Genomic DNA, 270,653 nt, shown 5'->3' with positions numbered 1-270,653 from the left:
TTGGATCCATTGCTCCGTGTCCGCTTCTCTGGAGCAGCAGAAAACAACCTTTCTCCCTCCTCTATATGACATCCTTTTATATATTTGAACATGGCTATCATATCACCCCTTAACCTCCTCTTCTCCAGGCTAAACATGCCCAGCTCCCTTAGCCGTTCCTCATAAGGCATCGTTTCCAGGCCTTTGACCATTTTGGTTGCCCTCCTCTGGACACGTTCCAGTTTGTCAGTGTCCTTCTTGAACTGTGGTGCCCAGAACTGGACACAGTACTCCAGGTGAGGTCTGACCAGAGCAGAATACAGTGGCGCTATTACTTCCCTTGATCTAGATGCTATACTCCTATTGATGCAGCCCAGAATTGCATTGGCTTTTTTAGCTGCCGCGCCACACTGTTGTCCATCATCCAAGTCGTTGATAAAGATGTTGAATAAGACCGGGCCCAAGACAGAACCCTGTGGCACCCCACTAGTCACTCTTCTCCAGGATGAAGAGGAACCATTGATGAGCACACTTTGGGTTCGGTCAGTCAGCCAGTTACAAATCCACTGAGTGGTAGCATAGTCAAGACTGTATTTTACCAGCTTCTTTACAAGAATATCATGGGGCACCTTGTCGAATGCCTTGCTGAAATCAAGGTAGGCTACATCCACTGCGTTCCCTTCATCTACCAGGCTTGTAATTCTGTCAAAAAACAAGATCAGGTTAGTCTGACATGACTTATTTTTCAGAAATCCATGCTGACTATTGGTGATCACAGCATTCCTTTCTAGGTGCTCACAGACTGTTTGCTTAATGATCTGCTCCAGAATCTTCCCTGGTATTGATGTCAGACTGACTGGGCGATAATTATTTGGGTCCTCTCTTTTCCCCTTTTTGAAAATAGGGACAACATTTGCCCTCCTCCAGTCTGCCGGGACTTCGCCTGTTCTCCAGGAATTCTCAAAGATGACTGCCAGTGGTTCTGAGATCACATCTGCCAGTTCTTTTAATACTCTTGGATGCAGTTCGTCTGGCCCTGGAGACTTGAATACATCTAAACTGGCCAAGTATTCTTGTACTATCTCCTTAGTTATTCTGGGCTGTGTTTCCTCTGCTGAATCATTTGCTCCAAATTCTTCAGGTCGGGCATTGTTTTCCTTATCGGAGAAGACTGAGGCAAAGAAGGCATTGAGGAGTTCAGCCCTTTCTGTGTCCCCTGTTTGCATTTCACCATCTTCTCCTCTGAGTGACCCCACTGTTTCTTTGTTCTTCCTTTTGCTACGGACATACCCATAAAAGCCTTTTTTGTTGCTTTTAACCTCTCTAGCAAGCCTGAGTTCATTCTGTGCTTTAGCTTTTCTGACTTTGTGTCTACATGTGCTGGCTATTTGTTTGAATTCCTCTTTGGTGGTTTCCCCCCTTTTCCATTTTTTGTACACATCCTTTTTAAATCTTAACTCAGTTAAAAGTTCTTTAGATAGCCACCCTGGCTTCTTTAGGCACCTTCCATGCTTCCGTCTCATTGGTATTGCCTGAAGTTGTGCTTTTACTATCTCCCTCTTAACAAACTCCCAGCCATCATGAACTCCCTTTCCTTTTAGTATTATTGTCCATGGGATCTCACCCAACACTTCCCTAAGTTTTATGTAGTCGGCTTTCTTAAAGTCAAGAAATTGAGTCCTAGTATGCTTGGCTGCTCCTTTCCGCTGTATAGTAAACTTCAGAAGAGCATGATCACTTGCACCTAATGATCCTTCCACTTCTACCCCACTAACCAGGTCATCAACATTGATTAGGACCAGATCTAAAATGGCTGTTCCTCTTGTTGCTTCTCCCACTTTCTGGACAATGAAGATGTCTGCAAGGCCAGTGAGGAATCTGTTTGACCTTATGCTCTTGGCTGAGTCTGACATCCAACAAATATCCGGGTAATTGAAGTCCCCCATTACTACTATCTCCCTTCCTTTTGCATGCTTGGCCATCTGTTCCAGGAAGGCATCATCTATGTCCTCCGTTTGGCTTGGGGATCTATAGTAAACTCCCACAATGAGGTCTCTGTTATTCTTCTCTCCCTTAATTTTGACCCAAATGCTCTCACTTTGGCTTTGAGGTTCTAAATCTTGGATCTCTTCACAGGTATACACATCCCTGACATATAACACCACTCCTCCTCCTTTCTTGTCTGGTCTGTTTCTCTGAAATAGATTGTATCCCTCCATTATTACATTCCAAATGTGGGACTTATCCCACCAGGTTTCAGTGATGCCTATCATGTCATATTTAGTTTGCTGCTCAAGCTCATCTTGTTTATTTCCAATGCTTTGCACATTAGTGTACAGACATTGAAGTCCATTAATCATTCCCCCGTGTCTCTTATTTAAGGATTTTTTCCTCCCACCACTAGGTCTGCGTGCTGTTTGCTCCATTTGGTCTATGACATTTGGATGATCATCTTCATCAATTGATAGACTCCTACCTTCAGGAGCACTGTCTCCCTCCACCACATTAGTCAGTTTAATGCCCTCCTGATGAGGTTTCTGAGATTTTTGGCAAAAACATTCCTCCCAACCGTTGTGAGGTGCAGCCCATCACTTGCCAGAAGTCCATCTTCAAGAAACTGCAGTCCGTGATCTAAGAATCCAAACCATTCCTGTTTACACCATTTGCGAAGCCAGCTGTCAACTTCCACTATTTTTTCCTCTCTCCCTGGGCCACGTCGTTCAACTGGGAGGACAGATGAGATGACAATTTGTGCATTTAATTGCTTCAATTTCCTGCCTAGAGCCTCGTAGTCTCTTTTGATCTTCTGGAGGCTATTGCTTGCAGTGTCATTGGTTCCCACATGAACCAAGAGGAAGGGGTATTTGTCAGTGGGTTTTATGATTCCTTGCAGTCGTTCAGTTACATCTTGGATCTTAGCCCCGGGGAGACAGCACACCTCGCGAGACATCTTGTCAGGCCCACAGATCACTGCTTCTGTTCCCCTCAGTAGGGAATCCCCTATCACCACTACACGCCTCCTCTTAGGTTTCGTCGGGGTTCTTCCGTGAGCTGTCCGTTCCAAGGTCGCCTGCACATTCCCTGAGGACTGACTTTGCTGCTCGTCTTCATATACCTGACCGACTGTAATGAGGGAGAGATCCTCAAGTGGAGTCTGTTCTTCGTCTTCCATGCTAGGGGAGAGGACTTCAAAGCGATTGTGTATTTCTAAACAATCAGAGCGAACCCTGGGCCTCCTACTTCTTTGAGTCACATTTCTCCATATATCTGGCACCTGTGTTGGTGAACTAGCCTCCTTCTCAGGGGTGTCCCCTGTCTCCTCCTTGGTGGAGACGGTGTGCTCTGTTGCTTCCAAGAAGAGCTCCAGCTCTCTAATTCTTTGGAGCGTAGCTACACGTTCCTCCAGTTGCTGGACTTTGTCTTCTAAGAGGGCAATCAACATGCAATTGCTGCAGGTAAAGCTGCCTGCAACCTTTGGCAAGATGGCAAACATTGCGCAGGAACCGCAGGCGACTGCAGCTGTTCCCTCACCCTCCATCTTGAAAACGTGTCGTTGGGGGTGGCTACAGTGGTCCTCCATCTTAAAAAGAGTGAAGACAGGACAAATAACCTCCCCCCAAAAAACCTAGGTCTCCCCCAACAAACGTTTGAGACTAGCTCCCCTAAATCTAAAAGAGGGATCAAACTGCCGCTGCCCTGCAAGCTCTGATAAGCTCCTCCCACAGCTAATCACCTGACTCAACAGAAACCCTGCCCCCTCTGACCTTTGCACAGGGAGAGCAGCTAATCAACCACAAAGAAACACACGCACAAGAAAACTCTTTTGCTCCTTCTTCAACTGCTGCCCTGCAAGCTCTGTAGCCCATGCCCAACAGCTAACTATAGTTCTCATTTTCTATTCACATTGCTGAGTGACTTCCCCTTGTAAATTGTGCTGAATAGGGCTCTTCTCTAGTCACCACCCATTGCTGACAGCCTTTTATTTTACATGGCACTATAGTATTGCAAAAGGGTAGCCAGCTATCATGGTGTCTACCAGATGTGGGGGATTTCAGCTCCCCAAATCCCTGACCCACTAGCAATGGTGTCTGGGGCTGCTCAGAGTTGTGGTCAAGAAAAGCATCTGGGGGAATCTCTCACAATGCCAATAAAAATTAAATAGAGGCCACATGATGCTGACATGATTTGTTGTTGTTGTTGTTAGTCATTTAGTCGTGTCCGACTCTTCGTGACCCCATGGACCGGAGCACGCCAGGCACTCCTGTCTTCCACTGCCTCCCGCAGTTTGGTCAAACTCATACTGGTAGCTTCGAGAACACTGTCCAACCATCTCGTCCTCTGTCATCCCCTTCTCCTTCTGCCCTCCATCTTTCCCAACATCAGGGTCTTTTCCAGGGAGTCTTCTCTTCTCATGAGGTGGCCAAAGTATTGGAGCTTCAGCTTCAGGATCTGTCCTTCCAGTGACCACTCAGGGCTGATTTCCTTCAGAATGGAGAGGTTTGATCTTCTTGCAGTCCACGGGACTCTCAAGAGTTTCCTCCAGCACCATAATTCAAAAGCATCACTTCTTTGGCGATCAGCCTTCTTTACGGTCCAGCTCTCACTTCCGTACATCAGTACTGGGAAAATCATAGCTGTAACTATACGGACCTTTGCTGGCAAGGTGATGTCTCTGACACGATACCCTACACAAATGCAATGCCATAGAACAAAAGAACAGAACCCTCCCTTCCCCTCTCTTTCCGTCCCCTAACTGCATAATATCTAGAACAATAGTATCGCATACAAAACACAAATGAACTCCATAAATCAAAAACGGAGATGCTGTATGCATTTCCCCCTATTTATTTGTTTGTTTTGTAGCCAAGAAAATCTCTAATAAAACTTTTTTTAAAAAAGCATATGGGGTACAAGGTTGGCTACCTCTGCTATTGCATCTCATTCCCTGTTCTGCACAATTGGCCTAACTTCACAATGAATCATGACTTGCCTTTGTTTTGGCTCTATTTAGAAACGCGTTGCTCTATTCAGAGCACTTCTTCATAGCTGTGGCTACTGAGTTTGCACTGTCTGGAAATCAAAGGATAGGTGTTGCATCTCTAGGTTGGAACATCTGCACTGTTGTTTTTTCATGGGGCGGGGACAGATTCAGTCCCTGCTCTCACAAACTTACATAAGTCACTGGAGCTGTCAGAACTGACAGCTGTGCCAACCTGTTCAGTGCTGTGCCTTGTGGTCCCACCCAACAAAAGGAACGAGACACAGCTCTCAATTCTGGATGCGGAAGTCCCTAAGCTCATCTCCAGGAGGACAATGTGTGCCAAAATATTCTGGAACAAAAGTAGACATTTCAGAAAAAGTAGTAATCAGTGCAGCAGGAACACTCTTCCTCTTCCAGCATGCTTGATTGCAAAAAATCCGTAAACCCCACATGTTCAGTTTAGCAACAATGTGTTAGTGGATCAAGCAAATAGACCTACATAACTGCTGAATGAAATCATGCTGACGTCCCTCATTGCCATAGTGGTTTGTTCTGTTGAATGTTTTCCATCACAGGGCCCTCAGTTTAATGTCAGAAAACACGACGTCATTGTCTCCGATTCAGAAGGTTGCTCCTGTCTTGGCTGCAAAAGGCAAAATAATCAGTATTCAAACATTTAAATTCCCCTGAAAAGAGAGTCTTACACATTCTCATATTGTGCAAGCTTTTGATGTACAATATTGCGTATCAGTGCCTATCACTCCAATAGATGTTGAAAAATGAAGCATTTCTCTTTATGTAGGACATGTTTCACTACTGCACCTGAAAATATTTAATTTTAGCATGAATGTTAGAAGAATTTTCCATCCTCAACAGAGCCAACAGACTGCACTTCTGTGGCAGTCACTGTTCTGAGCATGTCACCTCAGAGGACTGTTAATTTTGCTCTAATGATCCAAATCCATGGGTAGGCAAACTAAGGCCCAGGGGCCAGATCTGGCCCAATTGCCTTCTAAATCCGGCCTGCGGACAGTCCGGGAATCAGCGTGTTTTTACATGAGTAGAATGTGTCCTTTTATTTAAAACGCATCTCTGGGTTATTTGTGGGGCCTGCCTGGTGTTTTTACGTGAGTAGAATGTGTGCTTTTATTTAAAATACATCTCTGGGTTATTTGTGGGGCATAGGAATTCGTTCATTCCCCCCAAAATATATATATATATAGTCCGTCCCCCCACAAAGTCTGAGGGCCAGTGGACTGGCCCCCTGCTGAAAAAGTTTGCTGACCCCTGAAATAGACGCAATGCTGGACATGATTATCTGCTCTCAGTTACATACAATAAACAACTGCATTCACAAGCCCATGTCCTCACTCACGCACACACCCCATATATTTTGAATATTTAATGATCTGAACACACCTTGTGCAGTGATTGGGCAGAATCCCCTCCCAAAAAATCACACACACACACACACATGCACAACCTGAAATGCAGACATAGCATAAGCTAGAGGCTAGAGCAGCAAATTAAGCAGAGACATGGCAAGCAGCCTCCTTCGACAGGGTACTTAGGCTCCCATGAGTTTCTCTTTTTTTTATAAATATTTTATTAAGTTTTCACAATAAAAGACAAAGAAAATACAAAATCACAAAAAACAATACAATACAAAAATACAAACATTAAACACATCAAAAGAAAAAGAAAAAAGAGATAAAAACACATATAATAACAAAAAACAAAAATTCCCTCTTTCTTAATTTCTCATCTTCAATTAGCTTATTTTCCGGACTTCCTCACGTCTCCTGTTCTTGTATCCCTTTTTAGAAATTAATTCAGCAAATTCATATCCTATTAATTTATCTGTTGTTAATCCAATCTTACATTTTACTTTGTTGCTAAAGCCCCTGCGATTCATTTCAATGTCCTTAACATTCATAAATTTTCCCATGAGCTTCTCATTGATTTATTGTGGCAGACTGAGCAGTTCTCTTGTGGAATGTAGTTTGGGAATTTAGCACAGAACTGCCAGTTTAATCTGAACAAAACCAGGCGGTATATTAAATGGTGATAATGATATTCCCCATTAAAGATAAACAACCCTAAGAAGGGATAGCAGGGGTTGGTGGCCTTGAATCAACAGCTAGCAGTATCTAGACAAGCCAACTGGTCACAGTCTATCTGCCTATGGTGAGAGATGTACTGTATCTCTACTTAGATTTGTAGCAATTACTGCTCAATTAACACACACAATCTTTCCAAGTCCTCATTTGTTCTCATGTTTGGCAATACTTAGGTGGTCACCCAATGTATCAGTTGTAAGTTGAAAATGAGGGGCACTAGGAGCATAAAAATGGAATTTATTCCTCCCAATACATAAAACCAGAGAGCAAAGTTGTTGGTGAGGTCTCCTGGAAGCAACTCCTTCCATAACCACCCCCCAAAATAGAACAATAGGTGTGGCATGAGATACACTGATGTGTAGAAGTGTTTATTGCAAGGTAAAGTAAAGGTAAAGTGACCCCTGACCATTAGGTCCAGTCATTGCTGACTCTGGGGTTGCAGCGCTCATCTCACTTTATTGGCCAAGGGAGCCGGCGTACAGCTTCCGGGTCATGTGGCCAGCATGACTAAGCCGCTTCTGGCAAACCAGAGCAGCGCACGGAAACGCCGTTTACCTTCCCACCGGAGTGGTACCTATTTATCTACAGTGGTGCCCTGCAAGACGAATGCCTCGCAAGACAAAAAACTCGCTAGATGAAAGGGTTTTTCGGTTTTGCGTTGCTTCGCTAGACGAATTTCCGTATGGGCTTGCTTCGCAAGACGAAAACGTCTTGCGCTTTTTTCTTAAAGCCGCTTGAAGAGGCGCAGTTGCGACAGACTGTGCTTTGCAAGACGAAAAACATCGCAAGACAAAAAGACTTGCAGAACGAATTATTTTCATCTTGCGAGGCACCACTGTACTTGCACTTTGACATGCTTTTGAACTGCTAGGTTGGCAGGAGCTTGGACCGAGCAACGAGAGCTCACCCTGTCAGGGGGATTCGAACTGCTAGATGATCTATAATGAAATGAAAAAGGTATTTAAATATACCTTTCTGAAGAAACCAGAGGCCTTTCTCCTGGGCATGGTCGGCCAATTGGTGCCAAAGAAGGATAGAACTTTCTTTATGTATGCCACAACAGCAGCAAGAATACTTATTGCAAAGTACTGGAAGACACAAGATCTACTCACCCTGGAAGAATGGCAGATGAAGGTGATGGACTACATGGAACTGGCGGAAATGACTGGCAGAATCCGAGACCAGGGAGAAAAGTCGGTGGAAGAAGATTGGAAGAAATTTAAAGACTATTTACAGAAATACTGCAAAATTAATGAATGTTAGAATGATGTCAGAATGAAGTTACTGTATTTTTCGCTCTATAACACGCACCCGACCATAACACGCACGTAGTTTTTAGAGAAGGAAAATCTGTAGGCATGCCATCCGTAGGCATTTCCTCCATAACACGCACAGACATTTCCCCTTACTTTCTAGGAGGAAAAAAGTGAGTGTTATGGTGCAAAAAATACGGTAAGTGGTTTTAGCAGCAATGTTACAAAGGAGTATGTAAAAATGGTTTGTTAACAGGTGAGAATCCAAAGTTACAATATATTAAGTTAAAGGATTAGGATAAAAACAAAGAGGGAAAGGATTTGCTGAATTAACTAACTGAACTGGAATACAAAAAAGGGAGATGTGAGGAGGTCAGGGAAACAAGTAAATGAAAGACAAGACATGGAAAGATTGATTTGTTTTTAAGTGTTTTTACTTTTCTGTATTTTGTATTTTTTCTTTTCTTTATTTTTTCTTTTTCTTATTTTTGTAACCTTTTTTGAAACTTTAATAAATACCATTTTAAAAAGGGGGGTTCAAACCGCCGACCTTCTGATCGGCAAGTCCTAGACTCTGTGGTTTAACCCACAGCGCCACCCGTGTCCCTTCTATTGCAAGGTAAACCTGCACAAATGTTATTCTCCAAAGCCTCTTTTTAAAAAACAAAACAAAAAAACCCCACTGCAGATGCTCAGTAAAGTTTTCCTTCTCTTCTGTCCAGTGAAAAGCCTGGCAAGAGCTTGATGGAGCAAAGGAGGGGACCTCTTTGTGGATGGATCTGCCAGGAAGGGAAAGCAGAAGTCAAGTCCAACAGACAGATAAAGCAGTGATGTCATCCATTTCCTGGAACAAGAGTCAATTCAGCCAACGCATTCCAAGCCCCCGTTGCTCTGCTAGCAAAACAAGAGGACTCCTCTTGGGCAGCTTTGTGTATATCACAAAGGAAATTGCACCACTTGAAAATGCAGGTAGCAGGAATGCGGCTGAGTCAAGATTTCAGCAGAGGCTCTGAGTCAAGAGGAAAGAGGGCATGAAACTGGGAGTCAGGTCTCCCTGTGGAAAGATAGGAAGGGATCTTAGGCAGTAGATCAGCAACAAGATAGAATATTCTGAGGAAAGTGAAAGTGTCAGGGTCAATAATGACTCAGAAGCTTGAATTCTTGATAACAGTGGGCTGGGATAGGAATCCAGGGCACATCTTAGAACACAGCTTACGTGTTGAGTAACCTTTTTTTTTTTTTGCACTACACTAGAGGCTTGTTTCACAAACTGCATTTGAGCCATACACTGTCCATTTCTGAAGTGTAAAATAAATTTTTTACTCTTTTTCAAAGTTTGTAACATTGGTTTTATCATTAGGTGCCATATTAGGATAATAATAATAATAATAAACTGAAAGTGGGGCAAAAACATGTCTTTCATTTTATTCTTCACACAGCGCATTGTTAAACGATGGGATTTGCTCCCAGAAGAAATAGAGGTGGCCACCAACTTAGACAACTTTTTAAAAGGATTACGGTAATTATTTATTTATTTATTTATTTATTTATTTATTTATTTATTTATACCCCGTCCATCTGGCTGAGTTTCCCCAGCCACTCTGGACGGCTCCCAATCAAATGTTAAAAACAGTACAGCATTAAATATTAAAAACTTCCCTGATAGGATAGCTGCTTATTTCCTTCACATCTGAAGGGAGGGTGTTCCACAGGGTGGGCGCCACTACTGAGAAGGCCCTCTGTCTGGTTCCCTGTAACCTCACTTCTTGCAATGAGGGAACCGCCAGAAGGCCCTCGGCGCTGGATCTCAGTGTCTGGGCTGACCGATGGGGGTGGAGACGCTCCTTCAGGTAGGTAAATTCATGGGGCTATCAATGGCTCCCAGCCAAAATGGCTCCATTCTTCTTCCACTGCTGGAGACAATATGTCCCTGAACAGCAGTTGCTGGAAATCACATGTGGATAGAAGATGCTGTTGTACTTCGGGTCCAGCTAATGGACTTCATCTGGATGGCCACTGTGAGAACAAAATGTGGGACAAATATGAGCTTTTAGACTGACCCAGCAAGGCTTTTATTACAGAATCATATAGTTGGAAGGGACTATGAGGGCCATCCAGTCCAACCCATGCAATGCAATCTTTTGCCCAATGTGCTGCTCAAACCCATGACCCTGAGATTAAGAGTCTCATGCTCTACTGACTGAGCTATCTCAGCTCTACATGTTATCATGTTATCATTCAAACAGGTGTACTATGTTGGTCCAAACCACAGTTCCTTGTATATTGGCTCAAACAAGTCCCCAAGGAACTTACTTCTCTTTACTCTCTGGTTGCTTCCTGTGAATTTCTGGGCATAATTAAATGCTGATTTGAAACTTTAATTCCCCCTGATTTAATTGCAACTCATCCCAACATCTGTTGGGCGCATGTTCATCTGTGTACACGTGGAGGCGATGGCACAAAGTACTTTTCCCTGGGATGTTTGCTTGGTGCCAATCTTAACTTTAGGGACCACATGAAAACATTTCTTGATAAGCTGAGATATTAATGAGCCTTTTTGACATGCATGCAGGCCCTTCATACGAATGAGTGAGCAAACTGGAATGTCTTCTAATAACTATAGTTTCCTGTTTTATCCAAACCAGGAAACTATAGTTGAGTTTCAAACAGCGCAGGATATTAACACATGGTTTGAAGATAGCTTAATATCCTGGCTTGTTGGGATGCTGCTAATGGAATATTATAATAAACTAAACAGTTCCCTGCTTTGTTCCATCCCATCTGGGTAGAAGGAATGCACACACCAAAAAGGGCCATTCATAACTCAGCTCATTAATTCAACTTATTATCTTGCACAAGTGGCTACTGAGTGAGAATAGATAAGAAAGTTTGAGACCTGGGTGTTTTGATCAGCAGTGGGTTCATTCACACATCCAAGTCCCCATTTAATGATGCCATCATTTATTTATAGCCCTCCTTCCATCTAAGGAGTTCAAGGTGGTGGTACATGATTCCCCCCTCCCCCATTTTATCCACACAACAATTTTGTGGGGTAGGTTAGGCTGAAAGACAGTGACTGGCCCAAGGTTGCCCAGTGAGCTTCATGGCTGATGCGGGATTCCAAGTCAGATCTCCTAACGCAACACTCTAACCACTGCACCACACTGGCTCAATGTTCACTCAATGAGCATGCAAGTATGAACTGGGAGAGAACGAGCAGATTTGATGACTGGAGTTAAAATGCTGCAGGGATCTGACAAGAAGGGTCATGCTGGCTGCCTTTATCTGGTGGTGTGCGAAGGGAGAATGGGCCTGGAAAAGAATTTTGCCATATGGCTTCAAGCCTTAAAGCGAGAAAGTTTCCTGATGAAAAACAGCAATGATTAAAAAAAACAAAACACACAATTCCCATACCGATGCAAATAAGCTGATGCGCTAGCTAGTCCAGTATTTATCACTGAGCTCAGGACAATGCTAAAAGCATGATTTCAAAAACGTCTGGGAGGTTTCTACGCATGGATGTTCCTGTGATGTCAACCAGCACTGCAATACCCAGAGTTCCCTGTGTAGAGGGATGAATTGAGAAACCACTCTGGGAATGGTTGCCTCCTAAGAATTCTCAGCACCCTACACTTCCCAGGAGATTTGAGGGTGAAGCCGTGACAGTTTAAGGGGTATCATACAACAACATACAACATACAACAAATTTGTGCTTATAGTGAGCATCCCGGGGGGGGGGGGAGGAGGGATATGTGTTGGGTGGGTAATGCCCAACTACGCAATCCCTGAATTCTTTGGGGGAAAGGTGGGATACAAGTGAATAATAATAATAATAATATCTTTTAAAGTGCATTACATAAATAATATGTATGTATGGGGTGTTAGGGGTACCTCTGGTGGGGGACATGCCACTTCTGCAACATTTCCTTGCAGGTCCCACTTATTGTTTTAGAAACTTTAAAAAGCATTGAATTAACATGTCTGCCGTAACTAGCTCTGGGGGTGATCATAGGGTAGCAAATTGTTAAGTTGCTTTCTTTCTTTTTCTTGTATTTTTACTGCTAGGGATGGGGAACGGGTTTTCACCCTCAGATCCCAAAGTTACTTGACTGGCCTTGGGTATTGCTATACCCCCAAGTGGGAGTTGTTCTGCTCTTCTGAGCTGGGCAGCCAAATTTCTTCTGCTAGCCCTGTGGGTAACAGTGCTGACGGAATGTTCTGTCATCTTTCAAGCGGTGAAGAGATTCCAGGACACGAGCTGGAAAAGTGAATCACTTTTATGTGCTAAGATAAGCTTGAGATGCACCTCCTTTTGCCTGGAAGCCCCCAGTCAGTATGAGATCATTCCAGTAACAGGAAAACCAGCAGGGACTTTCTGTACAGAGAACAATCAGGTATGGAATTGCCCTGCAATGTTATGTGCAACTTTAGATAAATTGATGTGGTAGTTAGAAAGTTAAACTAACATGGCCAGTTTTAAATCCACACCAGCCAAGAAGGTCACGGGTGAGCTTGGGTTAGTCAGGGCCATGTTTAGCTGAGTTTTGCTTCAGGCCGCATTCTCACCATACATTTAAAGCACTATGATACAACTTTAAACATGGCTTCCCCCAAATAATTCTGGGACGTTTAGTTTCTTACAGGAGTGCAATTCTCAGAGTTTCCTGTGGAGAGGGATTGATTGTTAAACCACTATGTAAATTGTAGCTCTTTGAGGGAGGTATATATCCCCTAACAACTCTCAGCGCCCTTAAGAAACTACAGCTGTCTTCTTCTTTTTTATGTGTTTTCTGTTTTTTTTATCAGCGCACACAAATGGCAACCCTATAGTCTGTTGTAGCAGTTCACACCTGACGGTGTGTGTTCCGGCCCCCAAAATCGTTATGCTGGATGGATATATATACCCATGTCTAGTGATCTATTTTTATTTCATAAAATGTATATACTGCCGGATTGCAATACAAAAACGTCAAGGTGGTTTACAAAAAGAAAAAAACAATAAAGTTATCTGCAAAACCAGTTAAAAAACGGTCAGTTAAAACATTCAAAAAATAGTTTAAAATCCACGATAAACAACAACAACAAAAACTGATTAAAACACATGCCAACATTCTATGTATCTTTTAGGGGACACCGAAGTGGGTACAGTTAAGGCACCTACCTGATGTCAATACACAGTGAATTCCAAAGTGTGCTTGCTGATAAAAGATTGATTTATTACAAATGAAGTAGGGATGAGGGATGAGGTAGTAAAGAGGTGGCAGAATGGATGGTGTCACTTCAGAGGATCACGTTTCCGAATGCTGTCTTGTGCCGAATGTTGGAAAAGCAAACCAAAACAGTAACAACCCCCTACCGTCAGAAAACTAGCCTCTCAGGGAGTGAGCTGAGATAGAACCTTGTTTTTTGATGTGCTAGATTATTCCCCCTCATGCTTCCAAAGCATATTTTTCACGCGGGGCTGGGGGGAACCATTCAAAAGTGGCACTGTCCCGATCCCACCTGCATTCTGAACTGGTATTCTTCATGTGCTGGCCGTACACATTAGGAGATTTACAAACCCTCTAAAAGTTTGTTTTTTGAGAGTATAGCAGAGGATTAGCTTCCCACCCCCCGCCAGCTGTGTTTGTTCTCTTGGTGAAATACATGAAATTTTATGGGCTGCTGCCTGTTAACTAATTTGCTCCAGCAGACACTTCCTAGAAAGAGTGCTTGTCAGGATTAGAGTGGTATTTATATCCTTTCCAATATCAGTGAAGCGGGCTTAGTTTCATCTTGTAAAAACACTTAATATTTGCTTGATTGGGGAGATATTGAGAGCCACTGTGTGTGTGACTAGTGGCTGGAGTGTCCTCAAATACTTGGAATCGGTGGAGTTTTCCTTGTGGATTTGTTTTTTTGCCCAAGCAGGCATTCCGGATAACTCATTTTGAGACGTCGGCTGCTAATCCTCAGTGTTGAATCCTGTCCTCTGTGGTCATTTTCTCCTTTCTGGCATGTTTGGGGTTACAGCAAGCCTTTGCTAAACCAGCTGTGCTTTTGAGACTGGCTTTGAGTGGCATAGCTGGCTGAATTCAGTGCCAACAAGAAGCCTGGTGCATGTTCTGTTAGAGTTTGGATTTGATATCCCGCTTTATCACTACCCTAAGGAGTCTCAAAGCGGCTAACATTCTCCTTTCCCTTCCTCCCCCACAACAAACACTCTGTGAGGTGAGTGAAGCTGAGAGACTTCAAAAAAGTGTGACTAGCCCAAGGTCACCCAGCAGCTGCATGTGGAGGAGTGGGGAACTGAACCCGGTTCACCAGAATACGAGTCTACCGCTCTTAACCACTACACCACACTGGCTCTGTTAGGTCACATTTGCACTGCATTTTTATGATACAACGGTCATGGCTTCCCCAAAATAATTATGAGAATGAAGCTTCCCTGGGTGTATATGTAGAAACACCTGGATTTTGCATGGCCTGACTGTAACCTACTGTCCAAAAGGTGAGGGTCACATCTGTCGCTTCACTCATTTTTGTCTCTGGTGCTGCCCACCACTGGTATTTGCCCCAGGGAAAGTTGCCTATGTGGCCTCTGGACTGAAAGGTGTTTCCTACACCTGTTTTAGCAGACGGCTATATTGTTTCTCATTTTTGTATGCTACAAGTCATATGGTGTGGTCTGTTGATGGACTCTTGGTAGTGGTGTCCACCCTATGGAACGCCCTCCCATCAGATGTCAAGGAGATAAGTAACTATATAACCTTTAGAAGACATCTGAAGGCAGCCCTGTGTAAGGAAGTTCTTTAATGTTTAATGTTTTTATATACAGTGGTACCTTGGGTTAAGAACTTAATTTGTTCCGGAGGTCCGTTCTTAACTTGGAACTGTTCTCAACCTGAGGTACCACTTTAGCTAATGGGGCCTCCTGCTGCTGCCGCGCCGCCAGACCATGATTTCTGTTCTCATCCTGAAGCAAAGTTCTTAACCTGAGGTACTATTTCTGGGTTAGTGGAGTCTGTAACCTGAAGCGTCTGTAACCTGAGGTACCACTGTATGTTGGAAGCCTCCCACAGTGGCAACCCAGTCATATGGGCAGGGTACTGTTGTTGTTGTCACTGATAGATGGTGTTTTTTGCCATTGGAATCATTGTAATTTTTTAAATTGATTTTTGTTAAAGGGGCTTTTCATATTGTACGGTTGCATGGTTTCAATTATATGCTGAATGACACCCAGATAATTTTTGTCATCGGGCAGCTAATGAATACGGTCAGCAATGGGTTTTTTGAAATTGGGCTTACCCTCATGTAACTGTGCATAGGATTGCAACATCTGCCTTGGAACCACCTGTCTTATTGGCCAGATGTGCCAGGCACTGAAGCATGACCAAGACCAGCTAAAGTACAAAGAGAGGAATTCCCTCCTGCTGGGATAATTTCTTCAGAGATAATCTGAAGCCATTGTGCATCTGCTATCTGACTTGTTATGGAATTTTCTGGAGCCTTGCTTGTAATTGGAGTGTGTGTGTTTGTGTTCTGAGGCATTGGACAAGGTCGGGGTTTTTAAAAACACAAACAAACAAACAAACAAAGCAAAAGAATACAGGGGAATTCATATTAATTTAATGGAATGGGAAGAAACATGAGTTAGGCCTAGGGATGAGCGAATATGTCAACTTTTGTTTCTTTCAGTTTCTCATTTTTCCAATCTTCAGCTCCATTTTCTTCATTTCTACATCAGTCTGCAGAATTGGGTTTTTTTAATGCCCTCATGAAAGTTCACCAGTATATTAAGTGCAAATTTCTCCTAATGTAAACATCTTTGTATGCAATTTTGCCTAATATGCACATTTTTGCAAATCAGTTTTCCCTCATGCTATGTATGGTACTTTCTTTAGTATGTGTGTTTATATGCACAGTTTACACCAGTATATCCATATATTACTTTGCTGGATAACTGGATCGCAAAATTCGGAAAAGTGTGAATTTTGAAAGACAGCTATGTTTCAACTCGCCTCTTGCTTTGAAAAGTGCAAATTAGGTAAACTCACTATTAAATGCCCGCTGAGTTGGGCTCTCCCTACATGCCCACCAACCTCAAGAAACCTTCCTGAGCACAAGTGAAGAACCTGGGAATGAAACAGCTCAGGACTGAACAGTAGGAGCTTTATTTCAGTTTTCTCCTCCCCCCCCTTTAAAAAAAAGCAAGTTTGAAGAAGAATATGAAACCTGAACTAACAAACAAAGCTTGGCATTCCTGAAGGATGGAAGCATTTGTCTTCACAGGAGCCCGTCTTCATATTAACCTGACAAAGAGAATCCTGGCTACACACAGTGAAGGGGCTGCCTGATTCTTGAAATAATTAGCCCCCTCCAAAAAAAAAAATATCCATCACACATGACTTCACCTGGAGAATGCAGCCGTCTTGGTTTTCAGATTTATTTTTGTTTTGTTCTGCATTTTAGATCCTTTAGCCTTGCTTGGAGGAGGTTGGAGACTTTGAGGAGAGGCCTAATGGAGTATCACTAGTGTTCCTATGAGACTAGGAGGCTAAGCTGTGAATATGTTGTCTATATGTTGGCTGGTATTCAATGACCAGTAAAACTATATTATGCCAGGTGAGTAGTGCTGAGGCCTGGGGGGGGGGAGAACAGATTTTACTGAGGATGACCATAGGACCTAATTTACAGAGGAAGGGGCTATAGTTTATAGGGCTTTTATAAAAGGACAGTCTTCTGAAGGTGTTCTCTATCTGAGGACTGTCCAGTCCAGGTCTAGCTTAAGGATAAGAAACCATAAAGAGTAAAGGTAAAGGACCCCTGACCTTTAGGTACAGTCGTGACTGACTCTGGGGTTGCGGCGCTCATCTCGCTTTATTGGCCAAAGGACCCGGCGTACAGCTTCCAGGTCATGTGGCCAGCATGACAAACACCATTTACCTTCCCGCCAAAGTGGTACCTATTTATCTACTTGCACTTTGACATGCCTTCGAACTGCTAGGTTGGCAGGAGCAGGGACCGGGCAACAGGAGCTCACCCTGTGGCGGGGATTCGAACCACCGACCTTCTGATCGGCAAATCCTAGGCTCTGTGGTTTAACCCACAGCGCCACCCATGTTACCATAAAGAGTAAGGATGGGCAAATCTGTCAGCTTCAATTTCTCTCAGTTTCTCGTTTTTCCCAATCTTAAGTTCTCCACATTCTTGTAACAGTTCACAATTTATTTAAGTGCCCATGAAAATTCATCAGAAGTTTAATTGCAAATTTCCCCCAAGGTACACAATTTTATGCAATTTCCCTAATAGGCACATTTTTGTAAAGCAGCTTTCCCTAATATAATGCATTTTGTGTGTCATTTTCACCAATGTATGTATTTATATGGTTCTGTGGTTCGTGCATTTTGTAAACATGACTTGAATTTTGCATTGCAAAATTCAGAGAAGTGTGAATTTCAAAGGGTGTCTGTGTTTTGGTTTGTCTATTGTTTTGGAAAGCGTGACCTTAAGTTTGCCCTTAAACATGAACTGAATCAAATTTCAACCACATCCCTAATAAAGATGGGGAGAACGGGCCTTGAAGCCCATCCAGACCAGGTGACCTGAAAACCCAGCTGGCCCTATAGAATTGTTGCTTAGTTCCTCAGTCGGAACAGCTTGTCCAATAGTGAAAGGGGTAACATATTAGCCTTCCACTGGAAGTTGAGCACCAACCAGTCCATTGTTAAGACCATGTCATCTGCCCCCGGGCCTGTGAGTCCTTGTCAGCCTCCTCTGGAACCCATCTACCAGCCTGATTGTTGACCACATGATCTGCCACTGACCATTCCCTGAGAGGCATGCTGAGCTGTTTGGAAGTAATGCCTCTGTGTCAGTTGGAACTGATGAGAGCTTAATCATGTATGATAATATTCACAAGCTGCCAACAGCAAGAAATAAAATATCTTGGCAGTCAATGGCAGGATCATGAAAACACCCCCAAATTCCAAAATCATAAAATACAGAACAAGTGGCCAACACTGAATCAAATCAATTCTCCTAAGAACATTTGGTGCAACGAAAAGGTTTTCAGCAGGCCATTAAATATCAAAATGGTAGGTTTCAACGGGAGCAGTATTCAAAAATACTTGTGCCGCCATGTTAAAAACCTTAGTTTGTACATACAGAAAGCAAATGGGAAGAAGTGTGCGACAGTCAGGAGGGTTCTCCAGTTATTCACAGTGATCTGAGAGGCATACAGTGGTACCTCTGGTTACGTACTTAATTCGTTCCAGAGGTCCGTTCTTAACCTGAAACTGTTCTTAACCTGAAGCACCACTTTAGCTAATGGGGCCTCCCGCTGCTACCGTGCCACCGGAGCACGATTTCTGTTCTCATCCTGAAGCAAAGTTCTTAACCCGAGGTACTATTTCTGGGTTAGCGGAGTCTGTAACCTGAAGCGTATGTAACCTGAAGCGTATGTAACCTGAAGCGTATGTAACCCGAGGTACCACTGTATAAGGGACAAGGTGACCTTTCTGGTAAGCTGATCCTAAACCACTGTTTCCCAAACTTGGGTCTCCAGCTGTTTTTGGTCAATTCCCATCATCCCTGACCACTGGTCCTGCTAGCTTGTTGTAGCCCCAAAACAGCTGGCTACCCAAGTTTGGAAAACACTGTCCTCAGCATTTATAGTCCAATACAGCTGGCTTGCACCAGGTTGGGGAAAGCTTGGCCATCTTTCTTTTACCAAGAAAAGGTAGGACGGAATCTGCAAAGATAAGCTATTTGATGGCGCTCCCCATCCTGGATTCCAACACTCTGAATTTAATTTTAGGCTCTGCTTGGAGTGTTTGGAAACCACTTTCATCAGGACAAACTTCCTCCTCCTGAACATAATTGCGTGGATAAGGCACATATCTGAAAAGAAAGAGCCGTCCAAGGAATCTTCCCCTTGATAGCTGAGACTCGCAGGCTGCCTCTTGCAAAGAGGGTAATCCAAAACTTTCTTGGCTGCAATTAAGTAAATCTTGTGTCCTGAAGCAGTGAGATAATATCAGCATAGAAATGCTCTTTTAAAGTTTCCTGTTCCCATTGTATTCACAATCCCCACAGGATAATAATTCTCATTGACTAAATCCAAGGCCCGCTAAAAATAATTAACACAGGTGTGAGTCACCGGGATTCCCCGACTTTCACGAGCTCTCCCCGCAACTTTCAATGCCTAAGAAAGAATTCCAACATATGCATTTTATTTAACCAGTCTGGGAAAATTCTGGCGTTTGTACAAAGTCTTGCAGAAATAGGAAAACAAAGCCCTAGTGAATAATGCATGTTGGCTAGGGAAGTATTGAAAAGAGGGATTGCAGCTTATAGCCAAGAGTTTGTGGCTCCAACTCCCTCAAATGACTCTGCCCCTTATGCCTGTAACCACTTCACAGAACACCTGCATGAATGATGTGGTCTCTGTGGGGAGAAAAACATCATCTTTCCTGTGAAGTCTGTGGTACAGTGCGTTTGGCTGCATTAGGGCCCCATTTAATGGAGTCAACTCCATAGGACTTACATCTGAGAAGGGTTGGGCGAATCTCTCAATTTTGATTTCTTTCACTTTTTTGTGGTCTGGATTCCATAATCCATACAAAAAGCATTATTCAGAAGAGTGGTTTTACAGGGCCAACAAAGGAAGATAATAGCACAATGAAATTCACAACAGGAACAATTAATTGCACATTGATTCAAAATCCAGTAGAAACTAGTTTAATTAATTCAACAAAGGTGATGAACTCGATCCAGCGATGTCAACATTTCAAAATCTGATAGTCATTTACCCCTCCAGCACCCTTGCCACCTCCTTGCTTCGTAGTTCCCCTCTATGTAATCCTAGGGGGCAAGACCATCCATGTTGGGAGCCACTGTCCTAGAACAACCCAAATTTAGGGGTGGAGAGGGGTGCATATACCATATTTTTCGCTCTATAACACGCACCCGACCATAACACGCACATAGTTTTTAGAGGAGGAAAATCCGTAGGCATGCCACCCGTAGGCATTCCCTCCATAACACGCACAGACATTTCCCCTTACTTTTTAAGAGGAAAAAAGTGAGTGTTATGGTGCAAAAAATACAGTATACTGTGGCAAGCTCCCTCCTTGGATATGCAAAATGACTTTCCCGTAAGGCTTTTGTACGGCTAGTTTAATAAAAGTTTCTTCCCAATGGTTGGTGGCCAGAGGTACGCATTCAGTCTGTAAGGACTAGATTTTCATAAACTTCTCCTACGGAAAGATTGGGATAGAAGTGTAATGATTTCAGGAGCATGGCCCCTTCTTTCCTCCCTTTTGACCTTAGTTCACAGGTGACTCAATTTTGATTTTCAGCAGAAGCTTCCTCCGGAATTTCAACCCGATGATGGGTGGGCATTTGCCTTAGATAACTGCTGTGCTCTATCAAACATCTGATGCGTGGACCTCAGGCGATGGAGGAGGAGGAGGACAGCTTGGAAGAGGAGGAAGAGAACGAAAATGGCCCATAAAATTTCCATTACTCTGAAAAGCAGAAACATCTGCTGAGGAGTGTAAAGTGACAAGAAGAAATGGTGTTTACCGGCTAGGCACTGGCATCAGATCCACTCAGAACCCAGGCATGAAAAAAGAACTGGCGCTCCTATCCGTGGAATTACTGGCTCAGTGGTTCCTTACACATCATCTGCCCCAGGGTCTTCTCAAGAGTGGCAAAACGAGCTCTATAACAGCTTGGGTTTCTCACGTACCAGGGCCACACTCTTTCTCAGCTGGCTGAGAAACGTCGTGCAAGGCTGTGGCTGACATGAAGAGCTGTTTCTAATAACCGAGTGTTATGCAAAGTCTGGTCCACAATGCTCATTTTGCATGCTGAGCTTTTTTTTCTTTTCTTTTTTAAAGAACACTGATCTGGGAAAGCAGCAGTGAAGAAACCTAAGCTGTGCTTTGTCAAGGCTGGTGGGATGAAGTCATGGCAGAGGTCTCCAGAAACTGATCTGGAGTAGCAAAAGATTGAGCACACCCTGGCCTGACTCCAGGCTCCCACAAGGCTCAAGGGCTACCAACTAGAGAGGGACAAGTTTTCCAAAGGCCGCCCCCCCCCCCAGATTAGCTCAGAAATTACGCTAATTTTTCTGGCCGGAGAATGGGGGAAAGCTCAGATCATTTCCCTGCGTGCAAGCTTGTGAGAATTTACAGCTCCAGTGGTGCAGTGAGTGAGCACACTCTATTTACACTGCAAAGCAGTGCTGAGATTGTGAGTTCAAGTCTCACCTGGAGCATAAATTTTGGGGAAGGAATGGAGCTCAGCAGTATACAGAAGGTTGCAGGTTTAATCCCTGACATCTGCAGGTAGGGCTAGGAAAGGCCCCTGCCTGTAACCCTGGATAGCTTCTGCCACTCAGTGTAGACTGGACTAGATGGACCAATGGCCTGGCACAAAATAAGACAGCTTCCTATGTCTCTGTGCATCTCAGTTATCCACAATGTCCTTCCTAGTGAGGTCTGGCATCTGATCAACCACTTTGAGAATAGGGGGTTGGACTAGATGGTCCACTGGCCTGATCTATGAAGCTCTTCTCATGTTCTTAGGTGGTAAGTGCTGTATTTGTGGATGGACCAGAAGATAAGATGATGGGGGTAGGGAATCCTCCCTCCCTTCCTCCTCTCTTCCAATAATAATAATAATAATAATAATAATAATAATAATAATAATAATAATTTATTTATACCCTGCCCATCTGGCTGGGTTTCCCCAGCCACTCTGGGCGGCTTCCAACCAACTATTAAAAACAATACAGCATCAGACATTAAAAACTTCCCTAAACAGGGCCACCTTCAGTTGTCTTTTAAAAGTAAAATAGTTGTTTATTGCCTTGACATCTGCTGGGAGGGCATTCCACAGGACAGGTGCCACTACTGAGAAGGCCCGGTTCCCTGTAACCTCACTTCTTGTAGCGAGGGAACCGCCAGAAGGCCCTCGGCACTGAACCTCAGTGTCCAGGCTGGATGATGGGGGTGGAGAGGCTCCTTCAGGTATACTGGCCCAAGGCTGTTTAGGGCTTTAATGGTCAGCACCAACACTCTGAATTGTGCTCGGAAACGTACTGTGAGCCTATGTAGCTCTTTCAGGATCGGTGTTATATGGCCTCGGCGGCCACTCCCAGTCACCAGTCTAGCTGCCGCATTCTGGATTAATTGCTGATATGCTGATTAGGAGTGTGTTGAAGTTTCACAGCTTGGGAGACACCATTTTCCTATTTGCTTTGTGCACCATCAGTCTGCTGCCTGGTATTGTCAGTGGTTAGAGTGCTGGACTAGGCCTGGGAGACCCATATTCAAATCCTGACTCAGCCATGAAGTTCACTGCTTCTCAGCCTAAGCTACCTCACAAAGGTTGTTGTAAGGATAAAATGGGGGTGGGGAGCCACATCCATCACCTTGAGCTCCTTTGAGGAAAGGTGAGATATAAATGTAATAATAAATAAATAACAGCATTCCTAAGTTATTTAAGCCACAATCTCTACTCATGCCAAAAGTTTGGGGCCAGACATTCCTATTAATGCATTTTGTGTTGACCACGAGAATCAGTGGTCCACCGGCAGCATGATACGAAGCCTCTTGCATTTGAGAAACCAGGCATTGTTCTGCATTGTGAAAGGAAACAAGGCAAGGGATGCAGATGTCCATCTTAGAACAATGCCAGAAGATTGAGGAAATCCATCTCCCCCCCCCCCCCCCGTTCACGGCATAGTTCTGGCATGGAGCTGCAGAGAAGCTGTGGAACATGTAATTGCTGTCCGGACCGCTCCAACTAGTCAACAATGATTATGCCTAACTGATTCCAGCGCTCATCCCAAAATCATTTTGTTGCACAAAATCAATTTCTTCTCCGCTTAAGGAGCAGAGATAGGCAAATCCGTCAGTTTCAATTTCTCATTATTCCAATCTCAAGTTCAGGTTGCCACATTTCCAGTTTACAGTTCTTTTTCAAAGCCCTTGTAAAATAAACCTGTCAGCGTATTAGTGTATGTTTCTCTTAATAGTACATTTTTTCACAGTCAGTTCTTCCTAACGCAGTGTCCTTTCTATGCTGTTTTCACTAATATGTGCATTTTATGCACATTTTACACTTTTATTTTGGAGGGAAATCTTTTTTTCCCCAAAATTCAAAAAAGTGTGACTTTCAAAGGAATGGTGCATTTTGGTTTGCATATGTTTTTCAGGAATTATAAATTAGATGAGATTGCATGAAAAAAAAAATCAAACTGAATTACTTCTCTTTCCCTTTTAAGGAGGATAGTGCAAGGAGCCAGATGACCACAGTACAGGCATCTCCAAACTCGGTCCTCCAGCTGTTTTGGGACTACAACTCCCATCATCCCTAGCTAACAGGACCAGTGGTCAGGGATGATGGGAATTGTAGTCCCAAAACAGCTGGAGGGCCGAGTTTGGGGGTGCCTGCCACAGTGATTGCAAATTGTGAGCTTCATTTTGGTTTTCTCTTAATTAATGCATCACTAATGCCTCTTTTTCCTTCCTCTTTTTTTTTAAAGAAAAATGAAGACACCAGGAGGGTCTTGCTTGGTGGAATCAGCAAGTGAGTGACCTACTATTTCGTTGGATTTATGGTTGTGTCTGGCAATTGATTTTGAAAAACGCCATTGCCGTGAACAGAGCTAAAGCGAAACTTGACAGTTCAGAGATGGAGCTTGGAAGAATGTGCTAGATCATGCTTGGAGAATTCCAATGGGGTGTCATAGAATTCCACTGAAAATGGAAACAGAAGCATAAATTTCTGGTGCTCGTTTATTCATCCCATGCCTGGAATGGAAACCAATCCAGTGAATATGGGTCACTTTCACTGCTCTCCTTGGTTCCAGTTCACAAACGATACACAATTGATTACTTTCCCCCTATTTAAATTGTGTTTCCTTTGCATTGAAATGAATGGTGGTGGTGGGGGGGGGGAAGTATGTTGTTGATCTAGTTTATGTAAATTATGCAAATAATCATGTAAATTGTGTTAAAGTGGAGACAGTAAGACGAATAGTGCAGCATTTGGCAGAAACCGAAATGCAGTGGAACGGAAAGGGCGTTGGTTGCGACAAAGACAGGTCAGAATGGAAATTGCTATCTTCCTATACGTATCCCCAGCTTGGATGAATATGATAGAAAATCAGGGGTGGATCTTGGAGGAACATGGCAGGCTACAGGTGAAGCTTGGAGAATCTGGTGGATCTGGGTAGGGCCATGGTGGAGTCTGGTGGGTCATGGGTGAGCTGTGACAAAATCTGTTGTTTTAGATCCATGCACTGGTTGCCTAACAGAATATAGTTCTGCTTGCTGGACTAATGAAATATGATGCATTGGAAACCCTAAACAGATTGCTACACAGGCTCTGCATGCTTCAGCTGCACCTGTTTTCTCACTGATGGACCAAGTTCTACAGCTATGCTGAAATTGTCAATTCAATACATATTAAAGTGATGTAAGATAGGAAAATAGCATTAGATGGATACCATATTTTTCGCTCTATAATACGCACCAGATCACAAGACGCACCTAGTTTTTGGAGAAGGAAAACAAGAAAAAAAATATTCTGAATCTCAGAAGCCAGAACAGCAAGAGGGATCGCTGTGCAGTGAAAGCAGCAATCCCTCTTGCTGTTCTGGCTTCTGGGATAGCTGCGCAGCCTGCATTCGCTCCATAAGACGCACACACATTTCCCCTTACTTTTTAGGAGGGAAAAAGTGAGTCTTATAGAGCAAAAAATACGGTATATAAAAATATGCAGGAATGGTGGGCGAGTTAAATAAGTCTTGGAAGGAAGTCTTTGAATGTATGGCATAATACACACACACACCATTCTAGAGCTTACATAGCAGTGAAACCAAACTGGTTAGTCCAAAGGGTTCTGTCTTAGCATGAATACAAACAGTTAGGAACGATAAGTTATTGCTCTGTGAGTGTAATTACCTGATTGCCTATAATTCTCCGCCAAGAGATGAGAGGAAATTGACAAGTATTAAAATTCTTGCTTTCTTTTCTCTCTCTCTCCCCCCCCCCCATCTAACCTTGAAAATATTCCAAGACCAAGCCTTGGAAATATTCATTTGCTAGAAAACATCTCTTTCTGCTCATAACAGACCTATCCTGTATACATATGCTGGGAAAGATATGGTAGCTAAGGATCTAAAATATGATGATGATGATGAAGGGAAGTATACAAATTTAAGTAAGTTGTTATTTAATTTGTATCCAAAAATCACAGGGCAGTTCACAACATAAAAATATGAAATGAGAACGCGAAATACATAATAAAACAAACCAATATAATATCAATTCCCCCTGAAGGAATTCCTGCAACACTTTATAGATTCTTCAAAGTTCCTCCACAGGAACATCAAGGAACTGAGCACACACTTTTTCAATTTTTTAAAAAAACACTTTTGGCTCAGATCACATGACCATCAAAGCTTTCTTTCATATTTGTCTTTTTTTTTTGCATGTTTAGTGGAGGCCAGTGGACTGGAGAGCTGGTCCTCTGCCTTTGCCAAATCATGTATGCAGGAGAAATCATGTATGCAGGAGAAAAGTTATTTAAGTAAATCTGGAAATGATAGTCTGCTGTCACAGCTCAGACTTTTCCTATTAAAGAGTTGATCTTCCTTCAAAACAAAAGAAAAGAGAATCCCACAAACCTCTACCAGCATCTCAAAATACCAACATTTTAAAGGTTATGGTAATTTCCTGGAAACATTAAAAGGCAACAACTTACTCAGAGCTTTAGATCCCTTTTCTGTCTCCCCCCACAACTCAATATCAGCCCATTTGCTTCGTTTTTCTTGGAAACGGTGCTATTACACACCCCAACATCTGATTTTCTATCAGTCTTAAAATGAGTCTGTTTCACGCAAACACTTGGTAATAAAATCCAGAGGAGATCTTAATCTCTTGAGCGCTTGATCTACAAATAGTCCTTTCTCCCCCCCCAACTGGCACAGACTCCTTGGACAATGCCCGTGTCTCCATCCCCCGCCCCCCGGCCTGGTCCTTGCATGCGTCAGCTGAATCCTGGCAGGAACAGGGCCTTGTGTTCTTGAACATTTTGGAAAGAATCAGTGTTCCTTGGAAAGTGTTTAACATGCTTTATAAATTTGCTCCTTGTAAAAAAGCAGAAAGGGGGGGAGGAAGAGAAGGGTGATGGAAAATTGGTTCCTATGGCATTGCCTGTCTGTCAGAACATTTGAACTGGTCGGCCACTGTGAGAACAGTATGCTGAACTAGATGGTTCATGGGCCCGATCCAGTAGGCTCTTTTTATCTTCTTAAGAAGAGTTCTGCTGGATCTGACCCATCTAGCATAACCTCCAATATGCTGAATCCCCAAACCAGGATACATGTCTTCCCATCTGTGCTCCCATGCAAGTCACGTGACCCGCGTGAGATCACGACGCCCAAAAGATGCACTTTTTTTTAGCTGCCATGATCTTACATGGATGTCCCAGTTTTTCTGGGATGCTTGTAGGGTATGATCCAGCCCAGCATATTGTTTTTCATAGCGGATAGGTCTATGGGATGGGACGCGGGTGGCACTGTAGGTTAAACCACAGAGCCTAGGACTTGCCGATCAGAAGGTCGGCGGTTCGAATCCCCGCGACGGGGTGAGCTCCTGTTGCTTGGTCCCTGCTCCTGTCAACCTAGCAGTTTGAAAGCACATCAAAGTGCAAGTACAGTGGTGCCTCGCAAGACGAAATTAATTCGTTCTGCGAGTTTTTTCGTCTTGCGATTTTTTCGTCTTGCAAAGCACGGTTTCCCTGGGTATTAACGGTTTTAAGAAAAAGGAAACAAACTTGCAAGACGTTTTCGTCTTGCAAAGCAAGCCCATAGGGAAATTCGTCTTGCGAAGCAACTCAAAAAACGAAAAACTCTTTCGTCTTGCGAGTTTTTCGTCTTGCGAGGCATTCGTCTTGCGAGGTACCACTGTAGACGGTGTTTCTGTGCACTGCTCTGGTTCACCAGAAGCGGCTTAGTCATGCTGGCCACATGACCCGGAAGCTGTACACCGGCTCCCTTGGCCAATAAAGCGAGATGAGCGTTGAAACCCCAGAGTCGGTCACGACTGGACCTAATGGTCAGGGGTCCCTTTACCTTTACCTTTATGTCTATGGGAAGCCCAGAGTGCAACAGCACCTCTCTCCTCCACCACAGCTCACCCAGACCAGCCTTCCTTAACCTGGTACCTTTCAGTTGTATGCTGCAATTCCCAACAACACAGCCATATCAGATGTAGGACATCCAAAGTCTTTAGGCTGAGCTAGTTGTGGCTCATTTGAATTCATCTTTTGTTGTTCTTCGAATGGACATAGGATGCTGTCTTAAACCAAGACAGACCCTTAGTCCTTTTAGCTCACTATTGTCTACACTGAGTAGCAGCAGCTCTGCAAGGGTTTCAGACAGGCAACTCTCCCTGGAGCTTCTGTATGCAAAACTGATGCCCTACCGCTGACGTGTGTCTCTTCTTTCTCTGCTTCTTCATTGTGAGGCGTCTGCTGCCCGGATGCTGAGGTCCAGCGTCGAGGGCCTTCTGGCGGTTCCCTCATTGCGAGAAGCAAAACTATAGGGAACCAGACAGAGGGCCTTCTCGGTAGTGGCACCCGCCCTGTGGAACGCCCTCCCTTTAGATGCCAAGGCAATAACCAGATGTCAAAGAGATAAATAACTACCTGACATTTAGAAGACATCTGAAGGCAGCCCTGTTCAGGGAAGTTTTTAATGTGTGACATTTTGATGCATTTTTCATCTTTGTTGGAAGCCGCCCAGAGTGGCTGGGGAAACCCAGCCAGATGGGCGGGGTACAAATAATAAATTATTATTATTATTATGGCAGATTCCACGAAGCCTAGGTGGGAAGTGTTGAAACTGGGTGGATGCAGAACAACCTGTTGTTGGAATTCTCGGCTTAATGTCCCCAGCTAGAAAGAAGTTCCGTAAAATTAAGCCGGCAAAAATGAATGCATGGGTCTACTCTAAGTTAGGGACTAAGAACGGATCCATCTCTGTATTAGATATAGTTTCATTCTGCTCAGTCTCTTTTTACCCCTGAGGGTCTGAGAATGCAGAAACCACAGGTATTCATTGCAGCATGACTGAATCAATTCAGGATGCAGATGCTGGGAACTGCTTTGGCTGGTATATCTAAGGATGCTCAACAAACTCGTTTTATTTTTGGGTACCCTCAAATTCTTTCCTCGCTCCAGCAGAGATAAAAGGAAGGGAGGCATCTGGGACAGTGCGACCATCAGGTGGTGCAAAACTAATGCAGCCTCATGGATGGTTCCAATTTATCACCAGCCCATGACATAAAACATAGTTTTCTAGGAAGAAGCTGACATGAAACCTAAGAGACATTCTTATGCACACATTTTCCTTCATCACACAATGCCCTCCATGGGAAACAAGTAGGCACGAGTGCTCTTTTCTCCCCAGCAAATTTATTACTACACATCTGCTCCTAGTGCATGGTGGTGGCATGTGAGACTATGGAGAACGAAAGCTAATGTAGATGCTCTGAAAACAATATATGATACAACCTTCCAGTGACTGTACCATTTCAGAAAGAGGAGGGTGCATCTTAATTCCCCCAAACAAAACAAAATGCTAGTTGACTACTGAGACTGAGTATAGTTTCACAAGGGAGCTGAAAATGTTCTGTTAGGGATCCCCTAGCTTGGACAAATGAGAAGCTGCTTTATACCAGTGCTCAGACTAAATGGTATAATCTCGGAAGGGCTGTGTAGCATCATTTAACTGAGGCTGTAGTTTGCAATTAGCAAATGGAATTTCTCCTGCCCATTAATAGTTCTTGAAACTGTGATTAATAGGGGGTTAGGAACCACCTTGAGACCTCCAGGTATAGGGCGGTATATAAATTCAACAAACAAACAAACAAGCAATAATGGCAAACTGCACAACAGCCTTTCCACTAGGACAGCCTTGGCCTACCTGGTGCCCTTTGGATCTTCTAGACCACAGCTCCCTCTAGCCTTAACCAGGCTGTGACTGATAGCTGCTGTAGTCCCCAAATCTAGAGGGCACCAGGTTGGCAAAGGCTGTGCTAGAGCAGGAGCTTCGTTCTTTGCATAGCTCAACAGCCGATTCTAATCTTGTGCTCATAAAAAGGCATTGTGCAACCCCAGTGCAATTGCCATTATTATTATTATTATTATTACACTTGGTGGCTGTTAACCCTGCGCCCTTCCACTTGCGAAACAAAGTCAACTCTTACACTTTGGCACTGATATTTTGTTGGGTCTCGTGTCAACATCATTGCTACCCAGTGCACAGCCTCCAAGTGTTGACTGTTTGGAGAAGCTCATCTCCCTTGACACGTTCACAGCATGAAGCAGCTGTGGTTGTGGCGAATTAAATTCAGAGCCTCAACTTGCATCATCTCTGAGTGCCACAAGATGTTGGTTATTTCCTCATCACCTACAACAGTGTAAGACGCTCAGATTTGCTATCCTGCATTGCCGCCTCATATTGTTCAGATCACAAGCAGTTGTGTAGTGGTACATTCAGAAGTGCAGGGTCCCATCAGGTTAGTCACAGCCACGCCTCCTTCTGAGACATAATAATAATAATAATAATAATAATAATAATAATAATAATAATAAATAATAATAATAATAGATGCATTGCAAAGATCAACACAGGTTTAATAATAATAATAATAATAATAATAATAATAATAATAATAATAATAATAATAATTTATTTATTTATTTATTTATACCCCGCCCATCTGACTGTGTTTCCCCAGCCACTCTGGATGGCTCCCAGCAGAACACTGAAAACAGAATAAAACTTCAAACTTTAAAAACTTCCCTAAACATGCTGTATTTCAGCTAGATCTTGCATGGGCAAATGATTTGGAGTGCTCCAATATCTACTTCTGCAGCAGTTGTCCTTTCCTTGAAATTTCATTGTACATAACAGAACTTGCACAGCATCCTCCTGAAATTGTGCTTTCAGTGTTCCTAAATGTTTAGCTTTGAAGCATACAGGTCAACAGCTTCTCTGTGTTCTTCCTGTGCACCTTCTCCAGAGTGACTCTAGGAGCCAATCCTCAGTGGCTGACCCGCCTCCTTTCACCCTGATTGGCTCCAATCATGACAAAAGAGCGAGAAGACTTTTTCTCGGTGGCTTGAAAGCTGCCCTTCCATGCTGATTGGGTGGCTTTCAGAAACTGGAGACAGGGACCCCACTGGGACTATGCTGCAGAAATAATAACTAGTTTTCCACACAAACCCAACAACCCTGGACCACTGCACCTCTAGCCCAAAGTACCAGAGCTGATGTGGATTTGAATCCTGACACACCGTAAAAGTGGTGCCTGCTTGTTTGAAACCGGCATTTCAAAGTGGACTGTACCACCTTCTTCTGGCTACAGGGTAGATACAGGAAAGGTTGCACATTTGAAATTCATTTTCTGTTTATAAACACAACTCCTTGCACTTCGAAAACAGCAGATTGAGGTGAAGCCTAAACCAAACGCTTCTCTCTGGCATGGGCATTGTGTACATAGAAGGTTCTGTTTATTTATTTACACTTACTTATTAGTCACTTTCCTGGGTCAATCTCTCCCAGAGAGGAAGAAAATAACAGAACCTCACTGTGTGCCATTTTTTTAATATATAAAAAATAGAAACCTGAGAGGTACTAAATTAGAGCTTGGGCTGAACTCAGCAGGCATAAGTCCTCCATTCTGGCTAAGCTGAGATCAGAGTAGGTCTCACAAAGGGGTGCTGTGATGGGAATAGGCTGGAGGGTTGGGTTTGGAATAGGAGTACAGTGGTACCTCGGGTTAAGTACTTAATTCATTCAGGAGGTCCGTTCTTAACCTGAAACTGTTCTTAACCTGAAGCACCACTTTAGCTAATGGGGCCTCCTGCTGCTGCTGCGCCGTGGAGCATGATTTCTATTCTCATCCTGAAGCAAACTTCTTAACTCGAGGTACTATTTCTGGGTTAGCGGGGTCTGTAACCTGAAGCGTATGTAACCTGAAGCGTATACAACCCGAGGTACCACTGTATGTTACAATGGCATAATCTACCCCAGGGTAAAGTAAGCTGGCTTTCTATCGTTTAGATTGCTCTGTCAGACTTCCCACAAATTCTGCAAATAACCAGACATTTCTCACTTTGATGCATGTGTATCCACTTCTAGTTACCAAAATCCTCAGTAAGATTCCCAGTTGGGTGCGTAGATTTGTACCAACCAGATAACTGGTGGGGGAGAAAATGAGTGACCCCAGCTCAAGTAGATGAGCTGTAGCATTAAGATCAGTCGTTGAAAGTGAAAAGATGAAAAAGCTTTCTTTGCAAATGGGCTAGTTATGCGACCCGCCCCCCCATAGCTACGATTCAGTAGAAATCCCTCCATCGCAGGGGGTTGGACTAGATGACTCTTGAGATAATGATAATGATAATGATAATGATAATGATAATGATAATGATAATGATAATGATAATAATAATAATAATAATAATAATAATAATAATAATAATAATAATTTATCCCTCCCAACCCCACAATTCTACGATAAAAAACCCACAGCGAGGTTCCTTTGATAAAGAGGGAAAGTTGTGTGCAATTGGATGTGGTAATTAAGAAAACGTGTTCAATTTCCTTCCACAAAACATGTAAGCCATCCTTCAGAGCTCATCTGCTAGGGGTAGATTTTGTGCTTTTCATTCCTGCCAAGGGCTTAGATGTAACCAGAAGACAAAGAAAGGGAAAGTGGTGGGAGGTTGGGAGGATGGAGACACACCGACAGCCTTAAGTAGGAAGCAAGAGGTGTGAGGAGAGGGAAAAATCTTTTGGCAAGTTAAGAGGATTAAGGAAGGCCCCAGTGTTCTGGGTTGCCTGTTTTCTTTGTGTGTGTTTTTAAGGGATTCCATGTTGGGTTTGCATTATGGATTAAGTTCTGTGTGACTGCAGAAGAAGAGAAAACAACTCATTAAGAGAGGGGCTGGGTGGAAAGGTTGTTCCAAGACAATGGTTACAGCAGGCTTCATCAACCTGAAGCCCTCTCAGATGTTTCAGGCTACAGTTCAACTGTAGTTGAAAACATCTGGAATGGCACCAAGTTGGAGAAGGCTGGACTAAAACGGCTGAGCTGTAAAAACCGCGGCCTGCTAAATTTAGGTGGATTTTATCTGAAGGCAAACATCATCTCAGTTCACATAGCATTTCCCAAATGTCTGATAACTGTGGCACCATTTCTGCTCCTGTATTAAACAGACTTGCTCTCAGAGATACACCGGGGGGGGGGGTATTCAATGCTAGTCTTACTCAGAGTAGACCCATTGAAGTTAATGGGCCTGGATAACGTAGGATCATTAATTTCAGTGGATCTGCATCGAGTAGGCTTGCACATAAACTAGCACATAAACAGATACGTAGAACAGTGTGTGTAGCTATGTAAAAATATGAATTATGCTGCGAAAATCTAGCATAGCATGGAAACTGATGTTACATCAGTTGCTCAGATATAAGCACACTGGGTCCAAGAGGCTTTCCAATGTGAGAAAAGCTTGATCAGATCAAAATTGCCAAATGCCAGGTTTTGTCCCTTCATCCCTGCACTGAACTCTGTTATTTGGAGGCAAGTTTGGAATGATAAGAAACTGAAACTTAATTCAGTGAAAATACATGTACTGTGGGTAGGAAAGTTATTATTATTGACTTATTAATAGCCTTCTAAACCACCATCTTAAGGAAATTTGCATAGAACATCATTAAAAACAGCCAACATAAGAACAGCAAACACGTTTAAAACAAGACTAAAACCCTAGCAAGAGGACATTCACGGTAAAGACCCATTTAACCAGCTGGGAAAGTCTGTGGGAGACAAAAATGCATTCAATTGTTTCTGGAAAGTGCAGACAGTGAGAGCTTGCCATATCTTGGATTGGGTGGAAGTGTACAACTGGTTCTGAAGAAAGAAGAAGAAGAAGCAGCAGCAGCAGCAGCAGCAGCAGCAGCAGCAGCAGCAGCTACCTTTCATCCGGCAAAATACATAGTAAGAACAACAACAAACCAATAAACTCCCCTCCTACAACACACTTAAAAGGGCATCTGATATCAATCAGCCCCAGGCCTGGTTGAAAATGAAGGTTTTCACCTGGCTCTTGTGTAATGAAGGTGCCAGGTGAACCTTCCTGGGGAGAGCATTCCACAAACGGGGAGCCACTGCAGAAAAGGCCCTCTTCTTGCCACCCTCCGGACCTCTCGTGGAGGAGGTGCACTAAGAAGGACAACACATGATGATCACAGGGTCCGGATTGGTTCAAATAAGGAGAGGTGGTCCATGAGGTATTGGATGGAGTGGAGTATATGCATCGTCTCCTGTTTAAAACTGCCAGCTGAGGGGTCCTTCTGAACTTCAATGGCTGTCAGTGGCTACTAGTCATGAGGGCTCTGCTCTTTCTCCCTGGTTGAAGGCAGTAATACTTCTGAGTATTAGTTGCTGGAAAGCTCAGGAGGGGTGAATACCTAGGTGCTTAGATACTGCATGTGGGTTTTCCTCAGACATCTGGTTGGCCTTTAGCTTTTCCACCTGTTGAAACTGTAGCATGATTTTTACTGGTCTCATTTGAAATTGTTTTGTGTTAAGATAAATTGTTCTCAGACACTTATTTCCAAATCTGTTGCCTTCATTGTTGAGCCACCTTGAGAAAACTCTGATCTGCAAGGTGGCATATAAATTTCCGAAATGAATCAACAAGCTTACTTTTGACCCTTCCTCTTTGGAAGACGACAAAAGTTCTCCCTCTCTCCCTCCCACAGCCCATCCCAACTTCCATATGGAAAGCAGAACTGTTTTCCTCAGGCATACAACATTTTGGGCTTAATAGCTTGCCAATGGAAAAATGACACTAAAAATATATTCTTTAAAAACTTTTGGAAGGAAGCAAAGGCGCCTCAGAAAAGGGGCAGAGGCTGGGAGGGGGCTGGGAAGGGGCTGGGAGAGAAACAATTTTGCCAGAAATGATCTGGCTAGACAGCTGTGCTAGGTGGAAACAACGTGCAATAAAAACTCAAGGGAACCAATTAAATTGTGGTTAAATAGGCTTAGCCTGATGATGAACCAAGCCAACAGAAAAACCAACCCCAAATTTGCCATTGTAGAAACTGCTGGTGGTGTGTCTGTGAGGGAGAAGCTTAAGGTCTCAATAGACAGATTTGGGATGAAGACAAGAGTTATTGCAATGTTCTTGACCATCGTAGAGCATGATTCCAAGCTGTTAACCCCCCCCATCCTCATCATTTGGATGTCTTGCAACCACAGAATGCTACCAGAAGCTAAGGCTGAGCACTGACTTTGGGTAAATCCCGGATCCTGAACCGAATGTGGCTGCTGCGAGTCTGGAGTTTCATGGAACAGCTAGAGGCAACCCTGAATTGATCCAGGTCAGGTCCACCCAGAGCGATCTGGGACTGGTGGCAGCTGGGCAACAGCATGTTTAATTATGGTTTTGTACCACACTTAAAAGGGACGCGGGTGGCATTGTGGGTTAAACCACAGAGCCTAGGACTTGCCGATCAGAAGGTCGGCAGTTCGAATCCCCACGACGGGGTGAGCTCCCGTTGCTTGGTCCCTGCTCCTGCCAACCTAGCAGTTTGAAAGCATGTCAAAGTGCAAGTAAATAAATAGGTACCACTCCGGTGGGAAGGTAAACGACGTTTCCATGTGCTGCTCTGGTTTGCCAGAAGTGGCTTAGTCATGCTGGCCACATGACCTGGAAGCTGTACGCTGGCTTCCTTGGCCAATAAAGTGAGATGAGCGCCGCAACCCCAGAGTCAGCCACGACTGGACTTAATGGTCAGGGGTCCCTTTACCTTTACCACACTTAAACATAAGATTGACCTTGAGGGAAGAAGAAAACCTAGCAAGAGTAATTAAACCATTAGGGCTGCTCAAGGCCCTCAGTTTGATTTGGGTTCAAGTCTAAGTCACCCTCAGTTAGATTGGGCCCAATCTAAATTGTGCCCTGAACCAAATCAGGATGTGTGCTAGCTCTACCAGAAACACATGGTTGCCTTCTCTCTTCCATAACTTAATGAATTTTCCACAGAAACAGTAAATCCAGATTAAACAGGAAAATAATCAGTGTCAGCATCTTGATGAGGATGGCATAGTGTGGATATGGCACATAGTATGCACCAGTTCTGCAGAAACACCCAAGGAAATAAGAACACTACTTAGAAGCCCAAATAGTTAAGAAGAGCCATGTTGGGTCAGGCCAAAGGGCCACTTAGTGCAGCATCCTGTTCTCAGTGGCCACTCTGGGAAACTCACAAGGAGAACATGAGCACAAGAGCTTTCTGTCCCAAGGATTCCAGAGACTGGTATTCAGAAGCATTACTGCCTGGCATGGCTGGCATAGCTTCTCCTCCATGAATTTGTCTAATTCACTTTTAAGGACACCCAGGTTGGTGTGGAGCCTAAGTTTTGCATTTCACACAGGCAAAGGAAGTTCACTGGTTAGTAGCAACAGTTCTCAGCAGACTTCTTCCCCACACTCATCTGGGTCTATTCTCTTGTTCCCTTCAGCACCAGGAACTACGAGCCATGATTTTAAATTTCCCACAATGCCCTGACATAACCTTATTTTGGGGCATTGTGGGAAAATTAATGGTGGCCCCTAATGGGGCCATTGAAACTGCCTCAAGGTAGTGTTATGCCAAGGGCATTATGGGAAATTTAAAAGTGGTGGCCAGCAGGCCCAAGATAGGCAGGGTGATTCCACTTTGTGTTTGTAGGGGTGGGCAAACTTTTTGGTACAGGGGCCCACATGCACATGGGAATGGATTTTTCCAGAGCTAGTGGTGGAGGCACACAAGAGGAGGGAAGAGGTGGGTTGACTCAGGAATAAGATTGGGGAGGAGGCCATTGTGATGGAGAGGAAGGCATAGTGGGATGACTCTCCCCATGTGTTGCCCATGATAGGGCCTCCTCATGGGTGGTTCCGCATTTGTGGAAAGCCTTCCCTGGTAATGGACATTTCTTTCCCTCATCATTAACAAACAGGAGGAAGTCAAAAACATCCCCAATCGCCCAGGCATTTGATGCCTGAAATACATTGTTCCTGTCAGCATTTAAATTATTAGCTGTAAGGATTTGTGATTGTTTGTAGCATGTACTTAATGCTTTTAAATGTTATTTTAGAACTTATTTCATTTTTAATTGTCCCCTTTTTTCTGCTTTGTTGTATGGGACCCTGGGATCCTCTGGGAGGAAGGGTGGGGTGGGAATGTCATAAATATAAATAAATAACAAACATGCCTCCCTTCCCATCTCCATCATGCTACCATATAGCCTGCCAAGCAGCTGTTGGGCTGGGCTGGAGGGAGCACAGTTTACAATAGGGGGAAAGCACATGGCGATGGTTCTCCATCTACATCCCCATCAAAACTGGTCTCCCAAGAGCAAAAGTCAGCAAAAATTGGAGTCAGCAACATTCAACCTATAGCATAGCCTCCAAGTGTCCTTATTTTTCAGAAACAGCCCCAGATTTACAGTAGCTGTCCGGGTTTCAGATTTGATCCTGGAATGTCCTGCTTTTCCTTAGGACATCCCTATTTTCATCAGAGAAATGTTGGTGGGTATGCAGTTATCCAATCCCTGAGCCATCTGAAAGCAGCCCTGTATAGGGAAGTTTTAAAAAATGTTTTAGTATGTTTTTATATATGTTGGAAGCCACCTAGAGTGGCTGGGGCAACCAGTGGGTGGGAAATAAATAGTAAAATTGTCGTTGTTGTTGAATAGGACATTCCTAATTTCATCAGAGAAATGTGGTGGGCGGGAATCAGACAAATGCATGGGTCACCATGAAGACCTGCAGCAATTGCAAGCACCCACATGATGCATTATTTTATGGAATTTATATACCACCCTACACCTGCAGGCCTCAGGGTGGTTCACAGAATATAAAGCCACAAAATACATAATCAAAATAAAAACAACAACCACCCAATATTTTCATTATCTCTGATGCAAGGGAATTCTGGGGAGTGGCAGAGCAGCTGTAGCAAACAGGACTGAAGCCTGGGGATCCCTGTTTCAAAGAGAAGCTCCTTCTTCAGCCTGTGAAGTTAACAAGGTCCCACATCGGGTACAATTAGAGGCAACAAGTAGAGGTGCAACTGCTGAAAATATATTATTAATTGTAATATTGCACTTATTTTGATTTATTCTGGAGTACTGCTTGCATATGCTGTATGCCTTGTAACAGTTGGTACATTGTGACGAATACATTCATTGTACATCGCTTGCCATACATTGGGTCTTTGTATGCTGGCCTGAACCCCTGTTTTTTCTATTTGCATGTGTTCCTATACATATTTGCATGTGGGTTCCATATTTTTGTTCTTGACTCAGGGCAGGCCTCAGCACTCCTGGGCCCTGCTGAGCGCTGGGGTCCCAACTGCAGCTCAAGGGTGCTGGGCAATGGCTCTAAGCCTGGGAAAGGGGTGAAAAAGACTTCAGAGACTTCAAAACATAGGGTTTGAAGGAAGAGCGTTTGGTTTGTACCCAGACCCAAGTATCCCACTAGGCCATTTTGCTACTGAGCTACATTCAAGGGGCATAAAGCATTATGCAGTTCCAGACCAACAGCAGTGTAGTGGCAAAGTCAGAATTGCAGGAGCCCTTCATGCGTAGGATTCCTCCACACTCCGTCACGACAACACCCCCCACAGTATCACCTATTATACAACAATAATAATGAAGGATGCATTGCAATGCATATCTCTTTGGATAAACCCACGATTTCCTGTGCATGTGCAAATGATTTTGAGTGCTCCAATGTCTTCTTTCAGAGTATCATAAGTTTCTATGAAATTCCACTGTACGTATCAGAACCTGCACCCTGTTCTCTTGAAACGGAAGCCCGTTGTGTTTCCAGCGTTCCTAAATGCTTAGCTTGGGGGCTTTTAGAACAGCTCCATGTTTCTCCTGCGCACCTTCTCCAGAGTGGCCCTGGGAGCCAATCTCCAGTGGCTGACTCACCTCTTTTCATTCTGATTGGCTCTGGTCTGCACAAAGGGTGGGAAGCCTTTTTCTCACTCGCTAAAAAGTTCCTCTTTCATGCTGTGACTGCTCAGCTCTATGATGCTGGAGACTGGGACCCTGCTGGAGAGATAGTACTGAGTCTTCACCCTCCTGCCTGCCACCACATTCGTGGATTTAGGGCAGCACGACCGGTTCCACCACCCTGGACGCTGAGCTTAGGGGGTGCTGCAGGGCATTGCAACTTTGATGTAGTGAATTGAGCAGAACAGAAGGCGAAAGTTGTGGGTGCAGAACTTTGGCCTTGCAGAGGGTGCCACTGAAATTTGAAGGACTGAAGTCCACTCCTGTCTTCTGTGCCTCTGCACCATTATGCTTCTGCACACCAGGGTATCTGAGAAGCTACTTTTCCCGCTGCATCCCACCCGTATCACTTAGATCTGCGGTGCTTCCACATGCCCTTGCAGTAAAGCACACTCTGTTCGGGACGTGTGCTTTTAGCATTATGATACCAGTTCTCTGGAATTCTCTTCCCTTGTTAATTACTATTTCTTTATAAAAGAATATTTGTATACCACACTTTCATTAAAAAAAAATTTCAAAGTGGTTTACAGCAATTATACATGGAATTAGAACCACATTAGAAAAATAAAATCACAGACCATCAGCAAACTATTAGAGAAGATGTTTTCTTAATTGTCTGCATGAGCTTTAGGAGTGAAGCAGCCGCTCACACAACATTGTTAGGTTTTCGACGTTTGTTGAAAACCTTCATTTTCTCTCATGTCCTCCCAAATCATTCTATTTTATCGCTTTTTAAAAATTAATTTTAATTCTTGCTGGTTTATATGTTTCTAATATACAGTGGTACCTCGGGTTACATATGCTTCAGGTTACATACCCTTCAGGTTACAGACTCCGCTAACCCAGAAATAGTACCTCGGGTTAAGAACTTTGCTTCAGGATGAGAACAGAAATCGTGCTCTGGCGGTACGGCAGCAGCAGGAGGCCTCATTTGCTAAAGTGGTACCTCAGGTTAAGAACAGTTTCAGGTTAAGAACAGACCTCCAGAACGAATTAAGTTCTTAACCCGAGGTACCACTGTACTGGTTTTGTGTTGTGTTGTGTTGTGTGTTTTATTTCTGTATGCTACTTGGGTGTTCCTCAAATGTAGAGCAGTTTCTAAATTCTAAATAAAATAATATTCTGGGAACAGAATCGAGTGACAGTGCAGGAATCAGGGAAGCTGGGATGCGTTCTCCAACAGTTTGCAACAAGCCAAAAACAAAATCTATCCATTCTGCAAGGTTTCACCCGTCTCTAGGCCACTGCTTCAGACACAGACACAGCATTTGGGTGGACAACACCTGGCCAGAAGCATCCATTCTTTTTTTAAAAAAATGCTTCCCAGAAGCTACACCTGCAGTAGGTAATCATTGAATAAACCACGATCCAGAAGATCAAGGTATGGGTAAAATATTGTGTCCCAAACAATGCAATCCTTGTTGCTTTACATCCGTCTAAGGCCTATGCAAACATTTATACACCCCAAGTTGCTACACAAGACTGAATCATCTGAAGCCGCAAACTGTCTGAACCCACAGGAAACACAGAGCAGTGGCTCAATGAGAGACTCAGCCCAAGGGACAAGTGTTGTTTCTGTAGTCACAATTGATGAAAGGATTCGTGTCCTTTCTGTATCACCTGAATAACTTCCTCCCTCTCTGTGATTCTTTTGATGTTTATTTTGATGGCGAAATTCATCTTGATCTCATGGCTCAAATATTTATTCGTTTTGGTTGTTAAAAGGAAGCATGCAGAGTACCCAAAGATCCCTCTGCTCTTAATTTATCAGCTGTTTGTTTTCTGTGTTCTTTTTTTTCTATTAAAAAAAATTTGCCTCGGGATGATCCTTCAGCTTAATTCTCTTATGCAGTTCCCTATTTGTTTTTTAAAAAATGGTAAAGAAAAAGAAATAAATACGGGAAAACATGTTGTCCTGGCGATGATTTCATCCGCTGTTATCACCATTCTGTTATTGCAGTGGAGGAGATCAAAGAGTTCTAGTTTATGAAGTGGTGGATGGTCCAAATGTCAAGGGAGAGCTGGGCAAGGAGAAGGCCTCCATGGTGGCTGCTTCGAAGAAACTCAGGGAAACAGGCTGTTCCTTCGGGTTCAATCCAACTTTCCCTGTTTGCGATTAATAAGCGGTCCTCTTGCGTCAAGCAAGGGGCTGAGGACAGCTGTATGCCGTCTAGCAGACATCCTCTTCGTTTGCTTTTCCCAGGATAGAGTGTACAATACCAAAGGCCCCGTATATAGGCAGGGCTTGGGAAGGAGGAATCCGAGGGAAATGACAGCATAAGCCGATCGGCTCAAGTCATGAGCTCGCTTTGCATCTGTGCTCATACCGTTCTGCTTTTCACGAGCCCCTCCAGAAAACCTCCGGGCTCAAGCTTCAACAAACATCTCTTAATTAAGAATTTAAACTGCTTCTCCAAACTTCAAGTCACAGCCCAATAACACACGGGGCAAGGATGGAAGCCATTATGACTTATTTATTGGGTCTGCCGAGAGCCTCAGCCCACAATGTTTTCCTTGCATTAGAGGAATGGGCTGGTTTGTTTTCTTTGTCGCCATTGCATCTCATAATCTGTGGTTGACCTTCAGAAGCTGACTTATGCTGAGTCAAGGCAATGGTCCATCTTAGCTCTGTGCTGTCTGCACTGGCTGGCAGCATTTCTCCAGGGTTTCCAGCGGGAAGTATTCCCTACCTGGTGATGCTGGGGAATGAAACTTGGACCTTCTGCATACAAAGTACGTGCAATCTTGGCCTTCCTCCCAATGTCAATAGGAAATTTTATGATTGACAAAGCGTGTTGTCATGGAACTCAAGTAGCCATTCACAATTATGTGTGGCCTTCTCAGTAGTGGCACCCTCCCTGTGGAATGCCTTCCCATCAGATGTCAAGGAGACAAATAACTATACAACTTTAGAAGGCACCTGAAGGCAGCCCTGTATCGGGAGATTTTTCATTATTTAATTATGCGTTGGAAGCCACCCAAAGGCTGGGGCAACCCAGCCAGATGGGTGTGGTATTATTATTATTATTATTATTATTACTATTACCCATGTGAATCTGCTACTTGCCAATGCACAGTACCAGTTCCTTTGCAGGTGGGTGGCCAAGCTACCTTATTAATGATACCACTCGTGTCCTGACATAGCACTGCCTTTATTTATTTATCATACCTGTGTTCTACTCTTTCTCCATGATGCTGTATCTGCAACTATCCAGTTGTGATGGCCTGGGACTTGGGCTCGGACTTGGAGCCAGAGGAGTCTCAGTCTGCACCAGATCCTTTGCCTCAGGCGGCAGCTGAACCTAATCTGAGGCCTGATTCTGAAGAGCCCCAGTCTGCACAGGTTCCCCTGCAACAAGCACCAGCTGGGCCGAGTCAGGGGCTTGAGCCTGCCCTGGCTCCAGATGTGGGGATTACCTCGTTGCCTACAGCTGGGCAATCACGTACAGCTGCTCCACTACCAGTTGGGTCAGGAGTAGCCAACCGCCATCTCCCGAGCTGCAGAGACTGAGGTCTGAGAGAAAGAGAGACTTGAGTACTTGCAGGAGGAGTGCTCGCCTTCGGGCAAGACAGGGAGGTCCAGGGGATCAGGACTGGCCATTACCCCAACAGAGATAAAAGGCTGCTGGACCCCACCCCAGGTTGTGGGAGGAATGTTGCCGTTTGCCAGAACCTGCCTGTGATCCTGTGCCTGGTTTCCTGCCTTGGCCCTGTCGGACTGACTCCTCACGGAAGCCTTGGTTTCGGGACCAGACCTGGACCGCATTACTTGGGTCACCCCTGGGCCCAGCACACCAGTGGCAGCAGCAGCAGCAGCAGCAATTTATATAGCACCAACCAGGCACAAGGCACTATACATTGCTCAAGACAACTGTGCCCAGTGAGGCTTACAACCTAGCATGCAACACAGGGGAACCTGTCGCTTTGAACGTTTGCTCACAAGACCTGCCTGCCTTGTGGGAATGTGAGGACTGCAAATGCACACTCTGTCAGGGTGGGTGGGCTTGCTTCCATCTGCGAAGGCAACACCTCTTTGTAGGTGACAAGACTGCACTGGTTTGTTCCGGCTCCTGCTCTGTTGCTGCCACCTCCTGTTCTGCCTCCCTGCTCAGCTGTTCACAGCCCTCCCCACCCTCAGGGTAGAAACGGGAGATTGCCTCTCCTGCATACACACAACTCAGGCCCCCATTCCTTTATCCACCTCCTGTGTTGGGCCCTGCCATTCCAGATCCAATGCTGATGCCATTGCCAGGCTCAGGATATTATTAGCTGTTGTGAATCGCCATTGAAGGCTGCGTTTGGCTGTTACAAATAGATCCTGACTTACCATCCATGCATGAGAAGGGAATTATTTTGGAACAATTGAAGATTTCATGGGAAGCTTTTACATGATGGCGAGATACATGCTTAGCTACTGTCTCAAGACAGGCCCATTGTCCTCAAGTTCATCTTTCTCTCTCTCCTTTTAATGTATATTGATGTTATACATTATAAAAATCAATTACCTCCTGCAGATATTTCCTCTCCAAATAGTGCAAGTTCTGGATTCAATTATGATGTCTCTCTATCTTTTTTTTATTATTAGGAAATGTTGAGTTCAGCCGATACATTCTGCACAGTAACTTCTCATGTATGATGGAGAACCAGTCTATCAGGATGTTGGCACGAAACAAGTTGTTTTATTGTCAGGGTAAGTCAATAAAAATGAGAAGTCTAAGTATTGGCATATGTTGGGTCATGGCCAAAATGTAACGCCAACAATGCATTTTCTAGTCATGCCAGAAACCTCATTCTCTGCTATTTTCTCATTTAATACAGTTGGCAAATATTCATATCGCTATCTGCATTTGGACCGTAGTTCAACATTCTGCTGGGACTGTGTGTGTTTTTTTAAAAGCTAATCCTCATTATAGTTGTAAACATGTGTTTCTTTTGGCTCAGGGCTCTAGTGCTAAAGTGAAAATAACCATTCAGAACTTAAACCAGACCCCTCTCTCATATATATATATATATATATATATATATATATATATATCTCGCAAATATATGAAACTGCCTTATGCTGTGTCAGACCACTGAACCATCTAATCAAGTATTGACTACCCTGATTGGCATCCACTCACACAGAGGTCTTTCTCTGTGTGAGAAAGATCCAAGATCCTTTAACTGGAGAAGCCAGTGATTGAATCGCTCTTTGTCAACAAGAAAAGCATGTGTTCCGTTGCTGTGCTGCTGGTTCATCAAGTCTTATACTGCCCACTCTGCTAGCAGCTCTTAACAACTTTAGATCTTTACCAGAGGCCCTTCTAGTCCTATTCTCACAGTGGCCAGTCAGATGTCCATGGGGAAACCTGCAAGCCAGACCTAAATGCAACAGCTCCCTCCCATTTATATCCCCCTGCAGAGGAGATTAGGAAGCTGACTCATAAAGATTCATACCATTGGTCCATCTGCACTGATGGGTTTCAGGCAGAAGTCTCTCCCAGCCCTACCTGGAGATGCTGGGGGATGATTTTGGAACCTTCTGCATCCACAGCAGAGGTCCTAACACTGGGTCACAGACCTTCCCTGGCAACTGGTACTTAAAAGCATGCCAGTACTGGAGCCACAGTATAAGGCCACCATGATTTGTAGCCATTGAAAGCCTTCCCCTCTAGGAATTTCTCTAATCCTCTGTCAAAGCTGTCCAGTCCAAGCGGGTGGCTATCACTAATTCCATTGTTTAGCTATGCTCCATACTGAATCTTCCAACATTCATCTTCAAAGTCTCAAGCAGAGGTCCTTTCCAACACTGACTGCCTGTGATCCTTTAACTGGTGATGTCACCCTGGAGCATGTCTAGAACAGCACGACAAAGCTAGTGAAGAGTCTGAAGACCAAAACCTATGAGGAGTGTTTGAAGGAGCAGGGTACTTTCAGCCCAGAGAGAAGATTAACAGCAATCTTCAATCACTTCAGTGGCTTCCCCGTTACAGGGTCACTTTGGGGCATTGTGGGAAATTGGAATGGTGACGCAGTGTAGGCTGGAGCCCACCAGAGGGCACTGTGCTGAGGACCCTTCAAACCACAGAATCATAGTGTTTGGGAGGGACATTAGAAGCAATCTAGTCCAAGGCACTCATCGAGCATCCCTGATGCTACTCATGCAGCCTCTTTTCAAAATCTCTAGCCAAGGGGGACTCATCACTTTCTAAGGATTTCTGTTCCTCTGTCAGACAGCTTGTACCATGAGGAAACTCTTCCTAATGTTTAGTCTGAATCTTTGTTCTTGCTGTTTGGCCTTGGTGTCTTCCAGCCCTACCTCCTGGAGCAACAGAAAACAGATTTGCGCCATCATTTAGCCATTTATTTTCATAAGATTTCTTCCCTTTACCAGGAGGTCTCAGGGTGGGTTACGATGAGGGAGTATACTATTTCTAAAAACAGATAGTCGTTACAATTACAAAACAAGCAAAACCACTCTGAATGGAACAGAACAGTATAAACAAAGCAGGAGAGATGGGTCCCACAAGACAAGATCTTCAAATATTTGGAGATGGCTGTTGTATTGCCTCTTAATAATATCTCATTCAGGATAGATTTCCACAACTCCTTCAGCTTTTCATCATGGGTCTGGGGTTTCATTCAGATCATACAGTTAAATCAAACTTAAGGTACTTGGCTTCCCCCAAGAATTTATGGGAGCTGAAGTTTGTTAAGGGTGTAGAGAGGAAACCTCACAGAAGTTTCCCCTCACAGAGCTACAATTCTTAGAGTTCCCTGTGAAGAACCACTTTAAATGCATGGTGTAAATGTGGCTAATATCATTACTTCTCGTGATCTGGGCACAAAACTTCTGTTGATGCAACCAGGACTTACATTTCCTTTTTTTAAAAGCCAACGCATTGCACTGCCAGCTCATATTGTGTTCTCCTAAAATCCCTCTCTCCTTTTCATGCCTCAACTCAGCATTTACCCATCCTATCTTTGCTCATCTGATTCTTCATACAAAATGCAGAAATTTACATCTACCCGTGTTGAAATTCATTTTGCAGCCAGTCCTAGACAGGACATTGCATAATGGTTGTGTTAGCATATGTCTCCTTCAACACTGGTTGTTCTGTGGTTGTCCAAAATTAGTAGTAGTAGTATATATATTCTATCCTTCCCCCCAAAGGACTCCAGGGTGGCAAACAAGCAATAAAACAATAAAAAATATATTTAAAACAATCACACCCTTTTTGCACAGGTTATTTACAGAGCAGCGGCAGAAAGAACTAAAATACATGGCATGAGAGAGCTCACCTTTTTACTGGATTCGGGGGGGGGGGCGGGAGCGGCAAGAGTCCAATGAAGACCTCCACAATCATTTTGATTAATGTCTTAAGGAATTTGCTCCCCACCCCCCCCCAATCCTTAGCAAAGTTGTTATATTTATTATACCATTTCCTGGATAGCATTTATTGTTCTCCGGTGAATAGACAAATAGTTTCTCCATGTGTATCTCAGCTCTTACAGCTGGCTGGCTGTTAACAGTGGTTCTGCTTGTGTGCATGGAGAAATCCCCCCCCCCCATGGATTAATGTGGGGGGTTGCAGAAGGGGCAGGGTAAGAAACCCCAGAGAGACAGTGTGAGGGTGTAGATGGAGGGGCTGGTCTCCAGCCAGTTTCCTATGCTTGTGTAGCATCTACCAACCCTGTACAGGGTGCCCCTGGCAATAGCATCAGTCCTTTGATTGAGGAAGAGGCTGCAGTGGGACACTGGACCCCGTCTTCTGGTCCTCCCCTCCCTCTTGCTCCTGAACAGCTGATAGGGGGTTATTGCTGGTGATGCAGCTGCACCTTTGTTGCTGGATGTGAGGTCTGGGACCTATGAATTCTTCCAGGTCAGGCTTAGGTCTTTGCTGGGACAACAGCCAGACTCCTGCCTATCTGCCTGCTTGTTCTCTGTTCCCCCCATGGCTATGTGCTCCCCTTCCAGACCATCAGCTTCTGTTATGCTAAGCCAGGCATCCCCAACCTGCGGCCCTCCATATGTTTTGGCCTACAACTCCCATGATCCCTAGCTAACAGGACCATTGGTCAGGGATGATGGGAACTGTAGTCCAAAACATCTGGAGGGCCGAAGGTTGGGGATGCCTGTGTTAAGCTGTGACTCAGAGCCAGACATCAACTTCTTGGGTAATAACCCATTCCTCTTGCTGACCAAAGACTTGGGGTGCAGGCAGGGCCCCCACTATCACCTTCAAAGTCTTGGAAGGCCAGAGGTAATTCAGTTTATAACTTAAGGGTTCATTCTGCTATCTGTGAGTCAGCTAACCAAGAGGGGCAGTAGTGGAAGAGGTGTTGCTTCCAGGCAGAGTGGCATGACATTTGCTGAGGTAGCCTGCCTTCTGATTGGCTGTGTAGCCCTGAGGGAGTTTTCCCTCTGTATGTTTGGTTGAATGTCACCCTGCTATGTGCTGTTGATGGCCACTAGCCATGATGGCTATGGTCAGAAGCAGTAATGCTTCTGAAAGCCTGTTGCTGGAAACCACAGAAAAGGAGAGACTTCTTGTGCTTGGGATTTGCTTGAAGGTTTCTCACAGGCGTCTGGTTGGCTACTTTGAGAACAGCAGGCCCTTCTTGTGTTCAAGGTGATGAGGTTGTTTCAACTTACCCGTCCATATACTTAGCTGCCTGCTGAGGATACAGTTCTCATGGTGTTATAATGAACATACAAACCTGCTCTTGGTCTGATGATTCCTAGCTTACCTAAACGGCCTTGGTGCAGTATATCTGAAGGAGCGTCTCCACCCCCATCGTTCTACCCGGACACTGAGGTCCAGCGCCGAGGGCCTTCTGGCAGTTCCCTCACTGCTTGAAGCAAAGTTACAGGGAACCAGGCAGAGCGCCTTCTCGGTAGTGGCACCTGCCCTGTGAAACGCTCCCCCACCAGATGTCAAAGAGAACAACAACTAGCAGACTTTTAGATGACATCTGAAGGCAGCTCTGTTTAGGGAAGCTTTTAATGTTTGAGGCATTACTGTATTTTAATATTGTGTTGGAAGCCGCCCAGAGTAGCTGGGGAGGCCCAGCCAGATGGGTGGGGTATAAATAATAAATAAATTATTATTATTATTATTATTATTATTATTATTATTATTATTATTATTAATTTATTTATCTATCAGCAGAGTGCACAAAACACTATCTAAGCCCTGCTCAGATGGATGAGGTTTGCATTTATAAGGGAAGGAGTCAACTATACTTCAAAAATCACTTGATGCCTTGGTTCCCTTCTTAGGGTGCATGACTGTCCAGGCTAATTCCTCACCTCGCATCCTTGCTTGCACCTAGCTTTGTTTCCATCCTGTGGATCTACACCAGTCCTCTGCTCCTAGTCTTACACTACAGGTCCTGCATAACTCGCACCTGTGGCCCAGTGCTGAACGAGGTATGAGGAGCTGTCATTCAAAGAATACATACCTCCAGCTCCCCAAGCATGCAGAACCCATCGTTTAGACTTCGGCCTTGGACTTCACAGGGCTTTTATTTGATTTCGCTTGCTTCAATGGGCAAGCACAGCCACTCTTCTGGAATTTGAGAAATCCACATCCAACATCAGAAAGGACTTCAGTTTTAGTTTCCCTCCAGACCCTTGCCTGTAACTGAGGCATATTTACAACCAACAGTGCCTGCCAGTCAAGGCCCCTGGTAACTGAGAGCGGAGGTTGGCGCCCCTTTGAAAACTGCTCATGCTTTTCAGCTGTACGGCTTCCAGGCTACGGAGAGCGCAGGGAGGGGGGATGTAAACATTGTTCTCCTATTCAGCCTCCTACATAGGGGCATTGAGCTTGACAAGACTCCAGGTACCCCTGTGTTCCGTTTTCACCAAGATTAGACACCGATATCCTTTCCCGGAGACACACAATCCCTCCGGCTTGTTTTTGCTCTTAACAATTAACTACTGTGGATTTGAAAAGGGCCTCTGAACGCTGCCAATAGCTCCTGAGGAAGAAGAGGGGTCCGCCACAGCACCTTTTCCTCATGGGAATTGGAGGTTGTCCCTTCTCATCCATTTTTTAAAACTGACCTTTTTTTTATAAAAAAAAAGAACTTTAAAAAGCCACTTGGCAAAAAAAGGACGAAAATCTAATGAAGAAAACACAAGGTCACTAAGTGCAGTGAGCAGGGGAAATGTATCATTTGAATCTTCTTAGTGAGCTATGGCTAACTTTGTAGGAGAATCACAGGGAAATATCCAAAGGAGAAGCTCAGGAACTATCAAGAGAGTTTGGATGTTTAAAGTTACGTAGCTGAATCACAGTTGGAAAATACATATGTGTGCATTTGATTGGAATGTGATGCAAACAGACAAATGAACTCGGGGTTCTTACGCTGATATTTCAAGTCCTAAATGGCTTAGGAAGAGGATGATTCAGTTTGTACTTAAAGGCAATGCCACTTACATTCTCTGAAACAACACACACATCAAAACACAGTCGTCCTTCAGAATGTGCCAGCCTCTGAACTTTGCAACGTTGTTCTCCAAACAAGTAACATCTACAAAACTACATATACGAGGTAAAGTGTGCATTAAAAATACACGTATTGGCGAAAATTAAATTACAGACCATTTACTAGGGATACTAGGGAAAATTGATTGCACAACTATTAGGCAAAATTTGAGGCAAATATGTATTTATTAGGAGAAATTCACACTAAAATGGTGGCAAATTTTCATGAGGACTTTTAAAAATAAATGAGTTTGAAAACTGATGTGGAAATGTGAAGAACTGAATTTAAGTTTGGGGGGGAAATGAGAAACAGAGAGAAACCAAAATTGGGAGATTTGCCCACCCCTACTTGGGACCCAAATATTTAAAGGGAAGTTTCCTCCCACACTGTCCTACCCATGTCTTAAGATTTAAAGGGCAGGACCTTTTCATGCTCCCACTACAAAGTGAAGTTCAGGGAACAGAGTCATAGGACAGGGCCTTCTTGGCGGCAGCACCACGACTTAAATAGTCTCCTCTCAGAGGTGCATCTTGTGCCAATGCTGCTTGCTTTTTACCAGTTGGTGAAGCTGCTTCTCTTAGTTCAGGCCTTTGGGAGCAGGTGGTGACTAGGAACTGTCACAAGCCACTTGATTTGAACTTGTTTGTCTGATGGTAGCTGATATCCTGCTTCAAAGAATATGATTTTAAATATTATCCTGTTTTCATGTTTCCTACAGGAATCTGGTTGGCCACTATGAGAACAGGATACTGGATTGGCCCAATTTAGCAGGGCTCTTTTAAGTGTGTGTGTGTGTGTGTGTGTGTATATAAATATATTTATTTCTATTGATTTGTTGTTTTATTGTGGCACTCATACTTTAGGGACCAGTTGGAGGAGAGGTTAGAGAGACTCTAAATCAGCAACCTAACAGTCACATTGATTAATTTGTTTTGTCTCCAATCTTCAGTCCATTTGATGACAATTGGATGATGCTGAAGGAGTTAAGGCAGAACTCTTTTCCAGGGATCAAAGGTCCTCTTATAAAAATGCACGGTGACCGCAGTTTTCCCCTTTTCACTCTGATCTTGCCTACAGACCCCGGCAAAGTGTCCCATCTTTGGGAATCCACTGCGAATGTTTCTGTGGCACAAGAACTGCACTTGCGCATGCAAAGCTCTTCCGCAGCGTTGGCCGGCTGTTCTGAATTATCTGGCTTTGACTTGCAGAGGGGGCAGGAAACGTCTGCATGCTCCACAATGCCCACCAGAATCCAGAATCCTATCTATGGTCTCGGCAGAGCTCATTTCCTCCCTGCAAGTCCACTCTCTTCCAGGTAATTTGTGAAGTTTGACGTGCTCCAGTTGCCTTTGCCAAAGTGAGATCTGGAATGGCTTTAAAGGTCACACATGTTGCAATCATGGAAGCCGAGGATGATTTGATTCCTCATGAAGGAGTTGGCCAGCTTTCCAGAGCTATATGCCTGAGTCAGCACTGGCTCCAAAAGAGTTCTGCCTTGTTTTCTTGCTTTGTATGAAAAACACCTGTCCAAGGTTTCTGGTCAGGGCTGGTGTTGGGTAGGGAGAGGCAAATCTGTCATTTTTGGTCACTCTCAGTTTCTCATTTTTCCAATCTTTAGTTGAGTTCTCCACATTTCAACATCAGTTTGTGATTTTTAAAAATCGTCCTGGAGCCTCAGTTTTTTTGGTGTAAATTTTTCCTAATATACACATTTTTGCATCCCCCCCCCTAATGTGCACATTTTCACAAAGCAATTTCCCCAATGTAAAGCATTTTTGTAATGCTATTTTCACCAGTGTGTGCATGCTTCGCCCTAGTACACATTTGTGTACACACTGGTTGTCTGGAGAACGGCGTTCCAAAATTCAGAGAAATTTCAGAAAGTGTGAATTTGTGAAGTTCGCCTTTAAATGCAAAGTGAATTGAATTCCCCCCTACTTCCCCTAGTGTCAAGTTGGAGGGGACCTGGGTTTGAGCTGCCTAGCACCATCTTGGTAGACCTGTTCTCCAAAACAGGAATTGCAGAGTTTCCATGGGGTGATGGGCAGCAGTGAGGGGACAAGTAATAGTAGTCAAATAGGTCTAGCTGTTCACTACTGACTGCTTCAAGAAACATCTGCCTGGGGCTTGCAGTTGCCACCCCCCCCAAAAAAAACCCTACTCTCACATCTGAATCATATGCAAATCAAAATGTTGGTGGGGCACAGTTCTGTGCAGGCAGTTTAAAATAATAACAATAAAATATGAGAAAGTGGCGATGGATGGATCTGTTAATCTGGAGTCTCCAAGTTTCTCACTTTTTTCTATCTCAAATTCATCTCTCCATATTTCTGCATCTATTAGGGAGCATAAGGCAGGCCCTGAAGCACACACATCTCTGCCCAGTCCCTGCCCCCCATCATCTCCCATGGCCTAAGGCCATTGCTTTCCTGCGCCTCATGTTAGGGCCGGCCATAATGCTTATTCTCTTTGACATTGGGAACTCAGTTCTGTGTGGAGAATGAGGGAGGCTTCTCATCTGGAAGAGTTTGCCCCCACAACACACACACACACACACACACACACACACACACACCAATCTTCCACTCGTTTTATATCATCCGTGGCCATAGGGTCAGGAAGTTTAAACATTTTACTTCTAGTTAACTTAATCTCCCAGTTCCCAGCAATTTCCATACATTTAATTTAAACTTGCTGCAGAGGGAAAGGGGGGTCAGAAACCGCAACCCCATTAAAAAGGAGACATTGCACGCTTTATATAAGGCAGCGCCAGCAGAGTGGAAAGCTGTTTACTATTGGCCGGTCCCCCTAGTTGTGGTGATTTGCTTCTTCAGGCCGTGCTCCAGAGCACAGCATTCTCCCGGTTTTCTCTTTAAATGTGATACCAGTGCACTGAGAATGCCACTTAAAATTCAGGGTGCTATAAAATGCTTAATCTTAGTGGGAAACAATCTTACTCTGGTCTCAGCTACAGGACTGAAGGAACTCTCGTTGGCCCCATGTAAAATGAATATTGTGAAGCAATGCAGAAATGATCTTCCTACAACTAGGCCCCCAAAGAGCCCATCCTGTTCACCTCAGCACACATGATCTTGGCCATATGTAAAGCACTATGATAGCATTTTAAACAGTCATGGCTTCCCCCAAAGAATTCTGGGAGCTGTAGTTTTTTTAAGGGTGCTGAGAGTTGTTAGGAGACTCCTGTTTCCCTCTCAGATAAACAATTCCCAGAGTTCCCTGGGAAGATGGTTACACTACTCTGGGAACAGTAGCTCTGTGAGGGGAACAGGTCACCCCCTAACAACTCTCAGCACCCTTAACAAACTGCAGCTCTTTGGGGGAAGCCATGATAGTGCTTTAGGTGTATGAGGTGACTGTGGAAAGTAGCAAGAAGAGAATAAGGGCCAAGAATGACTGCTCACCAGTTGCGACAGTGGGCGGCTTTTGCGATGCAGCGCGGCCTCCCCAGCCTACAGAGCCATGCCAAAGCTGCCAGGGCCATTGCTCCGTCTCCTGGGCTGGCCGCCGAAGCTGCAGGGCCCCTGCATGGCCCTGGTTCAAATCAGCCAAGCAGCGGCAGCGGGGGGGGGCAGAGCAAAGGCCAGGTAAGGAGGCTCCAGCCGATGTCAATCTCAATTCACCTGGATTCTTTCAGTGGTGAGAGGGGAGTTCACCTCACTGCTGAAAACATCCTTTTGTGTGAGCAGGGCAGGAATCGGACTGAGAAGAAGCACATCACAGGGGGTACCTCCTCCAAGCACTCTCTAAGCTGCAAATTGAAGAGACGCATGAGATTTTGTCTTGCTGATCATGTCTCCCTTTTATCTTGGAAAGAGGGGCTTAGTTCTTTTTTAAAAATGGCAACGAACAGTGTCAGGTGCACTATATACAGCTCCCTGGCTTCTTGCACTTACAGAAAAAGGACATCACAGGCTTCTCAAGAAATGTGGGTACCCAGAATGCCTTCAGAATGCAGAGCATTGTAGATATTTGAAAGGAAGAATGCTCAAACTGGCCACATTCACACCCTACAATTCAAGCTGCATGATACCACTGTAAACAGTCATGGCTTCCCCCCAAAGAATTCTGGGAGCTGTAGTTTATTAAGGGTGCTGAGAGTTGTTAAGAGACGCCCTCATTCTTCTCCCAGATCTCCAGAGTGCTTTAACAACCAATCCTTCTTCACAGGGAGCTCTGTGGAGTTCTGCCGCTGTGCTCATTGCCTTTGCTGAAAAATGCATCAGAGCCGAAGAACTCCAAAGTCTGATAATACAGTGAAAGGGCAAACTTGCAACTTGAAATGTGATAGCAGTATAAAAGTAAAAAGCTGGCACTAAATGTTTCAAACAGCAGATCGAGCACCGAGAGAGGCCGGGTGGGTGAGTCAGGGTCACAGCTGATCCTTGCCATTCCTGTTTTCCTCTGCCCAAGCAAATGGACAAGTGAGAGATGGTGGGGACGGTGGCAGTTTCCTCGCACTCCAAAGGTCAACTGCAGTGAGTCATTTGAAGCTGAAAGGTGAAAGGAAGAGGAGTAAATCTCATATTCCCAGTCCAGGCATAGTTCCAACCCCCAGAAACCCCTTGGTTCCTCCAGGCTTGGAAGGGCAGTCATTGTTTCCAGACCAACCCTGGGCCTTGGAAGGGCTGTGGCTCAGAGCTAGAGCTTCTGCTTTGCATGCAGAAGGTCACAGGTTCCAGAACCTCCAAGTTTCCCTATTTCCCAGGGACACTCCTGGATTTACAGAAGCCATCCCGGTTTCTGATATGATCCCAGAGTGTCCTGCTTTGGCTTAGGTAAAGGTAAAGGGACCCCTGACCATTAGGTCCAGTCGTGTCCAACTCTGGAGTTGCGGCGCTCATCTCAATTTATTGGCCGAGGGAGCCGGCAAACAGCTTCCGGGTCATGTGGCCAGCATGATTAAGCCGCTTCTGGCGAACCAGAGCAGCGCACGGAAATGCCGTTTACCTTCCCGCCGGAGCGGTACCTATTTATCTACTTGCACTTTGATGTGCTTTCGAACTGCTAGGTTGGCAGGATCAGGGACCGAGCAACGGGAGCTCACCCCATCGCGGGATTCGAACCGCCGACCTTCTGATCGGCAAGTCCTAGGTTCTGTGGTTTAACCCACAGCACCACCCGCGTCCTCTGCTTTGGCTTAGGACATCACTATTTTCTTGGGACAAATGTTGGAGGGTATGGAATAGGGTGTCCCTATTTTCATCAGAGAAATGTTGGAGGGTATGAGGTTCCCTCCCTGGCATCTCCAGGTAGGACTGGGGAGGACCTCCTTGAACCCCAGAGAGCCACTGTCAGTCAGTGAGCTACATGGACAGACTGACTCAGGATTTAGGCAGCTTCCTGTGTTCCTGCATATTTGGGCCAAACTAGACTTGATGTTATTTACAGATAGGAGCTGCTATATTTACCTACTCCAAGCAGATTTCTTAGCTGAGACCCCAATGTCACTCTGTTGTTTTACATTTATGTGCCCTCACATCCCAAAGTCTGCTTGGGCCAGAGAGCAGAAACTTGTGGCCTTCCAGATGTTGCTGGAACACAACTTGCATTATCCCTGACTGGGGTTGCCAGATGAGGCACATCCCATGGGATTTTAGGGCCCAAACCTGAGACCCAGAGGCGGCCCCTAGTGATGTCATGGAGGCAGGCCTCTATGCTGCCTCCCACCACTGGGTACTGGAGACTGAGGTTAATAGGGAGAGGAGAGCAAGGAGCAAAGGAAGGCAACCTCCCCCAAGAGTCTACGCAATAATTTGCAGCTGGCTCCTGCAGAGTTAAAGCTTGCAAGTTGTGTCTGGTGGCAGCTGGAACCCAACAGCATCCAAAGGACCTCAGTTTCCCCATCCTAGGACTAGCCCTTTCTTTAAGGCTCTAGTGCAATGTTCTATCCCACCTCAGGCCTGACACTCTACAAGGACTCATAACAACAACGCTGGGTGTCCCAGCCGACTGCAGCTCTGTGCTGACGAAAGTAAAACAATACTGGGCGCAATACCTTGCCAAGGCCTCACGATGGTTTAAAAAAAAATCCTGATTGTTTCCTTTTTAATTGGGCGTCAGCCAAGGCATTCCAACACAACATCGTTTTTCTTCATCAATGTAAAGGAAATTCTACCCATTGTTTAGATTAATGGGAATGCCTGCGTAAAACCAAAGGTTAGCAAACTGGACCGCTTATTATTATTATTTTCGTTCCTTGTAACCTCTTGGTGTGTTTAATTTAAATTCTTCTGGCATAAGGTCTTTGTTCCTTTCACTATAGCTTTCTCTCTCTCTCTTTGACAGATGTTTGCGTCAGGAAAGTTACTCAGGTCTCAGATATGAGTCTTAGTGTTTTCTGCAGTGGCGATAAGAAGCCCCCAGGTTCGGGGGCCAGTTCACTTTCTGTCTGGCCCCTGGGACTCTCCCCAGAAGCCACCCCTCCCCCCAGGCCACACTCCCAACCTTCCTTGTGTGTTTTTGCCTGGCTGAAATGTGCCATGGAACTCTGCTGCATCTCAGTTGCCTGGATGGCGACTAGAGAGGAGTGTGTACCAAGATACCTGTAAAGGACCCCTGACCATTAGGTCCAGTCATGGCCAACTCTGGGGTTGCGGCGCTCATCTCGCTTTATTGGCCGAGGGAGCCGGCATACAGCTTCCGGGTCATGTGGCCAGCATGATTAAGCCGCTTCTGGCGAACCAGAGCAGCGCATGGAAGCGCTGTTTACCTTCCTGCCGGAGCGGTACCTATTTATCTACTTGCACTTTGATGTGCTTTCGAACTGCTAGGTTGACAGGAGCAGGGACCAAACAACGGGAACTCACCCCATCACAGGGATTTGAACTGCTGACCTTCTAATCGGCAAGTCCTAGGCTATGTGGTTCAACCCACAGCACCACCCACGTCCCTAAGATACCTGTACACAGGTAAAAAATGCTTTTGTTGCTCCCTCCATTTTTGTCTCTAGTCTCACCCACTGCTGGCATGTGGCCCCTGGAAGGTTGCCATGAATGGAATGTGGCTCTCAGATTGAAACAGGGTCTCCACTCCTGCTCGCTAGGGCTGGGCCCAAGCTGGATAGACTGGGGGAAAGAACAAGGTCATAATGAGTGTAACCGTTCTGTGAAAGCAGCTGGGTTGTTTGTCAGAAGGAACGAGCTGGGAAGCCTAGTAAGATGGCATCCAAAGGGATCTTCTAGGGACGGCGGGGGTTCAATTCAGTTTGTGTTTAAAGGTAAACCTACCCGAGACGCTGCCTTGGGCTGAAGATTGGTGGGGCCAGCATTGTGTCATTTGTGCATTAAATATACTGTACTTGGAGTCGAGAGTGGATTTCATGCTCTTTAATCAGCTCATAGTGGTGAGGAGGAATGGAAGTTCCCCCAGAATGTCTGCTTTATATACATTATTTCCACAATGGGCCCCACGTGATTGGCTAATTCCAGGATTCTCCTGTAGGCCAATCAGGTTTTGGATTCACTTCCACCTGGAGCTGGATTGGGTAGCTCCTGTGGACCAATCAGACTGCTGCATTCTGGATCCTATTGTTCTAGGACCAATCAGACTGCTGCATTCTGAATCCTATTGTTCTAGGACCAATCAGACTGCTGCCTTTTGGATCCTATTTAACTTAGTACATAACAGTGCACCATCAGCGCTGCACAGCACAATTGTGCCTTGTGCAGCGCTGCACAGCTTGAATGGCCACAGCTCCTCCTCTCTCGCGCTCAGGATGAGCCTGCCTTTGCTGCTACAGCGCACTTGGCTTGGCAGTTCAGCCTCCTCTACCTCTTCCATATTCGGAGGGCTGAGCCCCCTACTAAGGAAGGGGCTAATGACACCTCCCCCTCCTAGAGTTGGCACACCTGAAAGTGTGGGTGGCACTGTAGTCTAAACCACCGAGTCTCTTGGGCTTGCCGATTGGAAGGTCAGTGATTTGAATCCCCGTAATGGGGTGAGCTCCTGTTGCTTTGTCCCAGCTCTTGACAACCTAGCAGTTCGAAAGCACACCAGTGCAAGTAGATAAATAGGTACCGCTGCGGTGGGAAGGTAAACGGCGTTTTCATGAGCTACTCTGGTTTCCGTTGCGGCAGAAGCAGTTTAGTCATGTTGGCCACATGATCTGGAAAGCTGTCTGTGGACAAACGCTGGCTCTCTTGGCCTGAAAGCGAGATGAGTGCCGCAACCCCATAGTCGCCTTTGACTGGACTTAACCGTCGAGGGGTCCTTTACCTTTACCTTACCTAACCTGCATTTTCTGATTCCATCTGTGAACTGAAATGAAATCAAACTTCCCACGCCTCCAAATTTTGCAATGCAGCTTTCTAACCCATGGACCCTGGGGGCTGGTGGGAGCTGGAGTCCAGAACATCTTGAGGGCCCCAGGGTGGCGAAGTTTGGATTAGAGGCTCCTGTGAGAGTTTTAAATATTTTTATGCTGCTTCAGGGCTAGTAGGCGTGTGGTACGCTATGACTAAGTGTTGAAGTTACTGATTGGCTTTGTCACCACCGAGTTATCTAGCATTTGCTTGCCTTTTCCTTTGGTTTTAATGAGTGATAAATCTGTCATCCCAGAAAGTGTTTGCATGTTTGGTCCTTCACAGTTCCATAATAATAAATTTCCCGTAGTGTCAAAATGACACACCGCAGACGATTTCTAGCTAAAGCTTTCCCATCTCCCTGTGGTTTTGCAGGGTATTTCACCTGACCCCAAGGAACAACTCTTTCGAATGACCTTCAGATCAACAGCTGTGCAAGCTTCCATCTGTGGCAATGCACATAGCACTTTGGCATATTCCTCCCTCTTCCCCTCCCCCTTCTTCCTTTCACTACATTTCCTCCCCTTTTCCTCATGAGGGGAGGAGAGTTTTCTGCTTGTTCTAAAGGTCAGGGTTTACGTTTGTTTGCTTTTTAAAAACGCATTTGTAAAATTACGTGGGAGCTGCAACAAAAGGTTGCAGCATGGAGTGCTCTTGTTCAGAGCTTCAGCCAGCCAGCCATGCCCTTTCCTAAGGGACTCTGTTCCAGTCTCCCCCTCCCAGTTTTCCATTTCCCTTCCCCCAACAGTCAATCAACATCCCATCACCACTGAGCATGCTCACTCTCGTGCATAGGTTGTGCCATTTTGGCTACATAAGGGTCTACGATCAGAGAATAAATAGAAAGGTTTCAGAATAAATAGAAGGGTTAACTCCTTGGATAGGTACAGAATATCATCAAAGGGCTGCATCTGTTGTCCCAACACCACTGGTTGTTACTACTACTACTACTACTACTACTACTACTACTAATTTATTATTATTATCTTGGTGGCTTCCAACAGAATATTAAAAATATAATAAAACATCAAACATTAAAAACTTCCCTAAACAGGGGTGTCTTCAGATGTCTTATAAAAGTCAGGTAGTTGTTAATTTCCTTGACATCTGATGTGAGGGCTTTCCACAGGGCAGGCACCACAACTGAGAAGGCCCTCTGCCTGGTTCCCTGTAACCTCACTTCTCACAGGGAGGGAACTGCCAGAAGGCCCTCGGAGCTGGACTTCAGTGTCCGGGCTGAACGACGGGGGTGGAGACGCTACTTCAGGTATACTGGGCCAAGGCTGTTTACTAAAGTTGTGATGATGGGTATTTTAGTCTTGGTCAGTCCACAGGTATGTTGCCACTAATAAAACAAACAAAATGCAGCTGTAACACCAGCCTCATGTGCAAAAATAGCAGGGTTTTTTTTCTGGCATACAATAAAATTTATTTAATTAATTTTTTTATTTCAGAAAATTTGCTGTATATACTGCTTGATTTTAAAAAAGAAAACAAAAAACAAACAAACCTCAAACTGGTTTACAAATAGAATAAAAAATGAATTCTCAGTAAAATAGTTTAAAACAACTATTTAAAACAGGCTGCTGCTGAAGGCAGAAGAGCTAGACCAATAAAAGAAAGTGGTGTCTGTAGCCTAGAACTGTAGCCTAGACAGTCACAGTTTTAAAAAAGAAACATAGAGGTACCAGAACCCATCTTTGCTTCTGGCACTGAGCCTTTGGTTTTTCCTGTCCCTGAACTGTTTCCACTCCAGCATTGTTTCCAGTTAAGTTTTACTCAAAGCAGACCTAAGTTAGTCATGGCCATTAATTTCAGCGGATCTACCCTGAGTAGGATTAGCATCGGAGACAACCATACAAAACTAAGAACTGGTGTCTAAGTTTGATTGCTTTCCTCTACCCTCCTCATCCCTGTCACCTTTTGTGTCATGCCTTCCTAAGAAAACACATATTCTCCAATGGGGCCTATATACTTTTAGTATGTTGGGGCACCTATAACACAACAAAGCCAGCAGCAAAAACAAATGTGGAGAAGAGAGCATGGAACAAATATGAATAAAGTCGTTGTTCCCAAAGACTTGTAAATTGTCTCTTTTTAAAACTAATAAAAAGATTTTTTTAAAACCCTATGAAGCAGATTGCAACACAATTGCTTTCATAAGTCAAGTAAGTGTATCTTTCCAAAAGGATAAACGAGATGATGCAGGATGAATCCCATATTGGTCTTTGTAAGAAGGGAAGAGAAACCGTGGTTCTGGGAAGGAATTTTGTCTAACTCTTTTTTGCTGGCCATCGTATACACACTTCCCCGAGAGTAAAGCTCCTCTGATTTCAAGGGGGTTTCATAGACTTCATATTGTTCTTATCTGCATAACAACAGAGGGAAATATTTAATTTGGCAAAGAAACGAGAGGCCCACCCGTTAAGTCGCAGGCATGCTCCATGAGGACGTTTATAGCTTCGCATGATTTCTCTTGCTTTGTATTGAAAACTGGCCGTATGCTAATAGCCACAGATTACGAAGTCCCGAGGAATGGAGCTTGCTTTCAGCTTCAGAATATTCATGAACCCTCCTCTTGCAAATCCTTTCACATCCCCTGTAACACTGGTGTGGCATAGCGGAGAGCTGGAACGTTGTTGTGGTTAGAGTGTTGGACTAGGACCTGGGAGACCAGGGTTCAAACCCCACTCAAGCCAGGAAGCTTCCTGGGTGACCTTGAGGCTGCCCCTGCTTCTCAGCTGAACCTACCTCAGAAGGTGGTTGTGGGGATTAAACGGGGCAGTTGGGGGGGGGGGGAACCATGTATGCCACGTTGAGTTTTTCAGAAGAAAAGGTGGAATATGAATGCAAATAAGTAAGATATAGGAAGCTGGTTTGACAGTAGGGCACCCTGTCTTTGCATCCAGCTTCAGTGCTCTGAATTTGGAGCAGGAACAGCTTTCCATAGTCTCTGCATGTGGAAAAATAACAGGAAAAAGTAAGCAAAGGGTGGATGGCTGAAATATACTTGGAGTCGAGAGTGGATTTCAGGCTCTCTAATCAGCTCATAGTGGTGAGGAGGAATGGGAGTTCCCCCAGAATGTCTGCTTTATATACATTATTTACACAATGGGCCCCACGTGATTGGCTAATTCCAGGATTCACCTGTAGGCCAATCAGGTTGCGGATTCACTTCCACCTGGAGCTGCATTGGGTGGCTCCTGTGGACCAATCAGACTGCTGCATTCTGAATCCTATTGTTCTAGGACCAATCAGACTGCTGCATTCTGGATCCTATTCAACTCAGTACATAACAATGGCATTTTCTCATAGAATTGGAAGTGACCCTGAGGATCGCCTAGTCCAACCCTCTGCAATGCAGAAATATGCAGTTGTCCCTTACAGGAATCGAACCTGCAACCTTGGCGTTGTCAACACCACTCTAACCAACTGAGCTATCCACCTCTTTGGCCTGGTGAATCAGCATTGGACCGGTGATAGAAACTGTGGGGAAGGGTGGTAGCTCAGTGGTGGAGCATCTGCTTTGAACGCAGAACATCCCAGGTTCAGTCCCTGGCATTGTCAGGTGGGGTGAGACAGTCTCCCGCCTGGACTCCTGGAGAACTGCTGACAGTCAGTGTAGCAGTCGGTAGAGCATGAGGCTCTTAATCTCAGGATTGTTGGTTCAAGCCCCATGTTGGGCAAAATATCCTTGCATTGCAGGGGCTGGGACTAGATGGTCCCTTTCCACTCCACAGTTCCATGATTCTATTGAGCCTGATGGGCCACATGGTCTCAAGTCAGTATAAGGCAGCTTCCTATGTCCTATAATTGCGTATTTTAATGGGTTACTTGAGCAGATCACACAAGCCTTTGAGCGACATGACATGGGACACAATCCTGACCCTGAAAATACTAAGCTATGTATTGATTTAAAGTGTTTATTGAAAGCACCTTCAGCTAAATGGCTCCCAGGGCTGTTTATGTAAGAGCCATAAAAGCAAGACAACCTGTCTGCAGGTTTTACCATCTAAATGGCATGACACAAAAGGAAAACAGGAGGAGGCAGGAAGAAAAAACACACAAAACACACAGGTAGTGGTTGCAGTTGTGATGGGAACAGTTCACAGAGAGGGGGAGCGCAATGGAGTTGGTCTCTCAGCAGAGCTGATGGAGTGACCCTGTTCCCCATCTCTCCTGGTGCTATAACTTGATGAAATTAGAGTGCTTTTTCCAAAACAAGAGTGCCTGTATCCTCCAGAGTCTGTTTGTCCTGAATGTCAGCTGAAGCTTTTTGTTGTTGTTTGTTTTTTAACCTAACCAATTCTAATGTCATCACAGCAATGATGGGACAATTCATTTTTTTCTCCTGACATGGTTAGCGTCCTCCTTTAATGAGCCTCCTTTATTTTGTATAGCACCCTAAATTACAGGGTATCACAAAGCAATTAAATGGGAAGAATTCAGAGTGCAAGGAACACACAAGCCTGCACACACACACACACACACACACACACACACACACACTCAGTTACCCTGCAAAATGGTTTCAGATGCTGCTAATATTACTCATATTAAAAACTAGCGAAGCAAAACACCCTTTCATCTTATTTTAATTGAGGGGAGAGGCACATATCTAAACCAATTATCTGAACTATCTTGCTGTTCCAGATCATCGTGTCTTGAGCTTTCATATGAGACAGGAAAGGCTACAATGCCATCGGCAACTGTCCAAGTTTATGCTGGGCCTACAAACCAGCATCTGGGCTACACAAGGGAACAGAGTGTTTAGCACAGTACTCAGCACCAAAGCCACTGCTGCCACTGTCACATTTTCGCAAGGGCATTATAAAGTACCAAGTTAGGACAGATAGATCTGTCCATATCAGTTTCTTTCCATTGTAACTTTTCAAAACTTAAATTCAGTTCTCGATTTTTCTACATCGGTTTGTGGTTAGATAGATAGGCAGGCAGGCAAGTAGGTAGACAGACCTATCCTCATAAAAATCCATCAGCGTTCTAGTACAGAGTTCCCCTAATCCACATGCCTTTGTAGGCAATTTTGTCCAATGTGCACTTTTTTGCACACAGAATGCCTTTTTGTATCTAATTTTCAGTAATACAGTATATACATTTGTAAGCATACTTTACTCTGGAATTCCCATTGACTTGCTACAGAAATGCATTGCAAAATTCAGAGAAGTGCAAATTTCGAAGGATGGTTGTTTCATTTCTAATAATAATTTCAATAATAATAATAAATGTACAAATGCAGAAATGGGAGCAAGGAAGAACCATTGTGGAGTCCAATGCTAGCCAGGAATATGGAACCTGTGGCATACCAGATGTTGTTGGACTCCAACTTCCATCAGCCCATGGTCAGGGATGATGGGAGTTGTAAGAATCCAACCACATTTGGATGAGGGAACTTAAGGAAGAAGAAGAAGAGGAGGAGGAGTTTGGATTTGATATCCTGCCTTTCACTCCCTTTAAGGAGTCTCAAAGCGGCCAACATTCTCCTTTCCCTTCCTCCCCCACAACAAACACTCTGTGAGGTGAGTGGGGCTGAGAGACTTCAGAGAAGTGTGACTGGCCCAAGGTCACCCAGCAGCTGCATGTGGAGGAGCGGAGACGCGAACCCGGTTCCCCAGATTATGAGACTACCACTCTTAACCACTACACCACACTGGCTCTCCACAGGGTCCCCCTGACTTGTGGTCCACAGGACCTTTCATCCACCTAGTTCAGTATTTTCTACTCAAAGGAAAACAGGAGGAGGCAGGAAGAAGAAGACACACAATCCCCAGGTAGTGGTTGCAGTTGTGATGGGAACAGTTCACAGAGAGGGGGAGCCCAATGGAGTTGGTCTCTCAGCAGAACCAATGGAGTGGCTCTGTTCCCCATCTTTCCTGGTGCTATAACTTGGTGAAATTAGAGTGCTTTTTCCAAAACAAGAGCACCTGTATCCACCAGAGTCTGTCCTGAATGTCAGCTGAAGTTTTTTGTTTGTTTTTTAACCTAACCAGCTAAAATGACATCACAGTGATGATGGGACAATTCATTTTCCCCCGACATGGTTAGTGTCCTCCTTTAATGAGCCTCCTTTATTTTGTATGGCACCCTAAATTACAGGGTATCACAAAGCAATTAAATGGAAAGAATTCAGAGTGCAAGGAACACACAAGCCTGCACACACACACACACACATATATATACACACACACCAAGGTCTCTGCTAGAGAAGGCTCTTCCTATCACCTGATCCTTATTGCATGGATATGCTGGGACTGAATCTTGGGAACTCTATATTCGAAGTTTGGGGTCTAACCCTGACTTATGGCCCATCCCCTCACTGATCTGGTGCCTACACAAAAGACTCACTATCTATAGTAAACATACAAGACAGTTGTAGAGGGATTTACAAGGGAGGTAAGACCAAGGGAATCAGGTGTCAATGGAAGTGCAAGTAAGGTATAGATAGGTATGTTCAGAATAATGCTAATGCTAATGCTAATGCTAATGATAATGATAATAATTTATACCCTGCCCATCTGGGTGGGTTTCCCCAGCTACTCTGGGCGGCTCCCAACAGAATCAAAAGCACAATAGAACATCAAACATTGAAAACTTCCCTAAACAGGGCTGCCTTCAGATGTCTACTAAAAGTCAGGTAGTTTTTTATTTCCTTGACATCTGATGGGAGGGCATTCCACAGGGTGGTGCCACCACCGAGAAGGCCCTCTGCCTGGTTCCCTGTAACCTCATTTCTCGCAGGGAGGGAACTGCCAGAAGGCCCTCGGAGTGGGACCTCAGTTGAACAATGGGACTGAACAATTGGGGTGGAGACACTCCTTCAGGTAAACTGGACCGAGGCCACTTAGGGCTTTAAAGGTCAGCACCAACTCTCTGAATAGTACTCGGAAACGTACTGGGAGCCTATGTAGGTCTTTCAGGACTGGTGTTATGTGGTCTCGGCAGCCACTCCCAGTCACCAGTCTAGCTGCCGCATTCTCGATTAGTTGTAGTTTTTGGGTCACCTTCAAAGGTAGGCCCACGTAGAGCACATTTCAGTAGTCCAAGCAGGAGATAACCAGAGCATGCACCACTCTGGTGAGACAGTCCGCGGGCAGGTAGGATCTCAGCCTGCGTACCAGATGGAGCTGATAGACCCTGGGCCCTGGGCCCAGAATTGACCTGTGCCTCCATGGACAGCTGTGAGTCCAGAATGACTCCCAGGCTGTGCACCTGGTCCTTCAGGAGCATAGTTACCCCACTCAGGACCCCACACCTGCCTACCCCCTGTCCCCCCAAAACAGTACTTCTGTCTTGTCAGGCTTCAACCTTGATCTGTTAGCCGCCATCCATCCTCCAACCCCCTCCAGACACAGGACCTTCACTGCCTTCACTGGTTCTGATTTGAAAGAGAGGTAGAGCTGGGTATCATTCAGTATATTCAAACCAGCCTCTCCCAAACCTGGCGTCCTCCAAATGGTTTGGACTACAACTCACAACAGCACCAACCAGCAGTGGAGGTTCATCCATGAGGGTGGATAGAGCGTTGGCTCACCATCCCCACTGTGGTTTCAGCCAACATCCACCAATGACCAGTTGAGGGGGTGGTTCGGGTTGGCAGCTTCCTCCTCCCTAGTCTCAGTATTTCTCAGGACAGGGAAGAGGAAGGGGACAAAAATAAAATGGGTTGCCTCCACCTGTCGTTGGTTCTGTCTCTTCCTGTCATTCACTTGGCTCCACCTACGGTTGACCTTCCTCTTTTCTGCCCTTGCAGTTCCAATGGGCACCAGCCACCACCGCCAGCCATCACTGATTTAGTCCATTATATTTATGTGTGCTACTGATATGTCATACTATCCTACACACACACACACACACAAACACACACACTTACATACTTTTAAAACAATGGCTAACAAATTGTCATGGATAGGTCGCTTTTGCCACTTCCAAATGTGTTCATGAAAAACAACATATATTTTTGACTCAATTCTAACATTTTGCTTAATAGTTAATTCAGTCCTGCCCCCCAAACAGCAGCTGGTAGCAGGTGTGAGTTCCTTTCTGGAAAAAATATAATCTTGTAGAAAAGCATAGAATTTGTCTTAAAACCCACGTTCTTCAAACTTTCACTTTAACGTCTTATCTTGTAACTCCCAAACACTGGAAATGGGCTCAAGCGAATTGTTACATATAAGCTTTTGGTTATTAAAGGAAGTAACTTGAGATGTTAAATTTGGCATCTGTCCAGAGCACAGAGATTCCTTCCCCCTTCTAAACCCCACAAGGGGTGTGTGTGCGCGTAGCTCCGTCAAGCTCCAATACTCATTATAAATGACCTCATTTTATAAATAATGGAAGGAAAAACAATACATTCAACAGAAATGAGATTAGAGCATCGGCGGAGAGGTGGAGATGAATTGCAAATGCCGAAAACGTCTGGTAGTTATTCCAAGGAAGATAAATTTTACGTTAAAAGGCCCCCAGTGGGGCAGTGCAATTGTTAAGAATGAACTAAATAAGCAAACAAACGAGAGAGGGGCAGAGAGAATGAGCTTTTGTTTCATTTCAATAGAAATTATGACAGTATGATATGGAAGAAGAGGACTCACCCATTTTCAATGAGGAACATAGGAAACTGCTGTAGCTCAATGGTAGAAGGTCGCAGGTTCAATTCCTTGCATCTGTTGCCAGTCAGTGTAGTGCCCTCCAGATTTTGCTGGACTACAACTTCCATAATCCATGCTGGTTGGGGCTGATGGGAGTTGAAGTTGATGTAGACAAAACTGACCTAGATGGACCATTGCTATGACTGAGTATAAGGCAACTTCTTATTGTTCCGATGCCTTATACCTTACACCATTTGTCCATCTAATATGGTACGGTCTACTCACTGACTGGTAGCAACTCTCTAGGGTTTCAGAAAGGGTTCTTTCTCTACCTTACCTGAAGGCACCAAGGATTGAACCTGGGACTTTCTGGAATCAAAGCAAATGCATCACTCAGTTACTTGGATCCAGAACTCACTAACAGCAGGAAATGTTAGCCTATCTCAGTTATACCGCTGTAGACTGCATGAGGCAATTTGCAGGATACTTAATAATAATAATAAATCCCTTGCATATAGAACAGCAGGTGTAAATGGGAAGCTTTCAGCAGAAAATGTCTGCTTTCTAATTTCTATGCCACCTAAGAGAAGGATGAGAAAGCCAAGACACCCTCCTCGCACGCAGGGTTCGATGGGTATCAAGCCTCTCACCCTACAAGACAACTACCAGAGAAGACACTCCACTTATTTGGGGTGGGGGACTCTGCAAAAATAGAAGACCTGGTGTTACCACCACTCCAGTTCCAGGCCCCTCATGCTCACCTCCAATACCCCCAGGTGAAGAGATGGTTCTGCGTCTGGACTGAAAACCTGGCTAAACAGTGCAGTGCCCACTGGACATCATTTGCCAAGTCCTATTTTGGAGGATGAACCATCAGACAATGTTCATCTAGGAAAGGGCGGAGCCAACTCTATAAGTGCTCAGTTGCAGCTGAGCTGGTGCTGGTACAATGCCTAACCTACTCAGCATGGTGTGGTTTCTTGGTTGGACAGCTCCCCTCCTGCTTTGGCAACTTTGCCACAGACTGACTCCTAGGCTTGCTGGACAGCTCCCCTAACTTTACCAATGAGACAGGAGTCGACGTTGCTCTGCAGCAGTGGAGGGAATGGGATGAGTGAGCACACCCACCAGTTCGGCTATGCAGTGATGTCATGCTATGGCCTGGTCTGCCCGGGTAGCAGAATCGGGTAACTGAACAGACTGCACCACTTCTGGTCTACAGATGTAGAGTGCATTTTTGCTCCCCCATGGGACAGTTTACAGTAAGCAGGAAAGAAACAGTTACTGCTGTTAGATGTTTTGGTTATTTTCTGAATCAATTGCAATTATTACAATGGCCTGGTTCACACATAACACTAAAGCATGGCTATTAAGTTATTTATTAAAAACTATGGCTTAGGGTTATGTGTGAACCCTACCTCACCGCTTAACTATGTTTACTGCCAACTATGATTCTATGAAATCATGAACTGAAGCCATGGTTTGTTGTTGGCTTACAAGCATGTTTTGTTTTTTTAACTGTGACTTGGCATTATACATTAACAGTGTTAGCAGAGCTTGCAGCTTGGGCGAATTAGATTGGCATAATCACTTACAGTTTCTGGAGTTCAAATGCTTTATTCATGCAGGTAATATTTTCAGGATTAGTGGAGATGAGAGAGAGAGAAAATAACAGACATATTGTCTGGAGAGAATCACAAACAAAATGACTCTGCTTTTTTGGGCTGGAGTTAGACATAGAGGTTTACAAGCAAGTGCTGACTAGATTGCTACACACACAGTGCCATCATATGGTTTAAAGTTACACATGCATTAGCTAGAAGTTCAGGAGAAAGTAAATATATTTGCTTTTCCCCAACACCTAGCAACCATCCTTAACCATGGTTTCCTTGATCACCCCACCCCAGAAGCTCAACAAACTACAAAAGCATGAGGCAAAAGCAGCTGGAAGGGGGTGGGGAAGAAAAAATGGGAGAAAGAAGCTGTGGCTTCATTGATGATCTGTGGGACAACTCATTGTAAATGTGTGATTTGTTAAAGAAACCATTGTTTTGCATTGTGTTGCAAATCAATCCAATATTGATTTGCTAATTGAGTCTTTCAGCAGGTGGGCACATGGACTAAACACAATTATTTCCCCTTGGATGGTAGTCTTTGACTATCAGAGACCTAACACAATTGCTCTAATACAGAGCTTTGAAAATTCATTTTTAAAAGGACCTGTAGCTAATTCCACTTCACATTCAGCCCTTTATAAAATAAACCCATTTGGTTCACACTCAGTTCCCTTCAGATTCATCCAAATGATCCTCTGCTAAATAAATTAATAAATAAGCATTCAGAATGCTACAAGCTCCTATTCTGGTGTATAAAATAAACTTAGGAAGACAAAGAAAACATCAACACACAAACACAGCTGAATGTGAGTTGTTTAATTTCCCCCAACAATTACATTGTTTAAGCTTAAAGGTCCAGAGAGTCTCAAGTGTCAAACAAACAAAACACATGTGTAAGACAATTAAGTTGAAGACAAACAAGAAATTGTCCAAAGGTCAACCCCAATTCACCTGGCAATTATAGGAACTCCTTATTGTTTCTCAACATTGGATGTAAAGTTGGTATGTTGGACTGGAGAAATGTCAACTATTGTTGACATTTATTGATGATGATGATAATAATAATGGGAAAACCCCTTTTAGACTTTTTATGTGGAAGGGCAAATATCGCCCAGCAGAATGAGGAACAGCAGCATACAATCCTGGAATGAATGCTTTTAGTTTTGAACTTATTCAGTGAACTTAGACTCATAGAAGCATAGAACTGTAGAGTTGGAAGGGACCACGAGGGTCATCTCATCCAAGCCAACTTCATTAAAATGAACTAATTCATTCCAAGCCCTGCTCTAATATTTCCCGCTTTCTAGTGGAAAATGTGTTATTTTTACACACATTGCTTTGATTAGTTCAGTCTCTCCCCAATAACTTATTGAACTACATATAATACACTCTTCCCCCACTCAATATATATATATATATATATGCAGGTTTTGGTGTCTTCGGGTGTCTTCCCGTGTAAGAGTCGGGGTGTCTGTGCGACGTTTCGACGAGGTCTCACTCGTCATCTTCAGGCTGGTGCTTTCGGCTTCTTGTTACTGGAACAGAGCAGAATTATATATGCTTTCGTAGATTTTCACGGGTACAGGAATGCAGGTTTTGGTGTCTTCGGGTGTCTTCCCGTGTAAGAGTCGGGGTGTCTGTGCGACGCACAGACACCCCGACTCTTACACGGGAAGACACCCGAAGACACCAAAACCTGCATATATATATATATATATATATATATATATATATATATATATATGTTTGAGCATATTCTTGGAATGTTTTAGCAATGGGAGTGCACACTGATGCCTTATCTCCATAGCAAGCCCCAATCATGTTCCTTCTATCAAGCAAGAGGAACACCACAAACCTTGGGTTCCAAAACACAATGGGCGTGCTTGTATGGCTCACTCACAGTGCTGATGGTTTGGTCTGATTCTTTACTGCAGTCAGAGAGCTTTAAAAGGTGGAGGGGGGAGCACTTGAGCTGGAAGGTCCTGGTCTACTAATTCCTATGCTAGCTTTCTCCTCCCAAGGGGTTATTCAGAAGGGGTTTCCCCTTCCTGCAGCCTGGTGGTATGACCCATCCAACAGCTCAGAACTCTGTCACCTCCGTCTGCTGCCTGTTGTGGACCAGGCCTAATGTGAAGCAGATGAGCCTTCCCTGGACTTGCCCCGCTACACTGTGTAGAGGCTTAGCTGCGCTGATTAGATTTGGTGAGGTATCCCCTGAAAGAATGTGGATGTCACAATTCTGCACATGCAGACCTGTGGTATGTGAGGCGATGGAGGCTGAGCATCTAGAAATGGCAGCCGTACAGCCTTCAACCCCTTGGGCCAAGGCTGGAGAACAACCGAAAGTTATGGAGCGCCAGAGCTAATGATTCCCTTTAGGATTGCATCACTGCATTCAGACTGAGTCATGGCGTGGAAATTTGGGGAAACAAGTCAGAATTCATTATAGAGAACGTGATCAAGGCTGTTTCAGTCTCCATGTATTGCTTGAATTATGCAAACATAATAGGTGTAACAAACTGGTCACAAATCTTGAGCACATCTGGAGAAGCCTGGGGGAAGTCTAGAAGTGATTTTTTAAAAAAAAATTAACCAGGGCAAATGTTGAAGCGGAGTCATGGCTGACTTTGGGATGCTTTGAGCTGGCCATTTACTCAAGACAAATTTGCAATTTGTTCTGAGACAACCCAGAAACATTCAAGTTCTGGGCTGGCATGTCATCGGGGAGGTTATTTCTAGCTCTGAAATAAAATTTAGCAGCATTTTAAAAAAAATTAAAACATTTTAAACTTGATATTTCATCTTAGGCAATTTCAATTTTTCCTTTCTTTCTTTTTTGGATACTTTCCTCCAAACCCTTGTTGGTTAATTTTAAGGCACAACCCAGTCTTTGTACACTGCAGTCCAAGTTAAAGATTTTAACAACTGTTTTAATTTGTATTTTTGAGCAGTTTGGGCCAATATTTTGCAAGCAATTTCCCATTGCAGTGAACAACTTGCTCTGACAAGTGCTGGAAGGGAATTTGAGGCCTTTTCAGCCTCTACATCCCAACCCAACTCTCCTAGCTCCACCCCTTTTTAGAGAGTCCCTTAAAAGGGTTAGTCCCTGCAGTCCTCTGGCCTGAAAACAAGCACTTCTCCCTTGCTTCATGGCCTCCCTCCTGGACCACTCCCTGTGTGGTTTGACTGGCAAGGTAATGTTGGAGGAACTCAATTCCTCAGGCCCAGTGGAAGGTGCCCATAATGGTTCTGGCTCTGAATCTATGCACCCTGGAGCTGTAGGAACTATGGGTTGAACAGTTTCCTGCTTGCTAGCCTCAAGGTTCAGTGGTGCCCTGACTACTAGGCTCAAAGCCAGGAAACTGGTCCAGCTCCATAAGATCACAGGAACTTAGGAAGCTACCTTAGACTGAGTTTCAGGCTATTGATCCATCTAGCTCAGTTTTGCCAGCACTGATTGGCAGCAGTTCTCCAGGGTTTCAGGCAGGGGATCTCACCCGGTCCTACTTAGAGATGCCAGTGCCTAGAGCTCTGGCCTTAGCTCCTTACTTAGGGAGGCTGTCGCCTCCGATATGGTTTCCTGGTCATTGTTGGACACCAGAGTCATGATGTCTGTTGACCTTAGCTAAGAAATGGGCTCATGGGATATAAAGAAGGGAGGAAGCATTTCTCTCCCTGCCACACTTTTGAACTTGCATGGCATCCTGGACAACCAGCCGTAGCTGCCCCCCTCCCCCTCCCTGTTTTGTACCAAGTAATGCCTGAAACTATCAATAATCATAAGGCCAGCACTCTCAATGGAGTTGACAGATTACATCTCTTGAGTTCCTTTATTGGGCCTTGTTCCTCAGAAAAGCTTGCAAATTGCTCAGATCTCAACTAACAAAGCCACTGTTCGCTCCCGGGAGCCTCTCTGGATATCCTGCGCGATAACATGTGAATTGCTGAGAATTACCCAAGATAAAATATCCTTTACAACATCAAAGTCGCCTGTTTCCAAGCTGTCAGCTGCAGGTATGTGAAAGTTCTGACAGGCTGAAGATGGAAGGAAGAGATAAAGGGGAAATTAAAGAGAGGGGGCGGGAGGGACTGGGGAGTCCAATTCCGTGAATGGGGAAGGGAGGAAAACACACATACACTTTATCATCGCTTTGGCACCAGAGTTTCTCTGATGGGGATTAGCGCAGGCTCCTCGGAGGTGTGAGCAAAAGAATTATGGATTTGGCCTCGGAAATTGGCAACCAATCCTGCTCAACTTCAGCAAAGGACAAGCCGCGACCTCCGGTTACATAGCGTACAATGCACGTAGGGTAACAATGCCTCGCGCATATCGGTAATCAATCTTTGGGGCTTTGATCATTTTGATGCTGGCAGAGCGGGTCCATACAGTCCCAGCTATGAATTTCTAAAGTGAAGGCTGCTGGAACTCAGTATTCTGTTCCGGAGGGAGGGGATCGTTCTGCATCATCTCACCGGGGTTAGTAGGCTATGAGTGTTTGGAGCACATTCTGCTGGGAAATTCTGCTGCCCACATCCCATGCAATTGAATGAAAGTTTACAAAAGCACACCCGTGTTTCTGCAATATCTGTTTATGGAGAAATATACAGGAAGGGCAGTTGGGAAGCAAGGGCGCATGGCAATCGGGCATTGCATTTTGCCAGGCCCCATAAAAGCAAGAGCAGCCCCCTCGCAGCCTCCCAAGACTGTATCCCGCAGGCCAGTTCGCAACTTTGTTTTATCTTGCCAAAATTAGCTTCCAGGACTTGAGACCAGAACCGCCAGATCTGCATGCTGGGTTCCCCTTGATGAGTATGTCAGGCTGCAGAATGAACAGGGCACAGTATTATCCATTTCAAGCTCTAGCATGCTTCCTTCCCTAGGCAACCCACTGATACTTCCTGACGCAGCTTCGCTATAAAAAGGTAAAGGACCCCTGGACATTTAAGTCCAGTCAAAGGAAAGGGGTGCAGTGCTCATCTCACTTCAGGCCGAGGGAACCAGCGTTTGTCCACAGACAGCTTTCCGGGTCGTGTGGCCAGCATGACTAAATCGCTACTGGTGTATGGAGGATGGTGATGAGTGCCAGAGCACATGAAAACGCTGTTTACCTTCCCGCCGCAGCGGTACCTCTTTATCTACTTGCACTGGTGTGCTTTCGAACTGCTAGGTTGGCAGGAGCAGGGACAGAGCAACGGGAGCTCAGCACCGTCATGCGGATTTGAACCACCAACCTTCCGATCAGCGAGCCCAAGAAATTCAGTGGTTTAGACCACAGCGCCACCCGTGTCACTATAAATACATCCAGGTCAGCCTTGGGTCTTTGGCTGAGAAAATTGCCCAGTTTAGGCTTCCAGGGATGGAAGGATCTGTCAGTTTTGGTTCTCTTGATTTCTCATCCCCCCACCAACTTCAATTCTCCACATTTCTGTAGCAGTTTGAAATTATTATTATTATTATTATTATTATTATTATTATTATTATTATTATTATTTCCTTCTGACTCAGTGTAAGGCAGTTCCTGTGTTTCTGTGCCTTAAGGGAAGGGTAGTAGCTCAGCAACAGAGCATCTGCTTTGAATGCGGATGGTCCCAGGTTTATTCTCCAGCATTTCCAGGTAGGGCTGAGAAACATTTCCTGCCTGAAACCCTGTAGAGCTGAATTGGGTTCATCTATTTCAGGGTTGTCTACACCTTCTGCATGCAGAGAAAATGCTCTACCGCATTGTGCACTGTAACTATGGAGAATGCACACAAGTTTGATCCGTGTTTTTATCTTCCCCAAAACCTTTTTCTTTTTCTATACTGGCAGTCTGGACATGCACTTGTAAGATTTTGTGATTCTACACTGACTCGGTGGCTATGGAGGCTATTTGGGTGGGTGGGGGATCCCACTTTGGTTAGCACCCCCTCCCTGGCCGATACACTGCCTGAGTCAAATTACAACTCCCATCCCTCCAGGCCATTCTGTTGGGCTACCTATGAAATAACAGCTCTTACTGTAACCAAATATTTCCATTCAGGAAAGCCAGTTCACAACCAGCAAAGGAAGAGATGTCTTCATTCATTCCCAGAGGCTGGTGAAAGGTTCTTTGTTCTAAGCAGGAGCACCTGGAAAGGATGTTGCTGGAGGTCTGGAGGCCCTCTGAGCCCATGACTCCAAGCAGCTGTGGTGGCCCCTCACATTTGATCCTGCATGAACACAGTGGGATGGCCATGTGTGTGTGTGTGTGTGTGTGCGTCTCCCCAGTGCAACCAGTATCTACTTGCTTTACCTGTAATAGCCCAATAAGAACATTAGAAGAGCCTGCTGATCAGACCAATGGTCCATCCAGTCCTGATCTCAAAGTGGCTTCCCAGATGCCCATGGGAAAACCTCAAGCAGGACCTGATCACAAGAGCACTCTCCCCTCCTGTGGCTTCGTCCATGAATTTGTCCAATTCTCGGCATTGTAGGAGAGGATATTAATAGACAGGACTATAAGCTGTTTTTATACGCAATGACTGCAGCAAGAATATTATTGGCACAAAAATGGAAGCAAGAAGAATTACCAACGAAAGAAGAATGGCGGACGAAATTAATGGACTATGCAGAATTAGATAAATTAACAGGAAGGATTTGAAACCTGCAGGATCAGAGATTCTTAGAAGACTGGAGTAAATATATGAACTATTTGAAAAGCAATTGTAATGAACAGATTACGCTTGTAGGACTGCAAGAAGTTCTGTAAGGAGGACTATTTGAAATATTGCACGAAAGATTATGAAGAGAATTATTAGTTAATGATAATTAAGAGTAATAGAGAAATTAAGAATTGCAGAATAAGTGATAAAGAATGGAAAATCATCAGAGGTTGTTGACGGGAGTCTAAAATATTGTACAAGATAAGAAGTTACGTTAAATGACTGTTGGAAATGATATGTTAAAAAACCCAATAAAAATATAATAATAATAATAATAAAAAGAATTTGTCCAATCCTCTTTTAAAGTCATCCAAGTTGGTGGCCTTTACTCACATTTTCTCTGAACGAAAAAGTCCCAGGTGTTGCAACCTTTCTTCATAGGACAGTCACTCTCCTTGATCATTTTGGTTGCCCATTTTGGAACCTTTTCCAACTCTACAATGTCTTTTTTGAGGTGAGGTGAGGAGAACCGTACACAGTATTCCAAGTGTGGTACCTCCCAGCTGTTCCTTAGACTCCCCTGGTTGTGCCTTTCTGTCAGAGGGCGGTCTTGTGTTGAAGGAAGATTAAACCGTCAGGCCAGTCAGCTTCTGTATATGGAATAGCTGGGCGCCATCTTCTCCTTGGCTTCAGGCAGCAAAATGTATAGGACTCACCCTAAGTGGTCATCCTCTGAGCCCAGTGCTCTCCCATGCCCTCAGCAGTGTGACATTACAAAGCTCAATGGACTAAGGATTCACAGAAAAGTTGGGGAATGTGTACAATCACAATTAATGACGCCACCAAAACTCAAAATGGGCAGTTTGTAGGTCAAATTGGTTGTTGAGAAATGCTTGAATCTGTGTCAGACTCAGGTCAGTATTTAATATTCTTGTAATTTAGCTGCATGAGGAGTTGTAGACTCAGAATTGGAAGACACTTCAGAATATAAATATTGATCAACAGTACCAAAAAGCTTGGCCATGTGCTCTCTTAGAGAAATTAACATAAGAACTAAGGGCAAGCGTGGGACAAAAGATAAATTTGAGAAATTGTGGGAAGTGTTTGCTGATTATTGATTGGATTAGGTTCAGGTTTCCTTGTGGGGAGAATTCACAAGCACCTGAAGAAGGGCTTTACCTTCCAACCAGAAGAGAGCCCTGCCACTATTCTTGGATGCGGATTATGAGGGCCCAAAAATAAATTTATTTCCTTAACCACCCAGGTGGCACCTTCAGGGAGGCAGAGTCTACCGCACTTGATGGATGGTCAGCCTAAATGATGGTTCAGTGGACTCTACTCCCTGCAGAGAATACACCCCTTGTAGCTGTCTCAGGAGGAGAATGGTTCAGCCAATAGCGATCCTTTGAAGCTGTCCAAGGTCCTGATCTTGCCTGCTCACTACTTGAACCAGATACTGCCTGCTTCCCCCCTGGGCCTAAATAATGTTCCAATTGACTCCAGCTCCTTGCAGAAGCATCTTCTTCAGCACCTGCCTTCATGGGGCCCCTTGGAGATGCTCAAGGTCTTGGATGCACTCTGCTTGACTCAGCTTACTGCCTGTGTCAGGTTCCTGTCCCCAGACAACACACACTCTACTCTTACTTGTAAGGAAGGAAGAGCTCTATATTCAGGTGGTGCAGGCTCAACAGCAAACATGGGGTCCAGAAATCAAGTTTCTGAGGTACAAGAGCAAAGCAGGTGGTACATAACCTAGATGGAAGCTACTAAGATGTCCCAACAGTTGGTACACTCCTCCCATCAAGCTGTTAAAGATGAGACAGGACAAGCTCACTAGTGGGACTCTCGAGCCCTATGAATTTGCTCCAGGCACGCATGCATGTTTCATTTTGGCAGCTGTGCCTGATCCCACCTACGAAGGTGGTATCTGGTTTTCTGTGACACAACTTTATCTTGCCCTTTCGCTGGCAGCTCTGCTACCACCACCTCCTGTTCAGTCCTCCACCTTCCCCACTGAGACTCTGTGCCAGAGGAGCAGAGGGAAGGGTAGGTAAATATGCTTCTCTCTCTCTCTCTCTCTCTCTCTCTCTCTCTCTCTCTCTCTCTCTCTCTTTTTCTCTCTCTGTCATCTAAAGTCACAAAGGGAGGACCTTTCTCATTCAATCCTGCGTTCCAGCCTCTCAGCCCTCCCCCGCCTTCTCCTTCTCCTATATAAGTACAGTGGTACCTCAGGTTAAGAACATAATTCGTTCCAGAGACCTGTTCTTAACCTGAAACTGTTCTTAACCTGAGGTACCACTTTAGCTAATGGGGCCTCCCACTGCTGCCGCCACACGATTTCTGTTCTCATCCTGAAGCAAAGTTCTTAACCCGAGGTACTATTTCTGGGTTAGCGGAGGCTGTAACCTGAAGCGCCTGTAACCTGAAGCGTCTGTAACCTGAGGTACCACTGTAATACACAAACGAGAGAGAAATCATTGTGAAATATGTTCACCAACATAAGAAACCGCATTATACTGAGACCAATGTCTACACTGGCTGAGTGCACTTAGTGATAGCTCCCATGCTTCACCATAATAACTGCTTACCTATCCATAGCACTCACAGCTACCAAATAATATTGATACCCCACTTTTCTGTAGGCTAACGAAAGTGGCATACGATGAAATAGGAACACAGAAAGCTGCCTTATGCTGAATCAGACCATTGATCCCTCTAACTCTGTATTGCATACACCGATTGCCATTGACAATCCACTGTCTCAGAGAGGGAACATCCGTAGCCCAACCTAGAGACGCCAAGGATTCGACCTGGGGCCTACTGCTCTGCCACTTAGCCTTCTGTGGTAAACAACGGGTGCAAAAACCATTTTTACTGCTTGCCCTCCAAAAAGGAGAGAATATTTGCAGATATCAGGTTCAGTTCCACACCCGCAATCATTTGTGTGAAAGCACCGTAGCGAATGAAACTTGGGCATGAGCAGGGAAGAGAGTTATTGGCTTGGCTTTTGAAACAAAAGCCTTCATGCTGTACCTAGAACAGCTTAAATGCTCCCCCAAGTCTTTATTTGGTTTTGATTGCCAGGTTCCCTGATACTGGATACTACATGAATACCAAACAGGGGGGGGGGGAGAGACCGATCAGGAAGATAGACGGAGAAACACACAGAATAAGCATCTGTATATTTTGTTTCAAAGGGGAAACCCGGCTATTGTCCTGCTGTCCTTGGTTCTGTTTGAGCCTGGATCCACTTAAAACAGTTAAAGTGATTCAAATACACCCAGCTTTAGAAGGCGGTAGCTCCCTATGAAACCAAACCAGCTTCTTTGCCACTGAAAACTTTTTAATGCAGAGGATTGAGTGATATGGAAGTGGGGGGGCGGGGGAAAGAAATAGAAAAGAAAATCCTTGTATCTTCCTGGAAGTTTAATGGACAGATTATCTTGGCTGAAACATCCTTGCAGGGTAAAATATCTGGACCTGACATGTGCTCGCTTTATGCCTCACTAACGTTTGATCCTCTTGTTGTCTGAATTTGGTTTTTGATCAGATATTTGTATCCTCCTTTTCCAACAATGAAGCTAAGCTCGGCTCACAACAATAGCTAAGGTAGTAAAGGGGCCCCTGACCATTTAGGTCCAGTCGTGACCGACTCTGGGGTTGTGGCACTCATCTCACTTTATTGGCCGAGGGAGCCGGCGTACAGCTTCTGGGTCATGTGGCCAGCATGACTAAGCCGCTTGTGGTGAACCAGAGCAGCACATGGAAACGCCATTTACCCTCCCGCCTACTTGTACTTTGACGTGTAAACGGCGTTTCCGTGTGCGGCACTGGTGCTGGCTCACCAGTGCAGCTTCATCACGCTGGCCACATGACTGGGAAGTGTCTTCGGACGGCGCCAGCTCCTGGCCTCTTGAGTGAGATGAGCGCACAACCCTAGAGTCGGTCACGACTGGCCCGTATGGGCAGGGATACCTTTACCTTTACTTTGACGTGCTTTCGAACTGCTAGGTTGGCAGGAGCAGGGACCGAGCAACGGGAGCTCACCCCATCACGGGGATTTGAACCGCCAACCTTCTGGTCCACAAGTTCTAGACTCTGTGGTTTAACCCACAGCGCCACCTGCATCCCTTTTTATTCAGCATACATCAGGACAAAAGGAAAACATGTCTGATCCCTTTCATGTCCAAAGCAAGACAGCATAAGCAAAAGCTACACACAAAATGGAAGTTCCCAGCAAGCTGTGCTGGAGTGTAAACAGGCATGTGACACACAACACTCATGTCTGTTCCTTAAGGTGGAACGGAATATTCCAACAATACTTTGCCCAGCCAATCCCACTTCATTTGGTTTCCTTCAGTGATGAGAGGGTAGTCTACCATGCTGCCAAAAGCATCCCTATGTTTGCACAAGGCAGGACTGGACTGAGAGGGAACACACAATAGGTAACACCTCCTCTGAGCACTTTTCGGTACCACTCTCTAAGCCCCAAACTGAACAGACGCATGAGATGCACGTGCTTGCTGGTTTCTCTCTTCCTTTTACCTTGGGAAAAAAATCTTTCCAAATTTCCTTAAAAATAAAGGGACTTTTGTTTTGTTTTTTTAAATGACGAGGAACAGCTGTCAGGTGCATGGTAGACAGACTCTCTGTGCTCACAGGAAAGCCTTGCCAAGGACATCGTGGGCTTGTCAAGAAGTGTGGGTACCCAAAAATAAAGGCTCCAGAACGCAGAGTATCACAGAGGCTTGACTGAATGAAAGGGAGTATGCCTCACATAGGCCACATTTGCACACCATATATTTAAAGCACTACAATATCACTTTAAATAGTTATGGCTTCCCCCAAAGAATTATGGGAGTGGTAGTTTGTTAAGGTTGTTGAGAGTTGTTAGGAACTCCACCCACCCATCCCGGCAATTCTCCTCACAGAGCTACAGTGCCAGGAGTGGTTTAACAATCAATCCCTCTTCACAGGGAATTCTGAGAATTGTAGCTCTTTGAGGAGAATTGGAGTCTCCTAACAATTCTTGAGGTCTTTTTTCGGTGCCCATAAAGTCTCTGAGCACCCACCCACCCCATTTGCTTCCCCACTGGTCAAGAAGTGGTGAGAGCGGTTATATCCCAAAGAATTTTGGGAACTATAGCATATTAAGTGTGCTGAGAGTGGCTGTTGTTGTTGTTTAGTCGTTTAGTTGTGTCTGACTCTTCGTGATCCCATGGATCAGAGCACGCCAGGCACTCCTGTCTTCCACTGCCTCCCGCAGCTTGGTCAAACTCATGTTAGTAGCTTCGAGAACACTGTCCAACCATCTCATCCCATAGCCACCTTGAAAGTAATATGAGCACACAAACAAAAAACCCTTGTGCCCCACTCATAAGAATTTCACCCACATACCAAAATAAATAAATAAATAAAAATCCTCCCTTTGATCATTTTCAGATGTAATTCCAATTCCCATTAATTTATTTTAACAAAATTTTATTGGTACTTAAACAAATGCGAATACAATAAGCGTTAAACACTAATCCAGCAGTACAACTAATGGTGTTTGTTTTATCCATTACAGTGGAACCTTGGTTCTCGAACGGCTTAGTTGATGAACAAATCGGCTCCCAAATGTCGCAAACCTGAAAGTAAGTGTTCCGGTTTTCGAACGTTTTTCGGAAGCCGAATGTCCGATATGGCTGTTGGCTATTGTTTCCGGAGCACCTGCGCCAATCAGAAGGCACGCCTTGGTTTTCGAACATTTTGGGAGTTGAACGGACTTCCAGAAGGGGTTATGTTTGAGAACCAAGCTTCCACTGCATTTTGTTTTGTTTTCAAAAAAGAGGAAGAAAAAGGACGGTGGGGGAGGACCAGCTATATTGAGCCTCCCCAGTCCATTCTTGGGCATGGTTTGGAAGACCTTCCACAGCATCTTCAATGCCTATGAAGCCCAGGCTCAGACAGCAGCCTGTGAACTAGCCCCAGTTGTCCCAATTGAGCTTGGGATTCCACATGTCTGGAAGTAGGCTTTCTACACCCCGATCCCTAGATGATGGAGAATTGCTTGCAAGTGGCTGCAGCTCCCACCGTTCCCCAGCCTGATCCAGCAGCTGTGGCTGGGCATGCAGCCCAGTAAACAAAGCTGGAATCCAGCTGTTCGGATGTTTGGGACAGGGAATAGGGGACAGAATCCAGCACCCCCTCTCCACCTCCTTCCTTCCCTGCCAAATGACTGATTTGTGGAATTTCAGGTCCTTTTAATAGGCTGCACTTGTTGAGGCCTGACTGCTGTTTGCACCCTCTACAGCAGCTGAGAGCACCACCATTTTTATTTCCTGCACTACGCCCAGTGTCCTATTGCTCCGGAAGAGGAATTGCCCACCTTTTTTAGGCCTATGGGCAAACTTGGTGTTTTGAGTGATGGGCGCCATCCCCTCTGGTGTCTCCCAGCGATTGCCACACACACACTGTAAATTCAAGATACACAAAGAGAAAAAGCACACAGACACATACTTCAGCTTTCCCAAGGATCTGAGTGACATAATTAACCCGAGCTCTGAAAAGCACATAGTGGCGAAAGAGGAAGTAGGCAAGAGTGTCACCCTTCCCCGCTTCCTCCTTTGGTTCAATGTACTTTTTTCACTGGAGAAAAGGTAATCACACTTGCTACCTCATGACCAGGGGGGCAGTGAATGGGGACTGGGGGGGGGCTAACAGAGGTTCATGGGCCCTAGAGGTAGATCTCGAGGATGCTATTGCACCCATGGGTGCCACATTAGTGCCACACGCTTCTGGGTCTAAATGCTTAGAAATTAAAATGGCAGAGATTCCAGACCTGTCTGCCTAGTACTCTGATGAGGTGTGAAATATACTTGGAGTTGAGAGTGGATTTCATGCTGTTTCAGCTCATAGTGGTGAGGAGGAATGAATGTTCCCCCAAAGTATCTGCTTTATATACATTATTTACACAATGGGCTGCACGTGATTGGCTAATTCCGGGATTCTCCTGTAGGCCAATCAGGTTGTGGATTCACTTCCATCTGGAGCTGGATTGGGTGGCTCCTGCGGACCATTCATACTGCTGCATTGTTCTAGGACCAATCAGACTGCTGCATTCTGAATCCTATTGTTCTAGGACCAATCAGACTGCTGCATTTTGGATCCTATTCAACTCAGTATATAACAAGGTGTGTGTGTGTGAGAGAGAGAGAGAGAGAGAGAGAGAGAGAGAGAGAGGAGTGGGGAGGATTAACTGGGGTCCAAAATCAGACATCAGCCGTAAGCCTTGCTGGGATGCTGAGGCCTGACAGCTGACCAAAAGTGCTACTTACTGATTCTGTCTTTTTAGCCCTGTATTTTTATGGGACACTTTCTCTCCTCTGGGTTGTATCCAATGTTAGTCCTCCTCGGAGTAGAACCATTGAAGTTAATAGACATGAGTCACTTAGGTCCATTCATTTTAATGGGCTTACTCTGAGTAGAACTTAGCCAGCTGCATCTGGACTCTGCCTCGTGCCCAGAACTGTGCGCACTAATCTCTGTCAAAATGTGTGTTAGAAGATGTTGCCCAATTCGTATTGTCCCAATTCTTTGAATGATACCATTTCAAACCAATGCTTACTTTTTAATTAGAGTTGAATTACGTTTTACTTCTTGACAGCTAATTAAAATCTATTAAAGGAAACCCTGGTCGCTAAAAAAGCCGTCGTTAAAACCAGTTGCTTTGAAAAATTATGCAAATCTGGAACTCATGAACTAAAATTGCACATATTCGTGCCTGTAATGAAAGTTCCCCTGCCCAACGCCCCAGACTGAGCCAACTTTGGAAAAGCTACACTATAAACCTGGAAATACTGCGGTTTTGCTAGAAAAAAGGAAAAGAAACACCAACACTGCCCCAAATTGCTGAAATAAGAATATTTTATATAAACTGTTACACCCAAAGGAAATACATGAAGACTTCTCCCCGGCCCCATGGCCAATTTTCCCAGTTCCCAGCCTCTGCCATGAAGACGAGTGCCAGATCATTTTAATGATGTGCTGCTTTGAGTGAAGGGAAGGCCACCGCCTAAAAGGTAACTGTGCTTGGTGACCCCTGCAACATCTCAGCTGGGAGTGAGCCCTCGCCCCTCCACACCTCTTCCCTCTGGGGGGGGGAGGAATACTGCTTTTCCTTGCTGCAGTAAAATTGCTTTTCTGAAGTCACCAGCCATGATACTAGTCCTCACTGTCCTCTCAAACCTATTTGCAGCCTTAGGAACCTATATGTAAGGAGAGCAGGCCTGGGAGTGGGGAAAATATGAATGTGGGCATGTAGAACTGAGTCGCAAGCTCCCATCCAGTTACAGATTGGCCCATTCCCATTGCCACTTCCTGTTTGCCTTTAAATTCCCACACACAGAGACAGACAGACACACACACACACACACACACACACACACACACGGACTGCTTGTTGTGCCAGCCACACCTCCATTTTTGACCCCTCTGTTTCTTCCATGGTGTTCATGGCAGCGTATATGAGGTTGTCTCATTCCACCCTCATGACAATCCTAGGCTTCAATGGGATACTTAAACACATATGCTTAAGAGCTCAGTCCAAACCCAGGCCGCTACCCAGTGGGGCTGAACAGAGTGGGGGGGGGGACGCACATCAGCTGAGGGAGGAGTGGGGGAGGCAAATTACCATGCCAACCTGGAGCTGGTGCAGCGTACAGGCCTGGATCAGGCCACATGCTGCCTTGTGCCAGCACCTTGGGATCCAAGGGATCGCAGGCTTTGGAACGTCCCTTGTAAAATGATGCTTGTAAAATAACAAATATATATTTTTTTATATCTGACAAAAACAAAGAAAGCAATACAATCATTTGGAACTGTGTGTGAAAAAATAGTAGAAATAATAACACAATGAATCTAATCGAAAGTCAAATGTGTTTATTTTATTTTATTTCTTTTCTTTTTTCCCTTTCCCCCTTTCTCTCTCTCTCTCTCTCTCTCCCCTTTCTTTTTCCTCTTCTTTTTTCTTTTTTGTGCCTCCTTTCTTGGTCTTTCTCTTTTTGATTTGTTAAGAAAGAGATAAAGAGATAAAAGTGTAACATGAAAATTTCAGTAAGTTAAAAGTGATGTGTAATTTTTCTATTACTATTCATATATTGTTAAAACTGGTTAATTGTAATGAATTGATGTAGCAATTACTGTGGGTTTTTTCCTTTGTTATTGTTGAATTCTAAATAAAGTATTATTCTTTTTTTAAAAGGAATGTTCCATTTTGGGGCTTTCCACTGGCTGCTCCTGCAAGAAATTGGTTCCAAGTTGTCCTTGAAGTCTGGAGACTCCAAAGTCGTGGCCTGTGTGGTTTTGGCCCTTGCACTGTGCCTGATTCATGTAGGCTATGTTTGCATGTCCCATCCCCATGTGAATATCTGGCGCAGGTGCAGTAAGCATGCTAGGTGGTCAGGAAGAACAGGTGGGTACCAACTCCTCTCAATGTAATGGGCTGGATTGCCCAAGGGTCACCGACTGATCTGGCTCTTTGTTTCCTTAAGGCGCCACACAACTAGGGATGGGAGAGGAATTCAGTTCAAGCTCAGGTGGGCCACAAGTTCCCTTGTGTTCAGGTGTGTGTTTGTTTCTTTTACTTGAAACTTTCCCCCCCCTCACCCTGCCTTTCCTAAAATTCTCAAGGCAGCTAAACAATTCAAGTACAATGGTACCTCAGGTTACATACGCTTCAGGTTACAGATGCTTCAGGTTACAGACTCTGCTTACCCAGGAATATTACCTCAGGTTAAGAACTTTGCTTCAGGATGAGAACAGAAATTGTGCTCTGGTGGCGCAGCAGCAGCAGCAGCAGCAGCAGCAGCAGCACCCATTAGCTAAAGTGGTGCTTCAGGCTAAGAACAGTTTCAGGTTAAGTACGGACCTCCGGAACGAATTAAGTACTTAACCTGAGGTACCACTGTATACTAGAAACGTGTGTGTTTATGTATGTATTTGTATATTTTTTGGAACACACAAAAACCCAAACAAATGGCAACAGACCTTTCCCCTCTCTTCCCAGACATCCCCTCCTCATGTTGGTTTTGATGTTGGATATTATTTCATGCTTATTCTCAGCTGATGATGACTTAATTGGAATTTAATCGAGAGACAGTCGGGCGGCTATGACTAGGTGACTGAAGCTGCCATCTGATCTTCAACAGCAAACGTGCGAAATATAACTTCATCCGTACTGGGAATGGACTTTGATCAGATTGGGGTGTAGAAGATGGAGACGCAGGATGAGAAAGTCAAAGCTGTCAGAGTCAACTCTGAAGTTTATCATTCCTATCATAGCACCATCTGCCAGGAGGCAGGGCAAACATGTCAATTTCAGTATCCCTCCGTTTTTACAGTCTTATACGTTCAGCTCTCCACATTTCTACATATGTTTGCAATTTTTTAAAAAAAGTTCTCATGAAAACCCATCAGCATTTTTGTGCAAATTTCTCCTACTACACATCATTTTATATGCAATTTTCTCTAAGATGCCTATTTTTGCAGTTTCCCCCCATATTATAGAAGCCATTAAGTGTTGTAAGTGCTCCTTTCTATAAACATGCAAGACCACACTCTGCCCTTTTGCTGAGAGGACACCCCAGGCAGCTGACCTGGGGCAGCATGAACAGGGAGCAAATAGCTGGTTACTTACAGAGCAATCCTACATTTTGTAGAGGCGGCAATCTGCTGAACAACCTCTATATCCAAAGCACCCCTGGCCCGGGAGCGGGAGAACACAGAAAGAGAGTGGTGGAAGGCAAGGAAGAGCAATCTGCACCCCCTACTCCACTGGAGACAATAGAAAGGGAATTACTTACCGTATTTTTTGCACCATAACACTCACTTTTTCCTCCTAGAAAGTAAGGGGAAATGTCTGTGCGTGTTATGGAGCGAATGCCTGCAGGTGGTGGGGGGGGGATCTGCTGCAGTTGTGAGCAGAGGATCCATGGTTCCCCTTCCTTCCCTCCTCCGTGGTTACAAAGCATGGATCCACATGGATCCTCAGGATTTTTGCATTGGGCTACTCCAAACTCACTGTCAGATCACATGTCTGTGGCCACAGCATGAACGACAAAAATCATATATCCACTATTTCGTTTAGAATATTTTTTTCTTGTTTTCCTCCTCTAAAAACTGCGTGCGTGTTATGGTCTGGTGCGTGTTATAGAGCGAAAAATACGGTATAATGTACCAGGTCCTATTGTGGCATTGTTTTCTGCAATCTTTTTAGTGTGGCAGCACCTGCACTATTGGAACTCCCTGCTTATTTAAATCACTGTACCCTTTCCGTCACCTGCTAAAAACATTGTTGCTTTGACAAGCCTACTGAGACTAGTAAAATACTGACCTGTGTTTCTTGCTTTGCACTTTCCTCTTTTTCTTCATTGTTGTTATTGCTATTATTTCACCTAAATTAGTCACGTCCCTTATTTTCAGTGATTCTACTCTGAGTAGGGCTAAGACTGGACACTAAGACTGTGTAGACCACTTAAAAGCTATGGGTGATTAAGTGGTGTGTAAGTCCTGTTAAATAAATCCAAATAAATAAGGAAACACCTGAGCTTGCGGCCATCAGCCTTCGCCACATCTACATGGTGGCAGTTAATTCTGGAAATGGAATACTGTAGCTACAAACTGTGAGGGAAGAACTTCATTTTCAAAGTAACTGCTGGATTCTCTTATCAAAGAGGAATTTGCGTGGGAGAATCTCTTTCCAGTCTGTCCATCACTTTGGACCAGTGAACAGCTGCCCCGTGTGGTCGGCCAACGAACTGCAGGCAGCAGCTTCTTAGAGAGGTGCCTTCAGGCCCTGAACCTACTCCTCCCAGGCTGGCAAGCCATTGGCTCCTCCTGAGCAGGAAGAGGTGTAAGAGATCTTCCTGATGCTTGAGCTCTTCAGCCCCGATTGCTCACCTGTCTGTGGCTAGTTCACCTTAGACTTCTGCTTACAACCTAGTTGTGACCTAATTGCCTTCTTGAACCAATATGCAAACTGAAACCAAACTACCCTTTGAAAACTGTGTTTATCTGAATTTTGCGGAGCAGTTCCTAACCAAGATGAATGAAAATGTGTATTTTAGGAGAATTTTGTGCTACAGTGTTGATGAATTTCCATTAGAATTTTTTATTTTTAAAAAATTATTAATATTTGCAGATGATTATGGAAATGTGGAAAACTGAACCTGAGATTGAGGAACTAGTGCCACATCTGCACCCTGTATTTAAAGTAGTGCTGAAGCACCAAGGCTTCTCCTGAAGAATCCTATTCCCCTCACAGAGTTCCTTGGAAAAAGGGATTGACTCCTGAACCTCTCTGAGTATTGTTGCTCTGTCAGGAAAATAGGGGACTCCTAGTTACTCTCAGCACCCTGAGCAAACCGCAGTTCCCAGGATTCCTTGGTGGAAGCCATGACTGTTAATAGTGCTCAAAATGTAGGGTTTGGATGTGACCTGAGAGAAACTGGATTTGACAGACTCATTTAATGTTAGTGACAAAGTCAATACCAAAATTTTACATCCAAATCTTTAAAAAATAGCCTTTTCTAAAAAGCATAAAGCAAAACTCTTGGACTTCCGAAAGTCTTCAGTGGGGCATGGCAACTGAAGAAATGCCGTCTCCGTCAAAACTCTCCACTCATGGTGAACAACAGTACCCATTTTCCATTGGACTCAACTTCCACTGGCTTTTGTTTCCCATCTGCCCCCCATTCTGCCACGGCTCAGTCTCGTCTGGTTGGACGCTTTGCTCATCTCCCGGCCGACCCCCTCCTCAAAGGTCCAGGGCTCTCCGAGACCCCTTCTCCCCTCGTTAGGGAAGTGTTAGGAAGTTGCTGAAGTGCGAAATGAGCCTGCAAAAGCTCGTTGTCCTAATTAAACTTTGACAAGGAGAGTGACAAGAGGCATCCGAGGGGAAACAATGCGGGCAGTGTTTGGGAATCAGCCTTAAGCTGAGAAGGCCTTTGTCCCCGGAACAAAAGCACTTGTTTGCATGTGTTAAAGTCCATTAAACTTCATCAGGCCCAGGTGCAACCCCCTCCCCTTGCCCTGTCTCTCCCCACCCACCCTGTCTTCTCCAAGCCAACCCGCTGCACCTTCCGAGAGCCAAAGGCCCCAGAATCCTAACTTGGGAGACAGTTGGCAGGGCGGGCGAGAGGACCTCTCAGCTTCCTCAGGGGGCCAATATCAAAGTAAATATTTTGCTCTGAAATGAATTATTGTTGCTGTTTCCATCAGCCTGCTGCCTGGACCGTCAGGGTGAGGGGCACCAGCAGAGGACTTTGTTAATGAGGAGGAAGTGAGGGAAAACCTTCATTAACATGGGAGTAATATAATCGTTTAAAACCAGGGTGGGTGAGAGCAGAGAGGCCTGTGAGGATGCACTGCACCATGTCGTGTGGGACTCTAGAATACAACTGTATTCATGAGGAAAGTGGCTAGGGGAAAGTATTTCTCCTTCTCTCATAACACTAAGAACTCATGGACATCTAGTGAATGTCCAGGACTGATTGAAGAAAGGACCTCTTCTCCAGATTGCCACTAACTGAAGGATAGAAGCACTTGGTGCAATGAAGCAGGAAGGGCCTGAAGCAAGTTATGCTATGTTTCGTTCATTTCTTTATTTTTATTGTGACATTTATATCTCACTTTTCCTTCAAGGAGTTCAAGGTGGTGTGCATGGTTCTTCCCCCACCCATTTTATCCTCACGACAGCCCTGCAATGTAGGTCAGGTTATAAGGGGAATAAGAACAGAAGCCTGCAAGATCAGGCTAGTGGCCCATCTAGTCCAGCAAGTTTTTCTCAAAATGGCCAGCCCGATTCCTGTCAGAAGCCCACATAACGCTGTTGTGCTCAGGTCCTCCTTGCAGTAGAATTTGTCTAATCCTTTTTTAAAGCCATCCAAGTGTCTGGTCAACTCCCATCCTGAGTGACTGGCCCAGCTTCGTGGCCGAGTGGGGATTTGAACCCTGGTCTCCCAAGTTGTAGCCTGACGCTCTAACCACTACACCACACTGGCTCTCAAACATACATACACACAGGTCGCAGATGGAAGGAGAGCGCCATACAGGGATGCCATTTTCATCAGCATCCCTGTGTTCCCTTTAAATCCCATTGCATAAGCAGTTGGTTGAAAAATATGCTCTGTTAGCCTTTATGTAAACAACACAAGCAGAGAAGATGATGATTATGATTGCAAATTGTCCTGCCTTCCTGTCCTTCTCAGGACCTCCAATGTAGCTTGACAATGGTCTAAAAGAGGACTGGGGAAGCTGCAGCCCTCTAGATCAGCGTTTCCCAAATCTGGGTCTCCAGTTGTTTTTGGACTACAACTCCCATCATCCCTAGTTAGCCGGAGCAGTGGTCAGGGATGATGAACCTACCTAAATCGCACTTCCTGAAATGCTACATGAAGCACAGCGATCCTGCAAAATTTGCACAGCACTGAATTTTGTGGTGCTGTTCTCCAACCAAAGAATGTGTCTATATTAGGGAAAACAACACACAGAAATGCATTGTGTTGGGAGAAATTTCATACAACAATGTTTCTGAATCCAGATTTGATGAATTGGTCACATGGCACTTCTTAAGAGAGCCAGTGTGGTGCAGTAGAAAGCCTGTTGGATGAGGACCTGGGAGACCAGGGTTCGAATCCTCACTCAGCCACAAAGTTTACTGGGTGACTTTGGGCCAACCATTGTCTCTCAGCCAGCCTCAGATTGCTGAGGGGGTCAATGGAGAAGGGGGAGAACTGTGCACTTGAGATCCTTTGAGTAAAAAGGTGGATGCAACAAATAACTAAAATTAAGGTACTCAAGGAAAGTGGTTGCAGCTCGGTGTTAGAACACATGCTTTCCATGCCATAGGTCCCAGACTTGATCTCTGGCTACAGGATCTCAGGTAAAAGAGTCTCCCCACAGTGCAAGCAGGGGAGAACTCAACATCATAGAGTTTTGCCCTTTCGCTCAATGGGCACTACAGAACTGGCCATTTTAATGTATTTCAGACTTTGAGGTAGACATAGCTGAGAAGTTTACTGCTTCCAATAGTGCCTGGCGCCCACTGAGACTAGTGGGGCAGAAAGCAGGGAAGTCAACAACAGGGCCACATGCACACCATGTTATGATATCACTTTAAACAGTCAGGGCTTCCTCCAAAGAACCCTTGGGGTGGTAGTTTGGTAGAGTGTTGAGAGTTCTTAGGGAACCCCCTTCCCATTTTCCTCACAGAGCTACAAGGTCAGGAGTGGTTTAACAATCAATCCCTCTCCACAGAATTGTAGCACTTTGAGGGGAATTGAAGTCGCCAAACAATTCTTGAGCCCTTTCCCTGGTGCCCACAAAGCCTCCGAGCACCTCCTCCCCTTGCTTCCCCCTTCGTCAAGTGGTGGTGAGAGTGGTTTTTGTACACCCTAGTGGTTAAGAGCAGTAGACTTGTAATCTGGTGAACTGGGTTCGATTCCCCGCTCCTCCACATGCAGCTGCTGGGTGACCTTGGGCTAGTCACACTTCTCTGAAGTCTCTCAGCCTCACTCACCTCACAGAGTGTTTGTTGTGGGGGAGGAAGGGAAGAAGATTTTTAGCCACTTTGAGACTCCTTAGGGTAGTGATAAAGCAGGATATCAAATCCAAAGTCTTCTTCTTCTTCTGAAGGAGGAAGTTCGAAGAGCATCTCTCTTTCCTACTTCATCTTTCAAGGCTCAGATTAATTAAGTAGCCTGAAGAGCTGATGCCCAGGAAACTTGGTAAAGAATCCAAATATACCCACAGGTTGAAAAAGGTTGACAACCCATGCATTACATTGTTGACGGCCTGAAGGTATTTTTCCTCAAATGCGTTCAGCATGTGACTTACCGTACTTTTTCGTGTATAAGACTATGTTTTTTTCTTTAAAAATCATGCTAAAAAGTGGGGGTCATAGGGTGGACGTTTGATTGGTTGCTGCTGTGGCTCTCAGCAACTATTGTGCATGTTATTGGTTGCTGTGTCCATGGGCGGTGTTGATTGGCTGACACTCCGGCATTTGGGCTGGCAATTGGCAGCTTCTGCCGGCGATGGGACAGATGGGAGGCTAATTTTGTGACACGTGCGGGTGAGCGATTTTCAGCAATCCCCCCTTTTAAAAAGCTCAACAGCCCTGGGTAATCCACCTCCCAAAAAGCTCTGCAACTCTGTGCCATCTCTTCCCCCATTTTCTTAAATTTAAGTCCCCCAAAATAGGGGGTGTCTTATACATGAGGGCGTCTTATAGACGGAAAAGTACAGTGCTTGCCAAGTCTCCTGGCAGAAGAGACCTGTGTGTGCTTTCAAGCTTGCATATCCCACACCTCTGTCCATGGCTAATGAAGGGGACCAAATAAGAGCCTTTTGCCAAGTGCAGCAGCAACAGTATGTCGTATGTGCTTGCTTCCTAAAGAATCCATTGTTGAAGATAAGAATCCTAAGATAAGCACCAAATGTGGTTTGAAAGAGGCATCACTGCTTATGGTCTGTACCACTTTTACCACTGGCAAAAATAAACAAAAGAGGAAGAGGAAGGTCTGGCAGGTTTGCGCTGTTTCAAAAACCTACGCAACCTGTTTGAACAGGGCCAGGAAAGGGGATAGAACAGCATGGCAATTTTTGATGCTCTCTCAAATAGCTTGCCATTCTCTTAAAAAATAATTGTTGTTCTCCAGTCTGTATTGATGAATGCCCCTTTGCTAAGGGTAGCTTTTAGGTAACAGCGAGAGGGGAGAAAGTAGGCGATAAGTGCAAATGTGAGAGATGAGGATGAGATAAAACAAATGATTGCCTCGCTTGCTATTGTTGCCACTTATTTGTTTCCAAAATGCCTTTGCTGGCTTTCTGAAATTCCATACTGATCTAGCAAAGAAGAAGAAGAAGAAGAAGAAGAAGAAGAAGAAGAAGAAGAAGAAGAAGAGTTTGGGTTTGATATCCCGCTTTATCACTCCCCTTCAGGAGTCTCAAAGCGGCTCACATTCTCCTTTCCCTTCCTCCCCCACAACAAACACTCTGTGAGGTGAGTGGGGCTGAGAGACTTCAAAGAAGTGTGACTAGCCCAAGGTCACCCAGCAGCTGCATGTGGAGGAGCGGAGACGCGAACCCGGTTCACCAGATTACGAGTCTACCGCTCTTAACCACTACACCACACTGGCTCTAGGAAGTTGCCTTCTTATAGCAGGTTAGACCCACACCAAAGCCAGTTTTGCCTGTTCTGACTGACAGCAGCTTTCCAGCATCTCAAGCAGAAAGTGGCTCTTTCCCTTCACTCCTGACCTTTTAACTCAGTGTGCCAGGGATTGGTCCTGAGACCTTCTGCATGCAAAGCAAGTGTTCTACCACTGAGCTGTGTTCCTTTGGGGCTGGAGACTGAATTCAGAGCTTTTCTGGAGAAGGGCCCAAAAGCACAAGGAGGAAAGAGGGGTGCGGACAGGGCCAACACAAGACGTTTTGCTGTGTGAGGCAAAATACAAGATAGTTGCCCCATGACCATCATCACCACTATGTACAAAACCCTACTAGGCTGGCAATGGAGGCTTCGGTCCCATCCGCACTGTAATTTAAAGCAGTTTCATGTCACTTTAAACAGTCATGGCCTCCCCCAAAGAATCCTAGGAACTGTAGTTTGTTGAAGCAGTTGACCTCACAGTGCTACAGTTCCCAGCACCCTTAACAAACTATGGTTCCCAACATTCTTCATGACTGTTTAAGTGGTATAGTAGTGCTTTTAAGTGCTTGGTGCAGGTGTGACCTGAGGGTGGGGGTTGACAAACAGGTTGGGGGGAGAATAGAAAGCAGTGACTGGAAAAGGGAATGGGGAATGGGAATGCCTTCAGATGTTTTCTAAAAGTCAGATACAGTGGTACCTCAGGTTAAGAACTTAATTCATTCCAGAGGTCTGTTCTTAACCTGTTCTTAGTGGCAGTCTGGAGAAGCACCACTTTAGCTAATGGGGCCTCCCACTGCCACTGCGCCGCTGGAGCACGATTTGTGTTCTCATCCTGAAGCAAAGTTGTTAACCTGAGGTACTATTTCTGGGTTAGCAGAGTCTGTAACCTGAAGCGTATGTAACCCGAGGTACCATTGTAGTTGTTTATTTCCTTGACATCTGATGGGAGGGCATTCCACAGGGTGGGTGTTACTACTGAGAAGGCCCTCTGCCTGGTTCCCTGTAACCTCCCTTCTCACAGCAAGGGAACCACCAGAAGGCCCTCGGAGCTGGACCTCAGTGTCCAGGCTGAACAATAGGGGTGGAGATGCTCCTTCAGGTATACTGGGCAGAGATCGTTTAGGGCTTTAAAGGTCAGCACCAACACTTTGAATTGTGCTTGGAAATGTACTGAGAGCCAGTGTGGTGTAGTGGTTAAGAGCTGTGAACTTGTAATCTGGTGAACTGGGTTCGTATCCCCGCTCCTCCACATGCAGCTGCTGGGTGACCTTGGGCTAGTCACACTTCTCTGAAGTCTCTCAGCCTCACTCACCTCACAGAGTGTTTGTTGTGGGGGAGGAAAGGAAAGGAGATTGTTAGCTGCTTTAAGACTCCTTAGGGTAGTGATAAAGCGGGATATCAAATCCAGACTCCTCCTCCTCCTCCTCCTCCTCCTCCTCTTCTTCTTCTTCTTCTTCTTCTTCTTCTTCTTCTTCTTCTTCTTCTATGTAGGTCTTTTAGGACCGGTGTTATATGGTCTACCTACACAAAAAGACCCCAATGGAGGAAGGACAACACACACCCAAAGAACAGGTCATTAAGGACTCAGCAAGCATGTTCAGTGGGAATGAAATGCTGGCAGATTGAAACAGAAATGAAAAATGGGGTGGGGGTGGAATAGAGAGGAGTGGGTGGAAAAGAAGCACTTCATGCTGCAACAATTTTGTCCCACTTGTAAATGAAGAAAAGGAAAGAGAAAGAAGGAGGATGTTGGGAAGCCAAAGACAGTTAGCAGAGTCTTTGCCCCACTTTTGATATCAGCTACAGGAAACATTCTAGATACTCTGGAACAAATCTTAAGAGTAAATATTGCATCCCGTACAAGGCAAGAAAATCGTCATTTTCCAGACCAGGCAAATGACCAGGACATTCTTGAACACCTCTAGCCACTCCAGATGGGAAGTGGGGCTCGGGGAATTCCATATCCGTATCACATCCCAGCACCGAAATTACTGAGATTCCGAGAAACGGGAAGAAGAAAATAACAAATGCGACATAAACAAACAAACAAGGACATAATGAGGCATGCCTTCTCTGCAGGATCTCAGCTGTGCTTCCAAACACACTGGGTAGGGAGCAATCTTCCGTGAAACACAGTGAAATTTCCCAGCAAACTTACATTGGGTTGCATTGTTAATCATTCCAGCTTGTGAATCATACTCTCCCCCAACTGTACCTGTTCTGATAGGTACAATGGCTGCTTTTTCAGGTCTGGAAGCTTACTGGTGTGCAGTGAAACAGAACCTATTGCTTTGGGATCTCTCCTGCAAGGGGTACTCCTCTGGCTGCCACAATGCAATCTCTTATACTGGAGGACTCCATCTCAGCATGGCGACTGAATGCAGGATTCTGACCACTGGGGCTTGAGACCTTGCAACAACCATTTCTTTCATTTAAATTTATATACATATACACATGCATATTAATTTCATAAAAGTTATAACCCCCTTGTTCGTAAAACAACAACAACAATCTCTAAGAAGTTTACAAAAAGAATAAATTACCAGTAAAAAAACCATTTTAAAACTATTTAAAACCTCTGCAAAACAATTAAAATCAGACATAAGCTAAAAGGTCACCTCTGGCCTGTCTTTCATGCCAGGGTGCCTATTGGATTCATCACTGTGGCAGTAATTCCCAAACTGTGGGTTCAAACCTTTCATGTCCTCAAAGAGAACTGGTAGTGTGTGGTGAGAATTTGGTTAATTAAATACTGTAGTTAAAGAGTTTTGTGGGCCAAAAATGTCTGCCCTCCACAAAGAGGAAGCCGCCTGCTGGGTCTCTGCATGATTTATTGCCCTGAACATGGTTCCTTCCATTTCATTTCCCTTGGAGAAGATAGTTCTGTACTGTGTCTCTTTCAGGTGTGACTGGATCATGACAGCTGGCTTTATAATCTCTGTATGAGCTTGGAGGCAAGTCCAGAGCAAGGACTCATGCAGAGGCATGGGGGCAGATTCCTTCAAGGGCAGCCACTCTTACAAGCTGCAATGTAAAAAGGTAAAGGACCCCTGGATGGTTAAGTCCAGTCAAAGGCGACTATGGGGTTGCAGCGCTAATCTGGCTTTCAGGCTTAGGGAGCCGGCATTTGTCCACAGACAGCTTTCTGGGTCATGTGGCCAGCAGGACTAAAAGCAGATCATTCAGGGCTTCTGCAAACCTGAAGAGGAGGCTCCCTGTTGTGTCTCTGTATTATTCAACAGTGCTCCGATCAGATCCTTCCAATCAGCTTTCACTGATTTCCTTGCATCAGATTGTTCCACCGTGCTTGATATGAAGCCAAATGACTTGCCTTAAGAAGAGACTGCCCCCCCATTGTCTCTCTGCATGAGTCACTTGATGTCTAAGCTTGCTTATCAGGAGACACTTTCAGATCAGTAATTTCCACAGAAAAATAGGCAATGGAGCGAGGGTTGCCCTAGACCCTTTCATTGTTCCTCTTCCATTTGTTCAACTGCCGAATACATTTTTAAATGTTGCATTAAAAGCCCATTTCACAACTTTGACTCATAAATCATATGAAGAACAAGGTATCTCTGCCAAAAAAATTAGCACACATAAATCTGACCACAATCACTTAGGCCCCTGCTGCTTTCTGAACAGGGAGTGAAGCTGTAAATTTCACATGAATCATCCTCATACATCATAAATGTTAAGTCACACATTGCCAGCTTTGCAAGCGAAGATGACTCCGGAAGCTGTAGCAGGATGATGTCTTTATTAGGATCAACCAAACCATTAGCTAATAGTGAGCAAGGTGTTGAGATCTGCAGGAATCCAGCAGCAGAAGAGCTCTGGAACACTCAAAAAATTGCTCATACTTTTGTGACATCATAGATGGTCCTAATCAATCTATTGTCCTACTGTAGCTTTGGGGTTGTTTTTCCTTCTTTTAATGAATCAACACACATTTTTAAGTAAATGTGAATTGTTGCCTTGCTTGTTTCAGCTGTTGAGTGGTTTGAGATACTAGACCCACCAGACAAACCCACCTCAAATCTGACAGCCCAAGCAATTGCCAGGGTCGTTTGCCTCTAAATCCATTTTTGATTGGACTCCCGTGAAAGCAAAAGCAGCTTTCACTCTTAGATATTATAAAACTCAACAGATTTTAATCTTTACGGGGAAATAAGATTCTTACATACTCTAAATGTTGAGCAATTTTCATTTGGGGTGCATTGAAAAAAGTAACTCTTGCATACTTAAAAATCAGTCCATTCTGAAATTTTTATATTTAAACCATCTTACACACTCTAAAGCTGCCATAGATTAACAGAATTGTTGAGATGGATGGGACACCCAAGGGTCATTCTAGGCCAATCCCCTGCAATACAGGAGTCACAACTAAAGTACCCAAGACAGATGACCATCCACCCTATGCTGACAAAAAGGAGAGTCTCCAACCTCCCGTGGGAGTCTGTTCCACTGTTCCACAGCTCTTCCTGATGTTTAGTTGGAATCTCCTTGCTTGTAACTTGAAGCCATTGGTTCGAATCCTACCCTCCAGAGCAGGAGAAAACAAGCTTGCTCCATCTTCCATGTGACAGCCCTTCAGATATTTGAAGATCAGCTCCTCTCAGTCGCCTCTTTTCCAGGCTCCTTCAACCGTTCCTCATAAGGCTTGCTTTCTTATACATTGCTACACGAGAGCAAGCCTTCTATCAAAACACAATCTTTCCTTCAAAGAACCGTGGGCGCTGTAGTCTACAGTTCCCACCAACCCTTAGTGCCCCAGAAGGTGGGGGGGGAAATGTGCTTCGAATGTGCTTTACAGTACGCAGACCCCAAACTGCACCCGCAACATACATTCAAAGCACACTGCCCTCCCCAAAGAATCCTGGAAACTGTAGTTTGGCATAGGTGTTGGGAATGGGGTAAACTACAGTTCCCATGATACTGGGGGATGGGGGAAGTAATGTGTTTTAAATCTATGGCGTGTACGTTTTCGACTCTCCCTCTCTGCTGATAGTGGCTGCAGCGGATCGCTCCCTGGGGCCCTGAGCCGCGCTGTTGGTCCTGCTGGCCTGGGAGCAGGAGCATCCAGCTGGTGGGCCGAGCGCCAGAGCCGGGCGGGAGGGGCCCGAGGCTCGCCAACCCAGCCAAGCCAAGGCAAACAAGCGAGGCTTCCTTCGCGCTGCTCTTCCACGGCGAGAGGGGAGAGATGGACATTATGCACGCACGTTTTTGATTAGGAGGGGTTAATCTGATATGAGCTCATTCCATCGCGCTGCAGTGATCATAGGGGAGAAAACGAGAACTTTAAACACACAAGCAGCACCGTTATAGATGGATATGAAACGCTCTGCGTGGCAGTACAGCTGACCTCCTCGGAGGTTTGAGTTTTTGAGGCTGCGTGTGCTCATTTCTAAGGCAATTTATAAAAAAACAAACACAAACGGGGATGGGGCTTCTTAACTCATTCCCAGCCCATCGAGCCATTCCAGGAGGTTTTTTTAAAACAATTACCTTCATTGTTTTATTTTTGCAAGGGGTGGAGGGAGGTGGGGAAGAGAAAGAATGAAAAAATCCAGGAGGCTGCACAGCTGGGATAAATGAAACAGCTGCTGCTTCTTTGGAGAAAAAGGATACACACGTACACACATATCCACAGTATTTATTATATATGCACCAGCTGGCTGGGGCTGATGGGAGTTGTAGTACACAACCGCTGATGGGAGTTGTAGTACACAACCCGGTTGGCAGAGGCAGATAGAGAAACAGAGACTTTTTTTGTGTGTGTGTGTGTGTGCGCGCGCGCGCGCGCGCATGCACACATAATATATATGTGCATATATACAAACACACCCCTTTCTGCTGAAGAAGCTGGAGCTGATCTTCCGCACCTGCTTGGGTCCCGCGCCTTGCCCCCGCGCCTTCTCTTCCTTCCTTTCTTCTTCCTTCCTTCCTTCCTTACCTGCTGCCTGTCAATTGCAGCCTCCGAGCGGCTGCATGGACCAGCAGCGGGGCGTGGCTTAGAGCCGCGCAGCCAATGGGAGCCCTCGGCCCGGGACTCCCGCTGGAGGCTGAGAATTCATAAAGGCAAGCCCTGGGAAAGGCTTGCGCGAGCTCGGCTGCCTGTCACCCTGCCGAGGAGGACTCCGTCGGCTGCAAGGAAGAGGGAGACTACCCGCACCAAGGCATCCTGCGAGATGGCCGCAATCAATGGGGCCGTAGAAAATGGGCAGCCGGAGAAGAAAGCGACCCCTCCGCTTCCTCATCCTATTAGGAACTTGGAGGTCAAGTACACCAAGGTAAGGGGGCAGCGGTAGGTTTCTCTTTTCATGCCTCCTCTGTGTGATTATCTTCTTCTATGTCTACTTTTCTCTCCCTGGTGGGAGGAACTAGAGGGATTTTAAAGTGAAATAAAGTCTCTAGTCCTTAGGAGGTCAATCTCTCTCTTCCCGACCCCACAAAACCTGCTCAAAGGAGTAGACTAGAGAAGAATGCACACCTAAAAGTTGCTCCAGGATAAAAGCCACAAAACGCAGATGGCACTGCATCTTACAGGGGGAAATGAAGAAAAGCTGACAGAAAAATGGTTGGGTTGCAATTTCCAAGAAGTGTGTGTGTGTGTGTGTGTGTGTGTGTGTGTGAGAGAGAGAGAGAGAGAGAGAGAGAGAATTTGAGTTTGTTTTTAAATAAATATAGTGCATCTCAAGCATGCTGTGAGCAGCAAAAGCTATGTGAGATGACCTTGCCACTGTGCTCATTTTACAGCAGGGAAAACTGAAGCCTGGGCACTTGGAAGATTTGCCCTCAGTAACTTTGTGGCTGAGTTAGGATATCTTTTCTTGTTTAAAAGTATTCATGTGCTGCTTTTTCATAATTAATATTGAAAGGAGCTCACAAACCAAACAACACAATAAGACATGCACAAACTTTACATGGCCACTGAACATTCTGTCCTCATTGGGCAATCTTGGGCAGTTCCCCTGCTTCCTGGGGAATTTTTTTTCTTCCCAAACGTTCTTTTGTTAAACCCTGGGGTCCCCCTGAGCCTGCCAATGCCCTCTTGTGCGTGGATAAAACTGTTTTGGCTGTACAAGCCACATCACTCATAGCCTGAACGCTTGAAGCAGAGGACATACCAGCTGAATAAACAACAAACAGAAACATCGCAATAATGAAATCCATAGCCAGAGAAGAGAGCAGTTAACTTTCCAAAGGTTATGGCCATATTTGGAAAGCTAGCAGAGATGAGGCCATGTATATTATGTTCCACAAGTCTGGGGCTGCTGCAGAAAAGGCCCTGCTCCTGGTGGAAGTTGACCTCACCTTCATAGGAAAGGACGTCTGCAGTCATTGGAAAGTTTTGTACCCGGGGGGGGGGGGGGCTCATAGTGGAACTAGGTTTGCATGTCTAAAAGTTATTCAAGTTCTCTTGGATCTCCATTAATGTATTTTACGGACATGACTAGATCCATGTTCTTCCTGTACCTTGGTACCATAATATTGCTGCATTTCTAATAGTGTTCGGCTAATCCTTAAACCTCCCCTGCAAGGTAGGTCAGTGTTATACCCTTATTGCAAATGTCGAGGGAGGCTGAAGATGTGGAATTAATGGCTTGTTTAACACAAACTATTGAAGTGTGATTTCAATTGGGGTACCACTCCATTGCACATGGTATTATTTCATACCTTCTGTTCAGTATGTGAACGATAGTGGCATTAGCCCACAGAGTCTGCCGGTGTGAGAATGAATGAAAGTGAAGCATCTCAAAATAGTATAATTTCCAGGCGTTAATATTGGCTAGGAATTAGTAGAAGCAAAATGCTACCCTGCTTTTTACATTTTCTTCAAGAGGCATGCTTGGAGTGATTGGCCCTGTAGCCATGTTGGAAGCAGAATGAATCGTATTTCATGTAAGTAATTATTTAAAATAATAATGAGCCAGTCCATCATTCACTATAGCCTATTCCTGTTCCTGTTCAGGACTCAATTGAACAGCTGGGACTGCAAAGTTGAGCGCTTTCCGGTAGTGAATTGCGTAGCTGTAGTATTACTCACTTTTAAAATAAGAATAATATTCAGCATATGATCTAGATTGCTGGTATTTTAGTCTGTGCCAGGTTTTTGCATTTATGCAAATATCCTGCTGTATTTGGCCACTAAAATGAAAACTGCATCTACCAGTTACAACTTAGATTGACAGCAGGACACTGCCCCAGCAAAAATAGAACCCAAAGAAAGCGTTAGAAGAGTTTATTTGGTAACATTTCCAGGTCTTAAATTGTATAGAATGTCAGTTTAAAGAAAAAAAGACATGGAAATTGGAGGCATAATTAAAATTCTGTTGCAATATTGCCTTGTTGAAATTTATACTTATTCCTTCTCCTTGACGTATTTGTCTGAAGATCTCGTCCCAAAGTAGAGTCTAAATCTGAGGTCCCAACAGAAAATAATACCTGAAATTGAGCCTATCCCTAATTAAGAAAAACAACATAAAGGTGATGTTTAAAGTGCAAGGTTGCTGTGAATCTTCTGCTGAAAATCGCTGTGTGTATTTCTTTCAGTGCAATGTTAGGCAGCATGTGCAACTACAGGCACTTGTATAATCTCACTTATTTGAAAATGAAAGAATGCACGATAATAAATGGAACATGTATACTTCAGCCTATACAAAAATAAAGTGAATTAGTCATAAAACAGGGAAATTGATCAAGAAAGTTTAGAGTCTTTTGCACATATGCTTGTAGGAAGGAGTGTGTTATTTGAAAATGGATTTAACTGTTATGCTAAGCAAGCTGTAGACTTTTACCACTTAAAATACTTTTTAAAAACCCAATTAGCTGTCTGGCCTCTATTGATGAACTAATCACTTTCAGTTGCAATATCCACACACTGCAGCCTTTAGTAAGGACTTTCAGCTAGCGGAATTGATCTGGGCTGTAGTAACTGACCACTGTTAACTTCAGGTTCTGTGATTCATATCGAGAGGAGCCAATTCCTTTTCTTGAAGTATAACCACTCAGTGGTTATACATTGGAACAAAAAGAAAGCCAGAACCCACCACGTTTCAGATCCGTTATATCGGACTTGATGGAATGAGTTGGGGGGTCTCAGGCCTTTTAGGACTCCTTAATAGAAGACCTCTGCCATATTATTAGCACATTCTCATGGCAAGTAATGCAGTCGGTCACAGCCAGCCCTACCATTAGGTAAAATTAGGCAGCTAACTCAGGCAACTGAATTAGGGTGTCATGAAAGTATAGTAAATTGTTGAGTCATTTAAATTTTTTATGATTCAGATTGGGTTGGCTTTTTTTAACTTCTGGGGAATGGGGAGAGGAGCTTGGGGGATTTTTAGCTTCAAGTGCCAAAATAATGTGACTGGGCTTAGAGCCTCGTGAATACACCCTGCTTCTTCCACATCATCTTCATCCTCCTCTGAGTGACTCTGGAAAATTCCCACACTATATACCTTGCTTAGAGGTACCATTTGCTCTGTGTTCAAAAACAAAATGTTTTGCTAGGATTGCAGCCTAGATCACTTTATTAAAGCCTTTGGGTCTTGCTTTCAAACCTGGAGAGTTTGTGCCTCTCACAACTTGTGTTGGATCCTATAAGATGTGCATTGCAAAACGCATCAGCCACATAAGATGTGAACAATGGCCTTATTTCCAGGAAAATGTTAAACTGCTTGCTAGGGATTGAGAGAATGTCACTTTCCGTTTCTGAGGTTCAGTTCTCTACATTTCACAGCCATTTGCGAATTTTCTTCTTGGAGAGCCCTCACGAAAATTCACCAGCGTTTTAGTGCAAATTTCTGCTATTCACGTTTGTATGCAGTTTTGAAAAATGGTGCACAGTTTTGTAAAACAATGCTCCTTAATACGTTTTTCTATGTGATTTTCACTAACGTGTGCATTTTTGTACACATTACGTGGCTGGAGAACAGCCGGGCAAAGTTCAGAGAAGCGCTTGTTCCAAAAGATAGCTGCATTTCACAGAGTCATAGATTGTGTATTTTTTCCTATCAGAATGTAGAAATTGGGAAGGTTTGTCTTTAAATGTGAACTCAGTGGAGTTTGTCTGACATCCCTACTGTGGCCATAATGAAAAGAACTTCTCTTGCCTAACATAGGATCTTGGTGAGGAGACAGGTATGAGTAGATGTTGTGTGCATATATCTGTCTTTAAGGAGGCCTGCTTGTACACATTCTCCTTAATGTATAGGCGTATAGATATATACATAAATTTTAAAAACACTGACATTTTGGGTATCCGTCCCAAAATGTGGAAAACAGCAGATGTTGACCATCTCAAAAATCAAACAGAATAGATGAATCATACACATTATTTGGAAGAAGCATATGATTCCATACCCTCCAACATTTCTCCAGTGAAAATAGGGGCATCCTATTCCCTGATGATGCTGATAATAATAATAAATTTTATTTATATCCCGTCCTCCCCAGCCAAGACCGGTCTCAGGGCGGCTAACACCGAATATAAAAACAATTGATTGAAATACAGCTTTAAAAACAAGATTAAAATACAACATTTTATGTTGTATGATGATGATAGTAATTTTTTTATTTATATCCCACCCATCTGACTGTGTTGCCCAGTCGAGGTGGCTTCCAGCATACAGTGGTACCTCGGATTACATATGCTTCAGGTTAGACTCCGCTAACCCAAAAATAGTACCTTGGGTTAAGAACTTTGCTTCAGGATGAGAACAGAAATCGTGCTCTGGCGGCACGGCAGCAGCAGGAGGCCCTATTAGCTAAAGTCGGTGCTTCAGGTTAAGAACAGTTTCAGGTTAAGAACGGACCTCTGGAACGAATTAAGTTCTTAACCCGAGGTACCACTGTATATAAAAACCTAAGAAATCATTATGCATTAAGAAATACTTCCCTATACTGGACTGCCTTCGGATGTCTTCTAAAGGTTGTATAGTTACTTATCTTCTTGGCTTGGGGCTCACATAACTCTATACCCTCCAATTAAAATAGAGACATACTACCATACCTTCTAACATTTCTCTAATGGGGGGAAAGGGACACTTGGAGGGTTTGTGATTCCCATCATGCCTGACTATTGCTTATGCCTTCTGGGGTTGATGGGAATTGGAGCCCAACCATAGTGGGTGCCCCCAATCAGTTTATAAGCACAAGACTGTCAGATCATGATGATCAGTTACAGCTCCCCAAAACCATTCCATACTGTTCATGTATACCTCTGAATGAGTCAATCCCAAAACTGTTTCCTTGCAAGTATTATTGTGGTGGTCTTACGTATTTAGAAAACACGTCTGTGTTAAATCCAAGTAACAATAATAAAATAAATTTTATTTTTATCCCGCCCTCCCCAGCCGAAGCCAGGCTCAGGGCGGCTAACAACAATAAAACAGTACAAAAGTACAACACAACACAACACAACACTCTAAAATCATTCATTATAAAATTAATTCAAATCAAGCCACTGGCAACCATTGGCCCAGAGCCAAAGGCCTGATGGAACAGCTCTGTCTTGCAGGCCCTGCGGAAAGATGTCAAGTCCCGCAGGGCCCTAGTCTCTTGTGACAGAGTGTTCCACCAGATCGGAGCCACAACCGAAAAAGCCCTGGCTCTAGTTGAGTATGTAGAAAATGTGGAAGAAAGTAAGTGTAAATAGGAATGAGTTGGGCAAAGTTGTTTTCTAGAGTCTAGATAACAATCAGCAGCTGATTTTCAGGGGAAAAGGTTTGTCTCCAATAAAGAAGAGGAATTCAGGAAGCTTGCATGAAATTTTAAGGGATGTTTCATCCATTATTTCATTTTTTTAATAGATAGTAGATATCTAATGAACATTTTATAGGGTTATAGAAATCAGGAGCAAATGTGCTTAAGATGCTTAATTCTTTCAAGTGTTTAAAGACATGGTACCTGAGCCTATCCAGGCTTTCTGAAGTACAAATTCCATCAAGGCCAATGGCGATTCCTGACAACTGAGGCTAGGATAGTGACCTCACCCTTCAAAGCGGTGTGTTTTGTTACTGCAAAGTGAATTTAAGGCATCTCTGCAAGTATCTGGTTCTGGTCTTGGATCTGTTCTACTAACACACACTCCAGTCCTAAAATTGATGCTGCAGCTACTTCAGGAAAAACGTGATTTTTGTCACCTTTTAAGGAAAGGCCTCGTCACCCTGCTTTGTGTTAGTGCTAGCCCTGACGTGGAATTGTGTGAACAGACATTTCAGTTCATTGAGTTGATACATATTTGTTTGGATAGGTTTTCAAAGAGGTTCTTCTAAAATATTTGTGGCTTAAACAACTTTGGGCAAAGGAGGAATTGCAGTTCAGAACCAATAGTTAAAAGAAAGCAGAAGAGAATATCAACAGGTGCTGAGAAATGGACTCTGTGCGATGCAATACTGTAGTAGCTCATCACATTATGGGTAGCCCCATCCCCGAACAACTGTAAAAACATCCGTGTGATTGCAAATAAGCTTTCATTAAAAACTGGGTCGCTGGTATATTGCTGTTTTATGCTGATCTTTAAAAAAATTAATTTGACAGTCATCCCCTCTGAATTGCTTTTTAACACAAATGTTTTTACAGTTGCCCAGCTAAAGCATTTCTGCAAGGGCTGTTTAACCAATTAATTGGTTTGTTAGATCAAAGCCCAGGCCTCTGAAAACATAACACAAATGGTTTTTGGGGATCATTTTTCTACCTCAAGCTAAATTCCAGCATATCTTGTGGTAGAAAAATGTCCCAAAACAAAGCCATGTGTGTTGTGTCAGAAGAAAGAAGGGTGCTTAAGTCTGTTTCCCTAGATCAGTTTTTGTTGGCGGGCAGGGAAGGGGGAAGGAACTTTTTTTAAAAATCCTATAAGTTAACATTGGCAAACCAAAAGCAACAACAGCCCAGTGACAAAAAGTGGGATTTATTAGGATATTTTATTGCCACTAGCATTTTTGTAGAAAAGAAAACTAAATGGGAAGCGGCTGAAATGTTGGGACAGCACTTGCATAGTAGTAAACAATATCCTAGAAGCACTCTTATCAGACTCCTGTGTGAATTGTGCAGATATAGTGCAGTTGCAGAGTAATTTACATTGCAGAGGCTCCTCACAGGGTTAATTTTATTTTTAATAAAATATTTGAATAAAAAGAGGCCCCAACAAATTGGGCACGGCACTTAATTTTTATTTTGTTTAATAAAATGTGAATGCCACTTAATTGTCAAAACCACTAAGGGCTTTACATTGCTTTACCCATATGCTTTTAGGTTGCAATCCCATGCACCTGAGACTAAGTCCCATTGAACTCAATGGACTTGCTTGTAGGTAGGCATATATAAGGACTGTCCAGTCAATATGATTAGTCGATTTCTCTAATTGAGTAGCTGCTCTGTGTTTGTGGAAAGAGTTTTGCAAAAATATGACTATAGGGAGAAATTAGCACTAAAGTGCTGATCAATTTCAATGAGTTCTTTGAAAAATAATAGCAAACTGATGTTGAACTTTAAGATTGGAACATCCCTTCCATGCCAACCACTCTCATCTTTACAGTTCACTTTTTAAAAAAAGGTAAAGGACCCCTGATAGTTAAGTCCAATTGCGAACGACTCTGGGATTGCGGCGCTCATCTCGCTTTACTGGCCGAGGGAGCCGACGTTTGTATGCAGACAGTTTTTCTGGGTCAGGTGGCCAGCATGACTAAGCCGCATCTGGTGAAACCAGAGCAGCGCATGGAAATGTTTACCTTCCCGTTTACCTTCCCACTGGAGTGGTACCTATTTAACTACTTGCACTTTGACATGCTTTCGAACTGCTAGGTTGGCAGGAGCTGGGACTGAACAACGGGAGCTCACCCCGTCACGGGGATTCAAACCGCTGACCTTCTGATCGGCAGGCCCAAGGCTCAGTGATTAACACCACAGCGCCAGTTCACTTACCCATATGCTATAACAAAATAACACTTAGTGTGACATCCTTAACAAGCTGGGAAGCACAACTGGGTCAACACCAGATGTGGGGAACAGGATTCCCAGCCCCCTCACTGTGTATAGGCTGATTCTTGGTAAGCTGGTTGTCTTAAGTGCAGAACATATTCCAGTCCCACAGCAGCTCCTGCCTTCTGGTTAAGAAACCTTGTCCAGATCAGTTTGTGGTAATCATAGAATTGTAGTGTTAGAAGGGACCCTGAGGATCATCTAGTCCAACCCCCTTCAATGCAGGGATATGCAGCTTTCCCATTATGGGGATCAAACCTGCAACCTTGGCATAATAAGTACCACGCTCTAACCAGCTGAGTTATCCAGGCAGAGAGCTTGACTTTAAAGGTAAGACGGATATCAAGATCAAATGAATCAATCTAAAATGGAATGTTCACTGGCTTTTGCAGTTGACCAAAAGGTAGCACTTTAAGTTTGACGGGTACAGTGGTACCTTGGGTTAAGTACTTAATTCGTTCCAGAGGTCCGTTCTTAACCTGAAACTGTACTTAACCTGAAGCACCACTTTAGCTAATGGGGCCTCTTGCTGCTGCTGCTGCTGCGCTGCCGGAGCACAATTTCTGTTCTCATCCTGAAGCAAAGTTCTTAACCCAAGGTACTATTTCTGGGTTAGCGGAGTCTGTAACCTGAAGCGTCTGTAACCTGAAGTGTATGTAACCCGAGGTACCACTGTATATCCAAAGCAATGCCTGTGAACATAATGCCAACAGGGGTGTGATCTGTTTGACTAGGCAGCAAAGATTCTTTAGGATGACATGTTAGATGAATATTCAGTATTTGATGAGTCTTTTTATGGTAAAATGTGCAGATGTTAGATGTTAGTGGGACTTGTCGGCTCAGTTATAATGTAGCGCAAAGCCAAACCATGGTTTGAAATGAACACGTGAGCCTTTATACTCCCCGCGAGGAGATCACGGCTTTTTTAATGCTTCTCAGGCATTATTCCTGCCGCAAAGCAGCTTCAATCTCGTCTCTAGGCACCCACACACTCAGATTTACAGTAAACTGTGGTTTGACTTCGTGTTACATGTGAACTGGGTCAACATCTCCATCTGGACTGTATTGGGTGTGTATCTGCCACATGAGCTGAAAATGTCCATACTTGTACAATTTCCCATTGCAACATGGAGATTTGTACCTGGAAGCTGAATGTTTTGGTCCCTTGTGGTGCAAAGGTCCTGTCCTATGAAGGTCGTACATATTGACTTGGAGGGTAACTGCCTAGTAAGCAAGCAGAGGAGTGCAGTCTTACACTGCAACTGTGAGCCGGTATCAAGACTGCAAGAGGCAGCAGCACGATAAAATGCTCCTTGATTTAAAAAAAAAAATTGAAACAAAACAAAACGTAACAACCGTAACCTGCACATGAAAAACATGCATGTTAGGGAGAAAAGCTTATTCTTCTCATGATGCAGAAATCTTTATTTTCCTCTCTTTTAGATATTTATTAACAATGAATGGCATGAATCAAAGAGTGGAAAGAAGTTCCCTACCTTTAGCCCTTCAAAGGCCGAGAAGATCTGTGACGTCGAAGAGGGGGACAAGGTTTGTTTGATTTCCTTCCTTGAACTTGGTTGTTGATAGCTACATTTTGTGCATTTTGGTAACACAATTGAGCGATCAACCTGGGTTTGTTGTTGTTGTTGCTTAGTCGTTTAGTCATGTCCAACTCTTTGTGACCCCATGGACCAGAGCATGCCAGGCACTCCTGTCTTCCACTGCCTCCCGCAGTTTGGTCAATCTCATGCTAGTAGCTTGGAGAACACTGTCCCACCATCTCGTCCTCTGTCGTCCCCTTCTCCTTGTGCCCTCCATCTTTCCCAACATCCGGGTCTTTTCCAGGGAGTCTTCTCTTCTCATGAGGTGGCCAAAATATTGGAGACTCAGCTTCAGGGTCTGTCCTTCCAGTGAGCACTCAGGGCTGATTTCCTTAAGAATGGAGAGGTTTGATCTTCTTGCAGTCCATGGGACTCTCAAGAGTCTCAACCTGGGTTAGGCAGCCCAAACTCCAGCTTGCTTGCGCAAACAAATAAGAAAAGGCATGCTTGTGTTTCTTCGTGACTTCTTGTTCTACAGGCAGCAACAGTTTTAGGTGTGTCTGATATGCACGCACATTGCGCGGAATCCAGAAGTTACCTGGAAACATCACAAAACGGGGAACGGGGTGGAACAGGGTGTTTGCAGGCTTTTTCAGCGGGTGTTCCAGTTATACGCAATTTCACACCAACATGCGGTGACCCAGAATGCCACCTTTGCGCAGACGGGGAGTTGCCTGTACTTGGTTCCCCTTGAAATGGCAGAGTTCCTGTGACAGGGATAGGGTTCACTTTAAAGGAGTTTCTCCTGCTGCCAGATCTTCAAAATGGAGCAGGGCATAAGGAAGGAAGAAGAGCCAGAACTGGCTTTCATCCCTCCCAAGAGGCATGTGGAGGGGCACCATTAATCATTAAATACATTAAATTACCTATTATGTGACTAACATAAGTGGCTGCCATTTTTTGCACTGCAGACTCCATAATGGCTTGAGCTCATTTTGGGCATGCTTTTTTTTTTTTTTAAGGGACTACCAGTTAGTGTGGAGTAGCTATGTATTGTCCTGATTTGTTTGCACACAACAGTTGCTGATCATTTGTTTTGATTTATTTGAAGAGGGAGAGAGATGCATTTTATTTTAATGTCAAGTTGGCATACAGAGGTTTTATACATACATTTTACCAACAAAGTTAACAACATAGACTCTCATTTTGCATAACTTGCACATAAATCTGATTAAAAAGGGGGAAAGTGACAAAAAAAGGAAAGGAGAGAGAAGAAAGCTTCCCCTTGTGTTCATATTTTGTTTAATGGAAAGAGAGAGTGATCTCACATAAAAATGAAGATTTACAGACAGGCAAAATAAAAGATTAAATAGGCTTGGTTTGTGCCCTAAAGTGGGGAAAGGAGACTTTGCATCACATCAAGCAACTGTTATCCTGCTGTTTCCCATTGCTTTCCTTGTCACAGAAAATCTGTTTGCTTTTTAAACAGAAGTAGACTTCTGTGCAAGAAAGCCAAACCAGTTTTACATGTGAAAAGGATCCAGTGTGGTGTAGTGGTTAAGAGCGATAGGCTTGTAATCTAGTGAACCAGGTTCGCATCTCCACTCCTCCACATGCAGCTGCTGGGTGACCTTGGGCTAGTCACAATTCTTTGAAGTCTCTCAGCCCCACTCACCTCACAGAGTGTTTGTTGTGGGGGAGGAAGGGAAAGGAGAATGTTAGCCGCTTTGAGACTCCTTAGGGTAGTGATAAAGCGGGATATCAGATCCAAATCCAAACTCTGTCTTAGTAGACCACAAACTTAACATGAGTCAACAGGGATGATGAGGAGCAGTCCCCCCCCCAAGCTAATGCAGCAGAATTTTGTCCTGATCAAGGGAACAAGAGTTCGCGTTCTATTCTGCCTTAGTTAAGCATGATTTGAATTGATTTTAGAATGAATTTAGAATGAATTGATTTTAGAATGCTGTGTTACTTTTATTGTTAGCAGCTCTGAGCCCTGCTTCAGCTGGGGAGGGTGGGATATAAATAAAATTATTATTATTATTAAGCCCCAGCTAGAATACTGTATCCAGTTCTGGAAAGGATATTGGCAAGCTGGGATGTGTGCAGAGGACGACCAAGACGATAAAGGGTTTGCAAAATAAAGCCTTCTGAGAAACGGTTGAAGGAGTTAGGTACATTTAGCCTGGACAAAAGAAAATTTAGAGGCGATAGGCTATCCATCTTCAAACATCTAAAGGGGTGTCTCATGGAAGATGGAGCAAGCTTGTTTTCTGCCAAAACCAATGGATTCAAATTGCAAGAAATGAAATTTCGAGAAAACGTTAGGAAGAACTTTCTGGGAGTAAGAGTTGTTTGACAGTATAATTGACGATCTGGGAAGGTGGTGGACTCTCCATCGCTGGAGGTTTTTAAGCAGAGTTTGGATGGTCATCTGCCAGTGTTTCTTTAGCTTTGACTCCTGCATTGCAGGGGTGGACTAGATGACTCTTGGGGTCCCTTCCAACTCTACAGTTATATAATGGTGCATCCTGCATTGTTCAATAAGTGACTTTTATTAGGGATCTGTACAGCATCTTTGAGAGATACACCCCCCCACTTGCTTGCTGGTTGTCTGGTGGCATTTTATGTACTCTATTGTATATTATATATTTACAAAAATATTGGTATTCCACTGTGTCATGAAAAATCAAAGCAGTTTACAGCAATAAAAAACACAAAAGCATACAATAAAAACAACAAAAAGGTAAAAGCAGGCATCAATTAACCATTGTGGAAGGACGCATTCCTGCAAAGACCAGGTGGAATAGAAGTTTTTCAGCAGGCATTTAACAGTGCCTGGTGACAGCTGTGAGGGATCTAGTCCTCCATTCACTAACCCCACACTTTAGCTGCATGTTTATGCCTCTGTATTGCAACATCCATGAAACATAACACTGATTAAGCACTGGGTGGGTTATGACTGGAATGTCTGCCCTACCCATAGAGTTTTCTTGTCTGTGCGGTTTTTTGCTTTGGGCTTCCTTCGTAGTCTTGTAACTGAGAGTTGACGTGGGCCTGACCTTTTCCGTTGAGGAACTTCAACCGAGTGTCTCCATTTCCGTAAATAATGACACTGCAGTATCTTGGGCCGCACAGAGGTATTCAAATAATCTTCTGGGAGCTATGAAGGTCAAACTTTTTAACCAAATGTAGTCACATGCCAGAGCAGGGATTGTTCACCTGCTGTGATTCTGCGAATGATGCTTTGAGAGTTGGAAGTGTATTTTGCTGGACAACCCAATCAATACCTTCATATGTTCACTGTTTTGAGTGGGTGGAAATATACTTCAGCTAGCCACTGAGGGAAGAAAAAGAACATGATTTAGAAGAAATTTTCAGATAAATTTTCCTTTTTGAGGGTTTTCCCACAAACTGCAGGAGGATTTCAGTGTTGCCAATGATATTTGACAACTCTTTCCAAAGTTCTCTGCCCATGAAGAGAGTGAAGGACTTTGAACATAGCCAACCAAATATGTATTTTAATATTGTTGATGGTGAAGAAGCCTTCAATGGGTTTGCCCTGCCCCACTCTTGGTTCTCTCTGGACCCAATGCTTTCCTCATCTGCTAGTATGAGCTAGCCATCTAGCTGCGTGCAGAATTGAGTGAACTAAAAATTGTGCACATAGAGAATTTTCTTTTTCTCTCTCAAACGAATATTTGGCAAAATCCCTCTGATGAATTTCACCACTCACAAATAGGGTGGACATTTCCATTTGACTGGCCTGTATTTGAAAACTCCAGAATAGGTTTGCCTGGTGCACCCCTACTATCTTCTAGGCCAGGAGTGGCTAAACCACAACTTCTGGGCTATATTGCCCCTGAGTGATTTTTGATTGCCTTCAAAGCTCCCCCTCCTCCCATTTGACTAGTTGCCGTATTTTTCGCTCTATAGGACGCACCAGACCATAGGATGCACCTTGTTTTAGAGGGGGAGAACAAGAAAAAAAATATTACCCTCTCCGCTCAGCGCCCTTTCAGCAAAGCGGCAGGAGAAACGGAGCCCCGCTTGGCTGAAGGGGCCCCGCCTGGCTGAAGGGGCACTGCGCAGCTCTCCCTCTCTGCTGAAGCCAGGAGAGTCTCTCTCTCCCAGCTTCAGCAAAAGGAACCCAAAGCCTCTGGAGTGCAGTGGGAACTCGCGCTGCGCTCCGAAGGCTTCAGGCGGCTATCCCTGAAGCCTGGAGAGCGAGAGGGGTTGGTGCGCACCGACTCCTCTCGCTCTCCAGGCTTCAGCGAAAGCAACGCGAAGCCTCCGGAGCACGGAGGGAGCGCTCCCTCTGTGCTTCGGAGGCTTCGCGTTGCTATCGCTGAAGCCAAGGAGCCTGCATTCGCTCCATAGGACACACACACATGTCCCCTTAATTTTTGGAGGGGAAAAGGTGCGTCCTATAGAGCGAAAAATACGATAAACTCACATCAGCTTCAGACACTACAGCTGTGCTGGCTGTGGTTAATGGGAATTGTTGTCAAAAACATATGGAGGGCGTTGGGCTATGGAAGCATCTAAAAGTGTGTTCTTTTTATTTTGTGTTTGGTCTTTTGTGTGGTAGCCTGATGTTGATAAAGCAGTAGAGGCAGCAAAAGCAGCCTTCCAAAGAGGATCTTTGTGGAGACAAATGGATGCTGTGAGCCGAGGAAGGCTCCTCAACAAGCTGGCCGACCTCATTGAGCGAGACAGAGTGGTGTTGGCGGTAAGTGATGTCTGAAGTATGTCTGGTCTGGAGATTAAGAGCCTACTTATGCTGCAGTGCATAAGCCATTGGTTCTACAATACCAAGGGTGGCCAACATGTGCCCCCTACATATAGTTGGACCTCAACCTTCCTCATTCCCAGCCAATAATCAGAGGTGATGGGAGATGCCTTCCAGAAACTTCTGAAAGTTTGTGGGTTGGCTACCGAGTTCTTGGCTCTGTTTCAAAGGTTAGGCAACTTATGAGATTACAACTTTTCAGGTAACTTCCTTCCCTCATTTAGACCAGTTAGTAAAATCTAGGTTTCAGGAGAGAGTGGAATTAGTGAGGGGGAGTGGTGGAAACCTTTGTCCTTTTCAGCCTGTAGAAACCAACTTATTAATGTATACACAAACTCAGAGCTGTAGAATATTGCTTTTCCATCATTGGAGACACATATACCTGAACCGGGACGGGGAACTTCTTGTTGTTCGACTTTAACTCCCATCCACCCTGACCATTGGCCATGAGGACTGTGGCTGGTGGGAGTTGGGAGTTGGGAGTTGGAGTTGTCTGGAGGGCCACAGGTTCCCCATCCCTGAACTAAATGATGCTTTATTGAGAACCTCTAAAATATCACTTACCTGAAAGCAGCATCAGTGTGTGGCCTTTTTATGGGCTGAGGCAAAAGAGTAAATGATCCCCTCTCCACTCTCCCCAAGTGAAGGTTTATAGTAACCCAGACTACCTATGTTATTATGATACAAGACAGAAAATACTACAAATGTCTCTCTCTGGGAAAGAAAAAATACAATAATAATAAATTCAATAACTACCGATTACTGCACATTCATGGCACCCAAAGTGAACTCTGTCTAATGTTAGGGCCTACCCTTCAACTTTGGTCACCTACTGCTTCCACTGAAGGGGGGGGGAATCTTCATGAGGATTAGACAATAGCAGTATGCAGAGAAATGGAAGAAATTCAGTTCAGTTCACATTGAAAGGGGAACTGCTTAATTCACACTTTCCAAAAAAATATGTGAAATGAAACGCAGCCATCTTTCAAAATTTGCAGTTCTCTGAATTTTGCGATGGAGTTCTCCAGCCAAGTAATGTGTACGAAAAGGCAAATATTAAAGTGTGCACGAAAATGCACATCTTACTGAAAATAGTATACAAAAATGCATTATATTGGGGAAATTGCTTTGCATTTTAGGGGAAATTGCTTACAAATGACCGTGTGTATATTTTAGGTGAAATTTGCACTAAAATACTGGTGAATTTCCAGAGGACTTGAAAAAAAATATGCAAAGTGATGTGGAAATGTAGATTGAATTTATGATTGGAAGAATTATAAACCAAAATGGACAGGTTCAGCCATCCCCAGCAATATACCCCCATAGCAAATAGGGTGGGGGATTGACACTTTGTTTCATTCCAGACCTTGGAAACAATGGACACAGGGAAACCATTTCTGCAAGCATTTTTCATTGACCTTGAAGGCTGCATAAAAACACTTAGATACTATGCTGGCTGGGCCGATAAAATTCAGGGGAAGACTATACCTGTGGGTAAGTTGGAGCTTGTGTCGTATACATGTAACATCATAGGTCTGGCAAACAGAAGTAACCTGTAGTGAGGTTAGCCATGGCTAGCATATGGCTTTGGTTCGCAGGAACAGTTCTCAGATTCCTTCCTCTTTGCCCTGGTTCACAGGAAACCATAATTTACCTATAAACCAGGATTAGAAATCCACTTCAGACAGGCTGCCTGAAGCCTGCTACTGACTGCCAAACCGTGGTTTGGCCATGTTGCTGGGCCTTCAGCTACAATCTTCCTTTCATATGCTTAGGAGAGAGGTATAAACGAGGGGCTGGTTCACATATAACATCAAGCTACTGTTTAAGAAGCCATAGTTTGTTCATGCAGACATAGTGCTTATAGACTATAAAAAGAACCCATGCCTTGTTTATCAAAAATTGGTTTTTCAACTACTCTTGCCTCCTGATTTTGTATTCTGGTCTGGGATGGAGTGGGCGAACAAACCATGGTTAAGGAAGGGTGCTTGGTTTACACGTAACACCAAGCCATAGTTAAAACAAACCAAGGTTCATAAGCAATAATTCATCTTGGTGATTGTTGGCAGTAAACAAACCATAGTGAAGCCTCTGGACCAGATTTACATATAACGGTAAGCCATGGTTCTATAAACCATAGCTTAGTAACTCATGGTTTAGCATGACGTATGAACCAGGCTTAGTAATCCAGCCTTCTTTATTTTGGTGGGGAAACAGCTGTAGGGTCCCAATCTGGTTGGGAGTACTGTACTGGTTTTATGGGTGCTGTGGGTAGTAAACAGCAATTCCAAGGACAAAAAAGCCAAGGGGGTGTGCTTTTTAGCATTAAAAAATGCTTTCCCCAGCTGCATTGGATCTTTGATCCCATGGGATCATTCACATCACAACCATCATAGGGAGATGACTTGCATTCTCAAAACTTTTACAGATGAAAACTTTGTCTGCTTCACCCGACATGAGCCTGTGGGGGTTTGTGGTGCCATTACACCGGTGAGTAGAATGTCGTCTTCTGCATTTCTGGGGAAGTATTCTGTACTGCCGACATCTTGATTTTTGCCTGTTGAAGTGAATAATGTTAATGTTTCCTTCAATTTCTGAGATTTCAAGACAATCTAGCCAACACACTTCCAAGTGGCTTTGAAGGATGGATAAATAAATAATATCCTTGTCTCCGCTCACAATGTCAAATGTGGCTGCTTGAGAAGTAAATTGGTTTCCTTTAAACTTTGAAACAAGTTGCGTTTTTCATTCTGGATCATAACCTCCCCCCCACCCCAGGGTTATGATACAAATGCCTTGCTTTTCCCAGTCTTGACAGAGAGAGATCAAAATATTGGTGGTAGCCTGCTAGTTAACTGCCAGTGTATGGCCTGTTAACTGAGCCCTGAGCCCTAGTAAGGTCCTATCTGTATTTCCTTTGTTCACAATTTTGGGTGTGTCCACTTCTACTTCCCTTCCATTGGAATATAGGAATCTGCTTTATATAGAGTCAAACCATGGACCCGACTAGCTCAATTTTGTCTATAGTGACCTTCAAGGGCAGCCTTCCTCAACCTCGGTCCTCCAGATGTTTTTGGTCTACAACTCCCATGATCCTTAGCTAGCAGGACCAGTGGTCAGGGATGATGGGAATTGTAGTGGAGGGCTGAGGTCGAGGAAGCCTGCTCTAGGGTTTCAGAAGGCCTATGTGGAGATGCTGGGAGGACTTTTTGCATGTAGAGTAGATGCTCTCCTACACTACATACACTACACTACATATACTACAATACACTACAGCCCTTACTTAGTAGCGGGAGAAGCTGCTGTGTTCTGAGCTGCAGGAGATATAAAGAGTCTAGTGCTAGGAGCTGCTTTTTCTGCATTAGGGAAAACTCCCAGCTAATTGCACCGCAGCTGAGACTTTGGAGTGGCTGGGGCGCTACCCTGTCCCTTGCTTAGCATAATGGTTAATCCAGCGTATCATGGCCAATTCTGTTGATTACGCTGCTGGGGAAGATCACCACCAGCAATTAACTCTACTTAAATCTACAACAGGTATTTTCGTTGGCAGAAGATGCTTGTAACTAGGCTGAGAATGTTTACACAGCTGTTGGAATAAAATACCACTCTGGTATATTTCCTTACCACTGCTGGGAGGTGGCCAGTATAGTGTTAGACTAGACTAGGGTTGACATCTGATGTCTCCAGGAAAACAAATGCATAATTTCGCTGGGTAGACTGGAGACTCTACTGAGGTTGAACTTATTTTTTGCCTCCCTTTGGCCAGATGAAAGGATTAGAAGGAGCTACTAGCGATTGTGGAGAGATTTGAGTCAGTTCATATTTGCAGCTGAATCAATTGAATTCGCACTTTCTGGAACAATATGCGAGCCTGAAACACAGCTATCCTTCACAGTTTGCACTTATCTGAATTCTGCATAAATGATGGTTATTGGTGGAAATAATTTGCAAAAATGCACAATAATTAGGGACAGCTACTTGCAAAGCTATGTACGATAGTCAAAACTGCATATGAAATGCATTAGAAGCACTCAAATGCTGATTGATTTTCATGGTGTGTGTTTTTAAATATAAATAAATTGCAAATTGCTGCAAAATGTGGAGAACTGAAGATTGGAAAAACGAGAAATGGGGAGAACCGAAAATGACAGATCCTTCCACCCATAGGAGCTACTAGTACTCCAACTAGAAGAATGGACTCAAACCAAGCAGACCAAGGTTATTTCCTAGCCCTACCTAAGAACCAAGGCTATAAACCTGTGGTCCTCCCAGTGTTGCTGGACTACAACTCCTATCACCAATGGCCATGCTGAGTAGGGCTGATGAGAGGTGTCCAACACTGAGATGATCACAGGTTTCCCAGCCCTTCTTAAAAAGAGGTGTTAGGGATTGTGTCTGAATTGTTTATGCATGCAAATCATGTGTTCAGCTAAGGGAATCAAGACCTCTGTGGATTTATTTATTTTTAACATCACATTTCCATGTGGTCCTTTCACATAGTTGATCTATCTTTCCACCTATAGTTCCCTTCCTGTGTAGAATCCCTCTGGTCTTACAGAGCTGGGAAGATCTGCCTCACTTGCCCTCGATTAGGATTTTAAGAGCAGCTGCTCTGTGGTCTTATTTTCTTTAATGGACGTATTGGTACTTGGCTATGATCTGCAAGCGTTGCTGGTATATTTCTGTTTGTCTGTGTATATGCGGAGACAAGTAGCACTACAGTGACACCTGGGGACAGGATAAAGTATTACAACGTCAACAGAAGAGGCAACTACACGTTCTGTCTAGAGAAGAATCACAGTTTTAATATAAAAAGGGGGGCCCATAAGTACTTGACAAAGTATATAACAATATGTACATGTGGTAAAAACTCAGCTTCAGTGTGCAGTGCGCAGTGTGCAGAAATTGCCAATGCTACTTAGGAGTGTGGGGTTTTTTTTGGAGGAAGAGGCTGTAATGATACAATTGTGAAGCCGCCTTCTGAATTTCTAGAACAAGAGTCAAAGTATAGAAATGGTAGCAATGACATCCTCATAAGGTGAATGTCATGATCTTCTGTTTCAGTGGAACTTCCCCTTGCTCATGTTGATTTGGAAGATGGCACCTGCTCTGTGTTGTGGAAACACCTTAGTTGTTAAACCTGCTGAGCAAACCCCGCTTACTTCACTATACATTGGCTCTTTAGTCAAGGAGGTGAGTAATGTAGAAGCCAGCCAGGTGAGCTTTACACACTCAACGGGGGGGGGGGGGACTTTTGAGACCCTGCCCTGTAATTCCAAAGTAATGGAGGTTTGATGACTGGCAAGGAGTGGGTGTGCTCTTCGTACACCCCAGTGGCACCCACTCACCCTAACAAAGGGCACAAATACTTCTTTGCATGCCGCCCCACTCCCTTGCAATGAATGGAAGCCATGCCCTAATTTTTCTTATTCTGACTCTGGAATAAAACATCTCCCCCCCCCCCCCAGGCAGGATTTCCTCCAGGTGTGGTTAACATTGTGCCGGGATATGGTCCCACAGCTGGAGCTGCTATTTCTACGCATCCTAACATTGACAAAGTAGCTTTTACTGGGTCAACAGAGGTAGGTGATTTTAAATATTTGTGTTTGCTTCTCTTCTTGCCACTCTACAACCCCCAGTTAGTGAACTCTGGGAAGCATAGAAATTAAACCTACATAGGATGCTCTCACCAGTATGTTTTGGAAGTATTTTCTGAAGCCAGGTACACACTATAACTTTAAAGTACGTTCAAAGCATGTTATTTCCCTCAAATAATTCTGGGCACTGTAGTTTTACCCTTCAGAGTTAGTTTTCAGTAACCCTTAACAAGCTACAGTGCCTAGAATTCTTTGAGAGAAAGGATATGCTTTAAAAGTATAGTGTGAGAGCAGCTATAATTTTTGTTGGGTGGTGTGGCTTGCGAATAGGCTTGCCGATCGAAAGGTCGGCGGTTCGAATCCCTGCGGTGGGGTGCGCTCCCGTCGTTCGGTCCCAGCGCCTGCCAACCTAGCAGTTCGAAAGCACCCCCGGGTGCAAGTAGATAAATAGGGACCGCTTACAAGCGGGAAGGTAAACGGCGTTTCCGTGTGCGGCTCTGGTTCGCCAGAGCAGCGATGTCACGCTGGCCACGTGACCCGGAAGTGTCTTCGGACAGCGCTGGCCCCCGGCCTCTTGAGTGAGATGGGCGCACAACCCTAGAGTCTGGCAAGACTGGCCCGTACGGGCAGGGGTACCTTTACCTTTTTACATTGCTGTATATGAATAGTTCTTGATGTAGCAACTTCGTAATCTCAACAAGGCAGTCTCAAGAAAAATGTTGAGTTCTGCATACTCTGTCCTCCATTTGCCAGAGAGTATCTCCTTAAATAGGGACGTGGGTTAAACCACAGAGCCTAGGACTTGCCGATTAGAAGGTTGGCGGTTCTAACCCCGCAAAAAGATAAATAGGTACCACTCCAGCAGGAAGGTAAATGGCGTTTCTATGCACTGCTCTGGTTTGCCAGAAGCGGCTTAGTCATGCTGGCCACATGACCCGGAAGCTGTACGCCTGCTCCCTTGGCCAATAAAGCGTGAACTTGCACATTGAAGTGCTTTCGAACTGCTAGGTTGGCAGGAGCAGGAACAGAGCAACGGGAGCTCACCCCATCACAGGGGTTCGAACCGCCGACCTTCTGATTGGCAAGTCCTAGGCTCTGTGGTTTAACCCACAGCGCCACCCGCATCCCTTCCATTTCTCCATACCTTCCGCAGTTCTCTAGCATGCCCTCACCCCACTGTGTTTTGCTCTTGCGTGGTTTGTTCATTCAGCCCCCAAGTTGACATATATTTGCAAACTGCACCTTGGTTATATTCAGTCTAAACAGAGTAATTTGTGATTTCGTCAGATGCCACTTTAACAGAAACCCTGATCTGCCCCGTGCATTCAATGTTTGTGGTTCAGAGCTTAATACCCTCCCTGGCGCACTGCCAGCGGCATCTGCGGTGGCATTCTCTGCATGCTTGATATGACCTTGTATAATTATGGTAAATTGCTGTCGGCACCGAAGGTCTGTCTCAGATGTCTAAGAGCCGGACAACTGAAGACCTTGGCATGTCACACCACCTACTGGTTGAGTTTGGCATGGCTCTTCCTGGTTCCTGCAGTGGTTTGTGGACTATTCCGTAGGGGAGCATAGGAAGCTGTCTTAGAATCATAGAACTGCAGAGTTGGAAGGGACCCTGAGGATCATCTAGTCTAAGGTTGCCATATTTCAAAAAGTGAAAATCCAGACAAAAATATATGTTTGTTTTTTGTTTGGTGGTTGTTGTTTTTTGCCAAAGTTGTTCAGCCTTTTATTTTTGTTTTGGCCAAAGTTGTTGAGCTATTTATTGCAAAAACAAAAAAACCCACCGCCCTGTTTTTAAGCTATTTTTAAAGGAAATTTGCACACACAAAAATCATCACTTCTGACATGGGCTGCCATTTTAAGCAATTTTCAAAAATTCCACCAGGACACCATTTTTGGTGGACAAATCCCAACTATGTCTGGGAAATTCCGGATGTATGGCAGCCCTGATCTAGCCCAGTTGTCCTAAATGGGGATCGAACCTGCGACCGTAATGTTATCAGCACCATGCTCTAAGCAACTTGTGCTATCTTTTAAATGGAGTCAGATTCGTCGGTCCGTCTAGCTTTAGTACCTTCCACACTGACACGCAGTGGCTTTCCAGGATTTCAGGCAGGGTTCTGTCCCAGCTTTAACTGGAGGTGCTGGAGAATTGAATGTGGGACATTTTGCATGCAAGGCGGATGTTCTACGAAAGCGCAACGTTGTAAAGAGGTGTGCAGAGAAGAACAGATTGGGGCACAGAGCTAGTGTGGAGTGCTGGCAAGGTTTCTCGTTGTGAGATGGACTCACGTTTCTGAACCTTCACCAGACAATGAACGCAGCCAAGAAAAATCTCTGGATCTTGTGCTACTTTTACCCACAACTGAGTAACTTGAGTCCTGTTCCTTTGCAGGTCTGCTTGAAAGATATCTCTACAGGGTTTGCATCCTAGAAAATATTCTTAAGCTTACTTCTTTGGAAGGAAGTCCCATGGAATTTCATGGTGCTTCCTTCCAGTAGCCATGGGTAAGATGGCTTTGAAAGGGTATTTCCAAAGGAGAACATAGTTTCTGTAAATAATAATAATAATAATAATAATAATAATAATAATAATAATAATTGTATACCATAGATCTCAGGAGGTTCACAACAGAAAATCACAATATAAAAAACACAATAGCATACATAATAAAAACAACCCAATATCCCTCCCTTCCACAACATATTTTAAGAGGGCATCAGATGTCAATCAGCCAAAGGCCTGGTTATTTTGAACTCCTGCTGCTCCATTTCCACATGTGAGAAAAGGGTGATTTGCCTGTATTTCATGGCTGCTTTCTTCCCGCTGCAGGTTGGAAAGCTGATCAAAGAAGCGGCTTCGAAAAGTAACCTCAAGAGGGTGACGTTGGAGCTCGGTGGGAAAAATCCCTGTATTGTCTGTGCAGATGCTGACTGTGAGTGTGGCTGCTGCCAATAGTGCTAATATTGAAAGGGTCAAGCAGAAAGTATGTACTGTCTTTGGAGAAGACCTTGGAAGTGGGGGGGGGTAGGGGAGACCAAATAATGAGACATTGTAAGCCAATGGCATAGCATGGGTTACCAGTGCCCAGGGCCATGCAGAGGGGGTGGTAAGAGGGAGGGAAACAGATGGAGTACGCATGCACATTCAACTGCAGGAGATCGCAGCCACAGAGATAAGAGTTATTCTGTTGTCTGGAGAGGTCACTTCTTGGTTTGCATGGAGAAGCCGTTTTCAGTGGAGCCCAGCGATGGAAGCATACAGCTGTGTTGAAGCAGCACTGGGTTTTGAAATGTTGCGCCCCCTAACAATTTTGTGCCCCGGGCGACTGCCACTATGGCCTCTCCATGCTATGCCACTGGTATAAACAGTAGTGTAGTGGCAAATTCAGAAGTGCAGGGTTCCTTCACGATAGTCATAGCCACACCTTTCAAGGGTTATACAACCTCCTAAGATAATTCAATAATCTTATAACTATCTAATAAAAATTAGGGATGCATTGCAACAATCAATGCAGGTCTCTGTGTGTTGCCCTTCAGCTAAATCTACTATTTTCTGTGCACGTACATTGGCGAATGATTTGGACTGTTCTGGTATCTTATTTTGGCATGACTCAAGTAGACTTTTCCTTGAAGTTCCATTGTGTGAAACAGAACTTGCACACCGTTCTCCTGAAACTGAAGCACCTTATGTGTTCCGAAATGCTTTGCTTGGGAGCACACAGAACAACAACTCCCTGGTGTTCTTCCTGTGTGCCTTCTCCAGAGTGACCCTAGGAGCCTATCCTCAGTAGCTTGTTTCCTTTCACTCTGACTGTAATCAGCAAAGGGTGAGAAGACTTCTTCTCAATGGCTCAAAAGCTCAGCACTGTGCTGCTAGGATGGCTCTAGGCCACTGGAGACAGGGACCTTACTGCAGAAACAGTAACAGGTCTTTGACCCACTGCAACCCTGGACCACTGGGTGTCCAACAGAGGTCACCATGTTGGCTGTAGGTGATGCAGAGACCAGGGAAATGGTCTGGCTTGCTTGTAACAGCCTGCTTTTTCTCTCTTTGCATTCTCTTCTGGCTTTCCAGTGGACTTGGCGGTGGACTGTGCCCACCAGGGTGTCTTTTTCAACCAAGGACAGTGCTGCACAGCTGCCTCTCGAGTCTTTGTGGAAGAGCAGGTGTACCCAGAATTTGTCAAGCGCAGCGTGGAGTATGCAAAGAAGCGGCTCGTGGGGGACCCATTTGATGCCAAAACTGAACAAGGACCCCAGGTAAACTATTTTTTTAATTTAAAGAAATGCCCATCTTTTGCTGCTTCCTTTCCTGAGGTGGAACAGCAAATGGCAACTCCAGGTAACAGATAATCCATTTTATTCAATAATTTGGGAAACGGATGATGTCAGAGATAACTCAGTTGGAAAGTGGTCACTTTCAGCTCTGGGAATTATCCTGAAGGTATCTCGGTTAATTAGATGGCACATTATTAGATGTTAGGATATAATCTATGGTGCTAGTAAATCCTCTGGGGGAGATAAAAGTAAAATAACCCTCTTGATCCCCTTGACCGTGCCCATTGCATAACAAAAGGTTATGCTTAATTATAATTTCACAAAGATATTTCCCAGTGTGGTTAGAGCTGGTGTCCATTGCTGCCCTCTGACAGATTTCAGGTTTGTCCTCCAAGTTTAGTCCAGAAATGGCAACTCCCCAATTGAAGTGGACTGGCCCTGGCTTTTATGGGTTGTATCCAAAGTAGCACTAAGTGAAAGGTAAAGGTAAAGGGACCCCTGACAGTTAAGTCCAGTTGCGAACAACTCTGAGGTTACAGTGCTCATCTCGCTTCACAGGCTGTGGGAGCCGGCGATTGTCAGCTCCAGACAGTTTTCCCGGGTCATGTGCCCAGCATGCGCTTCTGGTGCAATGGAACACTGACACCAGAGCAGTGCACAAAAACACCATTTACATTCCCACCAGAGTGGTACCTATTAATCTACTTGCACTTTGATGTGCTTTCAAACTGCTAGGTTGGCAGGAGCTGGGACTGAGCAACACAAACTCACTCTGTCGCGGGGATTTGAACTGCCGCCTTTTGATCAGCAAGCCCAAGGCTCAGTGGTGGTATACTTGTTCCACAGGTGGGATGTTTTGCACCAGTGGAAGGCTGATGTGCAAGAGCAGGTTTCTGGTGATGTTGTCGTGCCATAGTCTGTGTTGCACAGCACATTTTTGTGAACCCAACTGTTGTGTTGTATTCTTCTGTTGTTGAATATTTAAAGTTGCCCATGGTTTCCAGGAACTGGTATTCGAAAGCATTGGTGCCTCCAACTGTGGAAGGAAAACATAGCCATCATGGCTAGTAGCTGTCAATTTGTCTAATCCTCTTTCGAAGCATACAAAAGTGTGTTGATCTGGGAAAAACTGCACTGAAATACTGATGAGTTTTCATAAGGATTTTGTTAATAATTGCAAATTGGTGCAGAACTGTGAAGTGAATTTAAGATTAGAAAAAAATAGAAACTGAGAGAACAACAAAAACGACAAATGCGTTGATCTCTGCCCACAACAACTGTGCTGCTTTCCTCCCCCACCCCCTTTCTGACAGATTGACCAAAAACAGTTTGACAAAATCTTGGAGCTGATAGAAAGTGGCAAGAAAGAAGGAGCCAAGCTGGAGTGTGGTGGTTTAGCCATGGGAGACCGAGGCCTGTTCATAAAGCCAACCGTATTTTCAGAGGTCACAGACAACATGCGCATTGCTAAGGAGGAGGTACAGACATTTTTATTTTAAGACTGGACTGTCATGTTATAAATTTGGGGTGTTCGTCTAGATGTCACCTTTGGGTTCCCCTCTGAGCCTGTGATTTTATATTTCTAGGGTGGAATTTCTGCACATGTAAAACATTTTTTTCTTTTTTCTTTTTGCTAAAGTGGTCAGCCAGACTCCTTCAGGTCAATTATTCTAGCCAAGAATCTTCAGGTAATATTTTCTGTGGAGCACTTTGACCTAATCTTAGCATAACAAAGCCTGTTAAATACTGCCCTTGTTAAGTTAAACTTGGGCCAAGGTGTTCCATATAAATTATTATAGCAGAAGATTCTGGAAGGGATTCTGGACTGAAGGGAAGTGCAGTTTGCTGAGAATTGTTGGGAGACGGTGTTTATCATGGCAGCTACAATTTCAAGAGTTCCCTTGAAAGACGGGTGGACTGTTGAATTGTTGTGTGAATTGTAGGCCCCGGGATTCTTTGGGAGAAGCCATGACTGATTAAAGTGGCAGGATACTGCTTCACATGCCTAATGCCCTCTCAAGATGGGGGGGGGGGGGCTGTAGAGGACTCCGTCCAATAGAGTTGACTTGCCTGTTAAGTAGCACAGATGCAAAAACTTTCTGACAGTAAGACCTGTTCAACAGTGGAACAGTCTCCCCTGGGAGGTTGTGGACTTTCCTTCCTTGGAGGTTTTTAAGCAGACATTGAGTGGCCATCTGTCATGGATGCTTTAGCTGAGATTCCTGCATTGCAGAGGTTTGGACCAGATGGCTCTCAGGGTCTCTTCCAACTCTATGATTCTATGAAATAGAAGGTTCATTTTCCAGCTTATTTTACTTTATCCTCTTAGGATTTGTATGAGATCTAAAGGATTGACAAATGATTAGAATCAATATGATTGATTAGAATGGGTAAAGTATTAAATGTAACTGTGTATTACTGTAGTACACTGCATTAAGCACATTCGTGTATTAATATTAAGACCGTTACATAAAAATATGAAAAAGGAAATGGTTTTTGGAGGGGAGGAACCAAATTGCGGATGTTTTTAGACTGAGCCAAAGAAGGGGCCTTCCTGTTGTCCCATTTCTCCCACTGCCACATTTGCGACTTCTGCTGTTACTTTGGCTTGTGTCTCGCCTTATTTGTATCACTTCTCATTTTGAGTTCCGTAATATCAAACGAACGAGCCACCGTAAGAAGGAATAGGGATGTGGCGACCTGTCAAAGAGTTACGGCTGTTGTAAAATTGTGGCATTTCACATGCTCCGTATCCCAAAAGGCACTAATGTCAAAGTAATCAGCAACTTTTATTTCAAAGGCAGGTGATCGATTCAACTAAACTCATTCATCAGTTGACGGCCCTGATTCTATAATGTGTTTGCAGATTTTCGGACCGGTGCAGCCCATAATGAAGTTCAAAAACATAGAAGAAGTGATAGAAAGAGCCAACAGCACAGAATATGGGCTTACAGCTGCTGTGTTTACAAAGAATTTGGATAGAGCCCTAACACTGGCATCGGCACTGCAGTCTGGGACAGTCTGGTGAGATTTTTTTTAAACAAAAATTGCTCAATATTCAAGGTGGGCAAATCACTGCGCTGACTTTATGCTACCTTGCCCCTCTTCCTCTCAGTTATAGGCAGTGACCTCTATGTTGCTATGGGCAAAGAGGGTTGTGGGTGACTCATAGCTCAGTTGGTTAGAGCGTGGTGCTGATAACGTCAAGGTTGCAGGTTCGACCTCCGTATGGGACAGCTGCATATTCCTGCATTGCAGGGGACTGGACTAAATGATCCTCAATGATCCTTCCAACTCTTTTAATTCTAAGAAATGTCTTGCAGGCTTGGTTTACCACCCCTGCCTCACAGGGGTCTGCACTCACTGAGCTGATGTATCAAGGTGCTTGGGGAATCTGAAATGTAATGTATGTTGCTAAGATCTTTGCTTCTTAACGGGGCTGGCTTTCTTCCCCTCCAATAGGATCAACTGCTACAATTCCCTTTTTGCACAAGCTCCCTTTGGCGGCTTTAAAATGTCAGGAAACGGGAGAGAATTGTAAGTATAGTTTCATTTTTTTTTAAAGGGGCCTTTTCATTTATTCATTTCTGAAGCCAGCTTGGGGGAAGCCTTAACTGTTGAAAAGCTATCCTTTAAATATATCTATATTTCTTTTTCATTCATTACATACATCTCAGTTTCTTAATATTTATTATATATTCCTCCCTCCCTCCCTCCCCTCCAGGGCTTCCCCCAACTTCCTCTTCTGGTTTGTTTCTCTTTTCACCCACTTTGCAATCTCCTAACAGAAAAAAGTTATTAATAACATTTCAAGCCTAAAAACATAAAAATAAAAGTAGATACGCTATATTTCACTATTTTCTAAACATTTTCTAATACTAATAATGTGAATGTTTATTTAAATAACTGTTGAAGAGCTATCCTAATGCTTTAAATTTACAGCATGGTATCTCTCTCTTCTTGCAGAGGTGAATACGCTCTGACTGAATACACAGAGGTGAAAACAGTCACCATTAAACTGTCGCAGAAGACTCACTGAGTGAGGAATGCCACGAGACCTAAAACTCTGACACTCTGAATGTTAATGTATAGTGGGGGGGGGAGGGTTGCTTAAATCTCGCCGGGGGGGGGGAGGAAAGTAGCTAAACTCTTTAAAAGCAAACCATCTATATAACATGTTCAGGTTCTTTAAAATTCCAACCACTTTGTTTAGACATTTGTTTCAGGCCAAAACGGAGGCTCTTAAAAACTGCCTGCTGAAGAGTCACAAAATAATGAATGTTGATACGCGTGAGCGAGCCCTGCCCTACTGGCACCACATGCGCTTCAGTAGCAACTAGAGACGCAATAAAAGGCCTTGCAGTCAGAAGCAATCCCTTCAAATCACACACAGCACTTTGTCCAAATTCTGCATCTTTGACATGTGCTCGGGGGCGGCTGTGGTTGTGTGCATGGGATGTGCGTGTTAGTTGATTCACCAGCATGGCTCCTCATAGGACCCTCTCTTCTGATTATTGTTGTTGTTGTTGTAAGAAAATGGATATAGGGCACACAGGACACACTTATATGCCCAAGGAACTCGCAGCTTACAGTGATTTCGCTTACGCGATTGCAACTTTATGCAGCTGGCGGGAAAATAAACAAATGGATAGCCCCGAAAAGTGCTTTATAAGCCACTCTGCCTTGCTTCCCAGCCTCTGGGAAGGTTGTGTGTGAGAGCTCTGGGATGCTCCGAACAGGGATGGTTCCACAGGGAGCAGGTCAGGGGGGTTCCTGACATTATGCAATTATGTGGGGACCTCCAGAACCAAACCCTCACGCAATCTGCAAATTACCTATGCACCCTGTTCCCTAGCGCAGCACCTACAGAGTCACAGGTCCCTGGTGTTTAATGCTGCATATAAAACAGTGGAGCAAGAAAATTTTCAGAACAAGGTGTTGAGGGGAAGGAATAAAAAGATTGGGCTGCCCCCACAGTGCCTCTGCCCCAGGAACCGGCGGCCTTGGACCCCACACTGTATATTTCCCTCGTCACTTGTGGGAAAAGTCAGCTCAGAATTTCCTCCTCAGGAGATGGGGCTGGTTTTTGGTGGGTCCTTCCTCAGGCGGTTTGAGAAGAGTTTGAGGATAAAATAGCCAGGCTTCAGCTGAAGTTTCGGCCTACGTGACAAATCCATAATTTCTGACCCGCTCATTTTGATGGACCACGTGCCTAAAGTGTGCATAAAATTAGAGGCCTTATTTGCATTTTTTACAGAGCTTCTGTAGTCGGGTCATTTTTTATTTTTTAAAAAACCCTCTCCTTCCCCTCTGCTAACCCTGTGCACTGTATTGTGTGTGTGTTTGTGTGGAGCAAATGAGTGCAGATTCTGAATTTTGCAGCTCCTCAATGTTGGGATAACAAGCAAACTGAGGCTGCTGCCCTTGTATAGTTCTCTCCAATTTTTGCAAGGGGTTGCACAAGAGAATATACCACTGGATCCAGGCATGGCTGATCTTCTAGGCGGAATGGAGCATCCCCCCCCCCACAAAACTGCAAACAGACTCTACCTGCTTGTCTTACTGACAAGCAGCCCAAGGGAGAGAGATGTAAACTGGCTATCAACTTCCTCCTCCTCGGTCTCGGTGTTGCCCCCTTGTGGAACTTGGCAAGGGTGAGGATGTTGACAAAATTAGACTCGCTTGGCTCTAGCTCCCCCTACTGTTGGGCTCCTTGTCTTCTGCCCTACCAGCCCCAATGAGCACCAACCATTACTGACTGGATCAAGTAAAACTGGTGTGGAAACTTTGGCTTGCAGACCTCATCCTTTGACTCATGAGATCCTTTTGGCCAAGCCACGCCTACTTGCACTGCATCAGAGGCGGTACATGACATCAGGTGTGGGCTAGATAAAGATTTGGCTCTGGTATTTGGTAATCGCAGAGTGCTTGGCTGGTTGTCAGGGGTTGTGGGGTGCTTTGCAAGGGGCATCCCAAGACCCTGAGAATCAGCTGGTTGTGAAAGGAAAAGAGAGGCAAACAGTAAAACAAGGCTACAGGGGGAGAATTTTGATTCAGTTTTTCGTTTAAAGGTGAAGGTCCTAATTTGCACTTTCTGGAACCATACAAGAGCCGAAACAGGCCTCCTATGAAATTTGCCAGTTCTCCAAGTTTTGGGATGCAGTTCTCAAGCAAAGGAATGTTTACAAAAATGCATCTGTTTGTGAAAATAGAGTATGAAAATGTATTATGTTAAGGGGGATTGCTTGCAAAAATGTGTGCGTTAGTCAAAGCTGCAAAATGTATTTTATTTTGGAGAAAGCTGCATAAAAATGCCGATGCTGATGAATTTTAATGAGGATTAAGGCGAAAACAACCCACCACAAATTACTGCAGAAAAGTGGAGAACTGAACTGGAAATTTGGAAAATGAGAAATGGAACAGTCAGTCCCTTACTTCAGCAATTATTAGTTGACCTGTCTGCTTCTTCTGAGTTTAAATCACTACAATCATCATGCCATTTGAGATTCTATTTTCTAGTGGCTGAGAATATATAATATATATTCATTCCAGATCAAGTTTTTTGTCTTGTAACTACTTACTGTAACAGGGTTTCAAAAAGAAATTGTATACACTGAATTTTTCTACATTGGATTATTAAAAGCATCATTAGGCACTAATTGTAAAGTACAATCCAGTAGAGCCTTTATATTCTTCCATTGCATGTTAGTGCTTTTTTTTGTATGAAATATTACTTTAAATGTTTAAATATATAAATATATATATTTATAAATTAGAATGCAATTAATCTAATGTATTTTTAATTACCATTTGTACATGGAAATGCCTTTTTTAAAAAAAGGGGGTTCTCTTTCTTGTAATATTAGCTCTATAATTAAAATCTTATAATTTTGTGATATGGCTCAGAGTTATCTGTATGAGAGATGATTTCCATAATGTTGAAACAGTTGAGCAAAATTTAGATTCTGGTGCCGGGTAAGGATGCCTGAACAATTTGATCTTTTCAAACTGATCTGCACCTCATAAGGACATAAACTTAAAACTTGTTTGCAACCAAAGGGAAAACAAAACAGTGGTTTAGGACACTTCATGGAAAATGCAAAAAGTATGGATTGGGAATGCCTTGTGTAAAACCTGATTTTGAGGCATTTCAATTGAAGCAGCTCTTAAAGCTGGTCTGAAATTCACTGAGATACCTTGGGAGCAGGAATTAAAAACTGGGAAACCTGTTATATTGGGGTTCAGGATGAGATACTATGGAAAGCATGGCTGGCATGTATTTTAGACCACCCAGGGGTCAGCTACAGCGCCAAGAATAGGCAATACAAAACAATGGGCAAGAGCACAAATAGTCAGGGTGTGGGGACATCCTCCCAAGGGGTGCCCAATTACTGAGGAAAGTTTAAAGAAACAACTTAAGGTTTAAACTAACTGGTTCCAAATATGACAAATTTGTTTGCTTGCATAACAAAAAAGGGGCTCCGATCCCAAATGATGTTGGAAGCTTTAGGAATTAGATCTAAGATGGAGATAAAAGGCAAAGCTTCTCTACTTTGTAGGTCCCATTTGGAGTAGAGTGGGAAGGGACCACGAGGGGTCATCTAGTCCAACCCCCTGCAATACAAGAATCTTTTCCCCAACGTGGGGCTCAAACTCATGAGATTATTCACAGGGTTGTAGGGAGGTGAAGCACTGCCAGATACTTATTGACCATTTGTCCCAATTTTCTTTGCGGGGAAGTTAGACAAATGCAAATGTTATCCCCCATTTTCCAGCACGTCTGCCTTGAGGTCTGTTTGCAAACAAAACAATCTAGCATTGTATCAATCTTATGAAATTTAAAAACAAATTCCTCCCCACTTTCCTTATCGCAACAGGCAGGGGGTGGCTTTGTAGCGCAAGGACCCCAAACACCTTTCAGCGCACAACCGGCATTTATTTGAACGGCATCCAAAACCGGCAACAGTCTGGAAGGGATCTACACACATATAAAAAAGAAAAGCGGCGAAAATGCTTTTAAAAAACAAAAACACACGTTTTGAAAAATACATTGAATTTGGCATGGCTCACTGTCGCCATCTAGTGTCACATTTGTAATATTGCACTTCGCAAAACATTTGAAAACGTTTCGTTTGCACCTGTGTAGCTGAGGGAAGCGGGGAGATATCAGAGTGCTTGGAAAGCGCCCCTTCCCGCCCATTTGCAGAAAAGTACCCGCCACTTAAAAGGGCCTTTGGGGCACAAATACAGCGAGGACTGTGAGCAGATTCGGAACTAGCCGCTGCAACCCCGCAGGCAGCTGCTGCTGCAGTCTCGCCCTGCAAGACCGGGCTGCGCTTTCGCTTCCTCTAGAGCGCGCTCCCCGCTCCTCCCCGCTGCCCGGCGCGCCGCCGCAGGAGCCTCGGAGAGAGCAAAGACCCGCCTCGCCGCCTCCCTGCCCTGCCCACGCCCAGCGCCGATCGAGGAAGTTGCGACCGCCGCTAAGTCCGGAGCCTGGAGAAGGAGGAACCCTCTACCCTCGCCGGTTAGAAGCAGATGCGCTTTTACGCGTGCGAGGAGAAGGGCAGGGGGCTGCTTTCCCCAGGATAGCAGGTACGGACGCTCAGCGCCTCAAGTCCTCTCTCTCCACCCACCCACCCTTTTTAATTTTTAGGTTGCTCCATCCTACCTCGTCGCCCCCCTCTCATTCAAGCAGAGCTGCACCGTGCAGAAAACCCAGAACTACCAAAAGAGGGGCGATGGAAGAGTCATTAAGAACGCGCTGCAAAGTTCATGGCAACTCTCTTTGCTCCCAGCAAAGCGTGCCTGGCGTTACAGCTTTATTACGGAGGGACGCTGCTTATTTATTTATTTATTTATTTATTTGCTTGTTTGCTTGCTTGCAAGGGGTTCCAGGATAGGATTATGTTTTTTTGCATGGGCGGGATGTTTTTTTCGCTTAAAGGAGGGAGGAGGACGCGGGAAGAGTTGCTGGAATAGGGGGACAGATTGCGCACAGACCCGCAGCAAAGTCGGTGCGCGCGCGTGTTGCTGGCTGCTGTTGCTTTCTCGTAAAATAATATTTTGCTCCGGCAAGGATCGGGTTTCCTTTGGCCGTTCTTCCACCTCGGTTTCTGTAACTTCGTTGTCTCCGCCCCCTCTCTCTCCGCTTTCTTTCTTTTTCCACTTTTCCATCCAAGTTGGCTAGACGGGCGAGCTGTGTGCAACTTCTTGGAAAGTTAGGATGCTCTCCTTCTCCTCCCGCCCGCGCCCCACCCCCGCAAGCAATCTGCACCCGCGGTGGCTTTGGATTCACACAGATAAGAAGAGAGAAAATTCCCCACCCTACCCCAAATCGCTTAGATTTATTCCAGGGAAAGGCTTCATTTGTGTTTGTTCACGTCGGTCTCCCTGGACAAGTTCACGCAGGGAGAAGGCTATCAAGGCTACTAGCCATGATGGCAGTGTGATGGTGAACTGGGCAGTGCAGAAGAGGAGAGAGATGTATTGGGGCCGCTGTGAGAATAGGATGTTGGACTTCTAAGATGGGCTATTGGTCTGATCCGGAAGGCTTTTCTTAAGCTACTGTTAAAGGAACAGATAAAGGTGGATGGGGATTGCCAAGCTTCCCAGAATTGCCTTGGGAGTAAAGGTAAGGTATCTTTGCGGTGGGGGTGTTGATAAGTGCTTCATGTACAAGGTATGCTTTGTGTCTATCAACTTAGATCAGGGGTCAGCAAACTTTTTCAGCAGGGGGCCGGTCCACTGCCCCTCAGACCTTATGGGGGGCCGGACTATATTTTGAAAAAAATAAATAAATAAACGAATCCCTATTCCCCACAAATAACCCAGAGATGCATTTTAAATAAAAGCACACATTCTACTTATGTAAAAACACCAGGCAGGCCCCACAAATAACCCAGAGATGCATTTTAAATAAAGGGACACATTCTACTCATGTAAAAACAATCTGATTCCCGGACCATCCACGGGCCGGATTTAGAAGGCGATTGGGCAGGATCCGGCCCCCGGGTGTTAGTTTTCCTACCCATGGCTTAGACTGTCAACAGCTTCCCAATTTTATTTGCATGCCTCAATTTCATGTGCTGGATTTTGCCAGTGGCTGTTTCTTTGTCTGTTTCGTGGCAAGTACTTTTATCCCAATCTTCAGTTGCGGGTGGGGGAAGACCCCAAAGTGGTTCTCAAAGTTCAGTCGTAAGACAGTGCTGTCATGTTGACATCCTAAAAGGAAAGGCACAAAAGGAAAGGGGATTTGGAGGGAAGACAAAAAAACACTCAGGCACTCAGTTGCATTTTGCATTAGCTTGTTTTTGTAGTTTTAAAATGATTGTTTTCAGAAGCTGCTGCTACTGCTGTCTTGCTGGTGTGGAAGTGAGAGGGTTTACTCAACAGGTTTGACCAGAAGTATTTTTTTAATGCCCAAATCCTTGCCTTGTGCAACCTGATCAAACTATGGATATTTGCTCAAGAATAGGCACTGCTGTGTTCAAGGGGGTTTAAAAGGTAAAGGGGCCCCTGACTATTAGGTCCAGTCATGGCCGACTCTGGGGTTGCAGCGCTCATCTCGCTTTATTGGCCAGGGGAGCCGGCGTACACCTTCTGGGTCATGTGGCCAGCATGACGAAGGCGAACCAGAGCAGGGCACGGAAACGCCATTTACCTTCCTGCAGGAGCGGTACCTATTTATCTTCTTGCACTTTGATGTGCTTTTGAACTGCTAGGTTGACAGGATCAGGGACTGAGCAACGGGAGCTCACCCCGTCGCGGGGATTTGAACCACCGACCTTCTGATCGACAAGCCCTAGGCTCTGTGGTTTAACCCACAGCGCCATCCGCGTCCCTCAAGGGGGTTTACTCCCAGGTAAATAAGTGTGCATTGGATCAAGGCCTTGATTGTGATTAAATAATGGATAAGCCACATAAGAAAAATGTAACAGTAAGTGAGCCACATTAAGTTTTGTAGATACATTAAAACAAAAATAACATGGAACATAGTATTACATTAGCATGCTGGTGGTTTTCACTTTGTTCTCTTTTTCTGTGTATGTATCCAGTGAAGAGTAGAAGAACCAAAAAGTTTCCCACTGACTTGAGACAGCCAAATAGTATACATTGTAAGCTTCTTCCTGACATCATGGATTTTTGTGTGTGCTCGGATTTGGCAGTGGAGATGGGCAAATATGTCAATTTCAGTTCCTCTGATTTTCTCATTTTCCCAATCTTAAATTCGTTTCTCTGCAAATTCACATCAGTTCACACTAAAATGCCGGTGAATTTTCTTGGGACTGTTTTTATTAAAGCAAATTCACCAGCATTTTTGTGTGAAGTTCTCCAACTAAATAATAATCACACTTTTGCAGAGCAATGGTCCGTAATATAATTCTTTGGTATGTTTCCCCACCTACAAATATTTGTATGCACACTTTACACCGGTAGGTGCACTTTTGTACTTGGCTGAAGAGCTGCGTTGCAAAATTAAGAGAAGCATGAATTTCAAAGGATGGTCGTGTTTTGGTTCTCCTACTGTTTTGGAAAGTGCAAATAATAATAAGAATAATAATAAATAAAATAAATAAATAAATAAATAAATACATACATACATACATACATTTTATTTGTACCCTGCTCTCCCCGACTGAGGCCAGGCTCAGAGTGGCTAAACATCATAAAAACCACACAATATACATTAAAACAGACACCAGTTAATTAAAATACATCTTAAAATTAATTCAGACAAGTTAAAATCTGGGCAAGTGACAATTATCAGGCTGGAAGTGAGAGTGGTTAATACTTGCCAGGACCACTGATCATACAAGGACCTGTGAGTGGGTTAGGGGCCTCCTTTGGGCTTGTTTTATACAAAGGAAAGTACCGGTAAATCAAACTGCATCATGCCCAAAGCCCTGGCGGAACAGCTCCGTCTTGCAGGTCCTGCGGAAATATGTCAAATTCTGCAGGGCCCTGGTCTCTTGTGGGAGAGCTTTCCACCAGGCTGGGGCCATGGCCGAAAAGGCCCTGGCTCTAGTCAAGGCCATTCTAATTTCCCTGGGGCCTGGGAATCATGGTCTTCTGGATCAGGCCAGAGCCTATCTGGTTCAGCATCTTGTTCTCACAGAAGCCAACCAGATGCCTGCAGGGAGCATGCAAGCCTTTAAATTCTAACAGAATCCAATGTCTCTCCCATCCTTAGACCTACTATGCTGTGTATTTTTAATCTCTTCACACATGTGGTTCCTCATCCCTGCACCGTAGTCTAAAACAGTCCTGTTCAGGAAGTGGTATATTTGCATTTTTGAAGAACTAATGCTAGGTCAAAGCGTTCAACCCAGGCTTTTTAAAAAGTAATTCTTGGGGGGTGGGGTAGAAATGTCCCAGAAAATCGGATCTGTCTTTGAAGGAGTCAGAAAGTGTGTGACCTTGGAGTGGGTTTACTTCTAAAAAATAATTTCTCCCCCTGCCCTTTTTCTTCAAGTGGGTGGAGATTTTCTGCTGCTTCAAACAGTGGTTCAATTGATCTTGTCAGCCCAGTGACATCCCCCTATTAATCCGGGCAAGATGTTCCGTGGGAATAATGGGTACTCCTGAGCTTTGCAGAAGTCCAAAAAATATTTACAAAAAACCCTAAGGGGACAACCCCCCCCCCCCACAAAACTAACCCAATGAGGACAGAGTTTCCTGAGTGTCACTTAGAGTAAAATGGAAAATGTGCACACGGAATGGAGTATTTTGGAGAGGGAATGTCCAGCTGACCACTGGCACCCCAAAAAGGAAAAGTCCTGCTATAAGACCAGGATATACTGCAACATTTTGTTGCCGTACCCACTTGTCCTTTCTAACTTTGATGTGGGCTGTCATGGAAGTCAGTCTTGTGGCTATTGAAAAGAACAAGGACCTTTACTTTCTGGCTCATGGAAGCTACAATACTTCTTCTAAAATGGTAATGGCTGTTATTATTATTTTGTTGCAACGCCTTGTTTTTTGCTTTCCCCAAAATGAAAAAAACAAACAAACCCCATGCCAAGGGTTTTAAGATAAGCCATAGGTGGAGCTTACGATTGTGAGAGGCGGAAGGAATGTTTGAAAACTGTTTGCCAACTGTGAGGCTTTTAGTACCAGGCTGAATCTCCTATTTATTGCAAAATGGGACTGACCTTAAGGTTATTGGTGCCCACTCTTTTTATACTCTTTATATTACATAGGATAATGAGCTGATTATGTCTGTTACCTGTTTTTCTATTTACAGGTAGGTAGCCGTGTTGGTTTGCCGTAGTCAAAACAAAATTAAAAAATTCCTTCCCATAGCACCTTAGAGACCAACTAAGTCTACTAGAAGACATCTGAAGGCAGCCCTGTTTAGGGAAGCTTTTAATGTTTGATGTATCACAGTATTTTAATATTCTTTTTGAAGCCGCCCAGAGTGGCTGGGGTATAAATAATAAATTATTATTATTATTATTTATTATTATTATTATTATTAAGTTAGTTATTGTTATGAGCTTTCGTGTGTGAAGCAGTGTGCATGCACACAAAAGCTCATACCAATAACTAACTTAGTTGGTCTCTAAGGTGCTGCTGGAAGGAATTTTTTTATTCTGTTTTTCTATGTTTACTGTACATTCATTTCCAGTAAAAGAGCAGTTTTCCCAAACTTGTTATAACCTACCAAGGCTAAGCTATGTAATCATTGTATCAGGAGGAGTCATAGCATTGTAGAGTCAGAAGAGGCCCCTGAGGGTTTTCTAGTCCAGCCTCCTACATTGCAAGAACCTGGTTTGAAACTCCCTGTGCAGCAATTCAGCAAGGCTTTTGCTCTCAGCTTTGGCCGTCTGTCTGAATTTTGGGGAATGCTAAAACTGGCCTGCCATCCAGGGCCAGTGTAAGGATTGTTGTTGGCGTTCGCATGCATCTGTCTCGGAGTGTGCCTCTGGGGGTGAAGTCAAACTGCTGTGTTAGCAGCACCAAAATGACATCCCCGGGGCACAAGCTTGGGCAGCATATCTGGAGGTCATGGGCTGCCCACATGACAAGACTCCCCCCCCCTCCTCACCCTCCCTGATGTGGTCCAAAGGAAAGCAGAGCAATATGCTGGACACCAGCATGGCTGCAGGAGTTGCCGGAAGGAGCCGTACAAGGCGCCATCCATCCGTCTTAGCAACCCCGCTCTGGATTTGTGTTTACAGTGGTGCCCCGCAAGACGAATGCCTCGCAAGACGGAAAACTCACTAGACGAAAGAGTTTTCCGTTTTGGAGGTGCTTCGCAAAACGAATCTCCTATGGGCTTGCTTCGCAAGACGAAAATGTCTTGCGAGTTCCTGCGGGTTTTTTTCCCTTAACCCCCCCCTTTTTCTAAGCCGCTAAGCCGCTTATCAGATGATCCGATAAGCCTAAAAGCCGCTAATAGCACTAATCCGCTAATCCGTCAATGGGCTTGCTTTGCAAGACGAAAAAACCGCTAGACGAAGAGAATCACAGAACGGATTCTTTTCGTCTTGCGAGGCACCACTGTACTCCTTAACCTTCTCTTCTCCCAAAGATATCCCTCAAGCCAGTGGAGGTTTAGGATCAGAGTTTTCCTTCTCTTAGATCAGCCTTTCTCAACCTGTTGAAGAAGAAGAAGAAGAGTTTGGATTTGATATCCCGCCTTTCACTCCCTTTAAGGAGTCTCAAAGCGGCTAACATTCTCCTTTCCCTTCCTCCCCCACAACAAACACTCTGTGAGGTGAGTGGGGCTGAGAGACTTCACAGAAGAGTGACTGGCCCAAGGTCACCCAGCAGCTGCATGTGGAGGAGCGGAGACGCGAACCCGGTCTCCCAGATTGCGAGACTACCGCTCTTAACCACTACACCACACTGGCTCTTGGTGCCCAGAAGTTGTTGAACTACAACTCCCATCATCCCTAGCTAGCAAGGCCAGAGCTCAGGGGTGATGGGAGTTGTAGTCCAACAACATCTGGGGACCCACAGGTTGAGAACCGCTGTCCTAGGTGGACTACCTTCCCAGGTTGACAAGCCCCACCTGCCCCTTATTTCTCTCTATACCACATGCAGAAACCGCTTTCTTGACTGTTGGTCTCGTCCGCTCAATTCTCCAGAGTCTGTCTTCGCAGGCAGGGGAAGTCTCTAACTCATTGAGTGTTTGAGACCCATCAGCTACCCTCACCTGGTTTAGCACTAATATTATCACCATTGTTATTTGTTAGACTTGTTTGCATCCCAGAAAGGTCACTTCAGTGTTGGGAGCCCTTGGCCCTCAATATGTTACAGTGGTGCCCCGCAAGACGAAATTAATTCGTTCCGCAATTTTTGCTGTCTAGCGAATTTTTCTTCTTGCGAAGCACGGTTTAAACCGTTTAACAAAGTCGCAAGACGTTTTCGTCTTGCGAAGCAAACCCATAGGGGAATTCGTCTTGCGAGGCAAATCGCGAATGAAAAAACCTTTCGTCTAGCGAGTTTTTTGTCTTGCGAGGCATTCGTCTTGCGGGGCACCACTGTACTGAACTACATCTCCCATCATCCCTGGCCACTGGCCTTGCTTGCTGGGGCTGATGGGAGTTGTAGTTCAGCAACATCTGGAAGGCCACAGGCTCTCATCTCCTGAACTATATATGCTAAATTTTGTTAGATCCAGAAGTAACAGGCATTTTAAGCTCAACCTGAAGCAAGAGAATTAAAAGCAAGAGAACAAGTTATCAGGTAATTGGACTCTCTTGTCTGTGATTATGGATGAATTACCTTGTAGTGGGATTAGGGTTGGCAGTTTCCCCCTTCCCCTGTGCCTTCAGGAATAGTTTTGACATGTATTAATTAAGCACCTGAAGGTCCCTCCCACTTCCCAAATCACTTTATCTCCTTGTTAGTAGGGATGAGGGAGAAAGTTGTTCAATTTGCATTTTAATATGAACCCACCGGTTTTGCACTTCCTGCAGCAATGCATGAACTGAAACACAGCTTTCCTTTGAAGTTCACACTTCTCCAAATTTTGTGATGCGGTTCTTCAACCCACACATGTGCGCGAAAATGTATATGTTATTCAGTCTAATGTACAAAATGCATTCTTATCGGGGGGAATTGTTTGGGGAAATGCGCATATACACACACACACACACACATATACACACACACACACACACACACAGTGGTGCCTCTGGTTGCGAACGGGATCCGTTCCGGAGGCCCGTTCGCAACATGAAAAGCCTGCAACCTGAAGCGCTGTATCTGCGCAGTTGTGCAGTGCGATTTGTCGCTTGTGCTCATGCGCAAAGCATGATTTAGCGCTTCTGCGCATGCGCGAGCGACGAAACCCGGAAATAATCCTTTCCGGTACTTCCGGATTGCCAGGGGAAGCAAACTGAAAAAAAGTAACATGAAGCAAATGTAACATGAGGTATGACTGTGTGTGTGTGTGTGTGTGTGTATACACACAGTGGTGCCTCACAAGACGAAATTAATCCGTTCCGCGAGTCTCTTCGTCTAGCGGTTTTTTCGTCTTGTGAAGCAACCCTATTAGCGGATTAGCGCTATTAGCGGTTTAGCGGCTATTAAAGGCTTAGCGGCTATTAAAGGATTAGCGGATTAGCGGCTAAAAGGCTATTAGCGGCTTAGAAAAGGGGGGGGAGCGAAAAAAAATCGGAACACTTGCAAGACGTTTTCGTCTTGCAAAGCAAGCCCATAGGGAAAATCGTCTTGTGAAGCAGCTCAAAAACGGAAAACCCTTTCGTCTAGCGGGTTTTCCGTCTTGCGAGGCATTCGTCTTGCGGGGCACCACTGTATATGCACAAGGTTGTCAACACATTGCAGTTTGTGTGACTGCCAGTAGATGGCCATGCCAACTTTAGCACAATGACAGAACAACAGACAGGTAGGTAAGTGAGCAGGTAGCCTACTGCAGACAAGGCAACGTTTACATTTGTTGCTCCACCCACTTTTGCTTCTAGCCCCACCCACTACTGACATGTGGCTGCCTGAAGGCTACGCAGAGGGGAAGGAGCCAGAAATTCAACAGGTGCAGTATTTTCTTGCACGGAGATGCAATGATGGGGGGTGGATGTGCATGGATTTCTGCTGAATGTGTGGCTGTTTTCAAAACCAAAAACAAAGGTGCCCCCTTAGATTAAACCTTGTCTTTCACCCCACCTCTTTTTGCACCCCCCCCCAAGGAATGGTAGCCAATTGAAGCTGCCCTTTGCCCACACAATCTGGATTTCCCCACTTCCCCTCTCTGCCATCTGTCTTGCTACTTCCTGCTACGCTTTTCAGCTGGGCTTGTGGTTGCCGTGGAAGAGCCAGACAGATGCAGGTTGCAGGTTGCTCCAGCACCTCGGAGATCGTCCTTTGACCTCTGCACAGCTTCTTTTCTGTCTTTTCTCCTGCTTCCCAGAATATGTGATGTGAACTTTAGCAGTGCAAATGCTGAAATATGGAGGAGAGCTATACAGTCGTACCTCGGAAGTCGAACAGAATCCGTTCTGGAAGTCCGTTCAACTTCTGAAACATTCAGTTTCCAAAGCGTGGCTTCTGACTGACTGCAGGAAGCTCCTTCAGCCAATCGGAAGCCCTGTCGGATGTTCAGCTTCCAAAAGAATGTTTGAAAACTGGAACAATCACTTCCAGTTTTCAATCATTTGGGAGCCAGAATGTTCAATTCCCAAGGCATTCGGGAGCCGAGGTATGACTGTAGCTTATTTGCAGTGCTGCTGCTTTACATACCAGAGGTCCCAGGTTCAACCCCCAATTTCTCCAGGTAGGACTGGGAGCGCCCCTGCCTGAAACACTGGAGAGCAGCTGCCAGTCAGTGCAGACAATACTGAACTAGATGGGCTAACAATCTGAACAATAGGCAGCCTTGTACTAGATCAGACCATTGAGCCATCCAGCCCAGTACCCCCTACAGTGTCTGGCAGTGTTTCTCCAGGGTTTCAGAATGGTGTCGCTGTATAAGGCAGATTTGTCGGTTCCCACTATGGCTTTGGGTGACCCAGTTTCACACCTGCACACTCCCCATTGGATGCCTGCGACATCAGGTGACAACTTGCCTATGCACCCAGCTAAAGAGATCTTAGTTGGTTTTCTGTGAATATGAGGAGACACGGTACAGTAGTTCTAAATAAAGAAAGCGTCTGTTTTTTATATGCTGCACACTGTGCAGGAGCAGATAGGGTCTTAAAAAAGAATTTCCAGAGAGGGAGCCATGTGAGTCTGCTTGTCACATTAGTAAAACACATTTTATTATGGCATGATACGTATTTGTAAGAGGGACGCGGGTGGCGCTGTGGGTTAAACCACACAGCCTAGGGCTTGCCGATCAGAAGGTCAGCGGTTCAAATCCCCGTGATGGGGTGAGCTCCCATTGCTTGGTCCCTGCTCCTGCCAACCTAGCAGTTCAAAAGCACGTCAAAGTGCAAGTAGATAAATAGGTACCACTCCAGCAGGAAGGTAAACGGCATTTCCGTGCGCTGCTGTAGTTCGCCACAAGCGGCTTAGTCATGCTGGCCACATGACCCGGAAGCTGTACGCCAGCTCCCTCGGCCAGTAAAGTGAGATGAGCACTGCAACCCCAGAGTCGGCCACGACTGGACCTAGTGGTCAGGGGTCCCTTTACCTTTACCTTGAAGTATTTGTGAGCTACGGCCTACTTCACTAGATGCACAGAGTGTCACTCTCAGTTGTCAGGTGTATATACACACACACACACGTAAAGAGCTGTGCCCTTCTTGCTCTGCTCACTAAGCCCCCCCCCCCGCAATTCCCCCCCCACATTTACCCTCCAGAGCTTCTCCTTCCCACCCCATGCAACTACTAAGCTCACTTTCCCCTTTTTCCAGTCCACTTCCTCATGGAAATCCAGGATTGTGATGCTGTGGCACTACAGATGAGGGCTGAGTGATGACAGCCTTACGTTTTTATGTATATAGGAAGATAAAGGGGGAGGGGAGGAAATGCAAAGGCCGGAGTTGAATGGCAATAGAATGCAAAAATACAGTCTGTGACAATTAGGTTCAATCAGGGGTAGCCAATGGGGTTGCTGGAGTCCCATTGGTTCAAACTGGCCAGGGTTGATGAGTGTTGAGGTCCATCAGAGTCTGGAAGGTGCTACATTGGCTGCAAATGGATGCAAAATGACCACAGCAGCAGTAACTTTTCTTTAAAAAAAGGAAGTTTATTGAGCAACAAAAACAGGCAATACACACAAAGAGAAAAACAAGCATATGAACAACAAAACGATGTAGTTCAACATAAGGAGCTTTCAATAAGAAAGTCAAAATAAAGAATCAGGAGTGAGTGAAATAGATACAATTATAAAATTATAATGACGTATAAAAACACCACTTACATTCTTCAGCAGAAATAGGAATAAGTGAAAAGGGATTGCCTGTTGTCAGGGAACTGACATCAGAGGAAAGGGAGTTGGTAGGGCTCCCAGAGACTGGGAGAGAGTCAGCAGCCAAAGCAGGGACCAGCAGGGGGAGCGAGGGGTCTCTGGAGGAGGATCTCAGTAATGCTGAGAGAGACGCAGCAGCCAAGGCAGGAAACAGCAGGGGAGAGAAAGGGGTGAGAGACACGTCCAGCGAAAATAGCGGGGAGGTGTCAGAAGCAACTGTAGGGAGACCCATACTTCGCCGGAAGCTGCCACGTCGTGAGTCCAGGAGACGCGTTTCCGTTAAGGAGCTTCTTTGCTGGAAACGCTTCCGCAGGCAGCCACTGTCAGACACTACTAGTGACTAGAGCAGACATGTCTGAGGAGCTCTGTCACACACAGAGGTTTGTGGAGCCGCACAAACTCTGAGGGGGCACAATTTTAAGCACAAGCAGCTAATCATCCCCTGACAGCAGTCTGACAGTCTTTGTACGCTGCCTGTGCAGGAGAAAGCATCATGAGCAACCCAGCCGGAACCGGAGAGGCAGGGGTTGGAGCTGGTCCAAGCTTGGAAGAAAGGTATCAAGCTCTGGAGGTCCAACTTGCGCTGCAGATGGCGAGGCTCGAGGAGAGAAGGGCTCAGGATGCAGACAAAAAGGGGAGAACCACTCAGTTCCCCAGAAAGGTACCAGGATTGGTGCAGAAGTTTGGGGGGGACCCCAAGGATTACCATGCATTTAGGACAGAGATGCAATATGCCCTTAATGTGCAGTTTGATGAGTTCCCTGATGAGGAATCGCGAGTTGCTTTCGTAATTGGGCATCTTGAGAAGGGGGCGCGAGACTGGGTTCGACCCCTGATGGCAACGCACAATGATATCCTAAAGGACACTATGAAGTTCTTTCGTGCAATGGATATCATGTTTTCCAGCGATATTGAGGAAGGGGTGGTGCGCAGACAGCTAATGGCTTGCAAGCAGGGAAGCAGATCTGTCCGTGAGTACTGGACTGAATTTACCATGCTGATTCACAGATTGGGGTGGGATTTATCGGCGGCACCCATTCAGATGCTATTTGAAGAAGGTCTTTCTTCGGCTGTGAAAGACAAGCTGTCCCGGAGCCCCAGGGCGGTGTCTATGGATCAGCTGACCAAATCTGCGCTGACCATTGGAGCGCGCCAGGAGGCAAGAGCCTTGGAGAGGCGGGAAGGGAGAGGGGAACGTTGGAAGGAGTTCCGCATTCCAGACATTCCTGAGCCAGCTTTCCCGCCGGCAGAGCCGATGGAAATCGGAACAGCCCGCGCGCGCGCAGTTTCAAAGCCCAGTGAGGGGGCTAAGAAAGAGGGAAAAGGAGCCCGGAAATGCTATCTCTGCCAACAGCCAGGCCACTTTGCCAGAGTCTGCCCCCAGAGGAAGGAATGGCAAGGGATGGTGGGAGCTGTTGAGGGGGGAGAGCAGGGAGAAACGGAGCAGGTAAAAGCCAACGCCTGGTTGCCACCGTCAGGGCACTGCAGCCAGGCCAAAGAGCAGTGAAAGTGCCCGTGCCAGAAGCTCCTCGACCTGCTCTAGTGATTGAAGTGTCGCTAGAGCTGCAAAATGGACACCCCCTAAAAATAAAGGCGCTGTTGGACTCAGGCAGCTCCTGCAATTTTATGAGCAAGGAGTTTGCTGCTGAACACCAGATACCGACGATCCCTTTAAGCAACCCCCTTCAGGTGACCACGATCGATGGCAGGGAACTGTTGGGAGGAGGAGTCAGCTTGCAGACCGTCCCAATGATAATGAGGATGGCAAGGCACACAGAACTGATAGCGTTTAATGTGGCCACCTTGGGAGGCGCTCCCATTATTTTGGGAATGAGCTGGCTAGCCCTACATGATCCGCTGGTGGGCTGGCATCAAAGAGTGGTTTCCTTCGGTTCAGCACATTGCTTAGAACACTGCAGGGGGGGAAAGGGGTCAGCAGGGGCCCAAGCCACCCTGGCAGGGACTGAAGTAATGGAGAAGGGGAAGGTGCCACCACAGTATGCTGATCTCAGCGACGTGTTCAGCGAGAAGGAAGCTGACCAACTACCCCCGCATAGGCCCTTTGATTGCCAGATCAATTTACTCCCTGGAGCACAGCTTCCTGTAGGCAAGTTGTATGCCATGTCAGACAGGGAAATGCAGGAGTTGCGAGAGTTCATTGACAAGAACCTGAAGAGAGGCTTCATCAGAGAGTCCAAGGCAGCGGGGGGTAGCCCAGTGTTTTTTGTGGATAAAAAGCACACGGACAAGCCGAGACTTGTATGTGATTTCAGGCGGTTAAATGCAGTGACAGAGCCGGCGGCTTTTCCTATGCCCAGGATTGATGATATTTTGACCAGGGTGCGGAAAGGAAAGATTTTTACAAAGCTGGACCTAAGGGGGGCGTACAACCTGATACGTATAAGGAAAGGGGATGAATGGGAAACCACCATGTTCACCCCTTTGGGGGCATTTGAATACCTCGTTATGCCTTTTGGATTACAAACAGGCTCCGCGTGTTTTCAAGCCTTCATGAACCACGTACTGGGGCCTTTGCTCTACAAGAATTGCGTGGCCTTCCTAGATGATGTGTTGGTGTATTCGGAGAATGAGGAGCAACATGTGAGAGACGTCAGAGAAGTGTTGAGCAGGCTGCAAGCCAACAGGCTGTGGGTGAAACTGGAGAAGTGTCAGTTTCATACCAAGGAGGTGGAATTCCTGGGGTACCGCTTGTCAGACAAGGGGTTGGCCATGGACCCCGGCAAGGTTCAAGCAGTGCTGGAATGGAAAACACCCAAAACCAAGAAGGATGTGCAGAGGTTCCTAGGGTTTGGAAACTTTTATCGTAAGTTCATCCGAAACTTCGCCCACCTGACGGCGCCCATCACGGACTGTCTCAGCAGTAAAAAGAAGTTTGTTTGGACGGCGGAGGCGGAGCGAGCGTTTGAGGAACTGAAAAGGGCCTTCGCCTCTGATGAACAACTTCTGCATGTGGATTTACAAAAAAAGCTGAGGGTCGAAACAGACGCTTCTGACAGAGCCATAGGGGCGGTGCTTCTTCTGCAGCCGGGGAAGGAGGAGTCAGAGTGGCGACCGTGTGCCTTCTTTTCGCGAAAGCTGAACAAATCCGAGAGGAACTACACGGTGTACGACCGGGAACTTCTTGCGATTCATGAGGCTTTCCGGAGATGGAGGCACCTGCTAATTGGTGCACAACATAAGGTGCAAGTGTGCACGGACCATAAGAATCTAGAGTATTGGAGAACTGCGCGAGTGCTCAACCAACGGCAGTTGAGATGGGCCCAGGAGTTCTCCAAATTTAACTTTGAGATTTGTTACGTGCCAGGCCCATGCAGAGAACGTGTCCACGGGGATGAGCCCCTTTTTGGCTAATCACGGGTGTCATCCCCGAGCCTTCCCAGGGGGGGAAGGGGAGAACTGGAGCGTTCCAGCTGCAGAACAGTTCGTTGAAGAAATGGAAGCGATCCATCGCCAGCTCCAACTTAACTTAAACAGGGCTAAGGAGGAATATAAGAGGCAGGCAGACAAAACCAGAAGGGAAGGGGAAAGCATTAGGGTGGGGGACCAGGTGTGGCTGTCCACCCAAGGGTTACCATTCAAAGGGGGTTGTAAGAAGTTAAGACCCAAAAGGCTGGGCCCATTTGAAGTCACGCAGCAGGTCAACCCAGTGGCTTTCAGACTCCGGTTACCGAACCACATGAAGCTGCACCCAGTGTTCCACAGGTCGTTGCTGTCACCGTATAAAGGGGACAGAGAAGGGAGGGTCAATAGGGGACCAGCTATGGAGGAAAAAGAACACAGCTACTATGTAGCGGAGATTCTCGATTCCAGGTGGAAGGGAGATCAAGTAGAGTATTTGGTAATGTGGGAAGGGGAGCCGGAGTCGGAAAACACCTGGGTCATGGCAGAGGATGTAGATGACGAGGTTTTGATAGAAACTTTTCATCAGAGATTCCCTCGTAAACCTCAGCCAGTGGCGAGGTTCCGGAGGGAATACTTCGCCACCACCGACGAAGAAGAAGAGTTGGAGGGGTTCTCTGATTCCGAGGCGGAGGAGGATTCAGCGAGCCGGAACGAAGACCGATGGAGGGAAATGTTCGAGACGTCTGAAGATGAAGAGGATTCTTTTCGGGGTTTTAGCTCCTCACCGCCCAGAGGAGAGAGTAGGGGCGGGGGGGAAGGGGGCCCTGGAGGGGAGGTGGATGTCAGGGAACTGACATCAGAGGAAAGGGAGTTGGTAGGGCTCCCAGAGACTGGGAGAGAGTCAGCAGCCAAAGCAGGGACCAGCAGGGGGAGCGAGGGGTCTCTGGAGGAGGATCTCAGTAATGCTGAGAGAGACGCAGCAGCCAAGGCAGGAAACAGCAGGGGAGAGAAAGGGGTGAGAGACACGTCCAGCGAAAATAGCGGGGAGGTGTCAGAAGCAACTGTAGGGAGACCCATACTTCGCCGGAAGCTGCCACATCGTGAGTCCAGGAGACGCGTTTCCGTTAAGGAGCTTCTTTGCTGGAAACGCTTCCGCAGGCAGCCACTGTCAGACACTACTAGTGACTAGAGCAGACATGTCTGAGGAGCTCTGTCACACACAGAGGTTTGTGGAGCCGCACAAACTCTGAGGGGGCACAATTTTAAGCACAAGCAGCTAATCATCCCCTGACACCTGTGAATGGCAGATGAAGTTGATGGACTATATGGAATTGGCGGAAATGACTGGCAGAACCCGAGACCAGGGAGAAGAGTCGGTGGAAGAAGATTGGAAAAAATTTAAAGATTATTTACAGAAATACTGTAAAATCAATGAATGTTAGAAAAATGTTGGAATGAAGTTACATGGCTTTAGTAGAAATGTTATAAGGAATTAAGTATAAATAGACTAATAGAGTATTAAAGGAAAAATAAGGTTAGAATGAGTTAAGATAATGATAGGATAGAAAACAGAGGAAGATGGAAAGGAATTGCTGAAATAATTAACAGAAGTGGAATACATAAAGGGAGGTGTGAGGAGGTCTTGGAAATAAGTGAATGAAAGATGGGATAATGAAATTGTTTGATTTATTTTATTGTTTTTGTTTTGTTAGTTTAATGTATTGTATTGTATTGTATCGGTTTTTTTTTAGTGTTTAAATTGTTTGGAAAAGTAATAAACATTATTTTTAAAAAAGAAAAGAAAAGGGATTGCCTGTATTTATAGATGCTACAAAATAAAATCACATCTCAAAGGCAGCCCATGTGACAACAGCAGTAACTGGTGATACTGTAAACATAGAATTGTAGTGTTAGAAGGAACCCTGGGGATCATCTAGTCCAACCCCCTTCAGTGCAGGAATATAGAGTTGTCCCTTACAGGGATCGAACCTGCAACCTTGGCATTATTAGCACCACGCTCTATCCAAGTGAGCCATCCATCTTGGCATCTGAGTAAAGTATAAGTGTAGCAAAATGAGCACAAGGGTCCTTCACACTATTTGTGATTGGTGATATCACCCGTTGGCAGCAGTGAATATATTAACATCTGCCATAGAACAGTAAACCATTGCCTCTGTTCACACCCAGATGAATAGAGTTGAACTTTTTGATAAGCTACCATTTATGAGCTTTATCTGGAGCGTCTTTGTTCTTTTTTCCAGGATATGCACCTTAAGATAACAGGAAGGAATGGCTGTCTTAAAGTGATCTTTGCCCTCTGTGGGGGTTTTTTTTAATAGTCAATATTAAATACAGCTTTAACATGTTCTGGCCAATTAACTGGGGCACCTTTTTTCATTGTACAGCATGCTTTTTAATTGATCAAATGTCACAACCCTGATTCTAAATGGACTCCTAAATTCCTCCTCCATCTCTAAATAGGGAATTACTAGGTAAGGCTTTCCCTTCTGAACACATTATCTGCAAAACTTTATTCCAACATTGGGAAAGAAGCTTCATTTACTGTAGCCAGAGATTCTAACCTCCAGTTACCCTTCCATTTGCTTCCTCATAGCTCATTTTTGCTTCTTTCTTTGGGTTATTTAAAGCCTGCCCAGTCTCAAAGTTCTTTCCCACCCTTTCAATACATATAGGCAGTGCTTTTTTGGGGGGAGGGATTCAGGGCTACGCATACCCCTAAACATTTTGTGAATCTAAGTTTGGCCTCATTGAGGGGCAGTATTTCAATATGAGTAGGAAGATGAGAGTACCCCTAAACAGTCTTTTTATAGAAAAAAGCACTGCATATATGCACCATAAAAATAGAATAAAAATTAGACAAGAATGTAGAGCGTGAAACTCCAGGGAACCTGTTGCTGCAATGTATTAAAGCTTCTGCGTAAGGAAGTTATTTATAACTGTTTTTAAGTGATGTATGGAACAAAGAATCCTGAGGGACAGGAGAAAACGTGGTGTTTTTAATTCCTGACCCGCTGGAAGGATTAATTCAGATTTTTTTCCCCTTTTTCCTTTTTAAAGAAAAACAACTCTCTTCCAAGCTACATAACGAGGATTTCCCAAGTCTCCAAGCTGGACACTCGCCTTTGAGTTTCGACAACTTCATTTTTGGATATTAAATGTATCAGAAAGTAGATTTCTCAAAACGCCCGAGCAGCAGCCCAGAATGTACTGGTGCGTGGGAACAGAGGACTCTGAGGACGACAGCAAGAGAGACATGGCGGCACAACACGGTAAATGAAACACCTTTCCTTTTATATATATATATATAATTTTTATTGGTTTTTCACAGTTTTTATGAACACAAACATTACACAATACAAACAAACAAACAAGTATAATTTCAAATCCTTTTTTCTTAAACCTTACTTCACCGACTTCCCCATACCTCCCCTTTCTGCAGCCCAATTTCCAAATTTGTTTCAGCAAATCCTACCCTTGATTTTATCAAATTTTCCCTTATTCTTTTCTTTTACTTAATCTTTTACCGCTGTAATCCCCTATTTTCCAAAACCTCAACATTTTTGCATTCCTTAATTTTACAATGTTTCTTAAGATAAATTTTAAATTTCTTCCAGTCTTCATCCGCCGTCTCTTTCCCCTGGTCACGGATTCTGCCAGTCATTTCAGCCAATCCCATGTAGTCCATCACCTTCATCTGCCATTCTTCCAGAGTGGGTAGATCCTATGTCTTCCAATACTTTGCAATGAGTATTCTTGCCGCTGTTGTAGCATACATAAAAAAAGTTCTGTCTTTCTTTGACACCAATTGGCTGACAATGCCCAAGAGAAAGGCCTCTGGTTTCTTAGGGAAAGTACATTTAAGTACCTTTTTCATTTCATTATATATCATTTCCCAGAAAGCCTTAATCTTCGGGCACGTCCACCAAAGGTGATAAAAAGTACCTTCAGTTTCTTTACATTTCCAACACTTATTATCAGGCAAATGGTAGATTTTTGCAAGCTTGACTGGGGTCATGTACCACCTATAGATCATTTTCATAATATTTTCCTTTAAGGCATTACATGCCGTAAATTTTATACCGGTGGTCCACAACTGTTCCCAGTCAGCAAACATAATGTTATGACCAATGTCCTGTGCCCACTTAATCATAGCTGATTTAACTGTTTCATCTTGTGTATTCCATTTCAGCAACAAGTTGGTAAATGAAACACCTTTCCTGCCTAAGGCAAATTCTGACAATTCCATGCAGTTGTATGTAAATATGTATATACTAGGGTCTTTGAAATACCAAGCCCTCATAACTCACAAACGGGATGAGATTTTAAAAAAACAAAACAATTTAAACTTAGCTTGTATCATTCAACAAGTATACAAAATATTAAGAAAATTGAATAATGGGAAATGATCCATAATGAATTGAAAAAAAATGTTTAAAAGTACTTTCCCCCAAAAAAGCCCCCAGAGTCCTTTCTGTTGGGGATAATTCAGATTGAAATTCCCAGTTGTCAAAAAAGGTTATTTATGTATGCTACTACTGCTGCCCATGTTTGGTTAGCCCCAAAATGGAAAACGAATAAGAATAAGAGAACAAGAAGAACATACATTTTAAAAAGATTGGAAAAGTTTATTGAATATATGGGAAATAACTGTGTACAGCTGAAAACGCTGGCAGCATTAAGATATATTCAACAGTGTAAGTAAGTTTTGATGGATGCAATAATGGAATACTGAATGGTATAGTTTTTATAAAATATGCAGGGATGTGTATGATATGTAAAATGAGCCATGGAAAGAGTGGAAGGCAAGACCTTGATATCTTAAGGAAGTAAAATGAATATTTTAAATTGTAAAACAAAAAATGTAATTAAAAAATTATATACAGTAGAAAATTGGATGACACATGGTAAAAAAAATAAAATGGATCCCTTGATATGTAATGACCCAGCTTCATCATCAGTCTCCTCTTCCACAACCCTTGGGGTGAGGTCTTTCACCGCTGTCAGTCTCCGGCTCTGGAGACTGCTGACAAAACCACAGTGGAGAATAGAAGCGGAGGAGGCAGCCCCGTCTGGCTCTCTGCCCTTCCTTCCAGTCTCATGTCACCGCCCCCCTCCAAAGAAACCCATAGGGAAGGGCCAGCCAAGAAGCCCAGCCCTCACCAACAGCAAGCTTGCTTGCTTTTTCTGGCCACTTGCCAACATAATGGACAGCTTGCCGAAACCATAGCCCAGGTGAGCCACAGAGGAACAGGGAGGACAGCCTGGGGCAGCTGTAGTTTGCTTAGGGTGCTGGGAATTATAGCTCTCTGAGGGGCCGCCAAGCAACTCTTGGCCCCATTAACTAACTACAAATCCCAAGATTCTTTGGGGGAAGCCACAACTCTTAAATGTGCTTAAAATACGCAGTGCTGATGTGAACAAAGTTCTTCATAGGGCTTCACCAAATGACCTATTTATTGAGCATTAATTCTGATTTGTTTGCCTGGAGGCTGTATGACAATGATCACTCATCCTGATTTGCTTGTGGGGTGTTTATACGTCTTCGCAGTAACCGTCTATTCATTCCACGCTCTTCCACCCATTTCCCCGTCATTTCCCCAACAGCAAAAAGTCCATTTCTTTGTACAGTGGTACCTCGGGTTAAGAACTTAATTCGTTCTGGAGGTCTCTTCTTAACTTGAAACTGTTCTTAACCTGAGGTACCACTTTAGCTTAATGGGGCCTCCCGCTGCTGCCGCACCACCGCCGCCTGATTTCTGTTCTCATCCTGAAGCAAAGTTCTTAACCCGAGGTACTATTTCTGGATTAGTGGAGTCTGTAACCTGAAGCGTCTGTAACCCGAGGTACCACTATAAAAGTGGATTTCTTGTATTAGGGCGCTGGGGCTCTTTAATTCACTTCAATGGTGCAAACCTAAATTTCATGACATGCCCTTGAATCCCTCCCACAAGGTACTGACAGTCGAGAGGTGCCCTTGTCATGTTTTGGCCCGATGCCAGAACTCACAGGGAAAGCAGCAAGGTGGGTTGATGGTTGCCCCGGCTGAGCAACTTGCTCCAGCAAAGGTCGGGAGCACACTGAGGCCTTTTATACCTCTCTCCCAAGACTGCCTCCTCCTGGCTCCACCCCCTTGATAGAACCTCAGAGCCTTAAAGGGCCAACCCTCTGGCTTGAAGGCAGCCACTCCTCCTCTGTTCCATAGCCTCCTTCCTAGTGCACTCCTGGACTGTTGGAATGCAGTGGGCAGCATTTGGCTTTCCAGGGAAAGATGGGTCAGCCTTGATGGTTTTGGAGGTTCCTCTGGGAGTTATTAGGACGCAGGTGGCACTGTGGGTTAAACCACAGAGCCCAGGACTTGCCAATCAGAAGGTCGGCAGTTCGAATCCCCGCGACAGGGTGAGCTCCCGTTGCTTGGTCCCTGCTCCTGCCAACCTAGCAGTTCAAAAGCACGTCAAAGTGCAAATAGATAAATAGGTACCACTCCAGCAGGAAGGTAAACAGCGTTTCCGTGCACTGCTCTGGTTCACCAGAAGCGGCTTAGTCATGCTAGCCACATGACCCGGAAGCTGTACGCTGGCTCCCTCGGCCAATAAAGTGAGATGAGCGCCGCAACCCCAGAGTTGGTCACGACTGGACCTAATGGTCAGGGGTCCCTTTACCTTTACCTTTTACTGGGAGTTATTGTCCAGCTGCTTAATGCACACTGGTCTCCCTTTCTTCCCCAGTCAGCCTGAGCCCTTAACCCAGCACTCCCATCTAGAGCCCCTGTAGCCTCCAACTCAGTGTCCGGTTGAGTGCTAAGTACAGGGATCATGGCACTGCCCATAGGCTCCAACCCAAAACACTCCCAATGCCCTCTTAAGGCCCCGTTTGAGCTAGCCCTAATTTCAGCCCTGCTCCGTCAAATCCAGATTCATTTACCTGCTCCCCCCCCATGCTTTAATCAGGCACCGACCTTACAAGCTGTCAGTCTCCCTCCCCACCTCCAGGAGAAGCCAGCAGACATCGCAGTCTGTGTCACAGCACCAGTGTGCAACGTGGGTGTTATGTTATGGAAATGGTGGCAGAAAGACGTTTTGTCTCGGCTCTGACAAGGAAGGTCCTGCAAGAAAGCCATGGTGTTTGTGGATTCGTCTCCATTCTCACTCCTTTGCAGCCTGCAGTTCGTTAACGAGATATATTTATGAATTGGGAAGGGATGCGTTTTGGATGCTGGCTTGTGAGCCAGGCTTAAACGAAAGCTCTGACAGTGGTGCAATTGCAGATTTCCCTGAGCGATCGCAGAGAAATTCCGGCTGGTTTTTATCCTGGTGCTTTTTAGGCTTTATCAAAGGTCTTTTCTCACCAGGGATCACAGAGGGCTAGGGCAAATCCCTGTGTCTCCATGAGCGTGGATGGCATTTACTTTCTAGGCTTCTGTTTCCACCTCGCAGTGAGTCTATATCTTAAAAACTCATTTTTGGGTGTCTCTCTGTGTATGTACGTGTACGTGTTGAACCATGAACGTAATAATTACCAGATGCCTTAAAAGAATAAGGTGCTCTGTAAAAAGAAAGAACTTACTACAAAGCATCTGAATTGCTTTAGCTTGTTATGACAATGAGCACTTTTTTAAGGGGGGAGAATCTCCCCCAAATTTAGTGGTACATAGCAGGTGTTTCCCTACTGGGTTTCATCAGGGCATGACTGAGATTTGTTTCGCTTTGAATATTGCTTTGTTAGAGGAATAGAGGACAAGAAATGATCAAGGCTGTCACCCTGTGTGCATTTACCCAAGAGTTAATCCAGTTTAATTTTGTGGGAATTCCTTTCAGATAAGCATACGTGGGATTGGACTGTATAACTGGACTGCATCAGCAACTGGCAGCCACTATGGCTAAGCTCTGCCTCTGCAGTCAGAGGCAATATGCCTCGGAATACCAGTTGCAGGATAATAATAATAATAATAATAATAATAATAATAATAATAATAATAATAATTTATTATTTATAACCCGCCCATCTGGCTGGGCCTCCCCAGCCACTCTGGGCGGCTTCCATAGAAACCAAAAATACAGTAAAATATCACACGTTAAAAACTTCCCTGAACAGGGCTGCCTTAAGATGTCTTCTGAATGTCAGGTAGTTGTTTATCGCTTTGACATCTGCTGGAAGGGCGTTCCACAGGGCGGGCGCCACTACCGAGAAGGCCCTCTGCCTGGTTCCCTGTAGCTTTGCTTCTCGCAATGAGGGAACCGCCAGAAGGCCCTCGGCGCTGGACCTCAGCGTCCGGGCAGAATGATGGGGGTGGAGACGCTCCTTCAGGTATACTGGACCGAGGCCGTTTAGGACTTTAAAGGTCAGCACCAACACTTTGAATACTACCGTAGGAGGGGAGAGTCCTGCTTATGGGCTTCTCATAGGCATTTGGCTGGTTGTTTTGAGAGCAGGATGCTTGGCTAGATGGGGTTCGTTTTATGGTCTTATATGTTGAGCATCTCTGTGTGTATCTGGGGTTGTAACCATTTGAACATCTCTTTCTATATCTGGGGTAGCCAACATGACGCCCTCCGGAGGTTTTAGGCTACAACTCCCATCATCTCTGACTATTAGCCGCACTGGCTGAGGCTGATGGGAGTCGAAGTCCCAAAATCTGGGCGACACCACATTGGCTATGCCCTGGTGTGCTTGATGTGGAATAAAATAGTACAGCTAGTGCACAAGCAAAAGATGCCTGCACTGCAGGGGCTGATCCTAATGGTCCCTTCCCTACAGTAGGATGTGATTCTGTGATTCTGTAACAATATTTGTCGTTTGTTCAGTCACGCCTGCACTTTCCACTGCCAACCACTTAGTGTCGCCAGGTTTTGCCCCAGGACAGGGGAAAGTGGAAGGTGGTCAAGGAGATGGGAAGATAGCTCCCAAGGGAGCTGAAGTGGCTGTCTTGAAGCATTTAGAGAGATGGGAAGAGGCTCCCACCATGGTCCTGCCAGTGCTATTTTTTCTAGAAAAAACGTGCCAGAGCTCATGCATGCCTCCTTTGTTCTCTTATAATAGCAATGGTGCCCATCTGAGAGGTGCCAGAACTGAGTTCTGGGTGAGTTCCGGCTGGAAAAAAAAAGCCCTGGGTGAAACTAACCTTTGTGCTGACTCTTTAAATGAGGATGGAGTTGATTTCTGTTCCACTTGCTGAGCTGTTTCCGTTGGTTAACTTCCTCCAGGCAGCTTAATATATAATTTCCTGACAATGTCTCAGGCCCAGCTGTCACTAAGCAATGTGTGAGGGCTCTACATCTTTAGATTACAGGTGTGAGTGTACATTGGTGGCTCTCTCCATACAAAATTAGCATTTCACAGAGAAAGCTAATTTAGAACCCTAGGTTTCTAGGGTTTCTGTGTGCAGGGATAATTTTTGCATGGAAGAGAGTTCAGTCATGTGAGACTCCCATCTGCAGCCAGAAGTGCAGCCCAGATGCAATTTTACACCTCCATAAAAACGAGAGATTGAAGTTGGCAAGGTTTTTTTTTAAAGGCGGAATTTTTGCAGATTTGTTTGATTAGTGATAATTACATAGTACCCGTATGTTGCTTTAGAGTCCTCAATACTCATTACAAATCCTTACAGCAGCCCTATGAGGTAGGGTCAATAATAACATTTGAAGAGGGAAAATGAGGTGAGGAAATGAGGTTGGAGCTTAGAGAGGGCAATCGAGGGAGCTCACAGCTCTTGTGAGATTTTTTAAAAAACTGGGAACTTCCTGGCTGTGGAAATTCACTTTGATACTGAACTGGGTTTACTTGGAGCAGAACGTTTTGATCATTATTCTTATTTAATTAGGACAAAGTACTGCTTAACTGAAAATCTGGAGAGAGAGAACCCTGCCCTTTTGCAGCCTGGAAGTGTTGTGTACATTTTGGAGTATGATCAACCGTGACTTGTGTTACATAAAAATTATCAATTTGAATTGCAAATTCAGTCAACCAGGGAATGCAAAGAGAACATTGGTAATCACTCCAGGCAAGAACTCTCTGAGAATCCCTATTTGTCTTGTATTAAAGAGTTTGCAGAACTTCTGAAAAAGCTATGTAACTATTTGCATCGAATTCTGCCTTCCATTCCCCGCCTGTGCTTTGAGTAATGATCAGACCCTCTGGACCCCTTGAGATGTCCTTTTCATTGTGCATTTGTGATTATTTGTGCTCAGGATGGTATTGGGGTTGTTATATACGGCCCCATTTTCAGTACTGTTTCTGCCTGAAAAAGTTCCGGGGCAGGCATTCCGCTTCGTTTCCCATCAGTTCACGTCTCGTAACTTCCTGCTGAAATCCTGCAAGCTTTCATGCCACAAATGCTTGGTGGTGAGAGTGGGGATCCAACTTTGGTTGTACCTTAGTTCAGTAATGCCCCTCTGGATGGTGGCAATACAATAGCATCGGGGCAGCTTTGCAGAACAGCTAAGGAAATGGAATGGCGTGTGGACGGCCTGGTATAAATCCAGCACTAATGCACTGTTATTGTGTCAAAGACACAATAGCAGTGTGTCTTTACAGAATATACCCACCAAAAAAGAGAAGAGGGAGAGAGCCACCAGTCTGGAGGGTGTTTAGTATGTGTATACAGTCATAGTATGTGTGTGTGTGTGTGTGTGTGTGTGTGTGTGTGTATTTCGGGCCCATCTGGCTGGGCTTCCCCAGTCACTCTGGGCAGCTTCCAGCAAAATACTAAAATACAATAATTCATCAAATATTAAAAGCTTCCCTAAACAGTACCTTGGACCTCAAACGCCTTGGTTCCCCAACAAATTGGCTCCCAAATGCCGCAAACCCGAAAGTGAGTGTTCGGGTTTTCTTTTGGAAGCCAAACGTCCAACGGGGCTTCCGTGGCTTCCGATTGGCTGCAGGAGCTTCCAAACGTTCGCAGCATTGAAGAGTTTGCGTAAGATAACTTGCTGGCTGTTAACAAGAGATCAAAACTGGGATAGCTGTATAAAGAACAGGCTAAGGAAAGCTTCTCCTATTAAGAAATATTCAGAGTGGTTTAGCAATCAGTTCCTTCTTCCCAGGAACTCTGGGAATTGTAGCTCTCCCAGGGGGAATAGGTTTCTCCCAACCGACCTTCAGCAACTTTAACCAACTGCAGTTCCCAGGATGGGGCATGCAAATGGAGAGCCATGAGTGTTTTAACTGGTACCATACTGCTTTAAATGTATCGCACTCATGACAAAAGCAGTGCCCAGTGATTTGAAGAGGTTAGGGTCTCCTGGGCTCTGAGTGAAGGAAGTTGGTAGTGAATTTAGCCGCAAAGTTTTGGCCTGAGGTCCAGCTCCGGCAACTGATGACTGACTACTTATTCCGATGTCCAGCAATTGCCTTCTCCATATTATTTTTATTTTTTGCTGGCTACATTTTCAGGGGCTTTGATCCCCTATTCCCTTTGTGCAGGCAAATCTGCCTTGGAAATGCAACATGAAAGGGCTTGTCAAGAGCTGTTTACCTTTATGCATGTTTCATGAATCCATCTCAATTTAGGGGCGGGAGGGGAGAACTGACAGTGACATTGGAACAGGATTTGCTCGCAGTTTTAAGAATATTTGCAGACTCCCAGGACTGGGCTGAGGCCAGGAGGCAAGATGCATAGTTTAACTTCCACCCCAGAGCTGAGTCATTTTCAGTTTTTTCATCACCTTCTTTCTTGACATTTTATTAAGAAAGCAAGCTGGGATGTGGGTGGTGTAGCCTGGCAATTAGCCAAAGAGATCAGGAAAATTCCCGGAAAACAGACCCATGGAGATTTGAAGTTCAGGGCGGGTCAGGCAAGCAAGAACAAAGCAAAGAGTGGGGAGCATTGCTGAGGAACCTGCTAGCTTAGGGGTGAGGAGCCACAAATATTATTGAAAAGCATTGAAAGTAACTGAGGTTCTTACCCCTCTCCCCCCCCCCCCAGCCCACACACCCTGGCCTTAAGCCAGTTAGATTTATATGCCTGGATTTTTCCGGACATGACTGGGATTTCAAAGGCAAAATTGACATCTGGGGGGGGGGATTTCCGAAAGGCGGCACTTTTTCCTGGATCTTAGGTGAGTCAGTTGAAAAAGCTCAAGCAACTTTTGGGGTACCCTGGTTTTTAAATTTTTTAAATATGGCAACCCTAAATTAGAACGTTTTCACTGTTTTAGAATATTTCTGTTCTCTCTTTGTTTCCTTAAATTGTGGATACATTCGCTGCCCTGGGCTCCCTTAGGAGGAAAGGCGGGATAGAAATTCAATAATAATATTATTATAATTTATTATTTATACTTCGCCCATCTGGCTGGGTTTCCCCAACTACTCTGGGCAGCTCCCAACCAAATGTTAAAAACACAATACAGCATTAAAAGCTTCCCTAAACAAGGCTGCCTTCAGATGTCTTTTAAAAGTAAGATAGTTGCTTATTGATTTGACATCTGATGGGAGGGTGTTCCACAGGGCAGGTGCCACTACTGAGAAGGCCCTCTGCCTAGTTCCCTGTAACTTTGCTTCTCACAGTGAGGGAACCACCAGAAGGCCCTCGGCGCTGGACCTAAGCGTCTGGGCAGAACGATGGGGGTGGAGACACTCCTTCAGGTATACTGGGCTAAGGCTGTTTAGGGCTTTAAAGGTCAGCACCAACACTTTGAATTGTGCTCAGAAACGTACTGCGAGTTTTAAAGTACAATAAGAGTTTTAAAGACGAGCACCAGCATTTTGAATTGAGCCTTGTTACAGGCCTGGAGCCAGCGCAGTTTTTAAAGCACTGGTGGCAGTGAGATAAGTCTCCAGATCCCCAATTCTGCTTAGCAACCTATTTTGAACAGTTTCCAAACAAAATGTGCATCTCAGGACAGTGCCTTTTACTGTGGCACCTCAGGTTAAGTACATAATTCGTTCTGGAGGTCCGTTCTTAACCTGAAACTGTTCTTAACCTGAAGCACCACTTTAGCTAATGGGGCCTTCTGCTGCCACCGCACCACCGGAGCACGATTTCTGTTCTCATCCTGAAGCAAAGTTCTTAACCTGAAGCACTATTTCTGGGTTAGCGGAGTCTGTAACCTGAAGCGTATGTAACCCGAGGTACCGCTGTATCTACATGTCGCAGAGGGAAGTGGAGCAGCGATCGGGCAAGCTGGCTTGTCTGTCATAACTGCCTGTAATATGCCTGAATAGGCTTCCAAACAGCATCAAGGGTCTGTGACTGCAGACACACCATACTTTTAAAGTTCACAGCTTCCTCCAACCCCCCCCCAAAAAAAAAACACCTTGGGTTTTTTATTTTTAAAAAGGGTGCTGGGAATTGTAGCTCTGTGATGGGTGAACTGCAGTTCCCAGGGTGCTTTGTGTGGGTAGTCATATGTTTTAAATGTATAGTGTGTGGTCAAGTATCAAATATTTGCTGGTCAAGGATCAACATGGACAGCTGCACTTTGCTAGAGGAGCCATGTATCATCTGGGGATATTTTAATTTTACAAGGCGGGGGATATTGGTTTGTAGGTTGTTTTGTTCCTGTTTTCAATCATGTATTTTGTGCTTTTATATTGTATATTTACGTTGTGAACTGCCCTGAGAGCTGCAGATGAAAGGCAGTATACAAATTAAATAAGCAACTACAAACAAACAACTACAAAGAGGAGCATCAATGCAACAGTCCAGCTACAGTTTCAGGAAGTTTTGAAGTTTTATTCTGTTTTTAATGTTCTGTTGAAAGCCGCCCAGAATGGCTGGGGAAACCCAGCCAGACGGGCGTGGTAGAAATAATAAATTATTATTATACATTATTATTACAATTCCAGATACCAAGTTGTCCATAGATATAAAAACCTCCCACTTTAATTATTGTTATTTTAAATAAAACGTATCTTTAACAGTGTTCACAGCCATTCCACACACCTAAAGCACATGGCTTTTTCGAAAGCATCCTCTGAACTGTAGTGTGTTCAGGGTACTCGGAACCATAGTTCTGTGCAGGGTAAACTACAGTTCCCAGGATTGGGGGGAGGGGTTCATGTGCTTTAAATAGATGGCATGTATGCAGCCAATCTCTGTTGCCTTGGGAGCATTTGCAGAGCATGAAGTAGCTGCAGAAATCGCCTCTGTTGTGCAATTATTTATGACCTGCTGTGTTTTTGGATGCTATAATTCAAATCTTATCGGAACAGTCCTGCCCAGTGGTGCCATGGGTTTGAGACAGAAGTTCAGGGCACCACCAGCAGAATGTGAAGGAGCTATCCTCTGAACCTAACAAGACCAGCTTCCCAAATTGTGTGAAGTACATGAAGCAGAACGGTGCCAACTAAAGGGGGGCACGAGACCCACCAAGTCCAGAGTTTATATTTGCCTTTCTGCACCACTAATCCTTCTCATATTTACTCAGAAATATGTTCTGTGTGCAACAAGGTTTACTTGCCAGGTAAGTGTGCCTGGGATTTCAGACTCCCTATGCAAATCATTGCTTGGAAGTAAATCTTGATTAAGCAAACTCCTTAGTAAGTGGTTTGATTTTTTTTTAAGGGTTTCAGCCTAAATCTAGTTTAATTTTCATACATCTACATCAGTATACTTCGTTATTTCTTGAAATCCGTGCACTGCTTTCTTTTTCTGGCTTGCTCATCTTCTGATCAATCAAGTATCGGAACAGGAAAAGGTTAATCCAATAAATTGCAGTCCCAGCCATCTGGTGTCATGGCAGGACTTTGATGTCTGAGGTAACCCTGCAAGCTCTCCCTCCCCCCCCCCACCCCACTCCCATTTTTCTGCTGCCTTATTTATCTCAGAACCCACAGCTTGGGTTTCACTCCAAGGGGACACAGAGATGTCCATTAACCACCAAAGCGAAAAATTATCTGTAATTATTTCAGACCAAGGTTTCCTTCTCAGCCACAAGGTGCTGAGAGCATGGGAGAGCGCATGGGGAGCGCTCCTTGCAGCATGTGATGGGTTAATGGCCTTTTAGCTTACATTGGACTTTGCAGATTGCGCTGCCTCAGATCTGACTTAAAATTCAGAGGGGTTTGGAGCTGCCTTTCCGAATAATGACAAGGTGAGTTCCCTGCGCGAGGTGGCCGTTGGATGGAGATTGCAATGGAAGCAGCTCCATTTTCCTTGACTTTGTGTTTTATCATATATATAGTTATTTCCTGCAAATAAAAATGGGGGGGGGATTGTAAATCCATCCAGAGAACCATCCAGAGTGCTAAATAAAGGCAATAAGAGATGGTGATAAAAGCCTTCAAAGTGGGTATTTCAGAACTCTAGAATTCTTAAAACGATATGCATTGATGTCACACAAATCAAGAGTTATGCTTTATATTTAGAGAATGACAGACAGCTGGGCTTTCCCACACTAAAGAATGCTACTCTGTTGTTTTAATGTTCATGCCAGGATACAGATCCTTCTGTTACTCTGCAGGTGGCGAGATTCCTGAATGCGGTTATCTCACATGCAAAAACCACCAAAAAACAACAACAACATCAAAATCTAATCGGACAGTTATGATGAGAGTGCATGTCAGATCTCGTCTCCAGTTTTCCTTTTTCTGTGAACCGTCCCTTGGAGCTCCCCGGGCCACATCCTGTTATTTGGCTTTGCCCAATGACCCACCCTTGCATCGCAGTGTTCACCTTCTGTTGTCAGATATTTCGGTTTTTAAGCCTTTGTGCGTTTTTATGTTTGTACATATTTTATGGGCTAATAGCCGTAAATAAATAAATGAAATAAAAATGTTCATGCCATAAAGTGGGGGGGGGGGTGCAGATTTCAGGCATAATAGGGGATGTTTGCTTGGGTTTTTGTTCGTAGAACCCTATGTTCTACCAGAAGGCAATACAGTTAGCTCAGGGTGCCTCCTGGTTATTGTCCTTCATTTCAGCAGCATACTTTAACTGGGAAAAGTCATTTTGTTGGTGTTATTGCCATGGTTAAACAATTGGGAATCAGCTACTTTTCCTGATCTATTGCACATCACCAAGAGATCTACCACCTACTCCCAGTGTAAAGAATATGTGATTTGCAATATGCAGTTTATCACAATTCCTCTATTTTTTGTTCCTTAGTACACTAGCATTAAGGATAGCTTGCAAAGAAGCCAATCAATATAAAATTCAGCTCATCCTTTTGGCTAAAGGAGGCTTCTTCAAAGCCTAGTTTTAGTCAGAAGATGGGACCCTGCAGACACTAAGGAACACCTCTGTAGAAGAGTTTTGCCCACAGATGCCAGCTTTGCAATCCATGAATTAAGCTCTACAACAAAATTGTATTTCTTTCTGTGCTTGCGTAATACGTTTAATTATGCTCTACATATTTTTTTCAGCGACTCTTTGAGATTCATGCAAATACTGTTGGGTTGTTTTGCACTGTTGAAACTAGGTTAAACGCAGAGCTGGGGCACAACAGAATTAAAAACTGCTTATATTATTAGAGCGGGTTTTTTCCAGGAAGTGGGGGAATATTGCATTTAAAATCCTGTCTCTCAAAACTTCGTGCTCAAGTTTTTCCTATCACTGTCTTTGGGTGTGCCTTATAGATCAGCCTTCACCAACCTAGTACCCTCCAGATTTCTTGGGCGGCTGAATGTCTGGAGGGCACCAGGTTGGTGAAGGCTACTATGGACCAACAAGCACAATGGCATGTGTAGAGAGAGAGAGAGAGCACCGTGGTAAAGGTAAAGGTAAATGGACCCCTGACCATTAGGTCCAGTCGTGGCCGACTCTGGGGTTGTCACGCTCATCTTGCTTTATTGGCCAAGGGAGCCGGCGTACAGCATCTGGATCATGTGGCCAGCATGACTAAGACGCTTCTGGCGAGCCAGAGCAGTGCACGGAAATGCCATTTACCTTCCCCCCGGAGTGGTATTTATCTACTTGCACTTTGACGTGCTTTCGAACTGCTAGGTTGGCAGGAGCAGGGACCGAGCAACGGGCGCTCACCCCGTCGCAGGGATTTGAACCACCGACCTTCTGATCGGCAAGTCCTAGGCTCTGTGGTTTAACCCACAGCGCCACCCACGTCCGTGGTAGCTGCCCCCAAATGACAGGTTGTCCTTGGGGGTTCACCAGAATCTGGGCCTGATCAACTTCTGTAGCAAGCTTGAGATATCTCTTGATAAAGCTTTCAGTATGTAGGGTTAATGTGAGGAGCAGGAGAGGACTGGAATTTTGATAAGTTTTCATTGAATGGAGCTATGTATCCACATAAGATGCATCATATTACTAGAGTTTATTTTATGCCTCTCCTTATTTTGCCCAATTTATTTTTGCTTCTTTACTGACAGAGGTGGTAAAGGATTTGTTTCAGATGCTGAAGTTCATTGCAAATTTTAACATGCTAGATCCATTATATTTCTGGTAATATCAATAAAACCTCAGCCTCCACCCTCCTTCCAACCCACTCTCAGCCAAACCCTGGAATTTAAGATTTCGCCTGGCATAGTTTTGCAAATGCATACCAGGAGACCAGCCATTTCTTAACCTGGTCAACAGAGCAGAACTTTTTGCCTGCTTCCCAGCCTTAGATTTGGAGTCCCAGGCTTAGATTTAAATTTTTCGGACAATCTAAGTCCCTTTTCTGTCCGAGGGACCGGGGCTCTTTTATGTTGTGTCAGCAGTGGGCAGAAATAGCACTTAAGACCTGGTTGAGTGACAGAGACCTAGCTACCATATAAATTTTCAATAATGCCCCACACAGAGATGCTACATCTGAGGCATTGTGGGAAATTGGAATGGCAAATAGACCTGGCCGCCTGGCACTGTGTTGAGTACTAAACTGCAAGAAGTGAGCTTACAGGGAACCAGGCACAGGGCCTTCTCGGTAGATGCCAAGGAAATAAACAACTGCAGTGGTACCTCAGGTTACATACGCTTCAGGTTACATATGCTTCAGGTTACAGACTCCACTAACCCAGAAATAGTGCTTCAGGTTAAGAACTTTGCTTCAGGATGAGAACAGAAATCATGCTCTGGTGGCGCAGCAAGAGCAGGAGGCCCCATTAGCTAAAGTGGTTCTTCAGGTTAAGAACAGTTTCAGGTTAAGTACAGACCTCCAGAACGAATTAAGTACTTAACCTGAGGTACCACTGTATCTGACTTTTGGAAGACATCTGAAGGCAGCCCTGTTTAGGGAAGTTTTTAATGTTTGATGTTTTATCATGTTTTTAATATTCTGTTGGGAGCCGTCCAGAGTGGCTGGGGAAACCCAGCCTGAGGGGTGGGGTAGAAATAATATATTGTTGTTGTTGTTGTTAACTGGAGGAAAGGAGGGCAGACATAAAGGGTGGGCCCTTCCTTGGACCCCAGCATCTACCCAAGAATTCAGGGTAAGGTGGTGCTGGCACCCCGCTGAAGCCTGCACCCCAAGTCTAGTTCCTAGTGTGGTCATCTACTTCCTTGGTTCAGCTCCCTGCCACTGGATTCGGATTCTTCCAATGGAGTCCGGCTCATAGCTGTCAACGTTCCCCCCTTTTTTAAGGGAAATTCCTTTATTCCGAATAGGATTCCTTGCAAGAAAAGGGAAAAGTTGACAGCTATGGTCCGGCCTCTCTCGGCATTACTCTGCCATGTGTAAAGACCTGGAGCCAATGCCAGCTCCCCAGCTTTGACAGATCATCCTGTCCTTCCCACGTTCTCTAAGGCCCGGGAGGATCTCCTTGTGGGAGATTATTGATGCCTTCGAAGCTTAATGGCTCAAATCCCCGGAGCCGTCTCAGCTGTCTCAGTGACCTGAGCTCTGTTTTGAATAATTGACGAGGAAGAGTTAGTCAGACTTTATGGGTAATCCAAGATGCCTTATTCAAGGGTATTTGCGGACAGCTGCAGATGGAGCCCAACTCTTCCCCCTGTTTTAGGGTGTGCTTTACGAGGGTGGAGAATACCCCATATGGCGGTTATTGCTTTGTCAGTAGGGGGTTGCACTTAAGCTGCTTCTTTCAGCCCATTTAGTGTTTGTGGAAGATGGGTAGCTTTGTCAAGTCTTTAGTAGCAGCAAAACCAATCCAAGAGCCCTGTAGCAGCTGACATGCCGCTATTACAATGGTCCGCTGGCTTCCGCCCCTGCTCACTCTTCTCTCCAATCCCGTCTCCCTGCCAACCCCTTTGACAGTTTCCCTTTGCCCCACACCTCTCACACCCCCTCACCTATCCCCCCACAGCTCGCCCCGAGCCCCTCTCCCTTTTAAGAGACGGCGGGAACACTATACTGATTTTTTAAAAGCTTTTTTGCAATGGTCTTCCCAACCCTGGTGCCCTCCAGATAGGGCTGATATAAGCATGGATGAATCTATTGATTCAGGTTCGCTTTGTTTCTCGTTTTTCCACTCTTGAGTTCAGTTCCCCTTATTTCAATGACAGTTTGTAATTTTTTAATGCCTTTATGTAACTTTCTTCAAATATATGCATTTAGGAATGCACTTTTGCCTCACACATACCTTTTTGCAAAGCATATTTCCCCCTAGTAAAATGTGTTTTTGTTTGTTATTTTCACAAATATATATGCCGGAGAACTGCATTGCAAAAGTTGGAGAAGAGCAAAGTTCAAAGGATGTCTACGTTTCAGTTCTTGGAATGTTTTAGAAAGTGCAGTTTAGATAGATCTGCCTTTAAATGTGAACTGAATCAAATTTATCCCCCATCCCTAGACTGACAGGATTTGTAATCCAAATCAAGCCCAGCTAATATGGCTGTGCTGGCTGGGGTTGATCAGAGTTGTGTTATTATTTCTTGTTTATAATAATTAATTTATATATCACTTAATTGCCAAAGTGTCTCCTAGGTGGTTTACAATAGCAATTGCAAAATAAATATGTGTAATTAAAATGTGCAGTAAAAGCAATTCCATCAAAACATTAAAACAAACACCCACAATTGAATCCACAGTAAAACAAGCCTGTCAAAACATCACAGTGATTAAAACTTTGTGTCTCTAATACAGAACTATGCTAAATATGAATATTGGTAGATGGGAGTTGTAGTCCAAAACATATGGAAAGCACCAGGTTGTGGGGTGGGGTATCTTTCTGTTGCCTCTCTGTGAAGGATCCAGGGCACCTTTGTCTCATCTGTTGGAAAGTACCTTTTGCAGATTTTTAAGGAAGTGTCACCTCCAGTTTCGTGTCCCTGTTTGAAAGTGCACACATTTATTTATTTCTCTCAGCTATTGGTCCTCTTCTCTCTCCCTCCCTCCCTCCCCAAACACTCACCAAACTTGATAGCTCAGTGGTGGACCATCTCCTATCTAGTAGCTCCAGGAAGGGTGGGAAAGCCTCTTGACTGAAACCCTGGAGAGCTTCTTGCAGTCAGTGTAAAAAGGTAAAGGTAAAGAACCCATGGATAGTTAAGTCCAATGAAAGGCGACCATGGGGTTGCGGCACTCATCTCGCTTTTAGTCTGAGGGAGCCGGCGTTTGTCCACAGACAGCTTTCTGGGTCATGTGGTCAGCATGACTAAACCGCTGCTAGCACAGCGGGACACTGTGATGGAAGCCAGAGCACACGGAACTGCCGTTTACCTTCCCGCTGGAGCGGTACCTATTTATCTACTTGCACTGGCGTGCTTTTGAACTGGTAGGTTGGCAGGAGCTGGGACAGAGCAATGGGAGCTCACCCTGTTGCGGAGATTCAAACTGCCGACCTTCCGATCAGCAAGCCCAAGAGGCTCAGTGGTTTAGACCACAGCGCCACCCGTGTCCCTCCAGTCAGTCCTGAGATGTACTGTCCTGAGATGAACCAATAGTCCAACTCCATATAAGGCAGCTTCCTATGCTCCTGCGTTGAGATCTTTTTACCTGCATGTCTTTCCTTTCTGCAGGTTGTGGTTTTAACCTGCTGCTCTGCCATTTTTTAATTTGCAGTTTTATATTGTCATGTTGCCTGTATTTTTATTGCATTTTTAGTGTTCTACATCAAAAGCAGCCTTGAGGCCTTCCCCACAGAAAGCGGCTTCTAAGTAAATAAAAGTTCTCTCCCCTTTTTCTCTGTGTGCAGATCCCATGGGCATGGGGGCCAGACAGTCCTCCGCTGGAGGTCTCTCCATCGGCCAGGGTCCAGCGACAGAGACTGTGGAGGGCGCTTACAGAAGTGGAGAATTCGGTAGAGCCCAGGAGCTGATTAAAGCAGCGTGTCAGGAGAATATCTCGGCAGTGGAGAAGGTAAGGGCACAGCCATCAAAATTCTGCGCCAAAATGAAAGACGAGAAGAGTACATTCTGCAAATCAAGACATTTGCTATGGGATCTCCAGCATAACCTTGCAGCCGCTTGAATCTTGTTTCCTAGGAGACCCGTATTCCTCTCACAGAGCTGCAGTTCCCAGAATGCTTTAACAATCCCTCTTCCCAGGGAACTTGGGGAATTACAGTGGTACCTCGGGTTACATACGCTTCAGGTTACAGACTCCGCTAACCCAGAAATAGTGCTTCAGGTTAAGAACTTTGCTTCAGGATGAGAACAGAAATCGTGCTTCGGTGGCGTGGTGGCAGTGGGAGGCCCCATTAGCTAAAGTGGTGCTTCAGGTTAAGAACAGTTTCAGGTTAAGAACGGACCTCCGGAACGAATTAAGTACTTAATCCGAGGTACCACTGTATAGCTCTGTAAGGTGAATAGTGTTCTCCTAACAATTCCTTGCACTCTTAACAAACTATAGTTCCTAGGGTTCTTTGTGGGGAAGCCATGACTTTTTAACATGGCTTGATAACTGTAAGGTGGAAATGAGGCCAATATCTCACGATTACCCCATGCCCATTTAACTTCACAATGGTTGCAGTTAAGAGCAGCAGGTCTCCCATTTTGTTCACAGTAGCAGCATTGTGGAAAGGGTTAACCACCCTTCCCACCGTTGACCTGTTATTTTCCCACTGGGGAGCAACTCTGAGGGAGAATATGATTGAGATCCAGAAAACAGCAGGGGTGTATATGGGGAAAATACCCCTCTACCCTTCTGGTCAAAATCATAGGCTAACCCTGCTAAGCCCTCCCACAGTGGGTTACTTTGGCCTACTCGCTTCCAGATTCTTCTCTAGCGACCCCTCCACCAAGGATGAGGAACCAGTGGCCTTTCAGAAGAGTTTGGACTCCAACTCCCATCAGCCCCAGACAGTGTGGTCAGTGGTCATGGACGATGGGAGTTGTAGGCTAACAACACCTTGCGAGCTACAGCTTCCTCACGTCAGTATATCCTGGTGAGATCGAGAAGGCCATTTTATGAAATTCCGGGCCACGTCCCCCCCCCCAAAAAAAACATCTTATGGAGAAAGTAGATAGAGAGACAAACAAAGCATCCGAACTTGTGGGCATCCAGCGAAGCTGAATATTGGAAGATTCAGGACAGATTTTTAAAAACTGTGGAACCTCCTTCCATACAAGCAGTGGTGTAGCGTGGGGGTGCAGGGGGGGCCGGCCGCACCGGGCGCAACATCTGGGGGTTAGGGTTAGGGGGCGCAAATTACTTGCCTTGCCCCGGGTGCTGACAACCCACGCTACGCCACTGCATACAAGGCATTGGTGGCCACCAACCTAGGGGGCTTTAAAAGAGGATTAGACAAATTCATAGTGGATAAGGCTAACAGTGGCTACTAGCCAGGATGGCTATGCTCCGTCTCCACAGGAGGGGAGAAGCTCAGGTGCTAGTTGCTGGTTCCCCAGTGGCATGGGAGTGGCTACTGTGAGAACGGTGTGGGCCATCAGCCTGATCCAACAGGCTCTTATCTTTGATATAGCTTCACTATGGCTTGTGAATAACAAAAAAATCTCTGTGTTTTGGTTCATTTGGGCTCATGTGCTATGTATTGCACTCCTCTTCTCCAAACCAGGGCCTCCTCTTGAGTCTTTCCACTGCCTATGGGGACCTTGAGACCGTGAGGTATTTGCTGAAAGAAGCATGCGTGACTTTGCCCCTGGAACCCAACGACGATAACCCAGCTGTTGTGGCAGCATATTTTGGGCATACAGACGTTGCTAAAGAACTGCTGGATTCTTTTCATGGTAGGTTATTCTTCTGCCCATTCCATTAGCCTTTAAGGTGCTTGTTGAAGCTACTTTGCCTCTCGTACCTTCCATTGAAGGGCCATAGTTTAGTGGTAGAGCATCCACCTTGCAGGTTGAAGGTCCCACTTTTAAGCCCCAGCATCTCCAGGTAGGGTTGGGGGAATGTCCCCTGTCTGAAATCCTTCATAGATGCTTCCCCAGTCAGTATAAACAATACTGAGCTAGATGGACCAGTGGTTTTACTCAGTGTCAAGCAGCTTCCCATGTCCCTATGTTCCATCTTTCTGAACCCTAGGAGCTTTCAGAAACAGGACCTTGGGAACTGTTGTTCTTCCAAGCGGCCATTTTATTTTAAAATTATTTATACATTTCAAGTTTATACATTTCACTGATTTTATACATTTCACTAATTTTTTCAATTATTTTGACATTTCAAAACTTGACTTCTTTCCCCCTCTTTCTACAGTTCCTTAAATTTGTTTTTAATATCGTCTGCATATCCAGATTAACTTAATTTGCTCATGTATTCATCTTCTTTAGATATATACTGTTATGAAACTACAGGTTATTACAATAATCCTGCCAATGTTTTTATCTGTTTATAATTTATCTGTAATTATTCAATAAACCATTTCCATTCTTTTATTTAAAGAATTGTTAACTTGATTTCTTATTCTTCGAGTAAGTTTCGCCATTTCTGCATAGTCCATAAGTTTTTGCATCTATTCTTCCTTTGCTGGAACTTCTGCTTTTTTCCATTTTGGGGCAAGTAATATTCTTGCTGCTATAGTAGCACACATGAACAATTTCTATACATTTTAGATAGTTCTGTCCCATTCTACCATTTTAAGCATTAAGGATTTGAACCTGCTTGGGCCCCTAAGCTCAGCCTTGGAGGCCCTGCTGCCTGGACCACCACTAAGTTCAATGAGATTGATAAATACCAGGGTTAGGACCTTTTTCATGGTGGCCCACATAGTAGAAGTCTCTCTATCCTAAAGCTCTGATTGGCCACCTCTCTTAACACATTTAAGTGGACCCGCTGACTTAAAACAACAACAACAACAAACTGCCAAGCACTTTATTTATTGAAGGACTTATACACCACCCTCTCCATAAAATATCAGGGAGGTTTACAACAGTATGTATACTCTAAAATATAAAAACCATTTAAAGCAGAACACAGTAGTCATTAAAATGGCTGGCTAATAAAAAGGTTGTAAGCAGCTGCAATAGGCCTTTTGGCACGAAACTGGTTTTATTTGTGGCCCCTTATGTATTATTGCACCTGATACTGTTTTAGTTTTAAGTTTTACCTTCCACACTGTGAGCAGCCTTCCAGGGGCTTTTCCTACAAGGCAAGGTATTTATAAACAGTGCAGCAATAAATTGTAATAACAGTTTAATAGGGAAGCTCCTTCACAAAGCAGCCGTTCCCAGGATTCCTTGGGGAAAGCCCGTGACAGGATAGTGCTTTAAATTTTACCGTGATCATGCCCTAAAGCTAGACGTCGTATTTATTTAAATTGAAAGTCGAGTTTCACAGGGCTCCAGACTCCATGCCTGATAACCAGACTATTCTGTTGACTGGCAGTCCTAGGGCTACTGAGATGGCAAATAGCCCTGGGTGTCCTGTTACAAGATAATTGACAGATGTGCTGTTTATGGGCGATGTTGCTTAAAGCCGCCCCCTTGCGTTTTCTTGCCTGTAAATTGCTCAAGAGGCTGACGTAGTTGTGCTTGTGCTCGTTTTTTAAAAAACAGGTCCTGCAAACATGTTGCAGCTCCTGAACTGGATGCTGGCCATTGCTTGCCAGCAGGGCCACCTGGACATAGCCAAGCTCTTAGTGCTGACATACAAAGCAGACCCCGACAGCTATGCCTTGAGAAGGAACGAGTTTGCAGCTCTGACACGTTTGCCACTCTATGCAGCTATGAAAGCAGGTACTGTATGTGAACGTGGGATCTGTGGTCTCCTTTCCCTTTTAAAAACTTTGCATTCCCACTTAGGGGCAAAAGAAGAGATGGTTGGCAGCTGGGGCTGCAAAATTGCACCATTTCCCATTCCGCACTGTATTTGACACATAGCCTCTCAGTTGGTGTTTTTTAATTACCTGGCTGTGTTCACACCAGACATTTAAAGCACATAACTTCTCTCAAACTGTAGTTTGTGAAGGGTGCTGGGAATTGTAGCTCTGTGATGGGTAAACCACAGTTCCCAGGATTTTGGGGGGGAGGGAAACCTTGTGATTTAAATGTGCTTTAGCTATACAGTGGTACCCCGCAAGACGAATGCCTCGCAAGACGAAAAACTCGCTAGACGAAAGGGTTTTTCGTTTTTTGAGGTGCTTCGCAAGACAAATTTCCCTATGGGCTTGCTTCGCAAGACGAAACGTCTTGCGAGTTTGTTTCCTTTTTCTTAAAGCCGCTAAGCCGCTAATAGCCGCTAATAGCCGTGCTTCACAAGACAAAAAAACCGCAAGACGAAGAGACTCGCGGAACGAATTAATTTCGTCTTGCAAGCCACCACTGTATAGTGTGCATGCAGGTCTTTGGGATATATGGCATTTTTGCTTTAAAAATAACCTGAAATGTGCACGTGGGTGTTAATTTTCTTCCCTTCCCTCTTCTTTGCTAGGACATGAAAAGGTTGCTGCCTTCTTGCTTGAGAATGGATCCTTCTTTTCTTCCTACGTCCTGGTGGACTGCCCCAGCACAAGCAAACAAGTTCTTCGTAAATACTTTGTAGAAACAATCAAGTTACCTAGGAATGCCCCAGCAAAGACAGTGAGTAGGTGTTTGCATATCACAAGACAAGGGGAACTAAGTGACTTGCACTTGGTAATGCTAATAGCATGCCTTTCTGGCCTCAGAATCACCCCATACTTCCCCTCCACCCCCCCCCCCAAAAAAGTGTCTCTTTAATTCATTGCTTTAGCACAGCGTGAAGACTTGAGCGCACAGTAGATCAGTCACGATGCCCCATGATAGGCCTATTTTTGTCCTGATAAGCTGGAATGAGTCAGATGACTTTCCCTGGCCTCCATTAAGGCTTGCAGCTTGGGCAGGCTGGCTGGCTGACCGGCTTGAGCAGGCATAGGAAACCTTTGGGCCTCTAGATGTTGCTGAACTACAACTCCCATCAGCCCCAGCACTTGTGGCCAATGTTTGCCATGGTGAGCCTCCATCTCCCGACTGGCGACTGCGAAGCTGAGAGCAATCAGTTTGCATGTCCGTCTGTAGTCCAGAGCAGAAATTAGTCAAGTGTATTCAATTGGCATTTGTTCACATTTTTAAGTCTACAAGTAATAATTGTGTTCTTTGCATTGTTCTGTTGTTTCCTTTGCACTGAAACGAATGCGATTTCCACATACAGTTTCATAAGTTAAATAGCAGAACAGTGAGACACGTAACTTAGTGGTTGTCGGGAACCAAACTAGAGCAGCATGAAAACAGTGCTGATTATGATGGTTGGAGCAAAATTGCAGCATTCTTACCTTCCTAGCTTAACCAAGCAGCTGGACGGCCTGGGCGCATCCCAGAGATTCAACATTTTATGCTTTTCAGTCAGAGTCATTGATGATTCCCATTAAAACCTTCACCTTTCTTTCACATCCAGGCTCTTTCTGTGAACTGGTCGAACCTTGGGCTTCCTTGGGTGGATCTCGAATGGCTGATAGACATTTCCCACCAGATAACTGAGTTGGACCTCTCTGCCAATTGCTTGACCTCCCTCCCTTCTGTTATCCCTTGGGGGCTGATAAACCTCCAGAAACTAAACCTTGCTGAGAACCGGTTAAACAAACTGCCTGACGTACATTCTTCAGATGGAATCATCTGCACAAAGTACGTACCATGTCTTGGTTGTGGAACCTGTATCCCTCCCACTGCTGTGGGACTCCAGCTCTTATCATCCCTGACAACTGCCTCGCTAGATGGGGCTGATAGGATCTGGAGTCCAGTAACATTTCTTGGTCCCACAGATAATGAAAGGGACCACATCAACTCGGGTATGCCTTCTGGTAGAAACCAAATGCAAATGCAGCCTTCTTAAGAAACCAAACCAAAATGCAGCCTTGAACTCAGTGGTAAAAATCAGTGCAGTCCTAATTCATATCAAACAGACAAACAACGTTCCAAAATATATAGCAGATTTATCTTTTGTGTTTATTTAAATCCACAGGTTGCTTGAGATCGACATTTCCAGCAACAGGTTCCTTATTCTTCCTTCTGGATTCCTGCACCTTTCCAGACTCCAAAGGCTTGTGGCTTCCAAAAATTATCTCGAAAAGTTATTAGATGCAGAGAATGGTGGGTGCATCTTAGCTAGGAATTTCCGGTTGGCCTGTGTGATCTTCCTAGCCAGTGGGTGGGGACCAGTAAACCTTGCAGGCATTCTCACTAGACCTTGCGGATTTGTGATGAAACTATCTAGCCAGAACTACCTGTGCAGGGTGACTGCTGAACTCCTGATCTCTTGCCAAGAGTCCTCTGCCACATACCCTACTGTGCTGTGTGTTCTCCTGCTTCTCATAAAAACATAGGAGTCTTATCCTCAGTCCTCTTTTAAAACCATCTAAGTTGGTGCTCACCACTGCCTCCTGCAGGAGAGAGTTTTAACTATGCCCTGTGTGAATAAATCGTTTCCTTTTTCTGACCTGAACCTTCCAATATTCAGCTTGAGAGGGAGAACAACTCCCTATCTGCTTTCTCCGTGCTACTTTATAAGCTTCTTTCATGTCACTGCTTAGTTGCCTTTTCTCTATAAAGAAGTCCCAAACACCTTACTTCATAGGGGTTTTTGTGATCTAGCTCCAGAGCACCAGCAATTCAGCCCCAGAGCTCAGCATTCTTGTGCTATATAGTACAGTGCAATGGAGATGTTTCTCCTCATCCCTCAATTCCTTGCAGGCTACCAACTTCCTTGTAGTTTAATTTCTCTCTCCACTCCTTTTGTATGTCCTGTCTTTTTTTCTTTTAGTTTTGTAAGCACAGCTAGTCTCATTTATTTATTTTTTACTGACACAAGCTGCTTTTAGTAGACATCCTGAAAATCAGGATACAGATAACTGGAAATAAAGAAAATGAATAATTTCATTACCCGCTTATGACAATTAAGAACCTCTCATAAAATCTTCCTTTCTTTTTCTTCTTCTTCTTCCTCTTCCTCTTCTTCATCTTCATCTTCATCCTCCTCCTCTGATTCTTCTTTTTCTTCTTTTTTTTAGCAGTTAACTGGATTGGATTAAGGAAGCTTCAGGAGCTGGACATCTCTGACAATAAGTTGTCAGAGCTGCCCACCCTCTTTCTCCACTGTCTGAAATCCTTGAATGTCCTGAATGCATCCAGGAATAACCTGAAGGTGTTTCCTCAGCCATGGGCCTGTCCCTTGGTAAGTCTGAACTGCAGTCGTGGCAGAGGCCTTGTAAGATGGCACATGAATTGCTTGGCATGGCTGAGGGATGCCACGTCTCTTGGGCTATAATTGGGATTCTTCTGCCCAGTGAGCTCCCTTGAAGAGTAGATAATGCCTTGGGGATTTCTGTCCACATACAGACTTTCTTTTCCCTCTCAATTCTAGAAATGCTGCAAAGCCGCTAGAAATGCAATTGAATTCCTCCCGGATACTTTGGCTGTTTTCTGGAAAAATCATCTCAGGGAAGTGGATTTTTCTGATAATTCCCTGAAAGAAGTTCCCCAGTGTCTCTTCCAGCTTGAAGTAAGTGTCACTATGCTTTTGGTTGCCTTCTTTATTTCAGTGAGTAAATGTAGATATAATCACTTCCCCAATTACTTTTGTGTCCCTAGAGTGGCAGAGGAACCTAGATGGAATTCAGTCGAAAGGGTGCGCTGCGTGATAGGATTCCGAACGGACCTTTTGAACCGGCTACAAAATCTAGCTTGCTAAAGCCACAATACCAGTGTAGTAGTTAAACCACAGAGCCTAGGACTTGCCGATCAGAAGGTCGGCGGTTCGAATCCCCGTGACGGAGTGAGCTCCCATTGCTAGGTCCCTGCTCCTGCCAACCTAGCAGTTCGAAAGCACATCAAAGTGCAAGTAGATAAATAGGTACCGCTCTGGTGGGAAGGTAAACGGCGTTTCCGTGCGCTGCTCTGGTTTGCCAGAAGCGGCTTAGTCATGCTGGCCACATGACCCGGAAGCTGTACGCCGGCTCCCTCGGCCAACAAAGCAAGATGAGCACTGCAACCCCAGAGTCAGCCACGACTGGACCTAATGGTCAGGGGTCCCTTTACCTTTTAGTTATAGAGAACCAGTGCAGAGTTAGTGATTGGAGCAGAGGTAGCTAAACTGTGGCCCTTCAACTTGAGCTGTACTCTAGCTCCCATGAGCCCTGTCAGGAATGATGGGAGTTGTAGTTTGGCAACAGCAAGAAGGCCATGGGTTCGCCACCACTCTGAAAATCAGACTAGGAATGGGAAGAGCCAAAATCAGGGCCTCAACCCAGACAGTCACTGGGCGACCTTGGACCACTCCTTATCTTTTGGTCTCACCTGCCTCACAGGATAAAACCAGGTGAAGGGATGAGCATGTACACCTCCTCAAACCTCCCTAGAAAGCGGGCAGGATAGAAATGTAAGAAATGAATACTTGCAGGAGGTTTTGTGTGTGTGTGTGTTCTCAGACCCCCTTCAGACAGCATGGTTCCATTTGGCTCCCAGCTGTCCTTTGGGGGAATTAATTGCTAATTGGGACTGAATAGTCCGCTCTGGAACAACAAATGGTGAGGTCGCTCATGGTGGTTGTGGCGACTGCAGCCCTTGTGTATTGCTGATGTGGGAAAAGCTACCCCCTCTCAGAATGGTCCATTATATGCCTGTATTTCCAGCAGGGATGTCAGAAGGCAGCTGTCTTTGTCACAATCAGTGCTGTTTCCGTTCTACTGCAGTTTGATCTCTGCCAAAGAGTACATTTTCCCCCATCTTGCTTTCCACTTTTTAACATAAATCATGAAAGTTAGAGATTTAACATAATTAAGGGAGTCATTATTTCCACACCATTCGTTTCAGCGCAAAGGAAACACAAATTTAAAGGGGGGGAGGAGTCAGTGATTGTGGATTGTTTACAGACTGAAAAACAAACAACAACAGCAAATACCAATTGATATTCTCTGGCCTGATTCCCACTTCAGATGTGGGACAAACAAGCAAACAATTTTCACTTCTGTTTTCGTTCGAATTCTCCAGCAACCATATTTTCCAGTTAACCTCATACTTTCCTGCTAGTGGTCCAGGGAAATCATGAGTCTGATATAACTACAGTGAATTTTGCGCCATCAAATGTGCACCCTAATTTTTGCGACATAATTTGGCAAAAAAGTGTGCATTACCTTCAAGTAAATATGGTATGTGGGGGCTGAAGTTGGCTGCATAAACTGGCTTTGGATTCCTGAGCATTAGACGGCATGGGATCTGAGCAGCTCTCATGAACACGGCTTTGTTTCCCTGAAGGAATCAAATACATGCCTAGGAAGGCACATGCCAGTCCAGCCTTTGGAACACTAGGTGGTGCTGCTGTGGCATCTTTTCCTGGGCTTATCTTTCCTCTGTGCCACCACTCTTGCTATGCTGTCATACATTATGCTATTGGTACAGTGCAGCACCACAAGAATCGCAGTAATTTAGAAACCAGAGTCCCTGGCAAGCTTGCAGTGTCTCACCAGGTGGGGATCCAGGTAAATCATGAGTCTGATATGACTACCGTATACCATTCATACAGGAAGTTGCCTTAAAGCGAGTCGGGTCATCAGGCCGTCTAGGTCAATGTTGTTGACACTGTCTGGCAGCAGCTCTCATGGTGTTTCACCCAGGAGTCCTTCCCAGCTGGAAGTGTGAAGGATTGAACCTAAGACTATTTCTTTTCATAGCATTAAGCTATACTATGGCTGTTCCCCAGAGATATTCTTTGCTGCTGACCAAAAATATAGGGTCGTTCTGTAGACGAAAAGACCTATGAAATCAATAGTTCAGGGGCAAATGTTGACAACTGTGAAATGCAATTTGAATTTCCTGAGAAATTTGTAGTTCAAGTACAAGTTAACCTATTGTTGAACTAGAATATGGGTTTCCTAATTCCCATTGCAAACTACCAATGCTGTTACACTGGTATAAAGGTAAAGGTAAAGGGACCCCTGACCGTTAAGTCCAGTCGTGGACAACTCTGGGGTTGTGGCACTCATCTTGCTTTACTGGCCAAGGGAACTGGCGTTTGTCCGCAGACAGCTTCCAGGTCATGTGGCCAGCATGACTAAGTTGCTTCTGGTGAACCAGAGCAGCACACAGAAACGCCGTTTACCTTCCCGCCAGAGTGGTACCTATTTATCTACTTGCACTTTGACGTGCTTTCGAACTGCTAGGTTGGCAGGAGCTGGGACCGAGCAATGGGAGCTCACCCCATCGCAGGGATTCGAACCACCAACCTTCTGATCGGTGGTTTAGACCACCATGCCACTTAGTCCACATGCCTAACCAAAATGAACCATAAGGGTTCTGTTCTTTGTTGGGGCAGGGATCATTCCTCCCTTTCTCTGTTTTTTGCTCAGGTCATTCCATAAAACGCCATACCATATAAATAAGTGGTAGCCAACGAGGTGCCCTCCAGATGTTGTTGAATTACAACTCCCATTATTCCTGATCATTGACTATCCCATCTGGGGCTGATAGGATTTGATGTCCAACAACATCCAGAAGGCTAAGCAAAAATAGCCTTCCAAAATTCTCCATTCTTTTTGTGAGAGGCAAATTCTGGAGCGAAATATTTCGAAGGAGAGAAAGAGGTGAAATTTTCTGATGGTTTTCCCTCAGAAAGCTCTCTCTGGCAAGATTTCAGCTCGCTTAACAGAGATTGGAACTCTACTGTTATTTCAACTTGGTGGAAGGAGGAAGTGGATGAGCTAAGTCATGGCGAAGTCTGTTGCTTCCTTCAACAATGTTTAAAGAGTATTAAAATCGTTGCACCCACACATCTAGGATGGCAAGATCAGGTAGTCCAGTTTGCCAAATAATCTCCAGGCGTGGACTGAGATTCCTGCAATGGTTCAGGATAAGCTCAAAAAAAGTTTCTTTTGTTGTTGTTTTTGTTTTGTTGTTGTTGATAATTTTCAGCTCTACCTTCGTTGTGTGAAACTACTGGAACTTTTAACTGATTATCCATTACTGACCCCTCAAAACTGTCGCTTCCCCTTTCAGGCAATGGTGTCCTTGAAACTCTCAGGAAACCGCTTAGTCACATTACCTTCTCAGGAGAAGTGGACTTGCAGGCAGCTGAAATCGCTTGATCTCTCGAGGAACCAACTTGGAAAGTGAGTTCTTCGTGTTGGTTTTGGAGCAGTCCCACAGAGGAGGGCTCTCTGGTTCATTGGTCTTTGTTTGCATTTGCCTACAGAGCTGGCGAAGGGTGCAGAACTAAGCGGATTTCATTTTTCACTACAAGGAGCAGAGCACGTTCTGGCACCGATTCGGGTATGGAATGCGGGGACCGAAGGGCTGGGCGGGAGCTTATGAGGAGGGAAGGGCTGGTCGCAATCCATTGGTCATGGCAAGAAGGATCCAGCATGCAAATTATTATCATTGCTATTCTTCTCTTCATTATTGCCCTTCCTCTGCTCACAGAGAGTTGTGTCCACCTAAGTCATTGCATGAGCAGAATGACTTCTGCTTGCACCATGGGACTTCCACTCCATCCTGCCTGGATAGCTCAGTTGGTTAGAGCATGGTGTTGATAATGTTCAATCCCTGTATAGGACAACTGCATATTCCTGCTTTTGCAGGGGATTGGACTAGATGATCCTCAGGGTCCCTTCAAGCTCTTTTGATTCTATGATCCCCTACTTCCTCCAAAAGGGGGGGGGAATCTGCTCTGCTGATTTCCCTAGCTCCCCGGAGCAGTTGTGAAGGCACACAGTGGGAGGAGAGGAAAGAAAGTTCAATTGTGCAAGCAGAAGCCATTCCTCTTGTGCATTGACTGAGACCCCAACCGCATCACACATTTAAAGCAGTATTACACCACTTTAAGCAGTCATGGTTTCCCCTAAAGAATCCTGGGAAGTATTGTAAAGAGGTCAAGGGTTGTTAGGAGACCCCTATTCCCATCACAGAACTGCCATTCCCTCTTCCCAGGCAACTCTGGGAATGGTATCTTTGAGAGGGGAATATGTAAAGGTAAAGGGACCCCTGACCATTAGGTCCAGGCATGACCGACTCTGGGGTTGCGGCGCTCATCTCGCTTTATTGGCCGAGGGAGCTGGCATACAGCTTCTGGCTCATGTGGTCAGCACGACTAAGCCGCTTCTGGCGAACCAGGGCAGCGCACGGAAACACCGTTTACCTTCCCGCTGGAGTGGTACCTATTTATCTACTTGCACTTTGACGTGCTTTCGAACTGCTAGGTTGGCAGGAGCACAGACCGAGCAATGGGAGCTCACCCCGTCACGGGGATTCGAACTGCCGACCTGAGTGCTGCAACCCCAGAGTCGGTCACGACTGGACATAATGGTCAGGGGTCCCTTTACCGTCTGCCAACCTTAGCACCCAAGAGTCTCTGTAGGGAAGGAGGCTGTCTTTATGGTATTTGGGACCTGCGTCGTTTAGGGCTTTAAAAACACCAACATGAGCACCTTGAATTGGGCTCAGAAACAAACTGACAGTCAATGCAGCTGTTTTAATACGGGGTTATATGAGATGTAGATGGAACTCCAGCCAGTAATTCGACGGCTGCATTTCCCCGAGTTGTCTTCAAGGGGCAGCCCCACATAGAGCACATTGGAGTAATCCAGTCTGGAAATTACCAAAGCAATGGAGTACAGTGGCCAAGTCATCTCTGTCTGAAAAGGGCCGTAGCTGCTTTAAATGCATAACGTAGATGGGGCCTTGGTTGGATTCAACCCAGAGGCATGTAAAATCAACTGCCCTGTAAGCAAGGGGAGAGAACGACAGCAGGGCGATCTGTCATTGTCTCCACCTCTTTAAATAGGCCATTTTAAAGCCCACATTCACTACTAATGATTTGCTGTTGTTTCTATTCATCTGACTTAAGTTGCGCAGGGAGCCTTGTTTGTGGAAGAAGACTGCCATAAAAAATGTGTGATGTTCTTGTAGGCATTCGGAGGTTGAAACAGGCTCTCCTGTGTTCTCCTACTGTAGATTTTTATCAAGGGGTTAGAGAATGCATCGTTTATCCTCTCTTGAGGCAGTTTCCTGGTCTTTCCATAAATGTTCTTTTGTGTATCTTCCTTGAGAAGACTGATCTATTACCGAACAGGTGGCAACATATCTGAGGCAACATGTCATCTCTCTCAGACCAGTTATGATAAATTAGTTCCTACCTTGTCAGTGTCAGTAATTAATTAGTGCTACTGACATTCTGATTTAGGGTTGTAGCCAGCTAAGTTTTACTCAAGAGTAGACCCACTGAAATTAATAGGCCCAAGTAAGTGGTGTTCATTAATTTCAGTGTGTCCACAGTGAGTGCATTTTTCATTGGATGGAGCTCACTAGTGCAAAGGCAAAACTTGTCAGTTTTACTGTTGCACAACAGATGAATCCATCACATCAGTTTTGCTAGTAGAAACAAACTCATGGCACAACAGACAGAACAGTCTATTGTGCAGTGAAGTTACCCACCACCTGCTTATGTATTTGCTTGTGCTGCATTGTTCCACCAGTGCAAAACATTTCACCAGAGGAACATGTTAAGTGATGTTAACTTAGCATTCCAGTCAATAAGCCCTGTATGTTTTGCGCTTTGTTTATTGGCTAGTTGACTGTAATGAACACTATGATTGACAAAAAAGCACCATATTTTTTGCCCTATAGGACGCACTTTTTCCCCTCCAAAAATGAAGGGGAAATCTGTGTGCGTCCTATGGGGTGAATGCAGGCTTTCGCTGAAGCTTGGAGAGCGAGAGGGGTCGGTGCGCACCGACCCCTCTCGCTCTCCAGGCTTCAGGAAGCTATCAGCAAGCCTGGGGAGCCCGCGGGAGTTCCCACAGACCTCCCTAGGCTGCAGATAGTAGCCTGCTGCCCGGAGCGTGGGGCGCGCTGAAGCCGCGGCTGGGGGGGGAATAATTTTTTTTCTTTATTCCCCCCCCCAAAAAAACTAGGTGCGTCCTATGGGCCGGTGCGTCCTATAGGGCGAAAAATACGGTAAATAACATAGGAAGGTGCCTTATGGCAGTTCAAATGATTTGCTGTACTGTTTCTGGAGCCTGCTAAAATCCTTCTTTGTCTACCCAGATCTGTAAAGATGATATGTATTTCAGTATGTAATTTTATTATGCATATATTTTAAATTGCTGGTTTTTATCTGTATTTTGCACAAAAAAAGTTAACTTGTTTTTAACTCTCAGCTTTTGTCAACAATTTCAATGGATAGTATTCAACTAAGTTTTACTCAGTGTATACCTACTGAAATGAATGGCCCTAATTTAGCCATGTGTTCATTAATTTCAGTGGGCTGCTCTGGAGTAGAACTTAATTGAATACCACCCAGGTATTCTGTTTTAGTTTACATAAAACATATGTTTTAGTTTACCTCAACCACTTAGACATTTTTACAGCTAAGCGGCATGCAAATTCTGTTGACTAAATAAAATTCAGTTAAACTGCCCGCGACTTCATGCTTCTGCATTCATCTTCCACATTTGCTTGCTGTTCGGCTCCCCCCCCCCCTCCCCAGGTTCCAACTTGGAGTTTCCTGAATTCCTGTGCGAGTCTCTGGAAGTCTTGTGTCTCAATGACAACCATCTAGACTCTGTCCCGCAGTCGGTCTGCCTTCTGAAAGGCTTATCGGAGCTTTACTTGGGAAAGTAAGTTCAGGTATCACGAACTGTGGGAAAGGTGGCTGGTGTCATGGAAACTCTTGCTGCTATCCCTTGACAATCCCTGAATGTTTCATCTGATCCTCCCTGTGTGCTCTGCAGCTAGAGCACAGGGTCACAACCTGCACCCCTCAGCTTGTGCCTCTTGGTCTAATTTCAAAAGTCCTCTTCCAGTGACCAGTTTAGGAGATATCTGACTGACTGCTGGAGGAGAGAGAGGAAAAGGGCTGACCTTGCCCACTTTATCTTTGGCCCTTGACAGATGTTTGCTGCATTCTGGATCCTATTGTTCTAGGATCATAACATCTGATTCACTTCTACCTGGAGCTGGATTGGGTGGCTCCTGCTGACTAATCAGACTGCTGCATCCTGCACCCTATTGTTCTAGATTCAGTTCAGTACATGTCTGATTGGTCCGCAGGAGCCACCCAATCCAGCTCCAGGTGGAAGTGAATCAGCGACCTGATTGGCCTGCAGGAGCAGCCAATCAGGCTTCTGGAGGAGGTGAATCCGCAACCTGATTGGCCTACAGGAGCAGCTTGGAATTAGCCAATCATGCAGGGCCCATTGTGTAAATAATGTATATATAGCTAGACGTTTTGGGGAAAGTTTCATTCATTGCTACTATGAGCTGTATAAAGAGATGAAATTCACACTCGACTCCGAGTATATTACAACAGATTATTTCTGAGGGGGATTGTGGCACTCTGCAAAAAGAAAAAAGATTGCCCGTCCATTAGTCAGCATGTCTGACTAGGGCTTAATTCACACAGAACTAGGATACCACTTTGAACAGTCATGGCTTCCCCTAAAGAATTCTGGGAGCTGTGGTTTGTTAAAGGTGCTGAGAGCTCAGTCGTTAGAGCATGAGACTCTTAATCTTAGGCTAGTGGGTTTGTGCCTCACGCCGGGGGGGGGGGGAGATTTCAGCACTGCAGGGTGTTGAACTAGGTGACCTACACGGTTCTTTCCAACTCTATAATTTTATGATTCTGGGAGTAGTTAGAAGGCCCCTGTTCCCTTGCAGAGCTACAGTTCCCAGAGTTCCGTGTGGAGAGGTGTTGGTTGTTAAACCACCCTGGGAACTATAGTTCTGTGAGGGGGAACAAGGGCCTCCAACAACTCTAGGACTGGGGACTCAGAGGTTCAACTCAGCCCTCAGCCATGAAGCTCACTGAGTGACCTTGGGCCAATCAGAATCTGACCATGGGCCAGGCCTAAGTGCCTGATAGATTTGTTGTGAGGTAAAAGGAATAAAACTGAGTGAAGGAGAACTACTTGTGCCACTTTGGGCTCATTGTGGGATGTAAAGCAAACATAATTTCACTTTTAGGTGAAAATGGGTGGTAATTCTCGGTTTTGCCCATTCCTCCAGAAATTTCCTCACCTGCCTTGAACTTTATTTAACAGGACATCCAGAGTTAGGCAAGGGGCAGGTGGGGCCAACACATTTACATTAATGCTTTCTGTGTGGCCCCCAAACCCCAAGAAATTTTATTTGTTCGATCACTTCTTTCCAATGGAATTCTTTAAAGGTTTACCCAAGCTGGAGCCCTTTACGTTTCACCTCAAATGTTTGCATTTGTCAAAATTTGGTGGCCACCATCATGTAGATACCCCTCTCAAGGAAGGCTATTGATTGGCGGATGGGTGTGTTTGTTTGTTTTTGTGCAGTAACGCCGGCATACAAGAACTTCCTCCTGAACTTGGCCAACTGGTTAATCTTTGGCAGCTGGATATTGAAGAGCTAAATATTGGCAACCTCCCTGCAGAGATCAGAAAAGAGGGTGAGTCTGCTTCCTCCCTGTGGTTTTATTAATATCAGCTGTTTGAACAGAGAGAGAATCCAAACCCAGCATGGGTGAATTTATTATTGAATGGTGGAGAAAACAGGGTGGAATCTGTCCAGGCTGCCATTGTTACAAAGTGGAATTGTAAACCTTTCCATGCGATCCAAATTCGACTTGATCAGTTTGTTCTCAGGGCAACCCCTTTCTGTCATGAGGTAGGTCATAAAGGTCCCTTTTGTGTTGCACATATTTTGTGTCACACGCGCAGCCACACTTTTAGGGAGGCTGCTGATGTGGTTATGGGTGTTTTATTTTGCACTGTTATCTTTTGTCTGACTATTTCTGTGAAAGTGTTTTTAAAAGTGACATATCAGCAATATGGTGGTTAGGGATGGAGGAGACTGGTTTGAACTAACGTACACATTTCTTTCAAAGCTGTTTCTCCTGATGTAATGCATTTTTACAGGTTGCTTTCACTGAAATCACTTTTACTCGCACATGTACCTGATATATGCATTTCTGTACACATTGTTTTGCTTGGAGAGCTGCATTGCAAAATTCGAATAAGTGTGGGTTTCAAAGGATGGCTGTGTTTTGGATCTCATATTGTTTCGGAAAGTGTGCATTTGATAGATTTGCATTTAAATGTGAACTGGATCGAATTTCTCCCCTACCCCTATGTGGCAGCATAAAAATACTTTTATAAATAAGTCCACAATTAGAAATTACAGTTCCTTGGCCTGGATGAATTAAGTACGCATTCATGTTCATTTTTAAAGGTCATGTTAGAGCATCCACTTGAGATTTCCCTCCCACCCCCATCATTTTAATCCAGCCTAATCAGCCCCAAAGGCTATTTGCTTCCTCGTTAAAAACATTTCTATTTGAATTGGGAATTGTTGTCCCCACCCGTGCTCTTTAATTCAAGGTGTGTTAAAACAATCCTTGCAAATCCCTCTTATACTGCTGTGATCAGCTAAGCAGTTTTTCTACCCCTTCACTTGCTAGGCCCCAAGACCATTTTAGCTTACTTGCGAGCCCAGTTACGCAAAGCAGAGAAATGCAACCTGATGAAAATGATTGTGGTGGGTCCTCCGCGCCAGGGCAAGTCCACACTGATTGAGATCCTGCAGACGGGGAAAGCTTCCCATTCGATGCCCAGTGACGGCACCATCCAGACCACGAAGTGGGAGCTTCAGAGACCGGCTGGACTCAAATCAAAGGTAAATCAAAGGTAAAACAAAGCTTAGACTTGGAGTCTAAGCTCAAGGCAGGGCAGGGCAAGGCTTCCTCCTTGTCAAAGGGACAAACCAAATACAGTGGTGCTTTGGAATTCGAACAGAATCTGTTCCAGAAGTCCATTCAACTTCCAAAACGTTTGGGTACCAAGGCGCAGCTTCCAATTGGCTGCAGGAAGCTCCTGCAGCCAATCAGAAGCCACGGAAGCTGCGTCGGATGTTCAGGTTCCAAAGAACATTCGAAAACTGGAACAATCACTTCCAGTTTTTGATCATCCAAGAGCCAAAGCGTTCGACTCCCAAGATGTTTGAAAACCAAGGTATGACTATAGATAGACGGCGGGGGACTGGTATACGGGACATATTCACCCCTCCAAACACATGTTTGTGGCATCCCTAGATACCCCCAAAATTTGTAATTTTAAAACATTTTAAAATGTTTTGAATGCTCTTTTGGGTACCCCACTGTGATGCCATGATATCAGCAGGATTTTTTTGCCCCACTGAAAGAAGAAATTGCATTTTTTATTTTAAAAACTATGTTTTCCACAAAGCTCAATGAAGCTTCCAGCTTCCTTTTCTGTTGCCTTTCCAGCAACTGGTATTCAGTGATAGACTGCCTCTGAACATGGAAGTTCTGTGTGGCCCTCTAGGTCAGGGGTCAGCAACCTTTTTCAGCCGTGGGCTGGTCCACCATCCCTCAGACCATGTGGTGGGCCAGACAATTTTTTTTTGGGGGGGGGGGTTTGAACGAATTCCTATGCACCACAAATAACCCAGAGATGCATTTTAAATAAAAGGACACATTCTACTCATGTAAAAACATGCTGATTCCCGGACCGTCCGTGGGCCGGATTGAGAAGGCCTAAACCCTGCTCTAGGCCAATAGCTGATTTGATACCCCTATCCTCTTTGACTTGATCCAACCACCATAAAGAGGCATGGATGTCTTCACCCAGTGCTTATTACCTGATTTGTTTCCGTGTCTGCAACCTTTAAAGCTGCCTAAGCTAGTGACCATTGCCACATATTCTGGCACTGAATTCCATAAATTAGGAATGTGTTGTGTGAAAAAGCACTTGCTTTTGTCCACTCCAAATCCATTGCCAATCAATTTCATTGGGTCACACACACATATTCTAGCACTATGAGAGAGGGGTGCCCTATTCAGGGCAGTTGTTTTCTGAGTCAAGTCAAAATGTGAGGGGGAGAACAGGGACAAGCAAGCTAGCTGGGCCCTCTGCCACAGTCCCTGTTGCTCTCAAATTTGTGGAGGGTGATGGGGATGGCATTAAATGGAGTTAATGCACTCATCCCAGGATACCTGAAGGAGTGTCTCCACCCCCATCATTCAGCCCGGACACAGAGGTCCAGCTCTGAGGTCCTTTTAGCGGTTCCCTCACTTCGAGAAGTGAAGCCAAGGGGAACCAAGCAGAGGGCCTTCTCAGTATTGGTGCCCGCCCTGTGGAATGCCCTCCTATCAGATGTCAAGGAGATAAACAACTATCTGACTTTTAGAAGACAACTGAAGGCCACCCTTTTTAGGAAAGTGTTTAATATTTGATGTTCTATCATTTTATTATTAATATTAATATTCTGTCAGGAGCTGGCCAGAGTGGCTAGGGAAACCCAGCCAGATGGGCGGGGTATAAAATTATTGTTGTTATTGTTATCATCATCATTATCATCCCACTTTTCCCTTTCTTGCGTTGAACTGACCCTGAAGGCAAACACTTTAAGAGGGTTCCATGGCTCAGGTCATCCTTCTACTCACAGAGGGCAATAAGGATGGCAATAGAGATGGAGTTGGCACACTTGTTCTGCCTTCTCCTCCTCAACCTGGAAGACAAATAGGCCTGGAGAGAAAGAGAAGATCTGTATCTGCTTTTTTCCTCATTGTTCCATGTGTGAGTGTACACACATGAAACAAGGACTCGTTTTGCTGGACATGGAATTGCCGCTCTGGGGCATTTTGGATAGGACCCTTAGTCCTGTCATCTGGATCCACTCTGAATTGGGCTCGGCCTTTTGAGGCCTCTCAGCCCTGCAGCATGGTGAAGATGTCATTGCTGCAAGCTTAGGGCCAGCTCTGACTTGAAGCCAGTCCAGAATCTAGGCATCCAGATGGAAATTAATTTGGCTTATGTATTTATTTATATTTAGATTAAGATGTCAAAAGAAAACACCCTTCAGAGCACAGGTGCCCTCACAGCAGAGTGTGTGAAATTCCACAATAAACCACAATAATGCATAACATCGTCAAATCGAAACCACATTGCATCTCTCAAAAATGAACAGGGCCAGTGGTTAATACAATGCAGATTAATGTGCCATATGACTCAAGTAGTAGCTGTTTTTTACAACTGACAATGATACAGCCACGTATATTTCAAGGGGGGAGAGTTCCACAGACATGGAACTGCCACCAATAAAGTCTTGCTTCTGGTTCCCCTCATTGCAACATCTCTTGTCAACACCTTGAGCATCTTTTTACCTTTATCTGAACAGATGTTAGGCAGTCCTGCTTCGCTTCACCAACAGATTTTGTTCTTTTGTAAAATGTACTGGCTGGTTTGAGGGAAGTGGGGTGTGGGTTGATGGCAATAATGTTCCTCTCCCCTGACATATGAAGGAAAGGAGAAGGGCCCTTCCCAGCCAAAATTAGCCGTGCACTCTTGAGAGACAGAAAAGGGCCAATTGATTTAATGAAGGAATGGGAGCACTGCTTCTTCCCCAGTCTTGGCAGATGACGCCTGCCTTAGCAGTGAGCAATTAGCTTACATTTCCTGTGGAAGTGATAGCCGCCCTTGACAAGCCCTTCTTTCTTCAGCTGGAGCATGAATACCCATTGATACCCTACTGTCGAACATTATGAAGCTACTTTGCGGGAGGGAGGGGCAGTGCACGAGTTTATTATGCATTGACTATTATCTCCATGTGATTTACTTTTAACCACTATGGATGTTGTCTCTCTCTTTCAATGTTTCTCTTTGTCCAATTAGGTTGATTCAGTTGAGTTTAACGTCTGGGATATTGGAGGCCCTGCCAGTATGTCGACAGTCAATCAGTGTTTCTTCACAGATAAGGCATTGTATGTCGTCGTCTGGAACTTGGCACTGGGGGAAGAAGCTGTTGAAAATCTTCAGTTCTGGTTGCTAAATATTGAGGTGAGTAAGGCGTCACTACTGCCTTGCAGGACTTCTCTTTATGCGCTGGTGGGAGAATCCAGTGTACCAGTGGAGGTAGTGCAGACTAGTATCAGAATTTCATTAATAAGACTTTAGGGCTATGTATGCATTAGCAGCTTGAAACGCTGTGAAGTGACTTGAAACAAAGGGAGGAAACTGTTCTCCTTGTGTTTCAAGTCACATGTTTTATGTTACGGTACATGCTAGAGAGGAGGTGGAGATGTCTTGCCCTGACACACATTACCTGATTTGTTTCCCTATTTGTGCAACTTCTCCAAACTCCAGTTCAGTGAAGCTTGTCATCTGAGCATGTGCTGTCATCTACGCAGTGGCTATCTGAAATGTACACACCTCAGCTTAACTGCAGATTAGGTTTTGAAATCGGCTGGAAGCTGGTTTGAGGGGAAACCCTTGGAACATTTATCAAAAGACTTCAGGGTATATTGATTGTGTACTCTACTTCATACACCAGCAGTGGGAGCACACTGGAAGCTGAAGTAAACACTAATGTGTACACAGCCTTGGCTAAAACCACCATTCACTTTTACTGTTCCATCTTGAAATTCTAATCACTTTGGACTGAAAACAGACTTTCTCTGGACCTCATGTATGCCAACTGTTTACTTCACAAATATGTATTTAAACACTTTCAGTCTACAAGAAATGCATCTGAGAGTGGCAGTGTTTCTCTTGTAAACATTTGCCTGCACATGGTAGAGCCAGGAGGTCCTATTCTCTTCCTTCTGATTTCTTACTGCGTCAAGGATGAACAAGTTCTGATGGATGTAACCCAGTCTTATGGACAAGTCAATGAGAGTGACTAGGGCCAGGTCCCCATCATACATTTAAATCACATCCAACACACATTTAAAGCATGTGACTCCCCCCAGAGGATCCTGGGAGCTGTAGTTTGCCCCTCACAGAGTTACAGTCCCCATGATGCTTTGGGGGGAAATAACATGCTTTAAATGTGCATTGGATGTACTTCGAATATATAGTGTGGATCTGCCCTAGTCCTCAAAAAAATTTTACTTTTCTCCTGCAAACAAATCAGAATGAATATGCAATAAAGGAGACAACATAAAACTTCTGTGCGAGCTTTGTGCAAAGGAATTGGGACAGATGCTCAATAAATAGGTCACCTTGCATTTGAACCCGGTGAAGCTTTATTGGGCCAAATAAAAATTAAAAATTCTTTCTAGGCCAAGGCTCCAAATTCAGTTGTGCTGGTAGTGGGGACACACCTTGACTTGATCGAAACTAAATTCCGCGTTGAACGGATTGCCACCCTGAGAGCGTACGTCCTGGCTCTCTGTCGATCTCCTTCTGGCCCAAGAGCCACTGGCTTCCCGGACATCACAATGAAACACTTACAGTAAGTATGATATCACATTCTCCCACCCACCCCAAATTGTAAATGCAGCGAATTCTCTGCAGTGCTTAGTATATAAAACCAATAAATTGGGATAAGGTTGCATCTTGCATTGACTCGCCAGCCACCGCTTTCCAGCTATATTGATGCTGGCTCTGATGACCCAGCACTTGGAGACTGAATCAGAATACTACCATGGTTACAGCCATGCCTCTGGTACTTAGGCAGTAGATGAATTGGGTCCAACAGGAATCCATACCAGCTAGGATACTTGCAGCCCAAGTACAGCATCCTCAGTACAGATTCTTTGGGTTCTTGATGCTAATATATTGCTGCTGACTCACCAGTGCCTTGGCCAAACCCCTTTTTCTTTTTTGCAACTCAGTTGTATTGTATTATGGGTTCAGCGTCTTGTGCTTGTGTGGCCTGAGTAGACTGATTTCTCTCTCAGAAAGCCTTTCCCACTTAAGCGTGCAACTTCGCTGGTCCACTCACCATCACAGAGCAAGACTAGTGTCTTCTGTCTCTAGGAAAATTCCGCTCCAAACTATTGTCCTCCGAACTTGACTGAGGCTTCTTTCAGAACCTTCTTCTAAAGCCCAGTCAAGTCCCAGCAGCCCTGATTCTTTATCCTCTGCTGCCATCTCCTCGTGTACTTCCTAAGAATATAAGATGAGCACTGCTGGATCAGGCGAAAGGCCCATGTAGTCCGACATCCTTTTCTCAAAATGGCCAACCAGATGTTTATGCTAAGCCTGCAAGCATGACCTGAATTCAGCAGCCCTCCTCCCACTGCATATCTCTTCAAGGGGAGTGGTGGAATGGAATGGCAGGCAGATGGTAAAAATGGCGGTGTGGAGAAACAGCCCTTTGGTTGAGTATAGATATCTTATCTTCGTGGTTTCTCTTTGCAGTGAGCTCTCCTGCAGGACTCTGGAAGGCCTGGACGGGCTGCGCCAGCTGATCTACACCATCACTTGCCATATGAAGGACGTTGGGAGTTCTATTTGCTCACAGAGACTCGTCGGGAGATTGGTGCGTACCTTTCCCTGCAGTGGAAGACCACATCAGCTTCGGATGGTTAAAGGTTTCCCGTATGAGCCCTATTCAGAATGAATGCTACTGGCTGTGATGGCTGTGCTCTGCTTCCATACCTAGAGGCAGGAATGCTTCTGAATACCAGTTGCTGGAAAGTACAGGAGGGGAGAGTGGTCTTGTGCTCAAGTCTTGCTTGTGGGTTTTTGACAGACATCTGGTTGGCCGCTGTGAGAACAGGATGCTGGACTAGATAGGTCATTGGCCCGATGCAGCAGGACTCTTCTTCTGTTCTTTCATACTGGGGACATGGGTGGCGCTGTGGTCTAAACCGCTGAGCCTCTTGGGCTTGCTGATCGTAAGGTCGGCAGTTTGAATCTATGTGACGGGGTGAGCTCCTGTTTTTTTGTCCCAGCTCCTGCCAACTTAGCAGTTCGGAAGCATACCAGTACGAGTAGATAAATAGGTACCACTGTGGTGGGAAGGTAAATGGTGTTTCCATGCGCTCTGGCACTCTTCTGTTGTGCCAGAAGCTGTTTAGTCATGCTGGCCACATGACCTGGTAAGCTGTCAGTGGACAAACGCCGACTCCCTTGGCCTAAAAGCGGAGATGAGCGCTGCACCCCTTAGTCGAATTCTACTGGACTTAACAGTCCAGGGGTCCTTTAGCTTTAATATGTGTCAGGGAACTGACATCAGAGGAAAGGGAGTTGGTAGGGCTCCCAGAGACTGGGAGAGAGTCAGCAGCCAAAGCAGGGACAAGGAGGGGGAGCGAGGGGTCTCTGGAGGAGGATCTCAGTAATGCTGAGAGAGACGCAGCAGCCCAGGCAGGAAACAGCAGGGGAGAGAAAGGGGTGAGAGACACATCCAGCGAAAATAGCGGGGAGGTGTCAGAAGCAACTGCAGGGAGACCCATGCTTCGCCGGAAGCTGCCACGTCGTGAGTCCAGGAGACACGTTTCCGTTAAGGAACTTCTTTGCTGGAAGCGCTTCCGCAGGCAGCCACTGTCAGACTCTACTAGTGACTAGAGCAGACATGTCTGAGGAGCTCTGTCACACACAGAGGTTTGTGGGGCCGCACAAACTCTGAAGGGGCACAATTTTAAGCACAAGCAGCTAATCATCCCCTGACAGCAGTCTGACAGTCTCTGTACGCTGCCTGTGCAGGAGAAAGCATCATGAGCAACCCAGCCGGAACCGGAGAGGCAGGGGTTGGAGCTGGTCCAAGCTTGGAAGAAAGGTATCAAGCTCTGGAGGTCCAACTTGCGCTGCAGACGGCGAGGCTCGAGGAGAGAAGGGCTCAGGATGCTGACAAAAAGGGGAGAACCACTCAGTTCCCCAGAAAGGTACCAGGATTGGTGCAGAAGTTTGGGGGGGACCCCAAGGATTACCATGCCTTTAGGACCGAGATGCAATATGCCCTGAATGTGCAGTTTGATGAGTTCCCTGATGAGGAATCGCGAGTTGCTTTCGTAATTGGGCATCTTGAGAAGGGGGCGCGGGACTGGGTTCGACCCCTGATGGCAACGCACAACGATATCCTAAAGGACACTATGAAATTCTTTCGTGCAATGGATATCATGTTTTCCAGCGATATTGAGGAAGGGGTGGTGCGCAGACAGCTAATGGCTTGCAAGCAGGGAAGCAGATCTGTCCGTGAGTACTGGACTGAATTTACCATGCTGATTCACAGATTGGGGTGGGATTTATCGGCAGCACCCATTCAGATGCTATTTGAAGAAGGTCTTTCTTCGGCTGTGAAAGACGAGCTGTCCAGGAGCCCCAGGGCGGTGTCTATGGATCAGCTGACCAAATCTGCGCTGACCATTGGAGCGCGCCAGGAGGCAAGAGCTTTGGAGAGGCGGGAAGGGAGAGGGGAACGTTGGAAGGAGTTACGCATTCCAGACATTCCTGAGCCAGCTTTCCCGCTGGCAGAGCCGATGGAAATCGGAACAGCCCGCGCGCGCGCAGTTTCAAAGCCCAGTGAGGGGGCGAAGAAGGAGGGAAAGGGAGCCCGGAAATGCTATCTCTGCCAACAGCCAGGCCACTTTGCCAGAGTCTGCCCCCAGAGGAAGGAATGGCAAGGGATGGTGGGAGCAGTTGAGGGGGGAGAGCAGGGAGAAACGGAGCAGGTAAAAGCCAACGCCTGGTTGCCACCGTCAGGGCACTGCAGCCAGGCCAAAAAGCAGTGAAAGTGCCCGTGCCAGAAGCTCCTCGACCTGCTCTAGTGATTGAAGTGTCGCTAGAGCTGCAAAATGGACACCCCCTAAAAATAAAGGCGCTGTTGGACTCAGGCAGCTCCTGCAATTTTATGAGCAAGGAGTTTGCTGCTGAACATCAGATACAGACTATCCCTTTAAGCAACCCCCTGCAGGTGACCACGATCGATGGCAGGGAACTGTTGGGAGGAGGAGTTAGCTTGCAGACCGTCCCAATGATAATGAGGGTGGCAAGGCACACAGAACTGATAGCGTTTAATGTGGCCACCTTGGGAGGCGCTCCCATTATTTTGGGAATGAGCTGGCTAGCCTTACATGATCCGCTGGTGGGCTGGCATCAAAGAGTGGTTTCCTTCGGTTCAGCACATTGCTTAGAACACTGCAGGGGGGAAAAGGGGTCAGCAGGGGCCCAAGCCACCCTGGCAGGGACTGAAGTAATGGGGAAGGGGAAGGTGCCACCACAGTATGCTGATCTCAGCGACGTGTTCAGCGAGAAGGAAGCTGACCAACTACCCCCGCATAGGCCCTTTGATTGCCAGATCAATTTACTCCCTGGAGCACAGCTTCCTGTAGGCAAGTTGTATGCCATGTCAGACAGGGAGATGCAGGAGTTGCGAGCGTTCATTGACAAGAACCTGAAGAGAGGCTTCATCAGAGAGTCCAAGGCAGCGGGGGGTAGCCCAGTGTTTTTTGTGGATAAAAAAAACACGGACAAGCCGAGACTGGTATGTGACTTTAGGCGGTTAAATGCAGTGACAGAGCCGGCGGCTTTTCCTATGCCCAGGATTGATGATATTTTGACCAGGGTGCGGAAAGGAAAGATTTTTACAAAGCTGGACCTAAGGGGGGCGTACAACCTGATACGTATAAGGAAAGGGGATGAATGGAAGACCACCATGTTCACCCCTTTGGGGGCATTTGAATACCTCGTTATGCCTTTTGGATTACAAACAGGCTCCGCGTGTTTTCAAGCCTTCATGAACCACGTACTGGGGCCTTTGCTCTACAAGAATTGCGTGGCCTTCTTAGATGACGTGTTGGTGTATTCGGAGAATGAGGAGCAACATGTGAGAGACGTCAGAGAAGTGTTGAGCAGGCTGCAAGCCAACAGGCTGTGGGTGAAACTGGAGAAGTGTCAGTTTCATACCAAGGAGGTGGAATTCCTGGGGTACCGCTTGTCAGACAAGGGGTTGGCCATGGACCCCGGCAAGGTTCAAGCGGTGCTGGAATGGAAAACACCCAAGACCAAGAAGGATGTGCAGAGGTTCCTAGGGTTTGGAAACTTTTATCGTAAGTTCATCCGAAACTTCGCCCACCTGACGGCGCCCATCACGGACTGTCTCAGCAGTAAAAAGAAGTTTGTTTGGACGGGGGAGGCGGAGCGAGCGTTTGAGGAACTGAAAAGGGCCTTCGCCTCTGATGAACAACTTCTACATGTGGATTTACAAAAAAAGCTGAGGGTCGAAACAGACGCTTCTGACAGAGCCATAGGGGCGGTGCTTCTTCTGCAGCCGGGGAAGGAGGGGTCAGAGTGGTGACCGTGTGCCTTCTTTTCGCGAAAGCTGAACAAATCTGAGAGGAACTACACGGTGTACGACCGGGAACTTCTTGCGATTCATGAGGCCTTCCGGAGATGGAGGCACCTGCTAATTGGTGCACAACAGAAGGTGCAAGTGTGCACGGACCATAAGAATCTAGAGTATTGGAGAACTGCGCGAGTGCTCAACCAACGGCAGTTGAGATGGGCCCAGGAGTTCTCCAAATTTAACTTTGAGATTTGTTACGTACCAGGCCCAGAGAACGTTAGGGCGGACGCTCTCTCACGCAAACCTGAATATTTGGAGGGAGAGGGTGCACCCGAAGAGACCCATGTCATTCCCGAGGACCGCTGGGTGTGTGGGGCGGCATTGGTGGGGCAAAGGGAACTGGTAGAGGGAACGGTGCAGGATGAATACGCCCAGGACAAACTCAGGGGTCTCAGGAGGGAGGGAGACAAACCCGGGGGTTTTGAGGAGAGAAACGGGGCGTTGTACTACAAGGGAGCGTTATACATACCTGAAGGGGAATTGAGGGAAAAGGTACTCAAGCAACTGCACGATAGCCCCACAGCAGGGCATTTTGGGCAACACAAAACCATGTGGCTGGTTACCAGGGAATTCTGGTGGCCCAAGGTCAGGGAAGATGTGCGGGAGTATGTGAGAGGGTGTGACCAATGCCAACGAGCCAAGGGGGAGAGGCGGGCACCGGCAGGTTTATTAGAACCACTACCCACGCCGGAAAGGCCATGGGAGGCAGTGGCAATAGATTTCATGACTGATCTGCCCAGGTCCAAAGGGAAAACAGCCATCATGGTTGTGGTAGACCTGTTAACCAAGATGGCCCACTTTATAGCCTGCTCACATGCGGTCACAGCGGAAGAAACCGCTAAATTGTTTGTGGAAAATGTGTTTAGGCTGCATGGCGCCCCCTTGAGGGTGGTTTCTGACCGAGGGAAACAATTTACTTCCAGGTTCTGGAGGAAGCTCATGAGCTTATTGCATGTAGAGGTGAATTTCTCAACTGCCCGTCATCCAGAAACCAACGGGCAGGCGGAAAGAGCTAATGGTGTCCTCCAGCAATATTTGAGGTGTTATGTGAATGACAGAGAGAATGATTGGGTGGAGAAGCTGGCGTTGGCAGAATTTGCCTACAACAATGCAGAGAACGTGTCCACGGGGATGAGCCCCTTTTTGGCTAATCACGGGTGTCATCCCCGAGCCTTCCCAGGAGGGGAAGGGGAGAACTGGAGCGTTCCAGCCGCAGAACAGTTCGTTGAAGAAATGGAAGCGATCCATCGCCAGCTCCAACTTAATTTAAACAGGGCGAAGGAGGAATATAAGAGGCAGGCAGACAAAACCAGAAGGGAAGGGGAAAGCATTAGGGTGGGGGACCAGGTGTGGCTGTCCACCCAAGGGTTACCATTCAAAGGAGGTTGTAAGAAGTTAAGACCCAAAAGGTTGGGCCCATTTGAAGTCACGCAACAGGTCAACCCAGTGGCTTTCAGACTCCGGTTACCGAACCACATGAAGTTGCACCCAGTGTTCCACAGGTCGTTGCTGTCACCGTATAAAGGGGACAGAGAGGGGAGGGTCAATAGGGGACCAGCTATGGAGGAAAGAGAACACAGCTACCATGTAGCGGAGATTCTCGATTCCAGGTGGAAGGGAGAGCAAGTAGAGTATTTGGTAATGTGGGAAGGGGAGCCGGAGTCGGAAAACACCTGGGTCAGGGCAGAGGATGTAGATGACGAGGTTTTGATTGAAACTTTTCATCAGAGATTCCCTCGTAAACCCCAGCCAGTGGCGAGGTTCCGGAGGGAATACTTCGCCACCACCGACGAAGAAGAAGAGTTGGAGGGGTTCTCTGATTCCGAGGTGGAGGAGGATTCAGCGAGTCGGAACGAAGACCGATGGAGGGAAATGTTCGAGACGTCTGAAGATGAAGAGGATTCTTTTCGGGGTTTCAGCTCCTCACCGCCCAGAGGAGAGAGTAGGGGCGGGGAAGAAGGGGGCCCTGGAGGGGAGGTGGATGTCAGGGAACTGACATCAGAGGAAAGGGAGTTGGTAGGGCTCCCAGAGACTGGGAGAGAGTCAGCAGCCAAAGCAGGGACAAGGAGGGGGAGCGAGGGGTCTCTGGAGGAGGATCTCAGTAATGCTGAGAGAGACGCAGCAGCCCAGGCAGGAAACAGCAGGGGAGAGAAAGGGGTGAGAGACACATCCAGCGAAAATAGCGGGGAGGTGTCAGAAGCAACTGCAGGGAGACCCATGCTTCGCCGGAAGCTGCCACGTCGTGAGTCCAGGAGACGCGTTTCCGTTAAGGAACTTCTTTGCTGGAAGCGCTTCCGCAGGCAGCCACTGTCGGACTCTACAAGTGACTAGAGCAGACATGTCTGAGGAGCTCTGTCACACACAGAGGTTTGTGGGGCCGCACAAACTCTGAAGGGGCACAATTTTAAGCACAAGCAGCTAATCATCCCCTGACAATATGGTTCAGAAGCAATATGTTGATCAATGTTCAAATGGGGGCTGAACTCTCTAGTTTCACCCCTGATGTAACAAACAGCAGCTTACACCTGTGAAGGTTTCCCTGCAGCAGACGTTTGCGCTGAATGCACAGACTTTCATATTGGAGGTGGAGGGAGCAAGAAAGACACCTGGGTTGGTAGCTTGGTGCAGGCTGCTCAGCGTAGACCTGCTCATGCATCAATTTACTTCTGCACAGAACTGTGGTAATAATAATAATAATAATAATAATAATAATAATAATAATAATAATAATAATTATTATTATTATTATTATTATTTATTATTTATACCCTGCCCATCTGGCTGGGTTTCCCCAGCCACTCTGGGCGGCTTCCAAAATAATATTAAAATACTATGATACATCAAACATTAAAAGCTTCCCTAAACAGGGCTGCCTTCAGATGTCTTCTAAAAGTCTGGTAGTTGTTGTTCTCTTTGACATCTGGTGGGAGGGCGTTCCACAGGGAGGGCGCCACTACCGAGAAGGCCCTCTGCCTGGTTCCCTGTAACTTGGCTTCTCGCAGTGAGGGACCTGCCAGAAGGCCCTCGGTGCTGGACCTCAGTGTCCGGGTAGAACAATGGAGGTGGAGACGCTCCTTCAGATATACTGGACCGAGGCCGTTTAGGGCTTTAAAGGTCAGCACCAACACTTTGAATTGTGCTCGGAAACATACTGGGAGCCAATGTAGGTCTTTCAAGACCGGTGTTATATGGTCTCGGCGGCCGTTCCCAGTCACCAGTCTGGCTGCTGCATTCTGGATTAGTTGTAGTTTCCGGGTCACCTTCAAAGGTAGCCCCACGTAGAGCGCATTGCAGTAGTCCAAGCGGGAGATAACCAGAGCATGCACCACTCTGGCGAGGCAGTCCGCGGGCAGATAGGGTCTCAGCCTACGTACCAGATGGAGCTGGTACACAGCTGCCCTGGACACGGATTTAACCTGTGCCTCCATGGACAGCTGTGTAACCTCATTCTCATGTAAATGGGGGCAGGAATGTTTCTGATTGAATTATAGCAGCAGAAGCAAACTTCTCTATTCCTTCTCCATGTTAGAGAATTCCAACAAAAGGCGCAGCAGAAATTGCCAATGTTCACTTATTCGTCCCATATCCGGAACTTAAGTCAGTGCAGCAAATATGATCCTCCTGTAATGATTAGGACAGAATAATTTAGTGACATCATAACTAATGTAAGTAATATAATTTTGTCACAATGGACAGTGACATGAATAACGTTTTCTTGGCAGAAGGCATACTGCAGTGGAAAAGAAACACTGATGATGATGAAGAAAGTGGGGCAGAATGAAAAACGATGCCTTCTTTAGTCACCATTTACCCTCTCAGTTGCATATTCTGCTTCAGAAAGATTTGTTGGGAATTTGTTTCTGAATCCTCAAATGAATAAATGAAATGCTATATACAAATGAACAGAGACACGGCATTCAGAGCATAATTGATTTTCAATGTAATTTAACAGATCCCAAGGAGTTACTTGAGCCTCCAAGGATCCATCATAGCTGAACAACTGAACAGAAGTCAAAACGACAACGTACAGTATCTAACAGACAAGGAAATAGAGCAAATCGTAGAGAACACTCGAGGCAATGACATCAAAGACTACGAGGACTTGCAATCTGGTATGCCTGCATGTAGTAACTTATTGGAAACCAGCATGTTCGGTATTTGTGAATGTGTGTCTTGTGTGCATACACTTTGCTTGAGGATGCATCACCCTGAATTTACAAAAGGACTGCCTGAAACATTATTTCCCAGCTTGACCACTAAGATAATCCACAGGAGTGTTATTAGCCATTCAAAGAGTTGGTGGAGAAACCATGGTGGCTTCAGTTACTTACCCAACAGAGCTTTCTCATGTGGTCAGCTGGCTAACTAATCATGGGAAACCCTGCATTGATGTCACTCATAGGAGCATAGGAAGCTGCCTTATACTGAAACAGACCATTGGTCCACCTTGCTCAGTATCATCTACACCAGCGTTCTTCAACGCTGGGTCCCCAGATGCTGCTGGACTACAACCCCCATCATCCCTAGCCACCTTAGCCCAATGGTCAGGGGTGATGGGAGTTGTAGGCCAACAACAACTAGGGACTCAACGCTGAAGACCAGCAGTCTACACCAGGGTTTCCCAAACTTGAGCCTCCAACTGTTTTTGGACTACAATTCCCATCATCCCTGATTACTGGTCCTGATAGCTAGGGATGATGGGAGTTGTAGTCCAAAACAGCTGGAGACCCAAGTTTGGGAAACCCTGGTCTACATGGTCTGGCAGTGGCTCTGCATGATTTCAGACAGGAGTCTCTTCTGAAGAGATGTCAAGGATTGACTTCTTGTGTGTAAAGTGAATGCCGTACCGCTGAGCTGCAGCCCTTCCTACAGCCCCCCAATGCCTCTTATATTTTCCAGAATCAGACTTTCAGAGCTTGCGGATAAGTTGAATACAGCCCAGTGGAGAGGTTGATAAACCTCCTTCCTGTGCTCATAGCTTACCTGGCACCTTCCTTTCTCCGCAGCAATCAATTTCCTGATCGAAACAGGGACACTGCTCCACTTCCCAGACACGAGCCACGGATTGAGAAACCTTTATTTCCTCGACCCGGTTTGGCTGTCGGAGTGCCTGCAAAGGATCTTCAACATCAAAAGCTCAAAGTCGGTTGCGAAGAACGGTGTGATCAAAGCGGAGGACCTCCGGATGCTGCTGGTCGGGACGGGGTTCACCACGCAGACGGAGGAACAGTATTTCCAGTTCCTTGCCAAGTTTGAAATTGCACTGCCGGTAGCCAACAACAGGTACACTGGTAATTGTCGCCGGGGCGTGGCTAATTCAGGCAGTTGGAGACAAACTGAGACAGAGACAAGCCACATCCTCACCATACATTTAAAGCACTATGATACCATTTTAACTGTTGTTACTTCCTCCCCCCCAAGAATTCTGGGAACTGTAGTTAATCAAGGGTTCTGAGGGTTGCTAGGAGCCCCCTATTGCCCTCACAGATGTTCCTTTTATGTCAATCAGTGCTGCAGTTCCCAGAGTTCCCTGTGGTATTATTGATGGTTAAACTGCTCTGGGAATTGTAGCTCTGTGAGGGTCTCCTAGCAACTCTCCACACTCTTGACAAGCTACAGTTGCCAAGATTCTTAGCGGGGAGCCATGGCTGGTAAAGTGTTATCACGGCGCCTTATAGTGCGGATGTGGCCAGAGAGAGGTGGCCTCAGGTGTTCATTGCAGGTGTTGGCACAACAAACTCCAAAGTGTGCATGTCAGGTGCTGGCTTTTGGATGGCCTTCAGCTAAGCTTTACTCAGTGCAGACCTATTGAAATTAATGGCCCTTGCGTTGTCATGTTCATTGGTATATCTGGGTCTCCTCTGAGTAAAACTGAATTGAATACCACCCTTTTGTGTCCAAACCCTTTGGATTCAGTTCGATGGCAGAGGTTGGATGTCCATCTGTCATGGATCCTTTAAGCTGAGATTCCTGCATTGCAGGGGATTGGACTAGATGACCCTCACAGTCCCATCCAACTCTTTCTATGATTCGGTGATGAAGTGCTGCAACATATAGGGCGGTGATGTTCCCTGGATCCCTCACAGCTCTGGTCTGGGGAAAACCCTGGTCAGGCCGCCATCAGACCCCACCAGCTCTGCTCTGCCCCGTCCTTGAATGCTTAACTGTGACAGAGACACTGGTGTCTGTCATCACGTGTGGATGCTGTAGTTGACATTCCTGCATTGCAGGGGATTGATCCTCAGGGTACCTTCCAGTTCCACGATTCTATGGTTGTTGTTGTTTAGTCGTTTAGTCATGTTCAACTCTTTGTGACCCCATGGACCGGAGCACGCCAGGCACTCCTGTCTTCCACTGCCTCCCGCAGTTTGGTCAAACTCATGCTGGTAGCTTCGAGAACACTGTCCAACCATCTCATCCTCTGTCGTCCCCTTCTCCTTGTGGCCTCTATCTTTCCCAACATCAGGGTCTTTTCCAGGGAGTCTTCTCTTCTCATGAGGTGGCCAAAGTATTGGAGCCTCAGCTTCAGGATCTGTCCTTCCAGTGAGCACCCAGGGCTGATTTCCTTCAGAATGGATAGGTTTGATCTTCTTGTAATCCAGGGGACTCTCAAGAGTCTCCTCCAGCACCATAATTTCATTTACACACATATACAACCTGAGCATAGAATGGAGTGACTCACAGCATTAACTCTAACCATAGATCTGGTTTCCCCATTAGGTTTCCAGCACAGAGCAAGACGAGTCTAGGTCTTCCAGCATCAGCCAAAACTCACAGCTGTCACATACACAGCCCTTCTTGGCCTGTTCTTCATCCTAGGATGAAGTGGCATTTAGCCAAGTAAGGTGGGCAAAAGCTTGCCCATTTGTCACTATGGCAACAGAGCAGACCTCTTTGCATATGGTAAATAGCAGTAAGCTGGCCCGTCAAAGCCATTATCTTCCCAAGAAACTTGTCTGGCCCTTTTAGGGGGCTCTTCTACTAGATTCTAAACATGCCTTGGAAGGGAACCAAGGCGTCATCCAGACTGATCCCCCCCAAAAAAACCCTCCAAACTCATAACAATATATTAGTAGGCAGCATGAGGAAAGTTGGTTAGATTTGCTAAGGTTCTCACCTTCACTGATGGATCATGTCCTTATCACAAACACACACACATCCCTCAGATTTGTCTGTTCCGGATAATTTCTAAAAATAATTACAAGGAACTTGCTCTTGTGAAAGACATACCAGCCATTGTTTCTGCTGAGGAAATTGGGCCTTAGACCTTTGAGTCCGACTAAAAGGAATTTGGGAAGATCTGTGCCAGACATGTCCTGGGGAAAGTGAGTTCTTAAATGCTGACATAACGAGCCTCTGTGAATTAAAAAACAAAAGCTTTGCTTGACACCCATGGAGCTGGCAGCTTATCTGTGCTTCAGAAGCATTTAGATTTCTTTGTAGGCTTGCTTCTCTCTCTCTCTTTTCTGCAAAGGCAATTCCTGCAGGGAAACAGGTTATTCCATTGCCCCTTGGCCCCTCAGCACTCTCTTCAAGCCCCCCCCTTATTTTGCTGCATCTTCAGGCAAATCTTGTTGCCATTTATTGACACCGTTTCTATGGTTAGTTACCTCTGACAGGCTGCTAGCAATTACCGTCTAGATTGCCTGACGGAATTGCAACCCTGTCATTGGCCAAGAAGGGGAGGGCGAAAGCTGCTGTCGACTGAGAAATGTACTCTGGAATGTTCCGGGCCATTTACAAGCAGCTGATGCTCAAGCACAGAGTTAAATCTGCCCCTGCACTTTGATGCTGTTATGGCCAAATGTGCTGTTTATTTATCTATAAATAAATTTGAGGTCCATCCTCCCTCCATTAAACAACTCACCAAGGCCGTCCAACCATTCCTCATGCTGCAGTTGGGGTGTCCTCCTATTGGTGGCCAATCAAACACAAGTGTGTGATGACGCCTTACATTTTTATGCCCATAAGAAGAAATGGTATCCTTAGATTCCCAAGTCTGAGAGGTGTCCTGAGGACAGTAGACTAATCTATTCCACCAAGTCCCATGGAGGGAATTTATCAGGAAGTATAAAACTGCACAGGGACATGGGTCACGCTGTGGGTTAAACCACAGAGCCAAGGACTTACCGATCAGAAAGTCAGCGGTTCGAATCCCCACGACAGGGTGAGCTCCCATTGCTCGGTCCCTGCTCCTGCCAACCTAGCAGTTCGAAAGCACGTCAAAGTGCAAGTAGATAAATAGGTATCATTCTGGTGGGAAGGTAAACGGCGTTTCTCTGCACACTCTGGTTCACCAGAAGCGGCTTAGTCATGCTGGCTACATGACCCGGAAGCTGTACGCTGGCTCCCTCGGCCAATAAAGCGAGATGAGCGCCGCAACCCCAGAGTCGGCCACGACTGGACCTAATGGTCAGGCCCTTTACCCTTTATAAAACTGCACAGGTAAAGATGCCTATGGCAACAGGTTCCTGAGGTAGCTGTTGGTTCATTAGAAGTTTCCCATGAGCCCATTTTTACCTCGGCACATTGCTGGGCTTAAGGGAAATCAAGAAATCTTTCAGCACCTGATCGTGTTTTTAAAATAAAATAAAATAAGGGAGTTCGTTTTTTGGTTAGTGACGCAAACATCCCACATTATTACGGCACTCAAAATCCATTCCAACAGACGAGCCTCTAAGCTAAGTCTGTTCCTTGCTTGTCTCTTTCCATGGTATAATTTTAAACACAGCAGCCCCCAGAGCCACAGTATCGTACCGCCCTGTGCTGCTCCGGAAGTTTAAAACGTATATGATTTTGGCTGTGCTGTTGACAGCAAAACTAACATGTTCTATCAGGCAGGCCAAAGGCATTTGTCACTCTGAGAGCACAACTCAGAATCTGAACGTTTTGTTTGGTTTCAGTTACCTCCTTCCCCACCTGCTTCCTGCCAAGCCAGCCCTCGATATCCATGGCTTCCGCCATCAGACAACCAACACCATCCAGAGGGTGTTCAAGATGAGTTTTGTTCCCGTTGGCTTTTGGCAAAGGTTCATAGCCCGGATGCTCATAAGTCTGGCAGAGATGGACCTCCAGGTAGGTAGATGCAAACAGCAGCAAAAAAAAAACCTTCTTAGAAAATAATCCTGGTATACGATAAAACCTTACATGACAAGATTTGTTGCTAAAATGCCCACCTGCCATTTCCTGTTTGTGCTATGTTGCTTCTGTCACTCTCTAGTGCAGTGTTTTTCAACCAATGTTCCGCGGCACACTAGTGTGCCGCGAGATGTTGCCTGGTGTGCCGCGAGATGTTGCCTGGAGAGAGGCGGGCGAGTCGGGCGGCGAGAGGCGGGGCGGCGGTGGCGAGGAGAGGCCGCCCAGCGCGGAGCTCTCGCTGTCTGCCTGCCTGGCTGCCTGCGAGCTCGGCGGGCAGCGCCTCCGTCCGTAGCGCCCGCCTCGCGGCTCTCATTCCCTGCCCCTGCCAAAGCTCACCCAGCCAAGCCGCGCTCTCCTTCCTGCCTCGCTTTGCTGCCTCCTCCTCCCCCACCCCCAAAGCTTGGAGGTTCCCCGGCAAGGGGGAGGGGGAAAAATTGAAACTTACACTTTCGTGCGTCCCTCCCGGCGTGACGCTGCGCGCTGACGTCACGGGGCTGTAATGGTGGTGTGCCTCGAGATATTTTTTCATCAAACAAGTGTGCCTTTGCCCAAAAAAGGTTGGGAAACACTGCTCTAGTGTGACCAAGAAACAGAACACAGGGTTAGACCACACAAAGGGCTATGGGCTCAGTTCTCAGTGACTTTACTAAGTTTGTTTGTTTATTTATTCATTTATAAAAGGATTTCTATACTACTGTATCATAAAATATCAAGGTGGTATACACTGTAAAACATAAAGCAATATTTAAATTTGGTTTTTTAAGAAAATAAGAATTAGGGGTTGAATAGCTGCAAAAGCATTGCCAGAGAGAAAACTCTGGAAAATATGTTGTCAAGGCCATGGGACAGATTTATTGCACTTTGGTATACAGCATATGGCTTGTACATTTGGCCAGAGAGTAGAACTCACCTGTTGTAATCACACAGGGAGATTTTGGTAAAGAGAAATGAGCAAGTTAGTTATTAGAGCAAGCACGTAACTCGGATAGAAAAGTTTCTGGTTCTGAGCTAACTCACTATATCTAGAGAAAACAAAGGAAGTTGTGCTTGCTCCTTTATTATCCAAGGATAAACCCAAGATTATCTCTCATCCCGAGGTGTTGATAAAGGAGGAGGAGGAGGAGGAGGAAGTTGTATACAGGATGCATCCTTCGATGTATCAGTCTAGATTTCAAAGGAAAGAGAGATCTGCATAGATAGGCTAGGAATCTGAAAGTCCCTTACTCTCTGTTTTAACTCCTTGCAAGACGTGTTCTGCAAGCTGAGTTGCACCCAGATCTCCAACATTTATGCCCGCCTCAACTGTACCCCCTATATAAGGGAATGGTTGCTGTGTGAGAACAGGATGCTGGAAGAGATGAGCCATTGGTCTGCTCCAGCAAGCTCTTATGTTCCCTCTTACTCCTCTGGGAAAAGGGAAAAAAGGAAGGCAGGGCAGCGAGACACTACCTAATGGGGGTCCCATTGTCTTCTGAAGGGTCCTTGCGATATACAAGCCGTATGCATGTCTGATACCCACCCTTCACCTTGCACAATGACAGGCATTTTGGGAGCAGTCTGGCACAAGTTCTAGAATGTGCGCTAACAAGTTGGAGTAGACTTCTTTTGTTTTGTTTATCCTCACACAAAGATTATTCCAACATGATTGTCATCACCAGTTTGTTTTGCTTAGAACTCTCAGTGGCGACGCATTTGGCACTAGTTTAATTCTCGGCACACTGATTACATTAGTATTAACTTCATTGGCAATCTGTGTAATTACCCACCCAATCTTGTTATCTTGTTGTTATCCTGTCATCGCATCAAATTGTTCAGCTGATTTGTATCAGTGCTGATGACAGGAACGATGCCAGGGGGCTGCAGGAGCTTATCAGGCTCCTTATGAATATGTAGTTTTTTAAAATAAAAAAAACCAACTGATGCTAAAAATAGCTTAGCATCGTTCCTGACTATGGTGGCTATGCAGAGTGCAGTCCAGCTCTGTTACATTAAATGGAAAATTGGTCATTCATTCCAAGGGCCACATTCACCTCAGGGCAACCTTCGGGGGGCCACATGCCAGTGGTGGGCGGGGCCAGAGAAAAGTAGGTGGGGCAACAAAGGTAAATCTTACTTTTGTACAGTATTCTAGTTTCTGCATGCAGCTCTCCATTCTCCATCCTGGAAAACAACCTCTTAGATGATATTTAAATATTTGCAATGTGTAGGAGGAAATTTGAACTCTGTATAGAACACTAGCAGGGAGTGCCCAGGGCTGCCCAGGATTTATTAGAAAGCAAAAACTACTGTGTTTTTTAAATGGATATTGTTGTTAGCAGGTTTGGACCAATCACACACACAAAAAACAGATGGAGTCATTCCAAAGTCATGTTTTGGTCCACTGGCTTGAATCAAAATGGTGCCTGACATCCTCAGGGACCTTCATGCTGAGCTCGACAACAATTTATCTAGAAGCGTCTGAACACATAGAGAACAAATGGCCATAACAGACAAATATGCAAAATATATAGTAGTTAAGGAGCTGCTTTATGCTACACCAGACCCATGACTGCTTGGCTCATCACTGCCTTACACTGAGTAGCCAATGGCACTCCAGAGTTTTGGGCAGCAGTCTCTTTCAGCCATCCCTGAAAAGAGAGCTGGGGCATTCTGCGCCAAGCTAGGGCCATTTTATTGATTCCAATTAGCAAATGTGTGACTGGCAGCAAGAGCATATGTGTGTGGATTGAGAAGACTTTGCACCTGATTCTCTGAATTCTTTCTCATTTTCCAGTTCGTTGAAAACAAGAAGACGGGCAAAAGCAGGAATAAAAGAGCCGCTGTCTACAGCTTCACAGGCACACAGCGCAACAGATGCAGCACTTTCAGGGTGAAAAGGAACCACACCATTTACTGGCAAGAAGGGCTGTTTGTCACTTTTGATGGAGGCTACCTGAGGTAATGGTTGAGGTACAACCAGGGGCATTTCTCACAAGACCCAAAGCAATCTCAAATGTTAAAATGTTGGATTTATTTCCAATATACTGTTTACAAAAAAAAGGGTGAGCCATGGGGCCTATATAGGATTGCCTCCAGGGTTGTATCGGGTTGCTGGGCCATCACAAATCCAAATTTTATTGATGTGAATAACCTTGGGAGATAATACCTGGAGATGCCGGGGGTTGAATCTGGGGCCATCTGCAGACGCAGCATGCGCTCTTCCACTGGGTAAGACTCCAGGCAGCTGAAACTCAACAGGAATTGCTGTAACGATCCTTCTCTCCCGTCCCTTTCTCAAAAGCGCATCTTTTGGGTTTCTCTTCCTTGCAGTGTAGAGTCTTCCAACGTAAATTGGAAGAAGAAAAAAAGCGGTGGCATTAAAATCATCTGCCAGTCAGACATGAGAGATTTTTCAGCAATGGCTTTCATCACCGATCATGTCAATTCTCTAATAGACCAATGGTTTCCAGGTAAGAATTATTTCTGAAAAAGTTGGCTTACAGCAACGATGGCTTGGCCAGGACCCAGAGAACTGCGCTTCAGGCATCCTTGAAGATCTGGGCACCCAGGGTGGTGTTTTCAACTTCTTCTCCATTGAGTGGATCAGTTTTATACCACATCTTTGAACAGCCTTCAGTTCCCTTTGCTGCATGGGAGGGCTTGGATCCGCAGAGTGGAAGAAAACACAAATGTTCATGAAATGCATATCTAAAACCACCTTGGGAATCAGAAGCTGGTTGTGCAATTTTCTATGATTGTTTTGTATTTTGTTGTTTAGTCGTTTAGTCGTGTCCGACTCTTCGTGACCCCATGGATCAGAGCACACCAGGCACTCCTGTCTTCCACTGCCTCCCGCAGTTTGGTCAAACTCATGTTAAGAACTTCGAGAACACTGTCCAACCATTTCATCCTCTGTTGTCCCCTTCTCCTTGTGCCCTCCATCTTTCCCAACATCAGGGTCTTTTCCAGGGAGTCTTCTCTTCTCATGAGGTGGCCAAAGTATTGGAGCCTCCGCTTCAGGATCTGTCCTTCCAGTGAGCACTCAGGGTTGATTTCCTTCAGAATGGATAGGTTTGATCTTCTTGCAGTCCATGGGGCTCTCAAGAGTCTCCTCCAGCACCATAATTCAAAAGCATCAGTTCTTTGGCTATCAGCCTTCTTTATGGTCCAGCTCTCACTTCCATACATCACTACTGGGGAAACCATAGCTTTTAACTATATGGACCTTTGTCGGCAAGGTGATGATTGTTTTGTATAAGTACTATCAAAAGCAATATTTTTAAATAAAATCTGCTGCCTAATTAATCAGAGTCCATTTGAAAGGTCTTCTAAGTAATTAATCTCACTAAGCAGTCAATTAATCTCATTGTGCAATCGATCAGATGTTGCTGACCAACAAATAATGATTCCAGGCAAGTGATTTTCTGTCATTAGTACATCCTCAGGGATATAAAAATATTGTTTGTTGAAACACTACTTTTTAAAAAAAAATAGAATAAAGTTAATTGTTTATTATTCTGTACTATTAAATTATGTTAATAAAAATCATGTTAAAAATTATTAAAAACAATTGATGCTTGCTCCTTCCATCAGGTGGGCAGCTGTTGCACTTGGTTGCCATCCCGGGCAATGGACAGGCGGCCATTGAGGGAATTCCCCTTGAGTTCCGGCCAGCTGCTGAAGTTCAAATTGGCCAATGAGTGGCCTTCTCTGGGGTGTGTGCCTCGCTGGCTGAGAGGGCATTGGCTGTATGCATGCCCTGGCAGCCAGCAGAACAGCAACAGCAGCAACAACTTAAATATAATAGGTAGACTTCAGTTAGTCTGTCATTGCTTTCAATAATCCTATTCTAAGTAGAACTAACATTGGAGACCACCCACTGTTTTTGCTTGTGTACACATTCATGACATTTAATTGGCTGGCTAAAAGCCACATGATTAATTGACCTGTGGTTTCTTTAATTGGGTGGCCATCATGATAGCTTATGAATGTTGCTAATGCAGAGTAGAGTGTAAAACAATTTTTCAAATCAAATGCAAATTCTGGTCAGTGTGTAGTTTTTGCATTTGAATTGTAGGCAAGAGAAGGATGAAAACCAATACAAGCATCCCCTATGAAATCGGACTAAGCACCGAGTCTGTTATTTCACAATTATGTAGTTTTGGCAAAAACAAACTGAAAAAGAGGAAACTGCTATGCTAATTTGCTCTGTTTTACAAGCAAAAAGCCCTGACTTAAATGTCAAACTGTGTAACACAAAGCCCTCCCTTTATGAGGTTGAGATCTGTGCATACCAGAGAACTCATTTCATAAAAAGACTTTGTCCTTTCCTGTGAATCTTTCCATTGTGATTCCCTTTAAAAAAGACATTCCTTTCTGGAAGCTTGAAATACCCATACTGCAGACTCATCAATGGGGTCCAGTTAGATTTGAGTGAAAGGTGTTTGATTTATTTTTTTACTTTTGTAATTACAGGCATTTCCCATTTTGCACACTTTGAAAGAACACACGAGCATGCATGTGCGGGTTGTTTTCAGACCCAGAAGAGGGCATAACGGGGTGGGACAGGCTTATGCACACTCTGCCAACATGTGCAATGACCACAAAACATGTGCACAAAACAGGGGTTGCATATACATAAATGTTTTCATGTTGTAAGCCACCTTGAGCATGGTTTCATCTATGGAAGGGCAGCAATGTTGATGATGATGTTTTTTATATCCTCCTCAGCACTCACAGCCACAGAGAGTGATGGGACTCTGTTAATGGAGCAATATGTCCCTTGCCCCGTCTGTTCCACCCCTAAAAGTCAAGAAGGAAAAGGCAGCCAGGAAACGGAAGACATGCAATACTTCAACATGGAGGATTGTGTCTTAACCGCCATTGAGCTAGACAGCATCACCTGTGCTCACCACCCGGCCATACCCGTCCCTTTACAGGAGCTGGTCCCTGAGCTTTTCATGACAGATTTCCCTGCCAGGTAATACTAATGTCCCTTTTCTTTTTCCCCTCCCCAGAGCTACAATTTCCAGTTCTCGTTCCCATACCATTTTCTGCTGTAATCATTTCTCAGATTTACTCATTTGTGCATATGTACCGCAAGCAGAGATGGAGGAGAAATTCAATTTTTGAATTTAAAAGCGGACCTACCCAATTTGCATGTTCCAAAACACATGACACAAACCAAAACAAAGCTGTCCTTGGAAATTTTGCACTTCTCCGAATTTGGTAGTGCAGTTCTCCAGCCAAGTCACCTGTGTGCAAAGAAAATTTCTTACACTAAAGTAAAGCGTGCATAGAAGTGCTTAAATGGGTGAAAACAATATACAAAATTGCATGATTTCAGGGGAAATCGCTTTGCAAAAATGTATACATGGCATACACAAATGTGAATTTGCATGAGGACTTGAGGCCACTGGTCATACAGCTTGGCTCATGAGTGAGAGAGCAAATAAGAAAGATGTTTTGTTTGACACAGCTCTAGGCAGCAAAAAGCTGGGGTCAAAGCCCCATCATGACTGGGGACAGCATTTACTGTCTTTTCCCAGAGAATTTGGAGATGATGTGGGTGATCTTAAAGCCTGACGTTGCTTTCTTGCACACCACTCCATGTGTGTATCTCTTCATTCTCAATCATAAGGTTTCTCTCTATCTCTTTTCCCTTCTCTCACATGGGTGGCCGGCAGACTGTTTCTAGAAAACAGAAAGCTAGAATACACTGAAAATGAAAACAGTGTTCTTGGCCAAGGAGGAAGCGGAACGGTTATATATCAGGCACGGTACGAAGGGAAGCCAGTGGCCGTGAAGCGATTTCAGATTAAAAAATGCAAGAGTTCTGCTGGTTCGGCTACAGGTGAATATGCCCTTATTTATTTATCTATCTGTCAGAGCTGCTACCAGGTCCCAGCTCACATAGGACCACGCCACACAGCGTCCACTTTAAAAGAGTCTTTATTGAGTTACAGGTTTCATTTCCGAACTGCAGCGTGCAGCTCTACACCTTCTGCCCTAGGTCGGCGAAGACCCATCTGAGTCCCCACCTCTTGCACACCAGCTTAATACCCTAGCCTTGCTCCACCTCCTTCGCCTCTCCCTACGTCTCTGGGTCCTTCTGCCCCCCTGGGACTCCTCCCTTCTACTCTCCTCTGACGCTGACCCCCCTGATCCTTCCGCTTCCTTTCGGCGGGCTTTGGGACCTGGCTCACTCTCCGGGCTGCTTACTGCTCCAGCTTCCGCTGCATTTGAACTTGGCGCGCGCGCCCAACTCTCTACTTTCCTCTTGACCGTTGCCTCGCTCTCTGAGGAGGGCGTGACCACCCCTGACTCGTGCCCTCCCTCCTGCTGACGGCCTCCGGAACCCGATGCCTGGCTGCCTTCCTCCCTGCTGCTCTCAGTCTTGAGCGTGGGTCCCGACTTCCAGCTGCTGCTCTCTGAATCTCCTCTGTTCCCTTCCTCCTGGGGTGTCCCCCCGGATCCCCCCCTTGCTCTGCTCACTGGGGCTCCCTTTTGGGAGTCCTCTGACTCACTGCTTAGGCTTGGAGATCTCGGGTCGTCATCATCACTCATTCTCCCTTCGGCTTCCTCCCCCTCGCTCTCTGTTTCCACCCTTCTCTGCGTCTCTGCTTCTGAACCCCTGACATCCATCCCCCCCTCGAAGCCCCCCCTTCCCCCCTCCCCGCTGTCAGGTGTGGGTGCTGGGTGCTCCATCATCATGGGAGGGAATGCTGGATACAGGTCGCTCCCCGTGGGTGGCCGCCAACTGAAGACCTCCGAGTCTTCCCCCTCGCGGTCGTCGACGTTGACTTGTTGCTCTTCCATCTCTGTACCGCCGTGCTCGAACCCGAGGTCCTCCCCGAACACGTCCATGTCAGTCTCTGCGTCGGTCGCTCGACCTGGCATCTCCAGCCACTTCCTGCGCCATTGCTCCTCTGGTCGATCGTCCCACCAATACGAGTTGCCTGATGCCGAACCTGCCGGTGAACCTTCTGGGGAACGGGTGCTCCGTGCGGGTTCCCCTTCTGAGTCGAATCCATGGAACGTGCTGGAAGAAAGTGTGGGTGTGAACAACCAGTCGTCGAAGAAGCTCGCTGGCATGGGTTTGTGTGGGAAGAGGGCATGAAACTCGTCCTTGAGCAGGGGTTCCTCCAAAGCGTAGTCTGGTACCCAGCTATTGGCGCTGGCCCGGGTGCCCTCTCTGGCTAAGAGGTATTCGACTCCCCCTTCCCCCCATCTGGAGTCCAAAATCTCCGTGACCTCGTTGATGTGGTCCTGGTGCTTCACCCCCCGCGTCTCCGTCCGTTCCCGGAGCGGACTTGGCGCCGTCCCTGGCTCCTGGAACCTGTGAGGTGCCTTGTAGGGAGTGAGCACCGACCTGTGGAACACCGGATGCATTCTGGAACCCTCCGGCAGCGCCAGTCGGAAGGCTACCGGGTTGATCTGCGCTTCGACTTGGTACGGACCGATCTGCTTGTGCCCCAACTTCTTCTTGGCAAGTGACCTGGTCGGCACTGCGTGGGCTGCCAACCAGACCCAGTCACCCACTTGGATCACTTCGCCAACCCGCCTGTGCTTGTCAGCTTGCACCTTGTAGGCGTGCTTAGCTAGCTCCAGCTGCCGTCTGAGTTGATCGTGGACCGCCTGCAGCTCTGACGCGAACGCGTCCGCCGTCTGTGGTTCTCCTTCCCCCACTCTCTCCAGTCCCGGGAAGGTTCTGGGATGCCTCCCATTGTTGGCAAAGAACGGCGTCACTCCTGTGGACACGTGCTTCGTGTTGTTGTAAGCGAACTCGGCTAGCGGCAGGTAATCCACCCACGTCGCAGGCTGTTGATTGGCATAGCATCTCAGGTACTGCTGCATGATGGCATTGACCCTCTCTGCTTGCCCGTTGGTCTGCGGGTGTCTTGCGGATGCCAGATTGACCTTGACATTTAGAAAACCCATCAGCTTCTGCCAGAAAGACGAGATGAACTGGCGTCCGCGGTCGGACAGGATAGACCGTGGCAGGCCATGCACTTTGAACACGTGATCTATGAACAGTTTGGCGGTTTGTTCCGCCGTGGCCACCTTCGCACACGGAATGAAATGTGCCATCTTGGTGAACAAGTCCACCACCACCAGCACAGCTGTCTTGCCTCTCGAGCTGGGTAAATCCGTCACAAAGTCCAGGGCCACCCTCTCCCACGGTTCAAACGGCGTTTGTAGCGGTTCTAACAGTCCCGCCGGTGGTCTGTGTACCGGCTTGGCCCTCTGGCAGGTGTCGCACCTCGCGACGTAGTCCGCGACCTCCCCTCTCAGCCTGGGCCACCAGAAGTCTCTCGCGACTAATTCCATCGTTTTCTCTGTGCCAAAGTGACCGGCCGTGGGTGCGTCGTGCAACTGTTGCAGTACCTTGGCGCGAAGGTCGTCTCCTGGTACATAGACAGCTCCTTTGCGTAGGAGCAAGCCGTCCCGCACCTGGAACTCGTCCGTGGTAGCCGTGCCTCTGAGCAGTTCCGCCATCTTGTCTTGCGCGAATGAGTCGTCCCGCAATGCACGTCGCACCGCATCCAGGTCTACTGTAGCTGAGGCACACGCCCACGCCGTCGGTGCGAAGATGTGCATGGCCGCCGCTGGCGTCACCTCTTCTAGGTATTGCGGTTTTCGGGACAGTGCATCCGCCATGATGTTGGTGTCTCCTGGGACGTACTCTATTCGGAAATTGAAGTCAGCAAAGAACTCCGCCCAACGTATCTGCCTCTGGTTCAGGAACTGAGCCGTGCGCCAGTGCTCCAGATTCTTGTGGTCCGTGCAGACCTGCACCGTGTGCTTGGCGCCGATTAGGAAGTGCCTCCACGCCTTGAAAGCTGCATGAATGGCCAGCAACTCCCTGTCCCAGATGGTGTAGTTCTGCTCCGACTTGCTGAGCTTTCTGGAGTAGAACGCTCCCGGCCGCCACACCCCCTGCGGGTCTCGCTGCAGCAGGACAGCTCCCACGGCTCTGTCTGACGCGTCTGTCTCTACCCTCAACGGTTTACTGGGGTCGATATGCAGCAGTTGCTTCTCCGATGCGAAGAGATGCTTGAGCGCTTGAAAGGACTGTTCCGCCTGCTCCGTCCAGATGAATTTCTTTTTTTTGGAGCTGAGCGTGTCCGTAATTGCTGCCGTCTGCATCGCGAACCCCTTGATAAACTTGCGATAGAAGTTGGCGAAGCCGACAAACCGCTGGACCTCCTTCCGGTTGCGCGGGCTCTTCCAATCCAATACCGCACGAACCTTGGTGCTGTCCATGGCTATCCCCTTGTCCGACAACTTGTATCCCAGGAAATCCACCTCCGTCGTGTCGAACTGGCACTTCTCCAGCTTGGCGTACAGTCTATGTTGTTGCAACCTGCTGAGCACCTCCCTCACGTCTCGGTCGTGAGCTTGCTGCGAGTCAGAGAAAATCAGGATGTCATCCAGGAAGCAGACGCATGTCTTGTAGAGGAGTCCCTCCAACACGTGATGCATAAAAGCTTGAAAACAGTGAGAGCCATTTTGTAATCCAAAGGGCATAACTCTGTATTCGTAGGTGCCCAGCGGTGTGAACATGGCCGTCTTCCACTCATCGCCCTCCCGCATGCGGATGAGATTGTACGCCCCTCGCAGGTCCAACTTGGTGAACACGCGTCCCTTGCGCACCGTCGCGAGGAGGTCGTCAATCCTGGGCATGGGGTAATCAGACGGTTTGGTCATCTGGTTCAAAAGGCGGTAGTCCACAACGAGTCTTTTTTGGGGCGTGTCTTTCTTTTTCACGAAGAAAACGGGACTGCCCCCCACTGCCTTGGACTCTCTGATGAAGCCACGCTCCAGATTATGCTCGATGAACTGTTTGAGTTCCTGCATTTCATCTTCAGACATGGAGTATAGTCGCCCCTTCGGCAGCGTCGCCCCCGGTAGGAGGTCAATCTTGCAGTCATATGGCCGGTGAGGGGGTAGCTTGTCCGCCTCCTTCTCGCAGAAGACCTCCAAAAAGCTCGCGTATTTGTGGGGGACCGCTTGCAACGTTCCCAACTGCAGTTGTGATTCCTCCTCCTCTCCCTCCCGACGGGGCAGGATGCAGTGTTCTGCGCAATAAGAGGAGCCGAAGATCAGTTGTCTCTGGTACCAAGCCAGTGTCGGACTGTGCCTGTCCAGCCAACTCATGCCCAACACAATGGGCGTGTCCGACAGTTGGGTGACATTAAAACTGATGACTTCCCTGTGGTTGCCAAGGCGCATCACCATCGGTGGCGTCTGCTTCACCACCTGCCCCCCTAGCAACTCTCTGCCATCCACTGTGACGACTTGCAGGGGCAGAGTGGCAGGCAATAGCTGTATAGCGTGCTGCTCCACAAAGCTCTGCGCTATAAAGTCTGCGTTGCTTCCAGAATCCACAGAAAGCGGCACTTCGATAGTGACGCCGTCGGGTAGCTGGAGAGACGCTGTGAGCTGCACTACTGGTTTGGGTGGGAGGGGATCCGTGGGTTGCAATATCGCTGGGGACTGCTTCACAGATGCGTCTGGCTGGGCCCCAGTGCCTCCGTCTCCAGCCAGACATCGTCGTTTCCCTGCTGTGGTTCTCCTTGCTGCGTTGCTGCAGTCACCATTGCTGAGGCTGCAGTGTGCTTGTGGAGCCTCCGGGGACACTCCTTCGCCAAATGGCCTGGATCCTCGCAGATGTAACACTTCCTGTTCCCTCTAGGAGGCTTCGCTTTCACTGCTGCCGGTGCTAGGGCTCTGGCTGCTGACTGAGCCCTTGCACCTCCAACCTCCATCGGTTCCCCTCCCCCTCCTGGCGGAGGTGTGGATTGCGCACGCGCTGCTTCCCTCGGAACGAAAGAGAAACTTCTCGCTGCTTCGCGCCCTCCACGTCCTTCATCTCTGCACCATGGACGTTCTTCCAGCCTCACCCCCACAGTCAGCGCCCTTTGGACCACCTCCTGCGTGCTTCGGGGCCTCTCCCCCCTTGCAATTTCATCCTTAACCGCAGAACTTAGACCCTCCCAGAAGAGGTCTCTGACAGGGGGCGAATCCCGATCCCATTCTAAAGCACTGACCAGCGCAAAAAATCGGGCGTGATACTGCCGGACGCTCGCCCTCCCTTGTTTTAGTCCATGAATCTCCCGTCTGGCAAGATCCACATCAATAGTAGACAAAAAACACGCATCCATCGCTTTGATAAAGGCATCTGCATTCTGAAGCGCCGGATCTTTATCCCTCCACAAATTGCGCAGCCAGGCTTTGGCATCCCCATGCAAATGGGACAATATGAACCCCACCTTCTCTTCCTCATCTCTAAAGTCTTTTGCCAGCAGTTGCAGTGCGCACATTACGTCTGCTCTAAAATTAGGGTACTGTTGCAAAGTCCCATCGAAGTGAGCCACAAGCCCTCCTGCTCTCCGTGCCAATCCCACGCCCTCCGGTCTGGGTCCCGGTTGCCCTTGCTTAACAAGCATTTCAAACCTGGCGTGTAGGTCTCTGTAGGCGGCTGTAGTCTCCTCCTCCCGTTTCTTGGAAGCCAATACCTCTGAGGACAACTGGGTCACTGCCTCTTGCAGCGCGGAGATCCTCTGTTCTTCCGTCATCTTGCTAACCTTTGTGAGCTTGCTTACAGACACCCCTCTTCCTCCCCTAGCGGCTTCTGCTCCCGCTGCGAGGTTTCAGGTTTCTGAAGCTTTGATGAGATGGGTCTTACTGTCAGAGCTGCTACCAGGTCCCAGCTCACATAGGACCACGCCACACAGCGTCCACTTTAAAAGAGTCTTTATTGAGTTACAGGTTTCATTTCCGAACTGCAGCGTGCAGCTCTACACCTTCTGCCCTAGGTCGGCGAAGACCCATCTGAGTCCCCGCCTCTTGCACACCAGCTTAATACCCTAGCCTTGCTCCACCTCCTTCGCCTCTCCCTACGTCTCTGGGTCCTTCTGCCCCCCTGGGACTCCTCCCTTCTACTCTCCTCTGACGCTGACCCCCCTGATCCTTCCGCTTCCTTTCGGCGGGCTTTGGGACCTGGCTCACTCTCCGGGCTGCTTACTGCTCCAGCTTCCGCTGCATTTGAACTTGGCGCGCGCGCCCAACTCTCTACTTTCCTCTTGACCGTTGCCTCGCTCTCTGAGGAGGGCGTGACCACCCCTGACTCGTGCCCTCCCTCCTGCTGACGGCCTCCGGAACCCGATGCCTGGCTGCCTTCCTCCCTGCTGCTCTCAGTCTTGAGCGTGGGTCCCGACTTCCAGCTGCTGCTCTCTGAATCTCCTCTGTTCCCTTCCTCCTGGGGTGTCCCCCCGGATCCCCCCCTTGCTCTGCTCACTGGGGCTCCCTTTTGGGAGTCCTCTGACTCACTGCTTAGGCTTGGAGATCTCGGGTCGTCATCATCACTCATTCTCCCTTCGGCTTCCTCCCCCTCGCTCTCTGTTTCCACCCTTCTCTGCGTCTCTGCTTCTGAACCCCTGACACTATCACATTTTATTTTTACAGTGGTGCCTCACAAGACGAAAAGAATCCGTTCTGTGATTCTCTTCGTCTAGCGGTTTTTTTCGTCTTCCGAAGCAAGCCCATTGAAGGATTAGCGTATTAGCGCTATTAGCGCTATTAGAGGCTTTTAGAGGCTTATCTGCTGATCGGATCATCTAGAATCATAGAATCATAGAGTTGGAAGAGACCACAAGGGCCATCAAGTCCAACCCCCTGCCAAGCAGCTGATAAGCGGCTTAGCGGCTTAGAAAAAGGGAGGGAAAGGGAAAACAAAAACAGCAGGAACTCGCAAGACATTGTCGTCTTCCGAAGCAAACCCATAGGAGATTCGTTTTGCGAAGCACCTCCAAAACAGAAAACTCTTTCGTCTAGCGAGTTTTCCGTCTTGCGAGGCATTCGTCTTGCGGGGCACCACTGTACATTTGTGTCCCACCTTTCCTCCAGGGAGCTCAAGGTTGCTGTTATGCCTGGTTCTCTTCCTTCCCATTTTATATCCTCACAACAACCCTGTGAGGTAGGTAGGGCTGAGAGTGAGCGACTGGCTCAAGGTCACTCAGTGCGTTCCATGGTTGAGTGGGGATTAGAATCCTGGTCTCCCAGGTTTTAGTCCAACTCTCTAACCTCCACACCACACTAGTTCCTTGCGGGTCCTTCTCCCTCGCCACCAAAAGCTATCCATGCTTACCAGCAAACAAGCCTCCATACTTGAGGTACCGGGAGCACCTGTTTAAATACAGCTTTTACAATGTACAAGAAAGAATGTGCATCTTGCTGTGGGGATTGTGTGTGTGTGTGTATCTATCTATATAGAGAGGTTTGGTGCATTCTAATAAATCTTTGTGCAACATGCACGTGTGAATAAAAGCAGCAAGCCTGATCTAGTCTGTCACAGGGCAGAGGATGCATGGAATTGAGGTGTGGAGAAATGAGCACAGGGGTTTATTTCAAAGGTGGAAATAGTTGCCGTTGACCCTTTTGCCTGCGGGCTTCCTAGAAGTATCTTGACTGCTACTCAGTCGGAAGCAGGGTGCTGGATTAAATGGACTCTCTTAAAAAAATTGTTAATTTGGTTTTTCAAATTGCAGTTTTACAATCACATATCCAATATACAACATAAGAAACAAGATTCCAATGAATCTCTTGGACTTCCCTCCTCCCCTTTGTGGGTCCTATTGTTAGTCATTTCCTCCTGCATCTTTTATACTGATCCAAATCTCCATTACAGTGGTACCTCGGGTTAAGAACTTAATTCATTCTGGAGGTCTATTCTTAATCTGAAACTGTTCTTAACCTTAAGCGCCACTTTAGCTAATGGGGCCTCCTGCTGCTGCTGTGTCTCGGCTGCACAATTTTGGTTCTCATCCTGAAGCAAAGTTCTTAACCCGAGGTACTATTTCTGAGTTAGCGGAGTCTGTAACCTGAAGCGTATGTAATCCGAGTTACAACTGTATATCCAAAATTCACCATTAAACTACAAGTGATATTCCAACCCTACTAACGATTTTAACTGTTTACAATGGTTTTTAAGATAAATTATAAATTTCCCCCATTCTTTTTTAAAATTTTGGTTGTCTTGATTTCTTATTCTTCCAGTCATTTTTGCCATTTCAGCATAATCCATCAACTTAATCTGCCATTCTTCTCTGGTCGGGACTTTATCTTCTTCCCATCTCTGGGCCAATAACATCCACACAGCCGTGGTCACATACATAGTCTTTTCTGCTCCAAAGGACTCTTGATCCAGCCCAGCAGGGCTACTCTTCTGTGGTTGTGCCAATGCCCAAAATAACGTAACAGCAGTGCGTTGTCTCCTCTGCTTAGACTCCATGTTGAGACACCTGCAAGCCATGGATGCCATGAAAAACTTCTCCGAGTTCCGCCAGGAAGCCAGCATGCTCCACTCACTGCAGCACCCATGCGTCGTCTCCTTGATTGGGATTAGCATTCACCCGCTCTGCTTCGCCTTAGAGCTGGCTCCTTTGGGCAGCCTCACCACTGTGTTGTCAGAAAGCTCTAAAGGTAATAACTTGGATAGTCCTTCTGTGGTTTAAGGCTGAGTCCAAATGGTCCTTTTGGATGGGCTATGGCAGGTCTTTTGCAGGAGCAGAGGGCCGCAGTTCTAGCTATCCCCCCCCCAAGTGATATTTTCTCCCCTCTCTTTCTATAGGGGCATCCTTTGTGCCACTAGGGCACATGTTGACCCTAAAAGTAGCCTATCAGATCGCAGCAGGCCTGGCCTACCTCCACAAGAAAAGTATCATTTTCTGTGACCTGAAGTCAGACAACATTCTAGTGTGGTCTCTAGACGTGAAGGAAAGCATCAATATCAAACTATCTGACTATGGGATATCTCGACAGTCCTTTCACGAAGGCGCTCTGGGAGTGGAGGGCACACCAGGGTACCAGGCCCCCGAGATACGACCTCGGATCGTCTATGATGAAAAGGTAAGTCTCAGGTGTCTGCTTCTGTGGAAGAAATTCACACCCAGAACTAAAGGGCCTATCTTAGGCATAGGAGCCAACTCCTAGGGGCTAAGGCCCCTTCAGTGACCCCATAAAATGTTTCAGGGGGCTGGGGACCCCCAAGTTGATGGGCATAGCTATTCAAATGGTGTGTATCTTGTGATCGATTGTGTGGGGCAGGGCTTACCTGGGTCCCCCCAATGTTTTATTCAACTTGGCACCTCTGATCTTAGTTAGGTATAGAAACCAGAGCCAAGATGTTTCAAAAATGATGAGTTGTATCCAATGTAGCGCTATGTTGAAGTCACTGATACACTTGTTCCAAAGTAAGCTAAATGTTTTTGCACCAACAGAGTGGCTGGTAACTTTGTCGCACAACAGATTGTAAAATCTCTTGTGCAATGAGTTTCTGATTTTAATTGTTTTTTGACTGTTATAAATATTTATTTTTGGCCAATACATTTATTCTTTCCCCCCCTTTTTTTTCTTGCAAACCACTTTGAGGTTTTAGGACAATCAAGTCGTATACAAAATTTGCAAAAATAAAACAATCAAGAATGCAACTGTGCATAGTATTCATTCCAAAGCTTATCCGAAAGGCAAAGATCTCTGTAATGGGCATGTCTTTTTCTCCTAGGTGGACATGTTTTCCTATGGAATGGTGCTCTATGAGGTGTTGTCTGGGCAGCGGCCTGTGCTTGGCCAGCACCAGCTTCAAATTGCTAAGAAGCTATCCAAGGGGATCCGGCCTGTCCTGGGCCAGCCCGAAGAAGTGCAGTTCCATCAAATGCAGGCGTTGATGATGGAATGTTGGGACACTAAGCCAGAAAAGGTACGAGAAGGTTGTATTGGCACAACAGGGTCTTCTTTTGACCATTTTCTGAGTTACAAACAGGGCTCTTCATACATTTTCATCAGCCCAAAAGTTTACCTAGGCCTATTAGGTAATCCTATTTCAAATTAAGTTGACTCACAACAAAAAAATCCAAAATCCACATTAACTTTTATTAAGCTACCCAAAATGTAAAAAAAATAAATAGCGTGCAAGCTTTTGAGTTTCACAGAATTCTTCATCGGGTGATTTTAAAGTGCTGGAACAAGGAGAGCCATCTATGCTCAGTTGGGTAGAACGTGGTGCTGATAACACCAAGGTTTGATCCCCGTATGGGACAGCTATATGTTCCTGCATTGCAGGGGGGTTGACTAGATGGTCCTCAGGGTCCCTTCCTACTGTTCAGTTGGATGATTCTGTGTCTGCTCTTTGTTTAAGATGGAGCATGGGAGGCAGTAGCAGCAGTGGCGTAGCGTGGGTTGTCAGCACCCGGGGCAAGGCAAGTAATTTGCGCCCCTAGGGGCAGAGAGCTGCGAGTGCAAGCGCCCCCCAGATGTTGCGCCCAGTGCGGACGCCCCCCCCTGCACCCCCACGCTACGCCACTGAGTAGCAGACAGTCAGATGTCAGGTGCTCTGCTGGTTTCAGGTTGCAACCAGACCTCCTGGGAAGCCGCTTATCAGCTGATCCGCTAAGACGCTAAACCGCTAATAGCGCTAATCCGCTAAGCCACTAATGGGCTTGCTTCGCAAGACGAAAAACCCGCAAGACGAAGAGACTCGCGGAACGGATTCTTTTCGTCTTGCGAGGCACCACTGTACGGATGAAAATTCATAGGTTGGTGAAAACGGCATGCAAAAATGCATTGACTGGGGGGAATTGTTTGCAAAGAGCTGCCTATTCACACCATCTATGCCAAACAACTGCAAAACAATTTCATTTAGGCAACCCTACCCAGATATGTGGGACACAGGTGGTGCTGTGGTCTAAACCACAGAGCCTAGAGCTTGCCAGTCAGAAGGTCGGTGGTTCGAATCCCCGCGACAGGCTGAGCTCCCGTTGCTCAGACCCTGCTCCTGCCAACCTAGCAATTCGAAAACACGTCAAAGTACAAGTAGATAAATAGGTACCGCTCCTGTGGGAAGGTAAATGGCGTTTCCGTGCACTACTCTGGTTCACCAAAAGCGGCTTAGTCATGCTGGCCACATGACCCAGAAAAATTGTGTGCAGACAAACGCCGGCTCCCTCAGCCAGTAAAGCAAGATGAGTGCCGCAACCCCAGAGTCATTCACGACTGGACTTAACAGTCTGGGGTCCTTTTACCCTTTACCCTTTACCCAGATATGTAGAATGTCAAAGTGTATTTTAATCTGTTTTATTTCTCATTTTATTTTTTGGGAAGTTTTAAATAGACATTTTGAACAGTTTTTACAATAATTCATTTTTTCTATTTGCAAACCACTTTGCAGTGTGTGTGTGTTTTACAACCAAGCGGTGTGTAAATTTTATGAAATAAATAAATACATTTTGAGCACTATGGTACCTTTAAATAATGCTTAGGGGGCTCCTGTTTCCCTCACAGACTCATGTGTGCAGACCCATGTGTCTCTGTTCCAGTGGAGCAAAGGGCTCTTCATGGTGTGTGCCTCAAAGGAGACACAGAGCTCTATACCATCATCTTTCATAGACACATTACGCTGTCCTCTCTTTCACACAGCGCCCATTGGCAACCTCTGTGATAGGACGAATGAAAGAACCTACTTTTGCTACGTTCATGTACCTGCTGCCATGTGGGAAGCAGTTGTCCTTCTTCTCTTCCCAAGGGGAAGAGTGCACAGTCGTATTCTGGGATGGGAAAGAAGACACAAGGTTTGTGCATTGTTGTTTTTATTTTTAGATCCTTGTCATCTTTAGTTCAGCATAAACAAAGCCGTCGCTCAGCATCCCTTGAGCTGCATACAGAAGATGCTCACTTGTATTCATAGGGAAGGTTGGATATTCTCACTTCGCAGATGGAAAACAGACCCTTGTAATGAGTGCATTACATTGGATAATGTAGTAATGGAGATCTTGTGGGATCCACCACAATGAGGTGGTTTCAGTGGTCCAGTTTAGAGTTCATTTGTAGACCAAAGTAGTGTTTGGGGGCCATCAGAAAAAGGACTATTTACTTGGGCCACCATTTTGAATCCCTGAGCCTAAGGCATTTGATGAACTAGGATTAGAAGAGTGTTTTGAATTTGAGATGTGAATCTTCCACTCCACTAGTGACACCATCTCATCCTTCCTCATCCTTCCTGCGAAGGAGGAATCTCCCTTCCAGCCATAGATATACTTAGAGAGCCTTGGGCCCATCTTACTAATTTATCTATATGTCATAAATGCTGTGGTAAAATGGAAGTTATGTCTTGGGTTTGACCAGATTTTTGATGCCCGGGCTTCTCCTTTTTGTTATAGGTAGTGTTGTTGCTGTTGTTTCGAAACACTGGTTTTGGGGGTGTTTTTCCAAAAGGCAGGACAATAACGGGAAAAAGCACATCTGGTTCAAATTTTTAATGTGTAACGTTTTGTGCTCAGGCTGGTTAAGACATCCAGCATTCAGTGATCAATTTATGGATGCTTTGTGGCTTTTCCTTTCCAAATGCAAACAGTATCTTATTGTGAGTAGCAGCAAAATTAAAATTAACTCTCTGTTCCTCCTTGGAAATGTACCCCTGTGCCATTGTTTTAAAAACATTCTGATCCAATTGCCATGATGGCTTTCCCTTAAGGAAACAAATGCAATACTAAATGTGTGGACCCTTTGCATTTGTGAACCTATGGTTACCTGCTCACTTATTTGTAAATTCTTGGTCCACATTGCAATGTACGTATATTCCTTACATAGTTTAATGAAATTTTCTTGTTTAAAATTGTTGATGCATTTTGCGGAAAACTGTAGAAATCTTTAAATAGATAAAATAAGGGACCCAGAATACAGAGGGAAGGAACAGGGGGAAAACCAGTGCTAGGCAAGTTGCTGTTGTTTAAAGAATGTATCAGATCCTCTGGCCTCTTCAAACCAACCTCATCATATTTCATTGTGCTAACTAGGCCTGGAGGACCCAGGTGTTTGGTAGCCAAATGGAATGAAAATGTATTTTGCTCATTGATCGTCCCTTTTCCTCCAAGGAGCTGAAGGCAGTATTCATGATTCTCACCTTTTCCGTCTTATCCTCACCAAAACTCTGAGATAGATTAGCCCTGAGAGACAGTGACTGGCTCAACCTCACCCAAGTGAATTTCATGGCTAGAAGACTAATGATTTCTTTGAACCTGGGTTGTTATCCCTCCCTTGTCCTAATCTTCCACTCTTGCTTCAACACCACGCTGGCTACATTTTTCTTCTCCAGAAAGAACTTTTCTTCCTTTCCCATCCTTCCAACTTCCAGCTGGGAAGGTAGATAGCTACAGTGGTGCCCTGCAAGACGAATGCCTTGCAAGACGAAAAACTCGCTAGACGAAAGGGTTTTCCGTTTTTTGAGTCGTTCTGCAAGACGAATTTCCCTATGGGCTTGCTTCGCAAGACGAAACGTCTTGTGAGTTCTTGCAAGTTTGTTTCCTTTTTCTTAAAGCCGCTAAGCCGCTAATAGCCGTGCTTCGCAAGACGAAAAAACCGCAAGACGAAGAGACTCGCGGAACGGATTAATTTCGTCTTGCGAGGCACCACTGTATCGTATTTTTCGCTCTATAAGATGCACCAGACCACAAGACGCACCTAGTTTTTGGAGGAGGAAAACAAGAAAAAAAATATTCTGAATCTCAGAAGCCAGAACAGCAAGAAGGATCGCTGTGCAGTGAAAGCAGCAATCCCTCTTGCTGTTCTGGCTTCTGGGATAGCTGTGCAGCCTGCATTCACTCCATAAGATGCACACACATTTCCCCTCACTTTTTAGGAGGGAAAAAGTGAGTCTTATAGAGCAAAAAATACGGTATATCTTGACAACACCCACTGTGGGAGCCCCCAAACACCGGGGCTGCTTCCAGGTGAGCACTCTACCTGCTTTGTTGGCACAAAGCTTGTGAAGAGGTTTTACAACCTTGGCTGTTGGTCAAACAATTGCTGCGATTGGTTTGCAGGGAAGGTACACAAGCAATTTTTACCTACCCCACCCCAGTCTATTTTCCTATCATTTTCCTTACTACAAAAGGTCTGGTCTTTTTTAATTTTTTAAAAGTGAGCTAGTTACGCAAGAGCGCCAAATCCACTTCAATCGCATAAGCTGAATTTGGTGGTAGGTGTCTGAATCCTGCCCTCATAACAGCAACAGTGTGGAAGTTACCCTGGGAGATAGAATTCGAGAACCATCCAAACACACAGCCATGATTTTTCTCCACTACTCATGGCTGTTTCTGGCTTTACTTCTGGCACTGTGTGAGCCAGTGTGGTGTAGTGGTTAAGAGCGGTAGACTCGTAATCTGGGGAACCGGGTTCGATTCCCTGCTCCTCCACATGCAGCTGCTGGGTGACCTTGGGCCAGTCACACTTCTCTGAAGTCTCTCAGCCCCACTCACCTCACAGAGTGTTTGTTGTGGGAGAGGAAGGGAAAGGAGATTGTTAGACGCTTTGAGACTCCTTTGGGTAGTGATAAAGTGGGATATCAAGTCCAAACTCCTCCTCCACTCCTCCTCCGCTGTTGTTACAATGAGTTCTGTTTCCCTCCTTCCAGGAACTACACGGTAGTTAACGTAGAGAAAGGACTGGTCGAAGTTGCAAGGATGAGCTGCCCAGGAATGAAGCTGTGCTGCCAAATGAAAGTTCAGAGTTATCTATGGACAGCCACCGAGGTATTTGTTATTCAGCGAGGTATTTCTTATGTCTCCTGTTTTTGAGCCAGAGTTTCTCTTCTGCTCGCTTGCTGGCACTCCATTGCTTCAGACATCAAACGCATTAAGCGGGTGCCTGCTGTGGTCTGTTAATTGGTAGGGTTGAAGGACACAGCAGGGCATGGATGCTTCAGATGGGCAGCCTGACATCTCAGGTGGCTCTTCTCCCCCAGACGGTATTTTTAAAAAGGACCTCAATCCCAACAAACTGAACACATGATTTTAAAAAATGACTGTAATTAAAAAAATAGCTATTATAATCTAACAGGAATAGATTTGGTATATGAAATACTTTTGCATAAGTTAAAAACAGACAAGAGATTTGGTATATGAAATAGGAATAGGAATAGATTTGGTATATGAAATACTTTTGCATAAGTTAAAAACAGACAATATGTGCCCACCTATTTCAGAAGCAAGTTGAATTTTTAAAAGTGTGTACAACATGTTCTCTTCTGTTTCTATATTGTCATATTCTATATATGCCTAATTGTTGAGAAAAGGTTTCCTTTATTTTGTTTGCGTACAGGATCAAAAGATTTACGTGTACAGCTTACAAGGCATGTGTCCTTTAAAGGTTCCACAAAAGGGTGTGGACACTCCAGCAGTTGTCACTTGTTTCCTTGCAGTACCTGTCGTAAAAAAGGTAAAGCAGAGTGGTTTTCAAAAGTGAAGCATTACAAAAAACCACATTTTTAAAGGACTCTTTCTTCTTTTTTAAAAAGAATTATTCAAATTAGTAAAGCAAGCTGGAGGAGTTGTTAATAGCAGAAATACAACTATAGCTCCTGCTGCTGGCAGTTTTAGGAATATCCATTCCCTGTATTTCAGTGCACATTCAGTGCTGTTAACTCTAATACATTTTGAATCAAGTCAGGAAAACTGCTGGGTATGATGCTAGGCATTCTGGAATTAATGAAAATACATGCTGGTTATAGAGCTCTGAGTCGCTGTAATTCAGAAAGGAATTGAGGAGCCGCACAAAGATTCCTTCCACTGTGTTTCTAGACAAGATGGTCTACCCTGGCTACAAATTTTTATAACTTCCTCAGAAGTTTTAGCAACCTTAATCTAGCTTTCCGTTACATGACCGGAGACTCTTGGACTTCCATTCCTGCAAAAATATGAGCATCTTCCTGCAGTGCCCCGACTTATTTTACATGTTTCCACCAATTAGCAATTAAATTAGCTGGAATTTGATTACATTGGTAACCAATCAAAACTCTTAACATAGTTTCAAAATGTCTCTGGTGTTGCGAGATACATATTATTGGATCTTGGCTGATGAAAAATGTAGTTCTGTAGACAGTTCTCTATCCCATGGGTGGGGAGCCTTCAGCCTGCAGGCTGATACTGGCCTGCCAGAGGGTCCACTTGCCTGTGAGGCCATTTTCCCTAGACCTCACCATTTGTCAAGCAGCTGTCCCCACTCATGCCATCAGCTGATGGGTGGGAAGGTGGAGTTCAGTTCTGCCTTATCTGCATGCACCTGTTCCCAGAAGAGGATAGGCACTTGCAGCCAAAGCAGCAGGAATTAACTCCCCTGCTCATCAGCTGACATGGAGGAGGTTAAATCCTGCTCAGTTTGGCTTTGCAAACCTGTTCCTTGCTGGGAACAGGCACGCACAGCCGAATCAAACAGCCTTGTTTCTTTGCAGGCAAAGCACATCTTTCTTGCCTGATCTCTCCCTGCTGCCAATGTTGGCCTGCAGGATGGAGCCTAATAATTGAACAATGCAAACAGATGAGCAAATGGCATCTTAGAAAGGTAAATGCTGGGCAGGAGGGGGGGGGAACTGTCCAGTCCCCCCCTCCCGGCAGTTACCTTTCTAAAATGCACTTTGCTCATCTGTTTACATTGTTACACTGATTAAGGAAATATAATTGTTTCACTTTAGGGTGGATAGATCAGCTAAAGTAATCAGAACCCTGCGGAGTTTTTGCTGCATCGCTAACAAAAGTGAATGAATTAACGGATACATTTTACAAATAGGAAACCTGGAATTTTTACCTGCCCCTGGGAAAGTTAATGCGTCTCGCAAGAGCTTCATGAATTCCCCTGCTTAAATACAATGGCGTTGTTGCTATATTTCTTATAACACTGTATGAAGGTTGGGAATCTAGAATTCTAATTTACTGCCCCCCCCCAAAAAAAAAGTCCTTTTAAAAAAAGCAAACAACTCTCCTGCCTTTTAGAATGCCTACCTTGTCCTGGCTGGTTTATCAGACGGACTGATAGCTGTTTTCCAAGCACCGCACGGTATCCCCGAGGACGGCTGCTGCTACCTCTGCTCCCACACGGCCAACCGCTCCACCTTCAAGATCAGCGATGACGACCCCCGCCAGAACCCTTACCCCGTGAAAGCGATGGAGACGGCAAACAACGGGGCCGAAGTTTGGTACAGCAACGGCCCTGGGATCCTCATCATAGACTGTGCAAGTATGGAGATCGCCAGGAGGCTGGAGCCCTACGAACCTCCGTCCACAGTTGTGTCCATTGTGTGCAGCTCAGAGTGCAACGGAGAGGAAGTGGCCTGGTGCCTGGACGACGCAACCAACCTCCTAGTTATGTATTACACGGCCACTTACCAGCTGTGCACAAGGTACTTCTGCGGGGACTGCAGCCCCCTGAGGGACATGTTCACCATTCAGCAGCCCTCGGCCTTGATCCCCGCAGAGCTGGCTACAGACAGGAGCCCGGAGCCCGGGAGCAATGCTTCTGCTGATGTGGGGATCCTCCGCAGCCAAGAGCTTGGCATCCAGATATTAAACCACCAGGACTCCTTGACGGACTATTGCTCTGTGTCCTCTGTCTCCTCCTCGTCAGTCAACCGCTTGATGAGGTCTGCTTCAAGCATTCCGAGCTCCCCTGCAAGCTATTCCAGCGCTCCTCTCTCGACAGACTGTGAGGAGCCCGACAAGACGCAGGAGCCTAAGACTCCCTGTGAGGGGCCTGACAGTGATTTGGAACCAGCCAGCACTCACGCTGGCTGCCTCCAGGCTGTAAGGATTCTACCTGTGAAAGACCTCCTCTGGATTCCCAGGTAAATTGCACTGGAAGCCTCTCTCTCTTGCAAAGATTTCAATGCCTTCACGTTCAAGGTTCAGGATCCCATGCTGAGATCCTGACTTGTCTTCCCAGTTCTTTCTGTTTCTCATTTTTCCAGTCATAAATTCAGTTCTCCACATTTTGCAGTCGTTTGCATTTTTTTAAAAAAGTATTTTTTTGGGAAAGTTCACCTGGCGCCTTCATTATACACCAGGTATAGGCAAACTCAGCCCTCCAGATGTTTTGGGACTACAACTCCCATCATCCCTAGCTAACAGGACAAGTGGTCAGGGATGATGGGAATTGTAGTCTCAAAACATCTGGAGGCACCAGGCAAAATGTTCCTTTTTTACCAGGCCTTTGGTTGATCCAATTTACGTCCTATGCCCTTTAAAAAAATTTTTTTTGGGGGGGGGTATTGGGTTGCTGTTTTTATTCTTATTAGGTATTTTGTGGTTTTATATCTTGGGTTTTATTTTGTGAACCACCCTGAGACACCCGAGTATAGGGCGGTATATAAATTCAATAAATAATAATAATAAATCACATGAAAATTCAACAAGTTAGGATGAATTTATCCTAAATAACACAGTTTATATGCAGTTTTGAAGAATGTACACATTTTTGCAAGCAGTTTTCCATAATATACTTCATCTCCATCTATCTATCTATCTCTCTCTCTGTGTGTGTGTGGTTTCCACCAGTATATCTGGTGAAACCTGCACCCTCCAAAGGGCTCAAGGTGGTGTATATGGTTTCTTCCCCACAACAACCTTGTGAGAGTAGGCTAGGCTGAGAGACAATGGCTGTCCCAAGGCTACCCAGTGAACTTCGTGGCCAAGTGGGGATTTGAACCCGGTTCTTCCAGGTCGTAGCGTGGCACTCGAACCACTATACCACATTGGCCTTTTATGCACAATTACCCCCAGTATGTGCATTTTTTGGCTGGGAAGCCCCATAGCAAAAATTGAGTAAGTGAAAAAAGGATAGCTGTGTTTCAGTTCCCATATTGTTTCGGGAAATTGGCATCTAATAGATTCAGCTTCAGGTGAAACCCAAGTTGAATTTCTCCCTGCTCTCTAATAGCCTCCCAGGCTTTTGAACTACATGCTCCTTGCGCTTCCTACCAGCTTGGCTTGAACAGATCTTCAAGGCCACAGCTCATCCTGAGAGATTAGAGGCTGTATATGAACACCCTGGGTATGTTTTTGCTCCTCAGCAAAGCCTGACAGGCTTCTATGATCCTCTAAGAATCCTGCCATTTTCAGGAGTTCAGGTTTTCTCCGTGGCCTTTTGGATGACTGCTGCTTTGGCCGCTCCAAGGCATCCACACAGGAACTTTTCAAACGTCTGCATTTTTCCTGCCGTTGAATTGCCCCCCCCCCCAAGCTGCATGTAACGGAAATCCTCCTGCTTTCCCTTTCCAGGCAAGGCGGAGATATCATTGTGATCGGCTTGGAGAAGGAAGCCATCTCTCAGCGGGGGAGAGTCATAGCGGTTCTGAAGGCGGCAGAGCTGGCCCCTTATGGGTAAGGATGAATGGGAAGGGGGAAGGTGGCAGGGGAGAGTTTTGGAAAGACCTGCCGCTTTGCACATGGCAGACACAGAGAGCCCAGTTCAATCGCAGACATTTCCACTTGTTAACAGTATCTCAGGGAGAGAATCAGGAGCAGTTCAGAAGAGGCAGGCAGCTTCTCCTCATTTGCTCACAAGCAGGATCAGACCAAACACAGCTTTGCTCTCAGCTTGCTGCAAGATCCTGCAAACCTCTTTCACTGGCATGAAGGTGAAGGAAGTTCACTTCAGGCAGGCAAAGAGAAAGGTGGTAATGTGCTGTTCACAACAAGACAAAAACTAAAGCAAGCCTGGAGCAACTTGGGAGAAGGGATGCGTGTATACCAAGGCAAGATATAAATCTGTTAAATAAATAGGCTAGCATTGCTTAAAAGCCGTACATTTCTATATTTCTGCAAGGGTGGAATGGTGAAGACTGAAAGGCTTCTCTGTTTGAGAAGAGCATAATTCTTCAATAATTAAATTGAGAAGGCTTGCATTATCTTCCTTCATTTTGCATAATTTATTCTGCCCCCCCTTTTTTAAACACCCTCATATAAGTTATTCCAAATTAGCTAGTTACGAAGAGAGGGGCAATGAGGAGCTACGCAAAACATGGAAGCACCATCCCTCCTACCTGGAAATGTTGTTTAGCTGCCTTTTTTGGCATATAAAAATTGGGGCAGGATTTGCCCACACCAGAAAACAGATGTGGGGGACTTTTGTCCCTCCAGAGGTTGCTGGACTTCAACTCCCATCAGCCCCAGCAAGTGTGGCTGATGGCCAGGAATGACTGGACTTAGTTCAGCAACATCTGGAGGTTCCTCAAACCTGCCCCAGAAGAGCTAAAATTTTGCTTTAAAAAAAAAATCATCTCCTTGCAATATACACTGTGCAAAAGGAAATTTCTGTTTTCTATTTTTTTTTCTTTTAAAAAGAAACCTCTTTTTTCTGGTTTCCCCAGGACACTGGTGGATGCTGCTGTGCTGACCAAGGACACGGTTGTGTGCTGCTTCAAGAATGAGGCCACAGAGTGGTGTTTGGCCGCCTGGAAGAGCTGGGGTGCCAAAGACTTTGACATTTTCTACCGGTCCTATGAAGAGCTGGGAAGGCTGGAGGCTTGCATGCGAAAGAGGAGGTAGCAGTTGTGGCGCAGAGGCAGAGACTGGATGCCCGGCGAACGACACAAAAACTGACACACAGTTTCAGTTCCCAGCAATCTCCATATGAGGATCTCCAAGGACACTAGATGTTTCCTGTTCAATTTTGCTGCTAAAGGACATTCTAGGTGGCTACTAGCCGTGATGGTGATGCTGTACCTCCATAGTCAGAGGCAGTACGTCTCTGAATACCAGTTGCTGGAAACCTCAGGAGGGGAGAGTGCTGTTGCGCTCATGCTTGGGGGCTTCTCATAAGCATCTGGTTGGCCACTGTGGAAACAGGATGCTGCACTAAATGGGCCATTGGCCTGATCCAGCAGGGTTCTTTTTATGCACTTAGGTGGTTCCCCACCCCACATTGCACGTTGTCTATAATGCATTTGGATTTTCAGCTAGCTAAGCAATAGTCAATGGGAAGACCACTCACGCCCTTAATCTATTCACGCACGCACGTGGATATGGGCGGCAGCACTTCTTCAAGGTCAAAATAGTGCTGTTGGTTTTGCAATGCATCGCTAACCCCATAGTTAGCAAGCTTTGTCTTCCGAAACACAGAGGGTGACCCCAAAGTCACACATCAGCTTTCCGATTCCATAGCAATAATAAGGCACGGAATCACTGCCAAGAGAACACTGCTGTAGATGGAGGTAGCTTCTTCATAAAATTATCCAGAGGTTTTGGTCTGAGCAGCAGTATGGAGAGAGAGAGAGAGAGATGAATACAGAATCCCACTTTTGATACCATTTGCAAGCTTCAGGATGGACATACTGCTTCTTTTCTAATCCATGCATGTTCTGTAACTGCCTGCTGCAATTTTTCATGTCACCAATGTTCCTGGGGGTGGGTAGGGCAGTGTTGGGGTGTCCAGCTTTTGTTGCAGAATAGCAAAAGAGTGCCCCAATAGATGGCAATAATGACCACCACAGAACAGCAGATAAAGCAGAATGATGTGTGGACAGTCCAGTATAAACGCCACCGTTAATGCACTATTATCTGTGACATGTTGCAGAATATGCCCAACAAAATCCCAGCCTTCCCCCCCCCCCCGTAGGGGCCCTTAGTTACGTGGAATCAAGTTCAAATTAACCCCGTTTAGTTTTTGTAGCAAATTACCTCAAAACAAAAAGAAGTGCACAACTCTTAGAGCTTATTGGACTTGCACACAAGCATATTGTTCTGTTGATTTCAATAATACTTTAAGTGCAGCTATTACTTGTCTAAGGGACTTAACCAAAGGACTAAACAGCTGCAGTTCTTTGTTGGTGCTGTGCCCCCAGCACTGCACAGGGTTTAAAAGCAGCACCAGGACCCTGCCTGCTGGTCAGGCTTCCCAGAGTAAAACAAAAAACAGTTCCAGGAGAACTTTGCCACTTGCTGGCATGGGGGTGGGGAGCAGGGAAGGCACTATGATGAGCCCAGCCTTTCTCCCTGCTTGCTTCACACACACACCCCAAATCCTATTGATTTAGTGTGACAATCGTTCTTTGGATGGGGGTCCAATTTCATTATGGGAGGGGAGGATTTTCTGTAAATATTTTTTTATTTCAGCACTACCAAAATAGATTAAACATGAAAACACGTATACAGTTTTCTGTTTCAAAAATAGACATTATCTCCCCAAAAGATAAGTTTTTTAACAGAGGGATGTGCAGGGTTTGGAGGAGGGTGTTTTAAAGTGGGGAAATGCATTTCAGATCCTATTTTTGTGTTGCCTTCATCATAGACTCCCAGCTGCCCTTCCTGCTGCAGACTTTTGCTTGTTTGTTTTTACAGTTCAACACTCTCCAGCTCATTCTTCTGTGCTGGAGGAAGAAGTCCCAGTTAACTCCTAACTCCAGTTTCTTCCAGCAGGAGAAGAAAAAAAATGCATCAGGCAAGAAATCCAGAGCCACTGAGTGTACAACCCTCTGTATAATAACGAGCTGTTTAATTGCACTACTGCAGCTTCAGTTGCCAATGTAAGTGCAGAATCATACAAACAAAGCTGCTGGTTGCTCTGAGGAGAATAGGGAGCAACAAGCAATCAGTTGCAATGCAGACAATTCCTGGTTAGGTCATTCTGCAAATCTGTGGTGCTTAAGGTGTCGTAAAAATTGGGCACAGTGGGTTGGCTGACTTTGAAAGCAATAAAGCAGAGGTAAGGAACTGGATCTTGTCAGGTCATTACTTTCCCCACCCACTTGTCAATCAACTGATGTCATAATGACATCAGGTGATTTTAATTTTTTTTGCCTGCATGGTTTTGATGCACAGCCCACAAAGTGCCTTTCAGAGCACATTGCAAGACCTGACAATCAGCTGGTATTTGGATCTTGCAGGGCACTTTGCAGCTGGCCTAGGTGTTCCCCAAATCCGACATCTCAGAGCAGAGTCCCTCTCCTACACTGCTTGCCACTTATTCAACTCGCTCCATCTCCTGACCTCAGTATGTCATTTATTCCCCCATGCATTCGTTGCCAGTGATGCAGGGAAATGCACATTATAAGGACAGTAGGAGAAATTGGAATACATGATGTTGTGGAAGAGGTTGGCGGGGTGTTCTTTGCTATATGTCACTTTCCCCTTAAATGTCCTTCCACCCCCAGCAACTGACAAGTTCTGTACAGGCGCTGTACAGAAAGAAGAGTTTACAGCTATTTTTATGTAAAACCCTGAAGAGAAGAGTTTATATGACATGCTGAGAAGGCCCCTGGGGACTTAGCTTTGGCAATTATAAAAATGAACTTTCTGTTGTTGCAAGCATGTACAGTGGAATGTTTTTATAAGCCATAATAACAACAATAAAAAGCAGCTTCCCCAAATGCCAGTGAGATGTGCTGAAAATATGAGCTGCCTGGAGCCTCTTCTTTTCCCTCCTCCTCCTCCTCCTCCTCCTCCTCCTCCTCCAAACAGGGTGCTTGGTTTCAACTTTAAGTGCTCAAGAGCCTGTTGCTTTCCAGTGACCTTATTCCAAAGCGAAATGTGTTTCAAAATAGACAGACTGTCCCAAGGATTAAGCCATGCTGCTGTCACTCCCAATTGGCAGCTGATGGCTGCATCCGCTCTTAGGTGTTGTGACACCTTCCAAAGCAGCTCAAGAGTTTGCTGCAGCCGGTTGAAAATTTGAAATGAGCTTTAGCACCAAGCTGTTGGTTTGGAGCAGTGTGTGTCTTGCCACTTTTATTGAATTTCACACATTTATTTAAGTACGTGTCTGTGTGCCTCTGCATGCTTTTAAGTTGTTTAATTAGTAGATAAATGCACTAAACCTTCAGCTGCTTAACGGGGGGTTGGGGGTGGGATGGAAGCTTGGCTGTGGTGTATTACACTAACAGAGAAAGAAAGGGGAAGGGGAAATCTTCCTAAAAGTAAGTAGCAGCTATGGTTAACAGCATGCATGCATTCTTTTACCCTTCCATCGGTACCTGAAAAAGCACCCCACTAAGGTATTTGGCGACAATACAATTTAAATTGTGTAAGTGAAATTGCAGCTAAATCAGGGGTCAGCAAACTTTTTCAGCAGGGGGCCTGTCCACTGCCCCTCAAACCTTGTGGAGGGCCAGACTATTTTTTTGGGGGGGGGATGAATGAATTCCTATGCCACACAAACAACCCAGAGATACAGTACATTTTAAATAAAAGGACACATTCTACTCATGTAAAAACATACTGATTCCTGGACCATCCGTGGGCTGGATTTAGAAGGCGATTGGACCGGATCCGGCCCCCGGGTCTTAGTTTGCCTACCTATGAGCTAAATCATCAGCTAAATTATTTACTCACAGGGAAACAAGACCCCTTGAGCTCAGTGAGCAATTTAGAATTCCAGTGCTAAATATATCAGCCAACCCTTTAAAACAAAAACCCTGGTATACTTTAACACAAAGGTGGCGGTGTTTTTTAAGCTGCCACCTCTCAGGGGAACTGAACACATTGCAGAGGAACCCTCTATATTGTGGAGTATCCTGGGTTATGTTCCAGGGCACACATCTCATTCACAATGGCCTCATTCACACAATAAACCAAGGTTTGTCTTAAACCATGGTTTAATTTTCAGTGGCTCTGCTACCATGCCCATATGACTTCTCACTCCCCATGGCTCGCTTGTTGGGGAATGACCCTAGCTCAGGGGTGCACCATCTGCTTTGCATACAGAAGGTCCCAGGTTCAAGCCCCACAAAAGGCTGGGAAGGATCCCTTCCAACACTATGATTCTGTAAAAGATCCCCTGTCTGAAACTCTGGAGAACCATTGCCGGGCAGAGGTAGAGACAGTGCTGAGCTTGATGGACCAGTGATCTGACTTGGCCTAGGCATCCTTCCTGTGATCCTAATCTGGACCGTGCTTAGCTGCTTGCTACAAACAAACCACATGAAGCAAGCCAGAAACAAACCAAAGTCTGTTCTTTTATTTCTGCCTTGTTCCTCGTGCCATGTTCAGGCGGTATGACAAGCCATGGTTAGTCTGAGCAGCACATGTGCTGGGGGCAGGGGAGCCATGCTGCCAATTGAATCATGGCTTACTGTGTCAAGCAAACCCTGCCAGTGGCAAGATGCATTGAGCTTAGCCAACGGAGCAATGCTCCCAACGCTCCTCTGCAGCATTTTGACAGGGGGAGGGGGTTAATTCTTAATGTACTTTCCCCCTGAAGAAACAACTTAATTGTACAGTCATACCTTGGGTTACAGACGCTTCAGGTTGCGTTTTTTCGGGTTACGGACAGGTTAATTCCGGGTTTCGGTGGTCGCGCATGTGCAGAAGCGCTAATCGCACTTTGTGCATGCGCAGAAGCGCCGAATTGCAACCCACATGTGCGCAGACACATAGCTGCAGGTTGCGAACGCTGCAGGTTGCGAATGTGCATCCCGCATGGATCACGTTCGCAACCCAAGCATCCACTCTACACATCAGCCCGTCGTTTGCAGCAACACAGATTAAAAGTTGCTGTGTTGAATAGACAGTGAACATAACTATGCCTTACCTTCGTAGCTCTGAATTCCTGCTGGTTATTGTGCTTGAATATTGGTGTTCAGACTTTGGTGTCGTCCCCCAGATCTAGCCTCAGGAAGGCATGACTATATCTCAAAGTAGTTGCACAGCAGAAAGAAGATTCACGCTTCTCTGCAGCTCGCGCCTCTCCGGTTCTTAATGGTTTCTGTTCAGCCCCACATACGGGTTCTGCAGCTACAGAAAAAAATATGCAAAGCTCAATTAGAGTTGCTTTCTGCGTGCCTCACTCTCTGTTCACGTACACCAATGGGCATGGTGCTCACCTTCCGCCACAGGTCAGCAATGGAGCAGAGCTATGAAGAAGGGTCGCAGGGTTTGGGCCTTCTTGGTTTAGAGCAGGCATATCCAACTCCCAAGAGACTGATCTACTCCCAGTATAAAAAAAACTGGCAGTGATCTACCCATTGTCATTGGAGGGAGGAAGAGAGTGCGTTGGGTGGGTGGACTGAGCTTTTTTTAGGAGGGAAGTACCCAGAATTGAAGAGCTTTTGGGGGGGGGAGGATTGCACAGAGGGTGTTTTTTTTAGTTTTTTCCACATAACTTTTTGTACACGATAAGGATCCCGTGATCTACCAGGATCAGCTGGGGATCTACCAGTAGATCACGATCTGCTGGTTGGACATCCCTGGTTTAGAGAAAAGAAGAGAGTTAGAGGTGACATAATAAGATGGAAAAATATGCATGGCATGGAGAAAGCAGACAGAGAAAAGGGTTTTCTCTGTCGTAACACTAGAGGAACATAGAAAAGGAGAATATACCTGTGTTTAGTGCCAGGACATGTAATACTGGGGGGGGGCAGTTTTTGGTTGTTCGTTTGTTATAATGGTATGCGTTTTTGTGTTTTTATATTGTAAACCACCCTGTGGTCTTCAGATGAAGGGTGGTATCAAAAACAACAACAACAATTAATAATAGTGTATCTGACCACATGCAAAGCATCTTTCTCTAGCCTCTGGATAAGATGAGGCCGGCCACTCCACCCACAAGTCCCCAAGCCATACATTGGGGTTAGGGAATCAAGACTTCTAGGCAGAAGCTAACTATGGTCCTCTCGCCCAACTGTGTTCCCAAAATTACCATAGGCATTGTTTAAGGGGGAGGGTGTTCGTGATGTCCCTAAACCGAGACACTAGAGGGCGCTTTCTCTTCAGGGAGACAAAGCCCACTAGATCAACAGACTCAACAAAGCAAGTAGGAGAAACAACTCCCGCAGCAGCCTCCATGCTCTTCACAGAACCAGCATTGCAACTAGGACAAGGCTGAACTAGGCCAATGATCCACAAACCAGCTGTTTCTGTGCATTGGCACCATGCACATGGGCCAGTCCCAGCACCCACCTGCAGCTCCTATGGAGGAAACATCTGGAGTGGGAATGAGGAACCTGTGGGTTGTGGCCCTCCAGATGTTTCTGTATGACATACTCAACAATCTTGACCTTTGGTCTTTTGGAAGGACCAATAGGACTTGGGTTCCCACATCTGGAGGGCCACAGATTCCCTGTCTATGGGCCTGAATCTGGACTATATCTGAGGAGACCACTGTCAGAACCTTGTCTTGTATCTTTGTAACAGAAGAGTCAAACCTAAGTGGTTATTAATGATGATAAACAATAATAACAATGAAGAAAACAAATAATAGAAATATATAACACCCACAACTAAGATGCAGGTCCATTAAATGGTTTGTAATGAAAGCCATTTATCATGTAGAACCAGCGAGTTACCTGGAAATATAGATGTTCCTGAGAAATAATTGCATTTGTTCTGAAACACTAAGATGGAAGGAAAGCCCCAATCTCCTAAGCCCTCCCCATAGTTTTATTTATTTATAATCACCTTACACACACACACACACACACACACACACACACACACACCTCTCAAAGCAAAACGCAATAAAAAGCTTAAAAATGGTTTAAAACAACACAGTTAATAACAGCAGATAAATTTAAAAGCAATACCAAGTAGACCTCCGTGGAAGAGGCATACTCGTTGTGAATATCATGACTGCATCTGAAGTGCTCCCTTGGAGTTCAGTTGCCCATCTCTACTCTCACCTATTGGTATGAGCACGATGAAAGTTTGCTCCACCAACCACAATCAAACAATCCCCGGGCTGAGTCTGTTTTTGTGGGGTGTGAGCTTTTTCACCAGTAATGGCTGGTTTATAATCCTTTTCAGATGATTTCCAGGCCCCCTAAGGTTCACCAGGAGGATGAGGCTGATGAACTGGAGCAAGAATATCTGTAAGCAGGAAAGCTGTTGAGGCGCAGATGGGAGCAAGGAGAAGCTTAAGGCAGAGCGTTAGCAGACAGCAGGGAAGCTGAGATGATGAGAGCAGGGAACCTTTCTGCCACCTCAGCAAAATGCTGAAGTGATCTGCCCAGTAGAGGCGAATTTCCACCCAGAAGCAGTGAGCTTCTTCTCCTAAAGATTCCATGATGCAATAGCTCTCAAGTGGTTAAGGAGGACTCTGCACATTCCCTGGTTCACAATCTGTGGCCTGATCTGGGATGTTGGATTGGTCCAGGGACAACTCAGCCCCACACTTATTCAGGGGCGAATGTAATGTTTTAATCCGCTTGTGAGCAGAGGGTTCAATTCTGCACATTTGGGCTGCTCCCCTGATGGGAACACACACGTGGCCAAAGCACAGGGGCTGTTTAAAAGCCCTCTTGCAAACAGCTGTACGTCCTTTACAGAGGCTGCCCATCTCTCCTCCTTTCTCCTGCCCCTTGACGGCCCTTGATCACTCCTGGCAGCACAACCTGGGCAAACCAGAGCTGTCATGATCCATCTTGGCCAAAGCCCGCTTCTGCCCAAATTGGCCTAGGCTAGTTCAAGACTCAAGATCCAGCCAAGTCCAGCATTCAGCCCCAAGACCCAGTTTTAGTTACAACAACCTTTAAAGTTTTTTAACCACGAAGAGCCAGAGAACAGGAAGGTTCTTGTTCACTTAATATGGAGGGGGAGCAAGTGCCTGGAGCAGGTGGAGCGAAAACCAAAGTGGGCGTGGCCAAAGAAGACCTGGACAGAGCTGGCCGAACCCCAGTCAAAAGGAAACTGCATAGGTGAACGCTCCTTCCTACATCTCTTGTTTCTAGATTCTACAGTTCTTGGCATCTCCCAGCCATCTTCAGTTTCTCCAAGATGGCAAGATTTAGATTGCAAGCTTCTCAGGGTAGGGACAGCTCCTTTTCATGGTTATTCTGTGAAGCACTACAGTAGTACCTCAGGTTACATACGCTTCAGGTTACATACGCTTCAGGTTACAGACTCCGCTAACCCAGAAATAGTGCTTCAGGTTAAGAACTTTGCTTCAGGATGAGAACAGAAACCGTGCTCCGGCGGTGCAGCAGCCGCAGAAGGCCCCATTAGCTAAAGTGGTGCTTCAAGTTAAGAACAGTTTCAGGTTAAGTACGGACCTCCAGAATGAATTAAGTACTTAACCTGAGGTACCACTGTACACAGATTCAAGGCACTGTAGTGTATCAGGTGTGAGGAAACTTTTTCAGCCCGCAGGCCACATTCCCTTCTAGGCAATGTTCCAAGGGCTGGGTGCCAGTGGTGGGCAGGGCCAGAGACAAAAGCGGACAAAGCAATACATGTAAATTGAAACTTTTACAGTAGGCTAGATTCTGCACATACGCGGATGGCACTGTGGGTTAAACCACAGAGCCTAAGACTTGCTGCTCAGAAGGTCAGCAGTTCGAATCCCCGCAACGGGGTGAGCTCCTGTTGCTCGGTCTCTGCTCCTGCCAACCTAGCAGTTTGAAAGCACATCAAAGTGCAAGTAGATAAATAGGTACCACTCCAGCGGGAAGGTAAACGGTGTTTCTGTGCGCTGCTCTGGTTCGCCAGAAGCTGTTTAATCATGCTGGCCACACGACCCGGAAGCTGTACGCTGGCTCCTTCGGTCAATAAAGCGAGATGAGCACCGCAACCCCAGAGTCAGCCACGTCTGGACCTAATGGTCGGGGTCCCTTTCCCTTTACCTAGATTCTGCACACACACACACACACACACACACACACACTCTTCATCCAGGCAGCCAAGAAGACATCAGAGTTCTAGGACCGGACCCTAAATTCTGCATTACAATAATAATAATAATAAATTTTATTTATATCCCGCCCTCCCCAGCCGAAGCCGGGCTCAGGGCGGCTAACACTAAAATAGTGCAACATTATAAAAACATCATAAGAATTAATTAAAATCAAAATTGATGGCAACCATAAACTAAAGTATTGCAAAGATTGCCAAAGGAGGGAGTCAGGCTGTGCCCTAACCAAAGGCCTGGTGGAACAGCTCTGTCTTGCAGGCCCTGCGGAAAGATGTCAAGTCCTGCAGGGCCCTTGTCTCTTGTGACAGAGCGTTCCACCAGGTTATATACAGTGGTACCTTGGTTCTCAAACTTAATCCATTCTAGAAGTCCATTCTAAAACCAAAGCATTCCAAAACCAAGGCACACTTTCCTATAGGAAGTAATGCAAAATGGATTAATCCGTTCCAGGCTTTTAAAAACAACCCCCAAAACAGCAATTTAACATGAATTTTACTATCTAATGAGCCCATTGATCCATAAAATGAAAGCAATAAATAATGTATTGCAGTCACACAATCAATCAGTAGCTGAACTGGGTACCACGCAGTCACATACAGAAAAAAGAGCCACAAAAACGCAAAATAAATAGCAAAAACAGACAAACCTCAGCGTAACACTCCAAACGGAAGTGTGGCACTCAAATCGGAAGCATAACACTCAAAGCAGAGCACGTTCGACAAACTGGAACACTTTGCAGTGTTTGGGTTCCAAGTTGTTTGAGAACCAAGGTGTTTGAGAACCAAGGTATCACTGTAAATGGTGTAATAAGCCCAGCTTTTTATTTATTCTCTTTTATGATAGCAAAACCTAGAAGCCAACCATACACACACACACGTGTGTGTGTGTGTGTGTGTGTAAGAGGAAATCTCACGTGGCCCTACAGATCTTGTCAGACTCCAAGCCCCATCAGCCTCAACCAGCCTGACCAATGGTCATGGATGTCAGGAGTTCGAATCCAGCGACATCCAGAGAGCTACCTTTTCTCTCTCTCTCTCTCTCCCTCCCCATCTTAATGGAAAACCAACAACCTTTACACATACTGCTGAAATTAACAAACCCAAATGCATTGTACTGGGCAAAACTGCATGCAGACATGTACTCTACATTGCTGGTTTATTTTCATGACAAATAAATCATAATTCGATGCAGCAATGTGGCAAATTGAATTTAAACTTGAGGGAAATGAGAGAGAGAGGGAGACCAAAACTGGCAGATCCATTCCTCCCAACATTCCTCCTAAGCAGTTGCGGCTGCTGTGTCTCTGCCCACATCTTGGGCAGTAGGAGGGGGTGGGCAGATTAAAATCTGCTATTATTGTGCCTTTGTCCAGTAATCCCGTTATTTAGCCTCATTGTAACTTTGGGTTCCGCTCTGCTTCCCACAAATGCCTCTAATGCGATTATGCTATAAGGATGTTATTATCTCTTGTATCGCGCTTGATAATCCAAACTCGAGATAGCAGGGGAACAGAAAAGAACAGAAAGGATAATTTGATTTGTATTAACAAGGGTGGTTTTCCCCCCTTTCCCCCCCTTTTTTTTGCCAAGACTCATTCTCGGGGATTTTAATCTGCATAAATGGAATAGTTCCATGTCCTTCACAAAATCTAGACTCGCTGGGTGGGGAAAGAAACGAAAATCCCTAGTTCTGCAACCAGGGAAGCTCAGGGCAAAAACATCCAGCCACCTCTTGTCTGGCTACAGATGGAAGAGGCAGGATGCTGGACTAAGGCTGGGGGGGGGGCAGGCAATGTTTTGAAAGTGTCTTCTGCAACATGTCATTGGCACAACATGTATTAGGTGGTGTATTCATACTGGACTGCCCACAATAAGAACTGCACCCCAGTTGATACTTCCAGGAGGCTGGGGGAGACATTGGCCATCATACGCCTTTCACTGATGCCAGCCTCCTCTGAAGTAAGGATTTGGGATTTAGCTGTACAGTGGTACCTTGGTTCTCAAACACCTTGGTACTCAAACACCTTGGAACCCAAACACTGCAAATCCAGAAGTGTTCCGGTTTGCGAACTTTTTTTGGAAGCTGAACGTGGTTCTTTTTGAGTGTTACACTTCTGATTTGAGTGCCACACTTCCGTATTGAGTGTTATGCTGATGTCTGTCTGTTTTTGCTATTTTGCGTTTTTGTTTTTGCTGCTATTTTTTTTGTGATGGTGTGGAACCCTGTTCAGCTACTGATTGATTGATTGTGTGACTGCAGTACATTCTTTATTGCTTTCATTTTATGGGTCAATGGGCTCGTTAGATAGTAAAATTCATGTTAAATTGCTCTTTTGGGGGTTGTTTTTAAAAGTCTGGAACGGATTAATCCATTTTGCATTACTTTCTATGGGAAAGCATGCCTTGGTTTTGGAACAGACTTCCGGAAAGGATTAAGTTTCAGAACCAAGTACCACTGCATGTCATCTAACCTGGTAAGAGGACCCCTCCCCTCTGAACTGTATTTAAGCCAGGCTCCTCGGAGTGCAGGAAGATCAGTACCATAAACTTTATTGTCAGCTAACTCTTGCTTTGCTTCATATTTGTGTACTTAAATCTAGATATTTTGTGGTTTTTTGTAATATTGAATTATGTGTTTGTCAAATTGTGGTGTTTTTTTGTCAGTTTTGAATTCACTGACATGCTCTGTATTTCGTTTATTTGTATTTTTATGTTCTTGTTCGTTGTACGCCACTTAGGGCACAGCTCATTGTGGAAAAGCAGCATATAAGTAAACTCAATTGATCAGTCACCTAATCCTGTTTTATTAGTTGTTATTCATTGCTTCCCTAGTATTACCACATTCTTGCCATTTAGGACAAATTCACCTGGCATTCATCTGTTTCCCTATTAATTTTCATGTTATATTTAAGCTTCCACAGGTCATAAAAGCCACTTCTGGAAATATAGCGAAATCTGCGCAATGTTTAGAGCTCATTTCCATATTAATTGCCTTCCAGGGGAAAAAAACCATTTGCAACCCCATTAGTTTTCCTAAATTACTATCCCCCGCATCTGAATGGCCCACTGGAAAGGCACTCTTGCAATGCAACACAACAAAAAGAGGGACAGAAAATAAACCGGAACATTTGGTGTATACCGGGATGGACTTTGGTCTTTCAAATTTCAGGGGCCCCTTGTGCAAGGACAAAATTGTGTGCCCCCCTCCCACCTCTCACCTTCCATCCTGCTCAATTCACTGCATCATAGTTGCAACGCCCTGCAGCACCCCCTATGGAGAGCCAGTGTGGTGTAGTGGTTAAGAGCGGCAGACTCGTAATCTGGTGAACCGGGTTCGATTCCCTGCTCTTCCACATGCAGCTGCTGGGTGACCTTGGGCTAGTCACACTTCTTTGAAGTCTCTCAGCCTCACTCATGTCACAGAGTGTTGGTTGTGGGGGAGGAAGGGAAAGGAGATTGTTAGCTGCTTTGAGACTCCTTTGGGTAGTGAGAAAGTGGGATATCAAGCCCAAACTACTCCTCTTCTTCTGTGCTTGGTGTCCAGTGCAACAGAACCTTTTGTGCTGGCCTAAATTCAGTGGTGTAATGGGGAGATAGAGGGGCAGTGGCCCTGGGCACAAAATTCTGAGAGAGGGGTGCAACCAGATTCAGCTGCCAAGCCAAGACGGCATGTGGCCACCATCACCAGCAGCATCAGCGCTGACAGCCATGTGCCTTGTGGACTTTGTACATGCCCCTGCACCCCGGCATGTGCCTCCCCCCCCAGCTGTCAGCCAAGGTGCAAAACTTGCCCCACCCTGGGCACCTGCAATACACACTACACCACTGCTTAAATCTGCCTGTGAGTATGCAAAGATACAGGATTTCAACAGAAAGTGAAAGAACATGCATTGCTTGGAAGCATAGCAGCTTGTCCAATTCAAAACCTTTGCAGATGCTAACAAACATTGAAAGGGTAGAGGTTGCATATAGCCACCCCAATAACATTATGAGCACAAATAATCAGAAACGCACAACCAAAAGGACATCTGAAATGAAGATGATGGACTTTCAGAGCTAGCCAACCTGACTGGAAGAGTCTGTGACCACAAGGAGGAGGTTTACCACGAAGAATAGACAAAATTTAAAGATTATTTAGTCAAATATGTTAAGTTAAATTAATTGGAGAAGCTTGCAGATAATAGATAGGCTTAGGATTTAAATAGGTAATGTGATGAATTAATATGTTTGATACTGAACTGGAAAGGGGAAAAAAGATGTTAAGTGATTAAGTTAATTTTATAAGAATATTGGTTTTGGAAAACCGTTAAAATGATATACACTGAAATTCAACCAGGGGGATACGAGGAAGTCACTTAACAATGTTAGCAAGTTTGGTTTAAAGACGGTTGAGATTTATGTTTGTTTGTTTTAAAAATTTGTTCGGAAAATCAATAATTTTTTTGAAAGAAAAAAAAAAGGACATCTGAAAGGGGCCCCTTGCTGGCTGATCCAAGGAAGGGAGTCTTCATTTCTTATCTCACAATGCCCTACTGACAACAAGTCACTTTTGTTCCAGGAAATAGCAGTGGGAAATCAGCTTGATCCCCTCTCCTGTTTCACAGAGACAGGCCAAAATGCTGGAGCCAGCTTGGTTTGATCTCGCCCAGGTTTTCACTCCCTGCCCTTTACCATCCCTGGGCCGGCCTCCACCTCTGAGCAGGCCCTTTGCAAGGTGGCTTTCAATTGAAGCCAGAAATTTCCTGCAGCTGGACCTTTGCAACCGCTGCTTCCCACGGGCTATGAAACACGCCGGCTGGCAGCTGGGAATGGCTCGGGGCTCCATTAGCTCGCTCCTGGGAATGGCAGCCCCCAACCCTCCGCAAATTATGGCCACTTCCTCCTCTCCCTGCCATCTCCCTGCCGACGGCAGATGTTTCAAACAAGGGCCTTTGTTGGCTGCAGTGTTTATAGACTGCGGGAGCCGCAAAATGGTTAACTCGGCTGCATGCAGCAACAACAGGCCTTTGTGCACCAGACAGACGCTGTAATGCAAGCGGTGAGAGAGAGGGAAGCGGCTTTGGAAAGTCCTATGCAGGGCAGAATTACTCACACATCTGCATGGAAAGCCAACTGTTGACACAGTGGTGTCTTTGGAAGCGGTGCGTCTCAGAGCACATCCTTTGCCTATAGAAGGTCCAGGTAGCGTTGGGCGAGACCATTCTCCAAAACCCTGGAAAGCCACTGCCGGCCAGTGTAGAAAACACAGAGTGGAGTACAGTGGTACCTCGGGTTACATACGCTTCAGGTTACATACACTTCAGGTTACAGACTCCGCTAACCCAGAAATAGTACCTCGGGTTAAGAGCTTTGCTTCAGGATGAGAACAGAAATCGTGCTCCGGCGGCGCAGTGGCAGCAGGAGGCCCCATTAGCTAAAGTGGTGCTTCAGGTTAAGAACAGTTTCAGGTTAAGAACGGACCTCCGGAGTGAATTAAGAACTTAACCCAAGGTACCACTGTATATGGAACTGGGAAGATTGACAGCAAAGATTAGAAACCAAAATGATAGGAAATTTATTGAGGACGGGACCTTTTAGTGAGTATTTAAAGAACTACTAAAGTGAGATGAAAACACGAGCAGGATTTTAAATATAAGTAACAGCATTAATTATTTAGATAAATAGGTTAAAATGGATGAATTGAAAAGTATATATGAAATATGCAGCATTCAAGGGTAAATATGGAAACTACGAGAGGATGGGAAGTCAATGGCTAAAGTAATTTACGGTCTATTATATATATTATATACGGTTGTAAAGTGTGTGTGTGTGAAAAATCAATAATTAATTTTTTATAAGAGAAAGAGAATACTGAGTTAGATATGCCAACAGTCTCACTCAGTATAAGGCCGCTTCCTATTTAAATCATGGTCCATGTGGACTAGCAACTTTATTTTGAGGGAAAGGGCTGCGGCTCAGTGGTAGAGAAGGAACTGATACTGATTTACAGTATATGTATTAGCAATTCTGTATGAATGTAACATTTTTATATGTAAATAAAAATGTATACTGTAATAAGTTGCCTTTGGTTGCTCTAGCTTTTTGTACACCGCTTAAAGGTTTTAGAAATGACTTAGATAAATATAAATGAACGAACGAACTTGCAGGTGTACTTCAGGAGAATTATTTGGGGCCAGAATCATCCCATGAAAAGGCCTTTCATCGAGCTTTCGCTTGTCTAGGAGAGGCCTAGTTGCTACCGGCAGGTGTGCATTGCAAACAAAGGCACCAATGATTCTTTCCATTCACTGTAATCAGTACAGATGGACCCGGCTGCCATGGAATGGAAGTCAGATTATCTCTCCTTCCCCCCGCCACCTACACAAATACGGCATGTGATAACATGCTAAAATAAGGCCTGAGTCAAGACAGCCAGGCTTTGTGAGCATGGAAGTGTTTCTCTTTTTTGCTTTTTAAGATTGTTCTGGAATGATCAGCAGCTGAGTGTATATTCTGCACCAGACTTCTGAATTCTGCTTTCACAAATACCTGATGCAGATAAAGAGTGCATGAGTGATTCGTTTTGCAGAACCAATCTGCTTCCATTAATCAGATCATGAACTGATCAATTAAATTTATATCCTACTCTTCCTTCTTGCTGCCCAGGGCAGCAAACACATTTTAATAACCTGTGGTGTGTTTTTTAAGGCATTTCAAAAAGCAGTTCAAAATGTTCTGAAAACATTATCTCGACCAGTGACCTCAGCGTTGCCAGGAAGAATGCCTAGGCTTTTGATTAATAATAATAATAATTAATAATAATAATAATTCCTTCTGAAAGTCAATAATGAAGGCTACAGATCAAAAGGGAGTGAATTCCATAAACAGTGAGCTGCCACTGAAACAGCCCTGTCATGAGTCAAAATGGGCAGCCCCTAAATATGGTATTCTGGAGAAAATAAAGTGGGTGGGTTAATGCCCAAACAGGAAATGTATTGCTGAACTAAATAGAGCAGATGTAGCACCCAGTCAGGGGGCACCATTTTGTCTTTTGCTTCAGGCAGCCATCTTGTCCTTTGAAGGGGTACCATATTGAGGGGGTGCCATCTAGTCCTTTGAGGGGGCACCAACTTGCCTTGGCCTCAGGCAGCCATTTTGTTATTTGAGGGACGCCATCTTGCCCTTTGCCTCATGCAGCAAAATGCCTTGGGCCAGTCCTGAAACCAGGAGCAGGGGATGCCAGAAAGTGGGGGAAAGCTCTCCCTTGATTTTTATTAAAAAAAAATTATTGGAGAGCCTAATCCATCCCAAAGAGGCATATTTCCATCCACCACCCTTTGTGGGCAAAACCCAAGGAATCTAAGATTTTTGGAACATTGAAGATACAAATTGGCAGAGAGGAAGAGTTGGAGGGATGGAGGCAAGCAGGCAAGGAGACCATCTGGTTGGAAACAGCCGTGGCTGTGAGGAAATTATTTCTTCCTTTACATCCAGCAGAATTAAGTGGGAAGAATATCAATGGCATGATTTATTACGCGCTGGGCTGGGAGCAGCCAAACTGGAGAAGGCTGATGCATTAGCAATTTTTCTACTAGGACGGCAGTAATCATGATGATGACATATGGAGAAAAGAGCAGTTTCTTTGGCGCTGGGCCAAATACCAGCTCTCAGTATCTGATCTTAAGGCTGTTATTCACAAGCTGGCGTGTGAAAGAGCTGCTAGCATGCAGTGAAAAATAAATTAATTTGAAGGCTTTGTGATCTCAAAGTCATCCCCACCCGCAGAGGAGGCGTCCCACTGTGTCTCTGTATGCTTCACTGCCCTGAATGTGCCTCCTAACTGGCATCCATTGGGGGCATCATTCAATCGATCCAGCGCCGCGGGCCTTCTGGCGGTTCCCTCATTGCGAGAAGTGAGGTTACAGGGAACCAGGCAGAGGGCCTTCTCGGTAGTGGCGCCCGCCCTGTGGAACGCCCTCCCATCAGATGTCAAAGAGATAAATAATTACCTGACATTCAGAAGACATCTTAAGGCAGCGCTGTTCAGGGAAGTTTTTAATATGTAACGCTGTACTGTTTTTAACATTGATTGGGAGCCGCCCAGAGTGGCTGGGGAAACTCAGCCAGATGGGCGGGGTATAAATAATAAATTTATTATTATTATTATTATTATTATTATTATTATTATTATTATTATTACCATGCCCCATGCAGTACAACTGTCTGCACATAGAAGAGGTTGCCTGCTGTGTCTCTGCATGAGTTACGGGTTTGCCTGCACACTCACCTACCCTCCAACATTTCTCTGATGAAAACAGGGATGTCCTATTCTTTTATTATTATTATTATTATTATTATTATTATTATTATACCCTGCCCATCTGACAGGGTTGCTCCGGCCACTCTCAATGGCTTCCAACATATATAAAACATTTAACATTTAAAAACTTCCCTATACAGGGCTGCCTTCAGATGTCCTCTAAAGGTTGTACAGTTACTTATCTCCTTGGCTCAGGGAGCCAACAAAACTCCATACCCTCCAACATTTTCCCAGTGACAATAGAGACGTCCTAAGGAAAAGTGGGACATTCCAGGATCAAATCAGAAACTGGGACGGTTTCAGTAAATCCAGGTCTGTCCCTGGTAAATAGAGGGACTTGGAGGGTCTGGACTCAGATCACTGGCTCTTAATTAAATATGGACAAGGAGGCTCCTTTTAGGATAGGCAGCTGTTACTCTTCTAGCAATATTTGACCCTCCAGTTGTTGTTGGCCTCCAGTTCCCATCAGCACCAGCCAGCATACCCAATTGTCAGGGATGATGGGAGATGTAGTCCATTGGCCATACTGGCTACAGCTGATGGGAGTTGGAGTCTGGAAGGCCACAGATTCCCCATCCTTGTCCTTAAAGGCTCTTTGCAAGACCAGAACTCACATCCACAGAGGTACACATCCACAAAGCTACAACTCCTTTCAGACCCAGCAAGCTTGACCAATAGCCAGGGATGATCAGAGAGTTAAAGGTATAAAAAGTTATCCCTCCCCCCACTGATTAAAGCTTTTCAAAAGGACCCTTTTCATTCTTCCAGAAAGTTCAAAATCTGTCCTCTGCCCAGGCAAACTGTGATTGATTAATGGCAGGAGATGTATGGCTTTATAATTGCTGGCTGACAAAGAGTGAATATATATATGCTGGAGTGGCAGAACTGCGGCTCGCGAGACCTCACCCTCCAAATGACTTTTTAATTGCAAAAGGTTTCTTTTAAAATGCTCGGGAATCAGCATTTTGGATGCAAAGCATCTATTAAAAGGCATCAGCTTTCGCCCTTCAGAGGGGAGACCATTCGTGTGCCATTGAAATGGTATGGGAAATGGTAGCTCTGGAACCCAAGAGGATGGGATTTCACCCAAACCAAACAGGGCTGATACAGAACTTTGGCTGGAGGAACCACCTCCTAAAGCAAAACCATATGTCAGGCTTTTGGGTTTGTCTCGCCAGGGATCGAGCAGCAGCTCACGCCACAGCCTTAGTTTTTACATGGGGCCAGCAGAAGTCAGCCCCCTAAGATCCTGTTTTTATTGCAAAAGCTCAGACTGTGCACATACCAAATTTCAAAGCATATTGTTTCCCAGCAAGAATTCTGGGAACTGTAGTTTGCCCCTCACAGAGCTTTAATCCTAACACTCTTTTAAAAACTACAGGGTTTTTTGGGGGGGTGGGGAATAATGTGCTTTAAATGCATGGCATGTCTTTATTGAGAAATTGAATCTTTTAATAATGTTCTGCAGTAATGAGGTAACATGATTCTATAAAACATTTTGTGTTCCTTTGAACCTTGCGATATTAATTTATCGTGTTCTATTTTGGTATGGAAATTTGTTCCTATGTGCTTAGTTCTTAAAAAAAATATATATGTATCTTTGACATCCATTACTGGATGTGGCATGCTAGTTGGTGTGTACACCAAAGTGGGGTTTTTGTTGCAAACAGATCCAGTTATGGATGGGCAAACCGCTAAGAAACATTTTAGCCAGGGTCTAAGGAGACTTAGCTGATGCTAACCCTACAAAATATGGAGCAGAACTTTTGAGCATGCCCTCAATTCACACAGTACATAATTAAGCTATGGAATTTGCTTTCATAGGCATTAGTCACAGTCACCAACTTGGATGGCTTCCAAAGATGAGTACAGTTGTATCTTGGATTCCGAACACCTTGATACTCGGACATTTTGGCTCCCGAACGCCACAAATCCAGAAGTGAGTGTTCCGGTTTGCAAATGTTCTTTGGAACCCGAATGTCTGACAGGGCTTCCGCAGCTTCTGATTGGTTGCAGGAGCTTCCTGCAGCCAATCAGAAGCCGCACTTTGGTTTCCGAAGGTTTTGGAAGTCGAACGGACTTCTGGAACAGATTCCGTTCGACTTCCAAGGTATGACTGTAGACAAATCCATGAATAATAAGATTACAAGTGGCTACTGGCCATGATGGCTGTGTTTTACCTCCAGTATAGGAGGGTTAAGCCCAATAAAATACAGATAAAATTATCAATAAAACAGATTAAATCAGCAAAATCTTTAAAAATAATTATGCCCAGGCAGGCTTGCTGGGGGGAAAAAACACACAAGTTTTCAGCAGATGTTTAAAACAATGTAAGCATTCACAGGGTCCCCAGAGGCATCTGTCTGGACACTGTGAGAACAGGATTCTGGACCAGATGAGCCAGGGCTCGTCCGATGTTCCTATGTCATTCCCAACATTGGAGGAAGTGTCAGGAAGCAGGTTCCTACTATTACATGAGTTGGGGGTGTTGGAAGACAAAATGTTTCAGGTCTTTGGTGCTTGAGGAAATTAATGAGATTATTCAGCAAAGGGTACCGTGGGATCCTTGTTTTCGCAATGTCAAAGTTAAGGATGCATTACGTAAGGGTCTGATTATTTTTCTTTGGGTAGTTTCAGGGAGGCTTAATGCAAGTTACTGGAAAAAATATTAAGACACATTACGCGTGGATCTCTGATAGAGCAAAGTACGGCAAATAGCTTTAGCAGGGAAAATTAACCACGCAAGAAACAACAAATCAGGACCAAAATTACTTTCACAAAATTCGGTATTGTTTTATTCAGTGCCTTTTTTCTGGGGGGGGGGGGAGGTGCCTGTACTGGTTTTATTACATGTATGTCAATATGCAAGACAATGCAATAAAACCTACAGTCAGTCATGGTCACCTATGGAAAGTGTTTTCATTGGAAGTAGGTATTTCATAGAAACTCATGTGTTTGTCTGTGGTTAGGAATGGAAATCCTACTCTCCTGCTTGCTGGAAGGGATGTACAGCTCAAGGTTCCTTCACACATGTGTGGTGGGACTGTGCCAAAGTTGGCCAGTTCTGGGATGAGATATTTGTAGAAACAAAAATACTGGGAAAACATGTAAAAAGGGAAACCCTCCTGAAATAGCAGCATTGAGCATATTACAGCTCAAGGACACATTCTAGCCAGGAAAAAGCACCTGACCAGAAAAGGGTGTAGAGTAGAGGCAGTGAGACTCTCGGCGTGGGAAGACTCCTGAGTGCCAGATAAAGAGACTCAGAGGGTCATAGTTGGATCATGGGCCTGAGGTTCCCCATCTCCAAGAGAGGCCTTTGGTATGATCCAGAAGGGCTCTTCCTATGTTCTTATGGAAGTAGAAACAGTTCAGGTTCCTCAATTTCCCCCAAGTAGATACCATCCAGAAGTTCCACCACCCCAAGCCCAGCATTTCTTTCCAGAGGCCCACATGGTCTCAATTAAGTTTTAATAGAGGTGAGGAAACCCACATGAAACCGCGAGTCTTGCTCCTCAAGAGCCTTCCAAGTTGTCATTGGAAATGGCTCTTTGGCACAGCTTGTGGGAGATTTGATTTATAGGGTGCTAATGTAGAAATGAGGACTTGGCAGGCAGGCTCAGAGTCCTAGTATTTTACAGGGCAGGCCCATCCAACTCCCAAGAGACTGCGATCTACTCCCAGTATTAAAAAAACTGGCAGTTATTTACCCATTGTCAATGAGGATTGACCACAGTTGTTGAGTTTTTTGGGGGGAGGATAGGCCACAATTATTGAGCTTGGGCTGGAACTCTGCCACTAACAAACACACGCAGCACTAAAGCCAACCATATTCCCAACTGCCAACAGAAATCCCCAAACACTGCCAACCTGCCGCAATGGAGGAACAGGTGGGACGAGACAGGGGGTAGATACATTCATTCCCCAGTTCTTTTAAGCCTATGATCAATAAGACTCCCGTGATCAACCACGGTCAACTGGGGATCTACCTGTTGATCGCAGTTGACTGGTTGAACATGTCTGGCATAGGGGATAAAACTGAACCTCAAGGAACCCCATGGGCTCAAAAAGCTCTTCCTAGGCATCACCCACCCTCTGGAAATGACCATCCAAGTAGGACCAGAACCACCGCAAAGTGGTACCACACACCCCTAACTCATATAAAGCTTAATATCCCCATACGGTGACAAGCTTCAGCGGTTGAGTTTGCAAATCAAGTTTTCATTAAAGGCACATGAGCAGACCAGACCATTGTTTCCTGGTCAACTGGTGGCCCAATCCCATCGCATCCCTACTCTCCACTTTAAAATGTTAGCCTCAGAAGTAGTGGTAAGTGGGGACAATCCTAGAGGCTTCTCTTAATCTGTTTAAAATGTCCCACTTGATGAACCAACCATCTTAAAACAGCAGAGGGGTGAGGGGTGGTTGCAAGAAAGTCAAAGGGGGTGAAGAAGAAAATGGATCTAGTGAGTTTTTTCTGAAGCGGCTTTCTCCGGCCTTTAATTTCTTGCCCACAATTAATGGGTGCAGTTAACAGTGTACATGCAAACATCTTGATTCATGGGATTCAGCTCAGAGGGAAGCTACATTTATATATATATATATATTCCCCCTGAGCTTCTCCTTCAGTTCTTAAGGACCTGAATTGTAATAATGCTTATCACTGACAAATATCATGGCTTTAATTTTATCCTTTGTAATTGTGAGTTTGGGCTGCATTCCCAAACATATCTGATATCAGAAACTACGAAAACAGGTACAGACCCTGAGCTTCACACAGAATCACAGCTGGGCTTGGTCTATGAAAAAATATTTTATTGGCCCCAGAGGTGTAGTGACCTGGGGTGGTGAGAGACCCATTACTGTTTCTATCACAGAGTCCTAGCAGGATCCCAGTCTCCAGCATCCTAGAGCAGCCCAGTCACCATGAAAGGGGAGCTTTTTAGCCACTGAGATGACTTTTCATCCTTGGAGCCAATCAAAGTGAAAGAAAGGGAGCCAGCCACTGAGGATCAGCTCCTAGGGTCACTCTGGAGAAGGCATGTGGGAAGAACACCAAGGCATTGCTGTTACACACAATTGAATTTCAAGGGAAACACAGCTCCAGTCACTAGGAAAGAAGATACTGGAACACTGTGCATATACACACAGAAAATAACATATCTAGCTGGAAGGCAACACATGCAAGATTTGCATGGATCGTTGCAATGCACGTATAAGTATTATTGTGTAATTTTAAGTTTATTGTATCAACTTAGAAGGGAACATGGCTGTGAAGGGTGTGGCTGTGACTATCACAAAGGGACCTTGCACCTCTGAATTTACTACCACAGTACAGACTTATGCAGTGATGGATTAAATTAGCAAAGTAGGTGGTCAACCTGTGCTCTTCAGACATTGCTAAGTGAAACAGTGGTGGTTCTGGCCATCTTAACCTCTCCAGAAGCACTTTCCCCACCTGGTCAGATCCAGGGGTAGAGCAGGCAACAATGTCTCAGACAGGTGGACAAATCCTGTCCTGCTATACGATTCAGTTGACTTGATGGCAGTAAGAATCCTCACAGGGCAGGACTTTTTGGAGTGATCCTTCTCCCTCACCAACATCAGGGGGCTTTGGTTTGGGATCTGGCTCCAGCTATGGCTGAACTACAACTCCCACCACCCCCAGCAAGCATGGCCATAGACCAGGTATGGTGGGCATCATAGTCCAGGAACTTCTGGGAAGCCAAAGCCACACCTGGACTACAGTAACCAGGGCCAGCCCTACCATTGAGTAGCACTGAGTGTCCCATGGTGCCAATCTGAATGGCAAGATTTGCTAGAGGATGAACCAGAGGTAGGGACCAAGGAGAACTATTATTTGGGGTGCTGTAGTCTTGTTGCTGAGCAACGATGTACAGAGCTCAGTGGAGTGGGAGACCAGCCAACTAGAAGAGTCTCTGAGGTGTACTTGCCTGGAGGCAGAGGCAGCATCCGAAGTCGGGTCCAGTCCTAGGGACAGGCAAACAGCAAACTACATGGTCAGATGGCCCACGGGTCAGGGAATCCGATGATCATGGGATCAAGACGAGCAGGAAACAGCAAGGTTGGACCAGGAACTATAAGCATTGTTACCAGCATCTAACAGCTACTGGAAGCTCTGCTTAAGAAGGCTGAAGCCAGCTGGTTCTCATCAGCTCCTTCTCCTCTGTGTCCTTGAATGCTGATCAGTTGCAGGTGGAGTCACTCTGCCTTCTCTCCCTTCAGGCTGCTGTTCAGCAGGTGAAGCTGACTCCTGGCCCATGACATGGGGGAAGAACCAACACATTATTTCCAGGCCACACAGAAACGAGGAACCACCTAAGTCAGTCTCCTTTGTGCCTCCTGTGAGCAAGGTAGCCATAGTATTACCGTATTTAAGGCACAGGGAGGGGTTAGAAGCACCAGTTTATTATTCAGTGGTGCTTTCCAGATGTTGCTGAACTACAACTCCCATCAGCCCCAGCAAGCATGGCCAATGGCTAGGGATGATGGGATTTGTAGTTCAGCGACATCTGGAGGACCTAAGCATTCTCAACTTTTCCCTTTTCTTGCGAGGAATCCTATTCGGAATAAGGGAATTTTCCTTTAAAAAAGGGAAACGTTGACAGCTATGATTCTCACTCTCCTCCAACCTCTTGCTACCAACCCACTGCATGGCAGGCATACAATTCCCAAAGTGTTTAGCAAAGAATTCCTCGAACCGTAGTTTGTCAAGAGTGCTAGGAATTGTAGCTCTGGGAGGGAAACACAGGATTCCCAACCACTCTCAGAACCCTTAGCAGACTACAGTTCCCACGATTCTTTGGTGGGATTCATGATGGTTAAAGTGGTAGAATAGTGCCCTAAATGGTTGGTGCAGGTGTGGCCCTACTGTGTTTGTGTGTATGTGGTGATTCTTTGCTTCTAGCCTTTATAATAATAGGTAAAGGTAAAGGTAAAGGTACCCCTGCCTGTACGGGCCAGTTGTAACTGACTCTGAGGTTGTGCGCCCATCTCGCTTAAGAGGCTGGGGGCCAGCGCTGTCCGGAGACACTTCCGGGTCACGTGGCCAGCGTGACAAAGCTGCTCTGGCGAGCCTGCACCAGCGCAGCACACGGAAACGCCGTTTACCTTCCCGCTATAAAGCGGTACCTATTTATCTACTTGCACTTAAGAGTGCTTTCAAACTGCTAGGTGGGCAGGAGCTGGGACCGAACGACGAGAGATCACCCCGCCATGGGGATTCGAACCACCGACCATATGATCAGCAAGCCCTAGGCGCTGAGGTTTTACCCACAGCGCCACCCGCCACCTTTTTTCCTTAAAAAAGAAAATGGTGTTGAGCTTGCTACTTTGGTGGCCTCTAGTGCAAAAAGAAGCTTTGCTCTGCCTGTGAGGTGGTGGTAGAATCCTTTCCTCTTTTTTTTAAAAAAAATCCTGATACTTTGGAAGGGCTGATGCAGAGGGAATAATTTTATTTTGCATCCAGTCTGTCCCACCAGCAGCTGGAAAGCGGCGGCTGCCACGCCACTGGAAGATGACAATGCAAACATGTTGAAAAATCACTTCCACCCAGCCAAGGTGGCTCGGAATTAGGGGATTTGAAAATCCATTTGCTTTGGTAGAATTTAATCCTTGAAATTGCCCAGGAGGCGGGGGGGCGGGGAGGAGAGAGAATCTGTGATGAGCCAGCCTCACTTGCCAAAAGAGAGGTTTGTGAAGCGAAGGGAAAAGGAGTAAATCCTCGTTTACCATTAAAAATCCAGGCCTAGCCAGCCTACGAATCCTTTGCAACAACAGAACAAAGAGCTGCTTCAATTTCCAGCGGAATATTACACGGGGTGTAATTGAAACAAAACCATTCTCTGCTCTCATGGCTTGAGAAATAGAGCATTTGGGAATGGAAAAATAATATCTGCCCATCCTCTCCCCAGGGAAGGACACGAGGCCAACTCTCTTTCAGCGTATGAAAAGCTGATTAAAACCGTTTTATATCATATGCCTTTGAGGTTGGATGGTTAGACATTTTAGAATCTTTTGTTGCCAGTACATCTCTGTGCTGAATCTTTCTATAATTTGTATACATTGTTTTAATGAGCCGCCTTCAGAGCCCAACTGAAGTCAAAATGCAGGTTAACCATTTTAAAACAATCGGAGTCACCCTTCAATCCTTTTTGTCAGGGTAGAGAATATTTTTAACCAAAAGGGGCCGCATTTCCTTCTGAGCAACCTTCCAAGGGCCACATGCCAGTGGGGCCAGAAGCAAAAGTGGGCAGAGGAACACACGGCACTTTACCTTTTGCAGTAGGTTAGTTTCTACACATAGTCACAAACCCCTCCCTATCCTCCATTTGGAGAAGCAAAGGGCATTATCAGAGTTCATGGCACATTCCAGCAAGGCAAGAACATGTGAGGAGGGTGTGAAGTGGGACCAGTGGGTGGCATGGCCCTGGGAGCAGGGTTGTGGAATGGCAGTAGTTCTGAGGACCAGGTAAAGCAGTCAGGCCCAGGGTCATGTGCTACCCTCCTGAGTCCTGCTCCAGACCTTGTACATAGCAGGAGACATTCAACCAAACACACAGAGAAACACTCCCTCAGGACTACACAGCCAATCAGGCCATGGGCCACCTCAGTAAGCCTCATACCATTCTTCCTAGTTGCTAAGCGGCACCTCCACAACCAACCCGCTCTTGATCAGCTGACTTTCTGATAACATTGGGAAACGCTCTAAGCACTGCACCACATAGTACTAGGTTTGTGAGTAAGGATATCCACCCTGCAGTCCACAAATTAACCCTTGAGTTGCATATGGCATGATCTCTGCTGCAACAGGTCCAGAACCCACTTCTGGTCCAAAACATCTTGTGCTGTACCCAAGAATCCACTTCAACCCTGCTTTGAGTTTGATGGTCTTATCAGGCTGCTGCCTCCCTTGGCCGACATCTCTCTGGTAAGGCGATTTAATAGCCTGGCTTGTTACTCTTGCCACAGCCTAAGTCTCCCTAAGCCAGCTGGCTTCCTTTCTGTTTATTTATACACTCACTAACCAGTGACTTAACTCAGAGAGGCTGATGTCAAGCAGAGGCCTAACACTACCTTATTATTAGTTAGCTAATAAGGTATAGACGTATCTTGTCTGCTTGTGAGGAGGGGGAAGCAGCCCTGCAGCTGGAACTCAACAGAAGTCCCTGCCTGCCCCCTACAAAACATTTTGCTGACGGAAATTCACTTGTGTGAATTTGTAACACCTCTGTACGTATTTTCTTGACATTACCGTGTACTCATATGTCAGTACTGTCTGATACAGTGGTACCTTGGGTTACATATGCTTCAGGTTACAAACTCTGCTAACCCAGAAATAGTGCTTCAGGTTAAGAACTTTGCTTCAGGATGAGAACAGAAATCGTGTTCCTGTGGCGCGGCAGCAGCAGGAGGCCCCATTAGCTAAAGTGGTACCTCAGGTTAAGAACAGTTTCAGGTTAAGAACAGACCTCCGGAACAAATTAAGTACTTAACCCGAGGTACCACTGTATTTGAAAATTTGCCAACAATGAATCTAATCGTTGCATTTGTTGTGCAAGTGTGTTTATATTTCCACTGTTTAATTTCATTTTGAGGCGGTCTCCAAACTGTCAGTATTTTGGGGGAAGGATTAAAACACGTACTGGGAAATTTGGGTTGGTACAATTAAAGTAGGTTAAAGTGCTCCAACACCCTACAGCAACAAATCTGCTTTTTAAAAAAGTGAGCAATACCATCTGTGCCTACGAAGGTTTTGGGGTTTGCATTCAATTGGTGTGCATATCCTACAGCTTCCTGCTGAAATCTTGCAACTTTTTATATCGCAAAAGTTCCAGGTTTGTTTCTTTCCAGGTTTGTTTTTTTCATTCTGTATTTGGACACTTCTTGAAATATTAGTTTTTTCATGATGGTTCTGGAGATCAAGGGGCAGATTTTCAATGCCTCCGTTTGGATTCCATTTTGAATCAAGATGGTGAATGGACCATGGATTTTAATTTTATTTAATTTTTTTTGCTTTTTTTTGCTTTTTTGTTTCCCATTCCAGAGCAATGCCAGGTATGATGCTGCTAGCAGGACATATAGCAACCAAATTAACCTGTAAGTATGTCTTGAGATGGGAAAACCAACAGGTGCAATTCAAATTGTGGTTTGTCTACTATATATCTCAAGATCTACTGCTCAGCAAGTAAGTCTAAGCACCACAGAAAAGAAGGATTGTTCAAGAAGCATTTCATTCACCACTTGCCTGAGTAAGAGACGGGATTAACTAACCAGAATTATAACACTTCGTCACAATTTATCAATCTGCTTTCCCCATATCCAAGAAGAATAGAACTTTCTTGTTGTACATAAGCATTGCAAAAGCTTAAATTGGTAATTGGTAAATTAAGTAGTTATTTTTAATTATACCATCAAATACTAAGAGAATATGTTCAAAGCAAATTATGCAGCACCTGCAGCTTATAAAAATATATATAATTTATATATTTTAGTCTGTTTGCTGGTGAAACAGTGAAGTATTGTTCAACATTTTGGGGTCAAATACCTTTACTGTCAGCACTATAAAATAACTATAGAAGCTGTAATGTTGTGTTTCCATATGCCTGTCACTTTGCAGGAGCTACTTTTTCACAGCCACTGATGAAGTTAGGAATATGGATTTAATGGGTTTATTTTCATTACCCACCCTTTAGCCTGTGGGTGTATAGAGATCTGGGAATTGCTGCATTTGTTTTCCAGGTTATAATGCTATCACTTTGTCCCAGGTCCTAACATTCCTTTTTACACTGCATTTCCTGTTGCATTATGGAACGGTAGCGTTTGTTTTGTTTTCCCCCCCAAAAAAGTATTAGTTTTCCACAAATTTTAAACACACAAACAAATAAACAAACGTAAATCCTAACCTTATTAAAACCAATCTTATTAACATTGTTAAGCGACTTCCTCGTATCCCCTTGGTTGAATTTCAGTGTATATCATTTTACCAGTTTTCCAAAACCTGTATTCTCATAAAATTAACTTAGTCACTTAACATCTTTCTTTCTTTCCTAATCTCAATTTCATCATATTAATTTATCACATCACATATTTAAATCCTAAGCCTATGTGGCATTTGCAAGCTTTCCCAATTAATTTAACTTAACATATTTAGCTAAATAGTCATTAAATTTCGCCCATTCTTCCTGGTAGCCCTCCTCCTTCTGATCACGGACTCTTCCGTTCAGGTCGGCTAGCTCCAAAAAGTCCACCATCTTCATCTGCCAGTCTTCCACTGTTGGAATTTCTTGTGTTTTCCAATTCTTAGCTAGTAAAAATCGAGCAGCAATTGTGGCATACAAAAATAATTTAACATCTTTCTTGGGCAATTCTAAACGGTAGCGTTTGATCGATCGATGACATCATGTTGCACTTAATTCCATTCACACCCATGAATGCAATTTCCCATAACAGCGGACATCATTGGGCATGTCACCACCCATTATGTGCATGCATGTTTCTGCTCTTCTAAGATTCACCCATGAAAATGGTGGGAAAGAAATGTATGCCAGAATACCGACCCAAATTTTGACAGGTGAGTGGCGGCAGCATGATCTGTGAAAACCATGGGAAAGTTACGGCACAAAACTCTTGTGATTTTCCGGGTTACTAGGGTTGCAAACAGATTTTCCCTGGAAGCAAGTAACATGGAAATGAATGCTAAACTTCTTCTGCCCGTGGCTTTTATGTCACGAGACACACATGTTCTGCCATTGAGCTATGACCCTTCAGCTCAGATATGTCAGTCACATTGTGACTGGGACCAGTCAGTGCCAGTGGCAACATATCTTGCCGCCAGTATGCAAAGAACTTTAGAGACGTCCAGTGCATTTCCAAGCACAGTTTGAAGTTCTCAATTTGCGTTTTGCCAAAATGTAGATACAGTGGTACCTCGGGTTACATATGCTTCAGGTTACATACACTTCAGGTTACAGACTCTGCTAACCTGCTAACCCAGAAATATTACCTCAGGTTAAGAACTTTGCTTCAGGATGAGAACAGAAATCGTGCTCCAGCAGCGCAGCAGCAGTGGGAAGCCCCATTAGCTAAAGTGGTGCTTCAGGTTAAGAACAGCTTCAGGTTAAGAACGGACCTCTGGAACGAATTAAGTACTTAACCCAAGGTACCACTGTAGATGGGAAATTTGATCATAGGTGTCTATCTTTTTGGCATAAGCCAATTGCCTCTGAGGAAGAGTCTTATCATTTAAAAAAACATTGGATTCCAATATATTGCTCTTGAGGCCCCTTTCTTTTTTGATTCCTCATAACCACTTTTCTTGAATGTTGAACCTTTGTTCATTTGCTTTAAAAAAACAACAACACACTGGTGAGATTGTTGTCAAATTGTTGCAGTCCTACCAGATTTTTTCAGACTATACTTGTTACTGGGGGAAGGGTAAAATAAAACACAGCTGTAGAACCATATTGAACAGATAAAACATTACTGAGACTTTTCATTATTACTGTGCCTTTAAATAAAAGTTTCCTGTTTTCAGATCCTGCCTGTTTCATTGCTTCCTGCTGACTGTGGCTGGGGGATTAGTGTAACCAGTAAGTAAACCCAAGGAAACCAGTCATTAATGTCTCTTTCATCCATCCCATGCTTAAGACAAGCTTTTTAAGGAGCAATGAAGAGGATAGTAATTACTAATGCCCTAGCCACACTCAACAGGAACCAATAAAACAGGCAAGACTTGCAAACAGGAAACTTTTAATTAATATTGGAAAAGACCTTTGTGGAATGGGATTTAGTTTTGTGTGTAAGCATTATATAAGGGTTTTTGTCACGGGAAAATGCATTGCTGAATAACATAGTGCTAAATTACGTAAATGCACTGTGGAAACCATAAATTGATTCCAGCTAATTACAAAAAGCAATGTTGCTGCAATGATAAAGGACTTTGTCGTAATCTCTAAGCCCCTGCTTTTAATGCAGCCTAATATTGCAAAAGAACTGCTGTGCAAAAAGCTTCTCTGACTAATTTCCAGTAAATCTTCCCTCCAGATGAGAGGCTGATTTACAAACTTCACTTAGGTCATGAGATGGAGTCTTGTTTCTGAGACACGGCTCTCTGTTCCCATGCTCCCGAAATTGATTTTTCCCAATGCTCTGGCACTTTCTATACCACAAATAGCCATTGTGGTGCCATGCTGCTGTTGTTGGACTACAATTCCCATCATCCCTGAACACTGGCCATTCTGGCTGGGGCTGATGGGAGTTGGAGTTCAACAGTATTGGGAGTCAGGAGGGCATCATGCCTACTCTAGGTCCTAATGTGCTTGCATCATAGGAATGGCTATCTTGCAGGCCTCTAAATGTTGTGGGACTCCAACTCCCATCAGTCCCAGATAGCATTGCCAATGGTCAAGGATGATGGGAGGTGTAGTCCAACAACATCTAGTGAGCACAAGGTGTGCTAGTATTGCTTTGAGACCTCTTGTGGTTGGAGATACACCAGGCAGCATCTTTGAAAGATCTTTAACCTTTAAAAATATGCTTCTAGAGAAATATTCTGGGATCCACTGTGCAGCAGCCTGGCTTTTGCCCAGGTTCTGTTATCCCATCTCTGTGTGAGTTTTGAAACCTATATTTGCCTTAATCCCCCCCTCCCCAATGTTGGGGTGCATGATGGGGGATCTGCCTCTTTCTCTGCCCTTTTGGATGTGGTGGCCATTTTGTGCTATGTCACATCCCCAGACAGCCATTTCATGACTGACACCCATATCACTTAACTCAAAATTCCAGATGTGAAAACCGGTCCCAAAAGGTTAGTGCTCTCTGAATAATCACAAAGCAATAAAACCACAATCAAAGTTATTATTGTATTAAACAGCTGCAGTTAAATCAATACAGAGCAGCCTGTGTGTGTGTGTGTGTGTAGATGTACACTTCGCACAAACTTATTTACTACAAACTCAAAACAACCATTAGGTACTGGAAAAGCCCACCATAAATCTTCTCAGTTGCCTCGGGGCCTGTTTTTTTAGAGTTTTGTGTAAGATCTGGACTGGAAGTGCTTGAAACCCTGGTGAACTCGAACACACCTAAAATATGGATTGGGGATACCATAGAATAGTACCCATTAAGGCTGAGTTTAAGACCTGGGCAGCTTTGTAATGCTGCAAAACTCCTTCCAAAAAATTGGTAAGTATTGTAATTGAACTCTCTGGGATCCCATACCTACATTATCTTGAGATTCACGCAAGCTGGCCTAAATCTGGAGTCCTGCGTGTGGCCTTCAAGGGGAAGTCCAATGAAGAACAAACGCTTCATTGAACAGCTGGAGAAACATAAGAGCTTTGTTTCAAGCTAGCTCCTAAATGTCTGCCCTTCTGCTGAGTCAACCAGGAACTGGTTTTCGTGAGTCATTTGATCTACATTTGAGGGAGTAATTTACGATACAACTATCCACTTCCAATTCTCCCCTGCCCCCAAATCAAAATGCACAAAATTTTACCTGTCCTCAGACACTGGCATCATACATACACTGTGCAACTGAAACACATTTCCCCCATCAAAGAATTCTGGGAACTGAGGTTTGCTAAGGGTGCTGGGAATCTGAAGGCAGCCCTGTTTAGGGAAGCTTTTAATGTTTAATAGATTGGATATAGATTCGAACCACCGACCTTCCAAACGGCAAGCCCAAGAGGCTCAGTAGTTTAGACCACAGCGCCATCCGCGTCCAACAACATATGGAGGGCACTACAGGGTCTCCCATCCCCAACATAAAGCAGAGATTCAAGCATCTCTGGAAGATCTAGCCCTGGAGATCTGGCAACCCTAGGTGCCACTGATGGGGAAGGGCATGGCCTGCAGAGACTCCTGAGGGCTAGATAGAGATTTGGGCTCCTGGTCTGTTGTTTTCTGCTCCCCACCCAGTTGTATAAACAGCTGATTCCCTCTACAGTAGGCCTCCAGAGCATTTTGTGTTTCCACTTCCTTGCCCAGTGAAAAAGAGAAAGGAGGGAAGCTTTTGTGGAACTGAGAGGGCAGCACAAGAGGGTCTGTCTCAGAGCTCTGGCTCGCAGACGGCCTTTCTAGGAACGAGTCCTGAGAAGCCGTCAATGCTACCTTGTTGGGTTCGTTAGTATTCATAAGCCATCCCTGTCTGCGTGGTCGGACACCATCAGTTACTGTGTGCAGGCAGGGCTCTTTTTCTCCGCTCGGTTTCATTGTTTAAGAAGCCAAGTAAATGCGAAACCACAAGGGCAGGAGAGGAGCCAAAGAAACATGAGTGCGATGGCCAGAGGAGATCAATGAAATCCCCAAAGGATTGTGGGAGGGAAACTTACAAGACAAGAGAGGGGGGGAAAGACAAGTCTAACTGTACCTTCAGCCTCTACCTCTTTTGAGTGTGCATTTTAAGACAGCTACCCTGAGTTCTTCGGAGAAAGGGTGGTATTAAAAATGTAAATAAAACAAGCGTGGGTGTTTTTGATATGTCTAAAATATATACCTAAAAGATAGTTTTAGCTTCTGTATACCCAGATGATCACTGAGCTCTTCAGGGGAGGACTTTCTGATGAGGCCATCACATATGGAGGTCCCTTCAGCAGTGGGGTGGCACTGATCCCTTCAAACTTTCTTCTGCTACATATCAGGCAGGCACAATCTCTACTGTCCTTTCAGCGTCTCTCGACGATTTTACTCTTTCAAGAGCGGATATTGTTCTAGATTCAGTTGTGCACCATTCAAAGGTACAGCAGAAGTGTAAACTCGTTCTGGGCAGGCGGGTTGCAGGCTGAAGTTTGGTGTGGGTTCTGTTTGTTTTGCTTCTTTTTGAAGAATTGAAAAAGTGTAGAATTGCCTGTGTGTGGATCGTTTTGTTCAAGGGAGAACAGCAGAGATACTGTGCCCACTTTGCTGCATAGTCAATGCTGGCTAATTAATGCAAAGAAGAAACCACTCTGCCATCAGATGCCGCAGAGCACAATACATAGTTTTTGTTTGCAAAGGTAGTTGTGTTGTGGTCTTCATTTTGGAACCACCTGACAGGACCACCAGGAGGAAAGAGCGGAATACTGAGCAGAATATTGGCCGCCTGGGCTGCTTCAGACTCACCGGTCACATCTGCTACCTCGTTTGTTTGGATTGCTGTTAGGAAGCAGCCCTGGCATTTTGGCACGCTTCCCACATCACGTCAATTAGCACGCACAGATATGCAGATTAGCAGGGCCTGCTTTTGTTTCCCACAACAGGTGGCAACCCTTTCGAGGGGCTGACAGGTGGCTGGGCCATCTATCACTGATCGCTGGAAACATGTGCTGGAAAAGTGACATGTCTCTGGGCTTTTTTCTTTCTCTTCGATGCCAGCGGCAAAGCATTTCAGAAAAGCACCCAAGGTACATCGAAGTTCCGGCGATAGAAACAGCAGCTTAGGCAAGCTGAGCACCAGGAGTGCAGTTTTCAAATAGTGAAACTGTTCACTATTCCCAAATTGTGAAACTGGGGAACTGTGTGTGCCTCAAAAACCGAGCAAGGGTCACTCAGCAGAAAGAGCAAGAATAGCAGATAAACTTCCCTGGAAGACAACTAGCCACTGCATCACTGCAGGAGGGTGTTGAGTGAATTCTAGTGCAGAGGCCACATCTGCACTACACATTTAAAGCACTGTGACACCACTTTTAACAGTCATGGCTTCCCAAAAAAACTCTTGGGAACTGTAGTTCGTTAAGGTGTTACAAAACCTCTTTTCACCACACAGAGCTACAATTCCTAGAGCAGTTTGATGAACAATTCCTCTTCCCATCAAATTGCAAACACCAGCAATATCCACTCTCGTTTCTGTAAGAATTCTCCTGCATCCCTACACAAGGACACAAAGCTTTGTCTAATCGGACATCTTATATCAAGGGTGGGTGATATTTTTCCATCCAAGGGCCTCGTTTGTTTCTGAGAATGCTTCCAGATAGGGTTGCCACTCATCAAAACTAGACAAAAGTGATCACCCTTTTGTTTGGAGAAAAGTGTCCCCTGTCCTGTTTGGGCTTCAAATGGGACGCCTTTTTTTCCAAGTATTCATGCTCACTCTCATCCTCAAAGCTGTGTGGCCAGAGGGTGTGTGCAGTGGGAGAAGGAGAGCAAGAGCCTGAGTGGGAGTTTGTACAGGACATGGACAGAGGGCCATGAGGAGGAGTTTGAGAGAGTTCATGCACATGCAGAAGGTGGGCTGGGGAGAGCAAGAGAGTGAGAGAGTATCACAATTTGTGCAGGCAGGTGGGGTGGCGGGTGGGGTGGAGAGTGCAAGAGGAAGTTTCAAGGGGTCTGGTCTGGTGCGGGCAGAGGGGGAGGGGTGGGTCAGACTCAGAGAGCAAAAGAAGAGGTTTGCATGGCCCTGGTGGAGAATGGGGGAAGGGAGAGAGTTTTTGTGCAGGCAGAGGCAGGTTGGTCAGACCCCATGTTCCATTGTAATGGATTGCTCTGATGTAATTTCTAGGCCCCCATCCCCAATCGGTCCCATATTTTGCCTGACCTGTTCTTTATTTTGCCTGACCAAAGGTGGTAAGCCTACTTCCAGAGGCCACGCTGCAGTGGTGGGCAGGGCCAAAGGAAAAAGTAGGCAGAGCAATGAATATAAATTTTATCTTTGTACAGCAGGCTACTCATATACTCACACATCCCTCTCTGTCCTCCACCCAGGCAAGCAAGCAGCATTAACCAGAGTTCAAGGATGCAGTCCAGCCAGATAAAAACACTCAAGGAGAGTGCAAACCAGAGCCTGTGAGGGGTGTGGTCTGTTGGTAGGGGGTGTGGTCTGTGGAGCATTCCTCAAGACCAGATAGACATTCACCTCCCCCATACCTCATGTTCCCTACACCTGGTTTCTATAAAACACCTGCTTTTGTTTATATAAACTGTAGAACAAAATATATACAGTGGTACCTCAGGTTAAGTACTTAATTCGTTCCAGAGGTCCGTTCTTAACCTGAAACTGTTCTCAACCTGAAGCACCACTTTAGCTAATGGGGCCTCCCACTGCTGCTGTGCTGCTGGAGCACAATTTCTGTTCTCATCCTGAAGCAAAGTTCTTAACCCGAGGTGCTATTTCTGGGTTAGCAGAGTCTGTAACCTGAAGTGTCTGTAACCTGAAGTGTATGTAACCTGGGGTACCACTGTATTTAAAGAATAATATATTTAAATATAAAGAATGTTGAGCAACATCCAGCATCACACCAGCAGACTTCCTCTCACCTAACAAGACTTCATTTTCTTCCCCTCTCCACCCTGAAACCAGCCACCCAAATCTGCCCTGGAGGCAACCGGCACCACAGCACATCAAACAATTAATCCAGAAGGATGTTAACATAGATTTTAAGAAATGCAAGTCATCAAAACTTAAAATCCTCCTAATCCTTTAAGTATTTTTTTTAAAAAAGCTCATGCTTCCCTCTTGACAATGTCACTGTCTAGCTTGCAATGTCCTACACAAACATTTGAGTGTGCATTTCGCTCACTGCAAGAAATGGGTGCCCATGTCTTCAAAATGTGAGTAATACAAGGATTCAACAAAGTCATGGAGGATAGGATCTATAGGTGCTGTACGCAGATAAATAGACTTTCCATGTTCAGAGGCAGTACGTGTCCGAGAAGCAGGAGCTGATGGCTGGGGTGTGCCTTGCAGTGCCATCTCACCCTGCTTGGGGGCTCCCAAAGGCATCTGGCTGCCTGCTGTCGTAAACCTAGGTCTGTAAACAAAACAAAAGACATTGATCTGTTCCAGCAAGACAAGCCTCCTCAATGTCAGTCAGGTGTCAGCCAAATTTATTTGCTAAAAAACACTGGTCACCACGAAAATGCAATCTATCAATCTACTTACATTGTTACGGTCTCAGATCAGCCACTAGAATGCAGTCAAACGGATAGAAGTTTCCAATTTCCAGGCAAAAGAAAATTTAGGATCAACAGCACAACAGAAAGCTAGGATAGGTCTGCGTTCTCGCACATTTACAATCACGCTAGAATGAGTGTTAGTGTGGTTGGTAAAGAGCTTTAATCATCTGGTTCCTAGCAATGTGTGCTGAATTTCAGGGAATTTTGTCACATTGATGGTGATTTTGTTAGTGGAGGAGGGAAGTGCAAAAATGATCTGGTTTGGCTGGGAGTTTGAATTAAAAATGTGTGATATATAGGGAATGAATGCCTTTATAGTGTGAGTAGTATAGTAAAACATGCTCAGATGTTTCAATGCTGGTTTGACAAATGCAGGAAAAATACCAACAGATTGTGATGCGTTTTAGAGTCCCTAGCACATTGCACACACGTTGGGCAAAGGAATTTTGTCTAATTGGGCTGCTAAACCTAGGGTTGCTATATTTTGAAGAGCAAAAAAGAGGACACTATGACGACTCTCATTTTAAATACCCCTACTCTATGTAGGCTATAGAAGCTGTGATATATTGCTGAGAGGGGCAGGAAAAGAGAAGAGGAAAGCAGTATTCAACCACCAGTTATGTCCATGTCTCATCCAGAAAGTAGAGCCAGAGACATCTTGGCAAATTTTTAAAAATCCACCTGGACAGAGATTTTACCCCTGAAAAAGAGGACGTGTCCTGGACAAAGAGGACAACCTGAAATATGCAAACCTTATAAGTAGTATATTTATCCCCATCCATCTGCAAGTAAGAAGCATTGGGGAAGGAGGTCTGTAAGCTCAGAGATAGAGCATTTGCTTTGTATTCAGAAGGTCCTGGGTTCTCTCAGGAGTAGGGCTTGGAGAGATCTGAGTCTGAAACCTTGAAGAGTCACTGCTAGTCTGTGTAGACAATATTGGGCTAGATGGACCAGTGGTCTAATTGGGTCTAAGATGGCCTCTTATGTTTTCTCTGCTCTCATAAAAGAAACTCTCTGAGAATAGATTTCCTTTGAGAAATCTATCCCCAGGGGATATTTTTCAGGGAGTGATATGGTACATAATGAACAATATCTTCCAGTTCTCCCTGGCCACAAATACATGAAACCATGATTTACAGATATTCCATCTTATCTCTCATCTAAATATGCTGCGGGCACAGTTTGAAATCTCAAAGCTGTTTTTAATGAGCCACAGGTTGCTCATTTGAAAAGAACAAAAAACCCCCACAAAACAGGCATAGATTTTTGCTCGTTTTGCATTCCACTAAGTCAAAAACACAAAGGAAATTAATCTTTCTCTTTTTTTTAAGGTTAAATTTGGAGAGAACAGGAAATTTGGATTCCATAATACCAGCTCATCTGTGTCTGTAGGGGCATTTCATGACATACGGTGGTTTAACCCAGCAATTCAAAAGCCATGTTTCTTGGCACCCTGGGGCTCTCAGAAGCTTATGGGGGTTTCCCAGAAGATCAGGAACAGCAAGCAAGCTTCCCCAAACGACAGCTGCCCATCACTTCTGATCATTACTCTTACAGTGTGCCACTGCAGGGGAGTTTTGAGGTTATTCCAGGGCTCGCTGTCCATCAGGATCAGCATCAGGCCTAGTCCCCAGAAGGAAGGAGTCAAATATTTATTAATTTCATTTATTAATTTCAGCTATTTCTATGTTGCTTAATACCATAGTCTCTGATGTTGCATTAAGGTTATAAAAGGTATAGCAAAGTTAAAATTGGTTAAAATTAATGGGGGGGCAGCGGGGGAGGTGTCATAAAAGCTTACTCAAAATGACTGCTGATTTTTTTTTAATGTCTTCTCCAAGGACTGGAAGTTCAACAGTTTTGAGCCTACAATACTGAATGTATAGTACTTAGTGCATATGAGACATCAGTCTAGCTGTCTCCTTGTACAACTGCTAGTTCAGTTCTGACCAACAACAGCATATTAGGAGATAAAATGATGCTGAGCTGTAGTTTATCAGCTGAGTTGTTGGAAGATCCTATTTCCCTCAAAGTGCTACAATCTCCAGAGAGGTTTAACAATCAGTTCCTCTTCGTAGGGAATTCTTGGAATTGTAGCTCTGTCAGGGGAGAATAGGGGCCACTTAGCTACCCTAAGCACCCATAACAAACTACAGTTCCTATGATTCTTTGGGAGAAAGTCATGACTCTTAAAGTAGTATAATAGTGCTTTAATGCAGCCGGGTCATAAATCATATGTGGAGTTAGAGGTTAATTACTCAGACATTGATCTGTGGTCAGAAAGTACAGAGAGCTAGTGAAGTCATTTAATAATAAGTAAGATGCATTGCTACGGGACGCGGGCGGTGCTGTGGTCTAAACCACAGAGCCTAGGACTTGCCGATCAGAAGGTCGGTGGTTCGAATCCCTGCAACGGGGTGAGCTCCTGTCGCTCAGTCCCTGCTCCTGCCAACCTAGCAATTCGAAAGCACATCAAAGTGCAAGTAGATAAACAGGTACCGCTCTGGCAGGAAGGTAAACGGCGTTTCCGTGCGCTGCTCTGGTTCGCCAGAAGCGGCTTAGTCATGCTGGCCACATGACCCGGAAGCTGTACGCCGGCTCCCTTGGCCAATAAAGCGAGATGAGAGCTGTAACCCCAGAATCGTCCATGACTGGGTCTAACGGTCAGGGGTCCCCTTACCCTTTACCTTTAAGATGCATTGCTATTCGCCATTCCTAATAATTGCAGATTGGGTACCGAGAGTGTGGCTTGCTAAAGGGCAGCTGGGTTTATGACAATGGCAAGATGTTAATCTGTGACTTCTAAATTCACAGCTTACATGCTTAATAATATTCCTTTTTAAAAAGAAGAGGGTAGTAGATGGTTGAAGCAAAAGAGTATAAAATAGTAACTTTTGCAAAAAGGAGATGACATAATAAAAAACCTCAGAAGCCCACTGAAAATCTGGATACACAGCAAACATCATGAGTCCTGGGATCTTATGATGTTGTTTTCCTTCACCCCATAGCCTGTCACAAGTTTGCTGCCTGAGGGCAGAAAATTATGGCTGGCTTAGTGGGTTGTTGTCAGGCTAAAAATAAGAGGTGACTCTTTAGATTTTTGCTTCTTTTTGGGTCTACAGATTTAAAGGAACACAAAACCAAAAGTTAGCCGCTGCCACCAGTGTACCAGAAGCCACAAGACAGTGGTACCCTTCAGGAAAATTGCAACATCTGGAAAAAACAGCTGGAGGAAGGGAAGCTATTACATAAGGCCCTATCCAGAACAGAACCCTGCAAGATCAAAGCAAGGAGTCATCTAGTTCAGCATCCTGACTCCAGCTGTGGCAAGGCATATAGGCCCATGAAGGAACACAGGGACCTGTCTTATACTAAGTCAGACCATTGTCTACACCAGCCTGTCTCAATATTATATTTTGTTGGACTACAACTCCCATCATTCCTAGCCAGTGGCCAGGGATGATGGGAGTTGTAGCCCCATGTTTCAGACTGAGGTCTTTTCCTGCCCTAACTTAGAGATGTTTGGAGTTGAACCTGGGACCTTCTGTATGGAAGGCAGATGCTCTAGCAGTGAGCTATGGTCTGACCCTGAAGTCTACAAGTATTCACAGGCAGACCACCTGTTTTAAGGGTAGTAAGAGAGTTGGTGTCTCTCTGTGTACTTTTTTATTTGCAGGATTACCAAGGAAATTAGGATATCAGTCTCATTAAAAAGGTAAAGGGACCCCTGACCATGAGGTCCAGTCAAACCAAAGAACAAGTAATTATTTCAGATCAGTTCATCCAGGTTGCTTTATATAATTAGGGGTGGACAGAAGGTTGATGCATAGGAGCCAACTCCTAGGTGCTGATGGGGCTTTGCCCCCCAATAAAATATATGAGGGGGCTGCCCCCCCAAGTTGATGGGCATTGCCATTCAAATGGTGTGCGTTCACTGCATCATGTGATTGATTATGCCAGGTTGGGCTTATCTGGGCCCCTGCAATATTTTATTCAGCTTGGCAACCCTGGTACATTGGGATCTACTGGTTGAGTGGCATAAGGAGAGCTCAGCTGGATCAGGCCAAAGGCTAATCTAGCCCAGCATCTTGCCACAGCAGCCAACCAGTTGCCCACAGGAAGCCCAAAAGTAAGGATTCTGGCTCCTAGTTGTCTTACAGCAGCAACAAAAGGGCCTTCCCAACTTGTGCCAATTGCATTTAAGACTGGAAAAACGAGGAACTAAGTTTGATATCCATCCGTCCCTAGTCTAGAGTGACTGCCTAAAGGTCAGTAACTGTTGGGGGAGAGATTAAGTGAGCCAATGACTGACGAAAAGGTGTGGCAGAATCACTCCTATGCCAAACCGAAGTGGATCAGTAAGAGGCAAGCCCAGAGCCGTCACTCATGCAGAGACTCCTCATGTTTCCTGGATGAGTGGAGACTTAGGGGGATACTGTATATAGTTTTCACTCAGGTCTGTAGATAGTTTTCACTCAGGTCCGCGTCCGTTATTTTAGGCGGGAACTCTGAGCTGTTATGGTTACAATGTTGACAGCCGGCTGACTATAAATACAGGCCGGCTGAGCTGTTCGCTGTCAGTTTATTTCCAGCTTACCAGAATAAAAGAGCTACTTGAAGAAATCGCTGTGCCGGCTGCTATGTCAACCCACAACCTAACAATGACGACGACGATTTAAACCAGGCGCAGACAAACTTGGCCCTCCAGATGTTTTTGGGACTACAACTCCCATCATCCCTGACCACTGGTCCTGTTAGCTAGGGATGATGGGGGTTGTAGTCCCAAAACTTCTGGAGGGCCAAGTTTGCCTATGCCTGATTTAAACCCATTCCTTGTGTCACAAGCGTCTGGCTCCAGAATGCAGTTTGGGAGTTCCTGCTCTAAATAGGGTTGCATCATCCGCCACTGGAGGTCCTCCCCATCAACAAAAACACTTGCCTTAGCACTAAACAGATTTCTGGAGCCGTTTACATAAATGGACAGGAAGGAGGTCATAAATGCTTTTGTGGTCAGTGACAAGGAGGCAGCTTCCACTGAAGCGGCCTGTCTGTGGGAGGGAGAATGAGGTTTTATGGGCCAGAATGGACCTACCCATTCTGACTCTCTGTTACCCTCGTTCTTGCACAACAAAGGCCGCGTTTGATGGAAGAGATCCGCTTTGAGTGTCTGCAGCTGCACCAAGCGCTGGTGTTGTGCCAATGCAGACCAACGGTTTGAATCCCATGTGGCTAGCATGGGATGGAGGGAGGTTTGTCTTGCTGTAGCAACACCAGATCTCTTCCAGCGGATGCTCTTAAACAGGCTGCTTCATGAGATTTGGTCTAAGCAGAACTTTTGTTTCCTTTAAAGAATGGGTATTTACTGATTCTGAAAGCAGAATTTGGTAACATAAGCAAGTAAC

At 45.3% G+C, this 270,653-nt stretch overlaps 2 protein-coding genes across 3 annotated transcripts; both read left to right on the top strand.

The window, feature by feature from the left end:
* The first annotated feature begins 97,414 nt into the window (after nucleotides 1-97,414).
* Nucleotides 97,415-127,043, top strand: ALDH1A3 (aldehyde dehydrogenase 1 family member A3). Its single transcript, XM_082198581.1, has 13 exons — nucleotides 97,415-97,603; nucleotides 106,740-106,844; nucleotides 111,432-111,572; nucleotides 112,997-113,126; nucleotides 114,061-114,122; nucleotides 116,697-116,825; nucleotides 117,101-117,214; nucleotides 120,072-120,174; nucleotides 121,317-121,501; nucleotides 122,833-122,997; nucleotides 124,386-124,543; nucleotides 124,982-125,056; nucleotides 125,486-127,043. The coding sequence occupies exons 1-13, from the start codon at nucleotides 97,502-97,504 to the stop codon at nucleotides 125,556-125,558; spliced, it is 1,542 nt and encodes a 513-aa protein (XP_082054707.1). The 5' UTR covers nucleotides 97,415-97,501; the 3' UTR covers nucleotides 125,559-127,043.
* A 2,910-nt stretch (nucleotides 127,044-129,953) lies between these two features.
* On the top strand, nucleotides 129,954-231,835 carry LRRK1 (leucine rich repeat kinase 1). 2 transcript variants are annotated; one of them, XM_082198222.1, is made up of 34 exons: nucleotides 129,954-130,111; nucleotides 147,339-147,550; nucleotides 165,246-165,409; nucleotides 167,067-167,238; nucleotides 169,006-169,185; nucleotides 169,880-170,028; nucleotides 170,861-171,087; nucleotides 171,425-171,552; nucleotides 172,470-172,633; nucleotides 172,823-172,960; nucleotides 176,449-176,561; nucleotides 176,645-176,721; nucleotides 179,936-180,065; nucleotides 181,752-181,864; nucleotides 182,876-183,090; nucleotides 186,108-186,272; nucleotides 187,496-187,668; nucleotides 188,580-188,700; nucleotides 196,457-196,616; nucleotides 197,511-197,787; nucleotides 201,408-201,579; nucleotides 204,416-204,579; nucleotides 204,952-205,091; nucleotides 207,352-207,601; nucleotides 208,308-208,474; nucleotides 216,910-217,107; nucleotides 217,256-217,533; nucleotides 218,189-218,383; nucleotides 220,099-220,250; nucleotides 223,091-223,208; nucleotides 223,777-223,893; nucleotides 225,444-226,291; nucleotides 227,724-227,825; nucleotides 228,815-231,835. In XM_082198222.1, exons 2-34 carry the CDS (start codon nucleotides 147,484-147,486, stop codon nucleotides 228,990-228,992), a joined length of 6,012 nt encoding a protein of 2,003 aa, XP_082054348.1. In that variant the 5' UTR covers nucleotides 129,954-130,111; nucleotides 147,339-147,483; the 3' UTR covers nucleotides 228,993-231,835. The 2 variants fall into 2 exon arrangements, with proteins under 2 accessions (XP_082054348.1, XP_082054349.1); XM_082198223.1 differs by lacking the exons at nucleotides 129,954-130,111; nucleotides 147,339-147,550 and adding an exon at nucleotides 151,319-151,713.
* Nucleotides 231,836-270,653: the final 38,818 nt, after the last annotated feature.

Source organism: Podarcis vaucheri (genome assembly GCF_965113315.1).
Source record: "Podarcis vaucheri genome assembly, chromosome: 14".
In the NCBI taxonomy this organism is placed as follows: Eukaryota; Metazoa; Chordata; class Lepidosauria; order Squamata; family Lacertidae; genus Podarcis; species Podarcis vaucheri.
Note: the sequence above shows the minus strand (reverse complement) of the source record. Positions and strands in the feature narration are given on the sequence as shown.

What these genes read in the sequence shown, in the direction of transcription:
- ALDH1A3 (XM_082198581.1), top strand. Translation starts at nt 97,502, where the DNA reads ATGGCCGCAATCAATGGGGCCGTAGAAAATGGGCAGCCGGAGAAGAAA. An exon ending in GGGGAAGACTATACCTGTGG is followed by an intron (nt 113,127 to 114,060) that starts GTAAGTTGGAGC and finishes AAACTTTTACAG; the next exon opens with ATGAAAACTTTGTCTGCTTC. An exon ending in AAACTGAACAAGGACCCCAG is followed by an intron (nt 121,502 to 122,832) that starts GTAAACTATTTT and finishes CCTTTCTGACAG; the next exon opens with ATTGACCAAAAACAGTTTGA.
- LRRK1 (XM_082198222.1), top strand. Translation starts at nt 147,484, where the DNA reads ATGTACTGGTGCGTGGGAACAGAGGACTCTGAGGACGACAGCAAGAGA. An exon ending in TTCTGCTGGTTCGGCTACAG is followed by an intron (nt 208,475 to 216,909) that starts GTGAATATGCCC and finishes TCCTCTGCTTAG; the next exon opens with ACTCCATGTTGAGACACCTG. An exon ending in GGGACACTAAGCCAGAAAAG is followed by an intron (nt 218,384 to 220,098) that starts GTACGAGAAGGT and finishes TCTTTCACACAG; the next exon opens with CGCCCATTGGCAACCTCTGT.